This window comes from Cricetulus griseus, chromosome 2, assembly GCF_003668045.3.
Source record: "Cricetulus griseus strain 17A/GY chromosome 2, alternate assembly CriGri-PICRH-1.0, whole genome shotgun sequence".
Classification (NCBI taxonomy): Eukaryota; Metazoa; Chordata; class Mammalia; order Rodentia; family Cricetidae; genus Cricetulus; species Cricetulus griseus.
In genome coordinates, this window is record NC_048595.1 from 418,743,724 (window position 1) to 419,010,093 (window position 266,370).

General features: G+C 43.0%; 2 protein-coding genes and 1 non-coding gene across 4 annotated transcripts; 1 reads left to right on the plus strand and 2 right to left on the minus strand.

The window, feature by feature from the left end:
- Window positions 1-5,350: 5,350 nt before the first annotated feature.
- Window positions 5,351-11,779, minus strand: Fzd5 (frizzled class receptor 5). The gene is made up of 2 exons (XM_027397103.2): window positions 11,168-11,779; window positions 5,351-10,885 (listed from the first exon to the last, which is right to left on the minus strand). The coding sequence occupies exon 2, from the start codon at window positions 10,639-10,641 to the stop codon at window positions 8,881-8,883; it is 1,761 nt and encodes a 586-aa protein (XP_027252904.1). The 5' UTR covers window positions 10,642-10,885; window positions 11,168-11,779; the 3' UTR covers window positions 5,351-8,880.
- Window positions 11,780-61,853: 50,074 nt separating this feature from the next.
- Plekhm3 (pleckstrin homology domain containing M3) lies at window positions 61,854-222,496 on the minus strand. 2 transcript variants are annotated; one of them, XR_003481508.2, is made up of 9 exons: window positions 222,327-222,496; window positions 201,786-202,606; window positions 185,870-186,787; window positions 157,867-158,012; window positions 148,406-148,599; window positions 126,609-126,672; window positions 85,126-85,283; window positions 66,998-67,972; window positions 61,854-62,315 (listed from the first exon to the last, which is right to left on the minus strand). XR_003481508.2 is itself a non-coding variant. In XM_027397104.2 (8 exons), exons 2-8 carry the CDS (start codon window positions 202,387-202,389, stop codon window positions 67,795-67,797), a joined length of 2,262 nt encoding a protein of 753 aa, XP_027252905.1. In that variant the 5' UTR covers window positions 202,390-202,606; window positions 222,327-222,496; the 3' UTR covers window positions 61,854-67,794. The 2 variants fall into 2 exon arrangements, 1 of the variants encoding a protein (XP_027252905.1); XM_027397104.2 differs by having other exon boundaries at window positions 61,854-67,972.
- LOC113833634 lies at window positions 168,223-168,349 on the plus strand. The gene has a single exon (XR_003481741.1). It is a non-coding gene; the product is annotated as a small nucleolar RNA SNORA54 (small nucleolar RNA).
- Window positions 222,497-266,370: the final 43,874 nt, after the last annotated feature.

Sequence of the window (266,370 nt, forward strand, 5' to 3'; positions counted from 1 at the left end):
TTCAAGGCCAACCTGGTCTACAAGAGCTAGTTCCAGGACAGCCAGTGCAGTTACACAGAGAAACCCTGTCTTGAAAAACCAAAAACACATCTAAGAATTTGTATATTGCAGCTAGAGAGGTACCTTGGTGGTTAAGATGTATTGCTCTGTATTGCTCTTGCAGAGAACCTGAATTCAATTCCTAACACCTATCTCAAGCACCTAATGACTGAAACTCCAGCTCCAGATCTGACATGCTCCTGACCTCAGGCACAAGCACATGTACACTGGTTACTATTTTTAAAAGGATTTGCATCTTACATATAGAAATGCTGACTGCATGAGTAGACAAATATTAAACAATGATCTGGGAAAGACTGTGGACATGAAACTGCCACTTTTAATAATTTAGCACCATGAGTATCACTGAGAATTGTTTTTCCCTCTTTGACCTTGACACTAGAACATGAGTCCTTTTGGTAAGTGGGAAATTGGATCAACTGAATATGTAAATGTCACTGAAAGTGGTTAGGGTCATGACAAATTAGGCATGAAAACCAAATCACCAGTAGGGTGCTAATTAGCATCTTCTCAGGGTTCTGTACTCTGAAACGACAATAAAAAGGAACATCTGTCTGGACTCCTCCATTTTGCTTTTGTGTTTTAGAAGATGGGTGGTGGTGGTCTGTTTGGTTTTTGTTTTTAACCTCTAATTTACCTTTTTTAAATTTGTATTTACTTTGTAGGAAAGGTGCAGTTTACTTGATTAATAGCTCACGAATGCAAATGAAATGGTAAAAGCAAAACAAAACATCTTCAATACTAATTTTTTTCTTTTGAAAAACAGATTTTTGTTTTGGTATTTGGCATTTTGAGATAGGGTTTCTCTGTAGCTTTAGAGTCTGTCCTGGAACTAGCTCAAACTCAGAGACCCTCCTGCCTCTGCCTCTCAAGTGCTAGGATTAAAGGTGTGCACCACCACTGCCTGTCGAGAAACAGATGTTTTAAAGTGAAATTTTCCTTCTGTCACTACTGTAAGACTGCCTACCAAATAACAGAGGCTGTGAATGTTTGAGACAGGGTCTCACTATGCAGGCCTCACTGGCTTGGCACTTGCTCTGTACACCAGGCTGGTCTTGAACTCAGAGATCCTCCTGCCTCTGCCTTCAGAGTGCTGAGGTTAAAGTCCTGTGCCACACTGACATTAGAGTTTTAACTGGTATATGATAATTGCATTAAACAGAAAAGATAGATCTAAAATGCATGTTTGACCCCAGTAAAACTCCCATTCTTGCAGGTTGAAAAGTGCTGCTGCTTAGTAATTCCCTCTGTTTATGGTTAGATTTCTTTGTATCAGATTCCAACCCAGCCCACCCTTCCACATTTCCTGCTTTTTAAATTCAACAACGCAGAACTCTGGTTTTATGACAGCTCAGCTTGGTTTAGTTTCTTATAGCTCTCAATGCAGTTGAGTTCAAAGACGTCAGTCAGTGTTAACAACCAGGTATGAGGTTAGACTGCTTCCATAAGCTAAGCTATGCAGGCTAGCTAAAACCTTTCACAACCCAGTCTTCACTCCAGCCATGTTTAAAATGACTGGTTTGCCTGCCTGGTCCTTCACCCAGAAGCTGCATTCTTAAGATAGTACTATTTGGAAAGAAAACACTCAGCAGAGAAATACCCCAAGATGAAGTGCTAGTTTCTATGCAAACTGTGCCTAGTATGGGTCCACGAGTCCAGCATAAGATTACCTCCAGTCTGCCAGACACTTAACCTACCTGGAGGCCTGATACTGTGCCAGCAAATGCCACAAAAGATAAAATAGGGCAGTTCCCCCTACTAAAGAGCAACCTTGGTTTCTTGGGCTCTTCACTACTCAACTGTTTTAAGTGGATTTGCCAGAAAGAGAACATTTACTTGCTGTGAAAGAAAAAAAAAAAACTTCAGCAATCCCACCTTGTGGTTTGGCATCTTCAGGGTGAAGAAAGAGATGTGAAGTTGTGTAGAAGAGGAATTCTGACTCCAGTGAAAAGTTAATACAAGTAGTCTTTCAAAGTTGTTAAAAACAAAACAAACAAACAAAACAACAACCAAAAAAACCTAGTCTTATAACTGCTCTAAAAAACTAGGCAGTTTCAGTGTGACCAGAGAAATTCAGTGGTAGTCCCATAACCGAAGAGCCACAGGAAGATACAGCAAATACTGTATTTCTGAGGCCCTCAAAGAATACCCAGGTTGAGTATGATGGGTTTAAAAAACCCTGCGGTTCCATTCCCTTACCCTACAAACCACCTAAAGTCCCAATGGTTATTCTCTAGTAGAACTAATCCCTCCAAAGGCTGAGATTCCTTGTACCCCATCCCCCCCAACACACCCACTCCTACCTGGCTCAAGCCCCTGAGAGCCTGTTGCTGTACACCATTCCAGCTTTGTCACCTGTAATCTTTTTGGCAAATGTCCAATATGGCACGCTTCATGCTGGTGACCATAAAAGCCCTCTGTTGGCGCCAGGTTCGAGGAAATGCAGGCTTCCTATGGTTTGCAGGCTAACTGGCTCCTTAGCTCACCTGTGCCAGCCCATCCATGCCCCGGAGCAGCTGCTTCCAACTCAACAGTGCTTAGCAATTCCATGACTAATTTAAGGCAGTCATTCAAATATTCTATTTCTCCATAGGGTCACCAGCTACCTCTCATCAGCTCAAAGCCCATATCTAAATGTAATATGGTATGAACGCTGGATCCCAGAACACTAGTGTGAAGTCTGATTAAGTCTAGAGAGATGGCTCAGAGGTTAAGAGCACTGACTGCTCTTCCAGAGGTCCTGAGTTGAATTCCCAGCAACCACATGGTGGCTCACAACCATCCCTTATGAGATCTTGTGCCCTGTTCTGGTATGTAGATATACATGGAAGCAGAATGTTGTATACTTAATAAATAATTAAAAAAAAAGTCTAGAGTTCACAGAAAAGGGCCAGCATTGACTTTTTTTTTTGGGGGGGGAGGGGGTTCGAGACAGGGATTCCCTGTGGCTTTGGAGGCTGTCCTGGAACTCAGCATTGACTTTTTAGTTGTAACATGTACCATGGTTAAGACACTAACATGTTTGACCCCAGCAGTTGAGGCAGATGCAGATGGATCTCTAAGTTTGAGGCAAGCCTATGGTCTAAATAGTTCCAGGACAGCTATCACTACATAGAGACCCTGTCTCAAAACAAAACACAACCAAAGATTATCAGCTTTAGGGGAAATGGGTAAGGAGCAAACAAGGACTCTTAATTATCCATGCAATTTTTTAAATGAGCAATTTTAGATTTATATATTACTCCCAGGTTTAAATATCTTTATAAAACCGAAACCCACCTAAGGACCCAGGCCTAACTAAATCTCCAATCCTGGGGCTGAGACTGGAGTGCATTTCTCAGAGCCACAACTGATCTTAGGAAACACCCTGTGAAAGCTGCCCCCTCCTCCAATCCACACCAGGGACAGCTGCAGACTCCTAGCATTAAATCTTTTAAATCTTCTGAACCCCCAAATGTAAGTACTATTATTCTCTCATCACAAATGAGAAATCTGAAATAAAAGTGTCCTGGATCAGGGCCTATAAGTAGTACGGCTGGGATTTGAACCAACAATCAGCTTGTATCCTCTGTCCATACACACACAACCATTCTCCCTCAAAGCATGGCTTCCATCTTGACAAACTAAAGAACTCTGTAAATTGAGTCATTAAGAAAAAAAAAAAAGGAATGGTGCTATTGCCAATGACTTGGGGGGGGGGCACCTTTTCTCCAACCCCCTGCTCTTGTTCCAGTTTCTCTCCCCCTTTCTCCACTGGGTGAAAGTGAGCCAAGAGAAAACAAGGTGGAGACATACTAGAGTCCTGTCCATGTATGTGAATTGTAGTTGCTCTTCGGTAGGATGCTATTCTGTGTTTCTCAGACTGCCTCCCGGTCCCTGCCATATACTGAAGTCCATTGCATACAAATTAACATTATTAAATATAATAAATAGCCATTATTATATTTCTGCCCCATACATTTAAAGCCTTAAGTACCCATGTTTCCCTCACATTTCCCCACAATGCCTGAGAGTATCGCTGGAGAATATGAGATGTTACCTTATAGATTCACTTGACTTTTACCAAGACAGGAACACAGAGGTAGAAGTTAAGTCTACCATTAAGCATTCTGACACCCAGTCAAATTATCTGGGAATGGGGAAGGGAACTGGGTGTCATTCTCAATGAATTGCGGTCCTCCCTCTCCGCTGCCAATATGAAGTTATTTGAGCTCAACACCTGCCCCTCAACCAGACACACAGAACGTGCAGCTTATCAAACAGGTGCAAAGCACACCCATCTGTCAAACAGAACACAGTGAGAGCATGCGTCTGATCTTCCACGGAGCTCCCTTCATTTCTTCAAATGCATAATGAAGCAAACCGCAGCTGAGGCAGGAGAAACCCAGGAAGCACGGGTGAGGAAAATGTGTTCCTCTTGTGACTGGAATTTGGCTGATTATCTGATGAAAATTCAGTTGCGTATACTTTAAGGGTATCTGAGACATCTGGTGACCAAGTTATGAGAATCTTCATCTCAGATACTCTTAGAAACCAAAGCATTTCTCCATAAAGAGGGGGAAAAAGACACTACAGCATTATTGTATTTTCTTCACCATTGTTTTAATGCATTTTAAAAAGTTATCTACATGAACTGGGAACAAAGAAACAAAAATAGACATTTCTTTGTTTTTCATAAATAACTAATCTCCATATTTGATAAAAATCTTAAACCATTATTTACCTTCCCACAAATATAATACAAAAAATTTCCAAAATCATAAGGTCAACAAGTTAAGGATCTTGAGACTAACATAACCACATACAATTGCTGTTGTACTGACTTCCAGGCACAAGACAAAAAAATCCTCTCTTCAAGATACTCTGGGTTTCCTTTTGCTAATGTTATGGATTCAGAATTATAATCATTGCCAGTCATAATCTATAAATTCAAGCTGATTGTCTACAAATCAAATATTGCTGGCTCTGACTTGTGAGTGCTGGATTTGGCATGACAGCCATGGTTCTTACTGCATGGGATAGGCACTATACATGTATGCAGATCACACACAGCACTGAATGCCCTGGACTCCAACTACTGACTCGGTATGCGCCTCATTTGGCTCAGTAATAAATTTACCTGCACCAACCCGTATCAAGTCACTAAATCTCTCTCATATATATATATATATAATGTATATATAATATATATTACGTATATACACGCCCACAAAACATACATACTATACATAGTTTATAACAACATGAATTAATATTGTCTTAAAATGATGTACCACAGACAGACATTATCCTGGATAAAAAAAAAAAAAAAATCCTGCAATTGTCATCCAGCTACAGAAGATTCTGAGAGTTTGAAGCAGGTTAGTCACATGCTGCCTACCCTTCACCCTTCTTTCATGTCTTGATAGGGTTTCTTTCTGAGCTGCCCTCCCCAACCCAAGCTGTTTCTTTCCCAGGATCACTTGATTGGACTTTGGAGACAAGAAAGGACACAGAGAGGCAGCAGGCCACCATACCTCACACCTGCCTAGATTTGCTCAGTCCTGTTTGCCACATTCGGTGTTAGAAAGCACTTATTCAAAGCTTTGTCCCTCCTACCCCCCTGGGTCTTTCTGTAGAGCACAAAAGTGAAAGAGGCTTCCTTAGCAGGGCCAGTAGTTCATTAAAATACACAACTGTGCTTTCTAGCTCTGGGGTTCCCATTCTACACTCGCCAGTGCAGGTCACGGATGCTGTTATTAAGGTTCGGTGTATGATCCGTGACGTTGTCTCCTGGCAGCCGGTGTCAAGATTAGTGCTGCCCTAGCCCAGGAGGGAACAGCCTAATGAATACCAACTTAGAACAAGTGCCATCGGCACATTATTTAAGCTTGTACATGCGCACAATTACACACAAGGCATACACACAGGCCCTGGTCACTGGCAACGGTCACATCAAACTATGACAAAAGGGTTGCAAGAATAAACCAATTAAGGCACCAAGAAAAATGATTTTCATCCAATTTAGACAACTTCAAAATATGAGGAGGGAAATATAAAATTAAATAATAGGGAACCTCCCTAACATTTGGCCACTGGTGTCACTGAGGTCCCATCTCTTTCTTTAGACTATCTAAATCCTCACCCTCTAACCTGTGTGGCATCATAGAGCTCAAAGAGGTGAGCGAGGCGGCTACAACATGCTCACTGGAGCTGGAACCCGCGCAACTCCTCCCAGTTGCCCAAAGCTGGCAGGGAAGTTGCTGGACTGCCCCACAGCTCTTCATGTCATTTCATTTATTGTTATCACAACAGAAATGCCAAGTAGAAGAAAATGTGTGGTGGAAAGAGGGGGTGACCACACACACACACACACACACACACACACACACACACACAGCTTCCCTCTCCCCTCCCCTAGGGCAGGCTAGAGTCTGTCAGGCTTCATTCGGGGAAGCAGGTGGGCTCTCTTTGTCTCCTTAGGATAGGAGAGAAGAAAAGAGAGGAAATTTGAGGACAGAAACAAAAGAGACTTCTGAGGCTTCTTCCAAACCTACATAGTCCATCCCCTTGGCATCGAATCTGTTTCAACTTTATTTTTCAAAGGGGATTGTTCTTTTTTTGTTCCTGGTTTGGCATGTTGCTAAGACGAAAAAAATAATTTTTTTAAGGAATGAATTAAATCACTTTCATCCACTTCATCCTACAACTTTTAGATACACTGTACATCTTTTCTAGATTCCTCTACAATTTTTTTCCTGAAGAGGGAACAACCCAAACTAGTCACAGTTGACTTGGGCAGCAGATTCTGGGAAGACATGCTAAGCAAGCCAAGAGGTCAAGGTGATAAGAAAAGGGCCTCATTTGAAAAACAGCAGAAGCGGCGTTGAGCCTATTGAGCTTCCCGGAAGAGGTTTCTGAGTAAACAGAATAAGACATTCACAGAGCTTTATAGCTAGGTGTACGAGGTTTTGCAGAAGCTACTGAAGCTTTAATTTTGACTCAAGCATCAGTGAGTAAGGGTAGTGCATTTTACAAATGTGAACAGCTTCCCAGCAACCTTAAGACTCAGGCCTTAAGCATTTAAATTCCCAGTGGGAACTCTGCATTTCTCCACTCAGTACCTGGGAGGTAAAGCTGATTCAGGCTTAGCTCCCATCCCCACCCCGCCCCCATTTGCTGCAAATGAAAATCGAGATGCCTAGACTCCAACTGGTTTTAATTGTCTGGCCATTTTAGCTCCTTAAATTCAGCCCCAACTCTGTCTTGGTCACTGTCACTTCTTTCCCAGTATTGGCCTCACACTCTTCTTGAATGAATGTTTAAACTGATTAGGAAAGCAAACAGACTTTTCTAATAGCAGAGAGACTGTGTGTGAGGAGGTGTCCGGCATTATATTGGCTTTCTCAGAAGAGGAAAAGAAAGCAGGGGTGCGGGGACGGTCCCTCCCGCAGTAGCATTACAACTGGCCCATATTACAAAGCCTAAGTTATGGGTCTTGTTTGTTTTCCAGAGACTACCAGGGAACAGTGTTGCTGCTTTGGGGCCATCTGGCTTTAAACTAGTTCAGGGACACTTGTTTTCCTTCCTCCAGGCCAGTGTTTGTTCTCAGGTAACTAGTCTCCCTCCCCAGTTGCAGCACCTCTTAGGAGGGTGGGTGTGGCTTCTAATCACCGCTCTCCAGGAGGAGGAATAAGAAAAGCGAGAAAGACTGTTTAGCATGATAAAGGAGGTGGGGTGGGAGGAGCAGATAAGCCGCAATGGGAACTTTAATTACTGGAAGCATATCCGTTTTTTGTCCTTTTAATCTAAAAGAGTGCCCCCCTTTAGCAAAGATCCTAAGTACTTCCAGAAGAAGGGAGAGGCTTTACTTTTACTGAAAATTGTAACACAAGTTTCTTTTTTAAAAAATACTAATAAGGGATCATGGGAGCTCATTAAGAACCACCCACTCCCTCTCGGGCACAAAGTTCACCACCTCACCAGTCACCTTGCGGGTTCAGAATTCACATTCAACCAATCGCCACCCCTCAGGCTCTCTCTCATTATGGCAAATGTGTATGTCCAGCTCTATAATGCCACCTCTAACACATTCAAGACACCGCCTGGCTCTTAGGAATGAGAATGACTGTGGTCGGTCAGACTGAAAAGAGCCCAGCGCTTGCTGAGTGAGGTTAAGGAGGCTCACAAAATCTTTAGTTCTCCAACCTTGTTACCTGGGGATAGTCCTAACCACATCATGCTCCATTCCAGAGGATGTCTTGAGGGGGCAATACACAGAACTAGCAGATGGCCTCTGGCCTCTAAGTGTCCTGGACATTTTAAGCAGTGTAAGGAAAAAAACTAGCTTAAAAAAAAAATAAAGACACTCCACACCTTCCCAGTCACAGCAGCCTTTCACTGTTCACATTAAAAAAAAAAAAAAGACACACGTATAGGAAATATATTTTCCCAATTTAAACCACACAGTCCAAACAAACCTGAACCGAGGGTAACCTCATTACAATGCCCGCTTGAGGATTGTGAAGCCCCCAAAGCAAAGGTAAATTTTGTTGCCAAAATGCAACAATGTTAAAAATTAAAATATAAATTAAAAACAGGGTTCTTCCAAAGAAGGCAGTAAGAAATACAAACTAGAATACACTTCATGTGAGCCGTGCCCCCTGGTAGAAGACTGGGGACAATTACTCTTGAAACCCGCCCTTTTCCCTCTCCAAGCCGCTCAGGGAGGGGGCATCAGCACCAAGAAGGTAAACGGAAGTGACCTTCACAAAGTTACCAAGCAAAACAACCCCCTCCTTCAGTTCCCGCACTGTCCCTGGGCCTCGGCCTCCAGGCCTCCTAGACATGCGACAGGGACACTTGCTTGTGGTATGCGGCGGCGGCGGGGCCGGGCGGCCCGGTCCTGCCGGTGAGCGCGGCGCTGGCCTCCACATAGTCCCCTGCGGCCATAGCGCCACCACTCTTGTGGCCCCGCCCTGAGCTGCAGCAGCAGCGACTGGTGAAGCGCCGCCAAGACTCCAGGGTCTTGCCGGACCAGATCCAGACTCCCGACGTGATGCCCACCACCAGGCACATGAAGTACTTGAGCATGAGCACCCAGTACTCGGGCTTGGCGCGCGGCTGGCCAGCGTCAGGTCCTGGACACGCGCAGGTGAGGGCCGCCTCCCAGCTCTCTCGGTAGTGCTGCTCATACAGGTAGCAGGCAACCACAATGCTGGCTGGCACCGTGTAGAGCAGAGTGAAGATGCCAATGCGGATCATGAGCTTCTCCAGCTTGTCTGTCTTAGTGCCACCCTGCTTAATGACACTCCGGATGCGGAAGAGCGACACGAAGCCCGCCAGAAGGAAGAGCGTACCCACCAGTAGGTAGAGCACCAGTGGGCCCAAGACGAAGCCACGCAGCGAGTTCAGATTTTGGTTGCCCACATAGCAGATGCCAGCCACTGGGTCCCCGTCCACAGAGCTTAGTGCCAGCGCTGTAATGGACTTAACGCTGGGGATGAGCCAGGCAGCAAGATGGAAGTACTGGGCATAGCCTGCGATGGCTTCGTTGCCCCACTTCATGCCAGCCGCCAAGAACCAGGTGAGCGACAGGATGACCCACCAGATGGAGCTGGCCATGCCAAAGAAGTAGACTAGGAGGAAGACGACCGTGCACAGCGCAGGGCCAGTAGTCTCATAGTGGATGTGGCTGTGCTCGCGGCTGCAGGCGACGCTGGCATGGCCCACGACCAGGCGCACCAGGAATCCCAACGACACACACAGGTAGCAGGCAGACAAGAAGATGATGGGGCGCTCAGGGTAGCGGAATCGTTCCATGTCGATGAGGAAGGTGGCAACGGTGGTGGATGTGGAGATAAAGCACAGTACAGACCACAGGCCAATCCAGAAGGTGGCGAACGTGCGCTCATCGGGGCTGAAGGACGGCTGGTAGCAGGGCACTGCACAGTTGGGCACCTGGCCGGTGCGCACCTTGTTGTAGAGAGGGTGTGACTCCTTCAGGATAGGCACGAAGGGCTCACGGCACGTGCACACAGATTGACCTCCCGAGGGGCACTCGCCCCCGGAAGATGGCGCCCCTGGTGGGCCTGGGAGGGTGGGCTTGGCAGGGAAGGACTTGGGGGACGCAGTGGTGGCTTCGCTTCGGTTATAATCCATGCACAGAACCTCGGCGTCACCGCCCAGCACAGGGAGGCGGTCGCAGCTCATGCGCTCCGGCCAGGCGAAGCCGTACTGGCGCATGAGAGGCGAGCAGCCGGCCTTGGCGCGCTCGCACACGGAGCGGCAGGGTGGCAGCGGCTTGTGGTAGTCCGGCAAGCAGATGGGTGTGTACATGGAGCACAGGAAGAAGCGCAGGTCCGGTGAGCAGTGGATCTCCACCAGCGGCCAGAATTGGTGCACCTCCAGGCCTGCCTCGTCCTGCGTGTCGTGGTTAAACTGGTTGGGCATGTGCGTCAGGTTGTAGCCGATGCCTCGGCACATGGGCACCGTGATTTCCTGGCACACCGGGGCCTTGGAGGCGGCCGCTGCCCGGCCCACCAGCTGCGCTAGTAGCAGCAGCAGCAGTGAGGGCGGAGCGGACGGGTCGGGTCGAGCCATCGCCCCCTTCTTCCCCTTGCCCGCAAGGGTCGGCGCTGACCGACGAATCCGCTGCCCCGGCTTCTCCCTCTCCGGAATCTTGAGTGTGACGCTCGGGCTGGCAACCTGTTGGTTTCTTTTTCTCTTAAAGAAATCCGTCCAAAGATAAACTGCCTCGGGAAGGCGCTGCCTCCGCCGGCAGCGCTCCACGCCAGATAGGGCTAGCTAGAGAGACGATTAGGGCTCCGATTCCAAGGACACAACTCTTAAAAGAGAAGGCAGGGGAGAAGAAAAATCGCAACCACTCCTCTTAGAGGAGCGCCAACCACTCGGTCTCCGTACACGGTCTCCAATCTCTAGATTAACTCCTTTCCTCCCTTCCACCTCCTGGAATCAAACTTCAGACTCCCCGCACCCCACTCCCCGCTCCCGCCTTGCTTTCCTGGCCCGGCCCTGCAGGCTGTGCCTGGGGCCAGAGAGCTCAGTCCCCGAGAAAGGGGCAGAGGAACCGGGAGAACTGGGATTAGGGGAAGACGCGGGCTCTCACCTCTGAGGGTCCTGCTGGGAGGCAGATGTCTGCAACCAGCCGGGCTCCTCCGTCCCGAGACTCCGAATCCGGCCAGAGCTGGAAAAGTTTAACGACAAGCTAGGTACCTGTGGCGGCGACACATGGCAGCAGGTGGGGGGCGGGCGTTTCAGAGAGCAGGGTGCCCCTCGACCACGGTCGGCGTGGGCCGGTCAGTTGCCTTCTCTTCCTTCGGGGCCCCCTGCATGATTCGAGCAGAGCAGGGCAGCGACACGCCGTGCCTTCCACCGGTGTCCCGGAGCCCAGACGAAGGGCAAGGACGCCGGGCAGCACTTGGGCTGGAAGGCGGAGGGATGCGGCGGCTGGAGGGGACCCGGCCACCTCACAGCACAGCGAGCAGCCGGCACTGGCCGGGCCGGGACTGCATGGTCCGCGCCCGCCGCCGCGTCCCGCCAGCCGCTCGCCGCCTCCCCTGCAGGGGGCTCCGCGCTCCAGCAGACTCCGGGGGGCGGTGGCAGAGCTCTCAGGACGCGCCCCGCTCGGCTCCTCCCCCGCGCTCTCGCACTCTTTCGCCCACCTCCAGCGAGCTCCGAGCCACAGTGCGCGAAGGCAGCGGAGAAGCCACGGCCGCAGGCTGACTGCCCTCTCCCGCCCCGCCCGGGTCACCTGCCTCTAATGCCCGCCGGGAGGCCCCGCCCCGGGCCCGCCCCCTCCCGCCCTGCCTCGAGCTGGGCCGCCCCACCGCGCGCTCCGTGCGTCCCCGCCCACCGCCCGGCCGCCCGGGCCTCTCCCCCAGCGCCCCGAGGCCCCGCCCGGAGCGGGCAGCGGAAGAGCGTCGGCCAATAGTGGGTCAGGATAGTGATGAGGGCGTGGTCAATGCTAATAAAGCCGCCTAGAGACTACCCGGGCGGGAAACCTGCGCCTAAGTCCTTCTGGAGCTCTCTGCGGCTACCCGCCAGTGTTGGGCTCACTTTGCTGGAAGATTCTGGTTTGTGAACGTCTGCTTCCAGGGCCTCCATCAGGCCACCTCTCTCCAGCTAAGCGTCTTTTTCGAGGTCCGGCGCTTTTAAACAAGCGGGACTGAGAGGTCAATTTCAGCTGTGCCACCTGTCCCCCTTCTGATTGTGCTGGATCACAAACGCGCCAGTACTTAAGGAGCGACCGCGTGTTTGTTAATCGTTTACACCTTGGTACGCGGTCTGGATTCCGTGGGATTCTAAGGCCGGAACGCCTCAGAACTTGACATACACAGCCGAGCTAGCAAGACGGCAGACTTTGAAAAACTTGTGCTCCTCCCAGTGCCAGCTCCTGGTACTCAGTAGGCGTTCCGATGGCTAACCTGCAATCTGAAACCAGAAGTTGGATGTTCACAATCTTAACCACCATCACCCCTCCCCTGGAAATATCGGTATTGCCCAGGCTTTGCGCTTTTGTATATGCAAAAAAAAAAAATCTTACTTTTGTGCAAGAGAGTGGATTTCTTCCCGTTTTGGAAGTCACTGAAAATGTTAGTCCTTAGCAGTCGAGGTTTATAATCCCTGGCAGGTACTAAATCACCCGCCGAGACATACCCTGGGACAGGGTATGGCCCGGGGTGCTGGGTCACCCGGGGCTGGCTGCTGCGCACTCTGGCAAGGTTGGGACCTCCCTGAGAAGGGGGGCAGCTGGGACCGCGGGAAGACCTGCGGCGCGCAGTCAACTCCGGGACACACAGGGGCGCTCTCCTGATGGGCTAGTATACTGCAAGTTTTAAAGTGTCCCACAAATGCCGCTGTTCGACGCGTTCTAATTAGGTTGGGAGACTGAGGTGTTTAGCATACTTGAAATTCACTCACACGCTTATGAAGAGGCTTTAAATTGTATACTGCTCCTTCATCCCTTTCTTCAGTTGGGGAAAAAAAATTAAAATAGGGAGAAGGTCCAGGGATACTTGAAAGACTTGGGACTGGCCTCAGGGGCTGAGATCTGTTGGGTCTTATTGTCATTTTCCGTGCCATTTGTACAGGCGGAAAGCCCGCCTTCTGTTTATCAACAGACGTTAATGAAACTGAGTATTTTAATTTCAGTCACAGAGTTTAAAAAAGAATAAACTATCTCCTCACGGACACCACGGCTATTAATAAATGTTTAAAATGTGAGTTGCTCCGCTCCACAGAATTCTATAGGTGCTCATATTTAATCCCTTTTCTTCTTAGTTACTGCTTGGCACTCAAGGTCTACAAACATCCTAGGCTTGGAATTAGTGGAGGGTGAAAACTATGCCACAGGCATCAGAAAAGGGAACCCTGAGTGGAAAGTATGGACAGCGTGCCAGCATGCCAAGGGGGGCCCCTGCCCTTTTGTGTTGTGTGTGTTGCTGGGATGGACAAGTGTTGGCTAATAATAAAAATTATTTTGAAGCTGGAGAATGTAAACCACTCACGCTGGAATTTTGCCAGAATACTCGTGTTCTTACACTTGGTTCTAACTAGAACGCTATCATCCATTGCTCGGTCAACCTCGATTCTTAATCAACAATAAAAATCTGACTTTTGCTTGAAGATCCCAAGTAATAGCAGTGGTAATGGAAGAAAACGTTGGCTGGGTGTGGCTCAGACCTTTAAATCCAGCACTCTGGGGGATTCTGAGTTTGAGGACAACCTGGTCAGTCTGTCCCAAAACAAAACCAAAATAAAAACAAAAAGAAAGTGTATATCTTTCTGCGTTATTTTAATTTTGCCTTTCCTCATATATTACTTTAAAGATTATTTTAAAATGTCCTGGCTGGGGCTAGAGCAACGGCTCAGCAGCTAAGAACATTGTTCTTCTCCCCCGCCACCCCCATCAACACCTGAGGCCGATGGGAGAGCAGTCCCCATTACTCATCTGTCATGTGGCGGCATGTGGGGGCAGGATATCACCCCCCCCTCAGGTGGGAGACCTGGCCCTGAGGTCATAAGAGCAGGAGAAGCTGTTCCTGCCCCTCTTCAGCCTGCAGCAGGTAAGTGGCCCAACACCTCCACTGGGCAACACAGTAGAGCTGGCCCTGAAGGTGTGTGTGTGGGAGAGCTGACCCTGAGGACTAGAAAGCCTAAGAACTGGTGCCGTTCCTCACTTATCTATGGTAGAGGTGAACTAGCCAAGGCAATGCTGGAAAACTCACCCAGGTGGGGAAGACAGAAGAGAGGTGGCTGGCTGACCAACCCTGCAACTACCCAAGCCCGGAACCAGGGTTAAGTGTTAGCCCATCCCAACATCCACCCCGTCTGTGATCTGCGGGAGCACTGGTGGTGGGGATGGAGGTGGTCCTGCTAACCCAGGGCTACAGGATCTCGATGACACAGGGCAGGAATGGGATGTCCAGGAAGAGTCCCAGAATCCCAGTGAGGGCCCAGTGTCAATAGCATAGCAGAGACCAGGGGCCTCGAACCAAACCAATGAGTCTTTGTGATGTAAAGATGTATGCACAAAGGGATTTACTTCATGACTTACTGTGTCACACCACAGCTTCCATGATGAGATGTTCTCTTTCTATCTATCTTAAATTTTATTTTATTTTATTTTATTGGTGGGGGGAGGTCGCAGGAGCAGAGGGCAGGCAGATAGGTGGCATTGGGATGCATAATGTGAAAGACACAAAGAATAAATAAAAAAGTTAAAAATAAAAAAGCATTGTCTGTTCTTGCAAAGGACATGGGTTCAGTCCCAGTACCCACATAGTGGCTCACAACTGACTGTAACTCCAGTTCCAGGAGATCTGATGCCCTCTTCTGACCTCCATGGGTACCAGGCATGCACAAGGTGCACATGCAGACAAAACACACATACCAGCAAAATAAATCTACAACAGAATCGTTTTTTTTTTAAATTATGCTGAGTATTTAACATATTGTAGGAAGGTCACTAAATAATATGTTTTACCTCATTTAATACTTGGAGTTATTAGATAAAGAAACTGGCATCAAAATAACCCACTGGATATATTAGTCAATCCACAAAGAGGTAGAAATCAATATTTTTATACTTCATGATTATTAGTTAATAATATGTACAATTATAAATGGCTAAGAATAGATTGTGTTCTTACCACACATACAGGCATTCTCAAGCACACACACACACACACACACACACACACACACACACACACTAAGCATATGAGCTGGAAAAGTAGCTCAGTTGGTTGCCTAGCAAGCACAAAGACATAGGTTCAATCTCCAATACCACCTAAAACTACTGCTCATGCCTATAATCCCAGGACTCAGAGGAGGAGCCAGGAAAACCAAATGTTCAAGGTCATCCATCTTTGCCTGCTATCAAGTTAGAGGCCCTCTTGGGATATATGAAACCTTGTCTTAAAAATTTAAAAAAAAGATAAGCATGTATCACATATGCTAAAATTACTTGATTTAACCATCCCAGAAGTTATAGATATATTCAAACAGCATGTTTTAGTCATAAATATATACAATTTGTATTTATCAAATTAATGAGTTACTTTAGGGTTTAGAGATTTCTCAGACTTAAAGTATCTGCCCTGCAAGCATAGGACTTGAGTTCAGATCTCCCGCATCCACTAAAAGCTGGGTGTGGAAAACGCCTATAATCCTTGTGCTAACTAAGGATTCCATGGACTTCTTGACCTACCAGCCTTGCCATATTGTTGAGCCCCAGCTTCTGTAAGCGACCCAGTCTCAAAAGTAAGGTCGAGAACAGTAGAAGCAAACACTCAGCACTAGACTCTGGCCTCCAAACGTGCAGGCATACAGGAGTATAAACCCACACACATGAAAGTGTACAGACAAATGCATAATTTAATTAAAACTTAATTTTTAAAATTACTTTTAAAATGCAAAATTATCTTCTGAGTTTCCATTTATTACACAAAGAACTAGAACAGATGTTTTCAAAAAGTTCCAATTGTGTGTATGTTGGCACTGGGGATTGAACTCAGTATTGCACACCATAAGAAAGTTCTCTATCACTGATAAATACTCTACCAGCCCATACACATATTTTCAATTTAATCTTATTGTTAATACTGTAGGTGTGTGTCCTGGTGCAATTATGCCATGGCACTTATGTGGCAATCAGATCCTGGGTTCCCAGGATCAAACTCAGGTTAGCAGGTTTGTACCAAAAACTCTTTTGCCAGCTGAGCCATCTTATCAGTCCAAAGACACAATGCTGTTGTTTTTTATATTTTGTTTTTATTCTTATGTTTTTTGAAACAGAGTCCCATTGTATATCCCTTGCTGATCTGGAACTTGGTTTGTCGACCAGGCTGACCTCAAAATCACAGAGATCCACCTGCCTCTGCCTCTGAAGTGCTGGGTTTAAAGGCGTGTGCCAACATTCTCACCTCCAAAATAAAAATTTTAAGCACTTGGGGCTCTACCAACTATCCCTCCATAAAGTCACTTAAACAAACATCACATTTCTGATAACTGCCATATTAAACATATTTCTACAGAGTCAAATTCATGAAATTCAACTTAAAGTATTGTTCAAATTATGTTTAATGATTGTTGAAAATTTGGGGGATAATGCTACTTATCATTTTAAAATGTATGGCATTCTATAAATTTAAAAAATATTTAGTTTGCCAGATGTGGCACACATCTTTAATCCTAGCACTAAGGGGCCTAGAGAGATGGCTCATTGTTTAACAGAGGACTGACTGCTCTTCTAGAGACCCGGGGTTCAATTCCCAGCACCCACATAGCAGCTAATAACTGACTGTAACTCCAAGATCTCACACCCTCACACAGATATACATGCAGGGGAAACACCAGTGCACATAAAATAAAAGTAAATAAATTACTTTAAGAAAAAAATCTTCCCACTCAAGAAGCAAAGGCAGGCAGATCTCTGAGTTCAAGACCAGAATGATCTACAAAGCAAGTTTCAGGACTTCTAGGGTTGTTACACAGAGAAACTGTCTCAATAAACCAAACCAAAACAACATTAGTATTAGTTTTATATTTTATCATGGGGAATAGTTACACATTTTGAATCATAGTTTCTATGTTTTTTACAAATGCATTCTTCTCTATGTTATAGAAATGAGTTAGCAGGTAGCCTTTCTTTACTTTTTGACTGTTTGTTTGTTTGTTTTTGAGACAGTCTAACCTTGAACTCTGGAGGATCTTCCTACTTACATCTCTTAAGGGCTGAGGTTACAGATCCATGCCAGGTTCTCTGCATACGATTCAATACATCGATAACTGAGGTGGGAATGGTGTGCTGACTTGACATACTTCCAACCATCTATTCCACAGCCTCGAAGACTAAATGAATGAGAGGCAGCTGAGGTGAACTGACTTCATGAGCTTGACCCCACTTTGTCAAATACAGAGTGAGTTCAAATATTTTGGCTTTGCCCTAACCCATGGGCTCTCTTGGGCAACTCACTGGTCAACTTCAGGCCCTCCTTCATGTCTGTAGGAAAGAGTTTGAAATCCTTAGCTATCTAGTAGAGTTGGCATCAGAAATCCATCAAATCTGTAGGGTGAAGGGATGGGAACCAGGTTTAGTCCCCAAAGAATCTACACACTTTCTTGACTGCTACTAGCTTTTTCTAAGGTTCATTCTACATTTCTGTTTCCCCAGGTTTCTGGGGTGTTTGCACTTTTACTCCTGAACACACTCCAGCTGTCACCAGTTATCTTTGGCACTTAGTACTACATCGAATGCCAAAGCAGGGCTCGCCACTTGCCCCGATCAAAGGGCATACAGCTGGCATCCTCAGTCACCTGTGTACACAGGTGCTGGCACGAGTGAGCCATCCACAGCCAACTTGACTTTCATGGGTATTTCCAGACAAGCTCCTCACATGTCCGCAGCATCTTTGTTCAACCCTCTTCCCATAGCATCAGCTGCTTTCCGATGAGAAACCCTGAGACCAACGAGATGAAACACGTGAGCCATGTTCCTAGCTTGATAATGAAAATGTCTTCTGCTCATACAAGTCGAGTAATCCCACTCTAATCTTCCGTCTTCTCCCCTCCCACACCACAGTAAAGATTATAAAAGGGTAAAAGCAGCTTTATTTTTCTCCCCAAGGTTGTGGAGTAGTAATCTTTCCCACATTGATCAACAGCTCTCAGCTTCGTGTTACAATCACCCAGGGACCTTTAAGAACCCCCTCAACCTTGGGCCCTATGGAACAGGGATTTCTGGTTGAGGGCCGGAGATAGTATTTTCAGGTTTCTTTTGTTGCTGGTTGATTTTTGATTCTCTGGGTGATTCTCATTTTTATGTAGGCCTAAGAACCACTAGGAGAAAAATAGTTTCACTTCTTCCTCAGTACAGCTACAAACTTGAACCCCATGGGCCTTCTGCACAAAGGTATTCCTCACATCAGTGTGTAAAATGGAACTGTCAGAACCAGGCCACTTGCTACTTGTATGTGAGTCTGCACAGGCTAAGGGAAGCATGTGACTCAATAGAACAGTGGCAAAATGCAGGACCAGTGACAACTCCAATAACACCAATGGGTGAGAATCGAGTGCCTCCCGTATACATATCATGCTATCATTTTACATACAGAATTTCTTTTTCCCCAAGAATCCTGGAAGATTAGATATTATTATCCCCATTTTATTGATGAAGAAATTGTGGTTCCGATGAGCCATGTAACTCACAGAGAGGGATGCATATCTTCCCATTTGGATATTTCTGACTTCAAAGCTTACAGGCCCTCCAATTGCAAACCTGGCTGTGAGCTATGAGCCTAGCCATGACTGGTCATGAACAGGGGCCACAGAATCATGAGGTGTTAAATCTCACAATTATTGACTTCCTTGGTTCAGGGGATTCCCTTCAGTTCTGCTGTGTATTCTTCTGCATGGAGGTGAAAAGAGGGGAGAACTGAGGACTTCCGACTCATCTAGAACCCAGTTTAAATCTAGATGCAACTTAGTGCTTGGGTTCAGCAGGCTAGGCATGAGGTAGAGTATTCTGTATTTCAGAACTTGGTTCTTTAAATTTTTGAATTGGCCATTTCATACATTTATAAACTATAGGTGTTTCACAGCCAATTGGCCTCTCTGACAGCCTCCTCCCCTCCACGATGAAATGCTGCTGGGCCTAATCTTGTACGTGCTTTGTGTGGATAGCCACAGATGCAGTGAATTCAGGTATGCAGATGACCAGAAAACTTCTTTCTGCTACATATTTCCCCATCCTCTGGCTCTTACATTCTTTCTGCCCACTTACCGGGGATCAGAACCTAAGTCTTGACACTAAACCTGATGCTGATACAAGGCCCTGGATTCCCATCCTAGCACCCCAAAACACAAAACCAACAGCAATGATTCCCCACCTGCTGTGAATCCATCACTTGTCAAGAACATAGAAGTAGAAAGACGTGGCGTGACAAAGTAGGACATTGTGGGAATTTACAAGGAGCACTTAGCCAAACTGAGGGCTCAGGGAAAGACCCAGACTTAACTGAAAGACTGAATATGAGTTGAGTAACTCATCAACTAACTAAATAAGTTAGTGTTTAGTACAGGGAATAGAAACCACTCTGAGTATTTAGAACAGAGAAAGATTTAGTACTAAGACTCAAGCATGGACTCATGCAACTGTGGAAAGAACTGGAAAGGTGGAAATCAGGCAGCTGCCCCGGGTATACAGAGTTCAGGGGCTGACCACATTAGCCATGATCCAGACAGCACACTGTTGCTTCTGCGGCTGCCACCCACACTCTCAGAGCTGATGACTTGCCATTGGGAAAGGATGTCAAGTCCAGCACCATGAGCTGCCTTTTATGGTTGACTCCCTAACCTCACTTACCTGCAACAACAAAAGGATTCTGCTCTGTTTGTCACATCTCATTGAAGATATCTGGATGGCAGCGTATTTTAGATCTATACCCTAGCTGCAAGTGAATCTAGAAGTATCTTCTTTGTGTGTTTCCAATCTCTTCAACTATATTACTAGAGGGGTGGGATGAAGGTCAAAGAGTCATTCTTCAATATCTGTTATAGAGTAAGAATATCCTAGAAAGAAGAATCAGGCCAGGGGAAGGACATAGAACCTGTCTCAAGTGGTGAGTGGCTACAAGTTACCAGGTCATCATGGGTGCCCTCAGGTCTAATCAAAAGGTTTTTTTTTAATAAACTATATCTATATATATATACTCTGTACATAACACTTCTTCATTGATACTCTGTTTTATTAACTGACTAGTGATATAGAAGAACAAAGGAAGCCAGGCATTGGTGGTGCACGCCTTTAATCCCAGCACTCGGGAGTCAGAGTTCAAGCACAGCCTGGTCTACAGCGCTAGTTCCAGGACAGCCTCCAAAGCCACAGAGAACCCTGTCTCAAAAAACAAAACAAAACAAAACAAAAAGAACAAAGGAGAGAAACAGAAAGTGCATAAGAAAGCAAAAGCATTAGGCAATATTTTACCCATGAAACAACTAGGGCCTATCTTCAATGTGTATTGCCTTGGAAGTATATCTGAGACTGGGTAGCTTTTTCCTTCTTCCTGGGGATGGAGTCCAAGGCCTCATGCATATTAGGCAAGTGCTCTACAGTGTTCATCACCAGCGAGGTTCTATGGTCTTAGTACCTCTTAAGCATCCCACTTATTAATAGTATAATGATTTCCACATGAACTTGGGAGAGGGAAAACACCAAAGCAGAACCTTCCATTTCTCCAGGCCTAGTGTCGCAAACACTTTTGTAGCGCGTCTCTCCTTTCTCCTTCCTTATAGAACCCTGGTTCTTTTCTCATTTTTTTTATACCCTTCCTTGACTTGAGAGAAGGTAGGAGATCTGATTCAAGCCATGGGTTATAACTCATGACCACATTGCTTTCCTTCTTACGAGGATTAGAATTATGAGTGCACAAGAGCTGCCATCTTGGCCAAGAAGAGAGGGCAAATGGTATGTAAGTCATGAAGAAGCTCATAGTTAAAGCAGAAGAAACAGTTGCCTCTCCTGTGGACAGTGATGTGTCTACATGAGATATGTGCAATGCAGGTGTGTGCATCCTGCAGGTACATCCCACAGCCACTTAAGAACTAAGTGGAGAAGAGACAGCTCAGTGAGAAAAGTGCTTGCTGCACAATCAGGAGGACCTGAGTTCACAGCCTTAGAACCCACATAGAAAGATACGTGTGGCATTGTATGCCTAGAATTCAAGTCTGGCAGGTGGAGGCCGGCCAATCCAGCAGCTTGCTAGCCAGCCAATCTAACTAATTGGTGAGTTCCCAGTTCAGAGAGAGATCCTGTCTCAATAAATAAGTTAGACAACAGAAGAGGAAATCAACAGAGAACAACCAATGCCGACCTCTGGCCTCTACACACACCTGTGTGCTCGCGCGCGCACACACACACACACACACACACACACACACACACACACACACACACACACAAAGCTAAGTTGACACACTGAGAAAGAATGGCGTCAGGCTGCCTGACTCAGGACTTCTTGTGGGATGCGATGATCCATCCCTTCATTTTCAACCCCGCAGAGCTGTATTTCTAGCCACTTGCAACCAAGAGCATCCCATCTGCTCCACACAACCTGCAGACCGGGATGAGACTATACCGGCTTACCCTTGTCTAATGGAAGTCTTTGGAGAAGACTTAGCAGCAGGAATTCATTCTCTTTCTCTTTTCAATCAGCAAAACTGTTATCTACCCTTTCAAAGCCTTCACCACCCACTTAAGCTTCACTCTGTGAAGGAGAATTGTTGATGCCTGTGGGGGTCACAGTCCTTCCACTGCTACTCTATAAAGAGCGTTTACTCCTTGAAGCTGCCAACTAATATTTGCTGAGCACCTGTTATAGCCTTGGTACTTGTCAGGCCTTGGACCTAGGCTGGTGAATGCAGGTTCCAGACCAGTTGGAAAACAGAATAGATGGATGGATATAATGTCTCCTCTAAAAAGAGCAGGGAGGGAGAAGGATCCCTTGTATGATGGTTACTCTTGACTGGATTGAGACACACCCAGGAGATAAGTAAAGCATGGGTCTCGCCTTCCCATGAGGGCATCTCCAGAAAGGATTTGCTAAAGGAGAAGACCGATATTGGATGAATCAGAACACAGGCTGGGAGTCCAGAAGGATCAAGCAGAAGGAGGACGCCTGCTAGCAAGACCATTCTCTCTCATTTCCTTTCCCTCTTCCCTCCCTCCCATCACTACTGTGCCTCACCCTCTGCTTTCTAGCTGCCCTGAGCTGAGCAGCTCTGCTTGGTCACACCCTTGCACAGTGATGCTCTGCCTGCCACACCCCAGAAACAGTGCAGCCAACTGTCCATGGCCTGCAATTTCTGAAACTGTATGGCAAATAAATCTTTCTTCTTAAACTCTTTGTCCCAGATATTTGTCTCGGCAGTAGAAAAACAAAACCAAAAAACCCTGGCTCCTGAGTTCTGGGAGTATGTAGAGGGGATGGATCACAGTAAAGTGACTATTAGTTCATCTTTCAGTTTTCTCCACTGGATTGTGTGTTCTTAGGGGTCTCACATTCCCAGCTCCTTCCTTAGCAGATTATATTTTTCTATATTTTCCAAAGATAGAAAAAACCTTCTCCTTTGCTTTTCTATGATGTAATATTGTCATCCCACAGGGAGGAAGGAGGTTCCTTCGGCCACGATTCTTTTGTGTGTGTGTGTGTGTGTGTGTTTAATACTTTCCACTACTAGAATGTGGCGGAACTGATGCAGTAGGATTTCCACACACAGTTCACAATGACTGTGTGACTTCTCCCTGGTTCTCGTTCTTAAAACGACGAAGAGAGAGAAGAAATGAGGGAGAATGCTCCTACTAGGTTTCTTCCTTCTGCTCCCTCAAGAAGCCAATGTAGGTGCTGCAGTTGATGGGACCAGATGAGTGAGAAACTTCTTGTCATCACAGGCCAGGTGTTGGTAACATGGGTAAAGGAGCTCCCTGTGCCCATTTCAAATAACCATAGCCCCTTAAACCTTCCCAGTAGAGGCTTCAGATACTGTTGAGCAGCGCTGAGAGTCATGGCTACACCCTCTTCAAATCCCCGAGCTGCTGTGTCTGGGGCGTAATTAAATGCATGTTGTTTTACGACACTGGCCCAGGAGTGCTTTGTCACACAGTGGCGGTAATTGGAATACCCCAAATCTGCCTTCCTATGAAGTCTTAGATGGACCAGAGACTTTTATTTTTTCTTTTTACCTGGCCCAGTTGGTGACCAACTGAGGCACTGAAGCTCCAGAACTTTCATCCCTGGCACTTTCATCCTGTTGATGATATGCATGTGAAATGTCTAATCTTTTAAAACACAAATCTCCGCCATTGATCTTAATATCCCGCGGCAGTGGGTTCCCCAGGTCAATTGTGTGCAGTGGGGGGAGAAAGGTTTTCCTTTTATCCATTTTGAACGTGCTTTCTTTTCATCTCATCTTGTCCTCTTGTTCTTCCCCAAGTAAAGCCATTTCCATTTTGTGGGGACCTAGACACAGAGGACTGAGTTGAGACAATAATCTTCCTTTGAGCTTGTCACCCAGAAGGCCTCGGGCGCGCTGGGACATGGAACGGTGGATTTTAGCTGGTGACTTCAAGGTGAGGTAACACTTGGTTCTAATTAGTCACAGTTTTAGTTCTAAGCTTTAAAAGAAAATGGGTGCCAGATTCTGCAAGAGGTGACGGGGGTCTTGTTGTAGGGCTGGCGCTGGAGCATCATCGCACAGTGGGAAGACCCTTGGGGTAAACCACACAGGGGCAACCTGGACTCTGTCTCAGCCCATGAGCCATCTGAGTGCCCTTACATAGAACAGTCAGCCTCTCTGGGGCTCACTTTTGTCAGTTAGGCAAGGGAGGGATTATATCAGAGTATCCTGTGGGCCCTTTACCCTCTGCCATCCTGTGAAGTCCAGCTGTCAGTCATTTAGAAACACTCTCCATCTGAAATCCTGGGAAGAAGCAGGAGGTAGCTGAAGAGGGCAGCTTTGAAGAACAACCATTTTCTGTTTCCAAAACAAGAATCCCAGCTAAGCTTCCTCTTACCAAATAATGGATTTTTCTGGGATGAGGAAGGGACAGTCTGGCAGTTAGAGTTGCCCTTGCTCCAGCCTCAGGGGGCCTGCTAATTTCAATGGTCAGTCTCACCGCTTCATTGTTGGGAGTTTGGCTGGGACAACGTCATATAAAGTGACAAGAAGAAGCACAGTCACCTCATAGAGGGAAAAGAAATGTCATCCCCAAGGGAATGTACAGACACTCATCACATAAGTCTCCAGTAATCCAAACTCACTCCCATCCTTTTCTCCACACAGAAGAATCGCTGGGCATGTTAGGGCTAAGAAATAGCATTCTACCTTCTTGGGCCTGGAGTTGTCTTCACCAACAGTGCGATTCTTTTCTGGCTTGGTTTGTTTTCTGGGTGCTGGCTACTGAACTGGGGGCCTCATGCATGCTACGCAAGTTGTGTGCCATTAAGCTACATCCCTGGTCCTGTTTTTCTCTGTTTATTTTTGAGGCACAGTCTCTCTCTGTGTTGCCCAAGCAGGCCTTGAAGTTGTAATCCTCCTGCCTCAGCCAGAGTAGCTAGAGTTACAGACCTGCACCACCAGGCACAGCTATAATGTGATTCTTAGAGCTTTGTGGGCTCTAACACATAGCCTCTGCTACTCATTTTGCTTTTGTATGATTTTCACTTTCCAGGCTCAAGCAGAGACCATGCTTCTCATCTCTGATCCCAGAGTCCCTCACACCCACCACCACTGAAGGTCCGTTGTGTACCAGGGATAGTGGTTTTTCACTGATGGGTTGGCAAACTCTGTCAATGGTAACACGAGACACCACAAGGCTCCCCAGAAACCTACTTGTAAGATGAATGGAAGCAGAAGTTGAGGATGTAAGGTGAATTATTTGATTGCTTAGGTTATGTGGGAAAAATAAGAAATAAATGTGTCTCATTTCTCAGGACGACACCACCTGTGTGTTAACCGTATTGTGCCCCCTCTACCTTGCTAGTCACATTCTAGCTAAGGGACAGTTTTGAAGGCTGGCTACTTTCACACTTTCAGCCCACATTTGACTACAGGGTACTATTTCTTGCTACCCAAAGGCACTCAATGGTACTTTCCTAAGCGACTAACTGGTAAAAATAATTGGTAGAAGTAACATGTCGACAGTAGAGTGCACTTTTTGTTTCTTTTGAATAAAGCAGTTTTATATTTAACAAAAGGAAGCAGTCAGGACAGGCTATTCGGCATCTCCTCTTGCCTCTGCTGTTTCCCTAACACCTTATATTAATTTGCATGGTACTTTAGCTACAATTTACAAACCAGTATTCCATTACAAAAATAAGGTCCATAGTTAGTATTCTCTCTTGGTGTCTTACAGTTCTAAAGGTTTTGACAATATGTAATATCACATACTCATCATTATAGTACCATTTAGAACAGTTTCTGTCTCCTTTAAAAAGGCCATCTATGCTGCATTTATTAACCCCTTACTTGCACCAAGCCCCTAATAACCACCAGTCATTCTACTATCTGTATAGTTTTACCTTATCACATAATGAAAATCATTTTGGAGGCAGAGTTTTTCATCAGGACCCATGGCTCCCAGATAACCACAAGAAACTTATCATTAATTATAAATGCTCAGCCAATAGTTTGGGCTGGTTGCTAACTAGCTCTGACATTTTGAATTAACCCACTTTTATTCCTTTACTTGCTGCCACATGGCTCATGGCTTGTTACCTCATTTTGTACACATCCTGCTTCTGCTACATCTGACTGGCGACTCTTGAGACTCCGCCCTTCTTCCCAGTGTCCTCCCACTCTGGCTGTCCTGACCAACCTCTTCCTGCCCAGCTATAGACCAGTCAGCTCTTTATTAACCAATGAGAGTATACGGATTTACAGTGTACAAAGATTGTTCCACAGCATCGTGTAGTCAAAATTATATTATACATTCTCTTTTCCCATTTACTTCTTTCCCTTGACAACATATATATTCCTCCATATCGGTTAGGGCCTTATGTGTAGCTCATATTTTTACCACTGAATCACATTGCCATGAAAGGACAAACCAGTTTGCTCATCCAGTCACCTCCCGAAGGACATTTCTTGGTTGCCTCTAACTTTGGCTGCCAGGAGTAAAGCTTCTAGAAACACCCATGCATGTGTTTCTGTGTGGACACATTCTCCATTCAGTGACCATTGAGTCACTGAATTAATTAAAGCACACATTAAATGAGTGTGCTTACTTTCTTAAACTGCTTAAGCACCTTCCAAAGTGTCTGTACCAGTATGTGTTGCTGCCAGCAGTATGTGAATGACAATTCCTGCACTCCTTGTCTTTAGCAGCAATTGGGGTTGTCAGTGTTTGGGATTTTAGCTGACCTAAGGGTGTGTAATGGTATCCCATTGTTTTGGTTTGCAATGCCCCACTGCCGGTGATGTAGAGTGAATTTTAATGTGTTTATTTGCTGTCTTCTCTGTTACACTGTTGGAATTCATTGTGTATTTGCATATGAGTCCTTTATCAGGTATGCAGTCTGTGAGAATCCTTTTATAGTTGATTGTGGCTCCGTTTTTAAAATTTAATTTTATATTATGTGCGTGGGTATTTTTCACACATGTATGTCTGCGTACCATGCACATTTCTGGTGCCCATAGAGGCCAGGAAGGGTGTTAGCTTCCTTAGAACTGGAGTTACAGATGGTTGTGAGCTGGACTGGCCTGGGAGTCACAGGGACACATTGTCTCTACCTACCAAGTGCTGGGATTTAAGGCCTGCACCACTGTACCCTGCCCTCAGACCCAACTTCTGTGAGGCTCTTTTGGTTTGTTTTTTTGTTGTTGTTGTTTTTTATTTTTTTAGTTGAAGATAGATTTTTTTTCTTATATAATATATAATATATCTTGACTGTGCTTTTCCCTTCCTCCATCTCTCCCAGTTTCTCACTATATGCCCTCCTTCCCTTTCTGTCTCTCATTAGAAACCAAACAGGCTTCTAAGGGAATATAATATAATAATATTGTAAAAACAAAACAAAACAAAAAAAACAACAACAAAACAAAACTAACAGATCAGAATGGGAAAAAGCAAACAGAAGGAAAAGAGCCCAGGAGAAGGCACAAGAATCAGGGACCCACTCATTTGGCCGTCCAGGAAGCCATACATATACACAGAAGACCTGGTGCAGACAGACACTTGTAGGCCCTGTGCTTGCTGCCCTTTGAGATTCCTTTTAAACTGGCAGCTTTATACACGATGCCTTGTTTATGGATCTTTGATGTATGGAAGGAACATCTCTGCCCACATCAGCATGAGTCCTGGATGACAGTGAGGACTTCTGTGAGGTCACCTGAATGGTCAACTGTGAGTGGCTGTACCAGATCCTGAACCCAGACCCCTGTACTTGCCTCCCAATCACCTTTGGACCTTAGACCTGATAAAGAAATCCCAGGCCTGTCCTTCTAACTCCTGGCTGTCCTCTATGAGTCCAGATCCCAGCTCAGAAACTGAAGCCTGAGCCCTCCGGGCCAGGAGGCAGGCCTACACCACACCTGCACATGTAGTTATCTGAGTAGTTTCCCAGAAAGGTTGTTGCCAGCCAGGTTCCCACCCTAAAAGATTTTGATTTAATTGGTCTTCTGTGCAATTTCAACCAAAGGATTTATGTCTTTTTTTTTTTTATGGAAGTATATTATACATGTAGGAACACGAACATACCCTAAGTATGCATCTGGATGAAGTTTTACAGACACAAGGTAGCTGTGTAACACCACCCAGCTCAACAATTAGGACTTCACCAGCAACCACAGAAGCAGCGATTACTCTTGTCTCAGTTACTCGGGTATGTATATTTGCATGTACACACACACACACACACACACACACACACACACACACACACACACTGACTTCTAACAAGTCAGTTAGAATGTGGGCAGTAGGATTTCTTTTTAAGTCACCTCAATTCTGTTTTGCTGAGGCAGGGACTCACCTTTAAATAAGCTGGCCTGGAACTCACTGTGTAGCTCAGGCTGGCCTCAAATTTACAATCCTCCTCCCTCAGCCTCTTAAGTGCTGGGCTTATGGGAATGTGCCGTATCTAGGTAAGTCCTCCAATTCTAACGTACATTTAAAACTGAGAGCCATCGTTTTGCTGGTTCCTGGTAAGGATAAGTAGGTGAACTCAGCCAAATGAACAAACAGAAGTCAACCAAAGTGAGTAAGGAGAAACCGAAGCTATACTTAAGCCTGTAAGAGGGAAGCAGCACCCAGGGTTGGAACTTAAGTATAGCAAGAATCTTACTTCCCATCAGCAAGTCAACAGGATGGAAAAGGTGGTTGTTTTAAACACGATCCTTCTTTACAAACAGCTTTTCTTTTCTCAGTATTCACCTCTTAATGAAACAAAAAACAAAAGACAACAAAAAATAACAACCTGCCATCCAAGTGTTGCCGAAATGAAGCTTGCAGATAATCACAGCACACTGACAGAGAGCCTTTTAGGCACCAAGCCCCTCACTAAATCCTCCATGCATTATCTCACCTGATCCTCACAACACCCAATAATAACAGCCTCTCCCATTTTCCCCATTTTACAGATGAGGAAACCCAGGCATAAAGAGATTAAGTAACTTGCTGGAGGGCATGTCGTGAGTAGCTGGCAATGCTTAACTTGCAGGGATCTGGCCTGCTATAACTCCATTGTGGTTTTAAGTGCCGGTGCCAACTTGCCTCTGCTGTTACAAAGTTGGACAAAGATAAATGCCATGCGGATTTCATTCCTCCAGAGTCCAGGGGTAATGGGTTGGGATACTATGTCCAGAAAAACCACAGGATCACCTCTGGATGCTGGAATGGACTTTGGATTTTTACTGAATTACTTCACACAAAAAGAAACAGCACAAAGAAGAAAATGGGAAGAACTGAGTGAAAGGAACTTCCCATCATAGCCCCTTTTCCAATGGGGTAGTCATACGTAACTGGGCAACTAGGGTCCTTCTCTTCTTTCCACCCTCCGGCTCACACACGGGCTTGTGGCCTTCGTTGGTTTGCATTGGTGGCCAGTTATCATTACTTAACACTCACAGCATATTAAGAAGGGAATTCTGTTGTTTTCATATCACCATAAAAGCAAGCTTCTCCTCAGCGCCAAAGCTAGTCCAGGCAGAAAGCAGAGAGTCACAGAGGTGCCTCAGAAATGCTTCTCTCTAGCTTCCTGAGTTTGTTTGGTGTGTTTGGATTTCATGTCGTGTGCGATCAGCCTCCCAGCATATTTGTTCTGGCAACAGAAGTGGCAGGGTGTGTGAAAGAAATCTCTCTGCAAAGTTTTCATTGGAACCTTGATGTCATATGCCAAAGTCTTCTGTCTTGAGCACTTCCGAAAATGTCAAGCTGTGGCTTTGCCACATTTCCTGTGAGATTTTCTATGTATGCCTTTGATTTAGTTATTCATCGTGCAGTGCTGGAGACTGGACCCAGGGACCCTCACATGCTATGACTTCAACCTCTCTTAAGCTATGTTAGAGTATTTCTTCTGGATTAGTTCTATCTCACCTGCAGTATTTATCCACTCTTCAATTAGCCTGGTCCCCTCACCCTGCTTTGCTGGGTCTAAGTCTTTTTGGTTCTGAGCTGCCTCTGAGCTAGAGTACCTGGTCTATTGCTCTCTAGTTTCTTCCTCTTCTTTTTTTTTTTCATTTCCCCCAGAGCAATTTTTGCAGTATAAATTACACCCTCAATTACTCTTCTCTCGCTAGAGCTGTGGATCACATTCTAAGAAGCTGTTAGGGTGGGGGCAACTGGGGAGAGAGCCAGAACCAAGAGACGCAAGCCAGTGCTGGCTTGTCAACCTTCTCTGTTTACCCGAGGAGGTAGGAAAATGTGTAGCATTTGTGCTGGAGTCACTGGACAGTAGCCCCTCTCTGCCTGGTCTAGCTTGTACTGTATGCTTAGATTCCTACACTAGAAAACACCAGGCATTGGTGAAGTCTGTCTTTTAAGACAAGGAGGCAAAAATTAGCTGAATCCAAGAAGGCTTGCTGTCTGGAGGCTGCAGAAGTATTCATTAGTGCCTGTGTTCTTTGTCCCTCTGTATGTCAGTAGGCCCATAAGCGGTGTCGGTTTTTTTTTTTTTTTTTTTTTTTTTTGCCTTCATGTCTGTCTGTGAGGTTCTCAGACCCCTGGAACTGGAGTTACAGGCAGTTGTGAACTGTCATGTGGGTTCTGGGAATTGAACCTGGGCCCCTTGGAAGAGCAGCCAGTGCTCTCAACCACTGAGCCATCTCTCCAGCTCCACAGTGTCACTTTCAACAAGGGATGAGAATACTCCTCACCCATTGGTTTTCATGATAACACCTGCTTTGGCCAATAGGATTTTAGCAGACACATACAAGTACAGGCTTGAAAACATGCTATTATTGGTTTGCTTCATTGCCTCTCTGCTTTTTCTATAACAAGAATATACCCAGGAGAAACCACAGTTCCAGGAGGGGATGAGAAATGTGCGTGGCAAAGCTGCCTCCAGGAAACTGGCAAAGCCCTGCCCAGCCTAGAGCAGAGCTGACCCAAAGAGACATGAGCAGAATCAGCCAAGATCAACAGGTCTGTTTGACTAGTCTTTGTGTAACTTGCCGATGCAGCAGCTGAGGAGGCAGGGATGGTGGTTTTAAACACTTGAGTTTTGAGGCTGCTTGCTGCCCAGCAATAGTGATGGCATCATATCTTCTGAGGCTATAGAGGTGATTGTATGAGTAACTAGAAAAAAGGACACTTTGTAAATGTCCACTGAGAACACTTGGAGAATGGGCCAAATAGTTCCTGGATGGAAACTCTCAGGATCTGAGTTCAAATCCACTCCAATGTTCAACCCTAGAAACTTAGATCTTTTAACTTCCTTGTCTATTACCACAGAACTACAGAACTTGCTTGCAGACTCTGAAAATGAGATGTCAGGAAGTCAATATGGGTCTTAGAAACCTCACTGCAAAAAGTTGAGAGAAGGGTGGGGAATGTAGGTGAGAGCTTGGAAGGTTATTTTACCTGGGTATAAAATGCTTCATCTAGCTGCAGATGGTGACACATGCTTTTAATCCCAACTCTCTGAACACAGAGACAAGTGGATCTCTCAGTCAGACAAGTCTGTTTAACATAAGCATTCCAATCCTGCCAGGGCTTTATAGTGAGAACTTTTTCTCAATAAATAAATAAATAAAATGAAGTTGCATCCAAATAAATTGCACAGTAAATAAATTTGTGAGTTGAATAATATTTGAAGATTTATTAACCCTGAGAGTTAGACTTTAAGCCCAGATACAAAATAATGTCTCCCACCACCAGAGATTAAGAATGCTATCCTCATCTAAAATGGCTGAAAGGCACTTAAGAAAGTGCTCATCATTCTTAGCCATCAGGGAAATGCAACTCAAAACAACTCTAAGATACCATCTTACACCTGTCAGAATGGCTAAAATCAAAAACACCAACAACAGTTTATGCTGGAGAGGATGTGGAGAAAGGGGAACACACCTCCATTGCTGGTGGGAATGCCAACTTGTACAGCCACTTTAGAAATCAGTATGACAGTTCCTCAGGAAAATGGGAATCAGTCTACCTCAAGATCCAACAATTCCACCCTTAGGCATATACCCAAAGGATGTACATTCATACCACAAAGACATCTGTTCAACTATGTTCATAGCAGCATTATTTGTAATAGCCAGAACCTGGAAGCAACCTAAATGCCCGTCGACAGAAGAATGGATAAAGAAAATGTGGTATATTTATACTATGGAGTGCCACTCAGTGGAAAAAAAGCAATGAAATCTTGAAATTCACAGGCAAATGGATGGAACTAGAAGAAACCATCCTGAGTGAGGTAACACAGATACAGAAAGAAAACATGGTATGTACTCACTTATAAATGGATATTAGACATAGAGCAAAGGATTACCAGCCTACAATTCACAACCCCAGAGAAGCTAGGAAGCAAGGAGGACCCTAAGAGAGACATACATTAACACCTGGAGAAGGGGAAAGGAACAAATCTCCTGAGCAAATTGGGAGCACGGTGGGGGGGGGGGGAGAACATGAGAGATCAGGAAAATCAAAGCAAGGAAAGAATAGATACAGAGAGCAAGAAAAGAGACACTTTAATAGAGGGAGCTGTTATAGGTTTAAAGAGAAATCTGGCACTGGGGAGATGTCCATGGATCCACAAGGATGACCCCAACTAAGAATCTAAGCAATAGTGGAGAGGCTACCTTAAATGCCCTTCCCCTATAATGAGATTGATGACTACCTTAAATGCCATCCTACAGCTAAACACTGAGCTGAACTCCTGGAATCCAGTTGTAGAAAGGGAGGAATGATGAGCAAAGGGTCAAGACCAGGCTGGAGAAACCCACAGAAACAGCTGACCTGAACAAGTGGGAGCTCATGGACTCCAGACTGACAGCTGCAAACCAGCATAAGACTGAACCAGGCCCCCTGAACATGGGTGCCAGTTGGGAGGCCAGAGCAGTCTATGGGACCTCTGACAGTGGAACCAGTATTTCTCCCTAGTGCACAGACTTTGGGAGCCCATTCCCCATGGAAGGATACTTTGTCAGTCTAGATACACGGTGGAGAGCCTAGGCCCTGCCCCAAATGATGTGATAGATTTCGATGCTCCCCCATGGGAGGCCTCACCCTCCCTTCAGAGTGGAAGGGGGTTGGGATGGGGAGTTGGTGAGGGGTATGGAAGGAGAGGAGGGGGAGGGAACTGGAATTGGTATGGAAAATAAGATTGTTTTTAATTCAAATTAAAAAATGGATTCCACATGATTTAAGCTGAAAAACAAAAAAAGACAACAACAACAAAATGCTATCCTTGGAGTGTGGATAGGAGTGAACAGGGAGGAGAGCGACTCTCAAATTTGCTCAGATAAGGCAGCTTCCCAGCAGTTTTTCTCTCGAGGTACATAAAGCTGGGAAAGGTTTGGAAATGTTTGCTACCTTCTAAGGACCCTCTGGATGCTGGTGATGAAGCAATGAATGAGACACAGCTCCTGAGCTGGCTACCAACTGAGGCTAGGAGGATTCCTCCATCCATTGTCATACATGTCAAAATATAGAGCATTATATCTTTTACAGAGAGGACAATTGTAGCTTACTGAGACTAAATGACACACCTGTCATATCAATACAGCTGGCAAGAGAAAGAGAAAATCATTCGGCTTCCTGCCACTCAAATCTGTTTTGTCTCAACTGGATAACACCAATTCTTCCTGTTAGTGGCTTGATTTTAGTCACAAGGGCAGGTTTACACATGGTTTTAGATGTACTTGACTTTAGATCACTGATTCAGGACAAAGCTAAAGGAAATGGAAAGATCAAGATCTGAGCTTTAGGGTTATTAATGTAGATTTTTAATTGAATAGACACAATCATATATATATAATAGAATGGTTTGAGCAAGTGTGTTTGTTTCAACCAAGAAAACATACTGAAGACATAAAGCATAATTGCCTATCTTTGACCATTTACCAGTCAAAGGGTTGTTATTCTACCTCCCCAAGAAGGACAATTAGAATATACATTTGAAAACACAAATGCCTATCTTTTCTCTAACAGTTTGATCTTGTTTTAGTCACTGGTCTATTGCTGTGAAGAGACGCCATGACCAAGGCAACTCTTATAAAAGAAAGCATTTAACTGAGAGCTTGCTTATAGTTTCAGAAATTTAGTCCATTTAGTCATCATGGCAGGGAGCATGGCTACAGGGAATCTGTTGCTGGAGAAGCAGCTGTGATCTAAATGCTGAGCTGTAGGCCAAGAGAGAGATCCACACTTGGCCTGGCTTAGGCTTTTGAGACCTCAGAGCCACCTCCAAAGACATATCTCCTCCAACAAGGCCACACCTCCTAATCCTTCTCAAGTAATGTCACTCTCTCATGACTAAGCATTCTATTATAGGAGCCCATAGGGGCCATTCTTATTCAAATTACCACAGGTCTTAAGAACTTAACTTGCAGAAATATCCACAGGAGTGGATAGCACACACCTATCATCTCAGCACTTGGGAAGTAGAAGTAAGGGAATCACAAGTTCAAATTTGGGTCATCGAGATATTTTAATGGCAGCAGTTTTAAAGACACCCGCTGCCAAGCCTGATGACCCAAGTTCAATCCAAGGAATGTGCATGGTGAAAGGAAAGGACTCACTTCTGCAGGTTTTCCTCTGACCTCCATATTTGTGCTATGGCATGAATATTTTTTTAAAAAATCATAATGTAATAAATGTTTTTTTTTAAAAAACTCAAGGTCATCTTTGGTTATAGAGCTCATCTGAGGCCAACTGGGATCTCAAATGTAAAAAAAAAAAAAATGGCAGTAACTTAAATAGCCACCATAGGGAACAAATAAACAAGAGATGGCACATTCCAGAAAAGGAGGGGTGGAGTAGACCTTTGTGTGTTCAGGCAACATTTCTAAGACCCTGCTGACAATGTTGCAACAAGTATTCATAGCAGAGGGCAGATGAGGTACCTTGGAATATAGCAATAGATGGTCACCATGGCTTAGATCAAAGGCAGCAGGTTTCCTCTTGGTCAATCTTTCCCAAATTTTGGGCACTATATAGAAGTCCTCATGTTTGTGTTATTGAAAGTATAAAATTATGTAAGAAAGGGTCCCTTTCCTGTCTATTATATTTTAGGTGGGGATACACTATGTACTTATAGCAGCTAACAATTGAAGCTATCCTATGATCAGAGAGGAGCAGGAGACTCAATTGTAGGCGGGGTGGAGGAAAAGTTTGGGCTTAGTAAGATCAAAGGTCTTTAGGATGATTTCACCAGTGTTGAGAAAGGAATTAGGTAGACCAGAACAACAATGGAAGCCAAACAGAAGACTCTCTTAGCAGAGACTGAGCCTGCAAAAAGCAAGACAGGCCGGGGGCTAGGAGGACCACTTTGACTGGAGACACAGAGACCAGCTTAGAGAGTGACTCAGTGATAAGATGAGAATGGTAGATGAGGCAACACCAGAAGACCTTGGATGCCAAGATAATGATCTGGAACTTTTTCAAGCGTTTGACCCAGAGGCAGTGTGCACAAAGCAGTATGCTGGGGAGTACAACTTGGCTGGTCTACTTACACTAAGTGGATTGTGAGGAAAAGAGGAAAAGAGACTAAAACCAGGACAGTCCTACAAAAGTAGAGAGGGGAAGACAGACACCAAGCTATTATTCCTCAGCTGACCCTGCCTGGACATGACTTTGACATTCCACAACTATGCTTACCTTTCCTGCCAAGTCATAATTACTGTGACATTTATTGCTTGGGTTTTTATAAGTGTACAATGCTGTTGACTATGCCAGAACATGACAGTCAAAGACACATTTACTTATACCCAGGTTCTGTCCTTAGACTATCAATGACTAAGGACTAGCAGAGTGGGGTAACTCAGTGGTAGCATCTACTTAGCATGTATAAGGCCCTGGGTTCAATCTTTTGCAGACCCTGCCTGATAATAAAACAATATTAATGAGACAAAGGTCTTCTAGTTTACCTCACAGCTACACCTCACTGGCTGTTGTGCCCAACAAGAAATTATGACAGAAAACCACTTCCGGACAGCAAAGTTATTTTCCTGGTACCCAGTCATAACTTTAGTTGATGTTCCCACCCAAAAGGTCAATCTTGAGATGGCTACAGGAAGATAGCAGGAGTTACAGTTGAGGGAACTCCAGATAACCTTGGTAATCACGGTTTTATGGGGGCCACTTCTCCAGGGCAGCTGCTCCTCAGAGTCCAGTGTGGCTGAGATCTTTTCTTTTTTTGGGGGGTGGAGGGTGGGAGGGCGTTTCGAGACAGGGTTGCTCTGTGGCTTTGAAGGCCGTCCTGGAACTAGCTCTTATAGAGCAGGCGGGTCTCGAACTCACAGAGATCCACCTGCCTCTGCCTCCCAAGTGCTGGAATTAAAGGCATGCGCCACCATCACTCAGCTGTGGCTAAGATCTTGAACTTGTTCAGTTCAGCAACTTACTCAATGTCTCCAGGCTTCAATTTTCTCACTGTCAAATGAGGATGTTTTAGTGAATTAAATTAATTACAAAGCTTCACAACCAGGGCCTCCACACCTGCAGGTTCTGCAGCCATAACCAAATGAGGGCAAATAATGCTGTATAACAAGCATTTATATAAAACTGCCATCGTGTTCAGTATTGTAAATCACCTAGAGAGGATTGCCTTACTTAAGAGGCACTTTAAAATACATAGGAGGCTGTGCACAGGTTATACAAATGCAAATAGCGTTTTCTACAAGGGACTTGACTATCCTTGCCTTCTGGTATTTGTAGGAATCCTGATACGAAGGGACAGATGTACTTTGTACACAGTAGTTGTCTTTGTTACTATTCTATTGCTGTAAAGAGACATCATGACCAAAGCAACTCTTTAAAAGAAAGCTCTTGACTGAGGGCTTGCTTACTGTTTTTTTTAAGAGTGTTAGTCCATGATCACCATTGTGGGAATAGACAGGCATGGTGCTGGGGCAGTATCTGAAAGCTTTACATCTTGATCTTTTGGCAGCAAGAAAAGAGAGAGAGAGAGAGAGAGAGAGAGAGAGAGAGAAACTGGACCTGTTATGGGCTTTGAAATGCCACAATTCTCACCCCCGTGACACACTCCCTCCAAATGGCTACACCTGCTAATTCTTCTTCTTATTTATTTATTTATTTATTTATTTATTTATTTATTTATTTATTTTGGGTTTTTCGAGACAGGGTTTCTCTGTGTAGCTTTGGAGCCTATCCTGGCACTCGCTCTGGAGACCAGGCTGTCCTCGAACTCACAGAGATCCGCCTGCCTCTGCCTCCTGAGTGCTGGGATTAAAGGCGTGCGCCACCAATGCCCGGCCCTCTGCTAATTCTTCTAATCCTTCTCAAACCTTTCCAATTCTGGTCACTAAACATGCAAATGTATGAGCCTATGGGGAACCATTCTCATTTGAACTGCCACAGTGGTGAACACCTACATGCTTCTAATAACTACAAGCTATTATTATTGCCCACTTGACATTCCAGATGTCTAAGTAGCTTTGTACTTTTCCTCAACTCTTTTTTTGTTTGTGCCAGATTTATCTTATTTTGAATTATGTATATTGTGTTTGTGTGTAGGTATGTGGAAACCAGAAGCATCAGATCCCCACTGGAACTGAAGTTACAGGCTGCTGTAAGTCACCTGGTGTGTGTGCCAGGGCTAGACCTTGGTCTTCTGCCAGAACAGTACCTACTCGTAACTGCTGAGCCCTCTCTCCAGCCTCTGTTTGCTTGTGTTAAGATAGGGTTTTACTCTGTAGATCAGGCTGACCTTGAACTTGTAGAAATGTACATGTTTTCTGAGTGTTGAGACACCATGCCTGATTTTTTCCTTCCCCTTCCTTTCTCTTTTTTAAAAGTTCTTTTAATCATTTTTCCCTACTGACAAAAATAATACATAACAATCCAAGAATTGGTCTTAATCTCAAACACTAAAGGTAGTCATAGTAGTAGTAGTAGTAGTCATAGTAGACAGTAGATTTTACAGATTTGTTTCTAGAATCATGATTGGAGCATTATTGAGATCCCTCTCATTTAAACAACTAAATAGTAAATACTTTGGGGGGTTGTACAATGTTCATGGCGACCGCTATTCAGCTTTGGCCTTATGGAAGAAAGCAGAATTAAAGATGATGTTTGCTCGACACACACGTCGGAGATGAAAAGAAAGACTTCTTCAAAATGAGACCATCACCACCAGTGTGGGGTCACTGCTTTGGGAAGAGGGACAATTCCAATACCAACACTAAGGACAAATGCAGATTATAATCAAGGAACAGGGTGGAGCCCAGTGGCAGGGAAGTTACTAAGAAAAAGTGTCAGAAGGCGAGTTCATATAGACTGACTGTGGCTGTTTGAATGAGAATATTCCTGCCCTATAGGATCAGATGTTTGAATACTTGATCCCCTGTTGGTAGAACTGTTTGGGAAGGATTAGGAGGTGTGGCCTTGTTAAAATAGGTGTGCCATGGGTTGCAGGCTATTCCCAATGATTCTCCCTCTACCTCTAACTGGCTGATCAAGATGTGAGCTCTCAGCTGTTCCTGCAACCATGCTGTTGCTCAGCCATCATGGACTCTATCCTCAGAAACCTGAAGCCTCAGCCATGTGTTTTATCACAGCAGTAGAAAACTAATCTGAGAGAATTCTTGCTGACCATGGTATGACCTGACATTTGACGTAGGGATTTTCACTAAACTGACTGAGCATGATTCTTGCTCAAAATAGAATCTCTAAGGACAGGGAGAAAAGCCCAAGGTCACTGTAGTGGGGCCGAGAACTCCCAGGAGATGATTCAGTTTGGTTAAAAAGGGTCTTTGCCAGCACCACAAACAATACCGATGGGAGTAAGGATCTATATTCCAATAACACTTCATGTACAGAAACAGGACAGAGCCCAGCTCGACTCTGACAGCCCTCCTTTACATCATACTGTCCCACTGAAGCATTCATAAGCCACGTACATCATTTTACATTTTCCTGTTTTTGTAATTTAAAAAGTATTTTAAAGGTAATCTCAAATTTAAGATTTTTTTTTTATTTTTGAGACAGGGTTTTTCTGTAAGTTTGGAGACTGTCCTGGAACTCCCTTTGAAGACCAGGCTGGCCTGGAACTCACAGAGATCCGCCTGCCTCTGCTTCCCAAGTGCTGGGATCAAAGATGTGCACCATCATCACCCAGCAAATTTAAGATATTTTATTTAACTACATATATACAAAATCTTATTTCAACATATAATTAAAATATGGAAGTATTTTACATTCTTTTATTCATATGGCTCTTCAAAATCCACTGTTTATTTTATACATACAGCAGATTTCAAGTTAGACTAGGCACACAGCAAGCCCTCAGTAGCTGCTTGTTGGATAGTTCAGATGTGGAATCTAGACTAACTTTGTATACAGATAATGATTATAGATATTCACTTAAAATAAACATTGTCATATATATTTATTGAATAGTCTTTCTTGGAAATCTTTTCCTACCTTCCGATACAACATAATCCTTCTGGAGAGGGGTGTTCCAGAGCTGTAGTAATATTTTATCATTTAAAGACTTCTTTTTATAATAGTTAATTATGTGTATGTGTGTGTATACAGGCGAGTGTGTGCAAGGGCCTGTGGAGGGCAGAGGTGTTGGATCCCTGGAGCTGGAGTTATTGGCAGTTATGAGCAGCCTGATGGGGGTGATAGGAACTGAACTTGGGTCCTCTGAAAGAGCAATGTAAGTTCTTAATTACTGAGCCATCTCTCAGCCCTAGCATTTTATGACTTAGATTTGTCATAATCACTGGTTCTTGATCTTTAGCTCTTAATCAGTGAACATCTCTATTGTTCTTAGTTTTGGATTGTTACTTAAAATAGTGTAGTGACTTTCTTGGGAGTATATCTTTAGATTTATCTTTTCGCTGGGGCCTTGAGCATGCTAGGCAAATATTCTACCACCAAGCAATATCTCCAGCTAAAATAAATTGTGTGTGTGTGTGTGTGTGCGCGCGCGCGCGCGCGCGCGCGCGCATTCGTACACATACTTATGCCAGAGGTCAGTATTGATTGTCTTCTTCCTTGTTTTTTTGAGACAGGGTCTCTCCTTGAACCTAGAGCATACAGATTGGCTAGATCAGCTTCTATCCAACTTTTACATGCTCACCTATGTCTGCCCCTCAGCACCAGGGTTAGCAGATACCCACACCCTTGCCTGGCTTTTACATGTATGTTGGGGATCTGAACTTAGGTTCTCATGCTTGCTTGTATGGCAAACACTTTACTGACTGTGCTATCTCCCTACCTTGGCCCCTTTTGGGGGGACATGGTCTCTAACCCAGATTGGTCTTTATCCTCTATGTGGGTAAGAATGACCTTAAACTTCTGACTCTCCCTTCTCTGCTTCTCAGTGCTGGGATTACAGGCATGTGCCACCATGCCTATTTGTGCATTGCTGGGATTGAGTCCAAGGGCCTGTGTGTGCTAGGCAAGTACTCTAGCAACTGAGCTGCATCACCAGCCCCTAGAAAGAATAGTTAAATGATATTTAGCTTTTTAATTACTGTTGTCAAGGTAAAGAGCTGGAATTCTGTCCTGATTTTCTTTGTACCTTCAAAATGTTGGCACTCGATAGGTAACTGTTAAGTGAACAGATAGATAAAGCTTGTCTAACATAATAGGTGTGGGGAAAGAGAAATAAGTATGTAATATGGGATGATAAGGAGACAGGTATTGTGGTGAATGGTGCGTGTTGTGTTTATGACAGTCCTCTGAGTTCATCCCAACTCCCACTCTTTCAAGGAAACCCTTAGGCTTTGAGTCTCAAGCTGTGGTGCCCTGTGTTTTGCAAGGAAATTGCTTCCTAAATGTGAAGGCCAAAGTGAATCCTAGTCTTCCTGTCGAGTGGAGCAGTTTCTGGCTAAACAGGAGGAGTATTTAAAGACTTTTCCCTTCCCTGGGGCATTCGGAATGCCTCTGCAGACTCCCAGAACATTGGGAGTCCTGGTCTTGTCACTGTCTGTCAACTGACCCATCCCATCTGGAAAGATGGAAGACTCCTTCCCATAGGCATTGCGTCAGGTAAACACCATTAGAGAGAGGGTCCACTCTTCAATGGCCAGGCACATGAATGAGAAACCCAGCTACAAAACCCTGTATTTGCTTTGAGATCATCTCCTCCCTCTAGTTTTTGAGATTGACTCAGAATCCATGGCCATGTTCATGGACCAGAACCATAGTGAGAGCTTCTGGCTTGCCTCCCATGTTCCAGTTTCTCTCTTCCTTCCCAGCTTAACCATACTACTGTTCACTCATGCTCTATACCCCTTCACACACAATCCTAAAATCTGGGTGGGCCTCCAAAGAAGACAGAGAATGCCCAACACCTATTGTTAGCTAAATGAAAGGATGGGATTTGCCAGCCAGCGTCTTCCAAATGGTATAAATCTACTTCCATATGGAATGACTCATCAGATGATAATTTATCAAGTACCAACTCTATGCCAAGCACACTATGTCAGGCAAATGCACACGGTCCCCAAGGTCATTTATCTTTTTTTTACCAACGTTGAATACTTCTCTAAGCAAATTATTTTTTATAGCTCCTTGAAAGGGTCATTTTAATCATTCTATAGTTTTTCCAGCTCAGATAGTCATTGGAACACTTGTTTTGTGGTACCCTTTTTTTTTCCAAATTTATTTTTTATTTTTATGTGCATTGGTATTTTGCTGAAGAACTGGAACTACAGACAGTTGTGAGCTGCCATGTGGGTACTGGGAATCAAACCCGGGTCCTCTGAGCATTCAGCGTTCTTAACCCCTGAACCACCTCTCCAGCCCATGTGGTATCCTTTTCTAAACATAGGCTGCATGAGTTAGTCCTTACAAGAATTCCCCAAGGAAGCTATGGTTCCTTTTTACATGGAAAAATGCGATTAGGTAATCTTCCAGTTCCCTACATGCCCACAGGTGTGTGATGTCTGCATTTCGCCCGGGGCCTGTATCACTTAGTGTCCACACCCTGTCCATCCTGAGGCCTGTGTTGAGCAGGAAGCATCTGACCCTTCAGGGATGGGAACACACTGTTCCCAAGGAAATCCCTGAGGCCAGGAAGAAATTAGTGTGCATGTACTCGAGCACACGTGTTACTCCACCCATCTAGGTAGCTAGAAGCAAGGATCTATCCTGAGAAAGAAGATGAGAAAAGACAAGGAGTAGCTGACTGCAGAGGCCCTTCAGCTGCCTTTCTCCACATCTCCTCAGAACCTCATTGCCAGCTCTCAATAAAGGAAATAGAAAAACACACGGTTGAATGGAAGTTCCCCAGAATGCATGGATGAGAGCTGGCTTGCCCCGTCTACTCTGGTTAGTGACAGGCAAGGACTAGAGCCCAAATTTCTTCTTCAGGTTGATGCTCAAAAAAAAAAAAAAAAAAAGATAAAAGAAAGTGGCTTTTGTTCCTTTGATACATTTTTAGCATTCACAAGGAACTGGACAGCAGGGCTAGAGAGACAGCTAGTAGTTATGTGTACTAGCTGTGAAAGCAAGAAGACCTGAGTTCAAATCCCCAGTATTCATGTAAAAGCCAGGCATGACCACACATTTCTGTAACCCCAGCATTGAGGGGCAGAGACAGGCTGATCGCGTAGCTCATTGGTCAGTTAGCTTAGTTGAAACACTGAGCTTCTTATCTCTCTCTCTCTCTCTCTCTCTCTCTCTCTCTCTCTCTCTCTCTCTCTCTCTCTCTCTCTCTCTCTCTCTCTCTCTCTCTCTCTCTCTCTCTCTCACACACACACACACACACACAGCAGCCAGCTCTGTGAAAGTGTAAGTCTTCACTTTCATGTCAAGTCTCCTCTCCCACCTGCTCCTGCACTTCCCTTGGAAGCCACCCGTTCTTCCAATATCACAACGTTGTGAGGAAGGAACAACAACAACACAATACTGTTATTTTGAGAAAATAAAAGCTAATAGATCCTGGCAACAATATTGTCATCAGAACAACAGACACTCCTTTGGCTCTGAGAGGTGACGTCTGTAAATGAATGAGGCTCACATTTCCTCTCTCATTCTCCCTTCCCTCTGAAATTCTACTTCAACTCATGTATCTGCTGCCTCAACAATGTCTAAACTCATGCCAGAGGCAAGGACATAGAGGGAAAGCATTCCTGCCTATAAACAAAGGAAAGGTTCCACAGGAGGGACTTAGGATTTGGAGGCTTTTATTAGAATTGGCAGCAGGATAATGTAAGTCTCCGGAAATAATGACTCCATCATTTGGTCATTTGAGTAATGCAGCCTTCCTGTACTATCTGGAAAAAAAAAAAAAAAACACAAGGCCTCTGCCTCCTCTCTCCCTAGCTCCACATCCCCATAGAAGGATGGCTCCTTCTTTTATTCAGTGTTCACTGGATCCTGAATATTTATAGGGCACTTGAAGAGACACAAAACAACAGTCAAGCTCACCTAACTACAGGAGGATTTATGGACCTACACACATGGTGACCAGGACTCAGGGGTAAGGTCCCACCCACAAATCTCCCCTATAAAAGTGCTGAAAGCCATCCCTGCCCCACCTTGGACTTTCCACACTGTCCTGCTTCCACGTGCACCCAAGTTCATTCTACCTGAGTACTAAGATGCTGCTAGCTTATGAGATGTGGGCTGTGAAACCCTGCCTCTGAATTAGATACAAAAGGGCAGGAAATTCAGGCCCATAAAAGTGTGAGCTCAAAACTAAACAGAGAGACCATTCTAAGTCCAGAAGAAACCATCTGCTCTTCTTTCCCGAACGGTGCCCATAAAACCATGTTGAATCTTGTCTTTTCCTTCCTTATACCCAGCAATGGGGATGCTCTCCCATGTTTCCCCAAGTCAAATTCAGGGCAAGACAGACATTTGTCAATGGTACACCTCATCTCCCCCCCCCCCCGCGTGTGTGTGTGTGTGTGTGTGTGTGTGTGGTGTGTGTGTGTGTGTGTGTGTGTGTGTGTGTGCTCACGTGTACGCATGTACGCGCGCCCGGGCGCTCATGCACTTGGAGGTCAGAGATCAATGTCAAGTGTCTTCTTCAGTTGCTCTCCACCTTATTTTTTGAGTCTCTCACTGAACCTGGAGCTTGGTGGCAAGTACCAGAGGTCCTGCCTCTCTATTTCCCTAGTGCTGTCATTATGGGTGTATCTGGCTTTTAATGTGGGTGCTGAGAATCCAAAGGATGGTCCTTGTTTTTGTGCAGCAGGCACGTTAGTGACTGGACCAGCTCCCTGACTTTCCTCATTCTTGGCACATCTGTTTGAAAATGTCAGCTACTCTCTCCATCTCTTTAACAGTACTTCTTTGGTTAATGAAGAAACTGGGAACCTCAAGTGGTTGATATACACAAAACTGTTACAATCATGGTCCCTGATATTTTATGTTTCAAAATGCTGCTTCCTGCTCACTCCAGCGTTTCCTTCCTCCAACTCTTTTTGCCTTCACGTCATTCTGACAGTGGATCAGGAGGTCTTGAGGGACGGTAAGGGCACTATTTAATGTTTCAATCCAGTAGTCCCACTCATAGATGTTACCAAAGAGAGAGTGAGCATGAGGCCTCAAAAATATTTGGATGTTTTCTGCATCTTTATTCATAATAATCAAAGCCTGAAAACAACCTGATGGACATCACACAATTGGTGAATCCACGTAATGGATTTGTATCCCTGGCTGTTCTGGAACTTGTTCTGTAGTCCAAGATGGCCCTGGACTCTCAGAGATCTACCTGCCTCTGCCTCCTGACTGCTGGGATTAAAGGCATACGCCACCATGCCTGGCTCATGTAATGGAATCTTACTCACTGATACAGGTGACAATAGGGACAAATATCCAGACAGGATAAGTGAACAGATCCAAAGACAAGCATATCTGTTGCTTAAGCTATAGATAAAGAATGAGGAGGAGGCATGAGAGTACTTTTGATATGTTTACTGTCTTGATAGTAGTGTGGACCACAGGAACCCTTTTACTGGAACTGACAAACAGTGCACATTTTACCTGTCAACAATGTAAATTAATCATAAATGTGAAAGAGGAAAACAAAGGTAGCACATAACTATAGAAAAACTATACAGAAGTAGAGAAGTAACTGGTCCTAGTGGCAGATGACCATAATCCCAGCCACTTGGGAGAATGAGGGAGAAGAGTTGGTTCAAGGCCATCATGAGCTATATAGTGAGTTCGAGGCCACTCAATAACATCCTGTCCCCAAATGAAAAGGTAATGAGAACTGCAGATATAGCTTAGTAGTCAAGTGTTTGAGAAAATAGTAAGCAAAATGTATCATTAATTTCTATGTTCAAATGTCATGTCTGACTTAACTGAGTTATTTCATGCAACAACCTCCAAGGGGTCATTTGCCAACAGCACATATGCACCCTTCCACATCACAGAACATCCTGGAATGACCTGTAACCCACTTAGTGACAGCACATATTGCTATAGCAAGCAATCATATTAAAAACTGCCACTTGAAAGTTTCCTTAACTTTCTGTTCTTTTGTTAAATATTAATTGTTTTTCCATGTTGTGACATTCATAAGATTCTGTGGTATCACTAGTGCATAAAAGAATGTTGAAGTGACATCATAGTTTTCTAAGTGGCATTTATTTATTTATTTATTTATTTATTTATTTATTTTGTTTCTCGAGACAGGGTTTCTCTGTGTAGCTTTGGAGCCTATCCTGGCACTCACTCTGTAGACCAGGTTGGCCTTGAACTCACAGAGATCTGCCTGCCTCTGCCTCCCTAGTGCTGGGATTAAAGGCATGTGCCACCAACGCCCGGCTCTATGGCTTATTTTTAAAGAGGCCACTGTCCTCCGTTCTACCTGGCTCAGCATCCCTGACTCTCTCTTTGCTTAGTATCTCAGGACATTGTTTAGTCTCCAGCTGCCTTTTCTGAATTTGGTCTGTGACTGTTACATCCCCTGGGCTGAGGCCTACCCACAGAATATGGAGGCAAGCTGGGCGATGGTGGTGCACGCCTTTAATCCCAGCACTGGGGAGGCAGAGGCAGGCGGATCTCTGTGAGTTTGAGACCAGCCTGGTCTACAAGAGCTAGTTCCAGGACAGCCTCCACAGAGAAACCCTGTCTCAGAAAAAAAAAAAAAAAAGAAAAAGAAAAAAGAATACGGAGGCAGTGCCAATCCTGTGTGGATGAGATCATTGGTACCTTAAGAATGAGTGTCCCTTCGAAAATGAATACAAACTGTCATTTCTTATACTTTTGATGTCTCCAGGATGAGAAAATACATAGAAAGGAAAAGATACTCTCGAGCAAAATCCCTACTAGTAGAGTGGAACTTTATTAACTACGTACCTGAATTAAAGCATGATTAAAATAATGATAGCAGCCACTTACTGTGTACTGATGTGTTCTGCAGACACCATCTCACATTGGTGCCAGAAGTCTCTAAGGTGGAAAAGTGTCATATATGCACTGTACAAAGGAGGAAAAGAGTCACAGGGACACCGCTTTCCCATACTCACACTGAGTGGAGGCTTTATAGTGCAGAGTGACATATAGGAAGGACTTCACACGTGACTCGTTCTTACCTGTCATTTACTTTGTGGACAATGTTTGGTGTACTTAACGAATTCTTTGGTCCTTCCAGGAATCTGAGGCCATCAGTAGGGAGCCATAAACTCCTTGGGAAAGTAGACTCTGAGTGTTCAGCCCGGGGTTAAGCATCAGCCCAGCCAGGATGCTGCTGAGCTCCATTCTTCCAGGAAGTCTCAAACCTCTGAGTTCCTGGTGCTTGAGATTGCCTCCAGTCAGTGGACTTTACTCACTTGTCCCATGTCCCCAGAGGCTGGAAGGGTTAGCAGTTGAGAATCTGTTTGCAGACCATTAGAAATAATAATCCTCTGATCCATCTCCAAAGAAGGGTCTTGATTTGAGCAAATAGCTTAAGTGGCTTTTGTGTAAAGTGCAAGGGTGGAGTAGGCTGCCAGGCTTTTATTTCTTCTGGGGCTGAGAATTCATTTGGTGACCCAGGCAGGCCCACAGGGAGAGCACCCATCCTTCTGGCTACTTCATCCCTGAAATTCTGAAAATGGCTGTCTGTAGTTAGTGATTTGGCACGGACCATAGCAGCTCTGCTTTCCTAGCCTGGCCAGGGGATGGGGAAAGCTTTCTGCTTGATGCTTACCTGATGGGATGTGTTTAATAAGTCTTTAAGGGATGCCTAATGTGCAGGCTGCTTGAATTCTCACCATCCAGTGTTACCACTGCCGTGCATCTAGTTTTTCAGATGAGGCCAACGAGTCTTCGCCACAGCCAGAACTGACTTCAGCTCCCAGTGTGGCAGCTGAAAGTCAGAAGGAACCACATCTTTTTGGAGACCTGAAACAAATGCATCCTTCTGATGGCCACAATTTAAGATAGCATATGGACCTGCAATTCAAACCCTGTGGAGACTGTCTCCTTCCTGCTGCTCTGAGGCTCATTTTCAAGGTAAGGAGGCAGAGGAAGACCCATTCTGTGTCTTCCACGTGCAATTCTCTAACTTTGTAGTGGTATCAGCTACCAACCTACTCCCAACTCTGAAATTGTCCTCAAATGTTCTGTTTTTATGGATATCAGTTATAGATGTCCTTGAGGAAAGCAACAGTACCCCTTGAAAATGGAATCTTCTCTCTCTGTTTACTGTTTTTAACTACTCAGCATTTGTTGGCCCTGACTAGTGCTGTGTCCAGAACAATGATCCTGGTACACAAGACCTGTGATGAGCCATAATTAACCTTAGCAGAAAGCCTTTGAAACTGCTGGAGGAAAGGGAAATAGATTACTGGTCTTATTGCCCTTACTACCTCCCCTCTGTATGACAAAGTACCTGGCAGGATCAACTTAGGGGAAGAACCTACTTTGGGCTTGCAGTTTAATAGCGGAGAAGACATGGAGGCGGCCCCAGAGGTAGTAGTAACTCCTGTCTGTCACAGTGGGACCTTGAAGCAGCTTTCTCATGTCTTGAAGGACTGGAAAGCCTAGGAATCTCAGGCTGCAGCCAGGGCAGACCTATAGCCATAAGTCAACCACTTCCTCCAGCAAGACCCCCACTTCCAATGTTCTCACAGCATCCCCAAACAGCCCTATTAGTTGGGGACCAAGTGTTCCGACATATAAGCCTGTGGGGACATTACACATCCGAACCAAACATTACAAACATTACAAAAATATTTGACTCCAACAGGAGTTTTCTTCCTAGGGTGTAGAAGGCTTTAGGCTTTCTCTTTTCACAGGTTAAGGGTGGTGCATTCACAGCTGGGGGTCATCGTGGAAGAAGGGAACAATGATTTACTTTTTCACTGATGTCTCCTTGGAAGCTGCTGGAAGGCTTCTGGCTTGCAAAACACTTTCCTTTTTTCATTTGTGGTATTTTTTGTTGATGATGATGTTTTTAAAATTCTATTTTTAAAACAGTTTTAATTAAAATAGGATTACATTTCTTTCCCTTTCCCCTCCCTGCCTCCGGCCCCTCTCAGCAAAGAAGTCTTTTGCAAGCTGCATGGTCCGTGAGCTGACTTGCTTCTTGGCCTGCAGTGAACATCAACAGCATCATAGAAGACTGTATCGTCCAGTGTGGGAGCTGCTATCATTCGGGGATGTTTCCATTTAAAACTGTGTGCCACGTCATGATGTTTGAATCAGCAGTGACCGAATGTATGAGATTATATCACCCAATGACATCATGGTTGTCTCAGCTTGTGTAAATTTATGCCATGATTTCACACAGGGATGAAATTGCCTAACTAGCTTGTCTCAGAACATGTCTTCATCATTAAGCAGTGCATAGCTTATAATTAGAATGAAGTCAAAACAAACATTTAGTTCATCGGTTGCATTAGCTGCATTTGAAGTGTTCAGCAACACATGTGACTAGTGACCATGCTAGGACATGTAAGACAGTTCCCTCATTCCAAAATGTTCAATTAGAAAGAATCATAAGGGTAAACAATGAAAATAATTTTTTTAAATAAATAGGAAAAAGAAAACATCATAAGACAAACCTCTTAGCAGTGGCTATCCAACTGGTCCTAGACCGTGATGAGTGGCACCATGGATCCAAGGACCCTGGATAGACTAAAGCAGAAATATAGTCACAATAAATCTGTATAGTCACATACAGCCATTGGAGTGAGAGATTAATGACACTTTCAGTAAACCTTTCTTAAATATACCACTTGGTTTAATGTCACTACAAAAACCCTGAGAAACCTCAGTATAGTGCAAGACACAATTTCTGTTCCCCTGTAGTTCATGATCTCTGGGTTGAGGCAGGAAATAAATAAGCTAAAATAAACTAAAAGGCAGACCTTTGCTGAGGGGCAATAAATTATTTGGAGAGTTAAACTGTGGTGGTTTGAAAGGAAATGCCCCCCAAAGGGAGTGGCCTTGTTGATGGAAGTGTGTCACTGTGAGAGTGGGCTTTTGGTCAAGCTTCCCTTAATGTGACAGTCAGTGGACTTCCTATTGTCTGCAAGGTTTAGGACTCTCAGCTCCAGCACCTTATCTGCCTGTCATCTTGATAATGGACTGAACCTCTGAAACTGTAATCCAGCCACCCCAATTAATGTTTTCTTTAGAAGAGTTGCTGCGGTTATGGTGTCTCTGCATAGCAACAAAACCCTAATGAAGACATGAGCCAAAGAAGATTCTCAAATAAATATTATATACTTATTATATATGTTAATATATGCAAAGCCAGCATATATAACTGGCAGTTAGCAAACAGACAAGGGGATAGGCATATGTTCTAAATAGCAGAAACCACCAAAGGCTTTGGGGAATTGCAGGGTGTTGGGGTGTGAAGTGGGAGAAGGGAGAGGGACAGGAGAAGACACTGTTCTTGGGAGATGTCTGAGTCTGTGTTGCTATCACAGAGTACTACACACGGAGTAATTTACAGAGAAAAATGATTTATCTCTCACTGCTGTGTTCCCAGGAAGTCCATTATGAAGATTTTTTGGTGAAGGTCTCACTCCAGAGGACAGAATGGGAAGACAGTGTGCACACATTCGAGTATGAGAGGGTTTTCATTTAAAACCTCAAGCCCTTTTATGGTCAGTGTGAATCTCTCCATGAAGGCATAGTCCTTGTGGCTTAATCATCTGTGAGCATCTTACCTTGTAATGTTGCTGAATTGGGGTTGTTTTCAATGCGCGTATTTCAGGAGACACATTCAAGCCATTCACAGACCCCCTTGTGAAGTGAAAATGTAAGGATTCTGTATTTTAAAAAAGTATTAATACTTTCAAGATGACAACAGGTGGGCATTAAATCCAGTGGGTTCACTGGCTTCAGGCCCAAAGAATAAGCCATTCTGCTAGCAGGAAATGCTGTTAAAGAGAAAATTAGACGGTACCATCTGGGGCTTTTCAACCATGTTTTGAATTTGAATTGTGTCTCGAAGGTGATTGGATCATGAGGTTTTCAAACTGGAGATGGGAGATGGGACTTGCACATAATAAAGAGCATGTTTTAGGGCAGTGCTAAAGGAAGACGGATGCTGAGTGGTCTGGAGGTTGGGAGATGGGTCAGTCTGTTAAGTGTTTGCTGTGTAAACGTAAGAACAGAAATTCAACCCCCAGCGTCCACAGTAAGAGACAAGCTGGACATGCAATGGACACATCAATGGAACAGGCTGTATTTATGTTTTTAGGAATATACATACACACATATAGATGTAACAACAATTCATTAGAGAGCATGAATCTGAAAAAGAGAGTGAGGTGGGCAGGAAGGGCTGGAGGGAGATAGGGAAAGGGGAAATAAAGGTAATTATATTTAAGTTTCAAACAAAAACTTAAAAAGATAAGGTAGAGAGTGATTGAAGAATATGACAAGTGTCAGCCTCTCGCTTATACACACACACACACACACACACACACACACACACACACACACACACACACACAGGGTCTGGAAAGGGGGGATGAGAACAAGAGTAGTGGGAACTAAAATCCTGTGGATGGTGAACTTGGCAAGGGACACTTCCACATGGTGTGTCCCTCGCAAGGCTGTATCTCTTGCTCTGTAGGTTCTAGAGCAGTGCTTCTCAATTTGTAGGTCACAATCCCCTTGGGGTTGCATATCAGATATTCTGCATATCATGTATTGATATTACAATTTATAAGAGCAGCAAAATTAAAGTAATGACATAGTAATGAAATAATTGCATGGTTGGGGTCACCACAACACAAGGAACTGTATTAAAGGGTGGCAACATAGGGAGGTTGAGAACCACTGTCCTGGAGTCTGGATTCTGGTTACCACACCCCAAACAAAAGGCTGAGGTTGAGTGAAAGCAGAGTGGAGGGTGTTGACACCTGCCTCTGCAAGAGCCTTTTCAGTAGTCTTCTGTGCTCCATCTTCCGCAGGGGCAGGCATTTTTCCCTAACCCAATCCAGAACAGCTTGGGAAATCCTTTTGGGTCAAGTCTAGGAATACCGCATGTGAAAGAGGCTACAGAACCCTTAAGTCACAATCCCTACCGATTCGCATTTCCTGATGTGTGTATAGGTGACATTTCATGGCCATGTCATGGCGGCCAGGAGCTAATAAGTAACAAGGTGGTTGGGAAAGGCTCCGGGTGCTTCTACACACAGGAAGGAGGATAAGTAAGCCACCGTCGCTGAGGGCAACTTCAGAGGCTCCTCTGGTATCTGGACTAGGAACTCTTCCCAGCACTGTCCTCCAAGCTTCTTGGAAATGTGCGAAGCTGAGCACAGGAATGTACCTCTCACACATGAGCACAGACACACCACTGTCCTCCCACTGTTGACTATTTCTACAGGTGGATTAGAATTCTGATCTCCACATGCTAGGATGGTCCCTGTATTTCTCCTAGCTCCAGCAAATGCTGGGAAATGGCCCTTGGCTGCATCTCTTCTACATTAATGGATGGAAAAATAAAAAAGAGGTGCACAACTGTATCAGCGAGTAAATCTCAACAGTCTTGTTTCTAAGATGCAAATTTCTTTTTCAAGGCTCGTATGGAGCAGATGAGTCCAATAGCTTGTTTGTTTTCCAAATGAATCTGGATTGATCCCAAGAGAGGAAAGGGGGAAGAAAACATATTTAATGTACTCGAAGAAAACTAGTGTGTTGGCACAGCCTGTAATCCCATGACTCAGAAGATGGAGGCAGGAGAATCAGATGTTCAAGTTCATGCTCAGCCACATAATGAGTTCGAGGCCAGCCTGGGATACATGGGTCTTATTAACAACAACAACAAAAGTGTGCTTGAAAGGGAATTAAGATGCAAAAGAGTGAAATAAGTCACAAGTTAGAAATTGGCTATTTCAAAATGAAAACAAAAACAAAACAATCACATTGTTCCACCCCCGCCCCCCACCTTACTCCTGTTTGGTAATTCTGACTAGGGGAGACCTTCTAGAAATTAGGGGGTTTGATAAGCAGGTAGATGACGGTGTAGAACGAATTGAATAAGACTAGCTTTACATCAGGGAGCCCTTACCTTATACTATGTTCCTTGTACCGTGAGTTCTAATAAGCAGAGGTGGGTTAAGTACAACCAGTTGTTTTAGGGGTGGGTTAAGAAAAAGGGGAAGGATTCTAGAAGATCTCATCAACATAAGAGGCATTTAGACCTTTGCCTTGAAGGGACCACCATCTCAGACTGCGCCTTATGCTCACTTCTTTTGGGGTACCAGTCTTCTGTCAAGAAAAGCTATCCTGACTCAGAACCTTGGCTGACAGAAAAAGCCCATGACCTGTGGGTTCTGAGTGGAAGGCCTTAGCCTCAGGAACATCTTCTGGGCTGCAAAAAGGGCCAGGCTGCTCAAAAGGTACTTGAAGTAGAACTGACTGGAAAATGCCTCCATATGGCACATTCTTAAAGAAAAAAACACTCCTATAATTATTTTCAAGCTTTAGAGAATAAAATCCAATTTACCTGCCAAAAAGGAAGACCAACTTACCCTCACCCGGACTGCTGGGGCAATGTGGCTTGCAGGCCACTTCCCTACCCCAGCTCCACTTCTCCCCTCCCATGCCCTTTATTGGTAAGGACAGGGTGGAGGGGGGTAGGGGGAGCTGGAACAACCTTCTAAAGACACCCAGTGTTCCGAGCACAATCACACCACTAATTACTGTTAAGCCGGAGCCCTTTTTGTGTTCTGAGGGGAACTTCGGCATGTAGCAACCTCTTGGGGCTTTTCAGGAGTTTGGCCTAATTTCTGAATGGTGAATTGTTTTATTCCTCTCTCAGTGTTTGCTCATTGTCACTTCCTCCATCTTTGCCTTTCTCTTCTTCATCTTTTTTTGGGGGGGTATTTTCATGCCCCCCTCTTTTTCTTTCTTTCCTTCTTTCTTTCTTTCTTTTTTTTTTCTTTTCTGATAGCATTTATTTTCTTCTGGAGCTGTGTTTTAAGTCTTAAATGAAACTTGACTGCCCCCACGGCCCGTTGGAGAAGCACAAAGGCGTCCCATTCCACTGGCTACAGTAACGCCATTGTGTGTCCTAACAATGCACTAATTGGCGGTGACAATTGTGGAGTTTGGAAGGAAGAAGGGGGCCCCTGCTCTTTTCCAATCAGGGAACCATAGAAATAAAAGGAGAGGAGGAGGAGGGTACTTATTAGAGATGGGAATGGCGGAGCAGAGGGGCGCGGTACTCTGGTTTGCGCTGGACTTCCTAAATTAATAATCAAAACCAAGGAGAAAGGAATTACTAAACAGTTTTGCTGCAGTTAACTTTGGGTGCTGGGCAGTGAAGTGAGAGGGGGCAAAAGGGAGACCACTACCTTCAACTCTGGGAGAAGGGAACCTGAATGGTTCAAGCTCATCCAAGCTCTCAGGTTTCTTGCCAGCCCATAAGCAGCCAAGTCCCTATTTCAAGCACATTCTGAAGGGGGCAGGCAGCCAAAGAAGGGAGGAGTTTAACCATTTCCTTAGAGCCCTAGTGCTCAACTTTCCTGATGCTGTGACCCTTTAATACAGTTCTTGGGGTCACCCCCAGCCACAGAATCGTTTTCCTTGCTACTTCACAACCCATAATTTTAATATTACTGTTAATAATCGTAATGTAAATACCTGTGTTTTCCGATGGTCTTAGGCAATCCCTGTGAAAGGGTCATTCAGCCTCCAAAGGGGTCACGACCCACAGGTTGAGAACTGCTACCTTAGGGCATAATTCACTCCAGGAAGGCAGGCAGGCAGTATGGAAGGTGCTGCTGGCCTCTAGAATATTCTTAAAGAGGAATTACATAGGCCAGCACCTTTAATTCCAGCAATCAGGAGACAGAGTCAGGCGAATGTCTGAGTTTGAGGCCAGCCTGGTATACAGAGTAAGTTCTCAGGCAGCCAAGGCTACACAGAGAGATCCTGTTGGGTGGTAGTAGCGCACACCTTTGATCCCAGCACTGGAAAGGCAGAGGCAAGCGGGTCTCTGTGAGTTCAAGGCCAGCCTGGTCCACAGGGCTAGTTTCAAGACAGCTAGGGCTGTCACACAGAGAAACCCTGTCTTGAAAAACAAAACATAACAAAAAAAAAAAAAAAACCTGTGTCAAAAAATAAAACAACAACAAAAAAGAGGAGTTGGTAGGATGCAGATGACAGCTCAGTGAATTTTGGGGGACTCAAGAACCTTACTTTCCTTCCACACAGTGAGTTGCCTTCCCATGCTAGCTTCCAATGTGCCCCACCCCCTGACTGGGGAAGAGGGAAACACACCCTTGATTTCTCTCTGCAGCCTACAGACAGCAGCCCCTGACAGCTGCTGTTCCTTTCCTGTGCATCAACAGGACTAATTGCCTCTTAGGTGTATCATTTCATAGCTATCTCAGGACAACTCCATAACCCCAGCTATGCCTACAGAAAAAGGTATCTGGGGAAGATGAAGTTTCCTGATCACCCTGAGGTTAAAGAACTTGCCAAGTCACCCGGTATGAAAGCACAGAAGCCAGGATAACAGCTGAACTCTGAGCTCGCCCTTTCAACTCCCTATACTCTAACGGACAGGCCTTATCTCTGCTATTGTTGCATCCTCAGCATCTAACTGAGGATTTGGCATACAGGAAGATCCTGGAGAGTTGAGGGAGGGGCCAAGGCACTTGAGTCAGGAGAAGTGGGAAGGTGTCCAAGACAGCAGGCTTCCTCCTGACTCTAGTTGTGCTTCATCTAGGCCCTCAGTCTATGGGATGAGGCCACAGTGAGCCTCCCTTGGTCACTAGTCTCTGGAAACCCCATCACAGACACATTCAGAGGTATCCTTTACTAGTCTTGTAGGCATTTCCCAATCCAATCAAAGTGACAGTCAAAAGGGGCTCGGTATTGGGGTGATCGTTGGGTGGACAGGCATTACCACACAGATCTCAGGGCTCACACCTGGAGTATCTGAGAGAGTGAATCCATAGGAGGCCTGAGAATACAGTTCCCAACCGTTCCCAGCTGACTCATGCTCCTGGTCTGAGGACCTCTGAGAATGCCCACTGCACAAGCTTCTCAGCCCCGGCAAGGAATTCCAACCCTTCTATTACCTCTGTCTTTTGTGACCTGAGATAAGGAAGTTTTATTAAAAGCAAATTAAAGCTAAAACATTTTGACCATAATGATAGATAATCATAGGCTCCTGTCTATTGTAAAGAAAATCTTAATCAAAGCTCCATTTATATCTGATGAAAAAAAAATCAGTTATGTGTCTACTCACAGGGCAAACAATGCCAGGAAATCATTGCAGCTTCTGCTACTGGAGGACACCTTCCTGAATGGAGTTCTGTGGTTTTAATCTTCCTCTAATAATTTGTAACACTTTAGTTGCTAGAGTGCTACCAAAGCATTTGCACACAAAGCCCTAGTTCATTTCCCGGCACCAAAGAAACCAGGCATGATGGCTCATGCTTTCTGTCCCAGACTTGGGAGGTGGCAGCAGAAGGATCAGAAGTTTAAGGTGGTCATCCTAGGACCCAAAGGAAGTTTGAGGCTTATGTGAGAATCTGTCTTCAAACCTTTTTTTCTGGTATTTTAAACTGAAATCCTCCCCCAGTAGGCAAGAGTAAACACATTTATATCCAACGGTCGTTGGTGGTGCACGCCTTTAATCCCAGCACTCGGGAGGCAGAGGCAGGCGGATCTCTGTGAGTTTGAGGCCAGTCTGGTCTCCAGAGTGAGTGCCAGGATAGGCTCCAAAGCTACACCGAGAAACCCTGTATTGAAAAACCAAAAAAAAAAAAAAAAAAAAAAAAGAACATTTATATTCTATGTCTTGGTAGGAAACAGCCTAGTGACATCTCAGGGGTGAAGAAATCTGCCTACAAGGACTCCAGAGCTAATGCCTTGGGTGTCAACACCATACTAGGTAAGGGACAGGGGCTTTTGAGCCCTGAGTTCTTCTCCCGCTCAGCTCTGTAAGATGCCACCCCAATTCTTGGTCAGGCTGGGCTGTGTCAATGAGTCCAGTTATTTTTAGCACAGCTTCATTTCTGCAGGCAGTTAAGAGGTGGGTTCTTAGGTAAGGGAAGTTTCTTCCCGCCCCAGTATAGCTGTCTGAGAACATAGTGGGAATGGTGCCCCATCAAGGCTCACACTGCGGTGGTTGTTAAATGTGTGGGCCCAGTGAGACCACAGAAAAAAAGAGAGAAATAGAAGGAAGAGCATGGGGGAAGGCAGTGGACCAGAAATGAGCTCTTGATAATGGGGAGAAGCCACTTGCAGCATGGTTGATAGACTCAAAGGAATAAAAATAAATAAAAATGAATCAGTGTTGTTCCAATGAGAAGTAACTCACGGACCACCTCTGCAGAGACTCACCCAGCGTGTCTGCCTTACTTCTGCAATATTCAAACTCCTACAGACCAAGCTAAGGGCTGAGATCCATCCAGAAGGGAGGGAACCTTAACAATTAGGACTTTACCTGGAACGGGCAGGGAGTGAGGTAGGGCTAGGACCGGCCATTCTAGGGGAGTCAGAATTTTCCTTTTTGTGTGGTGTGTGCATGTATGTGCATACGTGTGTGTGTGTGTGTGTGTGTGTGTGTGTGTGTGTGTGTGTGTGTGTGTGTGTGCAGGGTGGGTACCCATGCATGTACTTGGAGGCCAGAGGGGGATATTGGGTGTTTTTCTCTATATCTTTCTACCTTATCCCGTTGAGGCAGGGTCTCTCACCCAACCCAGAGCTTTCTTTTTTTTCTTTCTTTCCCTGATAGAATGGTGACTGGCAAGCCCCAGTGAGTCTCTCATCTCTGCCTCCCATCAGCACTGGGGTTATAGGAGCATATGGCCATGCCTGGATTTTTTTAAATTATTTTTAAATTTTCATGCCTGGAGTGTTTACTGGGCATTGGTGATCTGAACTCAGAGCCTCATAGATGCACAGCAAGTATTCTTACCTATTGAGCCATTTCTTCAGCCTCATAATTTTCTTATTTGAAAGACTAGCTATTTAAGCCAGGCAGTGGTGGCATATTCCTTTAATCCCAGCACTTGGGAGGCAGAGGCAGAGGCAGATGGATCTTTGTGAGTTCAAGGCCAGCCTGTCTACAAAGTGAATTCCAGAACAGCTGGGGCTGTTACACAGAGAAATCCTGTCTTGAAAAAAAAGAAAAGACTAGCTATTCATACAAACTAGAAAGTATGTTTTTGAGACATTTAGTGAAATTTGATTTGAAACTGATGTGGTAAAACAGGAATTAATGTTAATTTTGCAAAGTGTGGTATAACATTGAAGCTGTCTATGTGACCATGACATCTTTGATGTATACTAAGACATGAGGGGATAAAATCTCATGTCTGGGATTTTCTCTGGAATATTTGATTTTTTTTAATGGGAGGGAAGAGTTAGAAGCTAGTTCACTTGTAGAGCCCTTGTCTGGTATGAGTGGATCCCTGGGATTGATCCCTGTACTGGGAAAATTTTTTTAAATGAAAATCACCACTGAACACACCCTTGATGACTAGTTTGTGACCTCACTGAGTTCCCAGAAGAAGACGTTTGAGGGTGATTTTGGAAAGGCTCTTTTCCAGGGCTCTGTCCCTGTCTCCATTCTGACACACCATCACTGTACACACAGGCACTGGGCACTGTCTTCCAGAACCTTGCCTCTCTTTCCCTCTTCATTTATGGTCTTGAATGTGCTAGTGCAAGAATTGCTTCTGAGACACCTAAAGCTGGGCATCTGCCCTGGGCATCGTGACTGCCATCATCTGCTTCCTAGGTGCTTCCTTCACTCATGGGCAACACAGAGAAAGCCATTTGGGGAGGTCGACCCAGTTTAGAATTCAAATTTACTCTCTGCCTCTGCAATTAGAATTTATTTCCTCTTCAAAAGACTTGAATTTCAGAGCACAATGCCTCTAGCCAGGCTTAGGTGTGTGTAGAGTGATCCTAATGGAGAGAAATTCTGGTTTATTTTCATAACAGCATGTACCTTGTGATATTCCCCGAGCCTGACATTAGTAAGAGCATGTTACCACAATGCAGCACAAATCTAAGGCAATTTGGATGTCCTTGGGCCCAGAATTAATATGTACTTTGTATAGTCTTGTAATTTGGGAGGCAATTTTCCATAACACACCGAGAGATGTTCCTTTATACCTTCGAGATAATTTAGCTCAATGTTCATTTGGAAAAATTACTGTGCTAATAGCTCTTCAGCCACTGAACAACAGACCATATTGGAAGAATCAGGACAAAGGCTGGAGGAATTTTCCCCGGACCAACATAACAGCTGCCTGGGGTTGCGTGGCAGGATCTGAATTAGTGTATGAACTCATGAACTCTGGCTCATTTGTTTAAAACCAATAGCTGTTAATGAAGAGATCCAGAATACAGGTGGAGGACTAATGAATTTCTCTATTGCCCAGGTAAATCTGATGTCAGTACACATAAGTTAGAACTTCTATACATTCAACTATGAGAACCATTTGTTTTCCTAACTGGACTTTTCTGGCCAGGCTATGAGGGAAGGGATGCAAATGAAGGAGTGTCTTTCTCATGCTTCCTGGGAATCATGCCTTGAAGGAGTCCTCTATACTTATCAGAGTTTAATGCAATGATGAAAAGAAATTAACCTTTTTTTTTCATAATCAGGAATATGGTTTTTAATGATGCTGCTTTGGGAGACCAGAGGAAAGGACTCAGTAGGTCCAGGTTCATTTCTGGTTCCTTTAGTGCCCTTGGCATTTGCTTCCCAGTGAGTTAGAAGCAAGCTGGGGTTTCTGTTGGTTTCCCTGAGGACATCAATATCATATCTTGGGTAAAGACTCTGAACACTCCATCAGCTGACTCTGGGTGTTTCATCAATGTTATCATTAGATAAATGCCTGACTTCATTAAGAGGAGCGATGGTTATAGCTCCTTTCCATTTTCTTTATTTTTTATTTCTTTTTCTTTTTTTTTTTTTCTTTTTTTGAGACAGGGTTTCTCTGTGTAGCTTTGGAGCCTGTCTTGGAACTTGCTCCGTAGACCAGGCTGGCCTCGAATCATAGAGATCCACCTGCCTCTGCCTCCCGAATGCTGGAATTAAAGGCTTGTACCACAACTGCCTGGCTTCCTTTCCATTTTCTATGTATCTGTAGTTGGCATTTGAAAAATCCAACAGGAGTCTGGACTGGAATGCCTTGTTGTTTTTGAAAGACTGGTTGCCTCTCAGAATCAAGTGGAAAATGGACCCAGGCTAAGGTCTCCTGAATTTCTTGAACCATACCTTTCTGAGAAAACAACAACAACAACAAAAGTAAATAAATAAAAAATAAATAAAGGAAAAAGAAAGAAAGAAAAAAAAAACCAAAAATCCCCTGATGATTTCGAATTTCAAACACCACCATCCCACACGGATGATGTTTATGGTCAGGACTGAACTGGGAGTAGACGCCCATATATGTGCATCTCAGGGAAAGGTGAGAGTATAAAGCTCCCTTTGTGGCTAGCTTAGCACCTCCAGACATGACATAGCTGTTCATGACCTCTGCAGATGACATATTCGTGATAAGTAGAAACTAACCACACCCTGGGAGGAAATAATGGGGGTATAAAGGTGATTTTTTTTTTTTTTGAAAACTTTTATGAAATCATTGATGCTGGTAAGCATTGAGTTCCAAAGTTCTGTTGGGAGAAGAAAGGCAACAAGCCCTGTTGTCCCTTCACACACATGTGACAGTCCCACTGTAGACTAGACCACCACTATACTAATATTTATTTCAAGATAGCGTCTACATTTAGACTAGTTTCCCCTCCAATTGGCGTTAAACGCAGAGGCCTTGCATATACTGGGTAGGCAATGCTTTGCCACTGAGCTAGGCCCCCAGCACCTTATTTAAATTTTTAGTTTGAGACAGCATCTCATTAAGTTGCCCCAGTTGGCCTTGAACTCACTCTGTAGCTCAAAGAGCCCTTGAACTTGGAATCCTCCTTCATCAGCTTCCTAAGAAGCTGGAATTACAGGCCTCTGTCATTCACTAGGCCTGACTACACTAGTGGTTCTAACTTTCAGAATATATCAGAGCCACCTAAGAGGTTCTTTCTTTACGTGTTGCAGTACTGGAGATCAAATCCAGGGACCAAATCCATGTACAGACATGCTAGCTAAGTACTCCACTACCGAGCTACATCCCTAGCCCACACTCAGGCAGCTTTAAAATACTATTCTTCAGGTCCCATCCACAGATGATTTTGACTCAACTGTCTGTGATATGACTTGGCCTTCTGCTCTTATTTGTGTTTCAATGTGGGAATCACCGACTGAAGCCACCTTTTGAGTCAATATCAAAAGACAGAATAAGGTCACAAGTTGGACATGGTGGCATATACCTTTAATCTCAGCCCTCAGGAGGCAGAGCCAAGCAGATCTCTGTGAATGAGAAGACAGCCTGGTCTACAAAGTGAGTTTGAGGACAGCCAGGGCTGTTACACACAGAAACCCTGTCTCAAAAAAAAAAAAAAAAAAAAAAAAAAAACAACTAAACCAAAAGAACACAGGGTAGAACCAAATCATGCCTTTTGAGCGTGAAGGACAGAGACAAAATGTTGGTTGTCTTCTAGCCTCTGATGTATCATGAGCACCCTTCCTCTGAAAGTACCCAAGCATTCTGAGGTTCCTCAGGCATAGGGTCCTCCAACTGTAACCAGTTGAATATGGGCTCTGGCTTCATTATGTGTCTAGTTTCACAAAGTGAAACATTAACTCATTTCCTTCTGTTATGAATTGTGGCAGGTCTGGTGTAAGGATGAAGTCCAGTTACTCCTGGAGCAGAGTATGGGCTGGGCTGCTTTCCTGTGTGGACAGGCAGGGCAGGGCCTGGATTGGGTGTGTCTAGGGAGTAAGGCTCAGGGTTCACCCTTGGCAAATGTTTAGCCAGAAATGCCTTTGCTAGCCTCTTTTCAATGTTCTTCTTTGGAAAAGTAGGTCTCAATGGTACTTTGCAAAGGCTCCAAGGGGACAGTTGTTGCACTCTCAGGCCTTTTTGGCAAAAGGAAAGTTGCCTATTTTTAATAAATTCTCAACTCTCAAAGGCTATTTGAGAGCAAAGGTACCTGCTCTTTATTATTATTTTTTTCTTTTTTTTGAGACAGGGTCTAAATATGTAGCCCTGGCTGTCCTGGAACTGGTTATGTAGACCTGGCTGTCCTGGAACTCACAGAGAGTAGTAGCCTGACTCCAACTCCTGAGTTCTGGAATTAAAGGCATGGGTCACCCTGTCTAGATCTTTATTTAATTTTCCTAACTCCTTGAGCATGGTTCTCAGTCAGTCTTTCCCTCATGCTGATTGGCTGGCACTTGTCCTTATATGGAGTGAGCCAGGGAAGGGACTTGAGAACTGAAAAGGGTGCCTGGGGAAGGACATTCAGCACATTACCTTGGGACATTTGTCTCAGAACTGCTTTGATTTAGCAAAGAAAGCCCAAAACAGGACATTACATCTTTCACATGTTATGCCATTGTCTTGTCTAGTTTTCATTGTCAACTTGACACAGTCAAAAGTCACCTGGGGTAGGAGTTTCAACTGAGGGACTGCCTAGATTATGTCTAGATTAGATTGGCCTGTAAAATCCTTTCTCCCCAAGATGCTTTTGCCATGGTGTTTAGCACATCAACAGAAAACAAACTTGAACAATATTTTCTGTAAACACAGAAAAAATTGAGACTACTACAGAGTTATAAACTTAGATGTAAGAGCTATTTTAAATCTAACACCAGAGAAAGTACTTTCATTGTTGTTTATTGAGAGAGAGAGAACTTTATACAATTTGGAATGGGTACACTTAAATTATGTGACAGATAACTATAAAAAAATGAGATGTCCCATCAGCAGCACAACTTCAATTTTATATTATTACAGTTACTATCTTTAAAAAAAATGTAAACAAAAAATGTGGATAAATTAACCAAAAACAAAAGGCGATAAAATCCAGACAACAAAGAACACACGAGTTAGCGCATTAGCTAATAACTAACTAACAAATACTAACAAGTAACAAATAACTAACAGAGTGATGGAACAGCTCAAATGCAAAATCCCAATTGATTCTGCACCGCATGAGTGGAAGTAAGGGGGAACGATGCGGATCTAACCCAGGAGCCCAAGAACAAGCTGTACAGAGATCTTCTGCGTCACCACACTCTTGTTCTTCACCTGCAGTAGCGGCATTTTCTTCTTACCATTCCCTAGAGACAGCAAGTAACTGTTTACAGTAAGACATAATGGTCAACCAAAGGCAGAACACTCACCCCAGCAGGAAAGCCTGCTTTAGTGGCTCAGAGGACTGCCCAGGCTGCACACATGCATCCCAGAGACTTCCCACGAGGAACACAGGTAGCAAAAAAAAAGAAAAAAAAAAAAAGAAAAAGAAAATCTTTAAAGGAAGGGGGATCTTTGTGTTGGTGTTACTTTTGAACTTAATAAAGACTAAATTAGTAGGTTTTACATATTCAGTTCTGGGTAGCTAGTTTCTTCCCTCATTGACCTTGGTGACATGACATTCCCCTGAGATTGGTTGATGAAAGCAAGCAAACAGAGTGACTAAGAAACATAAAATACGGTCAAAACATTATATGATTATGTCTTTTGTATTTCCTGGTAAGAGTGCCAATGGCACTGAAGAAACCGATGTTTCACTCAAATAACGTGTTTGCAGTGTGAATCCCTTCACTTGTGAAGTTAAGGCACCAGGTTAGGCAAAGCTGGAAGGTCCGATATGCATCATGGAATCTACGGGGTCCAGATGCAGTGTATGCTGAGAGCAGCCAGCAGGAAGAGCGAAGGGATCCGTGGTTAGCTGAAGGGTCCTGTAGGCTTCAAGTGGGTCAGACTACTCTAGACTATAAGGCACTCCTACAGGGGAAAAGGGACGGTGAGAAGAAAGAGCTGTAGGCCAGTTGTCTACTAGGTGGTGTATTAGCAAGAGACCCAGATCTGGACCAGGGCTGAGGATGAGGGCAAAGGAGTCAAAGTGGGGACAGGGCTGGTCTGCATGGCTAGCTAGAGGGACCCAACTGTGGAAAAGCTGCTGGAGGCAGCTTATTCATCTGGCCTGGGAAACAAGTGGCGTGACTAAGGTGCTTTCTAAAAAGATGAGCAGACAGTGGCCTCTTCCCTCAGAGAGGAAGCCCGGCAGGGTGGCTAGTATCCCACTTGCTAGTGCTTCCCATAACACCAGAGCCAACTTTATGAAGCCAGTGCTACATGCTCTGGTCATCAGGAACCCATTTTTTTAAGTAAAACCTCTGACAGGTGTGGTCAGGCTAGGAGATGTCCCAGCTTTCCCTTTGATTTTTTTTTTACTGAGTTTTGATTTTTTTTTTTTTTACTGAGTTTTCTAGTGGAGTTTTTTTTTTTTTTTTATCTTAGCCCTGCACCCACTAAAACATACCAGAAAGAAATTTTTGAGTCAGAGAGTTTTGAATCAAAAAAAAAAAAAAAAAAAAAAAAAAAAAAAAAAAAAAAAAAAAAAGACAGAACTGTCTACAGAGAGAGACTGCTGGGTGCTGAGACTTAACTGTCAAGACACTGTCCCTGTGACAGAGATCAGCATGGGTTAGGTCAACTGAGGGGGTTCTTCACATACATTGTAGTCACCTGGGGTCAGGCGAGTGGAAAGGAGTAGGACAGTGACCCAGGCTCCTAACACCCACCATCAACAAGTTGGCACCAAGGTGGGGATGAGGAGAATGGCCGGTGGCTCCAACCAAGGAGCAAGGTGCCAGTTTCTTTCCCTGTTGTCTCAAATTCCTGACTTCTCCACATTATTTCAGAAGATGAAAAGTAGTATAGAAAACTCCCCCAAATAAAGCTGCACACATCTCCATTTACTATGAGAAAAAGAAAAAAACAAAACAAAATAAAGTCTGTGTTGTAACCAGGCAGTATTCCCACAAAGGGTCAAAGATTATAGTTCTTAATATAGTGATTTCAGTAACCCCTGGGAGGTGACAGAGAGGGCTGACTTGCAGGGTGAGAGTGGCAGGGTTCTCCCCAAATGAGCAGCAGAATGTGTCTCCTCCTCCTGGATGGCAGCTGTCTCTGTAGCCGGTGCTCAGTGTGTGTGCCATCACTGTGGTCCTGCTCTGATAGGTAGTTTGTGTCTGGTGTTTTTTGGCCCACAGATAGAGAATGGACTTGCAGGGCTAGAAGTCAAGCTCCCTTAAGGAGGTGCAGAAGGAAACCCAGGGGTGCTCATATTCAGTGTGCACACATAACAAGCAGAGATAGAGGCCAGACCTCACCAGAGGCTGCACTGCAACTTAGCCACAGTGACAGAGACTTTGTTTGGGGGCAACTGAGGGGAACACAACACTGGGCTATCTCATGACTGTGCCAGAACCTGCAAATCCCAAGGCACTATAGTTGTATTCTCTTTTTTTTTTTTTTTTGGTAGAGACCTGTTATAGAAGAATTAAGAAGTGGTCACCGCTCAACTCATCAAATGTGAAGCTGCCCAAAACTGACCCTTATTCGGCAAATAAAGTTAGGGAGAAAGCAGAGTTTACATGATTTCATATAAAACTGTTTTCAACTCTGGGAACAGGCAGCCCTGGGAAGAGGCCGGCTCCCACCACAGTGGATTGACTGCCTCTGAGCACTCTGTGGCCTTCCTGCTGCAGTGCAAACACAGGTCTATTTTAGGAACTGGCTGCTTGACGGTGGGGTTGGGTGCCAACACTTCCCCCAGGCTGGATGGTGTCACACATGAGTTTCTGGCATGAGCAGGAGGGAATTCTTGTGCTACACCAGGGAATGGGCTGTTTAGTGAAAAGCAGTTCCCTGGACTGCGCTGCCAGCTCCAGGAGATTAATGGGCCGTTTTCCATTATGCTTTACGTGTATGATATTTACTGAGATGAAAAAAGGAGGTGGAAATCCACAGGCTTGCTTTTGTTTCAGTGGTTTCTAAGCAGTAGAACAATTACCTAACACTGCACCAACTCATTTGTTAGACCTGAAAACAGTAAGGGCCTTCATGCACTCTATGACATTCTGGATTGAGACTGGCAATTTTGAATTTTCATGGTAGACCCAACTCCTAAGCTGGCTCCACTGTGTCCTATCAGATTTTGGTGGCGGTGGCAGAAATGGTTGTTGCGAGCCCATGGCTGGCATGGACTAGGCTATCAGGGATGTACAACAGAGTGGAGAGAAGCAGTGGTGACCTGGCTCCAGTTTTAGATCGCTGATGACAATGCATTTATCTTTTTTACCTTTAAAAAGGAAGCAAAAAGCAATGTCCCGGGAAAGTTCTTAGGCACTCCCAAGGTCTGTTTCACATACAGCAGGGCCCTCTAAGGGGACAACTCAGGTGTCTTGAGCTGGGAGTCAGATTTCGCCCTTGACTTTTGGCAGGTCTGACCTTGGGCACCCATGATTCAGGGCAGGACATTCTGTACACAGGGCAAGTAAGTGTGTGTGTGTGTGTGTGTGTGTGTGTGTGTGTGTGTGTGTGTGTGTGTGTGTGTATGGGGGTGGGCTCTGTTCTTCAGGTCTCCATACTCAGTGTGCTGGGAACAGCCTCCTTGATAGTTCGAATCACAGATACATTAATTACAGCAAAGCCAAAGACTAAGCTGCAGTGACAGGGATTTGGGGGTGGAGAGAGAAGGCACTGTGCCACGGGAGCACATCTGTTTCATAATAAGCAGGTCTATAATTCTCCTGTGAAAGATCGTGTTTTGCTCTCTTCTCTGAGGCTGGAAAATATAAATACTGTATTTCACAAAGGGGAGGAGGAAGGGAGACACTCAAACTTGTTTGCCTATTTGCCAAGTGTTGGAGACTTCCCACCCTTGTCTTTTGTGTGCAACATTCTCTACCACTCCATCTGAGGGGGTGTCAACCTTTTCCAAGAGTTTAAAAGAGGCACCGTGAGGTGTCTGGCAAATAGGGCCCTGGCCTTTTTACCAAGTTTCATGCCTTGGTTATAGCTTCTAGGTAGCCAGGAAATGAACACTTGTGTAGCGCTGAACTGTGTGGTCTGGGGCAGAAGGAAATGGTGTGGGCTGAGAGGTGAAATGCTCACCCCTAGCTGCACAAGTCAGCGGATGTCTTCTAGTGGACAGAGCATCAAGAGCTGGTGCCTGCAGGAGCAACGTGGAGATGAAACGGACAAGGACATTGTGAGTCAGTGTTTCCCTCAGATCTGAATAGCAGTGAAAACCCGAAAGGTTGAAAGAAAGCATGGACAGCATCGGCTCAATGTGACAGACAGACAGACAAATTACTTCCTTGTGTTAAGGCAGCAGGAATGCTGGCCATCAGGTTCCCAGGGCCATTCTACCAGCCATCTTGGTCACAGTGACAACTACACAGGCTCTTACAAGGGGAGGACACTGCCCTCCAGATAGCAAAGTGATTCATTTCTCTCTCCTGTATTATTTACTTTTTGTGTTACTGGAAGGTGGCAATTATATATGTATATATCTACTTATTCCAATAATATTAAATTCATGAATTCTACTTATGTTTGGTATTTTCTTAATAATTTAGGTTGGTCTTTTTTAAAATGTTACTCTTTAATAACTATATAATTTTTAATTTTAAATAATTTTTTAAATAATTAAAAACAAGTAAAGCCAGGGTAGGTATGGTGGTACACACCTGTAGTCCCAGTGTTTGGAGGATGAGGCAGCAGGATCACAAGTTTGAAGCCAGCCAGAGATATATAGCAAGACCCTGTGTTAAAATCTGCCCCCATCCCAAACAAACAAAACACCCAGAATACAAAAGCAGGAATAGTTACACGGACTAATTAAGGGTCAAAGGTACTGAGAAGGACAATGAGAAATAAAACATTCGAGATGACAGGTGGGCACTCTAGGAAAGGAAACAATGTGTCCCCCAAGATATGTGTGGCATACCTACACACTGATATGCTTGAGGACAATCCTGGGACATTTCCTCCTGACCAGCACTATGAAAAAATAACAGACATCCTCCGATCCATGCTTGGAAATCTGTTCTTAGGACACCCACTCTGGCAGGTATCCTCTGGCAGCTTCTGGGCTTCGAACCAGCAAACAGAAGGAGGGCATGCTGCAATGACTGGCCACTGAGGTCCTTCTGGACACACGTTCAGGGATTAACGTCAAACCCAGGGTAGCTCTGCTCCTCATGCTTCCTGCTGGGGGGAGGGGCCCTCTGGGTCTCTGCTGGGTGGCTCTGCTTCACTCTTCTCATCTCTGCCTGGAAGGATCTAGAAGCATTCTTGAGTTTTGGAGATTTCTTTGTGAAGCCAACGACAATGGTCTCTGTCTCAGTTTCCCCAGCAGAGGCTAAAACTCAGTAACAACCCAAAGCTTTGCTGTGGGAGATGCTTCCTCCGATGCCTGTGCAGTAGACTGGTCCTTAGAGCCAGTGTGAGTACAGAGGTCTGTACTACAGAGCAAAGTATGTAAACCACAGTTTCTGGGAGCAAGCAGCTGAATTTCATGGCCAAGTGTATCTCAGCTACCTGGTAGGAGTTCAGCCACAGGATCACTATGGGCCTCTGGGACAATGGGCTATATGAAGCATATGTACAGGATGTATAGGTGTGTATGATATAAATAAATAACTTAGATATCTACATCTAGCTGGAGAAAAAACAGCCTCATCTGCATGGACCTGAGTGGCCGCTCGGGTGGTTGTGAGTGAGTGAGTACAGCCTGGCCTGCAGTCAGGTGTTCTGGTAGGACAGCTCGAACATGGTGCAGGCCTCCTCTAGGCTTTCGTCCACATTCAGCTGCCGCCAGAAGGACTTCTGCTTCTTCTGCAGCTCCCGGCGGACACACCGTGGGCAGGGGACAGACTTTTCTTTGCATTCGGAATGGAAGACAGCTCCACAGCTTTCACACCTGCAAGGACCAAGCATGGAGAAGATTAGCAAGTCAGCGGAGCCCAAGAGCCTTGTGGGACCTCGGTGAAGCCTGGGGCACTGTCTGTTCCTCTTGCCATCTCTGTCCCTGGGAAGAGGCAGAACTGAGACACACGGGCTGTGTCTGTTTCCAAAGGGCTCCGTGTTAAGTTTCACTAGTGACACAATTCTCCCGTGATGAGAGCCGGCCTCATGAGACATTGGCTCCGGCGGAGGGGAGTCAACACTGACCCAGTGACTCCTGTAACAGTGACAACCGGGAGCAGTGGGGGCTCTGTAAGCCAGTTTCCTTTCCACAAAGAAAGAGTAGAAATGCTAGGGTGAATGGCAGAAAATGTGGCCTACTGCCTGGGCAGCAGCAACCCTCAGCAGGCCACAGCAGCCCTGCTCTGTACGCCAGGGCACAGCTTTCTACTTAGCCCTCTTAACTCCCTGCTTTTATGTGACAGTTTGGGAAGGTAAAAGGGCACATTTCCATTCTCGGAATGATGTCCTGGGGCCTATTACTCTGTGCACTTTTTAAAATTAGGAGAACCCTTCCACCTTTCCAAGTCTACCTGTGTGACCTAAGTGTGAACAAGGAAGAGTGAAAGAGTGGGGAAGAAAATTTTCTTACCACCAGGGCAGATCTGGCAGTTTATGGAGAGGAGACATTCCCAGATGATGACTAGCTGCTTGTCTGGCCTGCTGGAGTCTGCACAGGAGTCTGACTTTGCAGCTTGTTTTCACTGTGAAGTTCTCAGCAATGACTAATGACCTTGGCTACCCCAGCCAATGACCTGCTCATGTGCACGGAGCTCTATCCTGCCACACATGAGCTCTGAAAGGAGACTCTCTCCTTACTCTGGGAGCCCAGGGAGTTGCCTACAGGATCTTATCCATCCCTGGACCTGTGTCACATGGAGCTGTCTTCAGGGTTCACCCTGGGCCTGTGCTGGGTATGGGTTGTCACCATCCCCTAATGTGCCAGTGTTTTATCTCTAGCATCACCAAGCAGGATTCAATGGCTTGGCCCAAGGAGGCTCTTCCCACTGATGCAGCCACACCCTGTGGAGGAGGCAGTGACTTGGAAGTTGTTGGGAAGGGGTCTAGTGAAAAGCTGGCCAACAGAGGCTTCCTACCCTGCAGCAGTACCAGCTCCCAGCTTGGCTCTTGCATCTGTGGGGATAGTGGCTATTAAGAGAATAAATAGATAAGGAACTGCAAATTGCTTCTCCATCCCAGAGTTGTGTCCCCCTTAGAGTTCCCATAAAGAAGTTCAAGCTACAAGGTGACTCCTATTGGTGACAGCATTTGGGTAGTGCTAGGGAACTAATTAAGGTAAGGGCGTATCTCTGGTCCAACTGGCTTAATGTCTTTAACACAAGCAGAATGTCTCAACGTCGTAGTGTCTCCCTTCCCTGTGAGCTATGTGAAGCCATCAGTGAGCCAGGATGAAAACCATCATCAAAACCAACCCTGCTCCGCATCTTCCAGCCCCCAGAGCCGTGAGAAACACATCTCTGAGCCACCCAGCCTGTGGTATCTGGTATGCCATCCATGCAGACTACATGATGCCCTGGAGCTAGTGACCTCACCTGGTAAGCGTCAGTGTGCTCATTAGTTTAGTGCAGATAACGTGAGCAGCCATCACATCAGGGTGCTGCAGGCCTTGAATGAGATCACGGGTAAAAGTGTCCAGCAGTTCCTGGTACAGGGTAAGCTGTGCCCCTTGGGCATTCTGTGAGGCCTCTCTGCAGCCTGGCTTCTCTGTGTGGATCGGCATCAAGCTCCTCATTTCACAGAGCAGAAAACTAAGCTTCCCAAAGGGCTAGTGGTCGCCACAGAGACCATAGAGGTGTCAATAGAACCCAGAGCACTGGCACCAGCCAGTGTTCCCATTGGTGGCCACATGGCTGGCTATCTGAGCAGGGATATGCAGGAGGCAGCAGGGGAAGCAGAGCTTTGAGGCCAGATGTCAGTGTCAAGTCACTAATGTCTCTGCAGCTGGGCTACCCTAGGTGGATTGTTTTTCTTAAGTCAGTTTCCTCTTTTCTGACCATGACTTCTTCCTAATCATTGGGTTGCCAGGAGACTACAATGAGCAAATACAGGTGGAAGGACCCTGCAAACTGAATTGACACAGCCCCTTACAGGTGACTCTGATGCTTGCCTCCTGGACACTGGCTGTGCTGGACACAGCTGGGTCACCTTTGTGCTCTCCCTTTCCCTATCCCTCTGCTCCTGCCAGTCAGGATGAAGGTCAGAGGCAGGTCTCCTAGTGACTCTGTCTGGGCTAGCTATGCCCTAGTGGCAGTGGCTTTGTCCCCACCAGGTCACACCTCTCTAGGTTCCTATCATTAAATGACACTAATGGCAGCTTTATCAAATGAATTTCCTCCAGAGCTGGTCATGGATTTATACACCTAGGGGCGTGGCCCCAAGGCAGTGACTGATAAGGAGGAAACACCCCACTCCCCAGTGCCACTCCCTTATCTCTGCTGATACCAGGCCTGCAGTGAGGGGAGAGATTGAGTCTTATCAGATATCTGTGGTGCAAAAAAACACCCAAAGAGTGATGGGGGGCCAGTGCACCTGCTTAGCCGAGCCAAAGGTCAATAACTGAAAAAAGTATGAGATAAAGAAATTAATGAGTTCAAAATAGAACCAAGTCTTATTTTCTAACAATTTGTAACCCTGGAGGCATTTTTCAACTGTGGAATGGATACATGGATCAATAACATTCCCAAATTCAGACAATCCCCACCTAGCATGCTCCCTGCTTTTCACTCTAGAGAATAATGGCAGGCCAGGCCTGGTGGCACATGCCTTCAATCCCAACACTTGGGAAGCAGAGGCAAGTGGATCTCTGAGTTCGAGGCCAGCCTGGTTTATATAGGGTCCCTATCTCAAATGAGTTAGAGGCCAGCCTGGTTTATATAGGGTCTTACTGTAAGACCCTATCTCAAATGAGTTAGAGGCCAACCTGGTTTATATAGGGTCTTACTGTAAGACCCTATCTCAGACAGACAAACAACAACAAAAAAGGTAGAAAAAAATAAGAAAAAGAAGAACCTGCTCCTGTAATAAAAACGTGTTGTGCAGAGAAAGTAAAGCATCTGCAAGTGTAGCGGCCGGCTCTGCTCTTTTGGGGGAGGGGCTCTGTTAAAGGGAGGCTGCACTTGGAAAGATGGCTGGCTCCTAGGTGTTAATGCTCCTTGACTATTTTAAATGTGACTTGGGAGCTTCCAGGGTGGCTCATTGGGTAAAGTGTGTGCAGCCCCTCCCTGTGTACCAAGGACCATCGTTGATTTCTAGCCCCCATATGGCAGCACAAACCTGTACTCCCTGGGGAGGCAGAGACTCCTTTGCAGCTTACAGGCCAGTCAGTCCAGTTCCCTCCCCAAGCAACAACAACTCTGGTTGTTACAGTAAGCTACCAAAAACAAAGTGTCTTACAGGACGCAACTCTAGGCCAAGTGTTTGCTACTGACCAAAGGCATACAGTGGATTTCCCACTTTTTCATGTGTGGCATCCATTGCCTCATTAATCTAGCAATCTCAGCCTCAGTACCACTGACATTTTGGGTGGGATTTTCTTCAGTGCAAGGGGTTGTCCTGTCATTGTAGGATGCTTAGTAGCACCCCGGGTCTCAGAGCACCCTCCCCCAACCACTGAGCTGTGACAATGAGCAATATCTCCAGATGCTCACATATATCTGTGGGGGTCAGAATAATACCTGCTGAAAACCGCTGACCTAATTATCTTGAAACAGAACCACAGAGGAGTACCCAGTGGGTTAAACAGCATCCCTTCCTCTTGCTTATGGCTTACACTCTTGTCAACCAGCAAGGTCCAGCTCAGTGCTCTTACCCATGTCATTCCCAAAACAATTCATTTTCATCAAAGCATGTGATAAAAAATACCAGAACAAACAAGTATTAATTATCCTGTTGCTTCTGAAGTTATTTAAAACATGATTTAAAGAGGTTTGGGTGTAGGTCAGTGGTAGATAGCATGTCCAACAAGACCCTAGGTTTGATTCCCAGCACTGGAGAGAGAAAGGTCAAGGGCCAGATGTGGTACAATCTCAGCACTCAGGAAGGCTGAGGCTGGAAGGGCGTTTAAGACTGAGACTATTTCCAAAAGTAAAATCAAGTCAAGCTTGATATCAACACCCATGATAGAACACCGTCATTCAGTAACTCAACTTTTTACCATCTCATGGTAGCTTTTCAACTCTACCCCTGGTTGGCTGGCTCTCATTTGCATTTATTAGTTTTTTGGATTAGAGTCTCTGATTCTAATTTCTCTGTGGCCTTTATATGCCTTTATGCTTTACCTGGCCCATCTGGCAAATCAAAGGCTTTTTTTTTTTTTTTTTTTTTTTTTTTTTTTTTTGACCTAGCTGCTGCAGAGGTCAGAATGATAGTAGAGTAAGGGGCCTGATTGTTTGGTTCACCTTGGCACTCATGTCATAGGACATTGGGCAAGTTACTTTGCCTTTGAGCTTTATTCCCTAGAGAACTTGGGTTAGATGATGTCTAAAGCGTCTTCCACCTGCAGACTTGGGGGGTGGGTTGTAGAAGCTATTCTGGTACCTGTACTCCCCTTTCCCCATGCTCTGCTTCAAGGTCTGTGGAGGAGTGAGTGCCAACGAGCACTGGCTACTTCTTCTCCAGAAAGTCTCAAACTGAAAAGCCAAAGGAGATGGACAGTAAGAGGTGTGTTATATTGTTTTTAGTTTTACTTATTTATACTAGTTACGCTATAGGATAGGTTGCATGAGTTAGCATAGCTTCAGAACTGCAACGTGGTGACCCGTGCTGGGCAGGGCGGGGCCCAGCTCTGGACACAGCACAGTTGATGGGAGTAGGAAGGCAACTGGAGATCTGCTTCTGAGGAAACTCTAGAGAACATTACTAAGTATCTGTGGCACCCTTCTTTGGGCAAAGGGTAGGGGTGCCCACTGTTTGGGGGCAATATAAATTATATTTTGTTCCCTAGGAAGTATTCATTGGAATAAAACTACCCATTTTATGAACAGTTTTGACCTAAAAATTATTTCATTAGCCCATAGCAAGTAAGGGAGACATTCACAGTCAAGAAATCTAATTGTCTATTGACACAGAGAGGACAGACACGTTTTACTATGGCTATTAACTCCAAGAACCAGAACCTGCTACAAACTAGCTGAGCTACATCCACTCAAGGGGAACGGTTTGCTTCTCCAATCTATGGCAAAGAAGCAAGAATTCCTGGCTTCAGACGGCTTCCTGTGCTGGAATGCTGATGATGTGAGACCAATTAGAGACAGGCCTGATGGCTTCGTTTGCTGTCCAGACTCAAGCTGCACACAGGGAGGTCACAGGAAACTGCTAAAGGACACTGCCCCCATGGAGGTCATTGCAGTGCTTCTGCTCATTCCTCTTGGGGTCGTCTCTTGCTGTGTTTTTATTTTTGCCTCAGGCAATGGCCTCGGATATTTCATTTGGATTTAAATTCAGGCTTAATTTGTTGGCTCTCTGACAAGCAGTGTAGAGCCTTGGTTGACTTCCACTCTACAGAGCCCATAAGGAACAGGGTGGGCGGCAGAAGTAAGCATACACTGTGAGCGTATGAATGCGGTTTGGGGTATGGCTGCTACTTAAGGTGCCCTATTCAGTCTCAAGCTATCACTGGCCTTTCCAGTAAAGCAAAAAGATTGCTTAAATCTTTTAGCTGTGGGAAGTAGCTATTGAAGCCTGTTTATTTTAATGTTTTGACTTGCTGTTTCCTTTTGTCACTGAGTATATACATGGGAAAAAAACAACAACAACAAAAACCCTATAATTTCCTTAAAAAGGAAATTGGCCTGTGTCATGTATGAGTAGGCCTACATATTTGTATATGTACGCACTTTTATGCATCTATACATGCAACATACATGTTGCTCAGCTAAAATACACAGAATCTGTTATTAAAGGTCCTATGGTAAAATTAATGAAATACAACATAACAAATAAGAAGTCTTACTTAGTAGGGCCACTCTTTGGGGGAAGTAGAGATTAAAATCATGAGAAATTGACAAGTGATTTTAGGAAGAAACCGATTCTGAGTGGGTTCTGACAAATGGGCAAGGCAAACATCAAAGCAGTGGCTTAGGCACTGACTGTCCCCAGGTGACATTACTCTAGGCTGACCAGAAATCTGGTGGTCCAAGTGGCCCTCTATTTTGTCAGCAGGACCATGAGGAAGAGAGCAAGAGATGTGGACATGTTGGTTAGTGAAGCAAAGGTCTTGCAGAGAGTACATAATTTGTATAAGTACAAATTGTATAAGTACAAAGTGCAGAGAGCATTATATTTGACTACAACACATCGCGATTCCCATCTACCCTCCTACCCTTCCTTTTGAAATTTAAAATAGGCACCATCTACTTGGCCCTTTGTCTATGGTGTAGTATGGTGGTGATGGTGGTGGTGGTGGTGGTGGTGGTGGTGGTGGTGGTGTTGGTGTGTGTGTGTGTGTCTGTGTGTGTGTATACACTTACATTAGCTTTTTGAAATATGTAAATAATTGTGCTTTGAGTTAGGCATTATTTGTTTTCCTGTGTTTATTACGTCTGTCTGTCAGTTAGTAGATAAAATACAAAACACTAACTGGTGGCTTTTGTTGCCCCAAGCTTTGGACTTGATTCTGGTCTTGTGATTTGAATTCTGGCTCTCCTCCAGTTAGTAGTCACATAGTCCTTCGGGTTATTCAACACACACCTCAACTCTTGGAAAGACAACTGGCATGTCCTGTAATGATGTTTTTATTTGTCCTTTAAGCCTGAGTTAATTAAGGAAGAGCTTTCCCTGATTGCAACCCACAAAGCATTGGCTTTCTTTGGTCCTGGACTTTTGAGTCTGTCAGCTAAGCTTGGCTAATACCTATTACAAAAGCTTTACTTACAATCTGGATTCAAAATAGAATGCAAACAAGGGTTAATTAATTCATTTGTTAATTTTGCTACCCTCCTGGGGACATTAACTCACCATCCTTTGTGTAAATGCTTAATAAGCCCTTCCTGTTAATCTGTGGCCGGCTGGGAGAGGAGTCAGCCACACTCAGGGTGTGCTTAAAAGCACAACGAATTTGATATAACCCAAGATCACTTAGGAGAAATGGGAAACTTAATATTTCTGACATTAAATCTGCATCTTAAGGTTTATCTGGCAGTCACTATAATTCAAGAAAAAAGTGCTTACCTTTTCTTGGGATTGCTTTAGGAAAATATATTTGCTGCTACAGAGAGTGAAGGCACTGCAGGAGGATTTACACATTTTTACCACCTTGGTCAGACTGTAACCTACTACAGCTGAAGCAATTGGGGACTATACACAATAGCACTGGTTCTCTGTACAGATTCCCGAGTGGCTCAAAATGTCTGGAGGTTAAGGAGGCTTGGAAGGGCCTAGTTCAGACACAGACCTAGCTGAGCAGCAGAATAGTGTTAGCCAAGAGTGACAGCCAATGATCTTAGCTTCCCTCTGCTGACTCACTGGTTACCTTTTTCATTTAAAATAAGAGTTTAACTACCAAGTATTTATGAAAGATGCCTTTAAAAGGAAATAATTCATCTAGGACTCTGACTGGGATTCACTTAGGATGGCTGAGTAGAGCCAAAATAGACAAAGGTTCAGGCATGAATATATTAGAAAATACACAGAAAGTCCCAAAAGGTAGCCTAGTTTATGAGCAGTGTAAGTTGTTTGGAAATACAATCTTGGTTACTGATATGAATTTAGAAGAAACAAGGCAGTTACTGCTTTATATTATTTCCTTATTTATCTCCTGCCACTGAGCCTATTCTTTTAACAAAATGGCACTACATAGTTTTCCTAGTCTAGTTAGTGATGCTAGGCAGAGAAATCCCTGGGAACTCTTTAATTTGGGCTTGGCTTTTTCTTGATGGTCTCAGATGGTGGCCTGAGCAAGACCTGCAGGCCTGGGAGGGGAAAACTTTCTTAGCGGTGGCATTAGCCTGGGAGTGGACGGCAGTATTTCCCAGGTGTGAAGGGTTTCTTAACTTGCACAGGCCTTTCTCCAAACAGTCTACCTTAAATTTGCTGGGAATGTGGAGGAGAATATCACCTGGGTGGACATTCACATCGTCTGTGACTCTGAAAGCCTGACCTAAAACCACCCGGCTTCATCCTCTTCCTACACTAGAATTGCCAGTTCCCATTACATCTCTTCAAGTTCAGTGGCCTCTATGTTTCCAAGGCTGAATCTGAAGGGGCTTCAAGTTCATTATTTATCTATTATGTTCTTGGTTTTATTGTAAGATGATCCATACATTTCTGGTTTTCAGATGAAGTTTTAAAAATACATATTACTGTCTTTTCTTGTTTTCTCATCAAAAGACTCTGATTCTTCCCATTGGTTGTGGCAACAAAAATCACCAGCAACCCACACCAAAAGTGAGAACAGTTCAGGGTGGCAGTCTCTCATTCCACGAGATGGGTTTATCGTTCTTCCAAATTTCAGGACTAGTGCGCATGCAACAGGTTAAGGTAGAAATGGCTATGGAGACTCAGTAGCCCAAGGCCCCATGAGTCTTAGGTATGGTGCTGGAATGGGACTTTGAACCTGTTGGGAATGGGTGTCCTTGTCAGGTGACTGCTGAGTTCTCCCTGGCTCTGTTCTTTGGTATACTTTGGTCCAAACAGCAACAGTCATGCAGCATGAATATGTATAGTATCTACTGAGTGTTTCTGTGTACTTTAAGTACTTTGAGAGTTTAAGGGATGGGACAGTGATGGTTCTAAGAATACAGGGGTTTCCTGATTGTTGAGTGGTTCAATGCTCAGAGTCCCAAAGGTACTTAATAAAGATATGGTAATATGATAGTGTGATAGAGATGACATTAAAATAAAAATAATTTTTTAAATGACAGCCTTAATGACACTGCCATGTGCATTCTCAAAATTCATTGTATAGAAAATAATCACAACACAAAAACACACATGACAAAACTAAGATACTTTTCACCTTCTGTAATTTAAAAGCACAAAATAGTTAATTTCAGAATATACTGCTCAGTCTACAGAGTCAACATTTTTTGTATGGAAGGGTAAACATCTCCGATCTTTCCATGTGTATTCAGGTTACTTATTTACAGTCCTGGGGGGAAGAAAACGTATACACTAAAGCAGTAACCTAAAAGATGTTTTGAAATTAAATTATCTGAGTAGTTTAGTCAAGCTCAGACATTTAACATCATCTCTCTCTGATTTCAGAGACCTCAATGCCCCAGTAAAACACATCTCTTACTAACATATGACAGGATGTTAGCTAATACAAAAAAAAAAAAAAAAAAAAGAAAAAAAAAAGAAAAAGAAAAACAAAGAAAAAAATCATTTTTGGTAAAGTCTATTTAAAAATAGTTGAAAACCTATTTTAACAGTTTGTCATTTAAAACTCTAAAATCAATTCAGTGGAGTGTAGTTAATTTAAAACAAAGTAAACCACTGATTCATTCACTTACTCATTCATGAATTATTTAGAGTAGTTACTCTAGATGGGGCAGTGAGCAAAACAGAAAGCTTTTTTTGTTTTGTTTTGTTTTTCGGTTTTTTGAGACAGGGTTTCTCTGTGGCTTTGGAGGCTGTCCTGGAACTAGCTCTTGTAGTCTAGACTGGTCTCAAACTAACAGAGATCCATCTGCCTCTGCCTCCTGAGTGCTGGGACTAAAGGCATGAGCCGCCACCACCCGGCAGTAATTTATTTCTTTTTGTTTTATTTGCATTAGTGTTTTCCAGGGATGCATGTCTCTGTGAGGGTATCAGACTTGTAGTTGCAGGCAGTTATTAGCTGCCTTGTGGGTGCTGGGAATTGAACCTGGGTCCTCTAGAAGAGCGGGCAAAATAACTCAACTTGCTTGAAACATTTGTTACTTGAAAAATGCTAAGCCTCGGGGCTAGAAGAAAAAGTACTCCTATCTTTTGTTAATATATATTGGTGCCATCTGCCTCGAAGGTCCAGAGGGGTGGGGGTATGCAGCAAGTTAGTGGCAGAGTTAATGAAGTCTAAGTTTGTCCGTCCATTTCCCATTGATCTTTCCATGAACTAGCTAGCCAGTTCCTACAAATCAAATGGATCCTAATAATTTGAACTAAACAAAAAACTTTTTTTTCATACGCAATATATTCCAATTTAATATTTTTAAGGCAATTAAAATTTATCATTCGTAAGTACTCGTCAATAAATATTTGTAGATTGAATGTGTGATTATTTTGGGGGTCAGAGTTGATGTGCTAAATGGAATGCTAAATGGTTGCATTTTCAACATGAGTCCATTTTATATACTCATATATAAATACGTAAATATATAATAAGTTATGGAGACTTTCTTTATATTTTGTGTACTTCTCAAATCTACTAGAGTGAGCATCAATTCGTTTCATAGTTAGAAATAAAAATATGATTTTCAACAATTATAGATACTTTCCGCTCTAAACAACAATTAGGTTGTCTGGCATGTGTACAGGCAAGGCAACGTTACCTAGATACCTAACTAGAAACTTCTTAAGGAACATGTCTTGACAGCAGTATATTGAAATGACCAAATGCAATGGTGGCCTCACCAGCGAGGACTGGTTATACACGGACTGCATTTACCAAGAGACTAATGACATACAGGGTGGGGTCAGCCCCAAGTATTTTATGCAAGGCTTGTCTGTGTTAGCAGACATTCTGAAGTCTTTTGACATGTGTATATGGAGTTCCCCGGTCAAGGTGCAATGTTACGTATTAAGTTATTCTTTGAATAAAGTTTTTTTTTTTTTTTAAGCAAAAGAAAATAAAAGACGTCCTGACCCTGCCACCAAACCATCCAGCACTGAGCTGAAAAGTTTCTTTTCTTTTCTTCAACTCAAGGAAAACCTACACTGACATAGCAAGTACATGAATACATGGAAGAAGGGTGGGCAGTTATGAGACCGAAGAGGAGCAGCACGGCATTGTGGTCCCTCATTACCACAATGCTGCCATTCGTTTGCTTTCTGGATTGTTTTTCTCTCCTCCCCAGATAGCTACAGGGTCTCTTTGTAGACCCTTCCAACTATAGATATGGACGGTTCTAAATCATGATGGGAGTATTGTCAGAGAGCCACCAGCAAGGAGCCCAGAGTCAGAAATCAGCCACAGGCAGCAGCAGGTAGTTTATCAGGATGTTACCCAAGAGGAAGAGCCCAGGTTCCCTGTGGCTCTTTCTAAGATCCTAACCTTATTGCAGCACTTCTCCAGTGGGCTGCTTCCCAAGAAAAGCCACGGAAAGGAAATATCATTAAAAAAGACGATAGACATTGGGGTAAGCTCTTCCCTCCTAAGCCTGGCCCAGCTAAGGCTGTTACCCTCTGTTGTTCAACAGGATGTAACAGGACTGCCAAGCAGAGCCCACAAACCTGGTAATTAGGTGCGCTGACAGTGTTTGCTTTGGAACCATTTACCAACAAAGGAATGTGTCAGGCTGATTAGTGAGAAAAGGGTATGTAATGTGTGTGTATTTAAGTCCACATGAGGCCATAATCCAGGAATTCAGTCTGTTTGAGCAAGGGCTTGCAGAAATGAAGGCTAAATAAATAGGAAGCTACACTGGAACACTTGCTTCTGGATAGTACTTCTTTCTCCTCTCAAGCTTTTAGTCTACCTGCACCTTTCTGTCTCTGTCTCTGTCTCTGTCTCTGTCTCTGTCTCTCCCTTTCTCTCTCTCTCTCTCTCTCTCTCTCTCTCTCTCTCTCTCTCTCTCTCTCTCTCTCTCTCACACACACACACACACACACACACAATTGCAGACCAAATATTTAACATGAAATTCTCCTCAAAAACAAAACAAAACAAAAGAAAACAAAACAAAGCCAGGCTGTGGTGGCCCATGCCTTTAGTCTCAGCACTCAGGAGGCAGAGGTAGGCATATCTCTGTGAATTCAAGACCAGCCTGGTCTACAAGAGCTAGTTCCAGGATGGCCTCCAAAGCCAAAGAGAAACTCTGTTTCAAAAAAACAAAAACAAAACAAAAACACCACCACCAACAAAAAACAACTAACTAGAAATACGGAGGACTTTGTAAGGTACTGACAACTTCAGCTGACATTTACTCTCCATGAATGCTCTCCATATTGCCTGCTAGTGGGCAAGTAAAATGCAAACAGAACAACAGAAAAGAAACATAGCTCTTCCCCCCTCTGAGACAGGCGCTCACTATGTATCCTTGGCTGGCCTGGAACTTAACTTGTAGACCAGGCTGACTTCAAACTCACAAGGATCCATTTGTCACTGCTGGGAATAAAGGCAAGTGCCACCACATCTAACCTGAAAATAGAGATCTTAATGTTACTACTCATGTTGGCTAAGAAAAATTATGTACCTAGCCTCTTGGACAGGAGGAAGGAATTCAGCACGTTAGGTAGTAACACAGCTTCAGTTATTTGAAAACAAATCCTTTGCTAAGGCTTCAGTGTAGTTAGGTATACAGAGCTCCATGTGTACCTGAGGTGTGAAGAGGGGCAGAAAGCGCCAGTGGAAAGAGCAGTATCTATGCCCCAACAAGTTCAGGTCCTCGGGAGGCACGGTGCTGGGGATGGCAACAAAATGCAAAATGACAAAACCATTTTCAATCGGTCAAGTATACTAAGAAAACTCAGGTTCTTTTGCACAAACTGGACGATTCTGGAGTTCAGCCAGATAGGTAAAGACAACAGGCTTCATTTTCTAAGATCCTTGGAAGGTATTTTTTTCAAAAACAATTTTCCCTTTCCATTTGCCTTTCTTATGTGAACTAGCCTGACAAGACAGTTCTCAACACAGAAATGAGTTGTTTGGAGCCTCATTTGTTACGGCCGTTTCCGTGAGGCCAATGCTCATTCTCAGGATGATGTGGGCAAAGTTCCCCAGTGTGAAGATGGGATGTGGCAGGGCATCGTGTTGGCACAACTGGTGAGAATTCAGTGTTAATAAGTGCAAGGTCCTGTGAGCCGTCCTTACTTCTTGGAAGAGAAATCAACTACTTGTACACAAGGAGAAACTGCAAATGTTCAGTCTGTACTGTAACTGTTGTTGTTGTTACTGTTTGTTTTTATTTTTATGAGACAGGGTCTCACCAGGAAGCTCTGACTGGCCTGAAACTGGCTTTGAACTTAGAGACCATGTACCTCTGTCTTTCTAGTGCTGGGACTAAAGGTGTGTAGTCTGTGCTTTTAAACCCTCACATTCGGGGGCTGGAGAGATGGCTCAGTGGTTAAGAGCACTGACTGCTCTTCCAGAGGTCCCGAGTTCAATTCCCAGCAACCACATGGTGGCTCACAACCATCCGTTATAAGATCTGGTGCCCTCCTCTGGTGTGCAGATATACATGGAAGCAGAATGTTGTATACAAATAAACAAATAAAATCTTAAAAAAAAAAAAACCCTCACATTCAAAACTTAAAACAACAAACTCTTCCAGACGACCTGTGCCTGAGCTGCAGGTGCCCTGGGAACACACAGGAAGAATATTATCTGATGCCTTCCAAGGGCAAGCTGGACACACCAATCTTTCTGCCTAAGAAATTGCTTAAATGGCAGGTCAGCGGCTCCAACCTTGAATACAAAGCTGGGTCTGCGTCATACTTTTGTAATGCCACCATGTATTTGGAAACCTTGAAACTCCCTTAACTAGTTAGTTCATTTAAAAAGCACTGTCATCACTCATGAGCCAACAAAATAATAAATATTTATGGACTGTATACACTACAAGGACACCAAACTCAACGTTGTGTTGTGTATAACTTTCTTCCCACATCTGGGTGTAGCTCACAGGGTATAGTGGTAAAAAAGTCTTGGAGTGCAGTGTCTTCTATATCTGAATACCAATGGGGACAACTTTTCTGTCATCTGAAAAAATAAAAATTAGCCAAGCCAAATGGATCTGGGCAGAAAGGATGGCACTGACTTGGGGTGGCTGGCCAAGCTCACAGGTCTCTTCCAAGGCACTCACACAGTGTTTTAAAATGAAGTGTTTTGGAATGGCATTTCACAGAAGTATTGAGAATGACCCCTCAGCAGCATTAGGATGGGTTCCTTACTATCAGGAGATGACTGAAAGAAAGATGCATAGGAGATAATTTAAAGATTTAAAAGAAGAATCTAAGTACTGGGTAGTCCCTTTGTGACTTCTTTGCTTACACACACAATTGTTTCACCTTAAGTCTTCGTGCAATATCACCCTAATCTTGGGACTTCTAATTCTTAAATGTTAGTTAGAGCTTTTCTTATTTTCTCAGGAGTGTGTTGTTTCTATTTCTCTAGGATGTGTGATTTTGCCATTGTCTTAACAGAATGTTTGTTCCTCCTAAAGCCATGTTTCCCCTGTATCCTTTCAGAAGGTAAATGCTGGATTAAGCTTAGTTACAGAATGGTCTTCCTATTGTATTTAAATTTTGCGGTCTGGACATTAAGGGATTCTTAGTTAAGGAGATGTAGGTGTTTCATTTGTGTCTGAGAAGCTTGGGGAACACAATTTGGAGTTAAGACAAGTCCCCTCAGCTTCCACAGACAACTTCACTGCCCAGTGATGCAGGGTATCAACCGCTCCCTTATCTCCATCACAATAGCCATTCTTCTACTTAACAACAGAAATGTGTATCTGCTCCATCCCAATCTGTCCATGGCTTACTGCCCCAGGTGTCTACACTCTCATAGGAGCAAATAAAGGGACAATTGAGAAGTGTACCCTCAGGGAGGTGGCTCTAGATAGCTCTCCAATTGCTTTCAGGGTATATCCTGCAGACTTCTTTGAAGACCACAGCTACAGAAGAAGCAGTGGTGTATGATGAAAAGGATGGATGCTGAGTCAGATAGAGTAAAGTGTTTTACCTTATCTGCTGGGGCAAATAAATGGTTTTCCCTCAACGTAGGTTTCCTTATCATTAAGGCAGAGGTGGCCAGGAGATGGCTTAGTGCATAAAGACACTTGCCACCAGGCCTGATGCCTTGAGTTTGATCCTCAGAACCCACGTCATGGAAAAAGAGAACATCCACAAGCTGTTCTCTGACCTCTACATGGAGTGCCCCCCCACACATACACATACACAAAATAAATAAGTGAAGTATAATTAAAAAGTTTAAAACAGAGATAGCATTTAGAGCACAGGCAGAAGAAAGAACTACCCTGTGTAACCTGCTAGGACTGGTGCCAGTTAATGCCAGTCCCTGTAATTCTAGCATGTTCTCTATATTCTCTATATCAGTGAAGGAGCCCTACATATTGAAATTAGGGGCATGGTTTCAAATTATAGTCAGGAAGTATCCTCTTATATAATCAGTTAAGGAAAAGAAAGACCAAGTTGACCAGTGTTTGTTATATGGTCATAATTGAAAAAGCAATGTGAACACAGTATATTCTACTTGCCAAGATCAGTGTGCCAGAGTCAGCAGAGTTCCCTAGAGACCATGGAAAGGTTCTCCCATACCATGCACACCCTCATGCACATGAGGTCCAGGGCCACTTAGCTTTAATAGAACTGTCCCATGGCTCTTCTATCCCTAAAGCCGTATACTACTGTGAGCAAGGATCATGTATTTCCACTGTTATCTCTAGCAGCTGGCCCATTAGATAGTGGTAACACACTCAAGAAATTGCTTCTTGAAAGAGAGTAGTTGGGGAGTGTGGGGTGTGTGTGTGTGTGTGTGTGTGTGTGTGTGTGTGTGTGTGTGTATGTGTGTGCGCACGCGTGCACTCTATGGTGCATGTGTGGAAGTCAAAAAAATGACCTCAGGTATTGGTCCTTACTCTATCTAGTTTGAGATAAGGTCATTTATTGGCTGTTTGCTGCAGTGGGATTCTGGGGATTCACCTATCGCCATATTCCATGTCACTGTAGGGGCACTGAGGCCCCAGACATGAGTACCACATTCAGCTTTTAGATGGGTTCTTGGCTTCACACTCAGGCCCTCATACTTGCACATCAGGTATTTACTCACTGAGCCATCCGGCCAGCCTTGATTCCACGCCCCTGCAACCCCCAGACAGGGATTCTCCGTGTAGCCCTGGCTCTCCTAGAACTAGTTCTGCACACCAGGCTGGCCTTGAACTGAGATCTACCTGCCTCTGCCTCCCCAGTGCTAGGAATCTTTCCATGGTTTCTAGGGAACCTTGTGCTGACTCTAGCACACTGATCTTGGCAAGTAGAATATACTGTGTTCACTATGCCTTTTTGATTATGTCCATACAACAAACACTGGCCAGCCTGCTGTACAGAACGAGTTCCAAGAGAGCCAGGGCTACATAGAGAAACCCTGCCTGGGGGTTGGGGGTGGATCAAGGATTATCACATGTCTCAATGAGTAATGCCTGATATGCAAGTATGAGGACCACCACCACTCTGAATCAATGTTTTTTTGTTAGACTTTAATAATAATTCTTGGCCAAAGAAGCCAATGCACACACAGAGAATATTTCTATTATGTTTCTGGGATGAAAGGAAAAGGGCTATGTATCATTTTGTGAGTCTAGATTAGCCATAGTAAAAACTGATCTAACTTAGTGGGCAAGCCGTCCATCCGCCAGGATGTGCTGATGCCCAAACATGACTTTGGTAGAAAGGTAAGCCCCATGACTTCCACTTCTCTCTTCAGACCCTAAAACTTTTCATGTCTGCCATGTCTGTGGAAAACGTGCTCCTCACCAGTGCCTGGAGCTGGAGGAGTTCTAGCAGTCAGTCTAAGCTTGGCCTTCCTTTGAGGAGGCCCTTTCCCAATTCTCTTGGTTGTTGCTGCTTCGGGTTTTTTGTTCGTTTGATTGTTTTTGGAGACAGTCTCCCTGTTATTTCCCCTCTCTAATCATCCGGCTCTGGAAAGCTGGAGGACAGTCTTTTTCCCTACTCCAAGATTGAATGTGAACACACAGTTCGTTACCTAATGAGCTAGACACAGTAAGGCGGCATTCCTTTGCAGCTCTGTTATCTCCTCCTGCCTAAAGATGGAGAGTAAGGACTGGAAACAAATGAAAGCAAACTGGACACAAGTGGGAAGCAAGGGGATCGTTCGGCAGGTGGGTGTGAGAGAGACATAGTGCTCAGCCCAAAGCTATCCTGACAAAAGCACACATGATATTCAGATACTTTTCCTTAGGGCGAGATATTCTGTACCTGCTTGTTGAAATGTCCTCAAAAGGGTAGAGGATCTCGCCATTGTTGCAGATTTCACAGATGAACCCTTTCTGGCTACAAAGACTGCAGCTGTAGACATGCGAGGTGGCGAATTTAATGACCTTGCCCAAGAACGGAGCCAGTTTTCCCTCTATCACCTGTGGAAAGAGAAAAGGACAGGGTGAGCACACAAGTCTTGCAGATGCGGCAAGGGAAGGGCCGCCTTTCCTGTACGCAACAGGACAACCTCTCATGATTTCCCAGCAGCCCACGGTAGAAAAGGCACAGGACTTTGCTCCAAAGGAACTGGCTTATCCACTGCAGCTTGGAAACGAAGATGCCCAAGCTCCTTTTGTGTTCCTGCTTTTGCAGTGTGGTGTGGGGCATGGTGAGCCCCACTTGAGGAGACCAAGTTCAGAGTAGGAGGGTGGCAGTTTTGTAATCCATGCAGGGAACGGACGGGCTCGGTTGCCTGTGTGATTAAGTCAGCGGCACAGCTTTCCTCTGATTAATTAATGTGACTTCATTTCCATTCTTTCCCCCATGAACATGCAGCAAATACAGAAGAATGGCTTTCTCTTGCTGCTGATAAATGTAATAATTTAAAGAGGTGTAACCTGTTTGAGGGTCACTTTCAGTTTGTAATTTTAAATTGTCAACTCTTGAAAATGACCTTGCAGTACTAGCCTGAATTTCAGCATGATGATAACCCTCCCTGCATACTCCTGGCAAGGCATGGGCTGTCCACAAGGCAGCTGATCCCACCATGCACTATGTATGTGCCTGTTGGCCCCTCCCGACTGTCATTGTACTTGCTGGCTTGCAAACATTTATGAGTTTACAACCCATGGCAGTCATATTACTCTGCACTTAACTAATATTCATGGGCTTCAATGACTCCAACACCTCATACACAAGAAATACAAAAGTCTGCCCTTTATTTCTGTACCACTAATGACTGCTTATATGCTGACTTTGATATCAGGAAAAAAGATGAAATCAACTTAGAGACTGCCAGAAATACCTAGGAATAGCTTACCTGGATACCTTTTATTTCTCCCAAATAGGTATCTAGTTAAAAATGACAATTTTATCTCCAACTAAACACCTAAGGGAGACACAGTAATCATACCCAGAGAAATAGGGAAGTATAATGACTGGAATTTCAAAATAAAAGACTTCATTTTTTATAGAAAAATGAAGCTATACTACAGCTGGAAATGGGGGAGGATTTAAGCATTGGGAACAATATCCCGATGCTAACAGTTACAGCAAGGGTTAACTCAGGGAAGAGGGACAAGGCAGAGATGCTGGGTTGCTACTTTGTATATTGTGTGACTTTGCCATTTTTACAGTATTCAATATATATTGTTTTGTACTGAAATACAAAAAGTGAATATAAAATCAAGTTTATTGCTTTTTAGGGGTGGATCTCTTCCTAATAGAGAGGGTAGAGGTCTTGATGGTTGTTTTCTGAGCTAGGCCAGCATGTGTTTTCCCACTCTCCCCCCGCCACCCATAACCTATAGAAGGCTGTAGGTACGCTAGACCTCTTTCAGTTCTGTTTCCCTGGTGACGTTAACTGTCCCCCCCCCCCCCGCGCCCCAATAAGGCATGAGCCTAACACAAACACATGTTATGCACTTTCTAGGAAATGCCCAACCTCCAAACACTTTCCCACGCATCACAGCACTGATTCTACACTGTAGAGACAATCCTTCAGCTGAGTTTAGTTTCCTTTTCTCTTCCTTGAGCAGTTATGATTGATGACTCATTGAAACAGAGGCCTAAGGATTTAGCATGGCTTGAAAACCAGGTGCATGCAGGTGATGAGGAGGTGATGAACGATCCGAGGGAGACACGGGTCCTCATTCAGGGTCTGACAGAGACTGAGCATCTTGAGCTAAGTGTTTTCTCCATCTAGAACTCATCAGGACAAGAGTATGAAGATTCTGAAGGCTCCTGAAATATTTTGCCAATTTGATATGGCCATTGGTGTATACTCCTAGCTGGGGAAACTAACGGCCTTTTGAAACTTATTTTCTATTATCTAGTCTTCCTATCACAGCCCCTGGTACACAACTCCATTTTACTAACGCTTCCCTTATTGTTACTGATAAGAATCAGCTTATCCTCTGAAGAAGTCACTCCATTTTACTTTCAGGCTACTTCAAGGTTAAATATTTGTATCCTGCGACAAAGAATTGTGGTACTGAATTTTCAGTGATGATAATCATATCTATATGATTCCTTGGGGTATTCTGAAAGCACAAATTTCAAGTAGTAATAGTGTTAGTGGCAACTCTTGCTATTTCATTGACAGCCAAGCTGGAAACTCTGCAGTTGACTGTGAATGATTCATTCCCATCAAACACAGACACCCTGCCATTCATGTTTTATTGATTCTCTCTCCCATTTTTTCGAGAAAAAAAAAAGCTGTATTGAAATATAATTCACATACCACGAAATCCAGTTATTTAAATTTAAACCTTGGTTTATTTATAGAGTTGTATATTTCACTACAACTAACCCTCCTCCATCCTATATGTAGCAGTTAAGTCTCCACTGCCCTCTTACTCTATTCTCCCAAGTTCTAGGAACCAATAATCTACTTTCTGTCCCTACAAAGCTATTACATAGAAATAGAACCACATACAGTGTGTGTGTGTGTGTGTGTGTGTGTGTGTGTGTGTGTGTGTGTGTGTATGTATGTTCTCTCACATAGCACAATGCTTTTGAGGTTCATGCTGAGTTCCTTTAACCTAGTTTCACTGCCTCCAGACTCTTACCATCCTCTCTAGATTAACAGAATAACCTGAGTTTAATCCCGGAAGCCAGTCTTTCTTCTTTAATCTGCTGAGGACATGCACTAGTCAGTTTTCCAAGACACTTTCATCATATATCAGCTTTTCTCCCAAGTCTTCAGTGAATTCTCATTCATCATTAACAGAAGCCCTTCCCTGATTTAACAGTCTCACTAAATTACTATGTCCCTGATGCTGAATACAAGAGAACTGTGCAAAACTAGACTTTATGTCTCACTTGCTTTGCAAGGTCTCCAAAACAGGAGCCCACATACCAGCCCAATTCCCATGCTCAATCTTGGGCATCTACTGTCGTGAGCAGTCTTGCTGACACAGGATGTGCCTGCTCATCTTCCTGTCCTTCAGGTCATTTCCTCTCTGAGGGTGCTGCCTCTCTTCTTACCACTCATTTAGATTTCACATAGGTTTTGTGGATCTGATCTATTCTGACTTGAACCAGCTGGCCTCGAACTCAGAGCTCCACCTGTCTCTGCTTCCCAAGTGCTGGGATTAAAGGCATGCACCATCACCACCACCTGGCCCCCAAACCCATTTTTAGCTACAACTGTCAGACTTCTTTACTTTCACACCATGCGATGCAACATGAAACTCAAGGCTGCTTATTCCTTTACTACTGTTTACCCACCCGACTGCCTTGCTTCTTGTGGGTTGAACATTTATTTACTGAACACACAAATGTGAGAACATTTGACCACTCTTACCTACAATCTGGTACCTCCAATGGGACAGCTCAGGAGAGCAGACTGCTCCGCAGCAAAAAGTGAGCCCACTCTCATCTGAAACACCCCTCCCTGACTGCACAAGTATGCTGCCCCATCCTTTTCCTCGCCGCCTGCAGTTGGGTGTGGGGGTTGTCTAGATGTCACAGATTTTCAGTCGCTGTGCTGTGTGGGTGAAGCAGGCACACTGAGACAGCCTTGGCTAAGGGGCAGTTGGGTTACTCAGGAGTCTCTTTTACTGTTTTGTACTCGAGTCACTGTTCTTTTCATTTGTCATCTCAGGTTTGTGGCCATGTTCCAAACAGCTGAAGCCGCTTAAAGATTTTTTTTTTTTCCAGAAGAGTGAGGTAATATTTTCAAGTTAATTTTAGAATTTATAAACATTCCATTAATATTATGGAAAGGAAAAACTTTATATACTTATACACTTCCAGGAACAAGTACTTATTGTCCTTGAATGCAATGACTAGCAGCAGGGGGAAGAGGAATGGCTGTCAGGCCTCTGGTCTAGAGGTTGCATCACTGTGAAAGTGAGCTCCACAGGTGCTATTCTTTAAGACTCCTTTTAAAATATAAGGCATACCTTTATATGGATAACTGCTTAAAAACACCCTGCCTCCCACAGCCTTCCCTCTACCACCTAAGAGCCTTATGCCTTTGAATTCCCATCCCAGCCATCTAGGTGTGGCTTAAGGTTAAGACCCTATCCCAAAAGCACTAGGAAGATGGTGGCCTTACTCCTCCAGTTTCCAGCTGGGAATGAAGACCAGAACAAAGCCATCGGGACCCTGCTCCACCTGAGAAAGACAATGACCAAGGCACAGTTAAATGGGAGAAGGTACGCTGGCCAAAAAGTATTTAGACCTGAGGAAAGTCAGATAGAGAACTGAATTCTGCTATGTCACCCTGAATGCCTCCGTGAGTGACAACAGTCCTCTACAGGGTTGAGCATAAAGCAAAGTCTTACAGATCTATCCAGACTACAGCTGTTCCAGAAGATTGTAGTACAACTGGGAGCAAGCCACAGCTGACTAGTCCAAAGTAAAGCACGAATGTATTGTTTTTGTTGTTGAGATAGGGTCTTCCCATGTAGACTAGGTTGGTCTCAAACTCATAATCTTCCTGCCGTGGCCTCTGTAGTACTACAGTTACAGGCCTGAGTTCAAAAGTATTTCCTAAATAAAACTGGTCAAAGAGAGTTAAAAACAGAAAACAGACAGCCATGGCACATGTTTGTTTCCCGACAGTTTAGATGTATTTTTCCAGTGCCAAGTAGTTAGATTCATTAGAGTCTCCAAAGAAGCTGACATCACCGCATTGCTCACCTACCGCACTTAATGGTCTCTGGGTTCGGGAAGCAGCGGCATGCTGTGAGGCTGATCTGAGCACAAATGGTAGCAGTCTCCCTTCCAGCTGGGAGACTCTGGCAAGCTCCTAAGCCTCTCTGAGCTCTGGCTTCCTCCACTAGAACCAGCCAGTATTTACATATGGGGCTGGAAAAGGATCGGTGAAATGGGGAGGATGTGTCTGATGGCAGTTGGTCAGTAAGTGACAGCCGACGGCTGCCTTCTCTTAGTCTAAATAAAAACTAATAATTCAGACTCATTTCCCCCCCCCCCCAAATACTTTAGATCTGCTGCAGGGGTAGGAAAGAAAGGTATGATGTTCACATGTCCGTTTTCAAAAGGCGCCCCGTTGCCCTTCTGTCTCGACGCGATCTGGAGGAAGGAGAGTAAAGCAGACACATCCAGGGCCTCTGATGCTGCTCAGGTCCACAAGAGAACAGAGCTTTTGTGAACATTTTGCTCCAGCCGAGGCAAAAGACTTGGAGAGACAAACTCAATTTAAATCTCCCATTAAAATCACATCTTAGCAACATCTGGGAATCGTCTCTTACTCCTTTCAGATTTGCAAATAAGTTTGTCACAGATTAATCTAACTGTATGACAACCCATCAGAAGTTGGAAAGACACTTCATCAGGTGCTGTTGTAAGCAGATGGCCAACTGGCTCTGTTAGAAGGGAAGTGGACTGTGGGGCGAGGCTCAGGTACCTTTCCATTTATTTTCTGCACACTGCATGTCTACGTGAACAAGAGCATGACAAAGCAATTAGCAGAAAACATGTGTAGCTCTTCCCACCCGTCTCCTCACCCTCTGTACTCAACCTCACCATTTTCTCCACATACCCACCCAACTGCTCCTTGAGGAAAGGCAGATGTCCACACTGCAGTGAGAGTGCACTTCTGTTTTCCATTGGACTTCATTTTTTTATAGCGAGGAAGGTACCAGTCTGACTTATTTACTTGGGGAGTGCACATAGACAGCTACTTCAGAGCTGCCATACTGAGCGGGTGTTCAAAGAATATAACTCCAACTGTGATTTAATTTTTTTTTTTTTATCATTTTAGTGCACTGGTAGGCAAGAACAAAATGTAATATCAAGCTGACAACTAGATTTTCCTCTTAAAAATTCATTTAAATCATTTCAAGTATTCTTGGAACTTGAGACTGTCAAATGTCACTTGACATGGTTCAGTCATCTGAGAAATATACCAAGTATGCTTATTCTCTTGGTGCAAAAACAGCCCATAAAAACTGTCTGGTTGAACTTCCAGCTTGGGGATACACACATTTCCCCTCTTCTATTCTGGTCAAGATGGTCAGCATTGGAATTTGAGGCCCATGGCTTTCTGCAGACTAAGACAACAGCCTTTATTTGATTTACTTTCTTGCAGACCAATCAAAAATTACAATTAAGTTAAAAAATAACCTAGTGCTGCCTTCTCCAGACCACAGTTTCAGAAGCAGCTGCTTATTACTCATGTGTGGCACCAGGAAATTGCAGTGTCATGTTCAAGGTCTGCAGCCAATAGCGATCTGTGGGATTGGGAGAAGGGCACACACCACTCTTTTATGCTGTTTGCCTTCACCTTCGGGCCACCATCACAGAGTTCATGATCTACAGGGATGGGGGATGGAGCAGCAAAAGAGAATGACAAGAGAAGTCACACAGGAAAAAGGCTCTTCCAGATTTGTTTTATGCATCCACTAATGCTTTCCCTCTGATTGGTCAAGTTACCTCCATTTCCAAACAAGCTTTCCTTGGTTATTACGCAACATCTAGACTCTGGATGCTGTGGGGAATTCTGGGATGAAGAGGTCTACTGCCCTTGACGAAAAAGACTTCTGCTCTAAAAGCCTAATCCAGTTCATGTTGAACGAAGTCACCAGAAACAGGAAAGCTCAAAGAAATAAAAGTCTAAACAGTCATGTGCTGTAACACAACATCTACTATAATTCAGTTTGCATTTTCTCAGCTAGATGACCACAAAAGGTTATTATTTTGTAAATGTGTGCATTTCTTAGCATTCATAGGCAGGCAGAAGAGATGCCTAGTGACCCAGATCAGCTAAGTTAGTGGGGATGTCTATAGTTCCAGCACTGGAGGCTGAGGGAGAGGCTAGAATGCCGGAGGCCAGCCTAAACTACAGAAACTGTTTGTCTGAGAAACTGTCTCAGAACAAACACAAAATAGCTTGTAGATCCTGCTCAAGCTTTGAAAACCCCAACTTACAGTGAGAATATTTGTACTCTCCTTCTAAATTCTACCCACAAATCTTCAGAGCAGAGAAGCACACCACCAAAAGTGTATAGGGATTCCTACTTCAGGAAGATGGGCAAAAACCTCCGTTCTTCTACAATCCGCCTTTGCAGTCCTCTTCTTTTCTCTAATTACCCCACCCTCCTTCCTCCTCAGTAGGACAGCTCAACAGGACTGAGTTTTCAGTTTATCAGTCTTTGTGCTGGGGGGTGATTATGAGGTCACCAAAGAGTGCTTAACTGATCCTCTCCTCAGGGTCACAGTTTTTATTAAGACTTTGGAAACTATGTGATAATTCAGTGTGGTTCAGTGTCACTGGATAGATTTGTGAGTGTCCACACTTACTTTCCTCATGTTACATTTGCTTCCTGCTGGAGTTTTAAAGAATAAGAGACAAAGGAATTTTGATTCCATTTCTTCCATTGTTTAGAATGGTCAAGATAAACCCAGAATGAAAATGTATTAAAAAAAAAAAAACAGTAATAATGGGACTGGGCCTGCTTCATATGGTTCTCTGCACCACTTCCAGTACTGTCAAGCCATACACCCATGGGTATGAATGAAGCACTTGCAGAGTAAGGACAACTAACTATGTGGCTTCAATATCTAAGGCCCCAGCAGGCTGTGTGATCTCTATATTATATGTGGTGAAATAGTTTAAAATATTTAAAATAGAGACAGTTCTAGAAAATTCTCAAAGATGACCAGCAGAATCTGTTCTCTGCTGAAATACTTATATTCCTGAGATAAATCTGATTTAATCATCTACCATTCATTTTGGCCCAGCATTATTGCCTTAGTAAATAGTGAGAAAAAGTCCCAAGCAATGACTTAAATTCACCTTTCTTATTTAATACTTGAAAAATTATGACGAAAAGAAGGGAGGCCATCGTCCAGGTAGCTAGTGGCAATTCTGACTTCCTTTCTTATTTTTAAAATTTATTTATTTTTATTTTATGTGCACTGGTGTTTTGCCTGCATGCGTGACTGTGTGAGGATGCCCAGATCTTGGACTTACAGTTGTAAGCTGCCACGTGGGTGCTGGGAATTGAACCAGGGTCCTCTAGAAGAGCAGCCAGTGCTCTTAACTGCTGAGCCATCTCTCCAGCCCCTGGCATCCTCTCATAAGAACCCTTCACAATTAGGAAGGGTCCTTCCTGAAGGTATCTAGGGTCAGAGGCTAGGCCAGGTTCGGATTAGTCCAGGAGTTCTGAGGTCACTGTGTGCCTACTTGCTTCCACTTAAAGTAGGACATGTAGTCCTGGAGGCCCAGGTTTGTACTCACTTCATATTTAGTTATTTATTTAGTTATTTATTATCAAATCTAGCCCACTGGCCTGGAACTTACTATATAAACTAGGATGGCCTTGAATTCATGGAAATCTGCCTCTGCTGTGATTAAAGGTATGTGCCACTATGCCTGCTGGGCTGTGTTAATAGTTTTGATCTATACTAGATCTATCTTTGGCTATGGGAACAATAGCACAAAAAAATTCTTTTCAATGGTCACATTTTATGGAGTTTTTTCAATATAGAGATGATCTTATACATTATAGTCTTATTGGTTGAACTCTTGGGAGAGACAAATACAACTGAAGGCAAGGCAAAGCAACTCTCTGTATGCATGAATATGGGGGAAATTGGAGAAATGAGTTTACAGAGGGGACCTGAGTAGAGGATATATGGGACCTTTTAACAGACCCCACTGAAAGGAAGAGAGAAATAGAAGAAAACCAAAAGCAGTCTTATCTCATCATATTAGGAAGGACCAAAGAGTCAGGAGAGACGAGGAGGAAGAAGAAAGAAAAACTGGGAATAAGCAGGGAGAGGGGGAAATGTTATGAAAACAGAAACACACACACACACACACACACACACACACACACACACACACACACACACACACACCACACACACGAGAGAGAGAGAGAGAGAGAGAGAGAGAGAGAGAGAGAGAGAGAGAGAGAGAGAGAGAGATTCGGCTGATTCAAAGTGGAAGTTAGCAGTCTTGGTTTCTGTTCCCAGGGATGTCCCCAGTAAGCTAAGACTTTTCCTAGGTCATGTACTTTTCCATGCCTCAGTTCCCTCATGTACAAACAGAGTGACTGTGCTAAATCATTCAAAACTAAATGATCAACAAGGATCCCCCTAAGTTTGAAGCGTCTATGATTTTGTGATTAACCATGGGGGCAAACATCAAAAGAGGCTTGTTGAATAGCCCCAGGAATGTAGAAAGAGAATATCTGGGGAGACAGATAAAAGGTGGGTTTAACCAGGCTAATTAGAAGATACCCTAGGACGTTTTCAGCAGAAGTGAAATAATGTGAGCAGCTTTTGATTCTCCTGCTTGCTGAGTGCCATTCAAAGGGAGAAAGAAGCAGAGCCTTTCAGGAATGGTCCCTCACAGGTGTGCAACTAGATACGGGCTTTCCTCTGCACAGCCTTTCATCAGGCATTTAATTAGTCAATGTTTAGATAGCACTTTGGGGATGAAAAGTACAATGTAAGCACTTAACGTCATTATTACTTAGCAGCTTTTATGGGACCAGCAATGCCTGAGATTAAATGAGAAATTAAAGTAAGTTCCTGGCTAGAAGGCTTGATCTAATAAATCTCTAGGTCACTGATGAAGAAAAACAAGCCCACCACATAAACTGAACTAGTGCTCGAGTCACTGTCTGAGGCTGTTGGTAATTTTTAAGTCCTTGCCTCAAGGTGTCAACAGGCAGTAAACACCACTCACCAAGCTGAGGATTCCCACACATCCTGTTTTTCCAGTAGTGTCTGGCTTGCTGATGGTGTCTGTACCCAAGCCTCTGCAGACCCAGGATAGGGGTTCAGATATATGGGAAATCAGTGCACAATGAAGTGGGGACAGGTAAATTAATCAACAAATAATGCTGCAGCAACAAAAGTAAAGCTGAATTACTAAACTCTATAAAAATGGTAATTCCTGATAAATAGAAGATTTATATATAAAAAGAAAGCCATAAAAGTATTGTAAAACTATATAAAATGTAGCCTAGTCTACAGAGCGAGTTCCAGGACAACCTCCAAAGCAATACAGAGAAACTGTCTCTCGAAAAAACCCAAAAAAAGAAAACCAAAAACTATACAAATGTATTCAAGAAAATATTCATGTAGAATAAGTACCTTCTACCTCGAGAAGCTACAAGAGTGGTGAATCTGAATTCATAAAATAAAAAGTCACTATATATCATTTATAAAGCAAAATGATGAAAACCAAGAAAACATTTTCTACTTAAATGGAAAAAGTGCTAATTTTCACAATATGTAAAGTTCTTTTTTAAATTAATAAGAAAAAGACCAAGACAAAGTTTAATAGGTAATTTACAAGTTCTATAAGTTACAGTAACAATATAAAAAGGATGTTCCATCTTACAATGGAAAATTGTTTTAAAAATTGAAAAATTAAGACAACAGCATGAAGTTATGTCAAGTGTTGTAGAAAATGTGGAGTGTTCACACCAGTGAACACCCTTACAACAACAATGACAACCAATGGGCGCAGGTTACATTACCTAATGATCTGATTTAACATGCAGTCAATTAGGAGAATGAGACAAACCTGTATTAGTACTGAATGTGCATATTTGCCCAAATGTTCACAGATGCTCATGTGCCCACTGCCTGACCTGTATGTGTGAGTGTGTGTGTGTGTGTGTGTGTGTGTGTGTGTGTGTGTGTGTGTATTTGTAATTACTATTAAAATGTAGAAAACTTTCCTCAGTTTTGGCTCTGCCTAGCCTATGTTTATATTTGCTCTTAATAACAGCTACTTTCACACAATTTCCTATCGGTGAACCTGTCTTGACCACATCAGACTTGATGCTTGTATCCAAGGAGACCTGGCTGCCTCCTCAGAATGTTCCCTACTTAGGAGTTTTTCAGGTTTGGAAGGTAACACTGCCCACTCAATTAGAATGATTTATAAGATAGGCGCAGAGTCAACAGCCATATCTAATGCCAGGTAATTTAAGGTTGGTTTTTGTTTACATAATTATCACTTAATTCTGCACATTTAATCTTATCTCTTTCAATACTAGGCTGGGAGTTAGTAAGTTAGATGCCGACTGTGTTCTCTAAGAATTTACTGGAACATTTTCTGGTACTCTCTCCCAGCTAGTGGCAGCTGAAGTTATCTTGCACCCCTGTCAGTGTAACCTCCTCTAACTGGTTCTCTCTGGCTTTGTTCTCTGCTTGTACCTTTGTCACAGCTTTGATAACATGGTTAGCTAGGAAAACTGTAGTGGTTTTGCATAGTGGTTTTATTGGTTTTGTTACTATTGTTTGTTTATAATAATGAAGAACTTTAAAGGGCAGAGAAACAGGATTGTTAGGAGATTTTAAAATCAATTTCCCATCTATTCCAGAGATCACAATTTCATACTACTCAGAGGATTGTACAGAGGAAGTATTTTTCCAATGCAACTATTTTACCCTTAGTTCAATGTCAATCCAAGAAAAAGTTAGTATATCAAGTGACCCACCCTAGCCTTGGCCTCAAGAAAGAAATGGAAACTGTGGTTTTACAACAGGAGGGCAAAGATAAGATTAGGTTCAAAGAGAAAGGCATTTTGAATATCATGCCCACGTGAGACAGGTTCAGAGGGTCAGTGAAATCTAAAGGGACAGAGTCCTAGAAAAGGAAGTCAGGTCTCAGGCTATTGCCTAGTAGGTTGAGGGTAGACGTCTATCTGGTCTAATCCCTAATGTCCTCTAGATCATTTTGCTCCTTAAACGCCTTGCCATCGCTAAACCAGAAGAAGTGAGTGATGATGCTCATTTAGGTTGTTAGCTACTGCTCACAGTACTGATAAAGGGGAAACAGACCAGGAGAGAATTCGGGAGGAGTGTCTGTGGAGATTTCAGCTCCTAGCCCTGCCTCCATCAGTGGATAAGCAAAAAGAAATGCCACTTAGTTTTCTACAGTCCATTTTCTGTAGCAACGAGACCTTAAGTGAAATTTTAAGCAATTGTACACCAGTTAGGGTAAACTAGGGGAAGAGGTTCCAAGTTCTCTCTCTCTAAAACCATAGAATTCACAAATATATATATATATATATATATATATATTATATATATATATATATTCAGTGCTGGGGACTGATGCTGGGCACTCGTGAACACTAGACAAGTTATCTCCCTACTCAAATGTACAAATCTTAAGTGAATTTTAAAACATGCAGGTTAATCGTTCCTACTTGCTTTCTTGGCTTTCACTCTAATCACCCTAACTTCGATGTTTATCACCAGAAGGATCTAATAAAATGCAGACTCAACCAGATTACACAAATAATGATAGAATTTGTGACAGTCACCGCCCTCAGAGCAAGTAAGCAACTCTCTAACGTCTACTAGTCACTGCCTGAAGCTTTTAACTCATTTCCCCCTTAAGATAACACATGTGAAACACCTAGAACACTGGCAGGCCAATGGTGGACAGTAAATGAATCATTACAGTTATTTACAAATATCTCCAAAGGTCAATGTTTCACTCATCAATCTGAAGGAGATAAAACAGAGGAGTTGCATCTTATGTCCAAGGTCACCAAGTCTGGAAGTGTAGGAGGCTCCACTCCAAAGCCCAAGCCCTAACCACTATGTCCTTCTGGAGTTGGTATCTGTTTAGGGAGAACTCCAGCCCCTGCAGGCTGAGGGCTAAACTCTTTCGCATTGCTCTTCATACTAAGCCCAGCTGTTTCTCCAACCTGCTTACACTTGTTATCTCACACATGCCCATCTTCCCTTCTCTCCCAGCCTGCTTCGTACTCCCCGAAGAAGTTCTGTTCATCGTAACTACCACGCACTGCTGCTATCACACGTAAATTCTGGATGCTTTCTATACTTATTCCAATTCTTACTGCAGCGTGCCCACATCAGTATTACTATGTTAGTTTTCAAGACTGGAGGGATCATGGACCTTTAGTGTGACTCAAGCCGATCTTAAGGTTTGGTTGTTTCCTTCCTACCACGACTCCCTTAGAACACAGCCCCTGATACCTGGCTCAAGTGCCATCAACAGAGCACACTTGACTTTGGTCCTTAGTCTGTTTCCTTTCTCTTGGGAGCTACCCACAGTTCAAAACGGATGACCTGGAGTAGAGGAGTATTGGCTTCTGCCTCACTTCCATTTTAGGCCTTTCTAAGCACATCCAACCTTTGCATCAAAAGGCTAAAACTAAATGTTTCTGAAACATTCCTAGGGCAGGCCTCAGATCCAATCATTTAAATTACATCCCTGTCCAAACAAATGGCAAGTCTTTGACCACAGGGAGGTCTGGTTTAAGGGTTTGACTACGGAGGGCAGATGGAGAAGCTGCTGCCAGTTAAGCACCACAAGCAGCTGAGGCAGACTTCCAGGGGATGTGTGATTCATGATCCCTGGGAGATGTGCTAGCTAGCTCTCTGTTCAGCAGGACAACAGGGCAAATTTTGTGGGTAGCCAGAAAGGCCAACATGGGCAACTCTTGAATTGATCTGGAAAAACATTTTAACACTGGAATAGTTGGCATTCTTGTTGACTATGTAGTATAAAAAAACAAACATTTTAACATGTGGAACTTGTTCAGCTCCTTCTGGACAGACAAAGTTGATCTATTCATGTGCAGTCTCCAGGGTTCTCAACTCCACAGTGTGCCTGACTCTACAGGCGCCTCCTCTGATAACTTTGGTGAGATTTGGTTGTTATCATTTAATCTTACTGAAGACAATAAAATAAGTTTAATAAAATTAAAATAATTATTTAAGTTAATGGTCATATAAAATTTAAACTATATGCTTACTTTCTCAAGTCCCATATAAAAATTTTAACTGCTGAAGTTAAAAAATTCAACCTAAAGAAAGTACAATCATTAAAAATAAAAAATAATTTAAAAAGCAAATAGGGTTGATGCAATGATCTCTGAAGTTTCTTGAAGAGTGAAAGGTCAGCCGGGTGGCAGTGGTGCAGGCCTTTTTCTTTAGTCCCAGTACTCGGGAGGCAGAGGCAGATGGATCTTAGTGAGGCCAGCCTGGTCTACAGAGCAAGTTCCAGGACAGGCTTCAAAGCTACACAGAGAAACGTTGTCTCCAAAAATGATGGGGGATGTCCTTCTGTATGCTGTGAATATATGTTTCTGTTATTGGTTGATAAATAAATGCTGATTGACTGATGGCTCAGGCTTGAAGTATAGGCGGGGCTACCAGACTAGGAATGCTGGGATTAAAGGTGTGTGCCTGGGGCTGGAGAGATGGCTCAGGGGTTAAGAGCACCGGTTGTTCTTCCAGAGGTCCTGCGTTCCCAGCAATCACATGGTGACTCACAACCATCCGTAATGAGATCTGGTGCCCTCTTTGGGTGTGGAGATATACATGGAAGCAGAATAATGTTGTATACATAATAAATAAATAAAATCTTTAAAAAAAAAAAAAGAAAGAAAGGTGTGTGCCTGGCTTCTATAGCTTGTGGCTGACTTTGCTTTCTGAATCCTCAGGCAGGCTTTAATAAATCATAAATAATATGTCACTACAGTAAAACAAAAACAAAACAGTAATAAAATATTTTTTTAAAGTGAGCGGTCAGGCATAAGTGGAATAATTTTGAAGACAGGAATATGAGGATGGATGGATATATATATATATATATATATATATATATATATATATTACATGAATGCAAAATATAAGGCCCAAATGATGCTGGCATTGAAATTGTTAAGGAACACAAGTGATTGCTCAAATACTCACTAGAGATTCTGAGGAACGTGGTACAATCACCAAGAGTCAACACAGGAAAGATGATTATTAAAAACAAGGCTGAAGTAACTTACCCATTTGGGGGGAAAAAAGAAAGATGTAAAATGATTCCCAAATATATACTAACTACTAATTGTACTGAACAGATGTTTTAAAAGTTTTCGGTGTTGGAGATGGAACCCAGTCCTGCACATCTCAGACAAGCACTCAAGCCCCAAGCAACAGGACTAGCCCTCGACTAACTGCCTATCAGAGAAACAAGGAAATGGAGACGATACTTCTCTGAGAAAGGGAAAGGACTCTATACATTTTAAAGCCACAGAGGGAATTATACAAGGAGAAAAATGGATAGATCTGAACATGTAAATGGTAAAGTGCATGTTTATCTGAAAATACCACATTAAAAAAAAAAAAAAAACTAAGAGCAAACAACAAAAACAGGGAAAATATATGTCATCACATTCATCTGTAATCTAATTGAAAATATATAGCCTGACCCCAAATAAGCACAAGCTATCATTTAAAAATAGGCATTTTAGTTTTATATGTGACAGAAAATAGGCATGCAAAGTCAAACAATGAGAAGCCACCCTACCCATGAAATGACCAGATTCATGTTTTTTTTTTAATTGAGCTATACATTTTTCTCCACTCCCCTTCTCTCCTCCCCCTCCACCTGATTTATGTTTTTAAAAATGACAAAAGTTAATGCTCTAGTGATATGAAGGGTTTATATATTATATGTCAGGTTTTTTGGAAACTCCATGTCTCTATAGTAGTTAATCTATTACTATTAGAAAACAGTTCATATCTCCATATTTGAATTAAAAATGTGAAAAATATTTTTAAAGGTAAAATTATTCTTCATAGGATAAAAAGGATTTCATTTAGCTCTCGGGTTTAGATTATCACTATATTGTTACCATTTTATATATCAGACTCTGAAATGTTACAGGTACAAAAAGAGTGCTACTTGCCAAATGAACAAAGTTTAGCTGAGTCTCTAGCATACAAATTAAATACATTCAATTTTTTTGTTATGGATTTATATTATATTAAATATGAGAAGTTCAGGACTGAACTAAATAGTTAAGCAGGTTAAATTCTGAGTATGTTTCTGTTTTCATTCGTGCTGTTTGTGAAAGTGTTCAAATACATCCCACAGATTAACTCCCATTGCTGCACTTTCCATTTGTTTGTGGATGGAAAACAAGTTCAGTGATTTTTTTTTTAAACAAAGATACGTATTTCCTAATACTGTATTTTAATGTTGCTTATTGTTCAGTTAATTTCCCTGATTGGCGCAAGTACAAGAATCTACTTGAACCATGTACCAAGCAAATATAAAATGTTTCATGAAGAATTCCTCAAGCCAGAGAGAGAGAGAGAGAGAGAGAGAGAGAGAGAGAGAGAGGGAGGGAGGGAGGGAGGGAGGGAGGGAGGGAGGGGGAGAGAGAGAGAGAGAGAGAGAGAGAGAGAGAGAGAGAGAGAGAGAAAAGTTCATATATCTATAGTGGTTAATCTATTATTATTAGAAAATAAATGTTCTTGCACAGGGATGTATATCATAGTATATTCTTCATAATAAGAAAGAACTGGAAATCTTTAATAGGCAGAGAGAGAGAGAGAGAGAGAGAGAGAGAGAGAGAGAGAGAGAGAGAGAGAGAAAGAGAGAGAGAATGAGAATTAAGTCAGCAGCAACAGAATCTTACACAAGCAAGTGTTTCTGAAGATCATTTAATTAAATTTAAAAATCAGGGTAAAAACTGACATAATTTCAGGAATGCACCATGCTCTATACACACGCAGAAGAGAAGCAGTTGGTATGCGTGTACTTGTTGACTGTGGTGTTAAGCCAGTAAGAATGAAAGGAGTGGAGGGGCAGGTATGGAAATGGCTGGGTTGTGAAACTTCCTGCTCTGCTGCCTGAAGATTCCTTTCTCTGGATAGCAACTGATCACAATTCAAATTCCCTGCCATTGTATACCTTTCTTGTCAGGTAAAATCACAAACTTTTCATGAAGTGAACTGTGACTAAGGAGGCCCTGGGGAGCTGTTCTGTGACACTGCAGTGTGGGTGACAGTACCACCACCAAGAAGTCTTTTCTTGGTCCCCTTCACTGACTCCCCCTTTCCTTACTCCTCTTCTCTCCGGTGTAAACACTGGGGTTGCTTGGCCTACCAATGGAGACAGGGCTTAGTGTGTGGCACTAGCTAGCATCCCAGCCAACCCCCTGTCCCCACTCCCTGCTTCCTTCTTGCTTGCTGGTATGCCCTGGGATTAAGGCTGATACCATGCTCTGGTCTAACAAAACAGCCCAGAGCATCCTGGGGTTAACTCTGGCTTAGCCTTTCACAGTTCTATGATTAAATTGCATTTTTCAGTGGTTGTGCCTTTAAACTCAAACCCCTTTAAAAAGAAACTTAAGGAGAGCAAAACATAGGAAACAGCCAAATGCCAATAACATATTTTAGTCGTTTGGGGGAATAGGCAGCCTTAGAAACCGCAAATTCCCACTTATGCAAGGCTACTTGAGCTCTCCCTTTATTGCTTAGTGACAGAACCCTGGCTCTCCCACATGGTCAGAAATGCACTCTTGTTTTCTTTCTTTCTTTCTTTCTTTCTTTCTTTCTTTCTTTCTTTCTTTCTTTCTTTCTTTCTTTCTTTCTTTTTTTATTTCTCTGAAACATTAAAGGCCTGGGCTCTCACAGTGGGAGTTGGCTAATCACAGTGGGAGTTGGCTCTAATCAATTCACAAAAATTACTTTCCATTGTTGCAGATTTTTAGACTAAAAGGCAGATACAAATCCATTGTCTTGGTACCTGTTACACCAGCTTGGCAAACCAAGTGATAATGATGCATGCATTCAGTGTCAACATCTGGGACTTTACAATCACAGGCTTTGGTACCCAGCTTGTGCCAGGGAGAAGAAGGTGATGACTTTCTTTTTCCTTAGGAAAGTGACTGAGAGGGGAATGTGGAGTCCAAGTCTTGTTTTGTAACTATGCTTTCCCAAGCCATGGCTAGCACAAGTCAAAATGGAAAGAACACAGGAGAGCTTTGCCTGTGACCTTGTGTCTATTCTGACTATGCAAGACTGATCATTACAACATCAGAGGCTAGTAGTGGTTTTTACTAATCTCAGGATCCAACCATAAGAGCTGGATTAGAGGGTGGTCTAGCACATGAACTGGAAAACTAATTTGTCACCAAAGAATCTGGGGCTAAGAAGTCATCGAGCGCAGGCTTCCACAGCCATCCCCTAGTTTCGGGGTGGATGAGAACCAATTCTGTTTGAGAAACAGTAGGTAAGTAGCAGTAAAATAGTAAGTTTCCAGACATTTCTTTATATAGTAAGTACTGAGAGCTTTGGTGGTAGGTGTGTGTAAGATGTACTGAACAAACTATAAGCCAAGGAAACAGCCTGAGTAATGAGGTAGCTGATACCCATCTGAAGCAGTCAGTGTCAATTATCCATGGATACTGAGCGACATAATAGTTATTTTTGATAGCAAAACTATGTAGGAAACAGACACAAAAGAATGCTACAAGTATGGGCTCTTTACTAACCTGAAGAAAGTGCTCGAATGCACTTTAGGAGGGAAGCTTGATATGAATCCCTTTCCTGAAATACCTAAACCTTGAGGCAACTGGGAAGGGCGACACTGGGAACACAGAGTGACAGAGGAGAAACCCTCAGACTTCGTGATTTCTAGACCCATTCCCTTAAAACTAATTTCCAAGTTTTTATTTTGCCACATAAAAGGCACTAAATACAAAACAAATATCTGTCGTTCACTATCACTGCCACTTTACAAAAGGAGACTTTTAAAACAAACAAACAAACAAAAATGTAGGAAGGAGATCACTTCAGAGGGAAAAAAGTACTTTAAACTGGATCTCTTTATGGGTGTGAGGCTACTAAGATCTGGTGAAAGCACCAAGCTCTCATAGGGCCACTGAGAATCTCTGTGTGAGCATGTGTATATGCAGATGCACACGTGTGGGCACGAAGACATGTGTTTGCATGTGTGTGATCAGAGGACAATCTTGGGTGTCACTTTTCAGAAGCCACCTACTGCTTTTTTTGGAGACTAGATCTCAAGGCTTACTGATTCAGCTAAGCTGGCTGGCCACAACACCCAAGAATCCTGCTTCTGCTCCCTAGCACTGGGATTAAAAATGTGGGCCATCATGCCTGGATTCTTTTTTTTTTTTTTTTTAACATAGGTTTGGGATTGAACTCAGGCTCTCATGTTTGCAACACAAGCATTTTATCAACTAAGCTATCTCTCCAGCCTGGGGGAATGTCTTTGATAGAAGCACATGGAGATTCCAACAAGGAGAAGGAAAGAAAATAACTTACAGGTTAAAAGCCATTGGAAGCCAGAGCCACTATATTAGAATGAGTTTCAAAATGCCGGATAATGACTGTGTTTCTCAAACTTTAGTCATATGAAAACAGTCACAATGTCACAGCCACATTCCATACATGTTATTTTATTCAGCGCTTTATTTGAGTCAAACCATTTGGGTACTTAAATACATTCATTTAAAATAATTCTTCAAAAGCCATGGAATCAAGCTAACACAGATCCTGCAAGGGCCTGAGCCTCTCTCTACTTGCTGGCAGCCCTGCTGATGCCAACTCTGCTGAGAAGGAGACCGCAAATATCAAAGGTTCAAATCCTACCAGCACCAGAGGAAATGTTGATTTAGCCTGAAGAATGGAGAGAAATGAAAGGAACACCTTTCTTCCCGTAAAATATTTTAATCTGTACCTAAAATCATTAGAACCACCCACATCATCTTGGTCAACAGTCCATGGAGCCTGAGCATACTTGCTTAGTAACTAAGAGTGCTGTTGAAAACAGCCTCCCTCAACCTAGCTAGAGTCTGTACTTTGCATTACTAACTGGTGATCTAGCGCAACCCCACTGCTGGGGTTTTCATCTGTGGAACAAGAGTAACATCAAGAATAACCTCAAAGGTGGTTGTGAGGATCCAGTGAGAATCCAATGGACATATGAGAAGTTTTTACAATAGTCATCGACACAAATTAAGATCTAAAAAATGTCAGCTATTATGATTATTATCTCACATTTTAGAAACACTATGCCAAGGTTTGATGTAGGCCTATGTTAGCCTCCTTCAGGCAAACAGTTGTAGAGAGCATTTCTAGAAAGAGCATATAGCTTTAGAACAACAGCCGCCACCGTTTTGCTCAAATCAAAATGAACAACACATTACACAATCATCTGGCTAACACATCTAAATTATACAGTTTTACCTTTAAATAAGGCACAGCACATGATGCATTTGACACACAAAACAATGTCATACAACTGTTAAGTTGCTACATGGGTAAACAAGGCTGCCCAAGTATATTAACTTTTTAATTATGCAATCAATATCTTGTCTATTTAGACTAAACAACAGAGTTAACGTAGGATTTAATCCTCAGAGTGGCTACACGTGCTAAGTTTGAATTCATATTATGAAATACAGTAAGGGGGTTAGCCATCAATAAATCATTGAATAAAATGCCAACATCAAAAAGCACTAGTTCTAGGGGGCTCCTAAGATGGATTAGTTGGTCCTGAACAAGAAAGACATATATTAACATATCCTAAGCTGTTGCCTTTCATGTATCTCATCCCCTTTGTCCCTGGAACTATTTTTAGTACAGCGAGAACAAAAGAGTTGCCAAGGCAGGCCAGTAGAAAGAGAGGGTATTAATTCAGTAGGACTTGGTCAAGGTTAGGGCAGGAGACAGCAGGCAAATACATATTTGGCTCATTAAACTTCAAGAGAAGGTTGTAGTGAGAATTTATAGTTCTTTCTGGAGCATTTTGGGGGCTACATTGATGGCAGTGTCATTCAGAAGGTCCTAGATTATAAAACTGTCTTCCTTAGCCAGTCTCTCCACGTGCTTCTTAGAAGCACCCTCCTTCCTCTGCTCACCCCTAGCCATCTCTTTGTCCAGTGTCTCCACTTACAGAGGTCATCTCAGCTCTTCTGGAGCCTGCTTCCGTAGCTCCGTATTGCTGCTTCGGGGCATAGGTGACATGACTGTCCTTGCTTTTCTTCAAGTCCCTCGACCTTTTTATTGAACTGCACACTCAGCATTAACTCCTCTTCCTTACAAATGTTGACCAGCCTTTCCTGCTTCTTCCTTGCATCTTGTCCTAGGTACTTAAAAAAATAATTCCCTCAATCTAATCCCAGCATGCCTGTGAACAACAAAATGTTCAAGAACAAGAAGTAAAATCATATTCCGCTCTCTTGTAGGCCACATTGTTTTCATCTCCTTTGTGCCTTTCGCTGAGGACTTATTTCTTTGAGAGGGTTCTCCTGAACAAACACTTTAGGATTCCAAAAGGGAAGAGTAAGTTCCAACAGAAAGGAGTTCACTCTTTTCCCTTGACCTGTCACTGTATTGCACCTAGACTGGATACCTAAGCCAAAGGAGTGCCTGGGTAGGAGTTCTCTATGCTTAACCATCAGCAGTGTCGCTGTGAGAATGAGGAATACCTCTACAGGCTTAAGCAGTGGAACACTTGGTCTCTGGATGGTGATACTGTTTAGAACCTTAAGGAGGCGGAGCCTTCCTGAAGGAAGTATGTTACTGGGGGAGGGCTGAGGGTTTATGGCTTCATTTCTAGTTTGCTCTCTTTGTTTCCTAGGTGTGGATAAAGATGTGATCTCCCAGGTCCCTGTGCCTACTTGCCCTGCCTCACCATTACAGACTGTCTAGGGAATTGTAAGCCAAAATCAACTCCTTTTTTCCATAAGTCACTTTTGGTTATGGTGTTTTAGAATAGCAACAAAAAAAGTAACTACTACATAGTAGCTCTAGCTTCTAATAAGTTATAACTACTTGTAAATAGTTTCTACATTCTGGGGTTAGTTAATTCTTCAGATCTGTCTGATCATTTTACAGTGATCTGAATTGGTTATTTATGAAAGTAAAATGTATTGCATAAATGTCAAATAACAAATCATCAAATACACTCAAAAAGAGGCTTCAATATAGTATGCCAGGTATCACACCTGGAGCTAGGAACGTAAGTAGTGGAGTCCCGGCTTCCTATTTACTGCAGTCAACATATGTCAAGTTCAAATCATCCTGTTGAGAAGGGAAGGCCCAATGCATTGGTGCACAGGCTCTCATGGTAACAAGAGCGATCCAGTTTTGAGTTGGGATATACATTTAAGAGTGGACAGCAGGAGGCTTCTCAAATACACACATGCACACATGAACCCAACCCAAAAGATAATGGGAATCATCTGTTCCGTTCTCATGTACAAACCTATAATTTATGGAAAGATGGGGGGAAAAGTCCCTTAGGAAGCAAAGCCAAGTTCTGTGGTGAAAATTCAACTATACTCAAAGCACAGACTGGAAGAGGTGGGGGTGGAAGCCACAGGAAAAATAACACGTCTGGGGCAGTCAGTTCTCCTTCTCTCAGGCTCCAAAGCCATCTGGGGCCAAGCTGCCCTCTTGCCTTCCTCCGCCACCCCCACCCTTGCCCATTCCTAGGCCACTACTTTGTCTTCTTTACAGGGCGACTCACAGCAGTGAGTTAGACAGCAACTTCGTCTTAAAGAAACAAGAACCGCAGGTTGGTGTAATGCTCACAAATCTCACGGTGATTTCAGAAGAAAACACAATAGAGCATCCTAGAAAATATGTAGCTACAACCAAGTGAGAATGTATATGAAGAAAGGAAAATGGAGTTATCAAGAATTTCCAAAGTTTGGAAAGGAGATCATTTATTTACATGTGATAAAGCAAACTATACATCTGCATATGTGTATTTGTGTACACTAACATATAGAGTAACTTTCTACTAAGAAAAACGCTGAGTTCTGACAACAACAACAACAAAAAACTGCTGTTAGCAATGTCACCTCACTGAACATGAATCTTTTTTTTTTTCTGGTGCTAGGGATCAAGCCCAGAAACAAACATACTAGGCAAGTATGGATAGGCACTTGACCAAGAGCCACACCTCCCAACCACTCCCCCAGGTCCTTAGTTTCTTGAGGTAAGGTCTTGATTTTCAATTCAAGATGCTCTAGAATTTTTGTCTCCTAAGCCATTTCCAAACACCCAATCTTGCCTGAGTACTGAGACTGCAGGTGTGTGCTACCATGCCCAGCTCACGCTGTTGGGTTTTTAGTTCTGTTTTGTCTTCTTGCTTTTTCTATTGGGCCATCAGCACTCTGCTTCACACTAGTGCTTCTAAAGGGTTACTGTACTGCAGAAGATCAACTGTTGCTTCACTAAATTTCCCTAATGTCAGTACCAGTCGTTTCTGTTAGGCCATCTAAAAAAGCATTTTTATGACATTAATTATTTACTAACATACATCAATAAAAATTCAATACTTATCCTATTAGTTTCCTTACCAGTCAGTTATATGGAATAAATTATTATCCATTTCAGAGATTTGGAGAGGTGTAACCTAGAAAAGACTGGAGTCATGCTAGAAAAGGAGTATAGAGTAAATATAAAACCATGTACCTACAAATCTTCAGTGTAATGTTTTAGACAGTTTCTAGTGTCTGTTCCTATATTTTTACTGCATACAAATACTTTCACTGGTTGTCAGAACAAAAGACACTTTCTTTAAGAAGTGGTGGTCAGATGGGCCATAAAAAGGGCTCATCACAGTGCTACTGGCCAAGTGACCTGTTTTCACCTCCCAGAGGGGACTTTTGCTAACAGCACTAAGAGCATTCTCTGTATTGCTAAACATTTACTCAGTACCACATACATGTGTACCTCACTTAACCTCACAACATGGTGAGGTAGGACTTCAGGTATGGAACTGAGATGTGACAAGCTTAAGTAACTTGCTAAGGCTTACAGGGTAGCTGAGGAGCAAAGGTGACATTCAGCTTAGACTGCCTGGCTTTAGACGCTATGGCCTCAGCAACCTTGCTAAAGTGCCTCTCAGAGGTGGTGCTGGAGCAAACACACACCAGAGTTATCTGAAGATTTACCTGAAAGTCAACTATTTACTTGAACTCGGGACCAAGTAGTACTAACAAGAAAACAGACTGATGCTAGTGTTCTGCTCACAAATACACAATAGCATAGCTGGAAGGAGCAGATGGCCTCTGTGGAGCTCATTTCTATCTCTGCCTTCTTCCTTGAGGTGACTCATTCTACTCTATTTCTTGAGCATTTCCTCTTGTCCAGACACTACTCACAGAAGCAGACCCAGGATTGGCAAGACAAAGTCTTGCATTCTAGGTTGACCTTTCGCATAGAGATCATTTTTAAAAGAACTGGGTAATTTAGGTGGCATTTTCTTCTGGAAAGAGCTAACAGAGCTTTGGCAAGGACCAAGTTAAGGCTGGGAGGGGTGGCACATGCCTTTAGCCTCAACACCAACAAGGCAGAGGCAGGTGGATCTCTGAGTTCCAGGCCAGCCTGGTCTACATAGTAAGTTTCAGGATAGCAAAGGTTACACAGTGAGACCTTGACTCTACCCATACACACAAAAAGAACCACCAGTTTGCATCCCTCTATGTTTCCGACCTGTGTACCACAGACCCTGCTGCGTGTGAGGGGCTGTTGTGCCCGCCTATACGTAGGCATCTTTTCTTGCAACTCTGTGGACTCCTCTAGCACTTGCTCACTTAGAATGCGTGTCTTGTTTGACACATATTGTGAAGTCACCACATCATAGTAAAAAGCACTTAATAAATGCTCAAGGTTGTAAAATAGAGTCCATAGTCAAGGAGTCCCAGGTGCTCCCAGTGCTGTTCTTTTTTGTTTGTTTGTTTGTTTGTTTGTTTGTTTAGGAAGGCATTCTTTTCTTCATTGATTGGTAATACATATAACACAAAATGTTAAATGTATATGTTAAATACATATAACACAAAATTTTAGCTATTTACATGCCCTAATTACTTTTGGTTGGTTATTCTGCACCAATTCCCTTCTATACAGCTTCTCTACTGCTCACCATTCCCTACAGATAAAAGCTGGTTTTCCCAGCTAACACTGCTGGCCATGGTTGTTTCTTGGTGACTTCAGCTTCTCTCCTAGTCTGAGATGATTTCAGCCTCATGGTCCCCATCCCTCCCCACCCTTGATGGACTGAGAAGCTAGCTCTGAGGTCTGAAATCTCCTTGCCTCCCTCATCCTAGGAAGCTGAATCAACTTCTCTGTCCACCCTTTCATTATCCCATTCCATCCACCCCATTGCCATCAACGGGGTGGAGACTCATTGCTTAAAGTGTGCTGGGGGAAAAGCCAGAAGCAAGAAACTAGAATAACTTGCTTCTTCTAACAAAACAAACCAGAAAACACAGTGGGGGCCAAGACCTCACATTCACTGAGTTCCAAATCCTTCCTTATCCCAAGGAGACAGACTGCCTGCCTCTTCAGGCTAAGCTCAGGCAGTGTGGCTTAAGCAAACTCACAGAAGGAATTCAAACCTCAAGATCCATTTTCAGCTCTCCCAGCTACCCCTATGTCTTTTTATCCTTATTCCATCTTGCCCAGGCAGATGCGAACGCCTATGTAAAGACCACAGTGTGTCTTACTTTGAAAGGACATTAACTAACTGCTGGCTGTATCTCTCATCTCAGGGAGACAGAGAAAGCAACAGCCAGTTTGAATTAAAAAAAAAAAAAAGTTGTTATCTCTATGTTAAATTAAACTCAGATTCACTTAATATGCTAGCCAACTTATGCCACAACTATTTTGGCCCTTTTTGCCATCCCAAAGCCTTTTGTGGCCAAATGTACCACTGTGCTGCTGTTTGACTCTGTGTGCCAGCAGGCCTCTGGGCCAATGCCAAGTAACACCCTTTCCTCTTCATATTTTGGGGATATCAGGGGAGGGTTGTTAATTTCTTTGTGACCACCAACTCAGAGCCAAGTGGCCAACAATTTGGTAAATTACATACACACCTAAAATGTCAGCTGCATCAGAGATTTTGCTTTTGGTCCTTCCAGTAGTGAACTTCCACAAGTGACACAATTCTACAGGAGTTGGGTTTTCTAACCATATTCTGTGGGAGGGGCACTAGCAGAACTCCAGACATATGCCAATGACTCCCAACAAGGGAGGGGGAGCAACTAAAAAGCAGTCACAGTTACAAATGAACACACAGGGAAGTAGGGGGAAACCCTGACACAAGGTGTAAACACAGAATTTGCCAACCCTGAACTCTTGAAAGATAAAAACTTGAAGCTGCTTTCCTTGTAAACCATAACATATTCTGTAGGTGATTCTGGAATCTTGCTGCTTTTGATGGCTACAGGTCACTGGCACAGACAGAATGAAGATATCTGACCACAACAGCACTATTTACAACTGACCTGTTTTCATATTGGTGCTTAAGGCCTACTTAGGGGAGCCAGGGGTGGGGGTGGGTGGGAGGGTGGGGGGTGAGGTGGGGGTGGGGTGGGGGGTGGGGGTGGGGCAGAAAAGTAATCCTGATCAATACGATCACATTGTCTCCCTGAGCAGGAGGTGGGTGGTGGCTGGCGCTCTGTGGCCAGCGACAGGTGTATGAGCCTAGTTCTGTCTCCCATTGACCCATTGTTCCCGTCTCTACTCTAGGAAAGGCTTAGGGAGGTCTGGCCTAATGGAGGAGACCTATGCTTCACTGGCAGGAGGATCTTGGTAGCACTTTGCTCTGACAAAAAAGAAAGGTTTGGTGCTTAGAAGTAAACAATCCAATATGGTGGTTCTCCTTTCTCCAATCAGGGAATCTTTCAACTGCTGAGGTAATCTGACGCTGACAGCAGCCATTCTTTGTGTTTTGAAATGTTTGAAACACTTCACATAAAACTGAAACCAGTGTAACATGTTTTAGCTAGAGCAGAGAACTTGGGTTTGAAGTCCAGTTCTTCCATGCTAGCAGTATGGCTCTGAATTATCATTGGTAAAACATGGATAATAATAGTACCTGTCTCAGTGGGCTGTTCTGAGGATTCAATGAGATAATCCATGGAGATTTAGAACAGGGACTGGCCTAAAGTCAGTCCTCTAACATAAAAGTAAACGGCATTTGGAGAGCACATAATAAAGAGGAGCTGCTATTAATCTAATTATTTAGTACAACCTTCTCGTTTTACATACAAAGATTTTAAGCACCAGAGATATTACGTGACTTGGTAAAGGATAAACTGTTACTGTCCTCTTACTTAGGTCATGGGGTTCGGGGCTGTCTCTTTCTGTTCCCTGTGACCGACTATGAAAGGAAATTAAATGAACAGGCCCCTAGCCTTCAGTGGGACTGTATCTTAGCAACTCAGGGATGGAATGAGAAAGCTGAGAATCCTGGTGTCTTTGGCTCCCGCCCTTTGGCCGCGTGAGCACTGACCTGTCTGTCCCTCAAGGCAGCAAGCAGGGGAGGGGAGACCACGCTCAGCAGTTGTAGCAGCTCCTCTGCCTTGCCTACTTTCTCTCTGTCCTCCAGACCTCTGTTGCAGCCAGGAATCCTCCCTCAGCCTTCTTGCTCTCCTTTAGCTTTTAATCTTACTCCATTGCTTTAATGTCCCTTGTAGTACAAGTTCCTAAGCAGCCCATCTCTTACGCGCCAGAGCTGCAAATGGCCTCTGGCAACCTGCCTGTAACCCCAAGGCAAACACCCACTCCTAGGTCACTGGTTAACTGTATTAGTGCCTGCCCAAGAGGAAGCCCACAGACAGCATATTATTTGAATGGCCTGTTTGCCTGTCAGATATTAGTTGACTGCCATTGGATTTTGAGGTATAAAGATGAGGACTTATTTTTAAGGAACATCTAAAGTTGCCACAGTCTTGTGTCATTTAAACATTTCAATCACCAATGCATGAAATGTACAATGGCAGTTCTATAAGATCCCAGCTCCCGGCACTGGGCTAGCCATCTTAGTTTGTACAAGGACTCTACATTTTTATGAGAAAAATAGTACATTTCTCAGAACATATCACCACAGTTACACAGATATCTCCAATGTTATATGCAATAGACACAGGACAACATATACACTTTCATACAGTCCATAATAGGTGATATTGATAGTAAACAGTTGTTACAGATTTGTACATTACTCTATTGTTTTTAGTAATTAGAATATAGTGTTTTTATTTTTTGGGGAAGAGAAGGTTTCCTTCAGGAGTGTGCTGGGCCATGTCACCCTCGGTATCTTTGGATGGTGCTGCAAAGCCACATGCTGGTTGACCTGTACCAAACAGGTTTGTCTAGGTGCCCTCTATGATGTTCACAACAATGGACTGCTTAACAATGCATTTCTCAGAGCCTGGTTGATAGCTACGGGATACAAGATTATCTATTGAATGTGTTTTTCTAAGATGTCCTTCAGACTGTATTTGTGAAAATACTTCAACTGCTACTTAGTGACAAAAAAACTAAAACAGCTGATTTCTGGCACAGGGAAATTTTGCTACTTATTCCTTAGAGCCACCGTGTTTCCCTGGCATTCAGGGGTCTGGCTCCTTCGGATCTTTGCTGTAGCTGGCTGTTTTGTGCAATCTGGCTGCGAAGCCCTGGAAAACAGATGTATGTGGAGTGGCTTCCTCACTTCAAGAACTTCTCCAGGAGCTTAAAACCAGGCCCCTGAGAGCCGGAAGAGGCTCCAAAGATTGCATAACTCAACCTTTGGCTTTGTAAATGAGGACACTCAGGAACCAGGAGGTAAAATAAGAACAACGACAGTTTCTGTCCAAAGACAAGTGCCTTGTGGTCTTTAGCTCGGGAAGAGATTCTGTGCAAAGCTGAAGCTGGAAAAGGGAGGAGGTGAACCAAATGGGATTTACTGAATGAAGTTGTCACATAAAGATGTCATATATCTTTAACAGGGGTTAACAGGGGTCAAAATAATCCCTACCAGTAGGTTAAGTTAAAATCCATTGGGGGTAGGGTGTGTGGGGTGGGGTGGGGAGAGTCTCAGCTTTTACAAAATGACAAGAAATGGCAGGGAAGGGAGTACATGCAGAGGTGAGCCTTGTTTCTACTTCTAACTAAGACTTAATGGAGCTATGCATTCAGGGAGATGTATGGAATTTAAACACAATTTGGCATGGAGAAACTCTAAGCATGAAGGCCCTTCAGGCCAGCTCCCTTCCACCTCAGTGCTAAAGGAAGCTAGAAAGCCAATTACATTCACAGCAGGGCTGCTCCCCTACTGCAAGGGAAGAATGTACCACAAATTTTGTGTGTGCTTTACAAGCTAGTAAAACTATGATTGCAGGTGGGAAGAAACAGGGTTGCTTTTTGTTTCTGCCAACCTCTCAGGCTGGGGAGCGTCTCTTACAGCAACGGAAACAGTCTGGTCTCGGTGGTTTTCCTTAAGTACAAAAATGTGTCCTCTATAATCCCACAGAAGGCTGCTTTTTGTGAGGATGGAAAGTATACCTGTGCACAACCCACCAAGGGGCTTATCCTTCAGAGGAATGGGCGTGGAGGACACTCTCCTTTCTTAGCAAACACAGACTCACCTTGGCACAAGCTCTGAAGACCTTCCTGTAACAGTAGAGAGGAGGTGAGCACACACCAGGATCGTGGCACCACAGTCACTGGTGCAAAGGAAGTGTACCTTGAAGGGTGGGCACTTTCCATGTTCATTCCCTTGGGAACCACAGGGAAGTCTGGTCGAGGACCACGCTAAAAGCAGGGGGGTGGGTGGGTGCCAAGGTTTTTCTATCAATGTGCCACTCCATATGGTGATGGTGGGGCAGCTGAGACCACACCAGGCTCCTACGGCTGAGTTCCCCTACAGAGTCTGTAGTGATGACTGCAAGCTGGAGTCTATGGATGGGGATCTTGGTGACACTGAGAAGAGGCTGGGCTCTCCCAGCACACCAATGCTATTATATATACCACAGCTTGAGTGCACATCTCCCAGGGCCTTGAGTGTTAGGCTGACTTGTAAGAGTTTTATTACTAACACAGAGCCTCCCAACACCCTTTCAGGGCGAGTAATAATAGTCCTACTTCAGAGATAAGATTCCTTTGACTAAGGCCATTTGACCAAGGTACACTTGGGTAAGCTGGCATTTGGACATGGGCAAGTGAACTCCAAAACACAAAGGTGGGAGCACTGCGGTACTCAGTCCCTCTGGGATGCCCACCAGTGTGTATCATTACCCTTTTGGAGACCTTTGCTCCAGGCAGAAACTTCATCCCGTGTTGGCCTCACACTGGCGTGCTGGTCTCCTAAAAGCTCCTGACAGCCATCTGCAGTTTGATTTCTATTCAATTTCCACTTCACAAAGCAATGCCAGGGAGAGGGAGGCTGCTGATGCCGTTCCGGTGTGATTTATAAACTACAGCTATCAGGACTGTGGCGCTTTCTTGCTGCCACCTGACCTGTGTTTTCGGCCTCCCTAATGTTTGCATTGCTGCCCTGACCTTGCAAAGTGACCTGGAATAGCTTTCCTATTTCCTTGTGTGTGTCCACTTTCAGAGCCTGGCTGTCAGCCTGGACAAGCCTGTCAATTAGTATCTCAAGGGTTTGGGATAGGGTCTGCAGCCCATTGAAGAGCACAATCTAACACTAACCTCCAAATTCCTTCTCTTAATTGAGCATTCATTAGTTTGCAGGAACAAAAGCAGGCATTCTCTATTATAAAGCAGAGGTCAAAACCGGTGGTTGTGTTTTGTTTGGCCTACAGAGTGTTTAAATATTGAGAAATTTCACATAAAATACGGATTTCCGGCTTCTCTCAGAAAATGGACAGAGCTGGTGACTCCGGGGCTACTGAGTAACAGAGGTCCCCCTCAGAGGGAGATGTTCTCAAGCTCACTGCCTCAACCTGAAGTTTCACTTCTGGCCACTGCAGCCCCATTCCACTTGCCTGGTCTCCACAGCAATCACAGCCAGTGTAGCTCTGCTCCGAATCTATTTCTCTTCTTTACAATGTCCAACAGATGGGTGAGGTTGCCATTCCTAACTGCTGTCATGTTAGCACATGGGTAGCCTGTGGCTGTGGGGCCTGGGGGAGCTTTCCACCCCTTTGCTAGCATGTGTCAGAGTGCCTGATAAATATAAATTGCTTGCCACTTTCTTTTTATGTGGGTAAGTACATCAATGACTAACTCTCGGGAATACAGAAGTCTCTGACAAGGAACCCATTTCACCCGCTGAAGCCCGGGCTTATGAATGTTTCGACAGCCTCTCAGGTACCATTGCCGCCACGTATATACCTCCTCATGTGCTACCCTGCTGTCACAATTGATTCCTAATCTTACTTAATATCCCAGAAGCAAATGCATTCATACTTTACTGAGATTTAATGAGAAGTTACAAACCAAACAGCAATGTGAGGAGCTGCCCCCCATCAGCCTTCTCACTTTTCCTCAGGAGACAGAGGAGTTACTGCCTAAAGCAGCAAGCTTCGAGTACAGATGGAATTATAAGCCAGGGTCACAGGCAGACAGTGGTGTCAGCCAGGACAGGTGCTACGCTGTCCTACAGGGCTGCTGTACTTCCTGGTTCCACCCCAGGGCGCTGCAAGTGGGTGGACTTTGGAAAGTGCCAGACCTCCTTAAGCCTTCAGCACCTGACTGAAGAATGCCTTCTTACAATTTTTCTGGTGCCCTTGAAGACCAGCTGAAAATGTGGAAGGAGTTGGCATCTGGCACCAAGGGGTGAAATCCCACTGACATCACCAGGTGGTGCAGAATCGCAGGTACCTCTACTCCAAGAAATCAGGAGCATATCAGCATTGCTGTTTGGTTTGTAACTTCTCATTAAATCTCAGTAAAGTTTGAGTGCATTTGCTTCTGGGATATCAGTGTCAGGAAGCAGCACTAGTCCTTTCCTGAGAAATGAACCTCTTAGTTCCAGGACTCCTATAGTTTCTGAATGCTTCAGAATGAATGAGTATGGAGAAAATACCCAGCCAGGGGTCTGGTAACAGAGAACTGGGCTCATGCTTCTGGTGCACAAGTAGAAAGTGAAGATCACAAACTCCATTCTTTGCAATTCTGGGCACACTGGAACCCTTCAGTTCTGAGAAGAGCTCCACCATTGAACTCATTCATGAATGTTTTATTGAGACAACTGTCCAAATAATCCTGATGCACTTACACGGAATATACTTTAGGAATGTCAAGGTTAGCAATGTTTTTTTTTTTCCTTCTTTTTGCCCATAGTGATGTGAATATTCCAGCCCATGTCACAGAGGGCTCTGAGGCTACCAAACCCAGAGTTCTCTTTGCATTCTTGTCTGCCTGGCTCACATCTACAGGTCCTGAATCTTAACTGAAGCCTTCCCTGACAGCCAAATTACTTTTGCTGCAAAGCAAATTACCCTGAATCCTGTGGCATAAAACAATCGCTTTAATACGCTCACAGACTCTTCAGGTCAAGCAGCACATGGAAGAGGTGACTTACTCTACTCCAGACTACCAGCACACTCATCTGTACCCCAGCTAACGTGACAGGAAGGCTGTGGCTGGAGTTTTCACTCATGGATCCAGTGGTAGATGGTGGCTGCTAATTCAGGCTCATGCTAATTCATGACTATGTGTGACCCCACCATGGGGTTCCTTATAACATGGTGGCTTCCTGCCAAGTCTTGAAGCTGTTATTACCTTCTATAACTTGGCCTTGAAAAAACTCACATAGAAAAACTTTCAGTGTCACAGCCACTCAGATTTGGGGAAAGGAAATAAAGCCCCACCTCTCAATGGGAGTAGGTTAAACTCACAGGTAAGAAAGCCACCTGCGATGGGAGGTAGTGCTCACCTCCTTTACAAAGGAAAGTCTGCCCCACCAGCCATTCTGTGCTCTAATACACTGACTCAAAAGAAGAAAAACCTACCCAACTCTACTGGCCTCCATGGGCACCAACCTATGTGGCATATACTCCAACATACACACAGATTTAAAAAGTAAAAATAAATCTTTTTTAAAAAGGCCAGAACTGGCAAGATGGCTCAGTGCTTAGGGACTTTCCTGAAGCCTGGTGATCTCATTTTGACCCTAGAGCCCACATGGTAGAAAGGGAAGGCTAACTTTCACAGGTCACCCCTTGATCTCCACACACACTGTGGCATATGTGCTATGGAAGTAAACACATACATTTAAAATGAAAGGTGGCCACATCTATCTCACAAAGTTCTTTAGGGAACAAAATATAAGGGATGTGAAGATGTGAGGTGGTATTATGACAAGGTAAGGTGGTTTTATAATATGTTTATACTCTTTTTGTTGTTTTGAGGCAGGGTCTCTCTATGTAGCCCTGCCTAGACCAGTCTGGCCTCAAACTCACAGAGGTCCACCCACCTTTGACTCCTGAGTGCTGGGATTAAGGGTGTGTGCCACCATGCCCAGCTATATTTATACATTCTTTAAAATGTGAAAAGTGAGGGCTGGGGAGATGGTGAGTTAAGTGTTTGCCTTGGGGGGAAAAAAAAAGGGATCTCGGTTCCACCCCCAGAACCCTCATAAAAAGGCTGGATGTGGTGGCATGCACTTACGACACAAGCTCTGGGGAAGCGGAGGGAGGCAGGCTCCTGGGCTTTCCCACAAGTCAGCCTAGCCGACATGGTGAACCTGAGGCCACCAGTGAGAGGCCTTGTCAAGGAAACACACAAAACACCAAAGGTGTACCCAAGAAATGACACTGGAGGTTGTTTCCTGGTTTCCATGTGTACACACACCAACACACACACACACACACACACACACACACACACACACACATGAACACACACACATATGAACATACACACAAAAGCAAAAGTGAAGGTGAAAAGAAGAGTCTGATTCTTCTCTCTGCACTTGCTAACAGACTGCATCACTGTAGCATGCTATAGCAATTCGTCTGGACAATCAGAATATGGTGGAAATGACAGCAACTAGACTTCCAAGGCCAGGGCACACAGAAAGAACATCATCATTTACCTTTTACTCTCTCAAACCATTTTCAAGCCAGCTATCACATCATGAGGACTCCTTGGGCATCCCATAGTGTGGCCCATGTGGGCTAAAACAAGAGGCCTCCCACTAACAGGCCCCCATCTGCCAGCTGTGGGAGTAGCTGACACTGCTTCAGCTGGTGACCACAGGCCCCACCCAGCATACTCCTTGAAACCTCAGCTCAGCCGAACTGCTTAGGAATTCCTGACCTATAACAATCATGAGAGACAAGTACTATTCACTCTTGTGTTAAATTATGTGCTTTGGGGTAATCTGTTGTATAGCAATAGATAATGAATACCCAGAAATATGCCCTACTAACCAAATATAGCATGGCAGACTTTGCAGCCTCTCTGGCCATGTTCCTGGTGACAGGTAGCACTTCTGTGTGAGGTATCTACCACTGGGCAGTAAGTGTTCTTTGGAAACAGCTCCTTAATGAGGTCATCTTCTGACTGATTTTATATAAATGGGAAGCAACACAAAAATCACCACCAACACACAAATGATTGAAAACCCAAAGTATAAGTAGGAACCAAGTGACTTGGACCCCAGGAAGATGACTTCAACACTAATTGGCCACCTTCCAATTCTGTGGCTGTATCCTCAGCTATTATATAGTATTTGTACCCGAGAGGCTTGAGGGTAGCTTCTGGAACCTCAACTGAGCTTTTTCACCTGGACAATGGGTCTTTCTATCCAACATTCATAAATGGTCACCATTCTGACCTGACTTTTGAAAGCCTTCCATTAACTCTGTACTTAGATGGCAACATTTTTCTGCTACAGTCCCTGGCCATCTCTCCCTACCTTCTGTAAAGCATCTGTGCTTTACTGTAGATGACATTGTGCTAAGAGTACCCGGCTAGCATAACACACTATCTTCGTCATCGCCTTGTTCTTTACCCGTTTATCCTCCTCAGCTAACTATCCCTAACAACAAGTCATAAAAGATAAATCAACAACTAAACTAAACCAAACCAAACCTAAATCCAAAAGCCCAGTCATTATGGTCAGTGGGAGGCACAGATGCCCAAGACCAAAGACTTCTGTCCTGGATCTAGTACTTGTACTTGGTGGCACTTATCACTCCGTCCCTTGCCCCTCCACACAAGATCAGTAACAGCCTAGAGTCTGAGCAAGAGGTACGAACTGCTCAGCACCTACTCAAGAAACACAGGCTCCTCTGAGACTGCTAGCCAGTCAGGCCTTCAAAGATTAACATTCAACCTAGATCGTCAAAGATTAAATTCAACCACTTCCCACCACCTGGGGGTAAAAAATCTTTGAGGAAAATATGTACATTCATTTTCTAAAACTTCATTTGCTTAAAAAGCAAATTTTCCCAAATACCTTGTGGTCTTTTTTCCTAGTTCATAAATTGTATAGAACAGCCCTGGCTAGAGCAGCTGACAGATTTAGTGATGTCTTAATGGCAGCCCCTTCCTGCCTCATCCCAGAGCGTGTCCAGTGGTTTCTGAAGGCACAGTAGCTACAGCACACTGGCTAGAGAGTAACACAGGCGAGCTGTCACGCTTTGTATTTCTGCTTGTTAAATCCGAATGCTCCTAATTAGTTATTCTGCCCAATAATGCCTGGGTGGACAATGGTGCAGGGATCGGGGCTGCTGAGGCTATGAATACAAGTTCCTTAGCCTCCTGAGGCTTGGGGATTGGTGGCTTGGTTGTGGGCACTGAGGCGCTGTGTTCCTGCTGGCTGTGGACTCAATGACATCAACCCACATGTGAATAAAGGTCATCACCTGTTAGTGCTTTGGCAGGAGGGCAGCTGCCCTGAGTGCCCACTTAGGCCTTGCCTTTGTCTACTGACTCTGTGTAGAGTGCCCACAGAGAACAACACTCTGTGATTCTGTTTGCTCCGTGGGGGCAGGGCATACAAAATGATTCACCAAGAATCCTTGAAGAATTCAGCAAAACATAGCTTCAAAGACTGGCCTTGAACTGCCTTGGGCATGGCCTTTTTGTGAACTTACTCACTAGCTACAACACCAGGAAGCCTCTGAAGTGGGCTACCAGGTGTATTGTTCCCATGCGAAACACTTCTGACAGACATTTATGTCACACTGGTTTCAAAAGCTCTATGAATAGGGGAAGTAGCCAAAACTTTGGTGAGAAGTTAGCCATCCAAGGACATTTAGTGAGTATTCAGAAAGACTGCAACATTAGCTGGGCTCAGTAGTGCATTCCTGCAATCCCAGCACTCAGGAGGCTGAGGTAGGAGGACTGAAGTAGAAGTCAGCCTGAGTGACATAGCAAAACCCTGTCTCAAAAACAAACAAACAAACAAACAAACAAACAAACAAAAAAAGTGGGCAACATTAAACAACTCACAATTGTTTTGACCATCTGAACCAGAGATCAGGGGCCTGGAGAGATGGCTCAGTGAGTAAGAGAACTTGCTGTGAAAGCAAGTGGACCTGGGTTCAAATCCCAAGCACTTAGGTAAAAGCAAGTCCTGGCTCCCAGAAGCTTGCTGGTTAGCCAGCCTCGCTTGAATGGCTAGCTTCAGGCTTAGTGAGAAATTCTGAGTCAAAAAATAAGGTGGAAATTGATAGAAGAAGACACATGTGGAGGTCTGAATAGAAACGGCCCCCATAGACTCATGTGTCGGAATGACTGACCAATGGGGAGTGGTACTGTTAGGAGGTGTGGCCTTGTTATATTGTTGGGGGAAGTGTGTCATTAGGGGTGAGCTTTGTGGTCTCAGAAGCTCAAACCAAGCTTAGTGTGTATCAGTCTCTTCCTGCTGCCTGCAGACCCAGACGTGGACCTCTCAGCTCCTCTCCAGCACCATGTCTGTCTGTGTGCTGCCATACGGACGACAGACTAAACCTTTGAACTGTAAGCCCGCCCCAATTAAATGTTTTTCTTTATAAGAATGGCTTTGGTCATGGTGTCTCTTCACAGCAATAAAACCCTAACTATGGCAACACCTGACGTACTACTCTGCTTTATGCATACATGTGCATGGGTGTGTGCAAGCACGCTCACACCCACACAAACAAAATCAAATAGAGGTCATTAAATGTTGTTTCACAGATGAACCTTTCTACCTTTGTTTTATTTCAAGACTAATAATGCTAATTCATTTGTTTTTATTTCGGGGGCAAGTTAGTGAGTTCAGGATAGTGCGTGTGCTCGCACACACACACATGTGTGTGCGCGCACCCCTTCCTTCCTCCATGTATCTATCCAACCACAGATTTACCAAGTATGCACATTTTCTGTGAGACATCAGTTGCTCAGCCGAATGCTCATTGCTTCAACATAAGACAGACAGTTGCAACCGTTTGGTTACAGCTCAATGTTTTCATGGCTCTCCAGGTCTTCATGCCCTCCTCTTTGGCATCCCTCCCACTCACGCCACTACTTAAAATTCTAAACTTTTCCATCTCTTTTCTTCATTAACAGTAATTTATTGAGGCGAACGGCCAGGACTGCTACACAGGGAAACCCTGTCTCGAAAAATGAAACAAAAACAAAAAATTCTTTTACGTGCCCATGTGTTCACAAAAGCTTAGTAGCTGCTTGCTTAGCCTTTTAGAAAATGCTTTGAGAGTCTGAAAAACAGTATGCACTTGTATTAAAGAAAGTGTCCATACTTTTTTTTTAAAAAGAAACTAACAACAAAAAGCACCCCAAACAAAACAAAGTCCCCACAAAAAAAAAAAAAATCAATAATAGGGGCTGGAAAGATGCTCAACAGCTAAGAACTCTTGCTGCTTATATGGAGGACCTGAGCTGTTATCAGCACTGATGCTGGATGGCTCATGACTGCCTATGACCAGTCTCAGGGTGTCTGACACTCTTTTCTGGCTTCTGTGGATACACACACAGATAAACATAGATACACAGGAATAAAAAAAAGTCTTTAAAAAAACTAAACTTCCTTTCCTTCTTAGAGCCAGTGTCTCATGTGACCCTGGCTGTCCTGGAACTCCCTCTGTAGACCAGGCTGGACTTGAATACAGAGATCCATCTGCCTCTGCTTCCTGAACAATGGAATTAAAGGCGTTTGACACCACCTCAGCCTGAATACCATTTTCGAATACCCTTTTTGCTGAACAGAATTCATTTGAAATCCAGTCTTAAGAAATGAGTAGATCAAGCTGATGTGCCCTAGATCTCCCAGGAATCGGAGAACCTTTGCCTTCCCTAATATGCCACTTCCTTGGCCCTGTCATTAACTAGGTCAGAGTGATCCTTGGCTCTATTTTATGCTCCAGAAAATGCTGCCAACTGACTAGTCACATTATATGTTGTTAAATTGCTAACTTCCATGTATGTGATATCCAGAGAGCAGGCTGGTCACTAGAGAAACATGGGCCATTGAGGACGTAGCTCCAGCATACACTTGACCAATAACTGCAGGTGCTCCAGCTCTCAGCACAACAGTAAAGCAATTGTCAGTCCTTGCAATTTATTCCCACATAGTCAAGTATACCATAGTAAGAATGGATATGTCCCAAGGGGGCAGAATATTCAAAAATAATTAATTGATTGCAACAAAAGATCTATTAGGTAGCTAAAAATCTCCAGCCATTGTTGATTGGGTACATTTGCAAAAACTTTGAGAGGTGTTATAAAAATGAAACATGAGCTGGGAGGTGGCGGCCCACACCTTTAATCCCAGCGTTCAGGAAGCAGAGGCAGGAGGATCTCTCTGAGTTCAAGGCCAGACTGGTCTACGAAGCAAGTTCCAGGACAGCCAAAGCTGTTACACAGAGAAACCCTGTCTCGAAAACCCAAAAAAGAAAAGAGAAAGAAATAAAGGAAGGAAGGAAGGAAAGAAGGAAGGAAGGGAGGGAGGGAGGGAGGGAGGGAGGGAGGAAGGAAGGAAGGAAGGAAGGAAGGAAGAAAAAGTTTGCTTTTACAGAAGCCCTTACGAGTAAGGAATGGAATCACATGGGCGAAAACTGCTGACTTCAGCAGTCTTGAAGGGGACAAAAGACTGGAAAGGAGAGACCAGGATGACTCAGCTCCATGGAAGCCATAAGCTGGCCAGCCAGGAAGGGGTCCTGGTATCTGGATACACTCTTTAACAAAAAACCCTAGTGTCATTTTTCTTGCTACAGGTCCCTTCCTTTCCCTGTATCTGAGAACAGTTCAAACCTAGAAAACATATGTGTTATTTGCCCAGAAACCAAAGGGAGATGAGCAGGGCTGATAGCCAAGATACAAACAGATCAAAAGCCAAATGCTATTTAGTCCACCTCAGGCAGAAGCAGTAATTGAATTAAACTTCCTCTAAACATGGTAAGTTTGGGGCTCTTAAAGCCAGACACAAAGAGCCAGGTTAGAGTGAGCTGCTAAATAAATGGATTCATTGAGCCTCCTCCCCTCCCCCATGGTGAGTGTGATAAGCTGGCGATTGCTTCTATCACTCCACTGCCCAGCTGAAAACTGATTAAGCTACTTATGGGACTCTGGGGGCTAATGGCCTGGCCCACCAAGAACACTGCTGTCACTGACTTTAAGTAAGCTGCTTGGCATGTATGGTTTGAATATCACAAGAAGGAAAAAGAAAGGGCCGTGTGGGGAGACAGCAGGGTATGGGGAAGCTGTAAGAAGAAGGAGCTATTATTCCAAATGGATACACGACACTGACACCCTAAAATGAATATGAAATTACTGCCAATTCTCTCTCCTCTGACACCAAAGCTCGTTTTGAAGGGCCTCCTTAAAGGGGAGCTGCTGTTTTTTTATACCTCCTTTAAAAAAATGTCTGGTGCCTTTAAACACACTTGTCTGGGCCCTCAGCTACCATGACCAGACAGACCACTAAGATACACACACACACACACACACACACACACACACACACACACACACACACACACACAATTCAATCAGTTTGCTCCTAGAATATCACCATGTGAAAGTAGTTGGAGACGAACCCCGCCAGGCCCTGGCCAGCCGATTCCATGGGTGCTTGCATATGGGAAAGGTGGGCAGGACTGAAGGAGCAAGAAGCTCTAAATTTGACAAGGAGTATAGACTAACCCTAGCCTTCTCTCAGGCCTGTCCAACTAAATGCTTTGTTATTTCTTCCATTCAAAATAGCTGTCTTATCTCCAAATGAAATGGAACAAAAAAGCCTTAATTTTTAAACCCCAAAAAAGACATAAACCAGAAACCTTGAAAAGTAACTTAAAGTCTAAAAACTGACTGAAGGACAAGGGTGAGTTTTTAAGCTGAGCTCATTTCTTCTGGGTAAAATAGACAGAGGAAAACAAGGATGGACTCACAGCCATTTTAGAATCCAGAAAGTTGTCACAATTATTTTTTGATTGGCTCTTCCAGATTCCGTATTTGTTTAGAAAGTAAAGCAATGCTTTCATTCACTGTCTAGCAGCTTCTTAGGGAGAGGGTGTTGATTTAAATGATTAACCAAAGCTAAGCGTACTCAGAACTTAGGGCTAAGCACACAAAACCTTGGTTTCTTCCTGGCTCTAACCTGGTCAATCATTAAAAGTACATGCACTAACAAAATCGTAAAGGCTGGTTTTGACTCTCTTCTGTGCTCTGTTATGCTTTATTAAACTTTAAAAGTCACTCAACTGTTAGATTTCAGCACATCTGAAGGCTTTGTGCATTCACTCACTGCCTTTCCCATATCTTTTTATTCTTCACATAATTTATAGCTGAAATATTCACATCACATTAAATTCATGATTTTAAAGAAAACAATCAACTTATCTTTGTTATATTCACAAGGTCTCATCACTATCTAGAGTTCAGTCCTGGGAGAGATCCACGTCTATTGGCAGTCTCTCCTCACCTCCATTCTTTCCCCACTCATCTATTTCCTGTCACTATCAATTTGCTCGTTTTGGACACGCCATTGTTACAATGATACATATTTTTCCCTCTCTGGATTCTCAGCATGACCTTTCAAAGGCTCATCCATGTTGTAGTGTGCATCACTCCTTTTTGTGGCTAGATAATGTTATATAATAATGATGAACATCTGGGTTGTTCCCCCCTTTTTAATCTTCCATCGAAACAGGGTTTCTTGGCAGCTTTGGATTCTGTCCTGGAACTTGCTCTCTAGACCAGGCTGGTCTTGAACTCACAAAGATCCACCTGCCTCTGCCTCCCGAGCGTAGGCATTAAAGGTGTGTGCCACTACTGCTCAACCTGTTGCCCACTTTTTTTTTCTATTGTGAATCATGTTGCACTTGGGATTCTTGCAAAGGTTTTTTTCATTTGTTTTGGGGTCAGGGTTTTGCTATGCTAGCCATGGAGCTGGGCTGCCTTGGTCTCCTATGTAGCTGGAACTACAAGGGCATATCACCCTACCCAGCATTTCTGTATGTATGTTTTTCATTGTCTTGAGCATATACTTGGGAGTGGAATCTCTGGATTAAATGGTAACTCTAACCTTTTGAGAGATGCTAAACTGCTTTCCAAATGGCTGTCCTTAACACCCCACAATTGATAAATGAGAGCTCCAGTGACTCTCCATTCTTGCCAGTGTTTGTCATTGTCTCATAGTATCTTTTTATACTAAATCTCCCTCTTATTCTGAATAAATTTAATTGAATGTGAAGAAACTACCACAATGACAGGTTAATTCTGTTCTAAAGCCATAATCCACAAAGTGACTTCTGACAGAAAACAAAACTGAAAAGGCCCATCTGCACACTTACCTGCTGCAGGTCAGCAAGAGAGTACAGGTGGATCTGTTGCAGGAGGTATTCTCTGGGGAAAATTCTGGAAGCAAAGCAGATACACAAGTGATCAATGGTGCTACCAGACACATTTTTTCCCATGTTAAATCTCATTCAGAATTCCCTTCCTCTGCCCACAGCCTTCCCCCTTTCACCTCTGTTTATGTTCCTAACCCTCTGAGAAACCTCTAACACTACCCTTTCCTTTGATACGTTTCTTTGTAACATAAATGCTATAAAAATATGAATTTTCACTTCTGATGCTATCTGAAATGCTATAGTATTATGTAGTATACTAGGACACATCTGATTTTTGTTGTTTTGTTTTTGATCTTCTTGTTTTTGGAGATAAGTTTTTGGTAGTAGCCCACTGTCGCCTTAACTCAAAATCCTCCTGCTTTAGCCTGGACAGATACTGGGATTACAGGAGTGTACCAATATGCCTGGCCCTGTTTCTGGTTTCCTATACTAGTTATGGCTCTAACAAATATTGTGTCTTACATGCATCTCAAACCCAGCTTCCATGCTGGCCTATGCTGGTAACAAGGACAACTGAACTTGCAATCTCTAACATCTTTGTAGCTATAACAATAATGTGCTGGTTTGAATAAAAATGGTACCAATAGGCCATTTGTTTGGAGATTGGTCACCTTTTGGTAGAACTGTTTGGGAAGGATTAGTGGGCATGGTCTTGTTAAAGGAGGTGTTGTCATTAGGGGTAGATTTTGAGGTCATTCCCAGTGTGCCTCTCTCTTGATCTTCTGCTTGTGTATCAAGATGTGAGCTCTCAGCTGTCCCTGTTGTCATGCCCCTGCTTTGCCATCGTGGACCCTAACCCTCTGAAAATGCAGGCCCAATTAAATGCTTTCTTTTAAAAATTGCCTTATTGTTACAGCAATAGAAAAGTAATTAATACAACTGTATATCTAAACTGACTAATTTTGGAGTTAAGAAATATTAGAGTGGCAACCTGTGTGTTTCTCTTTAAAACCCTCTGGGAAGAGATAGTCCTACTGATGCCACATTAATGATATAGTCTCTTAAGGGCATACTGGAATTACCTTTAGATTTTGGGCACAGATAGTAACAACAGTATAAAACTGTAAACCGAGACTCTCCAGTAAATTTCATTAGCTGTTGTCAATTTCTAGGATCTAGACAGATGGCAGTGAGTGAATAAGAAACAATAATTATGAGTAAGCCGCTCCAGGAAAGGGAGCAAAGTAGAAATAGTTAGGGCTGGAGAGATGGCTCAGAGGTTAAGAGCACTGACTGCTCTTCCAGAGGTCCTAAGTTCAATTCCCAGTGACCACTTGGTGGCTTACAACCATCTGTTATGAGATTTGGAACCCTTTTCTGGTGTGCGGGATATGCATGGAGGCAGAATGTTGTATACTTAATAAATAAATAAAATCTTAAAAAAAAGTAGAGCTAGAAACAACACACACACACACACACACACACACACACACACACACACACACACACCTATAATCTCAATATTTGGAGGTTAAAGAAAGGGAATCTTGAGTTGGATGTCAACTTGGACCTATAATGAGACCCTGACTCAAAAGAAAAAACAAACAAACAAACAACAAAAAAGGAAATCATACATACAAATCAAATCCAAACTCAAACTCACAAGTCTGTCTTACTTGGTACTATACAATAATCTTGTAGTTTGGTTATGAGCTTCAGCCTTTAATGGCTGCACTCTCCTTCCAGCCCTATCTTGTATTTGAAATGAAACCACCAACTTATTCAACTAACATGTATGACTACCCATTAGGTGCCAAGCACCAGCAAGTCTCCGTATCTGAGTTCAAGAAGCATGGAGCTAAGTAAGGCTAAAGGATATAAACGAACTGGTAATTAGACAACAGTCTGGAAACAGAAAATGTTAGAACCAAAGCATAGGACATAGCCTTTTAGAAAGGCAAATCCCAACTCTGGCTACCCATCAGAATCACTGGGGCAGTTTTAGGAAATGAACACATACACAGGGAGAGAATAGAAGTGATTGTTAAGCAAAAATTCTATTACTACCACAGCCAAGGTTTAGAAGCCCTGGCCTAATATATAACTTGCTGGGAAATTCATTTTTGAGTCTTCCAGTTTTAAGGATAGACAGGTTAGTTGCCAAACTCTAGAGGTGAACATAGTTAGTTCTCTGTCTATCTAATGCCAACCAAGCAAATACTATATACCAGGCACTGTACTACAATACTGAAGAAACAGATAATGAATCTGCTGAACAAAAATTTGGCTCACGGAGGACCAAATAGCTACATTCTAGGTTGGAACTGTAGGAAAGTAGAGTAGGAATAGAAAAGTTCTGCTTCAAAACACAGCTCCATCCACAGACCAAGTGGCGAGGACATTGCATTCAGGGAAATAGAACCAGGGTCCTGAGGCCAGGCTCCCTTCATCTCCAATGGTCCAGGGCTGATCTGTGGCAGGAAGCAGAGCACAAGCCCTGTGCAGCTGGCAGTAGATAGGGAAAGTGCTGCCACAGTGCAGAAGTTTTCCTAGAGAAAGGCCCCTGTTGTGAAAAGTGGGCCATAGTTTGAGGGATCAAGGGATACAGCCAACCTCCACTTCATTAACACACAGGACAGAGGTGATCAAGGCACCATTCCTCATTTTAAGCACCAATAACAAACAGTAAGAGGAGCTCACTTTTAACTCAGCACACATAATTTCACCCTGCCTTGACGGCTCTTCTGAGCATTAAGTATGGGATCCATTTTACAGAACAAGAAATGGGCTCAGAGGTAAACACTAATGTGATCTGTCTCATGAAGCTGGGATTCAAAGTCAAGAATCTCTAAGGACAAAGGACTGTGCTCTTTCCAGATTCTTGGAGTTGGGGACAGGAAGGAGTGAGGTGGATTTAGCTATTGTATTTGTGTTCTTTGGCATAATTGTGTATTATTTTTTTAGGGCAGCAGCAAAATAATCACTGACCTTTGTGCACACATGAATGTGTGTGCACGTTGTGTGTGCAAGCATGTGCATGTGGAGGCCAGAGATTGATTGCTCTTCACCAATTGTTTTTAGGCAGGGTCTCTCATTGGCCTTGGGCTTACCAACTTGGTTGAGCTGGCTGGCCAGTACACCTCAGAGATTCTCTGGTCTCTGCCTCCCCAGAGCAGGGATCACAGGTATGCCTGGCTGCTACCAACTTTTTACATGGGTGCTGGGGACCCAATCTCAAGTCCTCATGCATACATAGCAGTATTTTGCCAAAGTAGGGCATCTCCTATCCTGGTCTGGTCTGGTTTTGTTTTGTTTTTCTTTTTTGAGAGACTGGTTTTTCTATGTTAGGCTGGTCTCCACTTGTATACCTCCTAAGTTCAGCCAGTGCAGGTGTACCTCAGTATAGCTGTTCCTGTGCCTCCTTTCTAAGGGCAACAGAGAAGACAGAGAGAATGTAGCAGGTATTCCTGACAAGATATTAGCTCTTTCTAGGGAAATGACAAAGGGATATAGAAAGGAGAAGGTTTACACATATAAGGAACTTTTCTAAGTTCTGACAACATTTAGAATAAGTGAAAGTGAGGAAGATGTCAAAGATGACTCTGAGGTCTCCAGTGCAGGGGACTAGACAGTGATGCCACTGGCCAGCATGGGATCAGCCTATCAAGAAGGAGGATGACCTTGTTATATCTCTGTGTGCTAAACATCCAGAGACAGACAGCGGGTAAGGGACGTCTTACATCAGCACAGAGTAGATTGCTGGAGCTGTGGGGATTGATGGAATAGATGGAACAGAAACCAAAGGGGAAGGGAGATGAAAATAGATAAGGGTTAATTCTTTATATTACAATGTCTAGAACTATCAAAATGTATATTTTGATATTCTGCAATTTTTCTCATGCAGGAAAAATTATGTCTTGAAAAGGACATTCATACATAAGTTGGTGTCTATGTTTCCTTGTTGTTTGTAAAATACTCATAGCCTTAGCTGGGTGGTGGTGGCACCCAGAAGCAGGCAGATCTCCAAGTTCCAGGACAGCCAGGGCTACACAAAGAAAACATGTCTATAAAAACCAAAAAATAAATAATTAAATAATTAAATAATTAAATAATTAAAAAGCTCATATCCTTGTAGCATTGATCCAGCTTCCCCAAATGTTTACAACCATAGGATAGTGGTCAAAACCAAACAATTAATGACTATGGAAGTTACATCATTTATTCAAATTCCAATTATTTCACTTATGTTGTTCATTCATTCCAGGATCCTTTCCAGAATATAACACTGTATTTATGGATTGGGGTCTTGTTGTTTGGACATTGTTAAGTATTTGCAGGTCACTTGAGACCCAAACACATGCAGAAAAGAAAAATCTAGGACATGGTTGTTTAGTGGGGTTTTATGGGTAGCAATATGCAATATCATATGCTAATGGGGAAGACAGAGGGTGCTGGGAGTGGATGGAAGGAAGGAATCACCATTTTGAAAGGTAAATGCTTAATAATGAAGTCTCTTAAGTAAAAGCAACAAGGCAGCAGTGCCTGATACAGTAACACAAACGTGTGGGCTGGACAGTGCTCTCGCCGTTCCAACTGACCTTCTCCATTATTGCAGAGACGTTTCAGTCAGTTTAGGAGGACTGAAGGAAGCTAGCTGGCTGACATAATCTACAGCAGCTGCAACCTGTTATATTTTGATACTTAAAACTCTTTCTGGCCTAAAATCCTAACATGTCTATGGTTAGAATTAGATAGGGGGCAATGATTATTCATAAACTAAATCATCCTGGCATGCCCTTGAATTCCACTAGACAGCCAGAGTCCTTAGACTTGTGTTTTACCTGCAATCAGGCAGGTTTTATGTAAGTGCTGAGTTTGGTGCTTTAATGAAAACAACTGATGAGCAATGAAGAGAATTTCCAGTTCCTTCCTCCTGGGTTCTTCTTCCTTCTGAGCCCTGTTATTCTTTTCTACTCCTTCAGCATTGGTGTACAGCTGAAGGTACTTCTGCGTCTACTTAATGTTGCTAACTGTGTAAATGCATTTTGCACGAATTTATTTTCCCTCTCCCTAGAAAAGAAACTATGTTCCTTCAGAAGCATGTCATCTACTGTCTCCCTGCATCATACTCCAGTGTTGAACACTATAATTTATATGAGGTCAATCATGATAGACATAAAAACTGGAAAATGCAATATATGTGGAAAAGATAAAGGAACTGAGCCTACTGTATCTGGAGAAGATGTATGATGTCCAAAGGATTTAGTAGTGGCCATTAAAATACAGACATTTAAGAGCGATAATGTCAATCACCCTTTCTCTCCAAGAGGAGGCAAGTTGTGACTGACATAAACACACTGAGCCAAATGGGAAAATAAATTTCCCAAGAGGGGCAAGTGGGACCTGTTAAAAATGCATCTCCTGTAGAGATGCTTTTGAATGTAAATGAAAGAGAAGAGGATTTTCCTACAGACATTTAGAGACAGGGCTGTGCTCTTATACCTAGAGGAGGCATGGCAACAGGGCAACAGGACAGATATGGCTTGCTAATCCTCTCCCTGGAAGCAAACTGAACTGGAAACACACTCTCTGAAATTGTTTTGTTCAGGCATACTAACCACAGGGGAAACGCAGGGTAAGGACACAAACACCAAGATCAGGTTAGGCAGTCAGCACTGCTCTACTGTGGCTTGGATCATATAAGTTGGCCCATCAGATATAGGCTCTTGAGAAAATGGACTGAACTTGCAGGGATGCCTGGGGTCACTCAAAGGTTGGAGCATGCGCAGTGCTTTCGCCAGCCCCTCCAGGGCAGGGAGTTTTTGCTGTTTCTCTGTCTGGGAGGGCACACCACAGAGTGTGAGCTTAGAGAGGTAGGATGTAGCCAGCCATCAGGATGTGTGTGTGTGTGTGTGTGTGTGTGTGTGTGTGTGTGGTGTGTGTGTGTGTGTGTGTGTGTGTGTGTGTGTGTGTGTGTTCGCGCACCCATACATGCCCTGATTGTCATGCTGAATCTACTTAAAAAGAAGTGGTGTGCCACAGAAAGTGCCCCTAATAAGACAAAGGGCTGTGACTTTAAAAGATCATTGAGAGCAGAAGGGGACTGAAGGGAGCAATCTTTTTGTTTAAAAGACTAGATGAGAAATAAAGAGGTCTAAGGAGAATTAAGGGTTAGAAAGAGGGACCTTGGTGGCCGTTGGTGGCGCACAGCTCTAATCCCAGCACTCGGGAGGCAGAGGCAGGCAGATATCTGTGAGTTTGAGGCCAGCCTGGTCTCCAGAGCGAGTGCCAGGATAGGCTCCAAAGCTACACAGAGAAACCCTGTCTCGAAAAACAAAACAAAAACAAAAACAAAAACAAAAACAAAAGAGGGACCTTCCACCAGAAAGATCTTCAGCTCAGAAGCCTGCATTACTCAGTTTCCCACTAAGTCAAGTATGTAACTGGAAGCTGTTTTGCTGAGAGAGGAAGGAGAGGAGCGCTTTTGCTGGGGAGGGTATCAGGGCTGTTGGAGGAGAAGATGGGAACTGTGGGCATGGCCAAATGGAACCTGTGCAGAAGATTCCTGTCTCAGCCTGTGGGTTTCAGGAGGGGACAGGAGATAGGACAGCACACCTGAGAAACAGAAAAGACTGGACCCTTGAGAAACAGTGCCAAAAAGGATTTTTTACAGAAGCCTGGGAAGGAGTACTTGTAAAGGGAGGCCAAGGGAGGGAGCCTCTCAAGGAGCAAGACAGAATCCACAGCACAAAAGGTGGTGGGGAGGTCAACAACTGTGCACCCTAGCAAACAGGAATTCATCAGGGACCTCAGATAATGAGTGTTTGGGGGAGGAGGAAGGCAGCAGATTGCAGAGGGGTAAAGATGGCAGGAGACTCTTCGAACTTAGCTTGAAAAGGAAGAGAGAAAGTGGGCCATCGATAAAGAAGGAAATAGGATTGAGTAAAGAATGGGAGAGAGTTGGGCATACTTATATGCTAAAATAAAGACATTAATATAGCAGCAGGAACACAGAAATAGGTCTAAGTAACAGCCTGGCCCAAAAAAGATCTACAGGAAAGGGGATGTGAAGACAACAGCAAGTTCTTTCCAATTCATAGGATACACAGGCTTGTGTGTGTGCGTGCGCACGCACGGACACACACACACACACACACACACACACACACACACACACACACACAATTTCTCAATTGAAATGCTTCTAGTTTTTACCAAAATGTTATATAAAAGGTATTATGTATTAATTTTGCTGATACAACTTCCAGCCTTCATCATATTAGGAATTCAAAGCTACAAACTAAGTGAAGGTTATCTGGCTTAGCAGTTGTTTTCAGATGAGGCAGCTGCATTCGGGCTTTCTATGCTTGAAGTGACCTCCCTGCACTATAGCAGTATCAATCATCAGGCCCAGCAGCACTTCTACAGCAGGCCAACCACATGCATGGCCCTGCTCATGGCAATGCAAATTCATTTAGCTGCTCCTGATGCTGAAGTCAAAGACTAAAGAGATAAGGAGCGTCAACTCCACATCCATCTCATCCATCCAAGGAAATCACACCACCGACAGGTAGCAGTATCTAGTTCTTTGGTACCAAAGAATACTCTGAAGAAGCCTGTTAAAGGACCACAGTCACCAAATAGCACATCCACATCAGTACCAACAGTTCTATTTTATCATCTTGGGAATTGTCTGACATACTGGGAAGGTAACTTAGGCTTCGTTTATAACTTGCTCTAATAAGAAAAGTGAGAAAAGATGAAAACTAAAAAGAAAAAGGTCATGTATGATTCAGAGCCCATATATTAGCTGACACTTAGGGTTAAACATTCAGAGATAATTGCCTATGAAATCAAAGACAATCGTCTTTAACAAAAAAAGCTAGGGGGACCTCATTTCATTTTGTTCTATGATATTAAGTTAAATAAATCAAGACTCAATTAATGGGACTAATTTCCGAGGACTTCGACTCCCACCAAGTTCCAATACTCACGACAGTAAAAGGATGGTGGGAAGTGGACTCTTCACAAGATTCCGATAGAATTATTAATATATATGATATGTTCAGGAAGCTCGGCTCTCAGAGGCACTTACAAACCCAAGACTAGGGGAGGAGAGAGAGGGCTTAGTTGGCAAGGTTCCTGCTGTCTAAGCAGGAGGAACTTGAGTTCAATCCCCAGAACACACATAAAAAACATCAGCTAATACATGATATGAGGTAACCAACGGATTCCAGATTGGCTTTGAGGCCTGATCCACGGGATGGAACTCTACATAAGCTGAGTACTGTAAACCGGAGAAGATCATAGGCCCTGGGGGAAACTCACTACGGTTTCTAAACAAACATGTGATCAAGCTGCCTTCTAAATTCTCGCAGTTATATCCATAAACTAGTGCCAATCAGCCTTTGTCAGGGAAGTTTCTTATTGCATGGGAAGTGATTGACACAGAAACTGGCACTAGTCAAAGTGCTGGGAATAAGCGATGGTGAAGTCCTTGGCCCGAAGTGTGACATCTGCATCACCCTCTCCAAGGCTTAGGAAATCTTAGAAGTGAGGATAAAAAGAATAGAAGAAGCGGAAGACAGGGAAGTGAGTTGCAAAAAGGTACTTTCTGGACATGATGTGGTGGCTACACTCATCACCTCATCATAGCACGGAGTAGGGCCATCCCTCCCAGAGAGGTGTTTTTTTTTTTTTTTTTTTTTTTTATTGGATTTTCAGTGTCCTTTTTATTTTATTTTTAAAGTTTTGAAAATTATTTTTAATTACGCGTAGGTGTGTGTACATGAGTGCAGGTGCCCACAGAGGCCAAAGGAGTTGGATCCTCCTGGAGCTGGAGTTAAGAGTTACAGGCAGTTGTGAGCCAAGCCACCTGATGTGGTTGTTAACAATCTCAGGTCCTATAGAAGAGCACTACAGGCTCTCAGTAGTCCTAAATCATCTCTCTAGCCCCTGAAGGACTAGGCAGTTAATAATAGCTGGGGAAGGGATGTCCATTTCTTTAAAAGCATAGCCACCCATAAGTTGCCCATGCTCTACTAAATAACCTCCTGCCCATGCTCCTTCAAGCAACCCTAATTAAACTCAGTGGGTCACACACACAAAGACATGAAAATGGCAGGGGCTTTTGGGGAAGAAGGAAGCTTTCAATGAGAGAAGGTAATGGGGTAAAAATGACTTAAATTCAGTATAAACATGTATGAAACTGTCAAAAGAATTAAAATATGTTTTATAAAAAGCCAGATGTGGTTGCAAGTACTTCCAGTCTGGTGGTGAGAGGGGGAGAGCAGAGACAGGAAGATCCCTGGGGTTCACTGGCCAGCCAGTCTATCCCAATCAGTAAGCCCCAGGCCAATAATACACTGTGTCTCAGAAAACAAGGCACATGGCTTCAGACCCTAGGCAGCTGACCCTAGGCTGTCTTCTGGTCTCTACATGCATGCACACACGACTAAAGTGAAGGGGGTGTTGTAATGGAAATATCTCAAATCAAACAGTCTTTAAAGAAAAAAACTCACAGCATACATATTCACATATACAATCAAGAAGATAATACCAAATACAAACCTCCAAAATTTGATTCTGAATAATAAGGGTCTCAAAGAAAAATAGATAGAGGTGAGTAAGAGATAATTTACAAAGAAAACCATTTATTCACATATTACTGCTGTGTTTTTCAGTGTAGGTAATTTGTATTGAGTTGCAAGAGCCATTTTGTCTTTGCTTTGGAGGGCACATACACCCACATCGGAATCTGTAAAAAGCACTGTGAGGCATCCCAGGATGAAGCAATTTGGTGTTCGAGATATGAGCTGCAAACTCTCCTGAAATAGTTACATTAGGCTGGATGTGGAGAGGACTCATGCGTCCAGCCATGCTCTGAGCTAATGGAAAAACAATTTGAAATCAAAGGCAGGTGTTTCGATGAGAACCCACATTGAAGAAATAAGCTTCAATCATTTCTCTAGATACCTCATTTTGCTAATCTCATTGGTTGAAAAAGTGGCAAGATTGCACAAGGTATTATAGCTGAGTAGATAGTTACAAGAAATGAGGGTTTCTTTTACCTGGTCATTCAGAAAGTATGTGTAAGCTACTTAGCAACAATCTAAAGACTGGAGTAGCAATACTTGGAAGTAATTTGGGCTGTGATTATTCTGGGACCTGGGTATAAAAGTGACAGATCACATCACTTTTATACACCCTAGCTCAAATTCTTAAAGTAGTTTAAATAGGAACAAGAATGTCATACTTTTCCTACAGTGTTCCAGAAAATTATATATATATATATATATATATATATATATAAATTTTAATTTGGAATAAGACAAAACTACTCCTAACTTTTTGAAGAATTTTTCAGTAAAGAGCTATATATGTATACAGTTTAGTATATTTAATATAAACCTTCCCAGCACTCCCTCCTCAAAGCTTATTAATCTATTTACCATGGCATGGCACTGTCCTGCAGGCAGTCTGTAGTTCCATTTTAGATTTATGATATTGATATGTATATTTATATATAAAATATCAAATATATATTTTGGCTGGAGAAAGACAAGGAAGGATGGCACCACAAGAGAACAGGAAGGCAGACAACTTGCAAACAACATTTCTAGAGTTGGTCCAAAAGAAAAATCAATTATGATGCAAACTAAGGTTAGTTGCTTGCAAACATTTTCAAAATGGCATCTATATTTTATAGGTTCTGAGCTCTGGTGGATTCATGCAGCTGGTCTGTTAAAACTGTAGCCCAACTTTAGCAAATAACAGTTTAAATTAACTAAGTTGAAACTATCCATAAAAGCCTGGCTAATTCTAGAGAATAAAAAAAAAGTCATATTCATTTACTAAGCATAAAGAAGTACTATTAATTCACTTGAAGTGTTAATAAGTGCCTGGTCTTTAGTGATACTATTTTAGGGAGAACACTAGGCCAGTAAACTGGCTCAGCTGATGGAGGCGCTAGTGTGCAAGCCTGATGAAGTTCCACCCCTGGTTCCCAGATCCTACAAGGCATATCACACACACACATGCTAGTACTGTTGAGGAATGGGCTTATTCTTCTAAAATTCAACATTAACCATATTTTCCACACTTGGATCTTATATTTTTGTAACAAGATATTCCTAAAATCAAGGAGACACAAAACATCGGTAGATTTTTAAGATCTGTGAGTTCATAATAAATTAAGCATATTTTTTCTCTAATTCCCCATTGTGTGTGTGTGTGTGTGAGAGAGAGAGAGAGAGAGGGGAGGGGTATATGTGTATGTTTGTAGAGGTTGAAAGTTGATGTGAGGAACATTCTTAATTGTTCTCGTATCTTATTTATTGAGTTGAGGTCTCTATATCAAACCCAGAGCTCACCAACATGGTTAGTCTTGCTAGCTAGTTTGGTCTGAGGAGTCTATCTCTGCCATCTGAGGTCCCAATTACACACTGGCCACCAGGCCCAGCCAGCCAGCACTAACACAGCTTTAACCATTGAGCCACCTCCCCAACTCTAAGTATATTTGAATCATAATAGCATTTGGTATTTTATAGCAGATATTCCTTCCACCTACTATGTCGCTCTCTCTCTAGGAGAGAGAGAGAGAGACCTTTTCTGCTAAGTTAGTAGACCAGTGAGCCTTAGGGATCTGCCTGTCTCACCCCACCAGCACCGGGGTTACAGACGTGTACTATCATGCCCAGCTTTTACATGAGTGCTGGGGATTCAAACTCAGGTTCCCATGGTGTATGGTGAGTACTTTGCCCTGTCAGCCATCTCCCCAGCCTCTGGAGATACTTTACTATCTCACTATTTGCTGGGACTCTTGTTGAGTATACTGCTCAAAATATTCTTTTATGCCTAAGAACACAACACAATAGCAGTTTCACTCAGTAATTCATGATTTTTTTTAAACCTTTACTGACATTAAAGATGTTCTGTCAGGCATACTGCCTCAGACCCGTAATCCCAGAACTTGAGAGGCTGAAGCAGGAAGATTGTCATGACTTTAAGGCCAACCTGAGTACAGATTGAGACCCTGTCTCAAAAGTGTGCAACTACATGACATGATTACATGAAAATCATATACTATGAAGCCATTTTAATGGGAAAGAAGCATTTATAGAGAAAAATTCTAGAAAACAATGCCCAGAGAAGTGAAAAATAGTGATTGCTTTATTATTTTTGTTTTCTATGATGAATTATATTTATGGCAATAAGAAAAACTCAGTTTGACCACATGAAGTTGCCAGAATCTTGGTAACAGAATTTTCTCTACTTAATGAACTTATTCAACAAATATTTATTAGTCTCCACTCTGTATCAGGTGCTGTTCCAGGCCCTGGGGATACAGCACTGAGCAATACAGATAAAAAGCCATGTAGCTGGTAAGAGTAGAAGCATATGTTGAACAAAGAACAACCTTTGTACATTAAAACAAGTTGACAAAATACCATGCCCTGCCAGCTGTGAAAAGGCAATGAAAGACGACAGCAGGGATGGGGGCAGGGATGCTAGGTTGCACACTTGTGGGAATTCAAAATACAGTCAAGGATGCTTCTTTAAAGTGATGGTACATAAAGACCTAGAAGAAGTGAGCAAGCAGGTGATATAGAAACACAGGCAGGAGCTCCTTAGCATGCTTAAGGACCAACAGAAAGGCCAGTTCGACTGGAACAGAGGCAGGAAGTGGTGGGAGGTGAGACAGAGGTTGCATGGGGACAAGACTGTGCACAGCTTTGGCTCTGACTTGGAGTGAAGGGTGAAGCTATTAGATTAGTTAGCCAGAAGTGACTCATCCAATCTGTACATTAGCTGCAGCCGGAATCTTAAGAACAGACTGAAGCAGGGTGACCAGTGACTGCGACAATCCAGGAGAACACAATGGTGCTTTGGACCAGGTGTCAGCACCGAATGTGGGAAAGAGAAGACACAGTTTGAAGCTGAAGCTGCTAGGGTTTGCCAAGAGGAAGGAGTGTGACCTGGAAAAATGGATGGTGTCCTTAAGTGACATAGGGAAGAGTGGTTTGCCATGGAGGTGAGACAGGAATTTTGAGCCTGGTTTAGACATAGTAAACTTGATAATATTAACTGTGCAAATGCCATTTCATCCACTGGACTGAGCCTCACACTTCTAGGGTACTCACTAGAAAACCCGTGTAACTCTAGGTAGAACAGAAGGGGAACCCAACACAAATTTGGCAGGATAATGTTAATAAAAATGGCTGAAAGCCCATTGCTTAGTGAATCTAACATGGTGGTGGGAACTCATACTAGATATAAACACCATTTCAAATAAAGCATGAAATGAGAAAAAAGAGACTTAGGAGGCAGGAGAAAGTCAAGTCAGGTCTTCTTCAGAGCAACCAGCCAAAGACAAAATTAATTGACAAACAACATTTTCCTTCCCTGACACTAATGTGACCCTGCTCTGATCACCAGGGATCCAGGCTTGAAAGTACTGATTGCCCTGGACCAGCACTGGGAAGAAAGAGTTTAGGTTTATTTCACAAGGGCTTTACCAGCCATATCAAAGCCAACTCACATCTGAATGACAAAGAATGAGAATACCTGAGCAGAACCGAATGATTTGAGTCATCAGAAGAGAAACATGGGATTTAAGAAAAGCTTTTCCAGGCTGGGCGTTGGTGGTGCACACCTGTCTCAGGAAGCAGAGACAGGCTGATCTCTGTGAGTTCCAGACCAGCCTGGTCTACAGAGTGAGGTCCAGGATAGGCTCCAAAGCTACACAGAGAAACCATGTCTTGGAAAAACAAACAAAAGGAAGGGAGGGAGGGAGGGAGGGAGGGAGGGAGGGAGGGAGGGAGGGACGGAGGAAGGAAACCCTGTCCAGCAGATGGTGTCAGTCTTGGTGATGTGGCCTAAGGTAAAATGGCAAGAGGGTAGGGGCTAGAAAGCTTTTAAAATTAATTTTCTTTTGTAAAGTTGTTTGATTGCCTTTGGTTTTTTTAGTGCTACTATATTCTTATATGAAATGATAGAGAGAAATAATGATGTTTTGTTTGTTTTTAGTATCTGTTTTGGCTAGAGACATACACAGAGCAACCCTGCAGATACTGCTATGGTTTTAAGTTTCCAGGTCTGGGAAATGGAAACATCTGGCAAATGGTGACCTATGCAAATGCACTTGCTAGCAATAAGCCAGTTGTCCTTCCTGGCTCCCTGTGGATGGCAGAGCTTGCTGTTGAGCCCAGGCACAATACCAGTCAGCCTTCTTACCTCCTCACTCCCCACTGTGTGTCGACTGCCTTGTTTTTCTTCATATTCTTCTAAAGGCCTCAGTCTTGAGGAGGAATGAAACATGGACCTCTTAGGAGCATGAGCCAGGACAGGTGATACACATTTGGGAGGCAGTGACAGGTGGGTCACTGAAAGTTCAAGGTCAGTCTGTTCTACATAGTGAGAGCCAGTCTCATAGGAAGACCTTATCTAAAACGTTTTTTAAAGAGTATGGAGACCTTGGATGTCACCATCACTTACTGGGAAAATACTGTGATCTGAGCACAAGAAAGTCAGCTCCAGCTGGACTTTGCTGCTCACCAGCCTTTCTCTGTGGGCAAGGCAGAGCCTCTAAGCCAAAGTCCTTCCCTTCTCTTCGAAGTATCCTTTGTCCTATGTGCCTAAAAGGACTGCTGTAAAGAAAGTTATAGATTCTTGGGGAGCCCCTCTTGTTGATAAAAAATTCTAATAACTGTAAGTAATTCTGAAAAATGTTAAATGGTATCAATATAATGACTAGTAAGCTCTTACTGTACAGCTAACTGATGCAGGTTTCTAGTTTAGCTCTAAGAAGGAACAGAACAACCTTGTCCTCTAAGAGCCTTTCGGGATATGGCCCTGAAGAATTGTAAAGGCATTTGAGTGTCAACTGAGGATCACTGTTGGAAGAGACCACTGAACAGACATAGGAAGAGGCAGCATCTGAACGGGTCTACAGTGACAGTGGCTTGTAGGTGGGAGAGCTTATAGAGTTCAGACTACTGCCAAGTAAGAAAATGATGTGAAATTAAGTAAAATGGTCTAGGCTACATAGATGCATGCTTTTCAGGCTTCAGTGACTTCTACGGACAACATGAGTGGAAACAGCCAGCAGGCAGCTAGAGACACAAGCTGGTGGTGATCTCTTCCCAGTCACTGTAGTTTTCTTTGCAGATGGGTCATGACTCCTTCCTGCGGCTGACCATCAAGGGTCCTGAGGAAAGGCTACCTTCGAACATGCATGGGGCTGCCAGACAGACTCAATTGGGAACTAGGAACATGAAGAAAGGTAGTGGAGGCATGCCTCTCACTCCTGTTGGAGAACTGGGGGAAGGCATGGAGACAGCAAAGGTGCAGAGAACAGCTGGCGGATAAAGGAGGGCATGGAGACAAGAGACCCAGGAGAAAGTAGCCACAATGGTCAGAAGGTCATTGAAACAGGAGTGTGCAGCAGCCACAATGTCTTCAAAACATGCAGTCCCCACCAGATTTAAGTAAGAAAGGACAAAGAAGAAACGGAGATTTCCTACAAGTTTTAATAGTTGAAGGAACACCTGAGGTAGCAGCTTAGGCGGTGGTTGGAGAGAAGGTTGCTCTGCTTTGTTTTTAATTATCCAGGTGAAGAAAACTTAAGTGGAAGGTATTAGTTAAATGCGCTAGACCAATCAGGACGTGTTCTCTGCGGGGGTTCTTCTGTGCCACCACTGCAGGGCCACAGTCCACATCTGGGGACTCCTCCTAATGATGTACTCTTTACACAGAAAGACCCAGGCTCTTTGTTGCCTCTAGGCTCAGCTTTTTTCCACCTCTTCCTCCTTGATTATCTCTTGTGCTCTCTGAGTTTCAATGCTTATTTAAAAAAACAGGACAGCTAACATTACCAAGCACATACTCTGTTCCAGGTACTTTCCCCTTATCTTTAGACTTCCTGGTGTATAGGCGAGACACCAACTCTGAGAGCTGTTACAGAGGTAAGCTCTGAGGCAGAAATGTCTAACTTCAGGGCCTACAAAGCCGTCTGCATTGGTGCTATTATGTTGTTATTTTTGTCCCCCTCTTCAGTTTTGGTGGCCCAGCTGCAATCTTTAGCTTTGTGGTAACCTGGAATCGCTACTCCAAGGAAACAGCAAATGCCTGGAGAGCATGTTATACCAGCCTACCCCCAACCCATCTGTAAGAAATGTCCAAGTTGAACTACTACTGTTTCTGCTTGTTCCATAAGGGCCTTCATGTTTGACTTTTGATAGAACAAGACTGCTGCCAAGCTTCGGCAACCCCAACCTGAAACAAGAGCTGGACTCCAGTATCTAAGACCCATTGTTCTTATCATTTAAGCTTATGAATCTTGGGCTAAAAATCTCAAATGCCTGCAAACCCAGGAACTACTGGGAATGAACAAGACAGGCTGGGATTAAGAAACAGGACAGGCATTATTATGTTTTCCAGGAGATGCTGGGCTTGAAGGCACAATAGGAATAGCAGAGACTACAGTAAAGTAGATTACTGTATCTATAAAATAATCAGAGACTATATCCAAAGCAGATTCCTGCTACATAAAAATGAGGGGAGCCCTGTACGATGAGAGCTTCCGAATTTCAAGGAGAAGCGGGAAGGGGTGTGTGTGTGTGTGTGTGTGTGTGTGTGTGTGTGTGTGTGTGTGTGTAAATTCTTGCTTTTTCTTTATTTATTCTGGGTATGTGGTGTAACTGTGTATGATATGTGTGCATAAGTGACTTTCCTAATAAGGCAGAGACTGAAATGAGCTCCCTGGCGGTCAAATGCCAATACAATTAATTAATGCGTGTGTGAGTACGGATGTAAATGTGCAACATGAAGCACATGTAAAGGTCATGGGACAATCCTAGGTGCCAGTCTTCACCTCCCCACACCCTCCTCTTTTGTTGCTCTCCTCTGCCATATGCCAGCCTGGCTGGCCTGTGAGCTCTAAGGCTTCTCTTTCCTATGCTTCCCATCTGGCCTAGGAATTCCTGGATTACAGAAGCATAGCACCATGCCCAACTTGTGTGTGTGTGTGTGTGTGTGTGTGTGTGTGTGTGTGTGTGTGTGTGTATTGTGTGTGTGTATGTATGTGCGTGTATACACACACGTGTACACACAACACACACACACACACACACACACACACACACACACACACACGATGCAAGCATTACATAGGTAACTCCAACTTTTAAAATGTCATTTCAGAGCTTATTGCCAGCCATTCCTGTAAGACCAAACAAAATAGGTCTGTTGGCCAAGTTTAGCCTTGAAGTACCTCTTGTTTTGCACCTCTGATTTAGACCTATCCTCCTAGCCCTGAGTTGAGTTGAACATATAGGCAATTCTTCCTCATGTCCCTCCAAAACATGCCCCTTAATGGCTACTGATCCCATGCTTCCCGACACTGCCGAGATTTCCCAGAGTTCTTCACACACCTTCATGTGTGGACACGATAAATAACTCTACTAACAACAAAAAGTTAACAAGGCCTTGAGCTAATTCAGCAGGGTCACCATCTGGGAGTCATCAGAAACAGAACTGTCAGCGCTGTAAACATTTGAGGCTTCATAGAAGACACTGACTCTTGCTAAACTAATCAGTGCTGCCAGTCAAGATTTGCAGTGGAGATTCGAGAATGAGACATCCATTTAACAACAATAACAAAAACAGTGAGGACGAAAACCGTACAGTCATAATAACAAGGGCCTAAAAGCAAACTGTGACTTCCCTAATAAGGCAGAGACCCAAGTTGGCTCCCTGGCGGTCAAGCGCCAATACGATTAATCAGTCTGTTTCCAGTTTTCTCGAGACAGCAATATTAACAGTTTGTTTTACTCTGTTTATACGGTGCTGACAGGTCTTCGGCATGTTGGGCCTACTTTCTGGTGATTAATGACCACTCTCGTTCTGAAGTAAAAGCAGGCAGGAAGAGAATGCCTTTTATAACTAGTTAGGAGCTGCATTCTCTGTGATTTTTGTTGGTGTTTCCCTGTTACCTATCAGCACCTGCCTCTATGAGCCTCTCTATGTATGTGTGAGAATAGTCATTCCTCCCTTCCCCTGCCCTGAGACACTCTGTCCTCTGCTCAAACAGGGGCCCTAAAATGTACACTGTGAATGAACCTGGTGCTGTTGGCTCATTTTGTTCTTCAAAATCTCATTTCTATAGAAATGAAAGAGCAGGTGTGGAGTGGCTCTGCAAATGGGAAATTTAGCTTATGAAGTAGGTAATAATCCCCTTTCATGTTTACAGCTATGTTTACAGACAAAGAAGACAGCAGAGGGGACATTATAAACTGGCTGCTGTAGGAAGCACTGTCTGAGAAATTACTGCATTAAACAGTCATATTTCAACGGAGGTCAAAAGATTTGATATAAAAAGACCTACCCTGTCCACATACTTCCCCTTATGAAAAGAAAGTTGTAAGCGTACTATTTATCACTGATATACTGATCTTTTCTTCCTTTCCATTTTTATTTTCTTTGTGTGCATGTGTGTTCTGCACACACATGTTCATGCTACGGGATGCATGTGCACACCCAAGGACAAGTTTGTAGGTGTTGGATCTTTCCTTTACCACGTGGGTTGTGGGGACTGAACTCAGGTTACCAGACTTGGCAGCAAGCACCTTTACCCACTTGGCCACCCTCCGTTTTCTGTTGCTGGTTTGTTTAGACAGGGTCTTGCATTATAGCCCTGGCTGAACTCAATCTCTCTATTGTGGCACACAATGGCTTTGACTCTGCATGCCTCCTGCCTTAGCCTCATAAATGTAGGGAATACAGTGCGTGCCACCACATCCAGTCACCAAATGTTATTCTACTGTACTTTATTTTATTGTGACAGGATCTCAAGTAGCCCAGACCGGCCTTGAATATACTATATGGCCAAAGATAACCTTGAACTACTGATCCTCTTACCCCTACATACCTAAGTCCTGGGATTCAGGTATGCACCATCCTCAACTTCATCTTAATAGTACCTAAGTGTAGGAAAACTAAAAAAATGAAAATTGAAAAAAAGAATGGGCTTCCTGTAAGGTTCTCTAGGAAACAGTATCTCACTGCTTGTACCCAGGGTGAGTCTGTCACACTCAGATGCCCGGTAGCTTTCTAGCCTACTTCTCTGTGTGCTTCTCTCCTCATACAGCGACAGAACTACATTAGTTCTGGCAGAGAGGACACCAGGAATGGCTTTTAAATGGAATGTTGAAGTCAGATGACAGAACATTTTGATATGAAAGCACTATTAATAACAATAATACTATATACTGAGTGCCTACTATATACCAGCACTGTTGTAAACACTTCAGTTATGCAAAACATGCTTCATTCTCATAACTATGTCTATATTGAGTGGAACAACAGTCTGTTTGAAGTACAGCATATGAGAGAAAGTAGAACAATATACTGGCTACCTTTGGGAAGACTTTGAAGCCCATATGTGAATTTAATAATGCATCCAATGTAAAGGTTTGACTGGAGAGGGGAAAGTGATATTAGCTAGTTATAAAGGTATTGTAACCATTCTGGGAGAGGAAAGATTTAATAGTTATCTCAGAAACTTAAGTAGACATTTTTTTTTTAATGTAGCAAAACTGGAGTTTATCAAGAAAAGGTTTCAAAATAGATTTAAGCAGGAAGAGAAGGAAAAAGACTTATTTAAGTAAACTGTATTATATGTCCTAGAGTAGCCTGACCCTCCCAAGAGAGATGCCTGATTAAATATTTTTTCTGATTTGATCAGTTATTTCTCTTAAGCTCTGTAGGTCTGGATGGATGGGTTGGTTAGACATCATGATAAGAGACCAATAGAGAAGAAAGGAGAAGCTAACTGGAAGACATCTGCCTCACGCTTAGTAGGTGATTGGTCTTGCTCACTGTTCAGTGGCCTCAAGTGACATTTAATACCCATGGGTGCTTCTCTTCCTCCCATGCCTGTCCTTTAGCCACTCAAAACCACACAGGTTGCTTTATGCAATGGCCATGAGCAAGCCCAGAAGAAAGAAATGAATGGAAAGGAAAGGAAGACTACCGTCTTCATTCTCATGGGTTTGGGAACAGCCCCTCAAGGCCTTTGTCCTAAACCCCCACTTTTCTCTTGGTGGTCTGGCTGTAAGGCATAGCACTCTGTGGCAAACCACTGGACTGCTGGAGTGGAGACTGTTAGTCATCCATAAGAGAAGAGGCCTTCTATCCAGTTTGCAAATGCATGCCCTATTTGGAATACTTTAACCAAAGCTAAACATTATGCCAGAAAGGTCTCTAGTAGGACTCCCATGTGCATATGTTCATATCATCCACAAATATAGGCACAAGAAACATAAGCTCCGAGCAAAGCCAAAAAGTACTAAAATAGAAAATAAGAATATTTTGAGAGCTAAAAAATAAAAAATTTGATTCTAATTCAGTTGCTAAATGAATTGAAGACACTGAATTCTATTGTCTTCCAAAGAAAGTCCTGAGATTTTTTTTTTTAGGTATATTTATTTTTATTTGGTGACTGTGGGTGTTTTGTCTGCATGAATGTATGTACAGCCCACCAGAAGAGGGTGTAGGATCCCCCAGATCTGAGGTCACTGGCAGTAGTCAGCTGCCATGTTGGCTGGCTGCTGGGAATCAAACACTCTGGAATACAAGCAATGATTTTGACTGAGCCATCTCTCCAGCCCTGGAAAAGAGCTCTGAGCTTTTAAAATTAAGATCTGCCTAGATTATATGAAAATGTCTCTAGTGCTCTCTGGAAAAGAACTATGTAACTGAATGAGAAGTGTCTCGCTCCACAGCAGCTGCCTTTGCATTATTACTCCATAAGAGCCCATCTGGAGAGCATGTCCCTTTCACTAGCTACATTTAGTTCTTTCTGAAACGTCTTCTTCAGATGCCTGGGGTCATGGCAGTTTCTTTGGATCTAATTGAATCTCAAATTGCAAACTCATTTTGATTCTATCCAAAGGCTCTTATGCATGTAGGTTGACTTCCAAAAACATTTACTATGACTAATGCATGCGGCTTGTCATTTCTATTACAATAAAAAAAAATCAAAAGGTATTTTAGGGACTTATGCATGCCATCGACAATTATTTCAAGTATAAACTGGTTTGTATATGCCAAGGGTGAGAATTTAAATGCTCGTAAAATACAACTGTTAAAAAAAGGAATTTTATGAGCCCAAGCACATTTTAACTTCATTTTAAGGATGTGAGTTTAGCTTGGCCTTGTGTGTTCTATGAACCATGAACTGACTTAGTTACAGAAAGAAGAGTAACCTGTACCAAGTGCAAGATGAAGGGCGGAAGCCTAGGATGTGCATTTTACTGCTGAGCTTTCCTGCCTGCAGTAGCTACAAAGTTTGTATATTTGGTTTTGTATAGAAAAAAAAGATTTGAATAATCATGTTTCCTACTTTTTTTTTTTTACGTGTTTCCTATAAAAATGCCATTAGTTGTGAAATATTTCAAACCTGCTCATGCTAACAGATGGTAGGCAATAAGTAGAGCCTAGGAAAGCTCTGAGATCTGCTTCTATGACCCATGGAAAGCCCCTGGAGTAAGACCTGACCGTAGCAACCTGGTAGGAGCACTCATTCATGGGCTCAAAGCCTTGAGTTAAGCTGAGAAGTAATGTTCACTGTGCTTGGCTCCATAGACTAGGTGGTCAAAGGAGAGAGTCAAAAGAGCCAGGGGCAGGAGGTGGTGGAGGGAGATGCACAGCCCTGGGAAATGTGTTCAGGGGTGTCTGACCACCATCCTGTGCAGGCAGGAAAAACAAACTGGAGTGGAATGGCATCCACGACTTACCTGCGGCGCAGATCCTCCGCCACTGCCGCCCGGCAGCTGAACAAATAGGCTCGGAGAGATTTCAGCTGCTGTCGCAGTCGTACAACAGTGGCCAGTGGCTCTGCGTGGAGGTACAGCATGGGGTTCTCCTGCTGGATGTCGATCAGGGGCTCTTCGTACACATACTCCAGAAACTCCTTGGCCTGCTTGGACACCTGCAAAACAAGCTTTGGCCATCAGTGCTGGTGAATCACCCCCAGCTTTCCACACCTGTCTTCTCTGCCTGGGAGCCACACCTTGGTGACAAAGTAGTAGTATTTCTATACACTGCTTATGGAAGGCCCACCCACAAAGGAAAAGTTTCTCTTTTCCCCTTTCAGAAGCTCAAATGGTAAATGTGGAAGGAATTCATTAACTCCACACCTCAATTGTGCTAGTAATTTATGAGCCTATACCTGTGATGGCACAAAACTACACAAATCCATCACATCACATGTCATGGTTCTGCTTTGTTTGGTTTTATATATCCTACTGTAGTGACCTAAGATGGGACCACAGGAGGAAACCACGGGGAAAGGTACTTAAATGCTTCCTGTCTATTTGTTCAATTTCCTGTGAATCTGTAATTATCTCAAAGCAATGTGGGAAAAGAACTCATAGTCTTCAAAAACTACATAAATACAAATGCATGCACATACACTCCACAATATAAAAAAGTATTTTTTAAAACCAAAAAACTACACAAATTGTGAAATATTAATAGGACTATTAAAGCAAATAAAGAAAAGGAAAAAAGGAAAAAGGGAGGGAGAAAAATTATATGGAAAGTAAACTGACTAAATAGAAATGGCTCAAAAAGTAGCAGCCCTTAGTTGAATGCCTGTGGATGTGGGCTGACTGTCGTCAATATATCGAGGCAACTCCTTAATCTTTGAGTTGTTTTTAAATGGCATTGTTCTAAGTAGAGGTAAATAGTACATTGGAAAAACAATGGACCAGAGAATGAGAAAGGAACTTCCAGAGTGCAACACACCATCACACATGGGTAACTGGACTCTCTCTATGCCCATTTGCTGATACTCAGTGTAAACTGCCTACTGACATACAGAGTTGGCTGAGCCTCTATTTATGGAAGGCAAACCTAGAAGTTCCCACTAACCCTCTCCAGAAGCAAGGCTGGGATTGAGCACTAAAATAAACAACTTTGTTCATTAAAAAGAAAACTGAAAATCCACTGTGCCTTACATTCCACAGCAGAAGCTCGCTAATGAAGAAAAGGAATTCAAGCCCTACCCTCAAGGGGCTACTAGGACAAAAGATAAAGACTCACAACAAAACATATGCAACCTGCAGCCACTAGAGCCACAGAGGTTCACAGAGGTTCAGAGGTTTAAGGTAGCTTAAAGGAGAGGAATTGCCTTTCCTGGGGAACAGATTGCTAGGTAGGCCTAGTGAAGCAAGTCACGCTGGAGCTAGCTCTGGAATTATAGGTGGAAACTCATTTAATGGACAGAGTGGACAGGGAAGAATGAGGAGGGGACAACAGGCTGACAAAATTACCAGGTCCCCCGGTGTATAATATGGAATTGTGATTACTAGATGTGAGGCTATTATGCACTAATTAAAAGTATGCTTCTTAAACACAAATACAAGGTTCATCATCATCATCTTCTTAAAGTGGAAAGTTCACATTGAAGTTTACATTTCTGAAAGGGCTATAAAAGTGCACCATTTCTTAAAGTAAGTGTGTGTGTGTGTGTGTTTATAAGTCATTATTTCTGAGATACCTTTTGTGCAGTCTGATCCTATGATATCCTGCACAGAGTGATAAGTTAAAGAAACTTAATAGACTGAAAATCCAGGTTAGATAACAGCCCCCAGAATTACCCAGGACCTTTAACTGCTGTAGCAGGTCAGAAACAACAAGGTACCAGAGTGCAGTAGCCTCTAGTCTCTCATCTGAGAGGCAAAGATATGACAGACAGCATAGTGGGCCAGGCCTTCAGAGAAGAACAAAGCAGTCATGGCCCTGTCAACCGGCACCTCCCAGCTCCAGCTCCAGCTCCAGCTCCACGTAGAAAGACAAAATTGAGTTGTTTCTGAATTACATGTTGTATTTACTGTGTTTAAATATCTGCTGCACTTAAATATCTTCCATGAGGAAAAAAGCCTGATGGTGTTCAGGGAAGTGAAGTACAATCCACTTGAAACTGTTGCTAAAAAATGATGTATTGTACAATTCAATTAGTCTTCCTGGGTGTACAGAACAGTGTTTATACTGAGTCAGGGCCCCACTGAATTAGGTTAACAATGCTACCTTTTAGTAGGTGAACAGAAGGACAAAGGGCACTGGCCAGTCTCCCAGGCCTTAAAAGGCTTCTCTCTTCAGGTGCTACTCAAGCCCAAAAGCAAAAGGGGAAAGGAATCTTTTACAGAGACAGTAAGAGCAGGGAGACTAACAGGACAGCAGCTACTGATAGCAGGGTTCATAAACTGAAATGACAAAAAAGAAAAACAGAGCTGGCTTCAGGAACGTCCAAGGCTCTGCCTTCCCCCCATGAAGCTCATCACTGACACGGCTGCCTGGGTGTGTGAACACATCCCCACTGCTGCAGCCATTTTTGGCAACAAGGCTGAGCTCATGCTCTAGGTCTTCAGAGCCCAGATTCTGTTGATTCTACTCCATTCACAAAGACTGGTGAGGTAGATTTTACAAAAGTTTGCATTTGGTATGGAATAAATGCTAGTTTTGCAAAACAGAGCTTTATCCCTTTCTCAAAGTTTTCCTCCTACTATTGGCAGGATGGATTAACACTCAAGCTCCACTATCATTGCAAAGCATTTTCCAAGAAGAAAAACTTTTAAATGAATACTAGCCTAAAGAAGAAACTATACTCTTATAAACCTAAGGGAAGAAACCAACGGTATTCTTAGGTGAAAGTTTCTTTCCTGTTATTCTAAACATGATGTGAATCACACGTTAACATAAGGGGTGTCCCAGTAAATAACTGAGCTACTTAGTGTCCTTGAGGCAAACCAAATTATGAAAACAAAAATGCCAAAGTGCTATTCTTATTTTTATTTACTATTATTGTGTGAATGTATGTATGTGGACGATTGGCAGGGTGGGGCAACATTTTCATGCCATGTTTTGCCTGTGAAGGTCAGAGGACAACTTTCAGGACTGGATTCTCTCCTTTCAGTGTTGGTTCTGGGGACGGTAACATGTACTAGCCTCGACTGGCCTAAAGCATGGGGGTTATAGATATGCACCACTATGCCTGGCTTCATTGCTCTTGTAGTGAACAAATAGAATGATTTATGCTATAGGAACTCAATGTCATAACTGTGCTTGTGTTTCATTGTGTGAGCTGATTCTGTTTTCACAGCTCTGCAGTCTGAATGATTTATGAGGGAAGAAGTTCAAGTAGAAACTTGTCCCCTCCTCCTCACATTAAGTAGAGTTAGAGAAGACAGCACAATCACACTGAAATTAGTTACAAACTAGTGATGAGCAAATCTGTGATCACACACATGCATTTACAAATGAGCGCATGTGATCTGCACACCAAGGATAATCACTGCAGATCTGAACACAGCACTTGTTTGGTCACAATGGTAACTACCTATTAATTGCAGAATTATTGGATGTGTTCGAGTTTGCACAATCCTGGGAGCGGTTTCTGGAATCGTGCATGTTCCGGCACGTTCATACACAGAACAGCCCCGGGTGAAGAAGAGTGGGCAAAGGGAATAAATGGTCAACCACAGATGCAATCTGAAAACGATGCAGTGATGGCAAGGGCCCTGTTCCTGTTTAAGGAGGAAAAGACTGAAGAAAACACAGGAGAACATGATCTCAGCATAATAAGGAAAGGCAAAGGTAATATAGTTACTTTCTCAACCAGTATTCTCAGGATTACTAGTCTCAAAAAAAGATTTTTTTCAAGTGTTAGGAAAATAAATGTACTGAATAACATTTTCTTGTCTTGATTAATAATGAAACATGCTCTCCTATTCAAACTCTGAGACACCTGGTAGTAAAGAAAACCTGCTTGGGCTGGGTTAGCATGTAGCTCAGTGGTGATGACAGGGAGGAGGAGGAGGAAGGGCAGGAGGCAGAGGGGGAGAAGGAAGATGAAGGGGAGGAAGAAAAGGAGGAAGGAGATCACCTGCTTAACCTATCTACTCCTCAAATCCATTTGCATCTCGACAGGGCAGTTTTGTGAGGCTCCAGTCCTGTAGAGGGCAGAAGGGTGAGAAAAAGGCTGATCTGTGCCCCACTCCTTCTCCAACTTCACTTCCTCTCCTACCAAGCTCTAAACCCACTGGCTCTTTCTGATCCTCACCAGGATGGCCTGGTGGTAGCAAGTGCTGAACTTGTAAGTGTTCCACAGAATGTACTTTGAAAAGCAGTGGATTAATCCATTTTATGTATTTAACCAAGTCCAGAGACTCCAAATGACTTATTTATGACCATGTCATGGCAGAGTGGAGTCAGGACTCAGAACTCTGGACAGCTTGCTCTGTGCGGGCTCAGTAGCCTGAAGTCACAGTTCCTTCGGTTCTTAAGTACTCTGTCCTAACTTATTTGCTCACTGTTCTTTAAAAGAGGTGCTCCCTGTCCCTCCTCCATCCATCTTTCCTGTCAGAAGACAGGTAGGCTGAAAACAGAGACAGACTAGAATGCAATTAGGCAGCACTGGCATTTAGGCTTACATTTGAGCTTGACTCTAAAACAATGACGGATATACAGAAGTATTTCATTTCCAAAGTCATTTTTGTATTTATGTTATTTAATGTCTTGCCCCCTCCACTGAAATAAAAGCATTCATGAGGGCAGGAAATACATTCCCTTTGAGCTACATACTCTTACTTCAGACACAATTTAAACAGTTTGGTTTTATTTCTAAGTTCATAACACATTTTGAGTCAATAATGAATAAAGGGGGAAAGGCAGCTAGAGGCAACAGAGCTTGTCTTGAATGCCTCTCAAGATGGAGAGATAGGCTTGTGTAACATGGAAAACCCCTAGCTAAATGGAATGTGAATATTCAGGCTAGGACACACAAAACATTTTTTTAAAGCACAGCTATGGGGAAATGGTAAGAAAGTTGAGTGTTTTGTTGGTGTCTGATCAGTTTGAATAGGGGGAAGGGAGGTTCCTTCAAAGAGAATTCCATGAGAAAATGGCTACAGAATTTAAGGATAGGTTTTTTTGTTTTTGTTTTGTTTTGTTTTGTTTTGTTTTGTTGGATAAGGTTTAACTCCCTCTCAATGACAGAGCCCAGTTGAGTCTGTAGCACAGGCACCAGAAATGGATGCAATCTTGCTTTTGGAAGTAATTAGGATTATTAATACTCCAGAGTGCAGCCAGGAAATGCTTAAGATGACAATTTCATTCTGTTCTGCAAACCCATTTTTTTTCAATGGGTAGTCAAGCAGTCACGTACTTGCTATTAAGGGCAGTAGGCAGATCTAACAGAATGATGTCTGGATTTAGAAACTGATAGGTCTAAATTGATCCTCACAATTAGGAGCATTAAGTTAATTCCTGGTATCTGAGCAAAGACAGACAGATGCTGGACTAAATGGAATATAGTTCCTCAGTGCTGGGGACAGATGATCCAGATAAAATCAGCTGGCTGTGTTCCTGCCGGAAAATTGTCCCTGGTCCACTGAGAATGTGGGAGACAGAGGTCTGACTCCTCATGTGCGTGAATGAAGGGAGTGTACCTAGGAAACATCTTTAACGAGCTATCTATTCCCTCAACTCAGGTCTAGTTACTTGAAGGACCATCACAACATGGCCAATCTTACAGGAAGATTGTAGGCCTCAGTAACAGCTAGTATGGTGGTTTCTGTATCTTCAAAGCTCTCTGTGAACAGTCAGGCCTGCCTTGGACACTAACCGGCAGTGCCTCCTTTTTGCTTTTTCTTCATGACTGATGTGCATCCCATCCTGCTGGCAAGTGTCACCAGTCCCAGTTCTCAGCAGACCATGGGGCTGGGACTGCCTCACTCACCCACTCGCTTGGTGTTAGATGTCAAAGTTCTGCTCCAATCACATTAATAAAGTGAATCCAACCAGCCTGCCTCCCTAGATATGCTTTTATCTCACACACACATGAATATATTTATAGTCTGTATTGGGAGTGTCAAGTACAAGATGCAAAGGAGACCATGATAACTGTCTAGGAAAGGAAGGAAGGACGGAATTAGGGGAGGAAATAAGGCTCAGATCAGATTTTAAGATTTGTTGGGCCTAAGTGAGAACAAGAGTAAGCCAGGAGGTGTGAAGCAGACTGGCAGGATAGGGATTAGAAGGGTAGATGTGATTTTAATGGCAAGACTAGTGGGGATGAAGGAGCCAGAGAGGTGAGCAGGGCCTAGCGATCACAAAGGGAACTATATCTATTCTGCAGTAACTGAGCACTTACAATGCTCTGACACTGTGCTAAGTGCTCGTATGACTGATTTAAGAAAATAGGAGCCTTATGGCACAGGTACTATTATTACCTCTATTGTAAGATGAAAAAAACTAAGATAAGGACTGAGGAAGACATTCATCTGAGGTAACACCAGGACCAAGAGAAGTGAGCTGGAAGGCAAGAAGCACTATTAGAAAAAAGGCTACTGACTCCTGCTGTGTGACTGCTGCTGAAGCCATGAGTGTAGTGAGGCTGAGAGCATGACCTCATATTACAATGAAGTCTTGCTTCTTGTGCGGCCAGGACACATGTAATAGAAGGAATAATCTAGGACATTGCTTATGGCTGGCAGTGGAGACCGTGGGAACACTCATATGACTATGAATATTTGCATCTGTAACTGCAGGTAGCATGCACTTGGTGAGTGTATTGAGTTTGAGGTGCCCATGGGATAGGCTTCACTTTCAGCCACTCAGAAGTCACTCCTGCCTACCAACTGTGTGCCATGGCCTGTGCTAAACCACACCTCCTGAGCTCGCCTTCACAGAGAAAACACAACCAGCAATTAATTATATAAATCAATAAGTACTTGTCACACCATTTCTTATACTTTTCATTGTAAGTCTAACCTTTAAAGGCAAAGCCATTTCTCTAGCCCTTATCACACCATTTCTGATGCTTTTCTTTTTAAACTTAAAAAAAAATTATGTTTTGTGTGTGTAAGTAAGAATGTACATATGTGAGTGTGGGTGCCACATCCCCTGGAGCTAGAGTTATAAGCAGTTGAAAGTTGTATGACTTGGGTGCTGGGAACTGAACTCAGGTCCTCTGCAAGAGTAGTAGATGCTCTTAACCACTGAGCCATCTATCTAGCCCTTAATTCAGAGGACAGAATCGCGGAGAGAGTGCAAACCACCAACCCTTTTGTATTTTTCTTTTAATAATCTACTCCATACAACTCCCAACTATAAGTGCCTGAGTTACCAAAAGCTTGATGATTATGATACTTATGGTACTTATTTGGCATGCACTGTGTGATGGGTACCATTCTACTTGCTTTACATATTTTAGCCATTCAACCAGTGATAACTCCTTAGAGGTAATATTATCCTCACCTTATAAACAAGAAAACTAAAACACTCAAGAGTCCAAATAACTCATCCAGGTCACACATCAGCAAGTAACAAAGCTGAGACTTGAACCCAGGCAGGCTGGGCTTATCTTACATATTAGAAAACTGAGATTTGGGGAAGCTCAAGGAATCTGTCTCCCACTAAGCAAACATACGAGAAGGGGCTGAAGTATGCTTTGGACAGATGTCTGATTAACACCAACCTACCAGAATTGGTGAGACCACAATAGAGAAAGGAAGAGCTAAGGTTGACAACAGGGGCAAAGGAAACACCTTCTGTAAGAGGAGCGTGGTTCCCTATGGAAGGACAGTGAGGACTATGTGGCTACAGAGAAGCCCTCAGGTGAGTTGATGAGATTACTTCCCTACTAGCAGGAGTTTCCAGAGTAACCCAGATGGAATCCTAACTGCTGTAAAATCATAGATATTGAAACCAAAAAATCTGATCTAAATTACTAGTGCAAATAAAAAGGGCTCCCATGAGCTTCCAATACATGTCAGGCTCCTTTTCTCTCATCCCAGGGTTCAGCCCCTGGCCAACTCCCCTGCTGTCTGCAGGATGCCATTCTCCCTCTCTCTCAACTTCATTATTCCAGCCTTTCTCCTTTCTCCTGGGGAGTTCACATCAGCATAAAAAAACATGCTGTTATCTATTTTCTATTAAAACAGAAGTCAAACCTAACTTGACCCCACTTCTCATTGAGTTACTCCCCTACCTGTCTCTTCCCTTTTGAGTAAAACCTCTCCTATTCTTGTCATTTCTTTCTTTCTTCCTATTCTATGTGGAGCCCTCTCCAGTCAGCCCTCTGTGCCTGCCTCTCCATTCAGACTGCTCTCATTAGGGTCACTAATTACCTCCACATGACTGGAGCCAATGGTCAGTTCTCAGGACTCATCTTATTTGACCTATCAGCATCTGTCACAGTTCATCTGGTGGCACTTTCTTCACATGGCTTGTCAGGCAGCCTGGGCTCCTTCTACCTCACTGCTCACTCATTCCTGGTCCCCAGATGCTCTTTCCTGTCCCTCTTCTCCCTACACTCTTATGTTGGGATGACCCAACATGTCTTGAACCTTCCTCTTCCCCTGTTGACTTGCACTTTAACAGTTACATATGTGCTATTCATACTCCCTGGGTGTCTTCCTTGTCTGCAAGTCATTATTGTGCAAAGCTCTTAGCATATCCCAGAATTTCTCATTAGCTCCCATTCCTTAATAAACAGGGATTCTCATAAAGGTATGAGGATGATGAACTACACAGTTCCTTCTGTAGACTGCAACCCAGAATTCCTCATGGTTTCCCCTAGGATTCCAGTTCCAGGAGCAAAACATGGTTGAAAACTGGCCTTCACCTAAATCAGAGTGCTATTTCATCACAAGAAACACTTTGGGTCACATATACCTTCTCTAGAGATCACAGGCATGTTCATGAAGAGTCTCCATTTCCCCACTTTTTTCTAATAAAAATTGTAAGAGAGGCTTCTCATTGTATAGCATACTATTAGCACCTACAGTTAATATATATGGGTAAAAACTATAGATAGACAGATAGATCAAAAGATATAAATAAATTTTAAAATTAGGAAATTAATAAGAATCACAATCAAAACGCTTTTAAATAGTGAGACATGTGTGAGAAGTATTAGATAAAATCTGGTCGTATGATTGGGCATGATGGGATGTGTCTGTCAGTGCAACTCTTGGCAGCTGGAGACAGGGGTTGTTAGTTTAGGGTCAGGCTGAATTGCAAAGTGAGACCCTGGGTTTTTGTTGTTGTTGCTATTGTTTGTTTGTTTGTTTTTTAACGAGACTACCCAATCTAGTTCACCTCAGTAGGTTTATAGTTACCTTTATCATCCACCTCACATATATGAACACCTGAATTGCCACCATCAAGTGTACCCAAGGTTGGCACCTACCTTGTATTTTGAAGTGTCCCAGTTGTGAACTACTCGTGCTGGGATGAGAAAGCTGTCGTCCACGTGGCAGCTGCTGCAGTAGTACCACCCACTGTAATTGCACACCTTGGCCTTGCCATTAGAAAGACCAATAGATCGTTGGCATCCTGTTCAAGGCAAAAGATAGACTATGATTGCTACTGGACTTTGCACACTGCGGAACAAGGCTTCACAGAACAGCTCTTAGGTTAAATGAAGTCTGTAACCAAAGAGAAGCTACAGAGAACATATGGACCTATGTGTGCCCTCCTTCCCAGCCTAAGAGTCCAGGACCCCCCCCCCCTCCTTCTGAGGGCAGACACTGTCCTCACTAGACCCTTGTTTCTGGTACTTCTTCTGCACATAGCTACAGAGATCAGTTTCTCCACGCTGTCTTTCTTTCCCTGCTTTCCTTTTCAGAATAATTTATACTACATACTTGGCTAGAGCTTCTAATACTGGTTTGTTTGACTTACACAACATCTCTGAGAAAAGAGACTAGTGGAAAAATGAAGGCAGGCATGGTGGTCCACCCCTGTATCTGCAGAACTTGAGGCAAGGATCTTGGGTTCAAGGACAGTCTAGGTTACACAGTAAATCCCAGAGTTCCAAGCAGCCTGGGCAACTTAGTGAGCCCCTGTCTCAGATAAACAAAACCAAGAGCTATCAATCTAGCTCAGTTACTGGAGTACTTGCCTAGCAAAAGAAGCTCTGAGTTCAACCCCCAGCACTGCATAAAACTGTGATATGGTGGCACTTGCATCTGGAGGTGTTTCAAAGACAAAGGAAAGAGAGACTTCAACAAATCTTGCATGAGATCAAGACCACTAGCTGCTGGTCAGTGATTGTTCATGCCCTCTCCCTATCCCAGGAGTCATGATTCTGTGAACACTGTCCAGGGACTGTCAGGGAACATAGCAATAATCATGGCCCTGCCCCAAAGAGACCATGTTCCAGTAGGAGAAACTACGTTCTATCGATACATATGGAAGCTCAAAAAAAAATGCTTATTTAATACAAACTGCGTACCTACAAAAGACACATATAAACTCTGTGAAAATACCACAAAATCTTGGCTGGGTAGTGGTGACAGTGGCAGTGCATGCCTTTAATCCCAGCACTCGGGTGGCAGAGGCAGGTGGATCTCTGTGAGTTTGAGACCAGCCTGGTCTACAAGAGCTAGTTCCAGAACAGCCTCCAAAGCCACAGAGAACCCCCCCCCCAAAAAAAAAAATCCCTCCACTCAGGAGGCAGAGGCAGGGGGAATCTCTGTGAGTTCAAGACCAACCTGGTCTACAAGAGCTAGTTCCAGGACAGCCTCCAAAGCCACAGAGAAACCCTGTCTTGGAATACCCCCTGCCCCGCCCCACCAAAAGAAAGAAAATACCACAAAATCTAACGAAATTTCTGTCACAAATAAAATGGCATTATTAACCATGCCATTTCACAGTACATCCTCTGCAGGGAGAATTAGATCCTCTTGTATTTAAAAGCAGAGGGGACTGAAAGATATCAAATGCATATGCTAGTGGTACACTCTAATAACTAGATCTTCCCATGGTTCTTAAAATTATTATTCTTTCTTAACTATTGAGCAGCAACAAAATCATTGGGAACCTATTTTTGAGGCTAGCTGAGGAATGAGAAACAATGTGCAGAAGATAAGGACCACATGAGCCTCTGTTTGACAGAAGAGATGCTGTCACAATTCTGGGTGGTAAATGCTGGAGTGCTGTTTGCTGCGCTCATAGACTGCATGCCTCCTTGAGCTGTGTCACTCCAGCCAAGCAGACAGCAAACTTCTCAGATTTTATCCTCGGCATTTAACACAGAGTTTAACACATAGCAGACACCAACAAATGTTAAACTAGGTACCTTAAATATCAGTGGGCATCTCCTGAATACTAATAGGTACTAATGGGCTTAGCAGTTTGTAATTTAAATGACTTTACCCCAATGTTCTATAACAAATATGGGCATCATTTTAAAAGTACAAATACGAATAGGAAGCATATAACCTAAAAATGTTTATTTCACTAGATGGTGGTGGCACATGCCTTTAATCCCAGCACTTGGGAGGCAGGGGCAGGTGGATCTCTCTGAGTTTGAGGCCAGCCTGGTTTACAATGCAACTTCCAGAACAGTCAAGATTATACAGAGAAACCCTGTTTAAAAAAAAATAAAAGTTTATTATTTCAACTGGGCACACAGATCTTAAGTGGGTGTTCAACTACACATACCATGGAGACAAACTAACATGCTCACAAACATTGCACAGGTTTCTGGGCTTATAAGAGGAGAGGAGGAGAGAGGGGAGAACACAGCTAAGGCTCTTAGGAGTTTTAGTTTAGACATGGGCAACCCTGTGTAGACTGCTATGTCTGGTCCTGAGTGTCTTCACTGCTTCATGTGGAAACATGGTGTCTACTCAGTTCCTAAGTCATTTTGAACCTGTCTGCATGCCTAGGACTACTCTGACATGTTAAGTACAGAGAAGAGCTAATCCAGAACCAGGAAGCATGCTTCACTCCCTATGCTTCCTCATAATAAGATAAACTGGACAGCTGAGACTGGTGGATGGTCAAATTCAGTGAGCATCCAAATTTTCTAGCAATGTTTGTGGCAAATGCAGTGCCCTCCCCAGGGTGTCTCTGGTTCTGTAGAATTGGGGCAGCAACCAGAAATCCATGTTTCTCATGATCATCTTCCCCTATCTCTCACCAGGGACTCTGATGGGTAAAGGCTGGGACTGGTTCCCTGGTTTCTCTGAGACCCACCTCCATGGCCCCTCCAAGCTCTAAATGACAGTGCAGAAGACATGCAGATTACTTGGTGAAAATCATAATCTGTTGCATGACTTCCAAAACTAAGTTTCAGTTCTTAGTCAATTTCTAGACATCAGCTTTGGAAAAGCACCCCAAGCTCAGTCTAGAAGTGTTTATTCCCCACACTACAGACAGAACTGAGCATCTGCACAGGCTCTGCAAGAGCTCTACCACCAGCTACACCCAGAGCATCCTCATTCCTACTGGGGAGCCTCCTATTCAACTGAGGAAGAATTAAAGCCTTTTAGACCCAATCCAATGCCCTTGCCTTTGAAGGAGAAGGAGCACAGTGAGGCCAGCAGAAGACAGGAGGCTCCTGACTTGATACAGGCTCACATTCTTCCAAACAACACATATCATCTGTCTCAAGAAGGAAGCCCCACTCTGTTGATTGACAGCGAGATTTCCTTTACTATCATACTGCAGGTCACGGACTGAAAGTGTCTGAAGCAATTTTCCATGAAGAGGCACAATCTGGGATTTTAATTTATCATTGTGAGATTTTCAACAGGGGAAAGTGTGCTTTCTTAAAAATGACTGTTAAGAAACTTTTTTTCAAGAGTGCCAAAAGTGGCCTCTGAAAAGCAACATTATGGGGGAAAATAGAGTTGCAAAGTAGACAGACAATAATTAATTGAAATAACTAATTAGGGCTTATTTACATATATTTTTATGTACTTTCAAACAGATTTTTCAACAACATTTCTAAATTCAAGGGCATTTGTGGAAGGGGACACTCTACATGTTAGATCAAAGCAAATGCATTCTCCTAGGTTCTTTGTGAAACTTTTCAGAGTGTTCAATTCATAAGAACAAAAAACTATCTCACAAGAGAACTCACTGGCCTTTTTTTTTATTGCTTCCCACCCCACTTCACATCTTTAATGAACACATGCTCTGAAGAGCTTAGCTTCCCCTCTGATACACTTTTGGAAACAAATGTCACCATTTAACCAGAACCCTGTTTGTGGCATACAGTTGGTTTCCCAAGCAGCCTTTCACTAGGAATCCAAAAGACTCGAAGGCTTGGGACAGACATTCGGGCGTAATTCTCCACAAAGCATGAGCTTTCTTCTCACCAACGTACCTAGTTAGTTTGGCCGGCTGCAGTGTGGTGGTATTGAGGCTGCGGTCTTGAGCAGGGGCCAACAGCCTTCTTCTTGCTTAATAGCTGTCAACTTCTGCTGCCTACCCCAAACCAGGGAACCCAGGGCCCAAGGGGGAAGGGCAAGAGCTGAGGCTGGATCCATCCCTAGGTGAGTCTACCTCACTGTTGATGTGCTAGCTACTCCAAGCTGCTTTTCATCCTATCACATGAGCTTTCAGAAACTTCCATGAGGTCAACCAGTATTTTGCTTTGTATTTGGCAGGGAGAGATGCTCTAAAGAATAAAAGATAAATAAAAAAATACAAACAAACAAATAAATAAATAAATACCATGGAAGAAAAGAAGGAAGTGCTTTTATAAAAAGGGAAAGAGAAAAAGCTGGATGGTGGTGGTATGCATTGTGATCTCAGTACTTGGGACACAGAGGCAGGAGGATCATGATTTCAAGGCTAACCTAGGCTATCTTTTAGAGATCCTATCTTCTAAAAATAGGAGGGGAGGTATGAGACAAAGAGTTTGAGGGAACACATTTTCATTTGCTCTGTAAAAACAGAAAAAAATAAATAAAGCCTAGCTAAGACATCATGGTGTCTATACTCCCCACACTCTGGTGGCTGAATTGAGAGGATCATGACTTCAAAGCAAACGTGGGTGTATATAGGAAGACTTGGTCTTTAAAGGGGGTGAGAGGGCAAGGGGAAAGGCAGAAGGGAAATCTGATGAGTTTCACAGGTCTTTTGCCATAGGCACCAGACAAAATGAAGTGTCCACGGGGAGTGGGATCTCCCAGTCCTTCCTTTCCTCCCTCCCTCCATCCCCCTCTCCCTTCCAGCATCCTGGCAGGGAGCAGTGGGTTCCCGTAAACAAGCATTCTGTAAAATGCTGCTCTATGCTGCTCTGAGGCCTGGACTTTAAATGCAAGAATTAGGGGTGGTGAAGACCAGCGGTATGGTTCTGTGGTTGAACATTTGGTTAGAATGTATATGTGAAGGCCCTGAGTTTGAACCCCCATGCCACCCAAGTTGGGGGGGGGATGTCAAGAATTGGGAGTAAGGTCATAAACAACTTGGTTTCCCTAGCTTACTGTCTGCAGCCATCTACTAGTTAAGTTAGTGTTAACAATGGACTATTACTCAGCTGTAAGAAACAATGACATCCTAAAATTCACAGGCAAATGGATGGAACTAGAAAAAACCATCCTGAGTGAGGTAACCCAAAACCAGAAAGACAAATATAGTATGTACTCACTCATAAGTGGATTCCAGACATAAAACAAAAGATACCCAGCCTGCAGTCCACATCCCCAGAGAAGCTAGAACTCTCTTCCAGAAACAGATGGAAGCTGATGCAGAAATTCACAACTAACCAATTGGTCAAGCCCATGGAGGACAATCAAAATGAGGGAGGAGCAATAATATGAACAGAGGAGTAAAGACCATGATGGGGAAACCCACAGAATCAGCTGACCTGAGCTGGTGAGAGATCACTGACTCACGTCTGACAAATGGGGAACCTGAATAAGACTGAACTAGACTCCCTTAATATAGGTGACAATGGTGTGACTGGGGCAATATATGAAGCCACTGGCAGTGGGTCCAAGATCTAACACTAGTGCACAAACTGACTTAGTGGATCCCATTCTATATGGAGAGATACCTTGCCCAGCCTAGACACAGGGTTGTGGGGGGTAGAAAGGTGCCTTGGTCCTGCCTCAGTGAGATAATGGGACAGACTTCCAAGGGGAGGCCTCACCCTCTCTGAGGAGCAGATGGGAGGAGAGGGGAGAGTGGGAGGAGTGGGAGGAGTGGGAGGAGAGGAGATAGGGGGAACTGGGATTGGAATGTAAAAAATAAATTAGTAAAAAAATTTAATGAAAAAAATTTAAAAAAAGAGTTAGTGTTAAGCTGGGCGTGTAGTGGTACATGCCTTCAATCCTAGCACTTGGCAGGCAGAGGCAGGCAGATCTCTCTGAGTTCAAGACCAGCCTGGTATATATAGTGAGTTCCAGAACAGCCAGAGCTACATAGTTAGACCCTGTCTTGAAACAAACAAACAACAACAAAAGGGAGTTAGTGTTGAATACACACTTTTAAAAACAAACTGCTATATTTGGCATAAATTGAGTGTTCTACTTATCTCTGGCCTAGGATTAGTCCAAATATAGTCACTGTTTAAGTGAAGGACTGTCTAATATAAGGCACAAGCTATTTTTTCAATGTAGGGTTGGTGTTTAATGAAATTGAGGCAAAACAAACATGGGTCCTAGCCTTGTACCCTGAACAGCAGCAGAGACAGAGCTTTGATATAAAAGTAGCTACACCACACCTCAATTGACATGGTAGAAATGAAACTATGGAATTCTACTTGCAAAATGGAAAGGGTGTAGAGAATAAAGGAATCTGAAAACACCTACTTATAAATCATTGACCCAACCCCTTTCCTATCTCAAACATCCAAATTACCTCTGGGTCTTTGAAACAAGACAGTAACCCACAAAGCAGAAGGGATCTACTGAATCATAAAACAACTTAAAACACTGAACATTTAGATGAAGACTATGGCATATAACATTGAGTATGTACATTTTGCTTGTTATAAGACAACAGTATTTATAGGCATCTCAAAACTGAGGAACAAGAGGAGAACTCAATCTTGTGCCACTATAATTACTAATATGAAGAAATGGTATGGGGTGGTAGAGATTTTGTTGATATTGCATACCCATTTTAGGCTGAAGAAGTTCAAAATTACATTCTCTCTAAGGTTTTAAATACTTTGATAGTGAATTCTCTTCCCAGGGAATAAAAACTTCATAACTGATTGCTCCCAGGGGAAAAAAAGGGGGGGCTATTAAACGAAAGTCTCAGTGCCTGGCATGGATATCTCATTTCAGATTATTAACCAAAAGACCCAGATACTTCCAAAACAACATAGGCTTTTGCCAGTGCCCTTGGTTGCTCACTATAATTAACTAGATAGTAAGATCCTATAGTTAAAGATATCATACACTTTGGTTGCTAGACACAGAAAAATCAATCTGGAGCAGACTAGCAAATTTCTTCCTTCTGGCTAGTTTTCACATGTCACAAGGTACTATGCAGACTATTGGGGGAGGGGCGGGAGGAGGGCACCATCATAGTCCTACCTGGTGCTGGATGCTGCATGCTACCATACTGACCTGTAAGGCAAGACACACCCACTGGGGCAATAGTGGCATGACCGTTATGGCCATGGTAACTACCCACTTTCTGACTGGATTTCAGACTCACACCACAGGAGGAAATTCGTGCCTGGCACTGAATAGCTGGCCCGAAAATCTATGGTTAGGGAGGTCACAGACCCTACAGGGAAACGTACTATTGTTGTTTTTGCTAATAGCTTGCGTTGTCATTCTGCCTTCTAAATTTTTGTGTTTCTACCCACAGACTAGTGTTGCTGTCAACCTTGGTCAGAGAAACTTCTTTTTGCAGTGGACAACAGTTAAGCCTCATAAACAGTCAAAAAGCTAACTATAGATAAGTGCTACTGAGTGTTCAGTCCTAATGGGAACATCTATATCAACTCCTCGCCCCCAAGGCTCAGGAAACGTCATGGAAAATGGGGTGGAAGGTAGAGAAAGCTAAAGGATGGGAAGGAATGCTTTGAAATGCTGTCTTCTGGACATGATATGGCCATCGCACTCAAACTCACAGGAGCTGGGTTTACATAAATAAGACCTGCACAGCATCAAGTCAGTCAATGTTCCAGTATGGGTTGGGGAGGAGCTCACAAAGCCCCAACCATTGCTGCCACATGTTCGGCAGCTGATGGTTGCTTGGGGAAAAGAGAGTCAAATTTCTTCATAGGTCTGGCTCTAGTGTATGGTCCTGTATCCATGCACAGGCAGCATTAATGAACCAGACTCAGTGAGTTACAGGAGGGAGGGAGGGAGGGAGGGAGGGAGAGAGGAGGGAGGGGGGGGAGGGAGGGAGGGGAGAGAGAGAGAGAGGGAGGGAGGGGAGAGAGGAGGGAGGGAGAGGGAGGGAAGGGAGAGAGGGAGGGAGGGAAGGGAGAGAGGGAGGAAAGGGATGGAGGGAGGAAAGGGAGGGAGGAAAGAGAAGATGAAGAGAGGAGAGGGCTATGTTGGGACAGAGTTCAAGGAGGGAGGAAAAGGACAGTGTAGATGGCTATGATCAAGATACCTTGTATGTATTTATGAAATTGCCAATAATAATTGAAAAACATTTTAAAAAGGAAAAAAATGACCTTTATACCTGGAAGGGGTTCTACATGCTATAACTATAATCCTGAAACATACTGGTTGTTTCCAAACCTATCCTGAAGTCACTTCTGTTTATTACAAAATCATTTTCTCCTGGTGAGTTTCATTTTATGTTCATCTACAAATTGTACAGTGCTGAGAGATTACACATGTGAAAATGTCACTACCTGTTGGCCAGAACTTAGCTCAAAGTTCTGCTTTGCAGTCTGAGTGCTGACACATGTTCAAAATCATAAACTAGGCTAGGAAGGAAACTGTCCCTACCATAGTTGAAACACTTAGGTTAATCTGAGTTGGCACTTGCAGAATTGACTCCAGCTGTTGCTAGCACAGCCCTGTCCTTTAGAATATAACAGAAGTGAGTAACTCCCTTGGGGGAATACAGGTGTACTGAATCAAGGGACTTTCCTTTCAATACAGCAAGGTGGCAAATGTGCCCGTGAAGGACTAGCGTTGTTCCTCGATGCAGTGAGGGTTCGGTGCCCATTGTATCTAGAGACAGAACAGTGACAGATGAGGAGACTGGAACCAGCAGATAGCAACTGTCAAGACAGAGGCTACCTACCCATCATCATTGTGTATTACTTGATTCTCCTTGCAGAATTCAAGGCAACCGAAGAAAGGCAACCCTGGATTTTTCCTAATCTGAATAGGATTAAAAATTTCAAGTGTACTACAAACTATCAGTGAGGTTTTTGTTTGGTTCGGGTTTTCTAGTTGTGTGTGGGAGTTATTTATACTGAGTATTTTCAAATCTAAGACAGCTTTGATGTGCAATGTGTTGGTTGTATTAATAGTAATAATGGCACTGTATTTATGTATATATGAAGGGAATATCTGCTGACTGAAAATATAAGTTCACTAAATGCTACAGTATTTGACCAATCTGGTGGAATCTTGTTATTAAGACTACAAATCATGGGCTGGGAAGATAGCTCAGCAGTTAAGAGCACTTGCTGCTCTTGCAGGGGACTTAGGCTTAATTCCAGCACTCAGGATGATGATTCACAACCATTCATAACTCCAGTTACAGGGCACTGATGCCTCTCCTAACCACAACAGGCACCAAGAACACATGTGCTGCACAAACATACATGCAATAAACACTAACATATAATATTTTTTAAATCTAATTTAAAAAATTTTAAATTATGAATTGTATGAAGTAAATTAATAAATACTAGATCAATTCTGACTCATGATAAGTGTCAAGATTTATTGGTCTTTCAGGTAAATAATGATTGAGAACCTAAAGTCAATATTTAGTCAAAATTTATCTTGAAAGGCAATAAATCTTGATTTTTGCTAAAGGGAATAAGCAAATAATCTGCACCATTCTAGAGATACTGACTGCTTTTCATCTACTAAATATCCACCTTGAGTTGCAAATAGAATGATCTACAGGAGATTTTCACTTCTAAAAGACATGATTTGAGTTGTAAAGTTACTTTTAATTTTTCTTCCAAGACACTTCAATAGCAGTGTTTATATTAGTGTAAGATGAAAAGTCTCATAATGAAATGCTATAAATTTACTCCTAGCATATTTAAATCAGTGCAAATTAGCAATTTTTCCATTCTTCTTTTCCTTTGAATGTCAATGACTTGACTTTCACATTCAGTTGTTTGTTGGATTTTTGAGGAGAAAACAAGACTTTAGAAAAAGTCATGTCAGTAAAGACTTAAGTCAGAAAAACCAGAGCATGTTTGGAAACCCCTGTATTCCAGTTATCTGAGGGACACTGTAAAGTGTCACAGTAAAAAAAGGTGTAAAGGTGGCTTGGACAAGAGCTTGAAATAAGAGGATGTGTGATCTGACTAATAGGGCAGAGGAACTAGAGTTGTCTCAAGCGGGGTGGCAATCTGAGCTTTGAGAGGATTCACTCACTGCTAAGGGAAGAGTGGAAGGCGAGAGAACTGGCTGAGTCCTGACTTGACTGGGTCTTGGCTTGGGAACAGAAACAGGAGCGATTACAGCTTGATGTGAAAGTGCGGGCAAGGGTCTGTCAAAATGCCCACAACTGCTGCAGGAGCTCCTGAGTCCAGGCAGTTTGCAGAGAAAATGATGCTGCTCAGGACAGGCCTCCACAACAAAGCATCACTGGGACCAAATGACAGACACATCACTGTTAAAACCTACAGTGTGTGCACTGTTTGTAACCTGTCAGCCTTGCTGTGATTGGTGGGTTCCATTCTAGTGCTATAGGATTTCCAGTGACACATGGCTAACTGGCTGGCTGGTGGCTTTCAGTTTCATGTCTTGGAGACACACATGCAAACAAACAAACAAACAAACAAACAAAAAGCAAAACAAAACCTGTGCCAGTGCCAAGACAGGGGAGTAGTAACATCAGAGATCTCTATACTGACCCAGCTGAATCACTGTCTGTGCCAGCAACAGCTGTAACTTCTACTAGGGAATGGGAAAAGCCCTTCTCCAAGTTTGACTTTCTCACCCAAAGGAAATCATTCAAGCTGCTTGGTAAAAGAAGTGCCATGGAAAAGAGGCCTTGTCCATGCTGCACTCTTTCTTCTAAAGAGCCCGCTTGTAACTTCAGGCTTTTTTCTCCATAAACAAATTCTTTTGATGACTCACTCGCCCACTAAGAACTCTTATTTAAAGGCTACTGGCCACAGGGGCTAAACCTTTCAGCACAGCTCACCTCCTTCCATCGATTGGTTGTGTCTGAACACTGTGCCCGAAGTCCTTCGATCAGAACAGGTCAGCCTCCGTATATAAAAAGGCAAAGAGGCTCAGATGTGCTACTTAGAGCTGGGAAAAGATGTGTATTAGATACACTGCCTTACTCGAATGTTCCTCTGAAATAGAGCTGAGCCTGAGACAAGAGTAACAGTAATGCTGACACCGTCTCTAAACTCAGGATCATTTGGCAGTATGTTTCATTTTGAGAATATTATTAAAGTATGTTTCATCTTACTCACTCAGGTCTCCTAAAAGATTCTGTGTTAACACAAGTACCTGGCTCACCTTACCTTAGTCCCAGCCCTGCTCCAAGCACTTTGTCTTGCAAAGCATTCAATGTATGCTCCAATGATGTCCTTTCTACCGCACCTTCCGCTGGCATTTAACATTCTGTGGAATGACCACCAGCTCTCGTGTGTGACTCTCTAGTTACATCTCTATTATGATTGGTCTCAAAGGTCAACAACCTCTTAGTAACTTAGAAGCTGATAGTATCTTTTTGGTCTATCTGAGAAACAACAGGTCTCTCCCTACTCTGTTTCTGGACCCTATCTTTCCTCCCAGCTTGGATTTAGAAGTCTCTACTTGCATTAGCCTCAGTCTGTAGCTTAATCACACACACCGCTGCACCACGGTCGCCTCTGACTTCCCCTCACATCCCTCCCTGTTCTTAACACACGCTTCTCTCTCCTTATGTTGCACGAGGTCTCGTCTCTTTGAACTTTATGGTATCTTTAAAACACAATCTTCCTTCTTCTTCCCTGACAGCATCTCTTAGAGTAATGCCTACTTGGGCTATTTCAGTAATGACAACAATTTGATAAAATTAAAGTCATGAGAGTGGACCCAAGGAGTAGTAGGGACAGTCTCAAAATGGAAAAAGATTACTTTCATCATTTAGGTTCCTAAATCCATGCTTGGATTTCATTTCCATCCCACACCAAATTCCATATGCCCTATGAGAGTCAGACTGCATTGCCTTACTTCTTTCCTTTAGTCCTTTGTTTTAGGACTTCTGTGTTTTTCTGATTCTCTTAAAACATACCTGTGGCCATGCCCAAAGCTAATCTTTGTTTGTTTGTTTGTTTGTTTGTTTGTTTGTTTTGTTTTTTGAGACAGGGTTTCTCTGTGGCTTTGGAGGCTGTCCTGGAACTACCTCTTGTAGTCCAGGCTGGTCTTGAACTTGCAGAGATCTGCCTGCCTCTGCCTCCCGAGTGCTGGGATTAAAGGCTTGCGCCACCACCACCCGGCTTCGAAACTAATCTTTTAACTAAAAGTTTGGTATTTGAAGGCAGGCTGTTTGCATCCTTTTATTTAGACAAAGTAGGTCAAATCAAAAACTGTCTACAAGTAGAAATTCCTATTTTCTGATCCTCACCTTGCCATTTGAAAGGAATTTCTTAGCATAATAGTTGCTGATTCTCTCTCAGCCTCTTATCAGACCACTTCACAGATGGAGAAAAGAAGTATCTAACTAGTGAGTTTAGTTTTAAAATTTGTATATGTAATTGTGTGATGGGGGTTTGCATGTACCATGGTGTAGTTGTAGAGATCAAAGGACAACTTTGGGGAACTGGTTCTCTCCTTCCATCTTTATATGGGTTCTGGGGATCAAACTCAGGTCACCAGACTTGTGTGACAAATGCCATTCCCTCTGAGCCATCTCCCTAACAAGTGAGTTTTAAAGAAGGAACCTGGCATGCTCAGCTTGACCTCAGAGAACAGATTTTCTGCCTGTTGCAGTAAGAGGGTATTGCCTCAGGGATTCCAGCTGTGGCCAGATGTATACATGGATCTAATTTAGGGGTCCAGAAATGTGGTCTCTGGACAATATTTTGATCTCATCTTTATGGTATCTGAAAGGAAAAAGAAGAGATATTACTTACTAGCCTTGCAAAACGTCTTAAGGTTGCTAGCTCAGACAGAGAACATCCACTATAGGTAGTGGAGGAAAGGTCACAGCAATGGGCACAAACATGTTGGTCAGATTACTGGTAGAGTCAAGCTTCAGGGGATGATAGGAAACCTTTGGCATTATCAGGCACCTTTTATTCGAGCTAAAATTCCCCCTCCTAACAATGGATGAGAAACATTACCTTCCCAAAGGTGGCCCATCCATTGTTAGGCCAATCTAAACATCACTGGGGAACTTCCCCATATATTTAGGGCAAAAAATACAATTATCTACAATATTGCTGAATTAATATATGTGACTAAGGTTGGGATAGAATTTTTTAGTATATGAATTGTATACAGACAAAGCAGCTAAACCTTCTCCCAGGACGGAGTGTTGAAGGTGCTGACTCATAAGACTGAAAAGGCTGGCTTGAGGTTGTAAGCCAATGGCAGGGTTGCGAGCAGGAGACCATGCCTTTGTGCTCCTAATTTATTACTTACCCACTGAGTCTGGATGCCCACCCTGCCAGCCACCACATCAGGTGTGTGTACTACTCTGTGTGGTCTCTAAGAGTCTGGGGCTTGAGAAGAACCTCTTTATTGATGAAAATGGAGAAAGAGATCAAGACTTTCAAGCTAAGTCTGTTCCTCTGAGTCAGAGGCACAGGCCTGGTGATTTGAAGGACAGTCATTTTCAGCAAGGCCTCTGATTCAGCCCCATACAATTTCAAATGAGGGAGTCTCAATGAGCTTTGGTGTATGTGATTTCTAATCTTGGTGGAAATTGCTTCAAGCCCACGTCTATGCTATTGGAATGCTGGTTCCTGTCTAGAAGTAATATATACACAGCAAACTAGATTTTTTTCTTCAATTAAAAGTAATAGAGAAAACTGAGCTTGCTATTTTGTACATATTAAAACATAAGCACTTTATGCTAAGGTAAAATTTGAGAGTGGTGACTGCGTTAGAGTAGCTGGTGCTCTGGAGGGTTGCAGGAGGCCGATAGTGTAGAGCTGGTAGGTTTTGGCTTGCCGCTGAAGTTTTTTGGCCCCAGGAGCACCCAGGAAAACCCCCCCCCCAATCTCCTTCCTTAGATATCTATAGTCAGTGTTGAAAGCTGGCTGTCTGAAAACAATGAAACAGTGAATGCTGAGGGCTACTCATTTTCTTCTGCTAGGAAACTACATAAACCATGCATTCCCCTTCTGGCCAGGCACCATTTTGGTTTTGGTAATGGTCATGTTGCTATCAAACATGTGTGGTCTTTATCCCTGGGCTCAGGCAGGGAGCTTCTAAAATTCTTGGAATTTTCCTCAAATGATACAAATGCTTTTGCTATTCCTGAACCCCTTAAATCACACCTGAGTTTATAGTAATGAAAAACTCAGTGGGCCACTCAATGGCTTCAGGAAGAGAGCTGGTCATCAGAAAGAATAACCACGTGATTACAGAGTAGGGTCTTCAAGCCCACCTGACCTCCATCGAGGAAAAAAGGCTGAAGATTAGGTTCAGTCAATTTTACCTACATAACGGAATTGCTGCACAAACTTTGGGCATAGACATTTGAGGGAGATTCCTCACTATAAACAGATCATGATGTACCCTGATTCTCCATGCAGAGCAAACAGTCTATCCATTCAGTTGTTCCCAATTCACATACTTTATAATAACATGGTTAATTGTTAGTGTGGCTCCTTTTTGAGTTCCACGGGTTGTTTTAGCAAATTATCAGACCTGAGTGGGTAATGGGAACCCCTGCACATTTACAGCCAGTCAGAGTGAATGTAGCCCAGTAGGCCTGGAAAGCTAGCTGGCATGTGAAATGGAGCAGTCTTAGGAAGGGCCAAGTGTCATACTTGAACTGCAGTAAACAACTGGGTTGAAACAGCATATGTACAAATGTGTCAAACAAACTCTGATAATGCAGTTCCCACAAATTCTCAAACACAACCCAAGTCTGAGATTTCTAGTCCACTAAGACAGGCTAAGGACATTTGCAAATGCTGCGTACTTATCCTGTATATTAGTACAGCAATAGGCTCTGAGAGGTCATGTGGCAAAAACCCAGAGGTGTCTAGAAACTGCAAGATGCAGCATCATCACCAGTTTGACATGAGCAAGTTTTACACTCAACATCTATTAATAATAATTTTAAACAACTTAAGACAGTTTAGTAGTGAATGAAGGTATTCTGGACAGCTTGGTGTGGCAAGGATGGGTCTGGCAGGCCTGGCTCTTTTCCCCATATTCCCTCTGTCTTGCTAAAAACCATTAGATTACATTCCAAAAGCTAGCCACCAAGGTCTATTCCCTTATTTGGCTACTTCCTCCTCCTGACAGTGGCTACCAAGATCCAGCAATCAAAAGCCCCCTTTGGCTCCCAAATTAACTAACATGCCCAGTTAAAATTAAACAATTCATCCTAACACAGGGTTTGCCCTTGTATCTTTATAAACTGCCATTTTCCTATGTGGCATGTCTATTTCCTCTCTATCCGGAGGCAGACCATTGCCCTTCCCCCAACAAATACCTCTGCTCCCTTTCCTTTCTTCCCTTCCCCTTATCCCATGCCCTCTATCTCCCATCTTTGTTTCTTTTACCTGCCCTCTGTTCTTCTGGGGCAAATAAATCTCCTTTGTGCTAAGAGTTTGTCTTGGAGGTCCTGAGCCCATACTTTTCCTTTCAGTGAGCAAATCAATTTGTTATGCAGATGACTCCTACCTGAGATCCCTAGAAAAGATCTGAAAGCAGCAAAGCCAATGGTGGGAGTGCAGAAGGATGGTTCAGGACAGATTATCACAACTCTTTGGTATGTAACTATGGTGTACCAGATGCAGAGCTAGGCAGATGGCAATGAACAGAATGAATACAGCTATTGCCAGAGCTGCATCTGCAGTCACATAGGAAAGACACACCTATTAAGCAAATGAATACACACAAAAATCTTACAATCTCAACTGACATTAGCAGGAGAACAAGAGGCACTAAGCTTGTATTATTGTGAGGGAATTTTATAAATCCTAAGTAGTTTGGGGGGTGGCCAAAAGTCTTGAAGTGACATCTAAGTACTGCCAGGAAATATGAGTTAGCATAGTGCTGGGAGCAGCAATCTTTCAGAGAGGAGTAACTGAACATTTGAAAATTTGAGAGAGGGTACAATTTTTTCGGAAGAGTGAATCCAGTGCTAGAACTGAGGCAACGGGCAAAAGGGCAAGGATTGAAACCTAGGGAGTAGGCCAAGATCCTAAAGGGATGCTGAAACTCAAGCCAAAACAGCTGGGAAGACATTGAAAGTTGTAAATAGGACCACCAGTGCCAATCTGAACTTTACCAAGCTCATACTCATTGCAACTGACGCATCACAAGGCGAAGTTCAAATACAAGGTCAGTTAGGAGCTCGTGTGGCCACCTATATGAAAGATGTTATAGTTGGTAGGAAATAACTTAAGGGAGAGAAAGGCTGTCTAACTGTGCTTGTCAGACAAAACAAAGCTAGAATGTAGGTTAGAATTACCTATCTCCTTACTTTCTTTAAACTCATCACTACCTAGAACCCTACTGGAATATCATAGATATTTCCATAGTATAAGGACAACATGGAAACCTGGGAAAAAAATTAGTACCTCCTTGGTTGAAATGCTTAGCATATATAGAAGAAGCACTTTAAAGGAATATGCTCATTTAACGTAGGGAAAACTAAAGGATGGTTTGATTTCTCTATTAAGAACATTATATAGCTAGGCCAGTACTTTCTCTAACTTTCTCAGTTAATTTGGAAATTCCCTTAAAAAGCCTCAGGGCTTCTGACTTCAACAGGTCACAGACTGGGTCCGGCCATTCACATGATTCTAATGTGGGGGCTAAGGCATCCTTTGATAGATCTTGGATAGGTAGATCTCTAATAGACATCTTGGGGCATTGAGGTCTTCCCTTCCAAATCGAAACACAAAGTCACAGGCCCATGGCAGAGGTTCACATGAGTAGACAAGGGAGGCTTGTGAGAACTCTACCTGGAACATTAGAATGAGGAAGGAGAAGAGGTAGAGATGGTCAAGAAGGACTTGGGAAAATGAACATTAAAGATATATAGAGGCTTTCAACAAAGAGTATGCAATCTAGAATTACATCCACGGCCATAACCAACAGACTCCCACAACAGCCACTACCTTAGGGTTCATTGCTTTGTAAACATGCCCAAGTTTTCATCCAAAACAAGAGGAGAAGCTTGGTGTTCTTTGGGTTTCTTATTGATTTGATTTAATTAGAACATTTTCAGTGTTAGCATCTATCAACGTGGAAAGACATGTAAGCATAAAGTCTTATTTCCTACTATAAAATTAATCTTTAGGTTATCCCTATAGCAATTTCTAGGACTGTATATAGTCCATATTTCTCAAATAAGTGAATAATTAGCTTTTAAAAATGATACAAGAAAAAAATGATATTGCTATATTAGTTTACCTTATTTATAGATATATAAAACATCAAATTTGGGGGTAATTCTTGGGTACTTGGGAGGCCCAAGGAAGGAGGACCACAAGCTCCAGGCTAGCCTGGGCTACATAAAAAAAAAATCGTAAGTTTAAAACATAAAGATGACAAATTTTCACATAAGCATGTTTCTGCCTTAGACAGGTTTTAGAGAGTCTCTTCGTTAAGAATTTTTACTCCTAGGGGTTCCTGAGAAGTTTAAAGATATTAGGTAGGAATTAAGAAGGCTCTTGACCTATCCAATCTATCCTAAAACCACACCCACACCAATTTCTCTCCCAGGGAAAGATCAGTAAATAGAAACTTTTAACTCAATGTGGAGTCCAATCGTGCAGTAACACTTCTTTCAGAAGTTTAACCAGAAATGAACACGTGATGAGAACAATGTTAGCCCAAAAGGAAGCTACAAAAAGGGACAAGAACTTTCCAGACCAAAGTATAGCAACAAAGACTCGGAGAAATGAACGGCTCAAAAAAAAAAAAAAAAAAAAAAGCACAGTGATGCCTATGAAGTTCAGGAAGGTCTATCAAAAGATCCCTGTCTTCTGAAATTCAAAATGATCCTTTTCTTCTGAAACATATCAAAGAGATACATGTGACATCTACGATGAAAATACTAGGAATAAATCAAAAAGGCAAATTTATAGCCTATAAAATCAAACGGCCTACTTACATAAAGTGATCAAATCTCTTTGAATTTCAGGATATAAAATAGCTTAAAATACAAATTACATAACATTCTTCACAGACTCACGTTACTATGTCAGTGTGTGTTCAGATTCTTGTTACCCATATATTTTTATTTAAGATTTTTTTCCCTAGACCTAGAAACTTAGACTCTAAAAAGGGTAGAAGGTAGAGTAATTTATACAATGATAGACATCAGAGCCAGGAGAAGGATTCCCATCGTCTGTCTTTTCAGTCAATTGATATTCCTACTGGCATAGGTCTCTTTACCAAAGGGGAAAAAAAATGGTATTATTGAAGGAGATTTAATCGGAAGACATTAATCTCATTTTCTCTAAACCAGAGACATTAAAAAAAAATTACAGAATGACAGAAAAAGGGGACTGTATAGAGCAAGAACATTCCAGGTGGGTAGAAAGAGAGCTAAAGACCTTAATTGAACTGTGTTTTAACTACTTACACAAAAATAGGGCTGTCTTGAACTCTGTACACCAAGCATGGTGCTCAGAACTTAGTAGGGGCTCAATAAACACTTGCAGGAGACAAATGAGAAAACTTTCAGACAATCTAGGTATCTTTTTAAAAAATATTTTAATTTTATTTAATGTTAATAGTGTTTTGGTGTATGTGTATCTGTCTGCATACCACTGGTGTGTGTGGTACTCACAGAGTTCATATGTGGAATTACAGACCACTGTGAGCTGCTTACTATGTGGGTGCTGGGAATTGAATCCAAATCCTCTGGAAGAGCAGCCAGTGCTCTTGACCTCTGAGCCAGGTATCTCTCCAGCCTTCAATCTGGGTATTTTGACATCTGAAATTTGTGGGTTTTCTAGTTCCAGTGGACAGGCCTCTGCTCATTTTCTCCCAACCCACATGAGGTAGTTCTGTTACATTAGTCAAATGGAATTACATTCAGTGCACCTATTTTGCATGTGCCAGCTTTCAAATATGTGACACTCTCACTGCATCCTCCTCCTCATCTTGCATACACTACGGCTTTAGTACCGTCACTATTTCTGTATCATCAGATGTGGGTGTTTAAAGAGCAACATCCATAACTGAAAATTCCAGATGTGACCTGGCCAGGGCAGAGGACATTGAGAATATCTCTTTTAAAAAAATGTTAATCAGAGCACTCCTTTAATGATGGGGCACGCCTTTAATCCCAACACTCGGGAGGCAGAGGCACAGGCATGCAGATCTCTGTGACAGCCTGGATTGCAGAGCAAGTTCTAGGACAGTCAGGACTGTTACACAGAGAAAGCCTGTCTTGAAAAAAAAAAAATCAGTTTGTTTTGTATGTGTCCACTCATGTGTGGGAGGACTGTGAGCTACGAAGAACATGTGGAGGTCAAAAATCTGTTCTGTCACCTTTCACCATGTGTCTCATGACATCTAGCTCAGGTGGACAGGCGAGGCAGGCAGGTGCCTTGACCAGCTGAATGGTCTCAGCAGCTACAGCTCTCTTCTTTGGGGACCTGTTTTGTGAACACATTTGATGGAGCCAAAGCAGACCCAATGCTGGCTTCCAGCTGCCTCATGTGTATGCCCATGTGGACTGGTACCTACCAATCTAATCTCACCTCATTTGTTTTCAGTCATTTCTCTATCTTGACTTGCTCCATTCTATCTTTCTACATCTTAGTGGTCCAACTCAGTTTTGTAATAGCTGGAACTTTGGTGTGTACACTTATGTAATCTTTATCCAGGCAATTGCCGTCAAAGGTAAGCAAGTATTAATAATAGCTAGCCTTGTTGTGTGCTGAACCCTGTCCTAAGCCCTTAAGGTCAAAAGTGATTATGTTCTCACATTTGAGATGAGGAAAATGAAGGTACAGATCCCCGGTATCCCCGGTAACAGGACTTCCAAGCAGCAGAACTGGAAACGCAGGCAGGACTCCAGGCTTTGTCCTTACTAAGCTCTGCACTTCACTGACAGCCTTTTAGACTGACATGGACCTATCCGCCAGCAATGCTTGGGTGAAACTGCCAGTCATCCACAACACAACTGTAACCTCTGATAACCCAAGTTTCACTGTCTTGGGGATTATCTGAGATGTTTTTCTAAGCGCCGAGCACTGCACAGAAGAGACCTGACCTAGTATCTATTGGCTCATTTTCCTGTGTGCATCCTCAGCCAACAACGAAGTCCTCAGGGTCCCAGGCCATACCTGCTCTTCTCTTGTGCCTTCTATGCATCTACTCCATATTATCTCTGCTAGATGAGGCAAAAGCCAAGGAGGGGCAGACAATATTATCTCTGCTTGATGTGGTGAAGCCTAAGGAGATTAAAAGCAAAGTCTGGGGGGAGACACACCTTTATTCCCAACACTTGGGAGGCAAAGGCAGGTGGATCTCTGTGAGTTTGAGGTCAGTCTAGTCTACAAAGCAAGTTCCAGGACAGCCGGGGTTGTTACACAGAGAAACCCTGTCAAAAACAAACAACCAAAAAACCAAAGTCTAAAATGAGGAAGATAATGGAGGCCACTTTAACTCCTCAGCTTTCTGGGGATTCTCTTGTATAAACAAGAGTGGGAGCAATGGTCTCACATCAGTGACCCCCCACCCTACCTCCACACTCTCTCGAGCCTTCCCTCCAATTCCTTTTCAAGCTTTTTGAGGGAAGGGACTGTGATGCAAGGCTTTGGAGAGCACAGCCTGTACCTCACTCCTGTATATATATCCCAAGGACCCTGCGACACTATGTGTGAAACATATAAGGTGATTGATAAATATTTAATAAACTTAACAAACAAATAAGTTTTTGAAGGGACCAGCTCCCCATTTAGGCAGCCATGACAGTAACACGTGCTTTTCTGACCTTGCCTTAGTCACTAGAGGTTAGGTGCCTGCCTCGTGACAAGGAACCAATCAGAAGTTAGCTGGTGGCCCTATGCTTTACACCTCTGGGTGTGCTTTATGGACAAGTGCACAGCAATGACACGCAGAGCATAGCAACCACCCTGGGAGGGCCTATGGGACATAACAACCAGTCGGCCAATCAACACAGGGCAAGCCCTCCAAGCCTGGAGGCACACCAATCCTGAGCCTGTTCGTACCCCTAGACACTCCCCATACGCTGCCCTATAAGATCTCTATGTAGACGCTTCACAGTGTCTTTGCTAGCCATCTGCACCCGAGCTAACATGGGGTTAGCTTGTTAAACAACAATAAAGCCTCATGCAGTTTTCATCAAGCTCTCGAATCTGCCTGGTGATTGGGGTGACCTCGGTCCTGGGCTGGGACCCTGAGGCCTGAGTTTTCCAAGGGTCTAACATTTTCACACTTCTAAATATTTATTGACATGAACATTCAATAAATTTATTTGATGCTTTTTGCCAGGCATTGGTGGCACAAGCCTTTAATCCCAGCACTTGAGAGGCAGAGGCAGGCAGATCTCTGAGTTCGAGGCCAGCCTGGTCTACAGAGCAAGTGCCAGGATAGGCTCCAAAGCTACACAGAGAAACCCTGTCTCAAAAAACAAAACAAAACAAAAAAAAAATTATTTGATGATTTTTACTACCAGCAACCTTTGTGGTCATATTCAAGGTTAGAGAAGTAAAATTTAGCCATTTAGTGCACACTCTCAGGCAAGACACACACACACACACACACACACACACACACACACACACACACACACACACACAAATCCCTGATGATCTCTCCTTCCAGTAAGAAACCACAACCAAAAACAGTGACAAGATGACTTGGACAAAATGGCAAGGCAGCAACAGCCTAAGTGCTTCTTATTTATGCACGATGATTCTACTATGCCTTGAAAACATGTCTACAGAAAACTTCCTTCTTCTTCCTCTAATTCTCCACCTGCCTATCCGCTAGTCAAAGAAATCTTCTGGCCTTAGTACAATTCCTACTAGACGGAGGCAAACCTGAAGCAGTATGTAAGAAGAAGAACTGGAAACACAAAGGAAAACTCTCTTTTGGTTTCCAAGTTCATTTCCTTAGAAGACCTGACACTTTGATACACCAAATTACCCTCCAATTTTTCACAAGGGACAAAAACCAATCTCCCCTAACACTTGTACACAATGCTCCTCTTGGCACCTGGGAAGCAAGAGATCTTCATGTAAATAGAGTCACACACACAATCAGTTGCCAGATTTAATTTCTCTTTCTCAACAATTGCCACTGCAGGATTTTCTTCAAGGCCAATAAGTAACTAATGAGGCCCAACACACAAATGTTGCTTACTTCCAAACTGGTAGCTGCCGAATGAATAATTAACCTCTCTACACTTTCTATCAGGGATGCTTGTATTGCTAGGGTGCAGGTATCCTTCATGTCTAAAGGATGTCATAAAACAGGCACTTGCCAGAAATATGCCCTCATTTATCACATGAAATGCCATGTGGTATTAGCAAGGTCGATACTGTTTGTTTAATATATTTTGCTTTCCCGGGGGCTTGAAATGATTTGTTTTTGCAGCTGTAACAGAGTTAAATTAGGGATTTATCTTCAGCTTAGCTAGTTGAGCATATATAACCAGGGGCTATTAATTATCTGCCCAGAGGCCTTTGGTCATCTTCCCACCGCTTACAGCATCCTTAAGGTACTGAGTTTCACCACCAACAGCCAGATTTGATCCTCAAGTAATCAAATCTGGTTTCTCAGGAACTGAGGACCACTGGGGGAGGGGGTTGCTTCTGGCTCCAAACTCCCCCCCTCCCCCAACATGTAAATGCTATTGGTATGAGGATTTTTTTTTTTTTCTTCAAGGAATTGAAAAAGGAATTTCAGGGGGAAAAAAAAAAATCTTAAAGACTAGTCCCAGACAGCCATTCCCACACATTAAAAACCACCTTTTTCTGCCTTAAAGTGCAAACAATCCTTCTTCTTCCCAGTCCTCATCTCAGACTACTGTTTTCTGCCTTCCCCGAAGCAAGGCTGGAGAGCTGACCCCAAGGATCAATCTCTCCAAAGGCTGCACTACAATCCTAGCTCTCCACTCTCTGTTTCTTGGTGTCAGTGAGAAAAGGGGAGCGGAAAAGTAAGGCAAGGGAGAGAGAAGGGGTAAGGTGAGGCGGTTCACACAAAATGAAACACAGCATTCGGAGACACACCAGGGTGCAGGGATGCTCCCACATCCCAGGTCCTAACAACAAACTTCTTTTTCAGAGGTTCATTGTCAATCAATTAGCCAAGGCAACAGGGGTCTGTGAGATGGGGGCCGCTCAGGGAAACAATGGGCTGCCCTGTTGTATTACTATTTAATCACTTTTACTAAATAAATAGAGCAGCCCCGAGGCGCTGTCACGTCAAGGGAATTTATAACAACAACAACAACAACAAAAAACAACCCTTCATTTTTTCATTGGTCATTACTTTTTTTCCCTTCAGGACAGAGAGGGTTATTACTGTAGCCTTAAGTTCCATCTTTGTGTTTCTTGCCTTTGATTCCCACTCGGACCCTGCCACTTTCTGGCACTAATTTGTCAGGCTGAACAAAGAGGGGATTTGTACCTCCTGTAAGGTCTCAATTAGGAATGGCTTCTGCTGTATTATGTGCCATTCAGAGGAGACACAATGCCGGTAATTACAGGAATTTGCACTAAATGGCCGAAGAATTCACAGCAACCTCCCCCCCCCCCTTGAGTCCCCCCCTCTCCCAAGGGCTGGAGAGGAAGAAAAAGGAAAGCAACAGCTCTTAATGCCAGAGATGCACAATCACCAGCAGCAGTCCCCAGAGGTTAAACAGCAGCCAGGGAGCAAAACCATAAAAACAACATGGGGAAAGCGGTGGCGGCCTAGGCCCAAGCTTCTTCCTTCCCTTCCCACATCCCACCTCAGCTGCCATCGTGAGCATTGCCCTGAGTGGGCCACCCAAACCACCTCAGATTACAAAACAGTCGCACAAGGGACACTTCTGAAGGTGAGCGTGGCATCTCTGTCACGCCTCCGAAGTCCCAGCTCTTCAAATTCTTGTACTCAATTGCTAGATCTCTTGACTGCTGGAAAATTACTGTGTATCTGCTGAGTACAAACAAACAGATGCACATGTCAAATCTCTAAAGAAAACAGGCATGTTGTCTCATAGTCTACTTTATAAAGCAGCTATGAATAACCCAATTTAGAACCTCTCATAGGTATGCATTTCATAAATATTTTAGTAAGCGGCACAATCATCGTTTAAGCATTAATATTTTAGTATCACAGATTCCTCATTGCCAAGTACAATTTTGAATTCCAGTCCATAATCTCACAGAAGCAGCACACCTCACTTTCTATTACAGATGCCTTCCACAGAGGCCATATTAAAGCACCCCCAAATAACAGCTGTGCAGCATCTTGTCCAGCACAAGAACTTTCTCTCTGTTCAAAAATTTTCTGTGAAGTCACAGTCAGCCTTATTGAGTGCCTTATTTATAGGCCCGAAATGATGAATGGCCAGCAGTTTCATACAGTCCTACTGGGTGCCACTTCCAAGGACCTATGGATCTTGTCATGGCTGCTATTTGGCAGTTACCAATGTGATTCCTGCATCCACATTTCTGAAACCCGGACCCCAGGCACACCAAGTACTGGGCAAGCACTAAATGATCAGAAGAGCACAGGAATGGGTTTTCAGGTGCCGGGAAGTGGAACTGGCAAGTTCAGGAATCCCCAGGAGACAGGCATGAACATGGTTAGGTTTCTGTAGCAAGAGCTTCCTAAGCAGCATAGAACTGGAGAGGAAGCTATGCAACCATCACACATAACAAAATGTAACTATCCTAAGTCTAAGCACAAGCCAAGAAATATGCAGTCATGGGCCAGAATATAGCTTTAAAACTTTAACCTCAGGCATCCTGGGATGGTCATGTTCCATTTCCTCCATAGGGAAATCTAAAAATTTTTAAGGGATCTAGAGAATTCTTCACTTAGACAAAGAATTTAGTGAAATAAGGCCAACTGTCTTATTTTATATATGTAAATGCCAGCATCTGTGGCTCCTCTGAATAGTAATCAAATGACATCAGAATAAAGAGCCTACTCAGTGCAACCTTCTATTTAACAAGGGGGGGGGGACTAAGCAGACATTAAAAACTCAGCAGTCAAAGAGATACACTAAAGTCATGAAATTGTGTGAATTTGCTTCTTAAAAAATACATAAAGCCCAATGTGTGGGACTGATTGACAGTCGGGAAGGCAGATATTCTGTGCACCTGCTTTTTCAGGCTGTTGAAATGACAGAATTACAAAAGCAGAGCAAGTGATTTAAATTAACAGTGCTTGTAAGAAGCACAGATTCTTAAAGGTCCATCTGCTACAACAATCTTTGATAAAACAAACTACCTCCGAGTCATTTTTTAAAAATTCAGGTTTGTTTATCAAGTTTGTTTTTTCTTTTTCTTTTGAGACTCTGCCCCCTACAGGACACACAGAATAATTTCCAACCTGAAGCAAGAAACCTTCCTTCCCTGTTTAGTACTGGAAATGAAAAAGTCTGCAAAGCACATGGATCTTGAAGCAGCTGAATACCATACTCTCTCATGGAAAGGGGGGGGGGGGATGAAACAGAATTGATATTACTTTGGAATTTGCTACATTATACATTACATATGTAAATTAGCATTCTCTCCACCCTAAATTAGAAATGCACCTGCATCCCACTGGAGTGCCAAACCGAAGCATGAGCTACCAGCTGAGCAGAGCAATGGATGTTAGACTTTTATCCCATGGCTTCCCTCCTCCACAACTCGACTATGACTATCCTCCAGATTAACCTATCGAGCACCATATTTAGACAGCCAAGGGAGGCATTCTATCACAGGGAACTGGGTGATGCTGCCAGAGAGTACTATTCTTGCCCATTATATAATGCTTTCCGTCTTCTACTTAGCTTCCTTCTTGCTGCCTCTTCTCCTCTCTTTGCCTTTTCCTGTTTTTAAATTCTCCAATTTTTAGAGGCACTGAGTTTGTTCTCAAATATCCCCTTTCCTCAATGCAAAACATGGGCAATGCATACTCCATTAGAAAGCAAACTTAGAGAAATGTGGTAAGTGCTAACTAAATGACAGCCCTCTTCATTCTCTTACTGTACAGTTCTTAAAGCAGATGCTCCGAGGACAGCCTTGCGAACAAAACTGGGCTATTCTCTCATCTTCCAATAACAAGAGATTTCTGATCCTACCAGCAATCTAATGTCACACAGTCATACAAGTATAATAAGAGTTCAGGATGCTTATCTTGTAAGCAATTAGTATTGCTGTATGCCTGAATTCTGAAATATAATACTGTATGCACCAATGAGAGCCTGAAACACTAACAATTTCTAAAATAAATAAAAATAAGACTACATATAATAAAATTATTGTCTTATTTCAAAACCACTTCCAAAAGTAGCTGGCTGATTCAGCACAGAGTCTGCTCTGTCATACACACACACACACACACACACACACACACACACACACACACACACACGTACGTTACCTTTTCTGGGGTTTCTGAACTGGCTCAGCATTTCTCCCAATGTGTTTTTATTTTCTGAGACAGGTTTTCACAATATATCCCAGACTTGCCTCAAACTGGCAATCCTCCTGCTTCAGCCTTCCAAGTGCTGGAAATAGGAGTATGCACTGCCATGGGGTTGTCCTAGGATTTCTGGCTCAGTGTTTCTCCTTCTGCAAGCCCCACCTCCAAGTTCCTACTGCACAGTCATCAAGACCCTCCTTAAAGTCCATTATTTTTCAATAGAAAGGTGGCCATTGTGACTACCCTGAATTTAGAGTGTGGGTTTTATTCCGACCACCACCATTTGCTTTTTTCAATGCAGGAGCAAGAACAGAATATAAATCCTGCTCTTGGCTGGTGGTGAGCTTCTTGTTTTTAAACAGCAAACTTAAGTCTAAAAAGCTTGACTTTAAAACTTCTCATTCAGGCTTCAATGAAGTCTGTCTTTGTGGTAAATTATAATCACAAATTTGGGAGTTTAGTGAAAGGGGGGCAATTTTAATTTAGCTTACAGTAGATGGACAGAATAGAGCACTGGGCTTCCCCTCTGTGTCACCCTCACACAGGAACTAGGGCTTCCCCTCATGCCTCAGAAGTCATCTGCTGAATAACTGTTTACCCCCCTTTCAGCCATCTCCATAGTCTTCAATGCTGACTTTCTTTCTTTCTTTCTTTCTTTCTTTCTTTCTTTCTTTCTTTTCTTTCTTTCTTCTGGGGGGGGGGGGTTCGAGACAGTGTTTCTCTGTGTAGTTTTGGAGCCTATCCTAGCACTTGCTCTGTAGACCAACTGTCCTCAAATACACAGAGATCTGCCTGCCTCTGTCTCCCGAGTGCTGGGATTAAAGGCATGTACCACCAATGCCTGGCTCCAATGCTGACTTTCTATAGCTTCTACTAACAGGAGTTGACAAAGTCATGGTCACTCTCAGCCACCAGGTAGGAACATTTGCCTTGCCTTAGGAGTACCAGTAGTTACTAGGACTTAAATTCTGTCATGAAACAATCTGTGACCTACACAATCACAGTGACCTTTATTCAAGAAGGTAGAGGAAATGGGATATGATGGCTAACTCAGGAAGCCTAAATTCCAGTCTGGTCAGGCTTTGGCCAAGTCATTTGGATTCACTGAGATACATCATGGCTTCTGTTTGCTATCCAGTGAATATTAGAATGGATAGATTTGGTTTGGTTTGGTTTGGTTTGGTTTGGGCTATTTTTGAGACAAGGTCTCATACAGTAACACTGTAGTTCTGACAGGCCTGACACTTGATACATAGTCCACACTAGCTTTCAACTCATGGCAATCCCAACTTAGCCTCCTGTGGGCTGCTTAGAATTTTTTTTTTCTTTTTAAATTAGACAGGGTTTCATTCTGTAGTCGTAGCTGGCCTAGAACCCAGCAAATGTTAATTAAGTACACATGTTGGAAGAGAGATACTTTTTATAAACAATGATTTTAACAAATATCTGTAACTGTCATAGGAGAAGATTTAAATGAATTCCCACTGTAGGGTTCGGGGAAGCTCACGAATAAGCTGGACATGCACTCCATACCTGCACATTTGAAACTCTGAGCAGTAAGTCCTCGCTCCAAAGACAGAGTTGTCAGGATGCTCAAGAAGCTGGTGGTCACCGACTGGCGTTTGTTCTTCCGCAGCTCATGGCCACCGATTTGATCCTTGGGTTTGTTCCTCAGTGTGACTTGGAGGTTTTGTTCTGAACTCCTCGCTGCATTGGCTGCTGTCTTCAGAGCCTCCATCCATTCCTGAGCCCTCTGTCGGGTCTCAGCCCGGAGGCGGAGGACATCTTGGGGGAAAATGACTTGAAAGCAAGAGTCACAACCATCCAGGTTGTCTATCTGCACAGCCAGACACACGTCCACATTGTAGCTCAACAGGGGATCTTCATCCAGCTTGCCAGGGTGAAAGGCCATAAGATAGGCCTTGCTCAGCACAAATGTAAATGCCTTCCAGTTGTTTTGGACGGTCAGTCTGTACAGTGTCCCTGATTTGAGGATGTTTTGGTACTGCTTGGGGCTATGCAGGACAGGGGAGGAGAGCAGCCCACTGGATTTCTTCTGTAAACAGTGGTTCTGTGAACCAAGTCCTGGTGAGTTTGCTGGCTCATCCGGCCGGCCCATGTAATTGGGCGCTGCAGCATGTACAACCTCCCAGAGCTTCTGCCCCCAGTCCAATGCCTCCCATGGGGACTCTGCCTTTAGCTGCAGCTGAGAATTGTCAGAGAGAACAGTGTCTACCATCCTAGCCTCAAGATTGCCTAGAACAGATATGCTCTGGAACTGTGAAAGCTGGTACGTGGCATACAGGCTTTGATTCCCACTGCTGTCCAGGCTGTAGAAGTGTAAGTTGTAGGGGGAGAGCTCGGCATAACAGCTTTGCCAGTAACTGTCGTGGTTCTTCCTGATCTCCAGATAACCCTTCTTCAGTATGTTTGGGAATGTCTGCTTGTGTTCTAGAAAGAAGAAAAGCCAGAGTAATCACTATGAGGAGACAGATACATGAAACCAACCACACTGGGGGCTGACGTCTTTCTAATTCCGATAAAACAAAGCAGAAGTAGTAAAATTCCAGGGTGACAAGATGCATCTGTGCAAATTTCTCACCCTGAGGTGATGAAGGTGTGCATGAGTACATACAGCGGATACAATGTCAATGTGACACAGAAGCCTGTGTACAAACCAGAAAAGCTGGGAAGGCTGTCAACAGAACAGGTATGCCCTGTACACCTAGTCACATTTGCCAGGCCCTTCCCTTTCTAGGTAAATTCTGCAGTTCCAACATACAAGAGAACATTCCTGCCACACAAGTTAATTCCTTGTCTTTTCTTAGGCTGGTGAAGCCAGAAGAGGAGACAGAAAGAGACAATGTGAACTGTGAGCTTATAAATTGTTTCTCAGGCAAGCCCACCAGTCCTCAATGCAGCACCTGGTCCTTCTAGGCAGTGTCATCTCAACCCTTGGGTCTCTCACGTCAGGTGTCAGTTTTCTCTGAGTCTGACTGTGCTATGCTGTGCCCTTGGCTTACAAGGTTGCATCCCATGGCTTCAGCCTGCGACCACATACTTAACTTTCCTCCTGACTTCTCTTGCCTTCCCCCATCTCCTCTGCAGAGACATGTCCCTGGGTCAGCATCAAATACCCTAGCACATTATTCTTCTACCACAGGCTACAATCAGACTATATTATCACAAGTTATTTAATGTCCAAACAAACAAATATTTTATTTGTTTTTTAATGTCTGTCTTCACTAATGGAGTAAGCTCTCTCCTCCTTTTCTGTCTCTTTTCCTTTCTGTAGCACAGCACACAAGACAATGCCTTATCAATACAATAGTGGGTCCTTAGTAAGTATAATATTTGTTAGGTGGGTACAGGTATATACTCGGAATCTTAGCACTTGGAAAACTAAGACAAGAGGATCACGAGTCCAAGGCTAGTCAGCTACACACTGACTGCCATACCAGCCTGTACTACAAAGCAAGTATTTGTCTCAAATAAATAAAAAATGAAAAAGAAAAAAATAAAAGTACTTGTTAAATTATAAATAAAGCTTCTGGCACAGTATCTAACACACAGTAGGTATAATTCCTTTCCTGTCCTTTCTCCCTTCCTCTTACTTACACATGGTGATCTAGTCACAGCATCTTTAATCCATGATAACTGATACCTAATGCCATGCAGTACTTGGATAAAAGGGACTGTCAGTAGAGAGACTCCTGAGAACTTGTTTCTTGAGACAGACTCTCATTTTGTATCCAAGGCTGGCCTCAAACTCAAGATCCTTCTGCCACAGCTTCCTGGGTGCTTACAACAGGTAAGGACTACCACGACTAGTCTCCTGAGAGACCCTGGTCTGCCGTGAAAGGATATCTAGGCATGGGAAGGGTCACAAAGAAGTGACCTGGTAGAAAATTTAAAATCCAAGTTGTTTCTCAGTCTCTCTGCTGATACATTCTACAGACACCACAAACTGAGTCACATCCCTGAAGAGGATGGATAATTTCTGCTTTGGGTAAAGAAACAAGAAAAGGGAGGGAAGGAGGGACAGAGAGAAGGAAGGACAGAGGGAGGGAGGGAGGGAGGAAGGGAGGGTGGGAGGGAGGGAGGGGCAGCGGGCTAGCTAGCTCTCCTTTTAGAATAGCAAACCAACAGAAGAAAGGAGAGAAAGGAGGTGGAGAAAGGCCTATTTTAGCTGCTTTACATCTCTGGCCCTAATGTTAATTCATTACTATTTCTGTGGTAACTAAAAAGGCGTTAATTTCTCACAACCCACACTAATCCCTTTGTAGAAAGAGATAATGGATGCCTACTCTCTGGGCATCTCTCTCTCCTGACAATCAGGAGGGAGGCAGGGCTGTCAGAGGACTGCTGCCACCTCTCCCTCCTCATCTCCATCAGGCTGCATTCTGCATAATCAGACTTAGGATATGCACCCACTCTTATTCCTCCTGTGACCTGGCAGCGCAGCTCTGAGTCCTTGAGTAAAACAAACCACCTCTCTTGCTTTTAGACAGAGACTGCCACCTCCTCTCCTTACTTGCCTGAGAGCTTTTTACTGTACCTACTGGGAATGAATTCTCAGTTTGACTATAACTGTGCTCGGCCCAGAAGCACACCGAACCATGCTCTCACTCCTGTATGAGGTATGGAGACAACAGGTTAGGTAGAAGGGACAAGAGGAAATCTCCAGGGTACGAAAGCTAACATGTGCTCCAACACTGTTTCCCACCCAATAAGACCTATCTTTGTTCTCCTCCAGGGTTCAGCTGGGGTGGGAAGGCCCCAGAGTGTAAGGCCAGCCTGGCTACAGTGAAAAGCCCTTACTCCAAACAAACAAAGCCATGAGGACAGGAGAGAAGCCAGGAAGCTTCTTGGGGCACCTAGTCCTTTCCTAGATTTTGTACTTCTAGGATTAACATCTTTAATTATAGGAGTCTGGGGAGTTACCTTGTCTCTCTAATTTCTGGCAACTGTTATCTTCTATTGGATCTGAAGTATGTTTTTAAATATTTTTTTTTTACTACTGACAAATAGACACACACAAAGATAGATAGATAGATAGATAGATAGATAGATAGATAGGTAGATAGATAGATAGATAGCCTCAGTTGGAGTTTCCTCCAGATCTTATTATTTTAACTCATTTAATTTACATATACATTTTTTGTTTGTTTTGTTTTTCAAGATGCGTTTCTCCATGTAGCTTTGGAGCCTATCCTGGCACTCACTCCGTAGACCAGACTGGCCTCGAACTCAGAGAGATCTGCCTGTGTCTGTCTCCTGAGTGCTGGGATTAAAGGTGTGCACCGCCCGGTTTACATATACATTTTAAAGTACTCAATTTCACAAGAGAATTTCAATCTTAATGACTGTAAGTGATTCAGACAGGATCACTAATAAGATTTACACCATTTCTAGAGAAAAAAAAAAAAAAGCGGAAACATGCTCTAAATAAATCACCATAACATGTAACTTTTACAATGAAACTATCACCAGAAATTCTTCATAACGAAACTAAGAAGCTAGCAAGCCCACCAGCCATCTCACCTCCACTGCCTGCTTCCCAGCACCCTGCACTTCCGTTCCTTCTGAGTGAAGGTCCCTTTTCTCTGCCCCGTCATCCCCAGAGCCCTAGGATTGCTACTGACTAAAGGGGAAGGGAGAATGTTCCCAGCAGGGCACCTGATTCACTTCTGCTCGCCCTGCCCGCCGGGGTTCCTCTTTTGTTATTATTTCCTCATCAGTTCCCCAAAGTTTCTTTCGCATGGTCTCCACCTTCATCAGGATCCAGTCTGCCTCCTTCCTGGCTATCCCATAGTATCCCAAGCTGATCTTCCTGGGTCTCTCTTTCCATAGTACTTACTTGTCAGGCCAAAACCCTTCACATATCCTAGAACACCATACTTACTTAGTCCAAGCTCCCAAGCTTGCCCTTCAATATACCCCATTTTGGAAAATTTCAAACACCCTGGAAGACAGAGGAAATAACCACTATTCAGTTTCAAAACCCATTGGTATGGGTTGAAGGCTCAATAGGTAAAGTGCAAATGAGGACCCGAGTTTGGATCCCAAGCACTCAAGTAAACAGCCAGGTAGGGCTGCAAATCCGTAACCCCTGTACTTAGGGGCTAAGGACTTGCTAGCCAATTTAGCCAAAACTGTGAGCACGTGATGTTGTTCATCTCTGATCTACACACACACACACACACACACACACACACACACACACACACACCCATCAAGTTTCTACTATGTTTTGTCACCTGTACCTCTCTTCAACTCTTCATTTTTATTTCATTTTTTCTTCCTAGAATGTTTGAAAGTAAATTATAAGTATCATATCATTTCAACTATAAATGCTTCAGGATGTATCTCTAACCTAAAAAATCAGAAGTTTTAAATTTTATTATATTATTTTCAGCCCCACATTAATAATCCATATTCTGTGGGGTACTGTCTGGCCTTTGATACTTGTCTTTAACATCTCTCACCCTTCCTATACTCTATCCACAATCCTCCCTATGTCTCTTATATAAGCCGTGTACATTCTAGCCTATAGGCCTCTGAAGTTGCAATATTTTCTGGAATTTGTCCCTCTAGCTCCAATGCTTTATGTACTTACCTATCTACCCCATTTTCACTTCCCCAGTGAGACCTGTACCTTACCACGCAAATTCAAGGGACATTCTCAGTCCTCCTCCACCACACCACTTTGCTGGATTTTCTGCAAAGAGCTCTCTCCTCCAAGGGCAGGAGTCTTTATCTCTTTCTCCTGTACACCGGTGGCTGTCTCACCTAATATCTGGACAATGTATCAACAGGTGACTTGGCTAGAATCTCCTGTGTTTATAGCCCACAGTAGAGGAAATAAAATGAGTCTCAAAGTGTCCACACTATGAAGCCCGAAGTACTGAAAGCTTTTCAATGAGTACAGCTAATGGGGTCAGAACCTCAGAAGAGATCTGCATCTGAGAAGTTCTGGTAAGTCTTGGCGAGGAGGTAGTGTTGGCAACAGATACTGAAGAGAACAGAATTGGTTACTGAGAGAAGACAGAAGGCAGGGCATGACATTCCAAATGGTGGGCCCTTCTTTCCTTACTGGCTTATACTCCATCTATCCTCATTGCCAGTCACTCATTTAAGTCATCACCCATCACCTCACTTGATAAAGACTAGCAGAGCGGCCTAACTGGTTCTCTCTCTCTCTCTCTCTCTCTCTCTCTCTCTCTCTCTCTCTCTCTCTTTCTCTCTCCCTCCCCCTTCTCTCCCTCCCCAGAGTCTAGCTATGAAGTCCAGGCTAACCTCAAACTCCACTCCTTCCTGTCATAGCCTCCTGATATGTTGGGTACAATTGGATTGTCTAGTTATTTTTAACCACCAATTAATTCACTATACATTCCACTGAAGCCTGAGGAGACCTAGGAAACTGCATCCTTTTTTCTCACCAAACCTTTAAACCAACTGAGATGCTGACAAGGTCGTCAGACACACACAGACAAAATGATCAGCTGGTTGGAGAATGCAACTTACATTTGTTGTTAGCAAACACAACCCTGGGGTTATAGGGTTGTGTCACAAGTCCTCGATAGCCACAGCCCTCCCCTTCTGAGGTACACACATGGAAGACAGGTGGCATGCAGGAACAGATCAGAAGCAGAACTGTGCTTCTTGTGAGAGAGGCTGTCACCTAGTTTCTCTCTTACACTTACCAAGAGGCCACCCCTCCTTCCCAGGGTGGAACAGGCAAATGAAAGCCAATGGCTATTCTAATCGGTGGCTCTTACATGGGCACAAATGGTTACTAGAAAGGTGGCTATCCTGCCCCCACCCTTCATCTCTGCCAGCTTCCCTGTAAAGCATCTTAATCTTGACTCTCAGGATATTTTCTAGTGCTCTGAAAGACATTTGAAATGTTCCACATTAAGTCAATGTGTCTGGTCTGAATACCCTCCATAACCTGAGCCCCCTACTCTCCCACTTCAGGTCAGTTCCCAGCCACCACACTCTATGTGGGGTGGTCTTACCACCTTGGGTTTGCAGACAGCCCTCCACTCTCAGTTGAAACACTCCTTCCTCACTGAAGACTTCTCTGGCATCCTAGATCACAACATTGCTCTCTTCTTTGCAAGTTTTAGCCCATAAAACACAGCTGCCAGCTATCTAGTTTGCTTCATGTTATGGCTTTCAATTATGTTCAAGGCAAAAGCTAGGGAAAACACTTTGAACTAATTTTAAGCTTTTGTTTCTCCTCATTTCAGGCACAGGAGAGAAGTGAAACTAACAAAATCACATTAATCAGGCACTGCCCATGAAGCCTATGAGGTCTCTGAAGCTAGGATACTATGGGAACCATTCTGAGTATGCTCCACGGTGCCAGCACACTTCTGGCCAGCATAATACAGAGACACTATCCCACAGACTCAGCTTAATAAACATACTGTCAGAAAAGATTATTTTATGCCAGCACTAAATAATATTCTTTTTACACTGGAGAAATTTCCTTAAGGGCAAAGAGAGGATATCTTATTTGTTCTCCCTCATAAACCTAGAAGAAAGGCAGGTCACCTGCACAGGCTCTATGGGCCAGATATACTAATTCTGTGTGGTAGGCAATTGTAGACACAGTCAATTCAGTCCTGGTCAACTTTTCTTCTCTGATGTAAACCTGACTTTTTAACCTAGTAAACAATCTCAAACATGAACTTCTGTATCATTTCATGCCACAGTGCACTTCCTGTTCTGCCTCTATAACCTAAAGAAAAGAAACATAAAAGAATCTCCACTATTTAGATTTTAAGACTAGTATTCCATCACCACATCTTTGTATAACTCAGAGACTCACACAAGTGCCTAAGTTAGAAGAAATCCTAAAATTTCCACTCTTTCAACTCTAGCTAAGGCAAAACCTGCCAAATGCTTCACCAAGAGAACCGAAATTTTCTTCAGATATGGTGACAATATGCTCAGGGGAGATGGCATCTCCCCTGGTCTGAAGAAACAATCATTTGTTAACAAGTGTCCTTCCCTAGAGATTGGGCTTGCTACCCAATCTGAAAAGGGGTGATATTAGGAGCCTCTAGGAAAGAAAGCCAAAAAAGTTTCTGTCTCCCCCTTCTGAGCTTATATAAGATGAGCCTTGGGGCTGCTGTAGCCATGTGGAGCCAATACGCAGAGAAGAGAGACATCATTAACACACTGAAGGTAACAAAGCAAACAGGTAAGAAGCCTCAGGACCACCCTTCTCTGAAATTTTTGCTAAGTGCCTAGCATTTGCCAAGTGTTCAATAACTGATGGCAAAGGAAAAAAAATTGTTGATGGTTTTACAATTACAAGCTATGCCACATGGTACTGTTCATTGACTTTTGAAAACATTCTGATTTCAAGTTTGCAAAGAGGTTCCAGGTAAGAATTATGTTACAAAGTGGGAAAGCTGAGAGTAGAGCTCTAATCTCCAGAATTTCAGTCTAAATCAAACTGCTTTAGCTGTGGTGGAGCAAGTAAGTCCTAAGCATCCTTAGAGTCAGGAGGCAGTGAGAAGTCACATGTCCTCGAGGGGTCAGTCTCATCCACATGGCTGTGAGTCAGTTCATCTGTCTAAGTCTCCATCTCCCCATTTGGAGAATTAGGTCAATATTACCCATTATATTAAAGTACTGTAAATATTTAGGATAATGAATGAACACTTCTTAGCAGGGGGCTGTATACAAAATTAACTCATTAAGTGATAGCTCTTACTAAGAGTATTAATTACAAGTTTTCTTCAACTTGACACAGCTAAAAGGAAAGGGGAACAGGAGTCATCTCCATTTTAGGTGGGAAAATGTAGCTATTCTGTCCTGATTTTATTTAAATTATTTCTTTTAGTTTTCAGGTTATAATATATCATTTCTTCTTTTCCTTTCCTCCTTTCATACCTTCCCACGTACCACTCCTTGCTCTCTTTAAAATTCATGGCCTCTTTTTTTCATTAATTGTTGTTACATTCATATAAGTATCTGTATATACATATATATTCCTAAATATACAAACACAACCTACTCTGTCTGTATAGTTAATAAACTTGTGTGTACACTTTCAGGGATAGTAATGTCAGAAGCTACACCCATAAGCTATGCCAACATTACTGCCTACCCATGAGCTGAACAAGAACAAAGGACACACTAAAGTGGACAGGGAAACCCAAGCCGATACAAAGAACTACAGGCAAATAAGGAATGCTAAGAGCAGGAGACAGCCTTTCCCAAGGAAGAGCACACCAATGCACTATCTGCTTTATCTCGGTTGATAAAGTGCTTGTCGTGGAAGCATAAAGATCTGACTTCAGTCCCCAGTAACAATACAAAAGGCCAGGTGTGGCAGCAGGTACCTGTTACCCCAGCTTAGGGAGGCTGCAGCAGAAGGCTTCCTGGAGCTTGCTGGCCAGCCGGCCTAGCAGAATCAGCAAGAGCCACATTAAGTAAGAAACCCTACCTCAGAAAGTAAGGTGGACAGTAATGGAGACAGACATTTGATGGAGCTCTCTAGCCTCCACACAGGCACATAGATGTGCACACACACGTACATACACACACACACACACACACACACACACACACACACACACACACACAGAGATTTCAACTTTCCGCATGCTCATACTTGATCCGGTACAAAGTTTTCTACAATATGGTTGACATCTTTAAAGGGCTGCTAAGGTAGGAGACTGATGAGGAAGCAATTAACTATAATATACAACAGAATAAAATGTGCTTTGAAGAAAAAATGGGATGCTGAAGAAGAAAAAAAGCTGGAATGGTCTGAGGGACAATGTGGCATTTGAATTAGTCCTTGAAAGATAATGGAGGATTTATGGAAAGCAAAAAGGACAAGGAGAACCTCCTGTTGTGAAGACACAGCTGGGGCAAAAGCAGGATCCGGAAAGCACATGGTCCATTCAAAAATGGCAAAAAGGCACAGCAGAGAACAGCTTAAGACTGGAATGCTTCATAAAATTCACACGACTTCACAAGTAATGGTGAGCCGTGCATGGTTTCTTTCTTTCTTTTCTCCAATTTTATATTTTTATTGTATGAATCTTTTGCCTGCATGTATGTCTGTCCACCATGTGTGTGCCTGGAGGTCAGGGAGGGCATCAGATCTCTGTGAACAGGAGCTACAGGCAGCTGTGAACCACTGTATGGGTGCTGAGAATCAAACCCGGCTCCTCTGCAAAAGCAGCTAGTACTCTTAACCTCTGAACCATCTCTCCAGCTCTGTATATTTCATTTCTGTGAACACAGCAGTACAAAAGATCTGTGTTTTAAGAAAGACAACTCCAGCAGTTTGAACAATTAATAACCACAGCTTTTCCAGTTAAAAGAAAATAAAATGCATTAAGAGAACACCTACGAAGACCATCAAACACTCCACTTTCACGGGTCCCTTACAGCAGTGTTAGCAATTAGAACATAGGCTGTCAGTGAAGCACACTGGGTCTCCTATGGCTGCGATGGCCAACTGGATCATTAACCAGTGGAAACTGTATGACCATACACAATCAACTTCCTGTGACCTATTTTAGCAACTTCTTTGTACTGACTAATCTGTTGAAGGGTGAATCACAAATTCAGCAAGAGACTGTGTCTTGGTGACCTCACTTATTCTAAGCCTGCATGAATATTTCCATCTCTCCTGGCTCCGGGGCTTTTGAGAAACAGCATAATTGAAAAAGCAGTCGTTTTAGTACAAGTACCAAATTTGTCTCTTTTTTTAGTGAAAGATGGGGAAGAGAGAACTGAGCGGTAGCATGAAGCTCAGGATGAAGGACTAGACTGCAGTGGTCTGTCTGGCCATAAAGAAAATCTCTGCTTGAGACCTTCTCCTCAAGTACTCAGAACAAGAAAACACAAGCCCAGGAGCGGCCCGGGTCACCAGAGCGGCACCTACCGAAACAAAAGCGCAGCTGACCACTGCCCTCTCGAAGCAGATGAAAATGTGAACACAGGGAGGAAAAGTGAGTTCCCTTCTGGCAGTTTGTTGAGTTTCAGGGCTCTATAGCGAACACAAAAGGCTCCTTTAATTTTTTTTTTTCATATAAAAAGTTACCACTGCAGTTCATGCAGCAGTAGACTTGCAAGTCACATAGAAATCTCTCACTTGTTAAAAAATTCTAACCATATTTTTGTTTCAGTCATGATCTTTAGTTATTGATCTGAATATAGCAATTAGTTTCCATGTAACTGTGAGTCAGAATCCATCCAAACACATCCTAGAATGATGCAGTTTTAGGGCTGGGAAGGACTTTGGAGATAATTTAATCTCTCAGTAGGTTTATAAAGAGACAGTAAGAGGTTTTTTTCTTTTTTCTTTTTTTTAAAAAAGATTTTATTTATTTTTATTATGTATATAATATTCTGCTTCCATGTATATCTGCACACCAGAAGAGGGCACCAGATCTTATAACGGATGGTTGTGTGCCACCATGTGGTTGCTGGGAATTGAACTCAGGACCTCTGGAAGAGCAGTCGGGGGTGCTCTTAACCACTGAGCCATCTCTCCAGCCCAAGAGGTTTTGTTCAAACCTATATAGTGAGTCAGGGGTAGAGTTGAGGTAAGACTCCTTAGTTGAATATTCTTTCTAGATAGTCTCATCTGCATCTGCCATGTGTCTTCACTTATAGGTGTGTGAGTGTGTGAGTGTGTGTGTGTGTGTGTGTGTGTGTGTGTGTGTGTGTGTGCATACAATCTATTATTCATATATAAAAACATATCTAGCTGGGTGGTGGCCCACACCTATAATCTCAGTACTTAGGAGGCAGAGGCAAGTGAATCTCTGAGTTTGAGGCCATCCTGGTCTACAGAGTGAGTTCCAGGTCAGCCAGGGCTATACAGAAAAGCCTTGTCTTGAAAAAAACAAAACCAACAAAACAAAACAAAAACAGATCTAACAGCCACGTGTTCACTGGACTTTTTTTTTTTTTTTTTTTAACCTTAAGGTAGGTGTGTGTGTGTGTGTGTGTGTGTGTGTGTGTGTGTGTGTTTGAACTTCATTCTGTGATGGCAGGACTCTACCTTCTTTATCCTCTGAGGAATTCCTTCATGCCTATGAGTGTACTATTCCTCAGTGAATAACAAGACGGTGACACAGAGTGGAAGAACATTAGGACAGACACTCATCTATACTCCTTAAGAGCATGTCTTTATACAACTAAGGTTACTGTTAGGGCTGGAAATCAGACATTCTTATGGTGGAGTCAAAGCCCTTGGAGTGGCACAGCTGCCAGGTACAGTGGACAATAGGATGTTAAGATGCCTAGAATGTTAAGGGCCTAAGGAAGCGTTGGGCTCCACCACATACTTTGAAGTCCTTTATAAGAACTGCTGCCACTTTGCCTTAGTTCTGTTCCTTTTTATCATTTTTTGGCCTAACCCCCTGACATTTATTAGCCAGTCATTTTCACACATGAACACTGTAATAATGAGACTGGATTCAAGCCATACCCCAGGCTGGACCTCCTGAAGCATCCTCTCTCTACTAGTTCAGCCAACATTCCTTTTGAAAGAGTCAGGCCTGGTCTGCCTATGTCTGAAGCAATGCAGTCTCCAGAATGCATTCACAGGCTTCTAAAATAAGACATTCAAACAATGTGACAAGGCCCCAAATGTCAGCTCATACCTTACTGCCTTCCTAGTGTCTGCTGCGCCTTGGTGGCTCTGTCACTGAGAACTCACCCTGTGGGATAGCCTTGATCCCAGGAGACTGGCTGATTTCAGTGCCTCCTAATCCACAGGGTGAGTTCACATCAGCTCTCTGCATACACCTAGATGAGAACTGTGTACTCCTCAGAATGGGTGATCAGCCACAAATCTAGAATGCTCTTCTACTCCCATCCTAAGTACTGGAGGTGCCTGCTGGCCCCTGCTCTTTACCTGGTAGGCAATAAAAACATGACACATGTTGCCTGTTCTGCAGAGCTTATCAGAAAGAAAAGATGTTGAGAAGCCTGCCTGTTGTTGGTTGTATTTACTCTTTGGCTCCTTTGAGGACCCGCCACCCAGCTCCCAAATAAATAACATGGAGACTTATTATTACTTATCTCTAGCCAGCTTTTCTTAAATTAACCCACCTGTCTTTTGCCTCTGAGCTTTTTCCTTTTCTTACTTCCAAATATCTTATTTTCACTCTTACTCTGTGGCTGGCCCCTGGTATCCTCTCTCCTTCTTTTCTTGTTCCTTGCTCTTTAATTTCTTCTTCTATTTATTCTCTCTGTTTGCCAGGCCGGCCTATCCTTTCTCTACCCAGCTATCTCCCCTTTAGCTCTTTATTAGAGCACGAGGTGTTTTAGGCAGGCACAGTAACACAGCTTCACAGAGTTAAACAAATGCAACATAAAAAAATGCAACACATCTTTGCAGCATTGAACAAATGTTCCACAGCATAAACAAATGTAATACATCTTAAAATAATATTGTCTATTCCTATTGCAATGACCAAGCATTGGCTAAGGTGTGTTATTCCAAACCTGCAAAGTCCATGTGTTATAATTTCCTTTTCAAAAATTACTACTTATAATCCAGGCGTTGGTGTCGCATGCCTTTAATCTCAGCACTCTGGAGGCAGAGGAAGGAGGATCTCTGTGAGTTTGAGACCAGCCTGGTCTACAAGAGTTAGCTCCAGGACAGCCTCCAAAGCCACAAAGAAATCTTGTTTTGAAAAACAAAACAAAACAAACAAAAAAAAACACTACTTATATTTCATTATAAATTGGTATTCAGAATTTTAAAACTCAAGAACAAAAGAATAACAATTACAGCCGGGCGTTGGTGGTGCACGCCTTTAATCCCAGCACTCGGGAGGCAGAAGCAGGCAGATCTCTGTGAGTTCGAGACCACCCTGGTCTACTAGAGCTAGTTCCAGGTCAGCCTCCAAAGCCACAGAGAAACCCTGTCTCGAAAAACCAAGAAAGAAAGAGAAAGAAAGAAAGAAAGAAAGAATAATAATTACAACCAGGAATGGTGGTACACACCTTTAAACCCAACACTTAGGCAGCTCTCTCTAAGTTCAAGCTAGTCTGGTCTACAGAGAGAGTTCCAGGATAGCCAGAGTTACACGAAGAAACCCTGCCTTGAAAAAAATAAAATAAGCAAAATCAAAAAGAGTAATCATCATGGTTTGTCAGATACTTAAACGGGAAAGACCAGGGCATTAGAAATACCAAGGATGCCCAATTCTTGGATTTATAATCAAAACAAACTGGAAAAATAAATATGGAAATATGATAACCTCTTCATCTGGGACCTGCTGAAGATCTGCAAATGGTTAAGGTGACTTAATGACAAAATTCCATGTGAATTCTAACAATATACTGAGGTTATTTGCTAGTTGAAGAGTTTACCTATTATGTAAGTGTAATAGATCAAATACAAAGCTATGGGGTCCTCCAGGCACAGGGGGTCCACCCTCTCTGACCTTTGGGGGCACTGCATTCACACATTGCTCATACATACATGCAGGCAAAACACTCATGCACATAAAACTTTTTTTTTTTTTTTTTTTTTTTTTGGTTTTTCGAGACAGGGTTTCTCTGTTAGCTTTGGAGCCTATCCTGGCACTCGCTCTGGAGACCAGGCTGGCCTCGAACTCACAGAGGTCCGCCTGCCTCTGCCTCCCAAGTGCTGGGATTAAAGGCATGCGCCACCAACGCCCAGCTAAAACTTATTTTTTTTTTTTTATTAGCAGTGGAGCATAGAAGATAATAAAGGCTGAGACATAGCTCCGTGGTAGAATGTTTACCTAGTAAGCCAAGATTCAATTCTTGGAACTTCTAAGAAATCAAACAAACAACAACAACAAAAATCATACAAATACATGCACATAAACACAGAAAACCAACCAGGGGCTGGAGGAGTGGGGAGGATGCTAGTAGCATAGCACTTGCCTAAATATTCAAGGTCCCAGGTTCAGTTCAGAGTACTGAAGAGCACGAACACACACACACACACACACACACACACACACACACACACACACACACTCACACACACTCACACACTCACACACACACACTCACACACATACTCACTCACACACTCACACACACTCACACACACTCACACACACACACACTCACACACACTCACACACACACTCACACACTAACTCACACACATACTCACTCACACACTCACACACACTCACACACACACTCACTCACACACACACTCACACACACACTCACACACTCACTCACACACACACACACACACCAGTGAGTTGAAGAGAAGTCATTTAAATTTAACAGTTGAGTAGAGTAAATAAAGAATCATCAGTAATAAAAATTGGTAGTCATAAAGTTTTTCTTTTTTTAATCATGAAGGAAAATGCTGTGGTAAATGGAAAGATGGCTTTTTATGCCACACAGGAGAGTTCGTGTGTGAGCACATAGTCGGATAGACATATATGCACACAACTGTGTATACACTGGAGGAAAACGGAAGGCCCTATACCATGAGACGCTAGTGATCTTTCTAAATGTCACTGGCTCTTCCTCCTCAGCACACAAAGATCTGCTAAACCTCCACTGCATTCCCATCGCCTTCCCTTACCCCTCCCCTGAAGCCTATGGGGCTGGGTACCAAACCCAGGGCCTTTTTTCATGTTAAGCAAGTATTCTATAATTGAGCTACACCCTGCCCTTTCTCACTTTGTCCGCACTGTGACTCTGACTAGCACCTTCCATAACTGTTTCTGAATTCCCGTGCCCTCCATTCCGTGTCCCCTGTGAGCTCTTTTGGAGCAGCCCCGCTCTTTGTGCTTTCTGCTTCTTCTGTCCTCTTAGAGTCATTGCCACTTACTTGCAAGTAGAGTAAAACAATCACTTCAGTTGGCTGTCTACTGTCTCTCATTCTGAGTAACTTCCTGAAATGTCACTCATGCCTGACCCCTTCAGCTGGATGAGAAATCAGATGGACAGTGTTTCCACACATCTTTTTGTTTTGTTTTGTTTTTGTGTTTTTGTTTTTTCAAAGCAGGGTTTCTCTGTGTAGCTTTGTAGACCAGGCTGGTCTTGAACTCACAGAGATCTGCCTGCCTCTGCCTCCCGGGTATTGGGATTAAAGGCGTTCGCCACTATGGCCCAGGATCTCCACACATCTTAACCCCACCAGGGAGTAAGGTTAATAGAGTCCAGTGTGTGACCCAATAAACATCTGCCATGAATGCACAGTACCACACATTGTTCAGAGGAAAGTACTACATCTGGTGCAATATTCTAACACAGAAGATTAGAAAAAGAGACTTAACCAGAACCATAATTTCACTAACTATCTCTTCCAAAGATAAAAAGATAGCAAAGAACAAAGTCTGAGAAAGAAGACCGGTGTGGCTAAGGTGTGGCAACTGGAGAGTCGGCAGATGTAAGGGAGACAACGAAGACATGAACAGCTGTTCACTAAATTGGATATAAAGCATACCTGTATTTCCTTGAGCATCTTCAACCTTACTGGGTGAAGGCAACAGAAAAGACGGCCTGGCAAAGTGAGGGCCTTGAAGAGACAGCTGCTGCTGCTGCAAAGGCATGGTGCCGAGGACTAGCCGCCAGTCTACATGGGTAACATCAGACCTTGACCGAGCATGTCCTGGCTTGAAAGTCGTGCTCTCATCCAATAAATCATTCACAGAACGAGGTCTGTCCCTCCGACGCTGACAGATGTTGAAAAAGTTGAAGGTTGATGCTTCCTTCTGCTCCATCCAGGAAAGGTTATCTGGGGCTGTCCCTCTCTGGACCATAAGCTGTTCTTTGGCAGGGAAGACATTTTGAGCTTTGGTTTCTAGTAGCCTGCTCTTACAGTGGTCCCAAATCATGTTCCCCTTACTCCCTAGGGAGACAACATTTCTCAAAGCACCGTTGTCTGTTATGTTACTGAATACCTCATGCCCCACCAGTTCAGGGACTTCCTGAATTCCATAAACCTCTGCTTGCTGTACGGCCTTTTCCAGCTTACTATCAAAAGTACTAAAGAAGTCCTCAGTCACCTCTAAGGCAGGGCTGATGTCATCTACTTCCAAAGCTTCCATGACATAGGGTCCAAGAGGTCTAAGCCTCGTAAACTGCGTTAGGAAAGGGTGTCACGAACATTCAGCCAACAGAGCTCAGTGGTTCAGCAATGCAGCTGTCGGAACAAGTGGCAGAAACCTTCATCCGGCTGCCTAGAGAAGGCCACGCACAATCATGCATAAGCTGATTCTTAGAGATGTCTGTGAAGACAGCGATGCAGCACCAATCCTTGATTTCCTGGAGGAAAACAATCAAGATAACATTGGCACACAGTTTACTACAGACTTCTGTAGTACACAAGTCTGTTCCCATCACTTTCCCATCTTTATACCTCTTCCATGGCAGCCACGCACACAGGGATATGACGACAGACAAGCTTTTTATTGTCAGGAATACACATGACTCTACTTTGTATGAGGACTTAGCAGAGCAGTATGGAACTCCTTGATAATGGGAAACAAGGCCAACCGCTTTTATTCACACAGAGAGGCCTTTGAAAGCAAATGTAACCTCTGATCTGTTGACTGAATGTAGTAAGCAAAAGACACGAGGGATTCTGAGGCTGGGCTATTGCAATCGGTCTAAAAGGCATGAATGCTTGCACAACACTGAAAATCTCTCACGGTCTGTTGGGTGAGAAGGTGCCAGGAAAAGTGGAGAAGAAGGCTGTTCTTCTACTAACCCTGGATGTTAAAATCACTATGCTTGTGCTTCCTAAGGTTATAAAGTCTAATGGTGACTCTGACCCTTAGAATTCTCCAGTTTTCCTGGAAAAAGGGCTCAAGTGCCTAACTCCCTGGCTTCCAGACTGTCCTCAGAGTACAGATCTAGCCTGAGAATAAAGGTCAAGGGTTTATGAGCCCATGACAGAGCTGGAAGTGGGGCAAAAAGCCTATGGCGAAATTATGGCCCAAGTGGCAGGCTTTAAAGTTCATCATCTCTTCTCTCTGGGCCTGAGGTTCCAAACCTCATAGCTCAATCTAAGCAGAAAGAATGCTACATGGCAAGTGCTAGACCTCCACGGTAGAAGAATAGACCTTGATTATGGTATAATCCAATACAGTAGACAGAGAGCATATATAGCTATTTGCATTCAGTAAATCTAAGTTCCTCTGTCATACTGGCTACATTTCAAGTGTCCAGGAGTCACACACACACACACACACACACACACACACACACACACACATATCTTTAGTAAAAAAACAAATAAAATTAGGCAATATCTCTTTACTGCTTATAAAAATAGGTAAAACTATCAATTCATACCATTATACATTGCTGAAATGGTGGAGAGATGATTTTTTTTTCAAAAACTATGACTAATCAATTAATATTTAGCTCTTAGGTCAGTAAACAAGTCTATTTAAACCAACAGCACCAAAGTGAATTGTTTAATATATGTAAATTAGACCAGTATACACAAACTTGTACTTATCTATTTATCTACCAAGCTGACCTCAAATCCACTACAAAACTGACTCCTGATTCCCCAGCCTCCAGCTTCCAAGCTCTGGGGTTTTAGATGTTCCCTACTACACTTGATTGTAGGTGATGCTGGGGATCAAACACGGGTATTCAAGCATGCCAGGCAAACACTCCACCAAGTGAACCCCATCCCCAGACCCAAATCTTCCCTTTAGATATGTCAACGACACATGCAGATCATGGGAACTGTGGCCAGCTTCTTCCCTCATACAGAGGTGGTGACTAGGAACTTGACTCTTTTTGTGTTAGAAAGCCACACCATGTTTCCAGTGTTTCAAGCTGCAAACAGGGTTTGGAATGCATTCTTTCTGAGTCTCAATTTAAGCTTCAGTCTCTTGAATTATGTAATGAGTTTTTATAATTCTCAAGTGTGACATGGGATTTTTTTCCAATTTCATCTTGTATACCAGAGACTAAGAAAAATTAATACATTCAAGTGAACATAAAATACAAGATTCCCATTTTATAGAAGAGATATCATCACATAGATCAGTAAATGAATCTCCTAAGATTACCAGTATTCATTTTCTTACCAACCATTTCAAACCCAGTGGGACTGTACATGTGTGCCTCTGTGTGTGTGTGTGTGTGTGCGCGCGTGTGCGCGCGCACGCGCACGCGGGCACATGCACGTGAGAGAGAGAGAGAGAGAGAGAGAGAGAGAGAGAGAGAGATCTACACCGCTTTACTCCTCCCTATGTCTGTCAAAGCTAGAAAGAACTTTTCCTATAGCTCCAGGCTCTCACCACACCCTTGGCTTACTTGTGCTCCAGTGACCAGCCAGTCTCTCAAATCACATTGTAAATTCTGAGGAATCTGATGTCCAGCCGAAGTACCTTTACTCTCCCATTCAATCACTAGATCAGCATCTTTTGGAGAATCCCTTTTTCTACACTTACTTTTTTGGGAATTTTTAAAAAATATTTTATTTATTATGTATATGTATACAATTTTCTGCCTGCATGTATGCCTGCAGGCCAGAAGAGGGCACCAGATCTCATTGTGAGCCACCATGTGGTTGCTGGGAATTGAACTCAGGACCTCTGGAAGAGCAGTCAGTGTTCTTAACCCCTGAGCCATCTCCAGCCCCGCCCCCCCTTTTTTTTTGGAATTTTATCTTTCCTTGTACTCTACTGCCTTTGAGTGTACTTCACTGTCTATAATTGAATACCTCTTATAGGTTGCCTCATTTGGTTTCGAATTTAATAATAATAATAATAATAATAATAATAATAATAATAATAGTAACATATGCAGACAAGTCAAAATATGAAGTGCTCCTTCCTCTGACAAGTGAACTCCAGTGTGTGGGTACAGAGTGGTGAGCCTTAGCACAAAGCTGGAAGTCAAGAGTTAATTAGAACTCTGTTCTAAATCTGGTCCAACCACACACTTACTGGGTGGCCTGCGGCAAACCATTTAACCTCTGGGTGCCTTACTCAGCTACCTGGAACCAATAAACTTGCTGGTATAAAATTGCGTTGCATGTACATTATTCACTAGGTAGCTGTTCCAGCATGCCGTTAACAATACAAACTGCCATACAATTAAGGAGCTTTCATTGGACCTCACCCCTTCATCGACCACAGGCTCCTGAAATCTCCCTAGAAAGATTCATCAGGTCAACACAGGCAAAGCCAGAAACCAAAATCAACTACTTAATACTATTTTTCTTTCAAACCCAGTGATTTTATAGGATATTTTTTTAGATGTTTAAAATTCTTTGTGTGTGTGTGTGTGTGTGTGTGTGTGTGTGTGTGTGTGTGTGTGTGGCTATGGCTGCCACATGCATGTCTGGTACCTATGGAGGCCAGAAGAGGGCACTGGAGTTACACAAAGATAGATGCCTGATCTCCTGAGCTGCCATGTAGGTGCTGGGAACCAAAGCCCAGGCCTCTGGAAGACCAGCAAGTACTCTAAATAACTGAGGCATCTCTCCAGTCCCAATTACAGAATATCCTTTATAGAATATGCCTTCTTTACAAGGAAGTATTTTTTCCATTTAATATACGAAGAAAAACTGAGGTCCATTTGCCAATGTGGCAATCAAAAGCTCATTCCAAAGAATCCCAGGCATGTATTGAGATGTAACAGGATGGAGAATCACTGTATTGCTATTTTTTTAACAAGGAAATCTGTTTACATGCTCCCTAGGCAAGACTAATTAACTGTCTGAATACTGCAGCCCTGCCATACAGAGGTGGAAGCAGGTATGAGTAATAACACTAGGCTGGCTTGCACAAATATTGATGCCTGATCTCCTGAGCTGGCTGACAAAGGTACTAACTTCCTCCAAGTGACTTGTCAGAATGTAATGAGGTACCTGGGACCAGATTTTTTAGAAACTGCTGGGCTGGGAAGAAAAAGTCACTGCCAGAGACTTCAGATCACCTGCTTCTGTCAATCTTTTTTTCAAAATCAGAGCCAAGGTGACCACAAGGATGGCCAGTACTGGGGCTCTTACACGCTCTCTACTTTGGGTAAAGCTGGAGCTCACGGGGAATTTTCTTAGTTACACAATGTAACAGAGCCAGCAGAAAACCTGACCAGCAAAATGATCTTTCTGAACTACAAAGTATGATGCTTTTTACGGTTCTCTAGCACAAAGACAACATCAATATGCTGATGGAGCACAGACATGCCATCAGCAGCAGATCCTGACTTCCAGATCTGCACTTGGGGACTTCCAGATGAGACACCCAGCTTGGGATTCATGTGGAACCCCATTTTACAGGCTTGATGTGAGCATGAAATGCCCTGATTGTATCCAGACTCCAAGAAAAGACTACCACTCTATGTTTTGAGATGAGCACTCAGGTCATACAAAGTATTTGCATAGTAACAAATGCTCATAGAAATTCTGGGACATACTGATAGACATGAAATAGCATAACTCAGTGAAATGAGTAAGTAGTAAAGGGTGGTTTTGTCCCATATCCAATCAGAATTAAGACTGTACATTCAGTTTCAGTACCAATGTCTCTTTGAATATATTCTCTAAAAACAAATACCAATAAATATTAGTGATGTAGAAACACAAAAAGGAAGATGATTGAAGAGGAGGAAGAAGAGGAGAGGAGAAGGGGTCTGCTACTTATTCCTTACAACCCGGCACAAGGCCACATGCCATGGAACTTCTACAGTCATTAGTGGCCTCCTCCTTACATAGCTGCTACTATTTTTCAAAGCCCATATCCTCCCTATTGGTGTTAGTCAGTCCTTCACGGAAGCTTTGCCCAGATTTTCCTGGTGTGACTAATTCTTTTCAAACTGTGTGTGTGTGTGTGTGTGTGTGTGTGTGTGTGTGTGTGTGTGTTCGTGTGGATGCATGTATACGAATGCCACACATGCCTCTTCAGTATGTGCGGAAGTCAGAGGACAATTTATGGGAGTCAGCTCTCCTGACACTCAGGTCATCAGGCTTGGTAGCAAGCACCTTTACTCACTGACGTGTCTCTTCAGCCCCAGGTTTGGTTAACCTTGACTGTCAACTTAGTTGAATTTAGGAGACAGGCCTCTTTCTCAGTCTGACATCATTTATAGAGAGGTGGGAAGATGAACCATCCTATGCACAGGGGCCCCAGAGAGAATTAAACAGAGAAGGTGAAAGGAACTCATCTGTTTCCTGACTGAATGCAACAGGACCAGGCTTGTCACCTCCTGCTGAGATGACCTTCCTCCACCATGATGGACTATACTCTCAAATGAACCAAAACAGTCATTCCTTCCTTCCTTCCTTGCTTGCTTGCTTGCTTGCTTGCTTCCTTCCTTCCTTCCTGCCTGCCTGCCTTCCTCCTCCCTCTCTCACTCTCTCCCTCCCTTCCTGGTATTTGGTCACAGCAATACACTAATAGACTTGGGGACCCTACTCTTCAAGTTCCCTCTTATGTCTATTGACTTAGTCTCGGTCTACACCGTCCTCTTCCCCTTACAGGTCTCCTCACCAAATCCAGGCACTACCTGAGTCGTCTTCACTGACTGCAGCTACATAACCAATTTAAATACGCTCTCAATTTCACACTTCTGCCTTCATTCTCAAACTCAGACCTGACTTCTGGGCCTATGTTTCCAGCTAAGTGTAGGATATTTCTACCTGGTCTACTTCATGGCAAAACTATCCTCAGTGTATCTAAGCCACACTGTTAATCTGTACTATTATCTGAGCATCCACTATGGACTGGGCACTGACAGACAATGGGGAAACAGCAGTGAAACCTTCACTGATGCTCCTGTTGAGAAGATCCAAGCCTTTAACCTGACATTACAGGCCTTCTGTATCCTTGGCTCCATTTGCTTTTCCAATTTTGCCCTTCCCTTCTGTATATACCTCTGTTGCTCTGAACAAAAACACTACTGATTAAATCTTATGCTTTTTAAACTCTTAAGTCTTTGCTGGTAATCACCACTAAGCTACCCTCTGCCCACTTCTACCCATTAAATTTCTATTGACTTTTCAAGTGCCACTCACTGTCACATCTTCTGCACACCTTCTTTGATCCCTAAATGTATCTTTCTTTAAACTGCAACAGTGTATCTCTGGTACCTCTCCTACATCATCCACTGGATGTCCTTTTCAGATGAAGCTAAGAAGGAGAATGTATCAGTTTATTTTATGCTAGCTCTCTTAGTCTCACAACGTATACTGTGGGTACTAAAATCCTCATTCTCAAGTGAGAACACAGACTCAGCAGTATCAAGTGCTTGCCTAGGATCCATAGCTACCTACTAGACCTGGGAATTGCAGTCTTCACTCGTCTACATTTACAGAGCTCACTGAACCTAAAACTCCAGCTAGAAGCTGGTGAGCTCAGTAAATACTTGTTGAGTGAATAAGTGAACAAACAGCACTTTTTTGTTTTGTTTTTCAAGACAGGGTTTCTCTGTGTAGCCCTGGCTGTACTGGGACTCACTTTGTAGACCAGGCTAGCCTCAAACTTACAAAGATCCACCTGCCCCTGGCTCTCCATTTCTAGGATTAAAGGCATGCGCCACCACGTCCAGCTCAAACAGCACCTTTTCAAAACACTGACATCTGCGTGTGTGTGTGTGTGTGTGTGTGTGTGTGTGTGTGTGTGTGTGTGTGATTATGTGTATATATACATATATACACCTATATATAGTTTTCTGGAAAAAGATATTTGAATTCTTTTTTAAAAAGATTTATTTATTATGTATACAGTGTTCTGCCTGCATAGAGAACACCAGATCCCATTATAGATGGTTGTGAGCCACCATGTGGTTACTGGGAATTGAATTCAGGTTTTCTGGAAGAACAACTAGTGTTCTTAACCTCTGAGCCATCTTCTCCAGCCCAGATATTTGAATTCTTTATAAGCATACTTTAGTAAAATTTTACTTGCTTTCTAAAACACCATATTGTTTTCAAACTCTTAAATTTTATCTTAGCAGTGTGTATATATATTTTTTCCTGGCAAAGGTATATTTGAATATAAACTTATTTTAGTAAACTTTGACTTACTAAAACCTCATGATAATCTAAGTTTTTTAATTTTACCTGAGCAGAGAACGCTTTCCCATCACCAAAACATGGCAAATTTCAGGTACCAAAGACCTCACTGAGACCTTGTATAGAAATAAAAACACCACTGCAGAATACAGGAAGGTTTTGTGATGACCTACCACACTCATGCATGCATGCATGCATGCACACACCCACTCAGCAATTTAGTTGGTCTTATTTTCTAGTGTCTTGGAAGTCAGGCCCTCTTTAATGCCAGCACTGAGCAGCCCCCCTTTGAAATACCTCCAATCAATCAAAAATACTTTTCAGTTCATCTCTGCAATTGCCTATTATTTTTCCACCTGCAAAATCTCGTGACATTTGATGTCCCAAAGCGTTTTTTCCAGAAATCCAGCTAAATATAAGCACACTGCACTTCAAATCTCAGATTGCTCTGTTACCAAAGACAGCAACATTATTACCCTCTACATCAGCCACTGGACTGGAAAGTCTATTTTCATAAAGCCACCAATAAGCCTAATATGCCCAGCTCCTCGAAACAAAACAGGCAGGCAGATTTCAGTTCTGTAAATGTCTAAAGTTGCAGACTTGATGCTTCCCATCTCCCCTTGCCTCCACCGCAGGCAGGGAACAATGATTAACGGTCAGGCAAATGAATCACACCAATCACCTTCCTCCTGAGACTGGGGTAGGAAGTGACAACCTCCATGACAGGAACTACATGCTAGCCCAGCCTGCTGGTGCAGGACTGTAACCCTAGCTATACAGAGGCTGAGGCAAGAAGCCAGTGAGTTTTGAACCAGTGATAGACCTTGGTGGTACAGCACTTGCCTCACCTGCACCAGGCCTAGGTCTAATCCCCAGCCCCACAAATAGTTCAGTCCATATTGCTGGAGTCTGCCTCTAACTACAACAGGGAATAATAGCCAGGTGCACCTGGAGGCAGGACAGGCCACAGGCACATAGGGCAACACCAAACATAACAAAGAGGGAGTGTGTTGAATCCCAAATGTGCATGATACCCCAGAAGAGCTAGGGAAGTGCCTTGACTTAAAGATTATCATGGGCTCAATGTAACTATTTGAAATTTTCTGGAGACAAATGGGGTTCAGGGTATTTTCAAATATAAACTGGAGTTTTTTTAAAAAAAAAAAAAAAAAAAAAAAAAAAAAAAAAAAAAAAGGGGGCCGGGCGTTGGTGGCACACGCCTTTAATCCCAGCACTCAGGAGGCAGAGGCAGGCGGATCTCTGTGAGTTCGAGGCCAGCCTGGTCTCCAGAGCGAGTGCCAGGATAGGCTCCAAAGCTACACAGAGAAACCCTGTCTCGAGAAAAAAAAAAAAAAAAAAACTGGAGTTTTAATTTTTTTTTTTTCTCAATGCCTCAAACTCAGTTAACCTGTGGGGAAAATTACATGGTTTCACTAAAAATACTCATTTTCCACATGCACAGTTTAGACTGTGGTTTATATATAAAAAAAAAGTGCTTGGTGAGCCTCTTAATAAATACTTATAGTGATCTCAACAGTGAGAGATAGGAGGAGGAATGGGACTGTTTCAACCATGATGAAAGAGACCAAAATGACTCATCTATTGTCAGCTGAAGGTCCCATGGGGAAGACAAAGGAGTTCTGAAATCCCCATCTAATTACCAAATCCTGTGGGCCACCCAAGTGCAACCTTTCAAATCACCTTAAAGCTCTTTGGTGCCACAGTGGTAGAACCATAAATAAGTAGACTGAAGCCAAGCCCTGAGCTGCCCAGCTTGTTCAGTGGAACCAGTAAGGCAATGAGCACAACACAAACTGTGGAGCTCAGGAAAAAGCATTGCTGTAGCACTATCTTCCCAATCGACTGACATGCAGCAATTCAGGCTGGTGCAAGGCATCTGGGCCACCCTCTATAAAGGAGCAGCCCAGCTATGTCTGCCCCCAGCTACCTTACAGTTAAGAATCCAGGCACAGATTACATGTGTATGCTTTCCCAGACAATCTAAAACTATGATCAAGCACTCAAGCACTACTCTAGATGTGGAGGCATAAAACAGAAACTACACTCAAAGGGCTGAACCACTGGGGAAAACAGACACAAAAATAAACAAGATGTTTGAGAACACAGGAAAATATCATTAATAACCAGGAACAGATCATGATCAAATGACAATATGTACACAGGGATTCTTCCAGGAGGAAATATTAGACCCTAAATAACCTTCAAGCCCTACCTGCCCAAGGACCAGGTAACTTCCTGGGAGTTTTGTCCATATAAGCCCTGACAACTCATGTCTTGGGGTCACTCAGCTGGAAAGTTTCCAGGAGTGGTCCTGACCAAATTCCATCTTGTCAGTATTTTTTAAAAAAAAGCTTGCTTAATTTGGCCAAAATGGTGAAATTGATTTTTCTCTGGCAAAACTCAGGATTAACAGAAACCAAAGACAAAAGAAACAAACACATCAATACACACACACACACACACACACACACACACACACACACACACACACACACACACACACAAGCACACGCATACACACGCACACGCATACACACACACACAAAAGCACCAGCTTTGGGGTGCTTAGAAAGCATGTTATGAGAAGTACTTAACTGTTTTTGTTCTTTCTGTTTTATTTGAATGTGCTAAAAAGTAAAGCTGGGTCTCTGTTACTGTTTCCTCAGGAGTTCCAGTTCAGTGACCAGGTCTAAGCCAAAGGTGCTTAGACTGCTATCGGAAATGACAGACACAGTCAATGGTAGCAGGCCACATCCATGAACCCCCTTTCTCCTTTTAGGACTTAATGTATGACACTGACCTTGGCTACCAATCAGCCTCTGCCGGATTTAGTCAGGAAGCAAACATAGCAGGCAAGGGCAGACAAAACACCCTCTTGAACTTCAGGGATAAGAAAAGATAAGGACAATGCGAAGGCCAGAAAATCCTCCGCCTATCATTCAGAGTAGTAGGGGCTGTCTTTTCATCCCTCTGATTGGCCTTACATTTTTTAAAGATTATTTTTGTTTGATTTTGTGTGTGTGTGTGTGTGTGTGTGTGTGTGTGTTGTGTGTGTGTGTGTTGTGTGTGTGTGTGTGTTGTGTGTGTGTGTGTGTGTGTGTTGTGTGTGTGTGTGTGTGTGTGTGTGTGTGTGTGTGTGTGTGTGTTTTCCGTGTGGGTAAGTATATGTGAGTGCAGGAACTTTGGTGGCCAGTCAGATCCCCTGCAGCTAGAGTTGCAGAGGTTGAGCTGCCTGACATGGGGAGTGGGACTTAAACCGGGAGGAGCTGTATCTGCTTCTAACCACTGAGCCATCTCTCTAGCTCCTTAAATTAATTTCATTATGGATCATACCATTAATGTCAAATGGGTTTTCCAAAACAATTCTGCAAGGTGGGTACGTCAGGGGTTTAAGGCTAGCCTCAGTAACATACATAGTAAGTTTGAGGCCGGCCTACACACACACACAAAACCTGATCCCAACGAACAAACAAAAAATCCTAATTGTGCAATGTATAAATTCTTGGGAACTGACTGATAGTTAAATGATCTGACCTGGTATTTAGACAATAAGCTTGTGAAAGCTAACACTTAAATAGCTGCCCTTCAGCAGGGAGTCCTGCCCACCATTGTACCGAACCGTTTACAGACAGACAGATGTCTTGCAGAGGTCCCTTTCAATATGGGTGGGTTTATGTCAAGGGTGGAATAATGGATTTAGCAAATGCTTAAAAATAAAGTTGGGCAGTGGTGGCACTTGCCTTTAATCCCAGCACTTGGGAGGCAGAAGCAGGTGGATTTCTGTCAGTTCGAGGCCAGTCTGGTGTACAGAGTGAGTTCCAAGACAGGCTCCAAAGCTACACAGAGAAATCCTGTCTTGAAAAACTAAATAAATAGATAGATAGATAGATAGATAGATAGATAGGTAGATAAAATAAGTTCTTATAATGCCTAAAACCAATAACAAATAATAAATAGCTAATATTAACTTCATACTTATTAAGGGGCTGGCATTACATTAAACTACTTGTGAGTACTGAGCTGTTAAATCCTCCCAACAAGTCACTTAGGAGTTGATATCATTATTGTTACCACTTTACAAGGAAACAAAAATTTAAAAAGGGCAAATTGTCTTGGGTAATGTAGCCTGAGTAAAACTAACACTAAATACATAGTCCCATATGCAATTCAAAGCTAATTAATGACCCTAAAATAATACACAAACATTTCATGTACTTGGTGCTTCAAAGTTTAGTGTCAAACACCAGCAACTATTACTAATATTTATTTTTTATTCTTTTATTTGATAATAACTACCCATGACTCTGGTAGTTAACTGATAATTGTCATTCTTCTACCCAGGGAAATAGTTGATACCTAGTTTTAAATAAATAAATAAATAAATAAATAAATAAATAAATAAATATCACTTCTATAACTTTCTGTGTCATTGTAAATTCTCCAAGGGAATAGTAAATGAGAAGTTTCTAAATTCTACTAAAGAGCCAAGTCTCAGTTCTCAATGTGACCTTGGACACATTACCTGGAGTGTCTGTGAGGGTACAATAACTTCGACTTCACTTAAACAAGTGATTTTAGAAATGTTTACATAGTCCCAACTAACCAACCTCTTACTGTTTCCCTAAGAAATCATTTTCATTCAGCCAACAAATAGAAACAGTTATAAAAATGTTTGCTTAAAGGCACTTGCAAACAAGTGTCTGCCAAAAGAATTAAAAGAAATATTTTCAGTCTGGATGCTACTACAGATAACCCAAGCATATTTTAACACTGAAGCATGTTCAGATAAACAGCTCCCTTTTAAAGCTAACTTGAAATTACCTTTATGCATATGCATATGAAGTTCAAACAAAATTCACTTGATAGCATTGTCTTATTTTAAATCTACTAAAAATATGCCAGTTTAATACTTCCACTCACTGAAAACAAAACAGAAATGCAGACACCACACGTAATCCTCCAGTGAAAGGTATCTACTTGGACTACAAGAGTTGAAGACTTGCTTCTCAGTTTTCTATGCACTGCTACTGGAGTGTGATCTGGGGCAAACTTCTTGAACCTGAACTTCAACTACTTCGTCAAAATATGGGGCAAATAAAGATCCCTGTCGTACTTTCAGAGGTGGCTTTGGAGTGCTAACCAAACACCAGAAGGCTAAGGGGTTTATGAACCCCAAAGCAGGATACAGGATGCCCCTGGGTATCTGCTACCAGGGAAAAGATTAGCACATTCTTTGATCTTCTTTACACCAATAGCAAAAAGGTGGTGATGGTGACCTGCTTAGGAAGCTCTGGTAGAAAATCCACTCAAGCATTACTTCTGCAGAGTTAAAGGCCGCAGGGGCTGCTCTGTACCTGCTTTTCAGGGGCCTGGAAGTGGAGGGTTCAGTGGTGCACACCCTGCATGATGTAAAGAGCCCTACAGATTCAGATTTGTGCATCACTCAGCCTGCAGCAGGGAGTTCTTGCAGTAGGTTGGAATTAACACAGAGACTCAAAACCAGACAACAGGCAAGAGAGTGAGACTCTTGCAGCACTCATCCCTAGATGAGATGTCTTCATCAAGTCACCCCCCCCACACACACACAGGCTCAGAGATCTGCAGAAGAGGATGCAGAAAGACTGTAAGAGCCAGAGGTGGTGAATGACCCCAAGGGAACAGTATTTCCAGACATAACAGGTTATATATGGACTCAAAGACTGTGACAGGTACACAAGATTACACTGGTTCAAACCAGACAAAAATCCCAGCACAGAGAAAGTGAATACCAAGTTTCAACTTTAACTAAGAAGCTATGCATAGTTGGCACCTGCTGGGAAGTGGGCATCTGTTTTCTTCAATTGAGTGTCACTGGGAATATCAACCACACTCTAGGGCAGGCCCACCACCTGGATGGAGTAATTGGCTAACAAAATGACTCCATGTTGGTTATTTGTGCACTTCTTGTTTTGTTTGGGTGCTTTAATCTTATTAAGTTTTCTGTTTTCTGGGTTTTTCAGAGAGAGAGAGCGCATGAAGTTAGGTGGTAAGGAGATAAGAAAGATCTGGGAGAGTTAGGGGAGAGAAAAGAGTATGATCAAAAAACATACTTATGCAAATCTTGTTAAACAAAAACACAGAAAAGCTCTCCTCAACAAGGTCCTCCCTCCTGCTTCTTAAGCTTCTCTACATGGAGGATACATTTCCCTCTTTTCTCTGCCATCTAAATTTCAGGAAAACTTTTGATCTCTATACTTCTAGGCTCTACACTTTACTACTCCATTCACTCTCCCACAAGAAGCAGTCTGGTTCTGCCCCAGGTGAAACTTTATATGCAAAGGTCTCCTGCAGTTTCTAGATAGCCAAATCTAGGAGCCTTTTTACAGTGAATCTGACTGAGCACTCGGCAGAGTGACCTACAAAGACCCACTCTGCACTAGCCTCATGACTCCACTCGCACAGTCACCTCTGCCCTTTCTCCTTTGTACACGGACGCTCTTCTATCCTGCCCCTGTGCTCAGGGGACAAATACTACCTCTTGGTAGGCAAGAGACCTCCCCAATGATCTACTCTGTGTCTGTGGCTTTATTTACAATCCACGAGAAAGACGGACAACAGAATAGTCTCCTGAGCTCTAGGCGGTATTTATAACTGCTTCTTATATGTACCCTAATTCCAACGATGCACAACCAACTCCTCCCTCATCTTACCCTTGAGCCTGCCTCTTCCAAACATTCACTACCGAGAAAAGATGAATATTCCCTCTGACATTTCTAGCTGACTCACCAATGTCCAACACAAATTAGCAAGCCACGTGAGTCCTACCTCTGTGGTAGCTGCCAAATCTACCCACTGCTCTGTCTCTCTACCACCAAGCCATCTTCCAAGCAGTCTCCCTAACCCATTCACAATACTGCCACCCAAGCAGGCTTTCAGAAATCAAAACCCTGTTGCCTTCTGCAAAAATATTACCCAGGAGACCCTATGTCACTTTCCTCCTAGCCCTTAGGTCTTAAATTTCCCTCTACACTCCTACAATTCCATCTGTCTCCAGTCACAAAGAGTTTATAGAAATTACAATCTCCCTGTTTTACCTGCCTTTAAGCCCCTTTTCCACCAGCAGCACCCTTAACCTCTCAGTACCAGCACAGTTCCTCCCAAAGTGCCCCAGCCCAGGGTGGTTGCAGCTAATCCATCCTTCACATCTGTGCTGAGGAATCACTTTCCCCTGATTCCCAGGTCCATCTGGACCTGCCCTTATATTCCCCAATAACATCCCAATTGCCTCCATTATTAGATCAGACACTCCTTAACAGGGCCTGTTCTCTCTTTCTCCTCTAACAAACTGTAAGCTTCATGAGGCCAAGGACCGTGTGCGTCTTGTTCAAGGTTATTATCACACATATAGACTACACGGTGATGTGTGTATTTACCCATTTCCCAATTAGCTGATTACCTACAAGTAAAATATAGAACAAGGCAGCTTTACTTTGTACTGAATTATAAACTAGTTACTCTACTCAAGATAGCTGGATATAAATAAACTCCTACCTTGTCTTATGAATGTTGCATATAACTGGGGAATCCAATTTGAAAACAAGCCAAAATAACAAACAAAAAAAGTAATATAAACAGTATTCTTGACTTTTTTGGTTTTTCGAGACAGGGTTTCTCTGTGGCTTTGGAGGCTGTCCTGGAAGACCAGGCTGGTCTTGAACTCACAGAGATCCACCTGCCTCCGCCTCCCGAGTGCTGGGATTAAAGGTGTGCCGCCGGCCAACAGTATTCTTGACATCTTAATGAAATAGTCTCTCACTGGGGCATGGTGGTCCACATCTTTAATTCCAGAATATGGCAGGCAGAAACAGGAAAATCGATGCGAGTTGAAAACCAGCCTGTACTACAGAGAGTTCTAGGCAAGCCAGGACTACAGAGAGAGAACTGACCTCAACAAAACAAAAGTAAATAAGTAGCTGCCTCTCTATTTTCACTTTGATTTTTACCCATAACTCATCTGCCATCGAGATTAGTGACACTCATCAACCAAATCATGTTTGGTTTTTTTGTTTGTTTGCTTTTGAGACAGGGTTTCTCTGTGTAGCATTGGAGCCTATCCTGGCACTCGCTCTATAGACCAAGCTGGCCTTGAACTCACAGAGATCCATCTGCTTCTGCTTCCTGAGTGCTGAATTAAAGGTGTGTGCCACCAACGCCCAGCCCAAATCATGTTATTACTGCATAGTCTTCAGGAAAGTAAGTTATAAAGGTTTTTTAGCATTGTTTATACCTACAGTTGCCAGTGAGATAGGAGCAGATTGTGTATGGACTTTGGGACTGGTGACCACTTTCATCACACTAGTTGTTAAATTCTCTGAATTATTTGGTTTGCACTTGCAGCTAGAACACATACCAAGTCAGTTCTGAAAGAAAAATAAAAATGGCTGGGCCGTTGGTGGCGCACGCCTTTAATCCCAGCACACGGGAGACAGAGGCAGGCAGATCTCTGTGAGGTGGAGGCCAGACTGGTCTCCAGAGTGAGTGCCAGGATAGGCTCCAAAGCTATACAGAGAAACCCTGTCTCAAAAAACCAAAAAAATCAAAAAAAAAAAAAAGAAAGAAAAAAGAAAAATGAAGAAAGCAATTCCTTGCCAGGTATTCCTCCATACCTTTTCTTTCAAGGAGTAAACATTTCCTAGGAAGGAAGCTGGCAGTGGCCAGGAGCCATGGTGGCAACTAACACTTTTGTTCCTGCTCTGAGTGTGGGAGAGGGTGATATGAACAGAAGAGGGGTCAGTTACTGGGAAAAGAGAAAGAGCAGCCATAGCCTGGTGTCCCTGGGAACAGTCTAGAGAGGAAGGATCCTAAAAAACCAGCCTACATAACTAATCAGACCTTCTGAAACTGGTACAGTATTACCAACCTCTCAGCCTGCCTTATAAACATGTAAATGCATAACCTCATCACAGCATGTCTGCTGTCTGATAAATACATACAAGCTTTGGACGTTTGTAGAGTGCTGTACTGGTCTCTGTCTAGCTTGGTTGTCAAGGTCCTAATGATAAGCTCTTCTTTTTTTTCTGTCAAATGACTACATATTCCTCAATCTTTTATTTGCTGGTTGTATACATCAACCGGAGGTGTAACCGAACACCTAGATCCATTCATCTTAAAGAAAACAACAGCTTATAGCTAGGTGTGGCAACACATGCCTATAATCTCAGTACTCCAGAGGCCAAGGCAGAAGGCATCTGATAATCAGCTCAGTTCAGATGAGGAACATTCAGGATGGTTTGGCTATAGACAAGATTGCTAGTTCAAAGCTAGCCTGGGCTACACAACAAGCTTCAGGCTTACCTAGGCTATATCATGAGACTCTGCCTTAGAAAAAAAATTAATAATAAAAGGAAAGGAAAAGAAACAAAGGAACAGGGGTGTTTAGTAAAATTTCATTCTTAAGCCTTCTTTTCTAGTACTTCAGTAACACATTGAGTGTTCTTTCCACAGAAGTTTGAAATGGTTGCCCTGCAGAGGAACACCATGCAACCTTTACAGTATTATTGTTTTCTGAGAAACTAACTTTCTGCTACTTACCTACATTATTTATGAACTTTATTGTTCACATTGTTTGTGCAGTGTTTAGATTCAAAATGTATTCTCCATAACGTAGGCAACTTTGAAACATTTATTGATCTTTGTGGTTATCAAAAAGGACAAGAACATTGTCAGTGTTTTTTAAAAGAATAAAGGCAAAACAAACAACTCTTATTCACTCTCTAGCAGGGGAGAAAGCACTGCATGATAAAGAACAAAAGGAAAAAGAGGGGGAGGAAAAGAGAGATGTAAGTTAGTTGAAAGCATGTTGTAGATATAGTTCTCTGTTGTCTTTCTCCCATTAGCAATGACTGAATCCTTTCCCATTGTTAAAATTCTCCATAAATATCTTTTTAATATTTGCATTATGTCATATCTTTTGACGGAACCATAATTTGACTGTTCCCCTGTTACTAGGTACCATTGCCAATTCTTTTCTACATATAGGCATATTCAGCATTATGTTGAATTTAACTACTCTCGTAAGTTCCTTTGAACTTCTAAAATAGGAATTGCTAAGTCAATGGGGAGGAGCAATGCTGAGGCTTTTTATACATTTATACAGTCAATGTGCTTTTCAGAAAGGCTGTCCTAACTGTTTGCTTCTCATGGCATCTGAGAATGTCTGTTCCATAACAGACTACTTGACATGAGAATTAAAACTCTTTGAAATCTATAGTAATTTGAGAGTTGGAAAAGTATTACCTTGTTATTGTTTCCATTTTCATTTATTTGATTAATTGAAAGAGCTCAATTTAACATATTAGCTATTTCATTCTAATTCCTATCATAATATGTTAACTTTCTGTCCACAAAATAAAATTCCCACAGTAATCAGCTTGCAAAGGGTTTATTTTGTTCACAGTTTTTAGTTTATGATTCATTGATCTCATTACATTTGGGACTGAGGCAGGGTCAGAGTTCATTACAGAGCACTGAACAAAAAGACAGAACAGGCAGGATCCAGAGCCCCACAACTCCCTTTGCTGGCCTTCCCTCAATGTCCTAAAGACTTCCTACCTCTAGTAAGTCCCACCCCCTTTAAATGCCTCTACAAGGTCTAAGTTTTTGGCACACAGGCCCTGGGGGACATCCCAGATCCACAGTCTGTTTGCTGTGAGATAATCCTTCTGTACCCTGTGCATACTTATTACTCACACTGCTAAATAAAAAAAGCTGACTGACCTATAGCAAGGCAGACTAAGGCTAGATGGGAAAGCCAAACTGAAAATGCTGGGGGGCGGGGGAGGAAGGGTGGAGTCAGGAGTTGCCAGGAGACTCAGAAGAAGCAAGATGCTAGAAGACAGATAAAGTCACGGGCAACATGGTAAAACATAGATTAATAGAAATGGGTTTAAATGTAAGAGCTAGTTAGTCGTAAGCCTGAGCTATTGGCCAAGCATTTATATTCATATATTCAGCGTCTGAGTCAGTTATTTGGGATCAGTTGGGACAGGAAAACTCCGTTTATATCTGTTTAATTTTTTATGTTAATTTTTCTGCTAGATTCTGTATTACTTTTCTATCATAACACAACATATTTTCACACTCTGGATTGCTTTAAACAATATTTCTCATCAGCTCAGCTGGGCTGGCTCCTATATAGAAATTCTGTTTTAAACTTAAACTTACCTGGATTGTTGACAAAAATCCAGGTTTTTGTAGCTTCATGCTGGTTGTCAGCCAGGAAGCCACTCTTGGTAGTTTTAGGCCTTCCAAATTCCTCAAGGCTGCCTAAATTCCCGCTCACAGGTATCACCCATCTTTAAACCAGCTACAGTATGTTGTGTCTTCCCAGCAACAGAAAGCTCTCCACTGTTTTATGGGCACTTTCGGATTAGATTAGACCCACCTTGATGACCTCACCATTCCACCTTTATGTGTGCCATGTAATATAACATAGTCAGGTAGTAATGTCTTACATGCATAGGTTCTGGGGATGAGCAAAAATGTTGGAAGGAAGACAGTTAGGAACTACAACTGTCCTGGAGTCTTAGGTGTCAATGGATGGGCCACCATGCCTGGCAAGTTGATATTTTTAAAGTGCCTGGAACAGCCACTAGAATAGGTGTCTGATGACTATCAAATATTCCAGTACTGAAAAGCAGATAGGTAATTATCAAGTGTCGGGGGAGGGATGGAAGAGGAAGTTCTTGTTGAATGGGTGGAGAGATAGACTACATGACATTTGGTGGCACATCCCAGCAGAGGCAGGTAGATCTCTGTGAGTTCGGGGCCAGCCTAGTCTACATAAGAATTTCCAGGCTAGACAGGGTTACGCAGAGAGTAATCCTCATTAAATCCTTGATGAGGTAGCTATTATTCCCATTCTACAGATTAGGAAACAGCAAAATTGAGTAAACTTCCAAGGATGACACAATGACAAAATCACCAAACAAGAACTTAAGCTGAGGTAATGCAACTTTAAAGGTCTTGCTAGAACCATGGCATTGTGAAAGTATTTACTATAAAGACAGACACATCAGACATTGATATTATTTCCTGGCATATGACATTTACACATTTCTTGTCAATTTAACCTAATATTTGACTCCTAGCTAAAAGTTAGATTATATTACCAAGGTAACACATGTTTATTAACCTTTTAAAGACCAATTTTTTGCCAAGGTATTTGCTTGAAGTAAACAAAACAAAAACTATTTGGTATTTTATTTTAAGCAAAAAAACTTAGAATGTGTGCTACTCTCTAGTGCTGTGTAAGTACAAATCACAATTTATTAAGATTATTCAAAATATTTTAAAGGAAAAACCAAGATGTTTCTCTCTAGTTGCATGGATCAAAGAAAAAAAAAAAGAACTAAAAACATTTGCAAACAACAACATAGGTCAATCTGTTTAACCTGTTAAATTAAAAAGCAAACTATACATATAGGTCAGTCTCTATTTATCATTGGAACTTAGCAGAATTGTTTCAGCTTAAGGGGCGGCCCTCGGAACTCCTTATCTTATTTTTTGTTTTTGTTTTAGCTCGGTAAGCTTTTCGTACAACACCAATTTGTCATCAGTCCTGTGGCGTCATTTACTATACATTCAAAATGGGCAAAGTCAACAGAAAACGATCATCGTGTTTCTCTGGAGCTAAAAGCTCGGCTGGGGTTTGGTTTTTATGATCACCGGGGAGGGGTTCCTAAAAAAAACAACGCAGGGAACAGGATCACCTTATTCAACTACTTTCTAATTTCTACGTTTACTCGATTCACAAAAAGACAGCGGATCATGTCATCCCCTCACTCATCACCCACAAACGAAGCGCTATCTCCAGCTCGAAGCACAACAGAAAGCAGAGCGTGGGAAGCATCCCTGCGACCCCGGGGTGCTCCGGGGATGTGTCATCCTGTCCCTCTCCCCGCCCCGCCCGCCCGAGGCCGCAGCCAGGCGTATGCTCACCGTGGCTGTGGTCCGGTCACCCCCGCAGCCTGCAGCCGATTCCCGGCAGGCTCCGGACCCCGGCAGGCTCCGGACCCCGGCAGCCCGCCCTCCTCACCGCCAGCCGCTCCGCTCCGGCCGCCGACCATCCCGGCCCGGCTGTGTTTACAAGCGGCTTCTCGCGGTCCCACTCTCAAATGCTTCCCCGCGGCAGCCCGGCAGCCAGACCCGGGCACACAGGGTTCCCGCTGACAAGGACCGGCCCCTCCTGCGGGAGGAGTAGGCGGCCGGGCGCGGCCTGACCTCCTTATTATCGCATTGTTTCCTACACAACCTGTATCAAAGGCTCGGTTCCCCTCCCGCTCCAAGTGTTTGCACTTGGAATCTACCAGGATAGGGTCAGCTATCAGCAGTTGTCATAGCTAAGAGCCGCTCTCCAATTCAATGCTTTCCAAAAGTAGAAACCAACTGCTTTTCATCTCTAGTTAGGTGCACCGGTTGAAAGGGTGTGGTTGAGCTGAGCGTTGGTGGCGCACGCTTTTAATCCCAGCACTCGGGAGGCAGAGGCAGGAGGATCTCTGTGAGTTCGAGGCCAACCTGGTCTACAGAGTGGGTTCCAGTACAGCCTCCAAAGCAATACAAAGAAACCACGTCTCGAAAAGCAAAAAAAAAAAAAAAAAAAAAAAAAAAAAAAAAAAAAAAAGACAGGGTGTGGTTGAGAGGGAAGGTCTCTAACCTGGGTGTGGATTCCCAATTTAGCAGAGAGGGAGTTGCTGGGGGTTGGAAGGCACCTCTGGAGAAGTCTCCAAATGACTAGCCACTTTTGCAAGGTTGTGCGGTCCCAGTTGGACAGATGTCTTCCTTTCAGTTTGCAGCCTCAGTGTCTATCACAGCATATGTCTTAGTTGCTTTCTCATTTAGGATTAGTAAGAGAAGGATAAACGCCTTTAACCCCAGCACTGGCACTCAGGAGGCAGGTGGAGCTCTGTGAGCTGAAGGCCAACCTGGTCTACACAAGGAGTTACAGGTCAACCAGAGCTACGTAGTGAGACTGACCTGACCGTGTCTCAAAAACAAAATCAAGCCAGGCGGTAGAGGTTCACGCCTTTAATTAATCTCAGCACTTGAGAGGCAAAGGCAGGCAGATTTTTGTTAATTTGAGGCCAGCCCGTTCTACAGATCGAGTTCCAGGACAGTCAGGGGTACACAGGGAAACCATGTCTCAAAAATAAGAAAGAAAAGAACAAAACAAACAAATTTAAAAAATGCTATATCTCCCAAACATGGTATTTTCTACATGGTAATTTTATTTTAAATTTTCAAATTTAGGACTAATGTCCAAAACATAGTCTGTAGTCAGGAGACTAAAAGGCACTGAAAGAAGAAGCACAATATAATCAGAAACAATTTTTCTCCTATTTTTTTTTTTAAAGATTCCAGCATCCTTTGTGCTTGAATTATTGAAAGCAAATTCAGGATACAAAATCTTACAATGAAGAAAACAAATGCAAACACATTGTTTTTTTTTTTTAATCCATGTTTGCAAAACGACTAAATTTGCTTCCTGTCACTAACACAGGGGAGCCAATGATGACCTCATCTGAGAAGCTGCTGGCTAGTTGTCATCTGGGAATATTATGTTCCTCTGAATTCAAAATAGTTAAATTCGTGTTGCTATTCAAAAAGCTGTCATCTACCATCACCCTCACTATTTTTTAATAGACTGTGTTTTTAAGAGACATTTTAGACTCACAGAAGAGTTGAGGAAGAGTTCTCTCATACTTCTTGTCACTGTGCATAGACCACGTCCTTGCCTCTGAGTATCCTGAATCACGATAGGATGAACCTCCACGGGTACATCATCAGTCTATAGTTTGCATCAGCACCACCATCTTTACCTACTTTGTACCCTTGACACCCAGGAAGGTCTCTGTTCATCAATCAGAACAACTTTAATACAGAAAAGAAAGAATCACCAAAGTTCATCTAGACCAACCATTGTCCACAGCTACTTTCTTACTTCAGGACTTGTAGTGACCTTACACTGGCAGAAGAGTTCAGACTTCATCACTCTCTACCCCATTGGCATTTACTTGTTGGGGATAGCTCTTTGTTTTTCTCTATTCAGCACTTGTCTTAAGGTTTTGTCACTGCGAAGAGATACCTAATCATAGCAACTCTTACAAAAGGCAACATTTAATTGGGGCTGGCTTACAGTTTCAGAGGTTTGGTCCATTATCATGGTGGGAAGCACAGTGGTGTGCACGCAGATGTGGTGCTGGAGAAGAGCTAAGAGTTTTATATATTAATCCTTAGTCAGCAGGCAAAGAATTGACATGAGCTTCTGAGACCTCAACGTACACCCCCTAAAGACACACTTCCTCCAACAAAGCCACAACCACTCCAACACAGCCACACCTAGTAGTGCCACTCCCTGTGAAGTATTCGAACACATGAGTCTATGTGGGACACTTCTATTCAAACAACCACAACACTCATACTTCCTTGAGAAACCTGTACCTCCCTCTAAGTCATAAGGTAAGTATGTAATGGCTGCTAAACCCATCTGACTGCCTATGGTACCTTCATCTTGGTCATGGTGATAGATTCAAGGATGGACATTTGTATAACTTACTTTGCTATGGACAAATACATGACAAAAAGCAACCTTAGAGGACGGTTTATTTTGTCTTATAATTTAGGAACTAGAGCCCAGCATGGGAGGAGAAGAGAGAGAAGGCCAGTCACAGGGGCTGGAGACCAGCACGGTGTGGTGATGTTTTGCTTATGATCTAACAAATAAAGCTTGCCTGAAGATCAGAGTGCAAAGCTAACCACACTAGTCAGCCATAGAGGCCAGGCTGTGGTTGTACATGCCTTTAATCCAAGCACTTAAGAAACAGAGGTAAATGGAGTTCAAGGCTACTCTGGGCTACATGAGATTGAATCTGTCTAAAAGAGAATAGAGCTCTCACAAATGTGATCCCAGCACTTGGGATCACACGCCTTTAATCCCAACACTAGGGAGGTGGAGACAGGAGAGATAAGGCTGAGTGGAGAGAGGAATGTAAGGCAGGAAGAGACGAGAGATGCAGTCTAAGTTGTCTGAGGAACAGGGTAGTCTGAGCATTCATAGAGATGGATGTAGTCTGAGGATTCAGTCTGAGATGCAGTCTGAGGATTCATAGAGACAGGATGGCCCCTTTGGTCTGAGTACTGGTAGAGGTAACAACTCTAGTGGCTGGTTGCTCTACTTCTGTGATGCTTCAGCTTTCACCCCTTGATACCTGACTCCCAAGTTTTTATTATTAAGACCCATTAGAATTCGTGCTATAACACAGTAGGGGAAGAGTGAGATGACCAGTCACAGGGTCTAGAGACTAGCATGGCAGGGGAAGAGAGAGAAGACCAGTCACAGGGGCTAGAGCCCAGCTTGGCAGAGAAGAGTGGATAGCCAATCACATTGCATATGCATTTAGGAAGCAGAGAGAGGACAGCAAATAGGCTAAGAAACCTCAAGACCCACCCATCCCCAGTGACCAACTTCCTCAAACTGAGCTCTACCCCACAGCTCTCCCTCAGCTACAGAACCTGTGGGTGTTTCATTTCACATTCTAACCATTATAGCAGTTGGCACAAACAGAACAAGTCCCTGAAGATTTGCTCTTCGAAATTTGGGTCACAGAGCTGGAAAGATGCAGGCTGGAGGTTTCCAGTGGCTGACTTTCCTGTCACAAAGAGAATATCTTTCTGGAAAAAGTCAGATGGGGTGGAGATAGGTGAACATGAGGGCTCAATGGAAATTTGGGGTTGAAGAAAGTGGGAAGCTAAGAGAAAGAGCTAATACTTTATCAGAGCCCCATGATGTCCTTAGGTTTGAACTAGCCCCGCCTCTGATTACATCGATGACTAAATACTGTTTGCTCATTTACAAATGCAAGTGTAGCGGGCAGACCACCTTCTCTTCACATACTTCAGATACACCTTTTAAAAAAATCCATTCTTGATTACTAGCCATTTCCTATTCATTTATGCCAGTTTATTGGGGTATAATTGACAAACAGTTTCGCTGAATCCTCTCCAGGTCTCCGGAAGGGCAGAGGCTTTGTCATATTTATGTTTTTCTTTTCCACGCCATTTACCATGGTATCTAGTAAACAATGCCAGTAAATGTTTGTTAAAGGCTAGAGATGTGGCTCAATGGTGGAGCCCTTGCTTAGCACACAAAAGGCCTTGGATTCTGTCCCTAGTGCAGCTTTCTACCCCCAAACAAAAGTCATTAAGATGAAATAGTGGAATTGGGGTGTTGCTCAGGGGTAGAGTGATTGCCTAGTATGTGTAAAGCCCTGATTTGACTCCCAGAATCCACCACCTCCAAAGCAAACTAAAATAAAATGAAATACCACATGATGTATAAGGAGATATCATTAGTACATGTTTTCATTAGAATCTTTTATTCTTTTTAAATTTTAGCCCTTATTTAATAAAATATTGCTTAAGCCAGGTGTTCTTCAGTCCTATGATGAAGATTCTGAGTAAGCAAAGAATAGTAATACACTGTCAAACTAAGTCTCTGAATAAGAAGAAAATGCCTTTGATTAGTGAAATATCACCAGCAATCTGACCTCCAGATACACATCACAGAACATCAAGTTGTTCACAGTCAGGTCTTGAGAGTCAGTGGAAGATGATGCCAGCATGGCACTGCCCAAGGCGGCCAGGACATTATTCTCCCACATCCATTGGTCACTGGAAGTGGGCCTCTATGATAGGAGGTGCATAACCTTGGATAAGGCAACTCTCGGCAGCCCACAGAGCCCCTGAAGAGGCTGATTGTTGAGGGAAATCTGCTGACATTATTCCTAGCAAAAGCAGCAAAGGGGCCTCTCTGCATCTATAGGGCACACTACAGTCTACTGTGCTTGCTAGGGAAAGGGCCCCTTCCAGGACCCTTAGTACAGCTAAAGTACAAACCTGTGAGAAGATCTCCAGAGCCCAAACAGAAATATCAGGAAGTGGCAATGACAAAGGAGCTATAGAAGTTCTGAAAATCAGACAGAACCTCTAAAGGGGCAAGACTGTCGCATGGCAGAATATGTTGTGATCTCAGATTCCTAGTGAGTTCTAGGCCAGCCTGGGCTACAGTGAGACCCTGCATCAAAGCAAGTCTTTGAGCATGCCCTGAAGGCTAAGTAGAATTGAGGTAGAAAAACACTGAAGATTGAATAGAAACAGTATTGCATTATGGTTAAAGCAGTGCCTCTGTTAATGGCACCAATCAAGAATAAGACCACTATCAATTTAAAGTCAAATTTGAAGCAAGCTTTAATTAAATACTGTCCATGTGGATGGGCTCTGGCCAGGTCCATACCCAGGTTATCAGGAAATGGCCCAGAATCACAGTTTACAGTGGTGTAAGAAGGAAAACCCATAATTCGTTGCATTTCCCATCAGGGCTAATCAGGGACAAGCAAATATCCTGACATACTTCCAGCCTGTGAGCCTTCTGCCAACATGTGATCAAGCACATCTGGTGCAGATAGGTCAAAAAAACTTTTTTAGGGGAATAAAAAATATGTAACTTGTAGGATGGGTGTTTGTGGCTCATGCCTTTAATCCTAGCACTCAGGAGGCAGAGGCTGGTGGATCTCTATGAGTTCGAGGCCAGCCTGGTCTACCGAGTGAGTGCCAGAATAAGCTCCAAAGCTACACAGAGAAACCCTGCCTCAGAAAACCAAAATAAAAAAATAAAAAATATGTGGCTTGTTATCTTCCATAAACAATAGCCTCTAGAATTTTAGAAACTATCTGTCTTTGAGCAAGAGGCTTGCAGATCAGAGGCATTTTTGTTTCATGGATCTCTTTGGCATAGTAATTAAAACTAAACACACCAGAGGATTACTTTTAAATTGAAATGAGAATTATCACCTTCCCCACCAAGAATGAGGTTTTACTTTGGCTTGCTGTTGTAAATAGATTTTTCTTTGGGCACCAGTTCACAAAAAATTGACACAGAGACAGACTTATCATTAATTATGAAAGCTCAGCTTATAGCTTAGGCCTGTATCTCTAGCTCTTATCACTTAAATTAACCCATTTATATTAATCTACATTTTGCCTGGTGGCTTTTTACCTCTCTTCCATCTTGCACCTCCTGTTTCCTCTCCCCGTTCTCTGGCATCTCTTCCACACCTTGATCCATCTCCCCTTCTTCTCTCTTTGCCTGGAAGTCCCTCCTAACCCCTAGCCATTGGCCATTCAACTCTTTATTAAACCAATCGTAAGGTGCCTTGGCAAAGATACATCTTTACAGTTTACAAAAAGATTATTCCACAGCATGCTAGAGTGGCAAGAAAGTAACAAAACTTTGTTATATGTTCAGAACTAACTTGCCAGAAAACTATTGAAAAAACAGTGAGAAATTCACCTCATCAGCCTGGTTCTCCATAGCAGGCAGGATATGAGAAAACAGACGGGCTACTTCAGTTTCCCAGCTTAGGCCCATCAACAGGGCCTAACATTTGTCAATACCTTAGCTACCAGGTGCTAACCCATCTGCTATGTCCCCAGCTGCATTCTGTTGTGGACCGTGTGGTGACCATTGCTACTAGGCAAAGTTCCCGCATTTCAAATTTTCAGATTACAATTCTCCAGCAGCCTTTTACTTTCATTTTTAATGATTCTCACTATGTGTTATGAGAGTTCCCTTATATTTTTTCCTTTGGGAAATTTTGTGAGGGCTTTGAAGGATGAAAATGAACAAAATGGCAACCTCTCTAAACAAAATAATTCTTTGGAAAAAAAAATCCCCAATACCATGAAACCATATATCATGATAACTCTGCCTATTCCCATACAAGCTGCTAGAAAATTTAGATAAGTAACATTTGATAAAGTATATTTGATAGTCAAGATTTATGAATTTCTAAGGTCTACTCAGGTCATAGTAATATTTGTCTGGTTTCATTTTTGCTCGCTTTTAAGTTTTAGCTATTTAGATAAACTAAGCCATACAAGAAACTACAATATTCTATAATAGAGTGCCTAAGCCAAGAAAGTCCTTTTCCCAAGGTTATTTAGACAAAGGTCCCCATTCCTCAGAGGCATGAAGAAAGTTCCTGCTTGTTAAAAAGAGACATTCTTATCTCTGGCAAGAGGAACTTGTGGCCCTTTTATTAAGATCTGACTGCTGCCTATAAACTTGCCAAGGTCAATCCCTGATCATAAACCACACTCAACTCACATGCCCCTTTTCTCCCATTTAATCCAATGGCAACCACAGAGTATAAAAGGTGCATTCCTTTTTCAATAAACATGCACAGAGCTGTCCGGATTTACCCCCAGATTGTGTCAGTCCTGTCTTCCGTGGAATCCCCCTGCCCCAAGCCAGTGCTCCACACAACCTCTTTGGGACCACAGGAACAGGTCTCCAGCAACATCCACTCCTCAGGCCTTAGAAGATTATCCTAATCCATTTTCTGTTGCTGTAACAAAATTCTAGAAAACAGATAATTGATAAGATTAGAGGTTTCTTTTATTTTAACTGTTTTTGTTTTTGTTTTTGTTTTTTTGTTCCTGATTCTGAAGGTCTTGACATCCAGATCCGGCCTTCTCCCCACGTGAGTGTGGGGAGACAGAATATTCTTCCTATTTTAGGCCTCTTTTTTTAAAAAAAATAAAATAAAATAAAACCATCCATATGACTGTTATGTTTTTGAAGAAAAAGAGGAAAAGAGGCAGGGTTGAGACATGATAACTAGTTTATTATAAGCTCGTATGGGGAGACTAAGAGAGAAGAGGAACAGGGGTAATGGCTGACCTCCATGGCTGGTCGCCATAGAGTCTCAGAGAGAGTGCATAGATGGGAGAAGAGAGAGTGAAGCAGAAGCAGAGAGAGAGAGTAGCAGGGAAGTTGGGACTTTTAAAGGGAAGACTGCGAATGTGCACTGAGGTTCCACAGATGCCCAGAGCCCTCACGCAGGCCATAATGCTGCGTGGCAGGTGACGTGGTGATGACGTAGCACATTTTCCTGACTCTTGTCCGGGGGAGAGGTCTGTCTTTTAAAGAGGTAGAGCCGATTAGCATTAAAGCCTGAACCTTTCAATGACTTCACCTGACCCTCATTACCTCCCAGAGAGGCTCTCCTCTCCTTCCAATGTTGTCAACAAACAAATTTGTGAATTAAGTTTCTAACAAGTGAGCTACTGGGGGACACATTCAAACCATATTGGGGGCACACTGTCATCATGGTCAGCCCCCAGGAAGACCAGTCCTAGAAGAAAAGGCTCTTAGAGCATGCCCTTAAAGCTCGGTAGGGATTCTTTGCCTGTGTGTGTGTGTGTGTGTGTGTGTGTGTGTGTGTGTGTGTGTGTGTGTGTGTGGTTATCAGGCTGTAACCTGGCCCAGGAAAGACGTAACCAGAAAAAAACAGAGTGGGTGCCCTTAGTCCCAGGTCCATGGGTTGGGTGCTCTGATCCAAGGATATTTGAAGGTTCTACTAATAATCAACACTTTTAATTTTTAAATTTCATGTGTGTCTGGTGTGTATGTGCATGCACACACTGTATGTATCATGCAAGCTCTCTCATACTGTTTCCTTGGGTTCTGGAGCCTGAACTCAGGTTGCCAGAATGTCTGTGCAAACATACTTACCAGATTAGCATCTCACTGGCACAGGATCAAACCTTTAAAGGGAACATAGCATTTTTAGTATCAATAGAGCTGAGGTAAGGAAATTATGTTACAGTATAGGGGCCTCTGGTCTAGAAAACCCACTAGAGTCAGACTCAAAACTTCTGAATTATGATCTGAACTAATGAGGGCAGAATCAGAAAATACACTTACGATGCTTTTTCCCCTTTATAACACCAAGCCACCAGATGGCCCTTAGTAAGATCTAGTGAGGAATTTCCTTTTCTGTGATTTTAGAGGCTATCCTGGAACTAGCTCTTATAGACCAGGCTGGTCTCCAACCCACAGAGATCCGACTGCCTCTGCCTCCTGAGTGCTGGGATTAAAGGCATGCACCATCACTGCCCATCAAGGAATTTCCATTTTTAATTATGATTCCAAAATTCCATTTGAGTTCTAAAATGCTCAAAGGTGGTTAGTTTCTTTTGTCATTATAAAGTCCATTGTCCAATTCTATCTCTAAATAACCCCCCCCTTTTTTTCATGTGACTCAACCCTCTGCCAGGCCCCTACCCTAAAACCTAAATTATATTTTACCTTATGCAGTTCTTTTTATCAGACTTGGACTCACAGATACAAAAGAACTCAGCTCTTCAAACCTGGAGTTCCCTTCCTACAGGAAGATGTTTTATCACACACATTTTCAGGTGTCAGTGGCTGTGGACCAGAAACTGACATCTCTCAAATAACTTGGTGAATTCATGCTCTTGAAAAGCTAGCCCTTACATTTAAATTAAATCACAAGCACAGCCTCAGGGGGTCAGGAGAGTGGAAGACAAGTTAAAGTCAAAGCTTGGGGACCCAAAGTGGAATTCTCAGTTTTCCTGGTAGAACATTTTGTTGCCATGATGTCTTTCTAGAATGAAGAACCAGAAACTGTCCCTTGTACTCGGTTAGCTACATTGTATTATTCTTCCCTGGGATAGTCTTGTGATGTATCTGTTGGGGAAATGGGCTTGGTCATGTCATCCTGGAAAAAAAAAATCCCTTAGACAAAGGCAGCCAAAATTAGGTTCCAATAAGCTACATTTTGAGCTGCATTTCTATCATTTTACACATCGTTACCACAGAGTAGCTGATGGCTGAATTTACTTTCACACTAGACAATTCCATCTTTCCCAGATGAATTGTGGTTGTCCTCTTCCCATATTCTCTGACAAGGGTAAAACTTGGCTTTAAATGCAATCAAGTACTCTATTTATCAAAAGGGGAAAAAGTGTGACAAGCACCTGGAGAGGGGGACAGAGGGGAGGGTTTGAGGATCTTGGGACTCTTGCCTATGACATTTGCTTCTTACCATTGTCCAGTTCTTCTTTTTCTTTTTTCTTTTTTTTTTGGTTTTGTTTGTTTGTTTTTTCGAGACAGGGTTTCTCTGAATTGTTTTGGAGCCTCTCCTGGAACTCGTTAGACTAGGCTGACCTTGAACTCACAGAGATCCACCTGCCTCTGCCTCCCCAGTGCAGGGATTAAAGGTGTGCACCACCAATGCCCGGCCCATTGTCCAGTTCTTTAAAGTGGCAGAAATTTATTAGAGTGACTTATTCCATAGTGGCTTGGGTCTTAATACTCTCATGAGGCAGGGACATGTTTAAAATCATATCTTAAGAACAAAAATAGGACTGGAAATCACCCTGCCAAGCAAAGTGAGCTAAACCCAGAAGGACAAATACCTCATGTCTTCTCCTATAAATGCAATCTAGATTCAGCAATACACACATACATGCACACACACTCACAAAAGAAAACAAAAAGAGGAAGAACTACTTGTAGGAAGGTGGCTAGGGAGTAGGCAAATGTAAGCAAAGTGCTATGGAAGAAAATGTTATAATGAATCCCATTATTTTGTACACTAAAAAGCTTAAAAACTAAAATTATATATTATATCCTACAGAGAAATGGGTAGTAAAGAAGGAGGCCTTTGCTGTTTTCAGGATGGACCAAGAGACACAGGAGTGGGTTTCACTGTGCATGGTAGAAGGGAGGAAAAGAGAGAGAAGACAAAATTTATACCTGATCCCTACCATAAGCCAGGGCCTACAAACACACACACACACACACACACACACACACACACACACACACACACACACTCACACATACACACACACACACACACACACACTCCTTGGCACGCAGACACACACAGAGCTCTGCTATTCTTTAGCTAATGGGATTGGCACCGCTTAAAGCAGACTGCTAGGTCATTGTCTACGACCACAGCAAGAGAAACATTATTTAAAGACCATTCAGACTCGAAAAGAAGCGGCTGAGCAGAGTAATTACGGGAGACCCTCCATTAACTAGGGCGTCTTTGCTCTTTGTCTGAGTTGGTTTAATAAGGCCCGCTAATGGGACTGAGGGGGAGGGAGAATGCTAATGGTCCTAAAACAGCCCCTTCTTGGCCCTTTTGTCCCAAAGACTGTCTTTAGAGATGTTGTGGCCAAAGCCAGAAGTTACCATTCTGCAAAACGACTCTCACAAAAACTTGTTGTGAACTCCTGCTTGCTCAGGACTCTGATTTTCAGAATTGGAAAACATGTTTGTCTTCCTTGATCTCTCTGATTCCAAGGCCATTTTCCCCTGGGCCCCTCTCTTCGATCCTTGGCCATTGGGTACTTGGGAAATAATCCCTGGAAACAGCAGAGCTCCCGTGGTCATCAGGCAGAACAGCACTCCTGAAGAGTATGCCCCACTTGCTGCATACTTATAGGGGCAATCTGAATGCTTGTATGCCGTAACTCCATTTAAAAAAGAAAGTCAGTTGCAGGCTTGAGGTTTCACAGTGATCATGGATGCCCAGATTTAGAATACTGTATTATTACCAAGAGTATGAGCCAACCTCAGAATTCTGCCAATTTAGTGGAAACTGATTTCATCTAAAAACCAAAAAAAGAGAGAAGCTTTTATGATTAAAATAGAAAAGTGTGTTCTCAGAAAACCTTAGGCCCCGTAAAGGTATTGCCCTCATGAAGCAAGCTTGTTTATCAATTTGTTCACCTACATAAAGGTAGAAGGTGACCTTCCTAGGTCCTAGATGGATTCATGTGCTTAAATGTGGTAATGTATGATTTTAATGTACGTTATCACACAAACAGAAAAATTAATATACAAAACACTAAAATACAAAAGAATAGAGGTATGTAATCACCTTGTCCAACAGAAAAGTAGTCTCTAAGGCAATGATTCTAACACTTAGCTAGGTCTGCAAGCATGGTGTGTGTGTTGGGGGGGGAGGTGTGTAACCATCCATGTAAAGGCTCCCATGTCAGCTATGTTAACTGACCAACGAGTTCCTGGATTTGCCTGTGTCCACCCCAGCGTTGGGGTAATAGGTACACATGCAGTTGTGCCCTGTGTTTTTTTTTGTAGGTGCTGGAGATTTGAACTCATCATGCTTAGCAATAAGTATTTTTACCCACTGAATCATCTCCCCAGCCCCTCTTCCTTCTCTACATCCGCTTCCTCATTATCATCATGATGGTGATGATGATGATGACAGTGATGGTCATGATGATGGTGATGATGATAGTGATGATAGTGATGATGATAGTGATGATGATGGTGATGATGATGGTGATGATAGTGATGATGGTGATGATAGTGATGATGATGATGACAGTGATGGTCATGATGATGGTGATGATGATAGTGATGATGGTGATGATGATAGTGATGATGGTGATGATAGTGATGATGATAGTGATGATGGTGATGATGATAGTGATGATGGTGATGATGATGATGAGAGTGATGATGATGAGAGTGATGATGATGACAATAGTGATGATGACAATGATATAGATGATAGTGTCATGATGGTGATGGTGGTGGTGATGATAATATTACAGACCAACTGTATTAGCCCCACGTTGCAGGGGCCATTTATTATAGATTGATGTCTTCAGGGCTGCAGTTGAAACCAGCCGAACAACCCTGGGTCTGATCCTGAGTAGAGGAGTGTGGACGTGGGATAGGCTACCTCTCCAATGGCATTAAAGAAGAGACAGAAGCTGGGCATGGGTGGTGCACGCCTTTAATCCCAGCATCAGGAGGCAGAGGCAGGCGGATCTCTGTAAATTCGAGGCCAGCCTGGTCTCCAAAGTGAGTGCCAGGCAGGATAGGCTCCAAAGCTACACAGAGAAACCCTGTCTCGGAAAAAGAAGAAGAAGAAGAAGAAGAAGAAGAAGAAGAAGAAGAAGAAGAAGAAGAAGAAGAAGAAGAAGAAGAAGAAGAAGAAGAAGAAGAGACAGAGACATCTGGTTATATCAGGAGAGCAATCAGTTAATACTGAAGACCATGGTTTATTGATTGATCATCCTAAGTAACCATTCAAAGGTGGGGGCAATGGCAGAAGACATCTATTATCACGTATAAAGTGCTGATAGCTAATATTTCCCTTAATCCTGGAGACACTCCTTTGCTGCATGTACTCAAGCCCTCAGGCACCACAGACCAGCTTGTCTCACTAGCCTTCAGGGCGTGTGTAGACTTGCTCTGGCCCAAAGCTGTTGTTATTTATAATAGGAACTATTCCTTACTGAGGGTAGGCCATCCAACGGCTATCAGCCAACATCTAAAAGACAATAGAAATTCTGGGCTGTCCAGAACTTGTGGTAGAATATATTCCAAAATATTTCCAAAATATTATACAGGCCCCAAACATGATAACAGAGATGATGAAGATGATAAAGATGGTGATGATAGTGATGATGATGATGATGGTGATGATAGTGATGATGATGATGATGGTGATGATAGTGATGATGATGATGATGGTGATGATAGTGATGATGATGGCGGTGGTGAAGGTAACGACGATAGTGGTGATGATGGAGATGGTGATGATGATAGGGTTTCTCACTGAACCTGGAGCTTACCTTTACAGTTAGGCTGACTGCCCCAAAAGCCCCCAGGATCTTGCTGTCTTCCTTCTCCAACAATGAGACCATAGGGAATGCATGTTGCCATATCCATGAGTAGATCTGCAGATATGAACTCAGGTGTTTGTCCTTATGAGGCAAGCATTTTACCCACTGAATCATCTCCCCAAAGTATCTCCTTTCTTCCTCCTTTTCTTGTATTGTCTCTCTCATTCCTTTTCCCTGTGTGTCTTGTGTGTGGTGTGGTGTGTGTATGATGTATGTACTTACTAAAGAAGGTGTGTGTGTGTGTGTGTGTGTGTGTGTGTGTGTGTGTGTGTGCTTGCGCCACATATTTGGAAGCCAGGGTTAGATGTTCCTTTATTGTTCTCCATCTGTATTTTTGAGACAAATCTCTCATCAAGCCTAAAACTCATCTGATTGGGCTAGACTGGACAGCCAGTTAGCTTCAGGAATTCATCTGTCTCTGTGCCCTCCAGGGCCAGAGTTGCAGGCATGTTCTACTGTGTCCATTGGTTCTAGGAATCTGAAATCATGTCCTAATGCTTGCATGGCGGGCACTCTCTCATCAAGTCATTCCCAGTCCCCCTTAGCATCTTTCCTAGTAGATCCTTCCCATACCATTATACTACAACCTCAGTCTTGGGTTTCCTAGACTCCAGCACATCAGAAATACAAGCAAGCTTCTTGGCACACCTCTTCCATGTTTGTAAGTGTTCAATCAATGATATTCTTGACAGCAGCTGAATAGATCAATGCATTGAATTATTAGCTTATCCTGAAGCCATCTTCTTTCATTCTCCTCTTTTAATAACACAAAAAGCTTGTGCTTATAATGGCTGTCAGTTTCCTATAATTTCTCTTTATATTCTGTTACAGATGGTTCTTCCTGTCAGCCTGGTCCCACAGCTGTGTCAGCCCCAACATGAACACTCAGAGACTTATATTAATTCTAATATTGACTAGGGCTTCTTATTGGCTATCTCTGTCTTAATTATTAACCCATTTCTATCAATCTATGTATTGCCAGTAGGGTGTGGCTTACCAGGTAATTCCCAGGTATGGTGTCACACCTCCGGCAGCATCGTGACTCTGTCCAGCAGACTCGCTCTGCCTATCATTCCCAAAATCCTCCTCCTCCCCCAGCCTCACCTATCTTCCTGCCTGGCCAATCAGTGTTTTATTCATCAACCAATAAGAGAAACATATACAGAATAATATCTCCCATCAATATTCTAAAGTAGAAGTAGTTTCCTTAGTCCTCCTGTGCATTCTCCTCTAGGTCACACTGCTTTGTTCTCCTTCTTCACCCATAAATAAAATAAGTGATGTCCTTGTTGAAGGTCCCCCAGAACATGCTCTTCAACCCATTCTCTGACAAGTGGAATGATGCCTGATTGCTATTGCCTATGAGATCTGAAGACAGGGTCATTTATACAGCTCTCAGATCAAACCCTTAGGGATGAGCCAGCTTTCCCTATGTTTTCTTGCAGGGGCATTCTTCACAGTCACTGTCCTTTGATTTCTTGAAGCTGTTTTTACCCACATGGCACTCATGCCTCTATGGTACAAATGGGCATATCACGCCAAGGCAGTCATTATTGTTAATGACTTTTCTCCACCAACCTGCACAGCAGGGAGGATACTTCCAGGCTGGCTCAATTTCTCCGTATCTTGTGATCCAAGTATGTGGGTCTTCAACAATGGGGTCTTATCATCAAGTTCTGGTAAATAATCAAGAGCCGTGGCAATATCCTGCACTGTTTATGGTGTCTCTAGGATTCTCTTTCCCAGTAGCAGAAAGGAGGGTATCCCACATATGGCACTGGTCTTCTCGGTAGCCTAGGGCTTCTAGAAGGAGCACTGTCCTTTTGTGTAGGGTCATTCCAATTAAATTCTTCATGTATGTATGAAGCTAACAAGGTTTCCATATGGCCTTTTCAAGCATCCTTAGTGTTAGTTATCTCCTGTGACCCACCCTCACATCTCCTTCCCCACTAAAACCTTCCTACCTCATTGGTACCTTACTGTTCTATTGCTTTGATGAGACAGCATGACCACAGCAACTCTTATAAGGAAAACAGGTAACTGGTACTGGCTTACAGTTCAGAGGTTAATACATTGCCATCACGGCAGGGAGCTTGGCAGCATTCAGGCAAACATGGTGCTGGAGAAGAGCTGAGAGTTTTGCGTATGGATCCACAGGCAGCAGGAAGAAAGAGCCACTGGGCCTGGCTTGGGCTTTTGAAACCTCAAAGCCCACTCCCAGTGATACAACTCCTCCAACAAGGCTACACCTCCAAATCCTTCCCAAGTAGTGCCACTCCCTGTTGACCAAGCATTCAAATATATGAGCCTATGGGGGCTATTCCTACTCAAACCACAACACTCATTATTCCCCCTTATTCTTTATATTGATTGTCTTCACTTACTCTTCCTCTTAGAAGTACCACTATCCCAACATCCTTCAAATTGCTTCTTTCTCTGACTTCATTTAAGCAGAAGCTTGGTTCACAGGAGACTTCTACCACTCAATATAATGTCAGCATGCTCGAGTCCACTGTGTACACCCTGAAGCTGAGCAAGTTGAGCTCATTATTTATTGTAGGGAGAGGGAAGTACACCACAGGGAAACATGGGGCATCTTTGTAAAAGAGAGTTAGGATTTGTTATAGGACTGTGGCTTCTGCTAAGAGACCTAGGGAAAGCCTGGTGGTGGTGGGTGGCACACCTTTCATCCCAGTACTCTGGAGTCAAGGGAAGGTGGGTCTCTGAGTTAGAGGCCAGCCTGGTCTACAGAGTGAATTCCAGGGAAGTCAAGCTTACACAGACAAAACCTGGAGGGAGGGAGAGAGAGAGAGAGAGAGAGAGAGAGAGAGAGAGAGAGAGAGAGAGAGAGGTTGAGAACTGGGGAAAGGTTTAAGGATGGTAAGCTTTACTGTGGACTTGATACTGTCAAGAAGTAGGGGTATGGAGCTGGAGCAGTGGCTCAGTGATTAAGAACACTGGCTGCTCCTTCCAGGGGACCCAGGTTCAGTTCCCAGTGCCACATGGTAGCTTACAACTCATAAATAAATAAGTTTAAAAAAATAGTAGGGAGTAATTCTTACCTCCTGCTTACCTGGGAATCATATTAAATATTAACCAGAAGAAGGAAAAGTAGCAACGGCCATTCATAGCTGTGAAGAGAGGACATTTGGACGTTTTTGTGCTTTGGGCACTATCCATGTCTTGTAGTCAGAAGTGATTACAGAATGGTTTTGTTTTGTCTTGTCTATTATAGTCAGCAGAATAGCATTGTTATGCTAAGTAAAATTACGAATATTCACTAAAGCACCCCAAACACTGTGAATGGTCATCATATAGGACCTAGCATCAAGGAGGCTTCAAGGGCACGTTTCTCTTTTGTAAATGTTGATGTGATTTATCCAGAATGTCAAATGTAGTATAGTTATAGTCTGTTAATTTTTAATTCTCAGCAGTTCTATTGACCTACCAAGCATTCCTTATGCCCCATTTGTGTGTGTTAGTATTCTACCTTATTCCCCTTACTTTCTCTACTCTTTTTTTTTTTCTGAGACAGAATTTCTCTGTATTGCTTTGGAGCCTGTCCTGGAACTCGCTCTGTAGACCAGGCTGGCTTAGAACTCACAGAGATCTGCCTGCCTCTGCCTCCCGAGTGCTGCTGAGATTGAAGGCGTGCACCACCAGCGCCCAGCTTTCTCTACTCTTTAATCCATGAGTACAGAGTTCACTGATGGCATCAAGGTGACTAGAATTTCCCTGTTATTTATTTGTGATTGGAAGCTTGTAGCTACTCATAAGGCCCAAAGTAAGTTGTGAACCACAATCGTCCCACTGGGCTGTGGAGCTCCAGAACTTGCCCCCTCTGTTAAGCTGGCACCCGATGTCTGTTCCCTTCAAACCCCAGTATTTGTTATTCTCATATTTGTCTTTTTATGTCTGGTTAATTTCCCTTAACATAATGCTATCCATTTAGCTACAAATCTCAGGATTTCATTCTTTTATACAGTTGCATAATATCCTGTTACGTATATATTCTTTATTCCTTAACTCCTTCATGGGGCCTAGGATTATTCTATACCTTAGCTATTGAGAATAATGCATAGTAAAAGTGGGCATGCATGTGTCTGTTGGGTATGCTGATTTCATTCTGTTTGGACATATCTCCAAAAGGGACACATGGATCACATGGTATAGCTAGGTCTCAGAGTTTTGGAGGCACAGATTCTTTCTCTTTCCCCGCTTCTTAGCACTTAGGGGAACTAGATCACTAACTCAGGTCTGACAAATGGGAAACAAGGTGTTTTCTTGTCCTGCCAGGTCCCGCTGCCCTTCTTAGCCGCAAATAAACACACGGAGATGCTATGTTAATTATTAAACTATTGGCTGATGACCAGGGCTTCTTATTGGTTAGCTCTATCTTAATTATTAACCCATTTCTATTAGTCTAAGTATTTCCACATGGTCTTATCAGAGAACGCCTGGCACATCCTATCCTCCTGGTTCCTCCATGGTGTCCTCGGGGTGCCTCTCTGCCTACCTTTCCCAGAATTCTCCTCATCTCCTAGTCCCACCTATCTTCCTGCCTCTATTGGCCAAACAGTGTTTTATTCATCAACCAGTAAGAGAAACATATACAGAAGGACAACCCCCCCCCATCAGGAACCTGAATAAGACCAAACTAGACTCCCTTAATATAGGTGACAATGGTGCAGCTGGGACAATTTAAGAGACCACTGGTGGTGGATCCAAGATTTAATGCACAAACTGACTTAGTGGAGTCCATTCTATATGGAGAGATACCTTGCCCAGGCTAGACACAGGGGTGGGGTGGGGGTGTGGAGAGGTCCTTTGGCCCTGCCTCAACAAGATGATGGGACAGATTTAGTAAACATTCTAGGGGAGGTCTTACCCTCTCCGAGGAGCAGATGAGAGATGGGGAGGTGGGAGGAGGGCGTTGAGAAGAGGGAGGGGACACTGGGATTGGAATGTAAAAAATAAATTAATAAAAAATTTTAAAAACATAAAAAAACAAACATCGCTGAGCCTCTAAGGTGTCCCAGACACTTGCAGGTATTATTTCTGATTGATACACTGAAAGTTCAAAGCACAACCTTGGCCACATTCTTAAATATGGTGCAATCATTCTTAAATAAGAATAGAAAATAGATAGATAGATAGATAGATAGATAGATAGATAGATAGATAATTGGTAAATAGAGGTACTGTGTGCAAGCAGTTCAATTGATGGCTTTATTTGGAGGTAACTGTGTATTTAGACTTTTACCCGACTTCAATTTTTATCCTACAATCAAAACTGTTTCTGGATTATCCAAAGTGATAGGAAATAAAGAGAAAAACACAGTAGTGCTCACTCTTGACCCTTCATACATCTTAATTTTGAAGTTGCCTTTTCAGAATCATAAAATAAAGAGCTATTTTCCTGCAATTTCTCTCCTTCAAAATATTTGGATAATACACAAGGGTGACTAAATGGATAGTTCGAATCCACCATGAAGACGGCCAGTCGGTAAAGAAAAGCGGAGAGAACAGAGTCCAAATGTCCTTGGAGTACCTGGAAATTACACCTGGCAGCCAGCAACCTTTTGTGCCTCTTTGTTGTACTGTGTTTTCCCCGCAGCGGGCTTTCAAGGGAACCTTTATTACACTGATTACTAAATTAGTGTTGGATTTAATGAGAGAGATCTGTCCTTTTATTTGTGCCTTTTCCCTTCTTCTTCTTACTTAAAAAAAAAAAAAGAAAAAGGATCAGCATCACAAAAGCTTTGTACATTTCTAGTTTGCTTTTGATGATGTGACCATTTGCTCTCATCCATCTCCATGGTAATAGGCTTCCTCCACCCCCACCACTCCTGGCCTCCGAGGCTTCGGAGGCTTCGGGAGAGTTGCACGCTAAAATAATGCAGAGAAACAAATTGGTCTCTGTAAATAGGCCCTATCTTCAAAGCCTTTGAATTTTCTTCAGAATGTGATCCATTTTCCCCCCTGAGCTTGGAAATAGGAATATTGCAGATAAAATATTTGAAAGTAAAAATTTGCATCTCAACAAACACATCTCAGTAAGTACTCATCTTCCAAAATAAGACTTGGACAGGACTTTAAAATTGGAAAAGGCTCAGTTTTCATTTGGTCCAAGATGCAGGAATATTTGAGGAAATATTCCTCAAATACTTGAGGAAACTGAGTCTCAAAGTGATTAGCTATCTTGTATGCAGGCATAACTTGGGGCTGGGATTTAAGCCTCCCAGCAAAATGACTCCCTCTGTTCTTAGTATTGCACTACCACCACCCAGCTTACATATGGTTTTTAACTTGACCTGTTTAAAACACACACACACACACACACACACACACACACACACACACACAATCTTGTGACTTTAAAATTATGTTATCTTAAAGAATAAACACATAGAACTAACTCAGTATTATAAAGATGAGATCTATACAAGCACACACATGTATAAATATATAAATTTTGTAGTAGTAAATAAAGATAATAACATTGATAATCTCTGGGTGGGTGTAGCTAACTTAGATGTTCTTTTTCACCTAGTTTTTTTGGTGGGGGCTGGGAATGTAATTCAGTTTTGGTATTGTGCTTATCTAGCCTGGGTTAGCTCCCCAGTGTTTTGGAAAACGGTGTGCAGTGTACAAGTCTATAAGTCCAGCACTCTGGAGGGAGCGGTAGAATGAAGACATTCCAGGGTAATCCTTGGCTATGTAGCAAGTTAGGGTCCAGCCTGGGATACAAGAGACTCCCCTGCCTCAAAGGGGAGAAAATTGTGTTTTGTGTTTAAATATTTTTTAGTATAAAATTTGCATTATTTTTCACATAAGAAAAAATGTATTTTATTTTTAGGGAAAAAATACTTACATATTTGATGCTTAAAAATGTAAGCCAGAGGTCTAGTAAAATGGCTCAGCCAGTAAAGGTGCTTGCCACCAAGCCCGAAGACCTGAGTTGTGACCAGGGAGCCACATGGTAGAAGGAGAGACCCGAGTCTTCGTAAAGTTGTCTTCTGGCTCACACAACACCATGGCATGTTCACATCTACACATGTCTATAAATCAACATGCTCAAAAATTTAGATCACTCCCATCTGACCCAATCTTACCATTCTTTTCCTGCAAAATATGAAATAATTTATGATTCAAAAGCTATTGACACATAGCCCTGCTCTGCTACTATGACTTGGCTCTGGGGCCTGGAATGGTGTTTTTCTTTCACAGAATGGTGGTGAGTCTCACTCAGCCAGGAACAAAGTGACTGACTTTGTCTGTGCATTAGACAAAGTTGTACTTTTTAACCTAAACCCTGGAAAGCATTTCCTAGTCCTTAACTGGTAGGCCTGCCTCGTCAAGACACTTTATTGGTTTTAAAGGCTTTCCACAGCCATGCGTTGGTGGCCCACGCCTTTAATTCCAGCACTTGGGAGGCAGAGGCAGGCGGATGGATCTCTGTGAATTCGAGGCCAGCCTGGTCTCCAGAGCGAGTGCCAGGATAGGCTCTAAAGCTACACAGAGAAACCCTGTCTGGGGGCTGGGGGGGGGGAGAAGGCTTTCTACAGGTCCACAAACAAAACCCAAAAGATCAACTGTACTTAAAAAAGGAGCACCTTCTGGGAATAAATGATATGTAAGAAAAACAACAGCAGACCACCATATGACACATGGGGAGGGTCCCTGGAGCAGTGCATTTTGGGTGACAGATGTTGAGAAAAATGTACTGTGATCCTAATTGTGAGATGACACAGGGCTTGGGTGTAGCGTGGGATTCAGTTAAGCAAGTAACCAAAGCGGAACCTGCTGCTATTTAGAAGGTAACGTCTGTCCCAGCCCTGTGAACTACCACACAGGACTTAGTTTTCTGGCATTGTTTTCTCTACTTGACTACAGTTCAGATTAACTAGACCCAACATCTTTTTTTCTTATTAATTTATTTTTTACATTCCAATCCCAGTTCCCCCTCCCACCTCTCATCCCGCTACCCCTACTCTCTCCTCTCCCCCCCCCCCATCCCCATCACGGTGAATAACTGATGCTTAGTCCGTAAAGTTAGGATAACTTTTAATAGATAAATGCCAACCAACAGGAAGCCAGAGCTTGCCAAAGCAGCAAGGCAAGAGAGCTATCATGTGCCTTGTCTGTCCCTTTAAAACTCTACCACCTCACCCTGACATCACCTTGACCACACCCTGATGGGCGTGGTCGAGCACACCTATAGCCAGCCCTTAGAAGGCTTGGTTACGGTGTCTCCCTACACCCCCACCCCCCACATCCCATCTGTTTCGTCTCTTCCTCCTTTTCTTCTCCAGCCCCATGGAACTCCATGATATTTCTTGATTTCTAAATGTTCCCTGTGCACACATGGGCCTTGCATAAAGACTTTCCTGGGTTTTTTTGCTGTTTTATTTTTGCACCTACCACCAAGTGCTTTAATCACCCACAGCATGCAAGTGTGCCCAAATGCACAACTGCAGAAGGGTTTTCTCCCACCCACAATCCAAAACGGTATCTTGAGCCTCCTTTCTTTCCATTCTTTTATGGTCCTTATCACGAACACTTTCGTTATGCCATTTAATGCATTTCTCTTCTGTCTCTGACTCTGGAAGGTAGACTCCACAAGGAAGAATGTGGTTTTTCTTGTTACCCACTATGAGAGTAGCTATTCACATAGAAGAGTCACCCAACATGTATCTGTAGAATGAATGAATGGTTTCCTCTTAATCCTTTCTTCTGGCGTGAACGATTTGGGAAAGAAGGCTCTCAGGAAGGCTACTGAGATACCCGGAGGACAGTAAGTCAGCAAACAACCTGGGCTGAAGCGACATGCTGCACGTCTGTCATGAATCAACATAGGCGTTTCAGTGGTGCCTGTTGATATTTAGGCTGTACTTTCTGTGGCTTAGAGAGCAGGCCACCAAAAAGATGGTGTGAAATGCTATGACGCTTTCCTGTAATCACTTAACACAGGTGCTTGCTGCCCCCTGCAGGTGGTTACCTTGTGTAAGCCAGAGATGGACACTGTATTCTGCAAGTGATTTGCATACAGATCATCTGTAAAATAACTGATGAATAAATTTATTCAAGATTTTCAATTTAATACTTAGATTCTGGGTTTTTGTTTTTGTTATTGTTGTTTTCTGTTTGTTTGTTTGTTTGTTTGTTTGTTTTTGAGACAGGGTTTCTCTGTATAACAGCCCTAGCTGTCCTGGAGCTAGCTCTGTAGACTAAGCTGGCCTCAAAGTCACAGCGATCCACCTGCCTCTGCCGCCCAAGTGCTGGGATCAAAGGCATGCGCCACCACTGCCCAGCCAATGTTTTTAAATCTTAATGTGTATGTGCGTGTATATTTGAAATATCTAGTTTGAAATCATCAGATTTGAGGGATGTTAATTCTCCCCAAGTGTGAAAATATACAACACTCCTGTATTATTATTTTATTTCTTTTGTTTTGAGATAGGGTCTCACCATTTAGCCCTGGCTGGGATTAAAGGTGTGTGCCACCATGTCTAGATAGCTCATTTCTATTTTTAGCTATGTTTATGGATGTGTCTCTCCATGTGAGTATATGCACACGAGTGCAGATGCCTGCAGAGGCAGTGGATTCCATCAGAGTGGGGGTTACAGGTGGTGGCAAGCTATCTGATGTGGGTGCTGGGAATAGAACTCAGGTCTTTTGGGAGAGCTCCAGCCCCAAAGCTATTTATTATTAAGTCTTATATGAAAAGATAAGAAACACAGGAAAGAATAGTTGAGAGAATGACCAGAATGGAAATCTTGGTAGGGCCTGGCCTTGCTAGATGCTAAGACATGCTGTAAAGCTTGTCAGTCTTCTCGAACTCAACATTTAAATCCCAACTCTAATAGAAGCAAGTTTCCAATGGAAGTTGGTGCTAATATCTGCCCACAAAAAACAGTGTTCCAAAATCCCCTGGGGAAGCATCCAGAGAGTATGACTGTGAGGCATGGAGGCCTGTCAGAGGCTGAAACCTACCAGAAGCCTTCATGATTGAGAAAGAAGTGTCTCTAGTCAGTGACAGACAAGGAGACCAAGGAAGGAGGAAAAAAGCCCATAGGCAGGAATATATATGGGAAAACCCACATGAAAGAGTGGCAGCTCAGACAGCTGAACTTTGTAATAAATGGGAGGTGGACACGGGAGAGCCGGAAGTTCAAAGTCATGCTCATCCAGATATCGAAGTCCAGGGAAGCCTGGACTGCCTGAGACCCTGCCTCAATCAATCAATCAATCAATCAATCAATCAATCAATCAGTCAGTCCGTCAGTCAATAAATGACTAAATTAATTAATTAATAGTGTTGTTCAAGCAATACATTTGGAATAAGATAAAATCAAATCCATGCCTCATACTAAATAGTCATAGATCTAATAGGTAGCATGAGTATGAAAAGAAAACAGACTTCATCTTTAACTTTAGTGTGGGAAAAATCTCAAACTCTGGAGGCAATAATGGTAAGGACTATATTTGACTATATACATATTTACAACTAAAAAATTGGCATGACTAAAACATTACCATAAACAAATTTTAAAAATAGACAACAAATGTATTTGCAAGATACACCACAGATTAAAGGATAATATTCCTGCCAAATGTGGTAGCATATGCCATTAATCCCAGCACTCAAGAGGCAGAGGCAGGCAGATCTCTGTAAGTTCAAGATCAGCCTGGTTTAATGAGTGAGTTCTAGGATAGACAAGACTATGTAGAGAGACCCCTGCCTCAAAGAACCAAATAAATAAATAAATAAAATTTAAAAAGGATATCCCTAATATCTAAAGAACTTTTGATATTATAGGGGCAAAGAACACAAAACCTAATAGAAAAATGGAAAACTACACTAACAGACACTTCTGGCAAGAAAGAGAGTAGGGATTTTTTACTTTATTTGTCAAATAAGAACTCAGTCCTTGTATCATGATCACTAACAAAGAGAAGGAAAAACTAGATGAGAGTTTAATAAAAGGTTGGGAATAAAGAAAATGAATGCATATGGGCACAGTACTCACAGCTGGCAAGAACCAGTTGCCTTAGCTACCTGTCTGAGATAGGACCACAGTTTCTCACTTCCTCCAAGTCCACGCCCACTCCAACAAAGCCACACCTGCTAATAGTGCCACTCCCTATGGGCCAAGCATTCAAACATGAATCCATGGGGGCCATTCCTATTCAAACCAACACACCACCCAAAGAACACAGGGTAGGCAAGAGGAGAGGGCAGAGGCATGAAGTTACACCACAGTGCTTCAGTTGGGAGAGCCGTGGGAATAAACCTCACCTCACCAACCTTCTGCCAGGATCATTCAGTGACTGTATTAAACCACAGGTCAACAAAGTACAGAACTGATACCTGGGACATAGACCAGGGATCGAAAGGAGAAACATCATCTGGGGAGACAAGAGGGAGCTGCTAGGAGCATTGATTATTTCAAGTACAGAGTCCAAATGACTATGAGATATCACAATATAGAAGGTTAGTCTATCCCTCTTTAAGAACAGACCTTGCTGGATGTGGTGGCACACACCTTTGATCCCAGCTCTCAGGAGACAGAGATAGGTGGATCTCTGGAGTTCATGGTCAACCTGGTCTATAGAGTGAGTTTAGGGATACCTAGGGCTACACAGAGAAACACTCTCTCGAAAAACCAACCAACCAACCAAAAAAAAAAAAAAAAAAAAAAAAAAAAAAAAAAAAAAAAAAGAAAGAAAGAAAATAACAGGCCTGGACAGAAGTTAAATGGTTAAATACAAGCTAAATCTTTATCATTATTGGGATTTACTACAATATTATAACCATAATAGTAGAACCATGGCAGAGCAAAGACACCCACACATTCTTCCAAGCTAGTCCTGTGGGGACAGAACCTAAGCCATCTTTCTTTGTGTCTGGTTATTTTGAACAATAGATTGATTTGGGATCCAGATTCACCTGGGAAGACTGTCTCAGTGAGGGAATTGTCTGCACTGGTTTTGTCCTGTGGGCAAATCTGCAGGAGACGGTCATAATACATTTAAATGATTTGAGAAAACCCACCCCACTGTGGGTGGCCTCACTCCCTACTCAGGAGGTCCTGAACTGCCTAAGAATTGATCAAATACAGTTGAGTGCAAGCAGGCTCATGAGCATTTGTGCAGCCATTTCTCTCTGCTCTTGGCTGTGGATGTCACATGGCTGTTTCAAGTTCCTGCTGCTTTGATTTTCCCTCCACATTAGGCTGTATCTGGAACTTTAAGCCTTAACAAACCCTTTCTTCCCTAAAATTTTTGTTGTTGTCTTTTGTTTTCCTTCCTTCCTTCCTTCCTTCCTTCCTTCCTTCCTTCCTTCCTTCCTTCCTTCCTTCATTTTTTTTTTTTTTTTTTGAGATAGACATTGCCCAGGCTGCCCTGAAACTTGCTATGTGAACCAGGCTGGCCTTGAACTCATAGAGATCTTCCTGCCACTGCCTCTGAGTGCTGGAATTGACTGCAGGTGCCACCATGCCTGGCTTCTAAATTGCTTTTTGTCAAGGTCTTTTATCACAGAGGAGGAAATGGAGCACATAGTAACAGTCCCAAACCCCACCTGGATGCAGATTGTCTCAGGAACTGTATCAGTGTTTGATGATTTCTATCTTTTTTTTTTTGTTTACATTAACCAGTTTATTAAAGACAGGGAGAGCGAGAGCAAGAGGGAGAGAGAGACAAAGAGGCTAGAGCAAGAAAGAAGGGAGAAGAGAGTGAAGGGTGTTTGCTGATTTCTAAGACATTAACCTTCAGGGTTCTTGACCGAGAAATTAGAATTCTGAAGATACTTCCAAAACCTCTTACATCTTGCTGTGGTGGGATTTTGTTTGTTTAGTTGCTTTGTCTGTTTGTCTGTCTGTTTTACCTTCCTTCCATGTTATGCTGGGCAGTTGGTTTTGTTGTTTTGTCATCTTGACGAAAGCTGGAGTCACCTGGGAAAGGGAAATGCCAGCTAAGAACTGTCTCCATCCGAAAGCCTATGAGGCAAGTCTGCAGAGCCATTTTCCTGTTTGATGATTGATGTTGAAAGACCCTGCCCACTATAGGCGGTGCTGCCACTGGGCTGGTGGTCCTGGGTTCCATAAGAAAGCAGGTTGAGCAAGCCATGAGAGCAAGCCAGTGAGCAGTGCTCCTCCATGGCCCCTGCATCAGCTCCAGGATCCTGCCCTGACTTAACCTCGGTGTTGCACTACAACTGTAGGATGAAATAAACACTTTTTTTCCCCCCAAACTGCTTTTGATCAAGTGTTAGATCACAGCCACAGAAGCAAACCAACTGAAATGCTTTTTAACTGACAACAACTGCCCATTGTGGTAAGCAGTCAGTTCTTTCTTCTGTGATAAAAAAAAAAAAAATGCTAAAAGTTTCTAAGGTGTTCTGGAAAAACACAAGTCCAAAGAAGCAAAACCAAAACCCAAGGTAAAGCAGTGATGGCAAATGTATGGGTTTTAGGGTTATCATTGTTATTGGAACATGGAGGTCAAAATTACCCTGCATTTCACTGATATATCAAAATGTTAAATGTTAAAACAAACAATGCAAAATAACTGCCAAGTAAAATGAAATCAGAATAGGACCAATGTTTAAAATTGGTTTGAGACAGGGTCTCACTTAGCCCAGGCTAGCCTCAGACTCTGTAGATGAGGATGATCCTGACCTCCCAGACCCTCCTGACCCCACCTCCCCCATCCTGAGACTAAAGGTACATGTCATTACTTAGTAGTTGTCTTTGCTTATTATTATTTATTTATGTGTATGCATGGTTGACTAGAAGTGGTGTCAGATCCCCCTGGAGCTCGAGTTACAGGCAGTTGGTTATAGGCACATGGGTGCTAGGAACTGAACTCTGGTCTCTGGAAGAATGCCAAGCACTCTTAGCCCCAAGCCACCTCTCCAGCCCTAAAGTTTATCTTTTAAAAAAACAAAATTTAAACTGGGCAGTGGTGGCACACAGCTTTAATCCCAGCATTCTGGAGGCAGAGGCAGGTGGATCTCTGTGAGTTCGAGACCAGCCTGGTATACAGAGTGAGTGCCAGGACAGGCTCCAAAGCATTACAGAGAAACCCAGTACTAAAAAACAAAACAAAATTAAAGAAACATTTTCAATAACTATTCACTGAAGCACTATTCAAGAAATAGCCAAGAAACAGAAGCAACCTTGGTGACTACCAAGTGATGGACGGCTTTGTAAACTGTGTGGTACAAACACAACATGGGAAGCTCCAGAGTCATAAAAGAGAATGAAATTCTGTCAGTAGTTACAAGACAGACAGACAGACTGGAGATCCTTGGGTTGGGTTTAGTAAGCCAGAAGTACCACACAATCTAACCTACTATGGGATATAAAAATGTAGGTCCCAAGAAGTTGAAATTAAGGTGGTAGCTGTCAAAGTCTAGGAGCCAAGAAGAGACGTGAAACAGTTGCCCAGTGTGAGCAGTTCCTGAGAAGCAAGCATCCCTCCTGAGCCAGTACACAGCAGGCTGACCACAGAGGACAGCAATCTCCTCTGTATTCCAGAAAGCTGGAAGATTCAGAAGGTTTCCTATAAAGGAGTGGCAAGGGAGGGGATGCAGAGGTTTAACTCGGTTTAAGCATTTCATGATATATGCACACAGAAACATCAAATCAATCCATTGATAGGTACATTGTTACATTTTTTTAGTTACTGCATTTAAAATTCTATTTTTTTCATTTACGGGGGCATGCGTAGGTATGTGCATGCCATAGCCTATGTGAGTAGGTCAGAGGACAACTTGCTGGGATCAGTTTCCGTCTTTCCTCTGTGGGATTGAATTTAGGTGTCCAGGGTTGGCAGCAGGTGCCTTTATCCACCAACCCATCTTTCTGGCCCACAATGGCGTGGTTTTGTTTTAAATGTACCAGCTAAAAATAAGCGCTTTTTTTTTTTTTTTTTTTTTTTTTTTTTTTTTTGGTTTTTCGAGACAGGATTTCTCTGTGTGGCTTTGGAGGCTGTCCTGGAACTAGCTCCACCTCCTGAGTGCTGGTATTACAGGCGTGCGCCACCACCTGGCTAAAAAATAAACTTAATTTGAAAGAAAAGAAGAAATTTTTTTTGAGATCTCCAAAACAAGATGGACATGGCAAGGGACAGTATTCCCATCCTTTTCATTTAACTGAAAGAGAAAGCCGGCCCAAAACAATTTATTGGGTGGTGGCTCAGGCCTTTAATGCCAGCACTTGGGAGGCAGAGGCAGAGGCAGAGGCAGGCGGATCTCTGTGAGTTAGAGGCTAGCCTGGTCTTCAAAGAGAGTTCTAGGACAGCCTCCAAAACCAAAACCCTATCTTGAAAACCAAAAAAAAAAAAAAAAAAAAAAAAAGTACTTCAGGTAAGTCTGCCATCTGCTTGTCCTGATTTTTGCTTCGTGATAAATGTTGCTGGCCTTCTCACTGCCTGCAGATGCTCTCTGAGTTATTAAGAGGCTGCAATGGGGCACCATAAAGGAGCACCACTGTAAAGAAGCATCCTAAAGCTTAGTGTGTGGGACCATTGCCCGCTGCACCCTCACCTGCTCTTTATGGGGATGAAGACAATTTCTTTTCTCTCTGACTTTTGTTTTTATAGTCCCCTTCCTTTAAAACCCATCCTTCTCAAAGCAAATTACAATGTTTACACCGTGAGCACCTACACTTCAAGCACTAATCAAATCTATTTTAAGCCCTCTAGCGTTTTTTGGAATTTCATATCACTCTCTCCACTGGTAATATAGCTCCAAAATTTATAAAATAATTACTGTGATATTTTTTTCCATTCACCTCAGAGTACCTCTCTTAAGTATTTTGCAATTGAAAATGACTAGTGGCTTCTTTTTTCCTGCCCGTTTTTATTGTAAAAGATGGTTTCTCATCGGAGAAAATGTAATCATTTCTACCATTTTTCTTCCTCTACAAATTGCCAGAAAATATATTGCAGACTACATTGATGGTGCCCGCTGTGTCTACTGAGCTTTATTCATTGCTTTCTTCTCTCTAGGAGTTGATATCTGCACAGCCTTTGCTTTGTCTGTTGCTTGTTTTTGATGCTTCAAGTGCACTTTTGCTGCAGTAGGGTGATATGGTGTGTCTGCCCAGAACAGCCCAAGGTTCCCTACTATTGCTGTTTCCCACAATTACATGTTGCTACTGATGGAATTCTAAATTAGTAACCTCCATGAAAACTGTTAAACTTCATTGCTTGTAGGAAGAATTATAATGCTTTCCCTTGGGGTTTAACTGATTTTTAGGCCCCTCCCCAAAGGTTCAGAAAAATATCGATTTCCAGAAAAATTGTAGGAAAACATTCCAGCATGGAGATGCCACACTTACAGATACATTGAACCACAGCCCAGCTGGTGTCAGCACAAGTGGTCAAGTTACAGAAAATGGTGTTGAAGAAAACAGGGTGGTGTGTCTGGGGGTGGGGGTAGTACATTTCATCAGTGTTGAAGCTTGGTGGCATGTAACCGAAAACCAGCAGCTAATGGTGACTCAACTGAGTTACAAGTCTATTTCTCTGTCCCATCAAAGACATCTAAGGATGGTTCTGTCCACTCTGTCTGTCACCACAACTGGGTCATTATGATGCTTCCTAGCTGCTTCCTTCTTCCCACTCTTGCTGCCCTGTCAGGGTCCCAGGTCCTCCAGGAGTTTCAGTTGCATTCTGATGTGGGAGAAAATAAAACAGAAGGAATGTTGGCCTTGTCCCTGTAAGACACCTCTAGGGAGTTCCAGTGGATATCTCCACTTGCATCAAAACACACAGCCATAACCGGCTGCTGGTGAGGCGAGACCATCGAAGTTTAATACTAGAGCACAATGTCCACTCAGCTACTGAGGGATCCTAGGAGTGAGTGACTTAAGTGCCCTTCCCTAAGTAGTGACAAAATACTTGGTACCTGAATGATGACCAGAGTGTTTCAGGTAAGGTAAAGAGCAGATGGGAAATGTTTGGTGATTTCATAAACAAGTATTTCAAAAAGGGCTGGGGATGTAGTTCAATGGTAGAACAATTGCCCAACATACATGAGACCCTTGGTCTGCACATTTGCGAATGCACACACCCACACACACTCTGATCACTCACTCACTATCACACACCAAGGAAACAGGATCCTGAAGTATAGTGAGGAAGAAAGAAATTAGAGAAGACGAGTGCAGGTGATGGATAGTAATTCCATAGAGTCCTCTATCCATCCTCATCACCACGAAGTCTTTCTTTCTTTCTTTCTTTCTTTCTTTCTTTCTTTCTTTCTTTCTTTCTTTCTCTCTCTCTCTTTCTCTATCTCTTTCTTTCTCTCTCTCTTTCTCTCTCTCTTTCTTTCTTTCTTTCTTTCTTCTTCCTTCCTTTCTCTTTTTTACTACGACTTTTAATTGCACTAATTCGGTTTTTTAACAATTTATTTTTATTAATTATTTTTATGCCTATGTGCATGTGTCTCTGGAAGCCAGAGAAAGCATCAGATGCCCTGGAGCTGGAGTTATAGGTGGTTGTGAATCACTAGACAAGGGTGTCAGGAACCAAACTCAGGTCCCCTGGAAGAGTACCAGCCACTCTTAACCAGCGCATCATCTATTCAGTCCTCCTAATTAATTTTAAAAGAGGCAAGCCCCTGTTTTAAATGCTTCTAGATCTATTTAGATTATAGTAGATAATAAACAGGCTATAAATACACTAGAAAAATACTTTGCTCTTAACTTTTATTTCATTCCTCATGATGTAATAGATTGCATTAGATCAACATAGATTTGATGCTGTCTGTCTGTAGACAACATATAAATTACATTTGTTCATTATCTGCTTGAATGAGAAACAGATACAGTTCTACCATATCCACAGTGGAATGATTTTTATGGGGAGTGTTGGCCTCAGTAGATTCGAGGATTGATCTCTCTCTCTCTCTCTCTCTCTCTCTCTCTCTCTCTCTCTCTCTGTAAGGGTAGGGGAGTGGGGGGTTACTAGTAGGTAAGAAGAAATCCTAGTGTCTGTTTTCTCTGTCACTATTTGAGAGTCAAGAAAGAAAAGGTCTTTCCTTGACTGAGGGTGTAGCTCTGCGGTAGAGTGCTTGCCTAGGCTACACAAAGCCTTGAGTTCAGTCCCCAGCAGTATCTAAACCAGGAGTGGTGACACATGCCAGTAATCCTAGCACTTGGGAGATGAGGCAGAATGATCAGAAGTTCCAGATCATTCTTGTCTAAATAATGTGTTCAAGGCTAACCTGTGATCCGTAAGGCTGTGTCCAGCGGGGGACAGGATGGGGGCGGCGGATAATTTCCTTTAATCACAGCTTGTTAACTTACCTTTTTTAAGTTGTAAAGTCAAGCATCTTGTATGACTCGTTATTGTATTGTTGGCTAAGTCAGCATTTTCGTTGTTAAAACAGCCCTTGAATTTTTAGTCAGTAGCTTTTGCTCATCCAAGAATGGCTAAGGAGAACCCAAGCCTACTAGAAGGAATCATCGCAAATACCTGTCTTTCGTCGCCCTCTAGCGGAGTAGCTCAGCTTAACATCGAAAATCTGCCTGGCTGCTCGCTTGCTCTCCTGTGGGTCTGTCTCTTTGTACTCTCTCAACGCTTGTTGCCACCTCTTACATTGATTTGTACGGTTGTTTGATTGACACCTGCCTCCTTCCCCGTCCTATGCTGTGCACTGCACAAGGCAAGGGCTCTCTGTTTCCTAGTTTGCCTGATAATGTTCTTTAATAAAGACTAGTGCTAGTAAATGAAGACACGTGAGGGTTTGGCTGTCTCCTTAATTGGCTGCAGTGAGGGGAGAAAATGCAAGTTCAAGGCGTGCCTGCGATGCTTTAAATCAACCCATGCTACTTAAATTTAAAATTCCTTTTAAAAATTGTAACATGTATACAGAAAAGCACACAAATTTAAGAGTTCATAGTGCTCAATGGACCTTCAAAAATGACCATACCAGGGGGTGGTGCACGCCTTTAATCCCAGTACTCCGGAGGCAGAGGCAGAGGCAGGCAGATCTCCATGAGTTCAAGGCCAGCCTGGTCTACAGAGATAATTCCAGAACAGCTAAGGCTACACAGAGAAACCCTGTCTGGAAAAACAACAACAACAAAGTCACACCAAGAAATAGAAAGTTCTAGAATCCCAGAATCATATTTATATCTATGCCCTTGCAGGTCTCTATCCTATTCCAGGCTGACCACAGTGGTAACCCGAATAGTGTAGCTTCTTTCATTTGTTTTGGATTCTATAACACAGACTCAAAGACAACATACCATTTTGCATATGTATCTTTTGGTTCAACAATGCATTTGTGATTCTCATTCATGTTTAGTTTTGAAAACTGAGTCCAAAGGTGCCAAACTGAATTTCCTGTCAAAACTGCAAAAGGACTTTTAAAATATTCTAAGCGGTAGACTTGGAGCTAAAAGGAGTGCAGCTTTCTTTCCACTTGCTTGATCAGTCAGTTTAGTATCCACAAAGACAAGTTGAGGCTTTTGGGCAGTGCCTCACAACCACCAAGTTCCTTTCTTCAGCTGATTCCATCCCAACCTGCTTTCCTGGTCTACACACTTGGCATTCTGGTCTAGTGTCCTCTTCTTGGGTCCCCTTGCTACACTGCCATTATTTCTCCTATCTTTGATTTCATGGCCCCTTCTTCCTCATTCTCTCTCTCTCTCTCTCTCTCTCTCTCTCTCTCTGTGTTGTGTGTGTGTGTGTGTGTGCAGTGTGTGTGTGCAGTGTGTGTGTGTGCAGTGTGTGTGTGTGCAGTGTGTGTGTGCAGTGTGTGTGTGTGTGTGTGCAGTGTGTGTGTGTGCAGTGTGTGTGTGCAGTGTGTGTGTGTGCAGTGTGTGTGTGTGCAGTGTGTGTGTGTGCAGTGTGTGTGTGCAGTGTGTGTGTGCAGTGTGTGTGTGTGCAGTGTGTGTGTGTGCAGTGTGTGTATGTGTGTGTGTGCAGTGTGTGTGTGTGTGCAGTGTGTGTGTGCAGTGTGTGTGTGTGTGTGTGTGTGCAGTGTGTGTGCGTGTGCAGTGTGTGTGTGCAGTGTGTGTACAGTGTGTGTGTGTGTGTGCAGTGTGTGTGTGTGTGTCCTCATCCATGCATGTTACACTTCCTTGCCATTTCCTCAGTTGGGATATAGGGAATCTGAAGATGAGTGTGTTGAGATAGGAAAGGCGGAAATAAAAAAAATCAATACAAATGGCGGAGGGAATGTGACCTGGGAATTATTTTATGACTTTTTCTTTCATGACAAATTGGAAATATACAGAAAGACCGTTTAAGCGTCTCACACAGGTGAGAAGAGTGGCTGCCTTACACCTCATTTCCTGAGAATGTGAGGCAGGAGTTAGAGCCAGCTGCCCCTTTTAATGGAATAAGTGCCACTAGAGGTGGCCCAATTTTCTGCAAATGCTTCCCAGCTCCCTGGACCTCCAGCTTTTGCCCTTCCTCCTCTTCGTCAGTTCGTTGTCTTTAAGGAGACATGGGCCCAGGTGTAGCAGGATTGAGAGAAGCCTTCCATGGGTCCCATTATCTGAACGTTCTTGGTTCTCTGCACTAACCTACGAGTCTAGTGTCTTCTCAGCTCTTTGCCTCCACTCACCCCTAATGCTGACTACCACATTGCCCACCATACACCACACTCCGCCTTGTGTTGCCATGGTGCCAGCAATGTCCTTCTGTTCTATTGTTGGCTTCTCATGCATGTCTTATAACTCCCCCAAATGTTATCTTATAGTGAAATAGAAAATCGCCCTTCAGAGTTCTTGCCTAGCCAGAGTGAACACACATATTTCCTCTCCCGTGTCCCCACAATCCTCACGTTAACTGCATTTGACCTCAGCTGTGGACCAGACTCCTCCGCTAGACTCTGAGGAGAGGACCTACCTCATTCCTCTTGCCATTCCCAGAACCTATACCACAAGGGGCAGAAGTAATAGCACTGCCTAATCAAAGAGCATCAAGGAAGCCTTCATATAACTGCACCTCAAGCTGGAGATCCCCTGTAACATTGCCCAGAACCTGAACACTTCTCCAAATGTGATGGACTTGTTCCATGGCTCCTGCCCATCAAACTGGGGTAGTCTGATGTGCTCTCTGATTCAAGGCATCATTGTTGCTATCTCTATAATATACCTATACCATGCTTCATTTAAATGTGATGGATACATGTTGAACTTGAGCTCACTCTATGTGCAACAAGTGTCTCGGCGGGGGGGGGGGGGGGGGGCAGGTCTTAGCTGTCAATTCCCCTTGATTTATATTCATTTCCCAGGTACACTAATTGCCAATAACGGTGCTGACCTCCGCAGGATGGACTGCATAACTATGATGTTAATCTGTATGTAGCAAAGGTGTAACGTTTACAAGTCACTCACTTTTCTCACACAAACTCTGATTTGCCCAGAAATATCTGGAAACTTTAGACGTCTTCAGACCATACCCTGTAAGAAGCTGAGTGAGTGTGAATTTTCCAGGTATGCCACATTCACCTGCAGCTAGCCAGTCTTAAGTTCGATGAGCAGGGTTACTTGTTTCCTACTGGAGGAAGCCTCAGCGTTGATGCTAGCCTATAATGTGAGATTTCTAGCGCCACCTAGTGGCTTGCCCGTGCTTCCTCCCATGGTGCTGTTTTTAGGGAACTTGTGTTCTCCGCCATTCTGACTTGTGGGGAGGCTTTGGGTCCTTTAATCTCTTAAAGTCATGCGTGCTGTAGGTACAACAGACAGATCCAAAAGGCAACTTAACCCAACTGGTTTCAATTCAGACAAGTCCCCCGAACTAATAATGTTCACCACCAACACATCGTATTAGCTTTGTAATAAACTCTCAAGTCTAGGGAAACAAGATTTGCTTGTATTTTTGTGAACTCTCTGTCAATCATTAATGTTTCACATACATTTGATAAAAATTGTATCCGATTAAAGATAAGACTGCTAGAACATAAAATGTATGAATGTATAAATTACTTTACATGAATTTATGTTAGTATGTCAACTTTCCTATGACAAAAGAGTACATTTTCTTCTACTTGTTCAGATCTTATTTTATGTCTTTAATATCGTATCATTTTCTTGGTGGAAGTTCTGTAATCTGTTAAATTTATTCTTAGGTGTTTTGAGCTGTTATCAAAATGAAAACGCTATTTCCCCATTCCAACTGTAGGTGCCTTGGCTCAAATTTTGTGTGTTTGTGTTGCATCTTAAGTCAGCAACAAAGAACTCTGATGAGTTCTAAGATCGGTTCTTTGCTCAGATCTCTTGACATTTTCTTGTTTTTCTTTCTATGTTTCCGACTCCAAGGCAATTTTAGTGAATTTAATCAATTCCGAATTTTCTTCCAAAAATAATGTGACTGTGGTTGCACACAGCTACAATCCGTGTACTAGGAAAGTGGAAACAGAAGGATCGGGGAGTCAGGGAAGAGACAAAAATACAAGGGAATCCTAAACAACATGGTGAGTTTGGGCTTAGCAGAGATCCTGTTTCCAAAATCACAAAAACACAGAAAGATAGTATGCCATTGAAGAAATCAGAGAGGACATTACAAATTCCCAGAGACATTTGAAAGAGAGAGCACAAACTACCAAAACTTTTAGGAAATAGCCAAGGACACATATCTAGGTGGGAGAAAACAGGATTAGAGTAGCCAGGGAACTAGAGCGAGGAGTCAGAAGACTTCAGCAGTGTGGCTACCTAACGTTTCCCGGGGAAACCAACATATCAAGAGAGGTCACACAGTTAGAGTGCAGTGATGTAGCTACCCAAGTCACCCATGCTCTTGTATATATCCACGTTTATTTAAGTGGCCCCAAAACTACTTTATTGGTTTACCAAGATAGACTTGGGGGCTGGAGAGGTGGCTCAGCGATTAAGGGCACTGGCTGTTGTTCCAGAGGACCTGGGTTCAATTCCCAGCACACACACATGGCACCTAACAACTGTCTGTAACTCCAAGATCTGACACCCTCACACAGACATACATGCATACAAAACACCAATGCACATAAAATAAAAAAAAGAGAGTTGGACAGAATTCTTCCTTCTGCTCCTGCCCTTTCTATTTGGAATAAATGGGACATTCTCTCTAGGAATAGCCACACAAGAATACTAAAAACTAATCCTTTTTGTTTTTTTTTTTGTTTTTTAAGACAGGGTTTCTCTGTGGCTTTGGAGGCTGTCCTGGAACTAGCTCTTGTAGACCAGGCTGGTCTCGAACTCACAGAGATCCTCCTGCCTCTGCCTCCCAAGTGCTGGGATTAAAGGTATGCATTACCAATGCCCAGCCTAAAAACTAATTCTTAATTCTAAGAATTAAGGAGTTTTCTAATGCTTACCTTCTTGATCAGGACTAGCAGAGTCCAATAACCTTGAAGATTCTGTCTTAAAACCTGATTATAGGTTCTGAACACATTTTGAAGGCTAAGATAGCAAAGACCTTCTCAGAGTTGTTTATGCATGAAGTGTGAGAAAATAGAATTCAAAGCTTTAAAAAAATCTGGACTTTAAGAACGGCAGAATGGGGTTCGAAGCTGGGTGGTGGTGGTGCATGCCTTTATTGTGAAACGATGGAAAATTAAGGTTTCCTGTAGAGGACAGTAAGTCATGCCTGTTAGAGGCTGGCTACAGGTATGCCTGACCACACCTGTCAAGGTGTGGTCAAGGTGAGGTCAGGATGACTCGGCATGGGCTCCTAAGGGGCTGCAGAGCACATGGAAGCCCCTTCTCCCTGGCCTCACTGTTAAGCTGGCCTGGGTACGCTCTGGCTTGTGTTTGGCTGGTATTTATCTCAATAAAGATATCTTGACCATACGGACTACGGATAGTCTCTTGTAGTCACGCAATAGTTGCCAGCTGTCATCTAGGGTCTAATCTGAAAACTGATACCGTAACACATAGCAGGATCTATTTTAACTGTCATCCCTCAGCCATTCTATCTACACGACTGAAGTAATTACTAGCAATAGAAATGTACACTGCCGGGATATAGATTTAACCATGATAATTACCCAAATCATATAAGGTAATATTTCATTAACTGCCTTGATGCTCAGATGAGACTTTGAACTTGAGGCATTTGTTGGGGCTGTTGAGAATTGAGGGTTTTCTTTAAAATGGACTAAATGAACTTGTATTGTTAGATCCATATGTACCTTTGGGAGCCAGGCACAGAATGTTGTAGTTATTTTTTTCTTTTTGGGGGGAGGGGAGGGTTTTAAGACAGGGTTTCTATGTGGCTTTGGAGGCTGTCTTGGAACTAGCTCTTGTAGACCAGGCTGGTCTCAAACTCACAGAGATCTGCTTGCCTCTGCCTCCCGAGTGCTGGGTTACAGGCGTGAGCAGCCACCACTGGCCAGCCCAGAATGTTATAGTTTTAATCTTAATTGTTCTCCGATGGATCAAGTTATTGAAACAAGAGAGCTTTAACCTCCCTTGTAGATCAGTCCAGTAGTGAATTTATAATTTGATGGCATCATTGGGAAATGGTAGAAATGAGGAGGAAAGCTAATTGTCACTATAAAGAAGAGGTTGGCTAACATTAGACATATGGAGTTTGGAGTGATATTTCAACCCATGCGTATCGCATGCACCAATCAAATTAACATGATTTGTATTTTCATGTTTCATTTAGGATCTTTGAGCTACTCTCTTCCAGATATTAATAAAATAAAACCAGCCTGGTGGCACACGGTGAGGCAGGAGATTCCAGAGCTCAAAAACTGGACTGAGCAACATAGTAAGAACTTGTCTCAAATGTAGGACTGTTTTGTTAAGCCTGGGGTGTATGTAATAACCTCCCATGGTGGAATATTTGCCTAGCATGTTCAAGGGCTTAGGTTCAATCCCCTTTAGTGAAATATGTTTCTGTAAACTATACTCATCATTCTATTGACATGCCAGAACTTACTTACTCCTTATCTGTGTATGGCTGAACAGCCTTCACTCTGTGTGTGGGGGAGAGGGGGTGGGGATCAACAGCTTATTCATTCATTGCCTGATGGACACCTAGGTTGAATTCATCATTGTTACTACCAGGGCTGCATGTATCACCCCAATGCACTAACTTTATTTCCTTTGTATAGATGAAAGAGGTTATGGGTAGATCATATAAAAATTCTATTTAAGCTGGGCGGTGGTGGCACATGCCTGTAATCCTAGCACTCAGGAGGCAGAGGCAGGCGGATCTCTGTGAGTTCTTGAGACCAGCCTGGTCTACAAGAGCTAGTTCCAGGACAGCCTCCAAAGCCACAGAGAAACCCTGTCTGGAACCCCCCCCCAAAAAAAGAATCTCTATTTAAGCCATGTGGTGGTGGCTCATGCCTTTAATGCCAGCACTCGGGAGGCAGAGGCAGGAGGATCTCTGTGAGTTCGAGGCCAGCCTGTCTCCAGAGCGAGTGCCAGGATAGGCTCCAAAGCTATACAGAGAAACCCTGTCTCAAAAAACAAAACAAACAAACAAACAAAAACAAAAAGAGAAACTGGGGGGTTTCCATTTTTAGGAACCTGAGTGTTGTTTTCATTAGTGTTTTTACTGATTTACACTATCATTAGCAGTGTATGAGAGTTCTTTTTTTTTTTTCTGCATACCCATCAGTGGTTTTTTGTTTGTTTGTTGCGTTCCTGTTGTAACAGCCATTCTAAGGTGAAATGTTATCTCATTGTAGTTTTGAATTTCAAGACATGCTCCAAGTCATAGTAACCAAAGCAGCACTCGGTTATCCTGAAAAAATGACACCAAAGGAAGAAATCACAGAGCAAACCCTTGAAATCATTAGGAGAGGGAACCATCTTTTAGACATGTCCTCAAAATGCAGAGCATAGAAACCAAAATACACAAATAGAATTAAGCATAATTAAGAAACCTTTTTTTTTTACTTTTTTGATAAGGTTAATATGTATAATTTTATTAATTAAAAAAATTGAGCCCAGTGGTTGTGGCATATGCCTTTAATCCCAGCACTCAGGAGGCAGAACCAGGTGGCTCTCTGTGAGTTTGAGACCAGCCTGGTCTACAAGAGGTAGCTCCAGGACAGCCTCCAAAGCCACAGAGAAACCCTGTCTCAGAAAAACAAAAACAAAAACAAATTGAAATTATAATATAGTTTTAACATTTCTTCCTCCTTTTCTTCCCCAAGCCCTCTCATATAACCTTCCTTGCTCCTTTTCAACTCCATCCTTTTTTCATTGTCATTACATGAATATACATATATGTATTATATATATATATATATATATATACATGCACATAATACATATGAATACATACACATTCATAAATACAACCTTCTCAGTCTATATAATGTTAATCATACATATATTTTCAGGGCTGACTATTTGGTATTGGATAGCCAGTGAGATCTTCCCTGGGAAAGACTATTTCTCTCACTCTCAGCGATCCTTACTTGCCTGTAGACCTTTGTAGGGTTTGTTTGCAGCAAAGGGAATAACAGAATGAAAAAGCAACCTACAGATTAGGAGAAAATCACTGGCAGCCACCTATCTAAGCAGGTTCTCTTTGCCAACTTGATTTGGATTATTTACTTTATGTATGAGTGCTCTATCTGCATGTGCAACTTTATGCCAGATCCTACAATAGATGGCTGTGAGCCACCATGTGGTTGCTGGGAATCAAACTCAGGACCTCTGGAAGAGCAGTCAGTGCGCTTAACCTCTGAGCCATCTCTCCAGCCCCTGGATTTTTTTTTTTTTTTTTTTTTTTTAAGGAACAAAACTCCAAGGGATTTCTGAAGCACACCTCTCAGTGTGTCACGTTGAAATTTACAGAGGTGGTTAGATCAAGAGGGCTCCTTTGATTATCCTTATATTAATCCTCTGATTTCATTTCATAGTTGGAGGGTGGTGGAAAGTAGGGGTGTGATCTGTTTGGAGGAAGTAGAGGATGAGAGTGTGAACCGTATCTTGCCCTGGATCCTACTGGTTGATCTCTAGTACAATTTAACAGGCATAGTAGCTCATACCTATAATCCGGGCACTCAGGAAACAGACTCTCAAGATCATCGTTGGCCACACAACAAAGGTAGAAGACACTTTGGGCTACATGAGACCCTACCTCAAAAATTTTTAAATAAAACAATAAAGGCAGAAATAGCCAAGTTTCTTATTATGTCTCCCTTTCCTTTCTCCTTTAACACACAAAATCTTTCCTTATTGCAACCCAGAGCACTCACAAAGGCCTTTGGTCTGAGCTCACCTTTAATCTGGGTACATGGCTGTAAACTGTGTGGCATTTGAGGTGGTAGAGACTGATAGCCACAGTCATAAACAAACTTCATAACAAAGTTTTCACACTCGGGGTAAAGTACAGGGTGCACCCTGGCCAAAACCCAGACTTGCTTGTGGAGTCTTCTGATTGCCTATGGACATGACACCCCTCCCATAATTCATGAATACTTATCTATACATGCTCTTGAGACAAACACAGAAAAACAGCAGATAGTTGTCAATTGTTTTGTTTGGGGTTTTTTGTCCCTTGATTCTCCACATGAGTCCAGAAATCAGAGCCATTTGTCCTCATAATGACCATATAAGTTGCACTGGTCTGGGTATGTTACAAGTTTGATTGGCTCTTTCTATGATGCAAGCAGATATCAAAGCCTCACCATGTATTCTACAAATACACACAGATACCCATCAACTGAAACAAATGTAAAAAGAAATGGGTGATTAAATGTCACAGCCACAATTACTGTGGCTATTTCATTGTTTGATATTTCAGAAGTCCATTTTAAGGACTTAGAATATGTAATGATTTGGAGTGCTTATTTGTTTACTCCTCAGTTCAGACATGTGTTTGTCTTATAGCTCAAGGTAGCCTTAAACCCACCCTCATTTCCTGCTTAGCCGCCTGAGTGCTAAAATGCCCAACAGTCACTATTCTCAAGACATTATCTGTTTCTCTTATTTTAAGGACTCGAATTGCATCCTTCCACTCCAACTATCAATTCACCTTCTATTCTCAGTATTTGAGTCTGCTTAGTTGGGGCTAGCCTTGCTGGATTTACGTCTCTGACTTAAGAACCGATACAAAGAAAGCCATAGGAAATACAGCTATTTTCTCAGGAACTACATATAGTCTACTCCCTGGGTTGTACTTAAAACCTATTTTTCTTTCTCTTTAACAAGGTGGAAGTGAGAAATTTTATGGCCTAATGGATTGCCGATCATTATTTCAAACTCAATGTTTACATACCCAGTTTCTTTATCTTTTTTGGGGGGGTGGGGGTGGTTGGTGGGTGGGAGGTTTCGAGACAGGGTTTCTCTGTGGCTTTGGAGGCTGTCCTGGAACTAGCTCTTGTAGACCAGGCTTGTCTCAAACTCTCAGTTTCTGTATCTTGATGGGTATTCTAATGTTCAAAACATATTCATCTGATTGTCTAAGCAGAGCACCTCAGATGTAAACGTTCTGACAGAAAACCTACCTTTTGAGGGGGTGACACCACCAAGACGGATATCATGGGAGTTGACCAAGAAGGAAACATCATCAAGTGAAAATCAAGTAAGACTATACTCAGTGCGTGAGTGGGGCCAGCCTTGAAATATGATCTAGAAGCTTGAACTTCCCATCATCAAGTTATAGCTTCTATCATTCAGACTATGGGGGACTTCCTGATTATCTCAGACTCAATCACCCCATGAGGAATTCTGGGAAGTCTCCAGACTGATAGTGGAATTGACCTTGGAATCTGTTGTGGCTTATATCAGACTAATTCAGTTCAGGACTGTTAATTTGCTGACTATCAAAGAGACCTGAATATGAAATTTCAGGACATGAAATACAAGAAAAGAAGAGTTATAGCAGGAATATGTTTGGGGGTGGAGAGAATCCACATTAATTTTCTTATAGTGTGAGCAAGAATATGAAAGTGTCAGGAGGAATTACAAATGCTCTGTCTTTAGCCGGGTATGGGACTCTGTTGAACTAAACCTTACTTCTGACTATGCTTTGCCCACTTTCTGTAGAGAGCAAAGAGAATACATGATTTCCCTCGAAAAACTCTTAACGAATTCTTCCTTTCACCACCCAGTTAGGCCAGATTAAAAGCTAGGGAATAGGTACTGCTCTCTTTTTAAAATTAGAGATAATTCACAAAAAATATGTGAAAACTGGTGTTTATGACCAGGCTACAAAATTTTCATATTCTAAATAGTAATCTTTTTATAGCATCAGCAATATTTATTGAAATATTCTCCCGAATAATTTTTTTCAGATTTTTTAATTTGAATTAGAAACAAGATTGTTTTACATGTCAATCCCAGTTCCCTTCTCCCTCCCATCCTCCTCTACCATCCCCCCAATTAAAAACCTACCTATCACACATATCCTTTCTGCTCCCCCTGAATGATGAGGCCTTCCATAGGGTGTCATCAGAGTCTATCATATCCTGTGGGATAGGGCCTACGCCCACCCCCGTGTGTCTTGGCTCAGGGAGTATTCTTCTATGTGGAATGGGCTCCCAAAGTCCACACCTACACTAGAGATAAGTACTGAACTACTACAGGAGGTCCTGTAGATTTCTGAGGTTTCCTCAATGAAATCCATGTTCTTGGGGTCTGGATCAGTCCCATGCTGGTATCCCAGCTATCAGTCTGCGGAGCAAGAGTTCTCCGATGTTCAGGTCAGCTGTTTCTGTGGGTTTCACCAGCCTGGTCTGGACCTCTTTGCTCTTCACTCGTCCTTCTCTGGATCTGGATTCCATTTCAGTTCAGTGATAAGTTCTGGGTGTCAGCTTCTAATTCCACCAGCTGCTGGATGAGGGCTTTCGGGTGGCATATAAGTCAGTCATCAATCTCATTATCAGGGAAGGGCATTTAAGGTAGCCTCTCCTCTGTTGCTTAAATTGTTAGCTGGTGTCATCTTTGTAGAACTCCAGACATTTCCCTAGTGCTTGATTTCTCTGTAAACCTAAAATGTCTCCCTCTATTATGGTATCTCCATTCTTGTTATATTCTATTCTTCCCCTGACTCAACCTTTCTGCTCTCTCATGTCCTCTGCATCCTTCCTCTTCTTCCATTCTCATTTTCCTAGCTCCCTCCCCCCTCTTCCCGTGCTCTCAATTTGCTCAGGGGATCTTGACCCTTTCCCCTTCTCCAGGGGACAAAGTTTGTCTCTCTTAGGGTCCTCCTTGTTTATGAGCTTCTCTGGCAGTATGGATTGTAGGCTGGTAATCCTTTCCTTTATGTCTAAAATCCACATACAAGTTAGTACATATCATGTTTGTCTTTTTGTGATTGGGTTATCTCACTTAGAATGGTTTCTTCTAGTTCCATCCATTTTCCTGCAAATTTCAAGTTTCCATTGTTTTTTTTTTCCGTTGAGTAGTACTCCATTGTGTAAATGTACCACATTTTCTCTATCCATTCTTCAGTTGAGGGGCATCTAGGCTGCTTCCAGTTTCTGGCTATTACAAATAGTGCTGCTATGAACATCGTTGA

Coding starts and splice junctions, on each gene's coding strand:
- Plekhm3 (XM_027397104.2), bottom strand. CDS start 202,389: ATGGAAGCTTTGGAAGTAGATGACATCAGCCCTGCCTTAGAGGTGACT. Junction 148,600..157,866: donor GGGACACTTCAAAATACAAG/GTAGGTGCCAAC, acceptor CTTGTTTTGCAG/GTGTCCAAGCAGGCCAAGGA. Junction 85,284..126,608: donor CTCTTGCTGACCTGCAGCAG/GTAAGTGTGCAG, acceptor CTCTTTCCACAG/GTGATAGAGGGAAAACTGGC.
- Fzd5 (XM_027397103.2), bottom strand. CDS start 10,641: ATGGCTCGACCCGACCCGTCCGCTCCGCCCTCACTGCTGCTGCTGCTA.